Source organism: Hemicordylus capensis, chromosome 2 (assembly GCF_027244095.1).
Source record: "Hemicordylus capensis ecotype Gifberg chromosome 2, rHemCap1.1.pri, whole genome shotgun sequence".
Classification (NCBI taxonomy): Eukaryota; Metazoa; Chordata; class Lepidosauria; order Squamata; family Cordylidae; genus Hemicordylus; species Hemicordylus capensis.
The window spans coordinates 216,328,476-216,611,137 of NC_069658.1; the positions used below are offsets into that span (position 1 = coordinate 216,328,476).

At 48.4% G+C, this 282,662-nt stretch overlaps 5 protein-coding genes and 1 long non-coding RNA gene across 17 annotated transcripts; 2 read left to right on the forward strand and 4 right to left on the reverse strand.

Moving 5' to 3' along the window:
• The first annotated feature begins 22,812 nt into the window (after positions 1-22,812).
• On the forward strand, positions 22,813-43,121 carry LOC128343476 (repulsive guidance molecule A-like). Its single transcript, XM_053292606.1, has 3 exons — positions 22,813-23,012; positions 32,949-33,433; positions 40,767-43,121. The coding sequence occupies exons 1-3, from the start codon at positions 22,892-22,894 to the stop codon at positions 41,424-41,426; spliced, it is 1,266 nt and encodes a 421-aa protein (XP_053148581.1). The 5' UTR covers positions 22,813-22,891; the 3' UTR covers positions 41,427-43,121.
• A 2,708-nt stretch (positions 43,122-45,829) lies between these two features.
• CELF5 (CUGBP Elav-like family member 5) lies at positions 45,830-182,244 on the reverse strand. 4 transcript variants are annotated; one of them, XM_053293994.1, is made up of 13 exons: positions 182,171-182,244; positions 142,851-142,933; positions 95,750-95,801; positions 78,549-78,677; positions 73,504-73,583; positions 71,419-71,565; positions 64,565-64,706; positions 63,152-63,298; positions 62,948-63,010; positions 61,749-61,832; positions 60,142-60,285; positions 53,864-54,039; positions 45,830-52,788 (listed from the first exon to the last, which is right to left on the reverse strand). In XM_053293994.1, exons 1-12 carry the CDS (start codon positions 182,205-182,207, stop codon positions 53,912-53,914), a joined length of 1,236 nt encoding a protein of 411 aa, XP_053149969.1. In that variant the 5' UTR covers positions 182,208-182,244; the 3' UTR covers positions 45,830-52,788; positions 53,864-53,911. The 4 variants fall into 4 exon arrangements, with proteins under 4 accessions (XP_053149969.1, XP_053149966.1, XP_053149967.1 ...); XM_053293991.1 differs by lacking the exon at positions 182,171-182,244 and adding an exon at positions 170,769-171,086; XM_053293992.1 differs by lacking the exon at positions 182,171-182,244 and adding an exon at positions 170,769-171,085 and having other exon boundaries at positions 95,753-95,801.
• On the forward strand, positions 57,452-59,548 carry LOC128344244 (uncharacterized). 2 transcript variants are annotated; one of them, XR_008315744.1, is made up of 2 exons: positions 57,452-57,742; positions 58,222-59,548. It is a non-coding gene; the product is annotated as an uncharacterized LOC128344244 (long non-coding RNA). The 2 variants fall into 2 exon arrangements; XR_008315743.1 differs by having other exon boundaries at positions 58,784-59,548.
• A 19,150-nt stretch (positions 182,245-201,394) lies between the features above and the next one.
• LOC128345793 (activated RNA polymerase II transcriptional coactivator p15-like) lies at positions 201,395-221,450 on the reverse strand. Of its 4 annotated transcripts, none has more exons than XM_053298294.1 (5): positions 221,313-221,450; positions 213,226-213,338; positions 206,946-207,065; positions 202,591-202,699; positions 201,395-201,604 (listed from the first exon to the last, which is right to left on the reverse strand). In XM_053298294.1, the coding sequence occupies exons 2-5, from the start codon at positions 213,298-213,300 to the stop codon at positions 201,525-201,527; spliced, it is 384 nt and encodes a 127-aa protein (XP_053154269.1). In that variant the 5' UTR covers positions 213,301-213,338; positions 221,313-221,450; the 3' UTR covers positions 201,395-201,524. The 4 variants fall into 4 exon arrangements, with proteins under 4 accessions (XP_053154269.1, XP_053154266.1, XP_053154267.1 ...); XM_053298291.1 differs by lacking the exon at positions 221,313-221,450 and adding an exon at positions 216,868-216,978; XM_053298292.1 differs by lacking the exon at positions 221,313-221,450 and adding an exon at positions 216,640-216,794.
• Positions 221,451-223,306: 1,856 nt separating this feature from the next.
• Positions 223,307-256,406, reverse strand: NCLN (nicalin). Of its 5 annotated transcripts, none has more exons than XM_053298289.1 (15): positions 256,045-256,406; positions 250,198-250,388; positions 247,414-247,558; positions 245,709-245,803; positions 245,216-245,296; positions 241,992-242,095; positions 241,787-241,875; positions 241,382-241,521; positions 237,345-237,535; positions 233,523-233,610; positions 233,391-233,429; positions 233,080-233,243; positions 232,072-232,125; positions 230,453-230,531; positions 223,307-229,252 (listed from the first exon to the last, which is right to left on the reverse strand). In XM_053298289.1, the coding sequence occupies exons 2-15, from the start codon at positions 250,315-250,317 to the stop codon at positions 229,193-229,195; spliced, it is 1,449 nt and encodes a 482-aa protein (XP_053154264.1). In that variant the 5' UTR covers positions 250,318-250,388; positions 256,045-256,406; the 3' UTR covers positions 223,307-229,192. The 5 variants fall into 5 exon arrangements, with proteins under 5 accessions (XP_053154264.1, XP_053154263.1, XP_053154261.1 ...); XM_053298288.1 differs by lacking the exon at positions 256,045-256,406 and adding an exon at positions 255,695-255,990 and having other exon boundaries at positions 233,080-233,240; positions 237,357-237,535; XM_053298286.1 differs by lacking the exon at positions 256,045-256,406 and adding an exon at positions 255,695-255,990 and having other exon boundaries at positions 233,080-233,240.
• Positions 256,407-257,877: 1,471 nt separating this feature from the next.
• S1PR4 (sphingosine-1-phosphate receptor 4) lies at positions 257,878-260,658 on the reverse strand. The gene has a single exon (XM_053289991.1). The coding sequence runs from the start codon at positions 260,615-260,617 to the stop codon at positions 259,352-259,354; it is 1,266 nt and encodes a 421-aa protein (XP_053145966.1). The 5' UTR covers positions 260,618-260,658; the 3' UTR covers positions 257,878-259,351.
• Positions 260,659-282,662: the final 22,004 nt, after the last annotated feature.

Genomic DNA, 282,662 nt, shown 5'->3' on the forward strand with positions numbered 1-282,662 from the left:
TCGGGCTGCTCCCCAGAGGAATGATGTTATGAAAAATTGAACTGAACTTCTTGCACTTTGGAGTTTCCATGACAAAAAGGTGCTCCCCCATGTTGGAATATTATTCAGCCTTAGCTCCAACACCCAATAGCTTCAATGGGAAATTCACCTCAGTGGTGTCCTTCAGAGCCATTAAGGAAAAAATTCAGTTTAACAGCTACAAATTTATCCCACCTTGATGACACAGTGAGAAGCAGCATCACATAGTGGTTAGAGTGTCAGACTAAGGCTTGGAAGATGCAGCCAGAGTTACTACCGTTTTGCAGCATGCCCAGAAGAGTTGGGCCATGGGCCACCTACCTTACAGAGCTGGGCCACCTACCTTACAGAGTTGTTGCGAGGATAAAATGGCAGGAATGCATATATTGTGTCATGTATATGCAGACACCAGTTTGGCAGACTTAGAGCAGAGACCCCCCCCACTCCCCAGCCTTGGGTCCCTAGAAGCTGTTGGACTACAACTCCCGAGATTACTATGCCCTTGGGAACTGTAGTCCAACAACATCTGGGGATCCAGCTTTGGGAACCTCTGGCAGAATGACACAAACAAACAAAATCTTTCAGTTTCACATGTCATTTTGTAGGCTTTTCCACACTAACTCAAGCTCCAACATGCTGGGAAATTGCAGTTGTTAAGCTCCTTAGCAGGTGAATTATTTAGGCAAGATGGATATGGTGTGTGGTGTCCTATGCTGTGGTTGGTTCCAGCTTTACGACAACCTTGGAGCTGCACGGCTGCCAGTGGCCAAACCAAGGGATGGACCAAAGTCCCAGAATTGTCTGTTCACTGGAATAGACGCAATCCTTGGCGATGTGTTGACATTCTAGAGCAGTACGATGTAGAAATTATTCCCTGAAGGTAGAAAATTTTGCGGTGGTGGTGGGGAGAAAATAAGGCAGCCGTAGGGTTGCCAGCTCTGTATGAATCTATTCCTGGATATTTCCCCCTCAGTATTTTGCATAAGATCAAGCCACTCAAATCCCCAGGACTGCTTTCAAGGTCCACCTGCAGAGAGAGATGCTAATTGGGTTAGCAATCCTAGCCACAAGTCTAGAAAATTCTAACAGGTCACTTGGTTTCATTTACCTGGAAGGAGCCTTGCACCATGTTTGCCAGTAGGTGGCAGCCTTCAGCAGTCATGGAATCATAAAAATTTAGCATTGGAAGGTTATATAAAACCATAGAATTTTAAGACCTGGAAGGTTACCTTGGAGGTCTTCTAGCCCAACCTCTGCTCAGTGTAGGAAACTGCTACAACACCCCTGACAGAGACCTGTTCTCTGTTGGGAAACCTCCAGAAAAGGAAAGCCGGCCACTACATGAGGCGGAGTGTTCCCCTGTCCAACAGTTCTTGCAATTCAGCTCAGTATGATGATGACATTTTACTTCTAAAAGAAGAGATACTGGGGTTTGACCATGGCTGGAAGTTGTGCTCTGTCCCCTAAATCCAGATGTGGTCCAGGGGATGGGGCTGTGTTTGCACTTTGCTAAGTGCAGCCTGTGCAAGTTCAGAGGCAGCTTTGAAACAGAGGCACCTTTGATACCAGGAGAGGAGAGCTGGTCTTGTGGTAGCAAGCATAACGTTTACCCTTAGCTAAGCAGGGTCTGCCCTGGTTTATTGGTTTGTTTGTTTGTCAGATTTGTACACCACCCCAACCTTTCATCTCTGGGTAGTTAACAACATATGAATGAGAGACTAGAAGTGTAAGCATTGTAAGATATTCCCCTCAGGGGATGGAGCTGCTTTGGGAAGAGCAGAAAGTTTCAAGTTCCCTCCCTGGCTTCTCCAAGATAGGGCTGAGAGAGATTCCTGCCTGCAACCTTGGAGAAGCCGCTGCCAGTCTGTGAAAACAATACTGAGCTAGATAGACCAAGGGTCTGACTCAGTATATGGCAGCTTCCACCATTTCACTGCTGAGCAATGAGAATACGCATCCATTCTCCACACTGCAAATGTTGCTTTCTATTCAAGGTGCAACATTATCAAAATGGTTTCCATTTTCCAAAAGGGATCGCACAAAAACCCGATACAGTATTTAGAGAATCTGTCATTTGCTGTGTAAAGCCAGGCATTCACTGACTTAAGTATCCACCTCATGCCCTCACCTGTAGAAAGTCACTGTAATAATGTGCAAACCACAAGCATGTCCAGAATGTCCACAAGATATCAGGACTTAGAGCACATACAGGAACATAGGAAGCTGCTATCTACTGAGTCAGACCCTTGCTCCATCTAGTTCAGTACTGTCTGCTCTGACTGGCAGCAGCTCTTCAAAGATTCAGGCAGGAGTCTTCCCCAGCCGGACCTGGAAGATGCTGCCAGGGGCTGAACTTAAGCCTTCCAGTCTGCAAAGCAGATGCTCCACCTCCAAGTTATTTTAAAGTAGCCAAACACTGGTGATATGATATCCCCCTTCCCATGAGAGAAGCCAAAGGGCTTGAAGTATAATTCCACATTTCTTGTATTACTAGGAAAGAATTATTTTTCCAAAGTGCCAGACTCTCGGCCACGAGCAAAAGGCGGTTGTGACTCCATCTTGCAGCTGGCATTGTGTTTTCTTACAAAAGTCCACCCCCTACAGCCGCTTATAAAGCCCCCACCCCCTCCCTTTTGCCCTGGGAATGCAGGCAGTCACACCTGAAGGAGATTAAAGGAACTAATCCCCCCAGCTAATAAAATCTCCCACAATGCCATGCAGCGGCATTCTCCCCAGTGGCTACAACCCCCCCCCCCTTTATGGTTCTTGCTACGATTTCAGCAGCAGGACGGATGTCTCTGAAAGGGGGATTAATTTAATGTGTCAGGTGCTCACCAAAGGAGGGGCTGAATTCCACTCCCCTCCCCACCCATGTCCTGAAAGGATTAGGTTTCAGGGTTTTTAGGGAGCCATGCAACGGTTCTTGCGGCCCAGTGAGCTTTGGGTCTGGAAACCAAGACCATTGGGCCCGACATCTCAAGAAGGATGTTGATAATCTGGAAAGGAGGGCAACCCAGATGGCGTAGGATCTGGAAACCGAGCCCCACAGGCATCACGTGGGGAAACTGGAGGACTTGTTCCCGCTTGCTCCTCAGGACTAAGGCCAACGGGTTGCTCTGCTAATGAAGGAGATTCAGGCTAGACATGACGAGAACTTTCCTACCTGTCAGACAGTGGAACAGTCTGCCTCATGCAGTGGTGGGCTCTCCTTTGCTGGAGGTTTTCAAGCAGAGGCTGGGCGGCCCTCTGTCAGAGACGCTGCAGCAAATCCCCGCACTGAGCAAGAAGACCTTTCAGGTCCTTCCCAATGCCACAATTCTATGAATCGATGACTAGTCTGGAGAAGACAAGATTAAGGGAGATATGGCAGCCATCTTTAAATATACCAAGGGCTGTCATAGAAGAAGTGACCAACTTACTGTGGCGGCCCCAAGTTTGGAAATCACTTCTGCTAACTGGGGAAGGATGGAGGCCCCTTTTAAAATGGTGGCTCTCTTCTGTTTAGCTGTGGAGAGAGCAACCATATTAAAAAGGTGTGTGTGTGTGTGTGTGTGTGTGTGTGTGTGTGTGTGTGTGAAAGAAGCGGGGTAGAAAAATGTGCAGGGTGGAAAGGAAGGAATATTTTATATTTGTTATATAATCTGCCTTCCTTTCTAGTCTGCACATTTGTTCACCTTTCTTTCTTCTCTGCTTATGTCTATCTTTTCCTTCCACCACCCCTCTCTCTTCCTTCTCTGCATATCCCTCCCTCCCTCCTTTCTTCTCTGAATTATCTATCTATCTACCCCCGCTAACTGAGCAAAGGGGCACCTTGTTAAAGTGGTGATTCTCTTTATTTAGCAGGGGGAGAGCAACTGGCCCTATCCATCCCCAGCACAGCATCCCTCCAGTGGCTGTTGCTTGTGCCTATCTTATGTTGTTGGTTTTTTAAGGTGTGAGTCCTTTGGGGACAGGGAGCCATCTAATTATGTATTTATGCCTATGTAAACTGCTTTGGGGACTTTTGTGGAGAAGCAGTATATAAATATTTGTCTGAATTATTCTCCAGGAGTCGAAATCGACTTGACGGCACACATTACCTTCTATCTATCTATCCAGAGAGCCAGTGTGGTGTAGTGGTTAGAGTGCCGGACTAGGACCAGGGAGACCAGAGTTCAAATCCCCATGAGACTTGCTGGGTGACTCTGGGCCAGTCACTTCTCTCTCAGCCTAACCTACTTCACAGGGTTGTTGTGAAAGAGAAACTCAAGTATGTAGTACACCGCTCTGGGCTCCTTGGAGGAAGAGCGGGATATAAAATGTAAAATAATAAAATAATAATTATTATATCTGTATAAACCGCTCTGGGCTCCTTGGAGGAAGAGCGGGATAGAAAATGTAATGAAATAAATAAATGCAAAATAAAATATCTTGCTTCCCTCCATCTCTCTCCTTCTTCTCTGCATATCCGTCCCTCCCTCCCTCTCCTTCCCAAGGGCTTGGCTCACAATCAGCACCAGCCTTGCCTCTTACTTTTTAAGCAACAGTCCTTCTCTCTCTCTCTCTCTCTCTCTCTCTAATGTCCAGTATGTGAGTGTATGGGAGGGAGAGACCCAGGATCCCCCCCCTTCCATTCAAGGCAGGCCATCCCACAATCAGGCTAGCACTGCTGGTGTCTCGCTGGACAGACCCCCTTTGCGCTCTCTCCTCTGCAAACCCCCCCCCCTGCCTCCCACCCCGCTGCTCTTTATAAATCAGCCTTATGTTTTGCAAAAGGAGAAGAGAGGAAGAAGAGGAAGGCTTGGGGAGGGGGGAGGAAATGGAGAGGCACTGAGAAGCCATTGTTCAAAGGGCAGGCTGTGACCCATAAATGCCAACCCAGCAAGACCAAGGAAACTTTTGCAAAGAAAGGATTCCACCACCACCACCACCACCCTTTCTTTTTACAGAGCACAAAAGAAAGCAACACTCCAAGCTTACAAAAAAAAAAATCATCATCATAAACCCAATTAAGTTTGCAAATTGGCTTGGTGGCAGCTGCCCCCTGGGACCCCCCTCCTCCCCACACCTCCCCCTCCGGCACCTCTCCTGCAGCCCCCTGACAGCTCTGGTGTCTGGGTTAATACCAAAGGGCTTGGGGTGAGGGGGGGGCTGGTCTGACAAAGAAGACCCCCTGCCTTTTCTTCCCAGCTCCTTTTGTTTCAAGGGGGCAATTTTACAGTTCAGTGGCCTTCGAAGGACTAATGGGAAAGGACTTTTTTCCAAAGATTGTGGGGCTTTCACAATTATCTACTTCTTGGGGAGGGTGGAAAAGGAGGGTGGGCTGTTGTTGTTTTTAGGTGGTTGGGAATCGCTGTGAATGCAGCTGTTCCCCCTTAATCCCCCACCTCCATTGTAATGTGAACCCGTTAAAAAATGTTTAAAATAAATGGAAGGAAGAAAAACCAGGCTTTAGAAAAGAAGCTGAGAGGTTAGGTGGGAATTTGGGTCCCGGAATTTTGTGAAGAGCAGCTTTTGAAAATAAGAATGTTAAAAAAGAAAATGTTTGTTCTAATTGCACAAGCAAGCTTTCAGGCTAGACAGAAGATTTTGCCAGGTGTCAAAAAAAATAAAACAAAAAGGCATGGCAGATCATCACATTTCCAAGGCCTTGATTCAGAAGTGTCAAAAGCAGAAGCATTTGAAAGTAAAGGAGGAAGAGGAAGAAGAATAAGAAAGTTGAACAACCTAGAATTAAAGACAGATATCAGACTAAATTCCCTCCTACATGGCCCACAAATTTAGTTCTAGCTTTTCTTGCTATTACAGCAAACATGAAACTTTCTACATCATGTTCACATCACTATCCAACAGTAAAAAACAAATTTATGCATGCCCAGAAGATATGCCAAGTCACATTTTAACTTTATTTTACTTTGATATCTAAGTGTTCTGTTTAACCTGAAAGCTTGCTTGAGCCATTTTGAGAGAATATGTCCGTTCTTAACATGGCATGTTGCTTTGCAAAAACTTCTGCCTTTGACATTTCTCTAAAGCTAAATCCCCACCTAACATCTTCGACTCTGTTACTTATGCAGTCCCAGAAGATCTGTGGAAACTGTGTCCCTGATGTCACAGAGGGTATTTTGTGAGATTATGCTCTAAGACCTTGACATACTGAAGACTTCTTATTTGCCGGGCAACTTCTTATTGTGAATTTCTACAGCTGAGGACATGAGGTGAAAACACAATTTGGTGATTGCATGCCTTTGCTCAAGCACCATCAAATCATCCAGGTATTGAGTTTTCACACTATTCCCATTAAAAAAGTGGAACCATTTAGTAAATGTTGCACCCTGAATATAAAGGAGCAATGTAATGTTAAGAATACAAGGCAGGATGCCTCTGAGTACCAGTTGCAGGAGAGTCACAGCAGGAGGGAGGGCATGCCCTCAACTCCTGCCTGTGGCTTCCAGCGGCATCTGGTGGGCCACTGTGCGAAACAGGATGCTGGACTAGATGGGCCTCCTTGGGCCTGATCCAGCAGGGCTGTTCTTAGGTTATTATGTACTGTGCTCAATTGTGGAATGATGAATGAGATCAAAGCTGCCTCTGACCATGGGTGGAATGCTCTTAGCACTGTGCAACCACAGCCCCATCTGCTCAGCCACATCTGGGTTTAGATTTTCTGAGTCCAAGGGTATGACTTTCACTCACACTCACATCTGGGTACTTTTCCTTTTGGAAATGAGGCAGCATCAACATCTGGAACAGAATATTATATCGAATCACACAATTGAATTGAAGATTATATTGAATCACACACAAATTGAAGGGTACCTTGAAGGTTTTCGAATCCAACCCATTGCTTAGAGATGGAATCTACTATTGCAGATCCCTGACAGATGTCTGTCCTAGCTGAATTAGAAGGGGGCTCCGAGGTCTTCTAGACCAACCCCCTGCTCTGTACATTTGTGCTGTCCAGCCTCTGGTGGAGAACCTCCAGTGAACGAGAGCCCACCACTGCATGAGGCAGACTGTTCCTCTGTCCAACAGCCCTTACAGTCAGGACATTCTTCCTAATGCCTAGCCTGAATCTTCTTCCCTACAATTTCAACCCCTGGTTCTAGTCCTCAGGAGCAACTGAGAATAAATCCTCTCCTCCTTCTATGTGATAACCCAACGGAGATCTGGAGACAGCTTTCATATCTCCCCTTAGTTGAAGGGTTTGCACTGAGCCAGTGTGATTTCATATACAGAGGGATTTCCCAAGAGATCCCCCCCGCACACTGCCCCCTTTTTGTGGAATTCAAAGCGTCAACCCTCTCTTCCTTTTCAGCCCAAAGACCTCCTGATATCTCTGGACAAAGGAGATGGGCTTGAATGGGTTTCCGCTGTTCAACCAGCTGCAAGCAGCTGAATTGTCTTATTATGCACTTTCTTCTGCCCTTTGCAATATTCTTCCCACACCCCACTAAGACGAAAGGGATCTTCAGGCGGACTGTAGCACAAAAGAGGCCTACTCCAAGATGTGGATGCCTCTCCAGTGCCTCATCTTTCCTTGCCCAAAGAAGGAAAGAGGAGGCACTGCATGCCAAAGGTGCCAAGTTCCCTCCCTTGCATCTCCCAAGACAGGGCTGAGAGAGACACCAGCCTGTTGCCTCGGGGAAGCCACTGCCAGTCTGGGTAGACAATACTAAGCTAGATGGACCAATGGTCTGACTCAGTAGACTGCAGCTGCCTACGTTCCAAAGGACCATAGGAATGCATGGCATTCTGAATGGCAAATGGACATTTGGAAATCCAATGCATTCCTTTGGGAGCAGGGAGCCATCTCCAGGCCCTCTTGTCTTTGAGAATCACCCCTGCTGACTGAGCAAAGAGGCACCTTTTCAAGTGGGGGTTCCCTTCTACTTAGCAGGGGGAGCAACTTAGCAACTGTCTCTGTCTGGCCACAGGACAGCGTCCGGAGAGGAGAGCTAGTCTTGTGGTAGCAAGCATGACTGGTCCCCTTAGCTAAGCAGGGTCCGCCCTGGTTGCATATGAATGGGAGACTAGAAGTGTGAGCACTGCAAGATATTCCCCTCAGGGGATGGAGCTGCTCTGGGAAGAGCATCTAGGTTCCAAGTTCCCTCCCTGGCAGCATCTCCAAGATAGGGCTGAGACTCTTGCCTGAAACCTTGGAGAAGCTGCTGCCAGTCTGTGAAGACAATACTGAGCTAGAGAGACCAATGGTCTGACTCAGTATATGGCAGCTTTCTCTGTTCTTCCCAGTGGCTGTTACCTCTTTCTAGGATCTGAAAAGGGAATCATTTGAGATCAAGAGCAATAGCTCCTGAGTGGGGCGCTGTGTTGGACTGGATTCCTGGAGGATTTGAAAAGGGAGCCCTGTCCGAAAGGGGCTCACAATCTGAAAAGAAACACGGGGGAGACACCAGTAACAGAAACTGGGAGGAGAGCTGGTCTTGTGGTAGCAAGCATGAACAGTTCCCTTTGCTAAGCAGGGTCCACCCTGGTTGGCATTTGAATGGGACACTACATGTGTGAGCACTGTAAGATATTCCCTTTAGGGATTGGAGCTGTTCAGGGAAGAGCACCAGAATGCTTGCATGTAGAAGGTTCCCTCCCTGGCATCTCCAGATAGGGCTGAGAGAGAGACTCCTGCCTGCCTTCTAACCTTAAAGAAGCTGCTGCCAGTCTGTGTAGTCAATACTGAGCTAGAAGGCAGCTTCCTATGCTGTGCTGGGCTGAATATGGACAGTTGCTTCCCGCCTGCCCCCCTCCACTAAATGCAAGAGAGACTCCACTTGAAAAGGGGCCCCTTTGCCCAATAGCAGGACTGTGTGTCCTAAGAGGGCCTGAAGATCGTTCCCTGTCTGCAAGGTGCTTACAATCCAAAGGGAAACGCAACCGAGGCAGCAGCAACAGCCACTGGCATGGACATTATGCTAGGCTGAAGCGGAAAGACCATTCCTCTCCCTCTGATAAATTGACGAGAGCCCCCACTTTCAAAGGTGCCTCTTAGCCCGGTTAGCAGAGGTCATTAGAGGGGTTATTCCCCTATAAAGCACCTGCCCCCCCAAAAAGGGGGGGAGGCATTTTGTGGGGTGGGGGTAGGGGTAGGGGTGTGCTTTCTCCCAGTAAAATGTTTGCAGATCTTCCCAATTCCATCTTTTCTTTCTTTCCTTTCCTTTCTTCGTTTTTCCCCCCTCTCCGTTTTCTGATGGGGATTTCTCCCACCTAAACCACACAGGGGATTTGGAAAGAGAAGGTCAAAGGACAGATAGCTAAACTCCAGGAAGTGTGTCATATTCTTATGCATTAAGACATTCCCCAGCACAGCCTGAGAGCTGAGCCTCTTAAAGCAAACCCCAGCCAGGCCTGTGTCGAATTAAGCCCAGTTGTTTGCTTTGTGTTTGTAACTTGGTGAGATAACAGATGGACCGTCTAGAGAGCTGACAAATTACTCCGCAGAGAGAGTGTCTTATTCATCTTTTTCAATTAACCCGCCCCCCCTTCCCTTCCCACTTCACCCATCCCTTCCCCACCCCCTCCAATTTGATCTGGCCCGGCCATGAATAGTTTCTTTGTCATTCCCTGAATCCAAGCATCCGGCCTCCAGATTTCACAGCAACAAGAGATGTTGCAAGATCAAACATCTGGCAGCTGTGAAGCATCATCCAGCAAACCTCTCTCTGCAACTCATGTGTGGTTGCTTGGGTGTAATACTATGACTACGATGAATATTTACATTCCGCTTTTCAACAGAAGTTCTGAAAGTGTTTTATTATTTATTTATTTATTTATTTATGCATTGCATCCAGCGTGGTGTAGTGGTTAGAGTGCTGGACTAGGACCGGGGAGACCTGAGTTCAAATCCCCTTTCAGCCATGAGACTCTGGGCCAGTCGCTTCTCTCTCAGCCTAACCTACTTCACAGGCTTGTTGTGAGGAGAAACTTAAGTATGTAGTACACCGCTCTGGGCTCCTTGGAGGAAGAGCAGGATTAATAATAATAATAATAATGATGATGATGATGATGATGATGGAAGACCCAGCAAAAGGTGCAGTTCCAAGTAATTATAGACCGATAACCTGCCTGCCAACCGTGTTCAAATTATTAACTGGAATAATAGCAGATGAAGTAATGCAACACTTATTAACTAACAAACAGCTTCCAGTTGAACAGAAAGGAAATTGCCCGAACACCAGAGGCACAAAAGACCAGCTGCTGATTGACAAAATGATTTTAGAAAATTGCAAGAGAAGAAAAACAAATCTAAGTGTTGCATGGATTGACTACAAGAAAGCCTTTGACTCATTGCCTCACACATGGATACTCAAATGTTTAGAAACAACTGTTGTCAGCAAAAACATTCAGATATTTATTATAAAAAGCAATGAGCATGTGGAGTACACAGTTAACAATCAGTGGCGAGACACTTGGTCAGGTTAGCATTAGAAGAGGCATTTTCCAAGGGGACTCACTATCCCCTCTGTTGTTTGTAATCGCCATGACCCCACTTTCACAAATACTCAACAAAACAGGCCTCGGATACCAAACATCTAAAACATCAAGTAAAATCAACCATCTGCTGTACATGCAAGATCTGAAGTTGTATGGAAAGTCCCAGTCAGAAATCGAATCACTGCTAAACACTGTCCGTATATTCAGTAGCGATATAGCAATGGAGTTTGGACTAGACAAGTGCGCTGCATTAATAATGAACAGAGGAAAAATAAGAAAAACAGAAGGAATAGAACTGCCCAATGGAAGCAAGATCAAGAACCTGGAAGAGAAAGAACATTACAATTACTTGGGCATTCTCCAGACTGATAACATTGCACACACTGAAGTTAAAAGAAAAATGGGAAGTGAATACATCAGGAGAGTTAGAAAAATCCTCAAGTCCAAACTCAATGGCGGGAACACCATACAAGCCATAAACACCTGGGCTATACCTGTTATCAGATACACTGCAGGAATAATAGAGTGGACCCAGGCAGAGCTAGAGACGCTAGATCGTAAGACCAGGAAAATCATGACCATCAATCATGCTCTGCACCCCCGCAGTGATGTAGATAGGCTATATCTCCCTCGCAGCTCAGGTGGAAGAGGAATGCTGCAAGTCCATCAAACAGTAGAGGAGGAGAAAAGAGGCCTTGCGGAATATATAAAGGACAGTGAAGAAGATGCACTTCAGATGGTCAATAACGAGAAACTATTCAACACCAATGAAACAAAGCAGGCCTACAAGAAAGAACAAGTCAAGAACCGAGCAGAAAAATGGAGAAATAAGCCCCTGCATGGTCAATATTTGCACAAAATAAGTGGAAAATCAGACATCACCAAGACCTGGCAATGGCTTAAAAATGGCAACTTGAAGAAAGATACAGAGGGTTTAATACTGGCTGCACAAGAACAGGCACTAAGAACAAATGCAATAAGAGCAAGAGTTGAAAAATCAACAACAAACAGCAAGTGCCGCTGTTTGTAAAGAAGCAGATGAAACAGTGGACCACCTAATCAGCTGTTGTAAAAAGATTTCACAGACTGACTACAAACAAAGGCATGACAAGGTAGCAGGGATGGTACACTAGAACATCTGCAAAAAATACAAGCTACCTGTAGCCAAAAATTGCTGGGACCATAAAGTTGAAAAAGTCGTAGAAAATGAAGATGCAAAAATATTATGGGACTTCTGACTACAAACAGACAAACATCTGCCACACAATACACCAGATATAACTGTAGTTGAGAAGAAAGAAAAACAAGTTAAAATAATCGACATAGCAATACCAGGGGATAGCAGAATAGAAGAAAAAGAAATAGAAAATAATCACAAAATACAAAGATCTACAAATTGAAATGGAAAGGCTGTGGCAGAAAAAGAACAAAATAATCCCAGTGGTAATTGGCGCCCAGGGTACAGTTCCAAAAGACCTTGAAGAGCACCTCAACACGATAGGGGCCACAGAAATCACCATCAGCCAATTACAAAAAGCAGCTTTACTGGGAACAGCCTATATTCTGCGAGGATATCTATAGTAACAGCAACAACACTGATAATAACATCCAGCCATCCCAGGTCCTTGGGAAGGACTCGAGGTCTGGATAGAACAAACCAGTCAATAACACCTGTCTGACTGTGTAAACAAGAAATAATAATAATAATAATAATAATAATAATAATAATAATAATAATAATAATAATAATATAGAAATCCCAGGCAGTGTACATAGGTATAAATAAATAAATAAAATGCTTGCCTGTCCCAAGGGGTGGATTAAGCTTTTTGCCACCCATAAGCAAAAGGCTTTTGCTGCCCTTTTATCTTAAAAAAAAAAGAAGTTTGCATTTTTTAAAAAAGGTAAAAAGGAGGACTTTCTCCACCCCCACTACACCCTTGCTGAAGCCACTGCTGCCTACAGAGAGGGGCGACAAAATTTGAGGAGAGGCAATATTTGCTGCTCCTCAAATTTTGCCGCCATAGGCAAAAGCCGACTCTGACTCTCTGTTAATCCACCACTGCCTGTCCCCAAAGGGCTCACAACCCCTTCTTACTGGGCAAAGAGGCACCTTTTAACGTGGTGATTCTCTTTATATAGCAGGGGGAGAGTAACTGGCCCGATCCACCCCCAGCACAGTACCTCCAGTGGCTGTTGCTGGGGTCTATCTCAGGTTTCATTTTAGACTGTGAGCCCTTTGGGGGACAAGGAGCCATCTTATCTATTTATTTGATGTTTGATCTAAGATCGTAAATAAACAACTAAACTCTATTTATTTGTTGTTTCTCTGTGTAAACTGCCCTGAGCCATTTTTGGAAGGGCGGTCTAGAAATTGAAATAATAATAATAATAATAATAATAATAATAATAATAATAATAATAATAAAAAATAATCTGAAAAAGATAGACAGCAGCCACAGCCACTGGTGGGATGCTGTGCTGTTGCTCTCCCCCTGCTCAATAAAGAGAATTACCACTTTAAAAAGGCGCCTCTTTGCTCAGTTAGCAGGGGACAGGGACAGGTGTAAGTCTCATTGGAATCAGTGCAGCTTGCTTCCGGATCACCACGGATCGGACTGAGCTCCCGTGCGTCCCATTGGAAACAGTATCACTGGAGTTAGTTGCAACCAATGCAAAGACAGAACTTAGTTGTGATCCTTTAATTCGATTGTTGCAGGCAGCAATTCAGTGCCTATGGTTTTGTTATTTCTGTAATCACCTTAGCAAACCCGAGTTCTGCTATTAGCATGGAGGCGTTGGGCAAAGTGTTCTTTCTCCCGGCCTCAGTTTTCTTTATCTGTGAAATGGAAATAAAATGCACAAGGTAGTTGGGAGGATGGACTGAGAAGAGGCTGTACATCATTTTGCAAATAAAATGCGGGACATAAATGAGCGGGAGTCCTTTTTGATGAATGTTAGAGCAATCTGCCTGTGAATATGTATTTGTTTATGTATTTATTTAAAACATTTATACCCTGCCCCTCCAGTGCATTACTGCTCGGGGCGGCTCACAACATTTATAAAATGGTTACAATATAAAATCATGACTAATAAAATTAATCAAATTAAACAAGTTAAAAATCCAAGATAAAACCACAATCAAAATTAGCTTTTAAAAATCCAAATTAGAATCTTAAAGCTAAAAACTAAGAATTATAAAAATGTATCACAATGTTAAGAACATAACAACAGCCCTGCTGGATCAGGCCCAAGAAGGCCCATCTAGTCCAGCATCCTGTTTCACACAATGACCCACCAGATGCCTCTGGGAGCCTACAGGCAGGAGTTGAGGGCATGCTGTTGTTGAGAGGATGTGGGAAATTAATTTAGAGAAAACGCACAATATTAGGGCCGGAAGCAGTGTTCCCTCTAATAGGGTTTCCCAGATTTTGTTGACTATAACTCCCAGAATCCCAAGCTGCAATGGCTTTTGCTTGGGGATGATGGGAGTTGTAGTCAACACCATCTGGGAATCCCTTTTAGAGGGAACACTCTTGGGGAGCCTGTCCTGAAATCACACCCTTTGCCTTGGAATATCTTTCTCACCCAGGACCCCCCCGGGGTCTTCTGGTGATTACTGTGCGGGGAGGTAAAAGTTTTGTGTTGGTTCTCTTTAAGAGGAAACCTCAGGATGAAGCAGGCCATGTGAGCGAACCACAGGAAACCATTTCGCTTTTGCAAGAGTGGCCTGCGTGAGTGATTGAACCTCTACTAATTCCTCCAGGGCCCTTTGCATGTGGGCCCACAGTGAGAGCTAATCCTCAGATAAGTTATTTAAACTGGTTATTCCTGAAGCCTTTTCTGTTCTGGGTCTTTCCAGGGAGTGGCAGTTATTAGCAGGTCTGGTTCCTACATATACAATCCAGGCTTTTAATTAGATATTGTTTTAATTGTGTTTTAATAGTTTTAACTTTTTAAATTTTGATTGTTGTAATACACTAATCTTTTTATTGGTTGTTTTTATTGTCCTGTAAACCACCCAGAGAACTTGCGTTTTGGGCGGTATAAAAATATGCTAAATAAATAAATCAAATAAAAGGAAATCTGGACATGCTCAAAAGCACTCTCTTATGGTTATTTCACATAAGCGCCTGTACGTTTGAGAGAATGGGGTAGGGCAGGGTTTCTTAACCTTGGGCCCCCAGATGTTGTTGGACTACAACTCCCATCATCCTCAGCCACAAAGGCCATGTCTGGGGGTGGTGGGAGTTGTAGTCCAACAACATCTGGGGGCCTAAGGTTAAGAAACCCTGGGGTAGGGCATTGTGGGGGGTATGCATCACCTTGGAGGGGGAAATCTTTGGGACTGGACTCTGAATATAGAATTAGCTCATTCTATATAGAAAACCATGAACAAACAAGCCTGAACCCTGGGCATTGTGTCTTTCATCCATAGAAGTCAGGAATTCCCAACCGTGGATCCCCAGACGCTGGACTAGAATTCCCATCACCCACAGACACAATGGCCTTCTGTTGCCCTGGATGATGGGAGACGTAGTCCACCATCATCTGGAGACCTAAGGTTGGGGGCCCTGCATATAATGAATGGATGCTGTTCACTTCTGTGGAGAAGAAATTATGCACTGAACTTCAGGATACAGCCACAGAACTTAAAATCCATCTTTCAGCCTTCCCTAAGACAGATCCTGCAATGGGTTGAACACCTCCCCCTGCTCCCTTCCCTCACAAAGCACATGCCTTCCTTCCCCACCCCTACCTTGTCATGGTTTTGCAAATAATGGACCTAAAAGCCAGTTTCTTTTGGTCACGCCCTCACGTGACCAAGAAAGGATTCTGGGTGGGGCCACAGACAAAGGGGAGGAGTCAGCCAGCCAGGAGCCACCTCCGTTCTTAAGGACTCCAGTGTCGTTCCCCAGGGCAGGGCAGTAAATGGAGGGCAGGCACAAAATGTGGAGGACATGTCCTCCCCCTACCATGAAACATGGGGTCACCAAGGCAGGGTTCAATTTAGTGGTGATTCTCCCACAATGAGGCCTAGCTTTGGTAGGGAGACTCCGTCCTGCCAGCATCTCAGCTGTTGTTGCTCTCTGGAGTGAGAAATCCACCATTTGCACAGCTACAAATAGCACCAGCATTGTAAGCCATCCCCCCCCCAGCCCCCCCAGCCCTTTTATCCTGCACGCATTCCAGCCCGGAGGAATGTCTTTCCTCCTCATATTCTGCAGGCCCCTTCTTCCTGCCTCTGGTCCTCATAAATCACTCATTTTCTCCGGGACAATGCTACGGCGGAATTGGGAAGTTGCTGGCTTGGTGGGAATTCCGTTGCCGAAACCCAGGGTGGGAGTGCGGAGAGACCCTCGCTAAGCCACAGCAGCTGCGCTTTTGAAAGGAGAAATGGTGTCCTTGTCCTTGCTCGGAGGCCTAGCAAGACCTGCAGGGCTGGACGGCTCAGGAGAGATTCAGCCAGAATTTCTACGTTGGACCAACGAAGCCTGTTTTCTGCTTCCCTCAACATGGTGACTCTGCTGCACGGTGTTGCTGAATAAAATGCCCTTAGAATGGCTACTTAGCACTTACATTTATATACCGCTCTATAGCCGGAGCTCTCTAAGCAGTTTACAATGATTTTAGATGACACTTACACATTGCCCGAGGACATTCTTCATTTAAACAAACACAAAAAAGAGGACAAAAGGAGGCAGAATGTTACATAAAATTATCATGTGCTAATTTACGATTGCGAATACAACGGATATTTATATACTGCTTTTCAACAAAAGTTCCCAAAGTGGTTTAGATAGATAGATAGATAGATAGCAGAGGTGTATCTACTGTAGAGAAAATTGCGCCTAGGGCAAGCACTGAAATTGCGCCCCCTGTCCAAACATCTGACACCCATCTTTCAGATAACTTTACCATAATATCAGCCCAAAAATACAAGTCAAGCTTGTTAATCTTTTAATATTTCAAAAACTATTTAGCAGTAGACATAGCCGGACCAAAAAATGCTGGAAAACTACAAATTTCAGTATCCTGGGGCTCATGAAATACCCAAATACTATGTGGAGGTGTACTTGGAAAACTAAACAAAAGTGCCTGTCTAATTTTATACTATGCACTGTGGCATCACTATTACATAAGTTTTAAAAATAAATGGAGAATTTGACTTTTCCCAGATATTCTGAAAATAATTAAAGGATATGCAGGGTAAACTGTGTCACTGCTTGGAATATATTCTAGTATTTCAGAAAGACAGTAAAAATGAGAGAAAGAGAGCAAGAAGCTCTCAGTGGGCCTTAATATTAAGGATTTCACACTGATTCAAAGACAAACTCACCATTAATAGCCATATTATTAAGATATCACTTTTATCTCACTTATCACAAGAAGCAAAGTAAGAGCAAATGAATACAATCCTAGCTCATAAGCTTCAGCTCAGGATTCACAAGGCCTGTTTCTCTGTACATAGTGCCAAACTATATATGTGTACAGTGACTTATATCATATTAAATTAAAATTATTTTTACCTGTAGCCCCTTCGCGGGGCTTCTTAAAGGCCAGGGGGGGGTCTGCAAAAGTTCCCCCTCCCCCCACCAGCCTCTTAATTCACTGCTGCAGCCCATCCCGGGCTGAGGACCTTGCAGGGACCATCTGAGCATGTGCGGTGGCCATTTTTTAAAAAATCTTTTTAAATAAAATGTCCGCTGAAATCAAAATGGCCACCGCTCATGCTCAATTGGCTTCTGCGAGGCCTGGCATGGCCTAGGGCCTCACAGAGGCCATTTGAGCATGCATGGTGGCCATTTTGTTTTCAGTGGCCATTTTTAATTTTTTGTTTCATTTTAAAAAATGGCACCCCCCTTCAAGTGGTGCCCGGGGCACGTGCCCTGCCTGCCCTACCCTAGATACACCCCAGATAGATAGATAGATAGATAGATAGATAGATAGATAGATAGATAGATAGATAGAAGATGGATCCCTATCCCCAAAGGGCTCACAATCTACAAAAAGAAACGTAAGATAGACACCAGCAACAGCCACTGGAAGGATGCTATGCTGGGGATGGATAAGGCCAGTTGTTCTCCCCCTGTTAAATAAAGAGATTCACCACTTTTAAAAGGTGCCTCTTTGCTCAGTTAGCATTTATACTCTATGGATGCAAATTTAGAAATCATGAGTATCATATCATGATTGGGCCCTGGATATCTGATGGATCTCCTGCTCTCAAAGGTTTCTGCCCGCTTCACAAGGTCGTTGGAGGGGGCTTTACTCCATGTGCCGTCATTGACGGAGGCTTGACTGTCGTGTACTGCACGCAGGACAGGGCTTTTCTGTTGTTGCCCCGGGGCTCTGGAATGCTCTCCCACTCGGTGTCCATTCTTTGGCGTCTGTGGTTGCTTTTAAAAAACAACGGAGAGTCTCATCTTTCCAGCCACTCTGGTTTTGGTTGGGTTTTTTCTTTTTCTTTTTTATGGCTGTTGCATTTTGGTGTTTTTATGTTTTTATGGTCTTAATTGATTTTACTACTGTCATGTGATTTATGGAATGTATTGTGTTAACTTCTGAAAACCGCCTTGAGATATGTTTTATGAAAGGTGGTGTATAAATTGAATGATCAATCAACCAACCAATTAATCAAAGAAATAGAAATCGAGCCCTTCCTGGCCTGGCAGTGACTGGGCAGGGCATGGGCTGTTATCAGATGTTCTTTCTCAGGTCTCAAGAGGTTTTGGTCTTGGACCTGGACACCCATTAAAGTCTGGAGCTGCACAGAGGACAACCCTTCAAACGGAGGACCATATTTTAGAAAGCAGGACACATGGTCACCCTAATCACCCCTCTATCCAGTTGGGATTGAATTTAACTGCTTCTGTGCCACCTAATGGCTCTGTGGGGAAGTAACCTGCCTAGGGATCAAGGGGTTGCTGGTTCGAATCCCCGCTGGTATGTTTCCCAGCAATATAGGAAGATGCTGAAAGGCATCAGCTCATACTGCACAGGAGGAGGCAATGGTCAGCCCCTCCTGTATTCTACCAAAGACAACCACAGGGTTCTGTGGTTGCCAGGAGTCAACACCGACTTGACAGCACAACTTTACTTTTAATCTGTGTGACCACCATCTTTTTGCAAGATTGCAATTCAAAGTTGGAAGGGATTTTGGTTGACTCTGTGTGTGTCTGTGTGTGCGCGCCCTGCCTGTGTCTTTGTGTCCCTCTTTGTGGAAAAAAGAATAAATGATGCAAAACTGAGGAATATGCTATGCAAAATAGAAGAAATCATGCAAACTGTTTCCATTTGCTTGCAATGCTTACTCCAGCCACAGCATGCAAACTGTTATCACCTTGTATTTGTTTCTGAAAGAGCTGAAAATATTATGATCCCTATGGACCACCAGAGTGCCTGCGAGTGAGTGGGAACAATTGGTGGACATAGGGTGGCCCCCGCACATATGTCATTTATTTTTATAAAAATCTGAAAGGGGAAAAATGAAGGGGACCCAAAAAAAACCCCAAACCCCCCAAATGCCCTGTATAAGTCAATGGGATGGAATGTTTGTGGGCTCAGAGCACAGTTAGCAGATAAGTTAGCACCGTTAATTGAACTCAGTTGAACATAAACAGCAGGACCTTTCTCAGCTTGAGGAATACTCCCTCAGTGCTGTCACAACCACTTCTGCTTCTGAGGGGGGGAAGGAGAATGTTCATCCTCTCATCAGTAATTTCATGCCTTTGTGTTTGTGAGGGGGATGGGATTTGAAGAGGAGCTGGGACCGAGCACCAGTGCCGCCCCCAACCCCGTCCCTAGAAAACATCAAAAATAAAATGTGTGTATGAAGGAAGACCCGAGTTAGAGCAGGGACTCCTGTCTCTGTAGATAATTTCTGTGTTTTCACCATGCTCAGCCACAGGCTCAGGTAACACATACATAGCAGAGATATACACAGAGGTGCATCTAGGTATTTTTGGAGCCCGGACTAAAAGGCCTGTGGAGGCCTTCCTCCCCTGCAAATTAAGCATCATCATGCTCTGCCTGGCAACCACACCACCAAGGACAGACTGAAGAGGATTTGGGGGGCCCCCAGGGACTGTGGAGGCCCTGGACTTCAGCCCAGAAGTCCAGGGGTAAGAGCACCTCTGGATATGGGGCAACATTTTCTTGCAGGTCCATCTTTCTTGCAGGCAGTCTTGAGTTCTAGTCTCTCTCTTGCTTTTCCTATTGTTATCTAACGAGCCAGTGGACCAGGCTCTCACAACGCTCTCTGATGGAACACAACAGTTCCAACTGGCAACACATGGAAGGGTTGTTGTGAACTGTAACTCCGCTAGAAAGTGTGTCAAAATCCACACTCTAAATCAGGCCTGCTCAGCTTTTGCCCTCCAGCTGTTTTTGGAATACAACTCCCATAATCCCCAGGCACAGTAGCCAATAGCCATGGATTATGGGAGCTGTAGGCCAACAACTTTAGGAGGGCTGAAGTTGAGCAAACCCTGTCCTAAATAGAGGGGCAGGGACGTGTTGGTTTGGAATAGGGTTGCCATGTCCTCCTCCCCCCAGAATTCCAGGTATCACCCGGATTTTAAGCATCTCCCCCAGATTGCTTAGCCCACCTGGATTCACCCGGATTCCAGAGGAATGTTGCCTTGTTTATTATCAACAGGGGATCTCTATCACGCAGTTGAGAGTATAACTTGCTTTTGATGTGAATTACTACTTGCCTACCAGGCTGTGTATTGTAATGTTTAAGGACTTTCTTGGCTTTACATTCAATGCATGCCTACTTAGAAGTAAACAACATTGGTTTCAATCAGATCTTTTCTCAGATAAGTGTGTACAGAACTGCAGCCTTGATTAAAAAGCTGTGCTTTTTTTTTTGTTCTATTGCTGCTGTTTATATGTTAAGGAAAATGGTCAGGCAAAGATATCTTCCCAGTAACTATTGTTTGTAAATATCCAGAGCAAATACAAGTCAACTGGAAAGTGCAGCTGCTAATTTGCATATGCACATTGTTTGCAAGCCAATTTACATAACATGCAAATTAGGCACCCAGATTTGGGTAGCCAGAATATGGCAACCTTAGTTTGGAAAGATGTTCTCTGTCCATGGCTCACAGCAGGTAGGGAAAGGGGAGAAGGAAAGCAGTTTGGAGAAGGCAAGGAAAGCTGGCAACATCTGGGAAAGAGATTCCTTCAAACGAACAAACCCCTTGAGGAATGGGGTGGGGCTATTCAATCCCCCCACATCTCACACTCTGAGCGAAACCTTTTGTGGGGGTCTCATTGGCTCATGAGACTTTGAAGCTTGGAGTGGTGGAAAATGAACTCTCCAAGGAAGCTTTATTATTAGCTGGTTGAGATTCCAGGCCTTCAAGGAGTGTGTGTGTGTGTGTTTGTGTGTGTTTGTGTGTTTGTGTTTAAATGCAAGTTTGGCCTATTTCATATTGTGTCTACAGTCCCTGATTAATTAAAACATGCTGCTTTTGCTATCCCACTTTTGTAGGATGCTTGAGCTTCTCCAGGAAATGGAAAGGCAGTCTCTGCGTTCACAAACAGAAATCAATGATGAAATAACAAACGGTGCGAGTGCAACCGGTTCATGACGCATCTGCACGCACAGTCGTCATTGGCATGCCCCAAATATAAGGCCCCTTCTAGGATTCCTTGAATCAGCAGTCTAACTGGCTGTTTCCTAACCACAGAGCTGGAAGGGGTCTTGGAAGCCATCTAGACCAACCCCCTGCTCAGCACAGGAACCTTCTACCAAATACTTTACAGGTGGCATCCTTTGAAGACCTCCGGTGAGGACATAGGGGCATAGGGAGATGCTTTACACCCCCCCCCAGTGTAGCTGGGGCGGGTGCCCCTCAGAGTGAGGGAGATAATGGGGAAGGATGGAGCTGGGCCCCCCGGGTTCTTTGAACCCATCCACTCAATTATAGCGACACCCCTGCCGCTTTATACCGAGTCGGACCATCAGTGTTGTCTGCTCTGACTGGCAGCAGCTCTCCAAGATTTCAGGCAGAGGTCTTTCCCAGCCCTACCTGGAGATGCTGCCAGGGACTGAACCCCCTCCCCTGGGTACAGAATAATAGAATCTTAGAGGTGGAAGTGCCCCCAGAGGTCACCTACTCCAGCCTCCTGGGGGCTGTTCTGACAGCAGGTTTTACCACAGGTTGACCATGAGACTTTACTGTGAGTTTGGGGCATAAGAACGGATCCATACTCCGAAACAAAAAGAGGACTTTTTAACCCCAGAGATAAATCGAGCTAGGTCCCAATATGGAGGGAAAACCCAAATCATGTGTGAAGTGCTCTCTGGAATATCACACGGACTTCAGGGTAAATCTGGCCAATATTTACGCACCTTCCCAAAGTAAAGTCGTGGTAAAGTCGCCATCTGAAAAAGCAATAATGCTTTTATTATTGCTCCTGCAGTAATAAAAATATTATATATTGCTCCTGCTCCCTTCAGGAAACTACTACAGCATCCTAACAGGTGGCTTTCCAGCCTCTATGTGAAAACTTCCAGCGAAGGAGAGTCCACCATTGCATGAGGTGGGCTGTTCCATTGTCCAACAATGACAAAGAAGCAGATTCAGGCTAGACTCTAGGAAATGCCTTTTAATGTCTAGCCTGAAGCTAAAACCTACTGGTTTTAGTCCTCACCCCAGTAGAACTTGAACTGATTGTTTCTATAATAGTTTTTGGGTTTTTTTAAAAGAGGAAATAAGTATTAACCATGCAGGCATGAACCAACCCACAGGTTTGTCCTCAATACAACTTATTAGAACCCGTTATGGGATATTGCAAGGAAACAGATTTAGACTAGACATTCGGAAGAGCTTCCTAACTGTAAGAGCTATTGGACAGTGGAACAGTCTGCCTCATGCTGGTCTGGACTGTCCTCTGAAGGAGGTTTTCAGAGAGTGGCTGGAAGGCCATCGGTCAGGGAAGCTGTAGCAGATTCCTGCACTGAGCTGAGGGTTAGTCTAGAAGATCTCCAAGATCCCATTAGCATTCTATGTTTCGCAAGAGAGGGGTGTGAAGAGGCCGGTTTTCCCAAACGCAACCGGATTGGAGAAAAGTTCACGATTTAGGCCGAGGCTGCTGCCCTTCAAGCTTAGTCCTTGGCTGGCGGGGAAAGAACGTTTAAATGAGGCAGTCTGTTTATGAGACTTGGGGGTTCTCGCGCCCCTCTCCACTGGTCGGAGTCTCTCTGTTTTAGTTTCCGTTCGCAACTCTCCCATTGGCCAGCGGTTGGGTGGTATGCAGATTAACCGCTGTGCCTTGCCACCGGATTGGCTGGAGGTTGGAGAGTATGCAGATGAAGGGGGTGGGGTCTGCGCTCTGCCATTGGAGAACCAACCAGGCAAAGTTGCCCTAGTCAGTCTCTCTTGCGCTGCCTGCTTGGGCCGGCGTCTCCGAGGCCGATGGATGGGTGCTGGGCATGGGTCCAGGCAGCCTCCCCCCAGCGGCGGCGGCTCTAGGGTGGCTCTGGGGGCCGCGGGGCCTGCCTGCCTTCGCCATGCTGCTGTTCTCCTTCTGCTGCTGTTTCCCCCCGTTTGCAGGTACGCGGGTGCAGAGCGGAGCGCGCGTCCTGCTCGCAGTTGCGCTGCAGCAGCCGGGAAGGGGGCGGAAGTTTGTGTGCTCCTTTTTATTTGTTTGGGCCGTTTGCTTTTCACGGGCTGCCGGGTTTGGCTGAAGCTATCGCGGCAGCGTGGAAGGCGAGCCATAGAGTCTACCAAGACTCCCCTATACCTGGAATTCCCCCCACCCCGCCGCTTTCCGCCAATATTTCTCACTATATAAAATCGGGGGGGGGGGGAGGGATTCCAGGATGGCTTTCAAGAGTTTTCTGCAGAGAATCTTTATTCCCCCATATTTCTCCCCAGTATTTTTCACAAGCTCAATCCAGTTCAATGTCCAGGATTGTTTTTCCAGAGTCACCTGGAAAGGGACGTTGATTCCTGGAGACCCCCAGGCCCATCCTGGAGTGGGCTGGCACCCCAAAGCCACCCATCTGGAATTCGCCATGGAAATGAAATAAATCCAACTTGCAGCGGGGCCGTAGGAGGGTTGCCAATTCTGACTGCAGCTCTCCCTGGAGCTCTCCTCCTCTAATATTTCTTCCCATATCAAGCCTTTAAAATGTCCAGAATAGCTTCCGAGAATCTTCTAGACATGAATTCCACCCCCTCTCCCCCACCACATTTTGTCCCACTATATTTCAAAACGCCAAGCCATTCAGATCTCCAGAGTTGCTTTTGAGAGTGATGGGTACCGATTCCTGGAGACCCCCGGGACAATTCTGGAGGGGTTGGCTCTTTTCGTGTTGATTGCTGGATATGCAAATAGGGCTGAGATGAGGCTGGGGATTGGTGCAGCGGCTGCTTGCAGGGTGGGCAACCATAGGTGCATCACAGGCTGGCAGCTAAACCTCCTCCCTGCGCCCCCCCGCCCCCGGATATCCCAGTCAGGCCTGCTCCTACCTGCTTCAACCCTTTCTGGGTTCTGTTTCTAGGTTATGCCAGAATGGATTTTTAAAATTATATTATTATTTTATTACATTTTTCTTGCACCCTTTTCCCACGGAAGTCCCAGTAGCAAACATGGTGTGTCTCTTCCCCTGCTTTCCATTTTATCCTCACGACAACCTTGTAAGGTAGGTTAGTCTGAAAAGGAGACAACGACTGCCCGCAGTTTCTCCAGGCAGCTTCATGGCTGTGTGGAGATTTGAACCCGGGACTCCAGACTTTCAAGAGAGTCTTGGGGATTGATGCCGATTGCTGGAAACGCCAGGCAGGCCCGTCCTGGAGCGTTGGCAACCCAAGGGAAGGGAAATTGTGGCGCCACAGAGTGTGTGTGTGTCAGTGTGTGGGAAGGACTTGTGCTCCTTGCTTCTGGGGACGGGGTTCGCCCAGAGGAGAGTCAAACTAGCCCCACTTTTCTTACAATTATTATTAGGCCCCGAATTACGGAGGGGGTTTGCCGTTTAAAGATACCCTTCTCTAGCTACTGTTTTGGGAAGGCTATGGGGGAGTATGTTGAGGTTGAAAATGGGAGGTGGAGAAAATGATTTGACATAAATTCTGGGTGGGGTGAGGGAGTCAGGGAAAGAGGTTTTTGTTGTTCCTCCTGGCCCAGAATTTTGGGTCCAAGGTTGTCCCCCTCGCCTCCAGAATTTGAGTACAGTTAGGGATGATGGGACTTGTAGTCCTTGCAAGAGCTAGGACTGATGGATGTGGTTGCCCAGCAACAGCCAGAGAGCTTCAGGTTGGCCATTCTTTTGAACGAGGATTTTTCTTTAAATTATGAGGAAATCTCCGCTGTCATCATACTTGGGGAATCACCCAGTGAGGCCGATTGATAGGGGCAACGGAATGGGTGCAACAAAGCGTGTCCTAGTACATGGTGAAATCTAACCTGTGGGATTCCCTGCCACAAGGTACAGTGAGTGCCACTAGTTCAGATGGCTTAAAAAAAAACCCAACTCCAAACTAGGATTAGATAGACTTGTCCTCTATAAACCTATCAGCAGCGGTTAGCCATGATAGCTGAATGGGACTTCCATTTTCAGAAGCAGTCTACCTACAAATTCCAGTTACTGGGAACAGACAGCAGGAGAGGGCTGATTGCACGTCCTTCTTGTGAGCTTCCCAAAGATGTCAGGTTGGCCACTTGGGAAGCAGGAGGGTGCATGGACCTTTGGTTAGATCCAAGCAGGGCTCTTCTTGAGTTCTTATTAGCCATAATAGGAATGGAACCTCCATATTCAGAGGCAATGTACCTCTGAAGACCACACTCAGGATGGCAGGGGAGGTCTTTTGCCTGCCTTTGTTGGAAACTGGGTTCTGGACAGGCTTACCTTTGGCCTGATCTGGATTGGCACAGAATGGGGAGAACCGGGCTTGGCGGTGATCCATGTGAAAGGGATAATGTACGTCTCTCATTGTCTCTTTATTGAGCAGGGGGAGAGCAACTGGCCCTATCCACCCCCAGCACAACATCTCTCTACTGGCTGTTTCTGGTGTTTTTCTTATGTTTCTTTTTTAGTTTATGGGCTTTTTGGGCACAGGGAGACATTTTATTTTTATTCATTTCTCTGTGTAAACTCCTTTGGGAACTGTTGTTGAAAAGTGGTATATAAATATTCGTAGCACCAGGGGACCACGTTGAACATGAGCCATCAGTGTGGTGCAGCGACTAAAAATGCGAATGCAATCTTGGCCTGCATTAAGAGACGATTAATGTCCAGATCACAGCAAGTAATTGTCCCACCTTCAGCTCCTGTAGGGAATGGTTGAAGGAGCTGGATAGGTGTCGCCTGGAAGAGAGAAGAGTAAGGCAAGATATGAGAGGTGTGAAGGGCTATTTCGCAGAAGGAGGAGTGGGCTTGTTCTTTGTGGCTCCAGAGGGCAAATGACAAGTTGAAATGACAAGGAAGCAGATTTAGGCTGGACATCAGGAAGAGTTTCATAACTCTGAGAGCTGTTGGACAGTGGAACAGTCTGCCTCATGCGTTATTCCATTATTCTATGACTCTTCTTAAGTTCATGTAGAGGATTTGATAAATGCATGGTGGACAGGTCCAGCACTGGCTATGAGCCACAATAGGCCAGAATGGAACTTCCATGTCCAGAGGCAATGTACCATTGGACACTAAATCCTGGGGACAAGCAGTGAATGAATGCCGTTGCTCCCGTGCGCTGTTTGTGGGGTTTCCCAGCAGCTGTCCACGGTTGGAAACAGGGGGCTGGTCTTCACTGGAGCTTTGGTCTCCTCCAACAGGGCTCCTTACGTGTCCTGAAGAGGCTTGTGGCTCACTTGGAGACAGGTTGTTGGAAAGTGTGTGGTCCGGAGAGCATGCGTTTCTGAGCGGTTTGTTTGCAACCTCCGTGTTTTGACTTGGTGCCTCAAGGCATGCCGTTTCTCAAAAATCTTCAAAGGCATGCCGCTTCTCAAAATGGTCAACATTCTCTCTCCTGCAAAAACTTTTCAAAATGCTTCCATTCTCCTTGTCAAAATTCTTCCTCCTTTCCCGCAAGGTAGGCAGTTACTCAAAATCTCAACTCTGCACGTTCTCAGAGGCTCCCGGCGCGTGGCACGTTTTGAAAACAAGATCCGAGCCTCAGCTAAAGCCGGTTTTGGCGGTCAGTTGGGGTTGCGCCTGAACTAGGAAAGCCACGACATGTTATTTCCCTACCCGCTTGCCTCCCCCTCCCCAGCCCCCGGGACACACACCAGTTGGGGCCTCCTCTGTGAGTGCAAGAGGGGTGGACCGTTCTTTAGTTGGGGGACCGTTGTTTTTTCTGCCGAGACGAACGGCTGATTTTTGCCAAAGAAAACAAGGGAAAATGTGCCTGGAACACAAAGACGTCTTTCTCTCGCCTGCCAGACGGGGACCCGGCAACCTGGCCTTCCTTCCCCGCCTCTCTTTGGGCCTCAGCTCCCTCCCCGAAGAGACGCTCAGCCAGTTATGTGCCAAATGTGCAAAAAGGCCATTAAAAAGCGGGTGGGGGTGTGAAGTCAAGTTTTAAAAGTTACAATAAATGAAATTATTTAGCATTCGACTGCAAGCTGGTGGACTCCCAGAGTCTCGGAACTTCTTAATGTCCAGAGCCTTCAGCATACTTATGGGGCTTCATTTATTTAGGGGGCTAAAAAATGTACAGAAAAGCCCACCTTCTGTCCTCTTGGGACTGTAGTATTTTATTTTATTTTATTTTATTTTATTGCATTGGGGGTCATCCAGAAAGGTTTACATGACGTTGCCAAAAAAGGGGCTAGAGAGAGGTTTTCCTCCCTCTCTTGCCTTGCTAGAATTCAGGGTTCAGCCAATCAAAGTGATGAGCAGGACGGATAAAAGGAAGGATTCTAGACTTCACTTGTGGAACTCTCTGCCACAAAGTGGGGGTGGCTGGTGGTCTAGATTCAGGGATTCTCAACGTTGGGTTCCCAGATGTTATTGGACTTCAACTCCCATAATCCCCAGCCAAAGGCCACTGAGGCTGGGGATTATGGGAGTTGAAGTCCAGTAACGTCTGGGGACCCAACGTTGAGAATCCTGGTCTAGATCACTTGAGAAAGAGATTAGACTTTTCCTCCTCCCTCATCATGAGGGAAAGGGTTGTGGCTCCGTGGCAGAGCATCTGCTTTGCATTCAGAAGGTCCCAGGTTCAATCCCTGGCGAACCCAGGTTGGGCTGAGAGTGACTCCCACCCCACCTGGATTCTCGAAGAGCTGCTGCCAGCCAGTGCAAGCAGTACTGAGCTAGATGGACCAATGGCCTGACTCAGTATATGGCAGCTCCCTATGTTCCTGTGACTCAGTTCATCAGAAGCATCCATAGCTCAGTGGAAGAGCGTCTGCTTTGCAGGCACATGCTCCCAGCTTCGTTCCCTGGCATCTCCAGGTAGAGCTGAGAAAGACCGCTTGTCCAAGACTCTGGAGAGATCCCGCCAGTCACTGTGGATGATCCCCTGAGCTAGACGCATCAAGGCAGCTTCCAAGGTAACTTGTGTCTCATTGGCTGTTTCGAACCTCCATGTTCAGAGGCAGTATACCCCTGAATGCCTAGGAAACAACAGTATGTGAAGGCAATTTGCTTCCTTGTTCATTTCCCAGAGTCTCCAATGGGTCACAGAGGGAAACAGAAGATCAAATAGAGGCATTCTCCCCCTCCCCCCCCCAGTTTTGGGAAGGCAGAGCTCTTCTTATCCCAGTAGTTTGAGAAGGGCTCTTACCTCTTGGTTAGGAGGTTTGCACATCCTCTGGGCCATACTTTATAATGTGTCTGTTTGTTACAGGAATAGACCCAGCATTGGAGGGTTGGGTTTGCCCACCTCTGCAGACATATCCTGGGCTCCATTCTGGATTAAACTGGGATGGGGCCCCTTCTAATTGGAAAAGGATCTGCTTTGCACACAACTGATCCCAGGTTCAGTCCCTGGCAGCATCTCCAGGTAGGGCTGGGAAAGATTCCTGCCTGGAACTGTGGAAAGCTGCTGCCAGTCTGTGCTGACAATGCTGAGCAAGACGGACCAAAGGTAGAAGGCAGTTTCCTATGTTCCTAATCGTCAGCCATTCAGCCGCCGTCTTTATTTTGGTCTGTGACCAGCAACAATAACAAACAAATAATCTAAACAATAATCTAAACAGTTAATATCTTGGTTAAGATGGTTAATATCACAAATCTATTTCTCCATGTCAACATCATCAGAAGAAGGCATATCCTCCCTGAATGCCTGCTTGGAAGTAGTAATGGGATGGATGAGGGATAACAAACTGAGACTGAATCCAGACAAGACGGAGGTACTTATTGTGCGCAGTCGTCACTCGGGAAGCGATATTGATCTCCCTGTTCTAGATGGGGTCACACTTCCTCAGAAGGAACAGGTACGCAGTCTGGGAGTGCTTCTGGATCCACACCTCTCCCTGGTTTCCCAGGTTGAGGCAGTGGCCAGAAGCGCTTTCTATCAGCTTCGGTTGATACGCCAGCTGCCTCCGTTTCTTGAAGTTCATGATCTCAAAACAGTAGTACACTTGCTGGTAACCTCCAGACTTGATTACTGCAATGCGCTCTATGTGGGGCTGCCTTTGTACGTAGTCCGGAAACTACAATTAGTACAAAATGCGGCAGCCAGGTTGGTCTCCGGGTCATCTCGAAGAGACCATATTACTCCTATATTACAGGAGTTGCACTGGCTGCCGATAGGTTTCCGGGCAAAATACAAAGTGCTGGTTATAACCTATAAAGCCCTAAACAGCTTAGGCCCACGGTATTTAAGAGAGCGTCTTCTTCTGCATGATCCCCATCGTCCACTACGTTCATCAGGGGAGGCTCGTCTGTGGCTACCTTCATGTCGTTTGGTGGCCACCCAGGGATGGGCCTTCTCTGTTGTCGCCCCGAGACTTTGGAACGCACTTCCCGTGAGAATAAGAGTCTCCCCATCTCTAGTGGCTTTTAAAAGGGATTTAAAGACTCATCTTTTTTTACCCAAGCTTTTTAACTTTTTAGCTTTTTAGCTTTTTAACTTTTAAATTTTTAAACTTTTGATTGTTTATTATTTGTTTTAAATTGTTTTTAGTATTTGTTGTTGTGAACCGCCCTGAGACCTTGGGTTAGGGCGGTATAGAAATGTGTTAAATAAATAAAATAAATAAATAAAACCATCTACTCAAGAAAAAGGAAAACTTCTCAGCTATACAGATTACCAGAATCCATGAGGATCTATTTACCTAACATTGCCTAAAGTACAAACATAGCTCCTATATGGAGCTCAACTGGGCATGTACTCTAACTTCTCTAAGGTAGAAGCTGTGCAATCTAAGTTCCTGAGGAACATTTTTCAGGTACCCTGGTGTGTTCCCAGTGCTATCCTTCGTCTGGAAGCAGGACTGCTTAAAGTAGAGGCCAGAGCATGGATTGATTGATTGACTGATTAATTAATTAATTGAATTTATATACCGCTTAATATCAAAATCTCTAGGCGGTTTACAGAATTAAGACACAATCTACAATATAAAAATTTTAAAATACATTAAAAAGATAAAATAGATAAAAACACATTAAAATTTAAAAATTTGGTATCAGTTGAAGGCCTGGGAAAATAGGTACATCTTCAGGGTCCTCCTCAAACCAAACAAAGGGGATGCTCTTATTTCAGCAGGGAGCGAGTTCCAAAGCGCTGCTGGGGTGGCCACAGAGAAGGCCCCGAGTTGCCACCAAACGAGTTGGCGGCAGCCATAACCGGACCTCTCCAGATGATCTTAATAGGCGGCAGGGTTCAGGACAGAGAAGGCGCTCTCTTAAATACCCTGGACCTAAGCCGTTAAGGGCTTTATAGGTAAGAACCAGTATTTTGTATTTCGTTCAGAAACATAGCAGCAGCCAGTGAAGTTCTTTTAGAATTGGTGTTATATAGTCCCATCGTGTTGTCCCCGAGACCAATCTGGCTGCCACATTCTGTACCTATTGTAGTTTCCAAACTATGTACAAAGGCAGCCCCACATAGAGTGCATTACAGTAGTCAAGCCTAGAAGTTACCAGCATATATATCACCATTTTAAGGTCATTTGTCTTCAGAAATGGACATATCTGGTGTATCAGCTGAAGCTGATAAAAAGCACTCCTGGCCACAGCCTCAACCTGAGAAACCAGGGAGAGTTTGGGATCCAGGAACACTCCCAGACTACGAACCTGATCTTTTAGGGGAAGTGTAACCCCATCCAGAACAGGCAGATCTAAACCATCTTTCAGATCCCAACCCCCTACAGACAGTACCTCCATCTTGTTTGGATTCAACTTGGGCCTGTTATCCCTCATCCAGCCCAGTATCGCCTCCAGGCAGGCACAGGCGGGGGGCGGGGGCACATCGTGCCATTTCCTGATGAAGTTGGTATGGAGAAATAGATCTGGGTGTTATCAGCATATTGATAGCACCCCAGACCAAACTTCCTGCTGATCTCTTCCAGCAGTTTCATGCCCTGGAAACAATATGGAGCCTTGTGGAACACCACACTTTAGCTCTCGTTAATATCTTTGAATTCTGGCTGAACCTGTTTTTCCACCCTGCAGGCCTAGCTCCACTTGTGCTAAAGGATATCTATCACTCCAGGTGGAAAAAATTGCTGGCGGAATGGCTGCATCATTATGATTTCTCCCCTTTTGCATTGATAACCCTGGGGTATGAAAATGTGAGGGTCAAACTCTTACAAAGAATATACGATATGAAGCGTCAAATTGATCAGGCCTCTATTCCCGTTGGTGTCCATTTGGGCAACCATGTTCGGAGTTTCAACCCTGCCAGATACCTAAACTAGATAACTGTGCCAAAATATTGCAGAGTTCTGATACAGGCATGATGCAATCCCTTGCAATCAGCAGTCCTAGAAGGGAGATATCAAAAAATCCCCTACAAAGAACGCACTTGTCTCTGCAAATCAGGAGATATTGAAACAATGTCTCATGTGCTCCCTTATTGTCAACTTTACCGAGATATACAATATTAACATATAACCCCCTTTATTAGCTGCCATCCAGGTTCATTCATTTATTCAGTTTCTATACTGCCCTTCCAAAAATGGCTCCGGGCGGTTTACACAGAGAAATAATAAATAAATAAGTTGTACAGATTCTTTTTATCTTGATTATCTTTTAACTGACCAGAATGACCTGAGATCTTATAATGTGGCTAAGTTCTGTTTAATAACCAGTAAAATCCGCCAGGAGTTCATTTAGAATTGTTAATTGAGTCCAGCTACCCAAGCTAACTGGGCAAAGAGACACCTTTTTAACGTGGTGATTCTCTTTATTTAGCAGGGGGAGAGCAACTGGCCCTATCCAGCCCCAAGCACAGTACCTCCAGTGACTGTTGCTGGTGTCTATCATGTTTCTTTTTAGATTGTGAGACCTTCGGGGACAGGGATCCATCTTATTTATTTATTATTTCTCTATGTAAACCGCTTTGGAAACTTTTGTTGAAAAGTGGGGTGTGTGTGTGTGTGTGTGTATATGTTTTTGTTGTTGTTAATTGATCTTTATGCTTAACTGTGTGCTTAACTACTGTATCACGAACCTGTAGGTTTTTTTATTGGGCTTCTGTTTGACAGTGGTGCTGGTCTGTGATTGTAATAAAGGAATTGAATTATTTACCTAGCGGAATGGAGAGCTGGTCTTGTGGTAGCAAGCATGACTTGTCCCCATAGCTAAGCAGGGTCTGCCCTGGTTGCATATGAATGGGAGACTTGATGTGTGAGCACTGCAATATATTCCCCTCAGGGGATGAAGCCGCTCTGGGAAGAGCAAAAGATTCCAAGTTCCTTGCCTGGCAGCATCTCCAAGATAGGGCTGAGAGAGATTCCTGCCTGCAACCTTGGAGAAGCCGCTGCCAGTCTGTGGAGACAATACTGAGCTAGATAGACCAATGGTCTGACTCAGTATATGGCAGTTTCCTATGTTCCTATGTCTAAAATCTCCCAGTTCTAATAATTATTAGGGAAGTGCTCAGAATGCGATTCGGCACCCAAATCACAGCACAATCCCTTTAAAGCCTTTAGCACGGAGGAGAACAAGTCCTTACCTGCTCCTCCTCTGCTCACCACCACTTCCGTAATTGTGGAGCTCCCCCCAGCTATGATTGCGTGCTGGCGGGGCGTCTCCCAGCTGCCCCTGTGTGATGCTGGCATGCACACGGCCCCTGCGCATGTGTGGTGGCCATGTGTGTGCTGGCGTTGCACGTTGCAACTGGGAGATAGCACAACCGCAACTGGGGGGAGCACCACGATACAGAAGTGGCAGTGAGCAGAGCGGGAGCCGGTAGGGACCTGATCTCCTCCATGTTATAGGGGCTGTGTAAGCCCTGGTTTTAACGGGATTGTGCTGCGATTCGGATGCCGAATCCGAGTGGAGCAGCGGGAAAGGGTGGTGGGACAGGCTGGCTGGGTGGGGCCTTTCCAGAAGCCTCAGCCGCCACTGAGTATGTTCTGCCTCTCCGTTCCCACAGTGGACTGCCAGCCGTGCCAAATCCAGCGCTGCAACACCGACTACGTGACCGCCACCTCTCCCCTGCCCGAAGAGACGCTACCTCACCGGGATTTCTGCATTGTTTTGCGGGCATACGCCCTCTGCACCAGGAAGATGGCCCGCTCCTGCCGGGGGGATCTCGTCTTCCACTCCGCCGTCTTCCGGATCAAAGAACTCTTTGGGCAGCACAACTGCTCCAGTGACGGGCCGACGTCCTTTGCCCGAGGCCCCGGGGCTGTGGACCCTCTCGTTTCCGAGATCTGCAACTACCAGGCCAGGACTGGTTTCCGCACCAAGTTTGCCCACTGTGGGCTTTTCGGGGACCCCCACCTGCGGACTTTTAAGGACGAATTCCAGACGTGCAAAGTGGAAGGGGCCTGGCCTCTCATCGACAATCGGTACTTGTCAGTTCAGGTGACCAATGTCCCCGTGGTCCTTGGGTACGGTGCCACAGCTACCAGCAAGGTAAACACCCTTTCTCTTCCGCTTTGCACATCTCCCCTGCCCTGATAGCTTAGCAAGAATTTCAGCTTGCCGTAAACCATATTAAATAGCAATGGCAATAATAATAGATGCATCATCATCATCATCATCATCATTATTGTTGTTGTTATTTAGCAAGCCTGGGCTAGGGGGCAGATGTCGGAATAGTGGGCAGGTGTCAGACAATGTACAGTAGCACAATTTGACTCTGAAGACGGGGGAGCAGTCAGGTCAGAGGAGCGAGCCCCAAACCCAGTCCTAGCCCCGATACCAGATTAGAACCTGAGCCTGGAGAGCCACCTGGGAGACCCAGGAACTGGAGGCCCTGGAACTGGCACACGTGGAACCCGAGTCCCCTAATGAGCCAGCCTCTTCCACACTACACACCTCACCCCCAGCACCCACACTAGTGCCGCTGGGCCAGGAGTAACTTGATAGTTTGGAGGATATTGGCTTGGCTCCAGGCCGGAGGGCTGCCCCTTTAAATATCTCTGCTCTCCAGCCAAGGAGGTGGCACCTGAGAGGGGAGGTGGAGCCTGGAGGTATTTAAGGCCTCATTCCCTCTCTGGCCCTGGTTGCTCATGGGGAGCTCTCCAGGGTGCTGAAACTTGCCTTGCCTTAAGAATGTAAGAAGAGCCCTGCTGGATCAGGCCCAAGGCCCATCTAGTCCAGCATCCTGTTTCGCACAGTGGCCCACCAGATGCCGCTGGAAGCCCAGATGCCTCTGGATTGTCCCTGCTGTTGTGGTGGGCTGCTCCAGGTTAGGGGTGTGTACGGAACCGGCTGGTCTGGTCCGGTTTGGACCGGGCCAGTTCAGTCTGGCACCCTCGTGAACCACCACCCCCCCGTCTGCTCCGGTCTGAGGGGGGTGTCCATGAACTTTAAACACACACACACACATATATATATGATATATATATAATTTTCTCCAAGGTCGAGGGGTGTTTGTGTGTCCACAGAGGTTCTCTCTCCACCCACCAGCCTCCTTTTGATCGAAAACCGGCCCGTTCGGCCGTTCTTCAGCCCGTTCAGGCCTCTGGTCCGGCACTGGGGAGGGTGGATCTTTAAGGGCGGGGGAGGGTGTACTTACCCCTCCCGCCACTTTCCCCCCTCCAGCGCTCCCCGTTTTGTAAGCATTTGGGGTGGCAGGGTACCTTCCTGCTGCCCCTACCCCCATTCCTTGTCAAATGGCTTCAGAAGCCACACTGCGCATGCGTACATCGTGCGCATCATGTCTGTGCGTCACGCGCGCACTCCCGACATGCGCATGCACACGACGCTGGACGTGACACGTGCGGTGGGAGGGGTAAGTACACCCTCCCTCGCCCTTAAAGATCCACCCTTCCCAGTGCCAGACTGCGGAGGTGCGGTTCCGTACACACTACTACTGGTTTTCGACCGAAGGGAGGCCAGCAGGGGGAGGGGGAACCTCCGTGGACACCCCCTGCCGCCTTGAACACCCCCAGAGGGGGTAAGGTAAAAAACTTAAAACAAAATTTTTTTTTTAAAACAAACTCAAAGACCCACAAACCCCCTGAATGGGCTGTTGGGTGGTGGTGGTCTGGGGTCGGACTGAACAGGGGGTGGTTGGGTAGGACCCCAAACCATTGAACCTGTCTGCACGTCCCTTCTCTGGGTCACACTTGATTATTTGTCTATTTCTTACATGGATAGACTAAGCTTTCCAGGGTTGGTTACACCCACCATTCCAGATACTTTCTGGGCTCCACCCTGGATCAAACTGGGCCTTTGGCATACACTCGAGAGACCACTTAATGTGGATTAAGTGACCAGTTTGTTGACGTTCACATGAGTCAACATGGAATAGGTTCTCCCAACAGGCTTCCAGAAGTTTCTCTTGGGGACAGCTCCAGCAGTAGCTCTCTGCTGCCACCTTGTGGCAATCGGGAAGAGTGACTTGAATGCCATCCCTGCGAACTGGGCGAAGAGGCCCCTTTTGAAGTGGGGGCTCTCTTCTCTTTAGCGGGCCGTGAGCAGCTATCCCTCTTCAGCCCAGCTCAGCATCACTCCCAGTGGCTGTTGCTGGGGTTTCCCTTGTCTTTGTTTCAGATGGTGACCCACTTAGGGGCAGGGAATCGGCTTCAGGCTCTCTTGTGGCACACAGTTTCGGAACCGCCCCTCCATACTGGGCCAATGAGGCACATTTCCAAATCAGGGCTGTCTTCCATTTAGCCGGTGGGGAGAGCCACAGCCCCTGTTCAGCCCAGCAGAGCATCTCCTCCCTGTGACTGTGGCGGGTGTCTCCCTTGTGTTTCTTTTTAGATTGGAAGCACTTTGCGGCCGGGAACCATCTTTAGGGTTTCTTCTGTTTTGGGATCCCCCCCATAAGAACATAAGCCCTACTGGATCAAGCCCAAGGAGGCTTATCTAGTCCAGCATCCTGTTTCCCACAGTGGCCCACCGGAAGCCTCTTGGGAGCCCACAGGCAAGAGGAGGATGAGGGCGTGCCCTCTCTCCTGCTGTTGCTCCCCTGCAGCTGGGATTTAGAGGCATCTTGCCTCTGAGGCTGGAGGTGGCCCATAGCCGCCAGACTAGTAGCCATTGATAGACCTGTCCTGCATGAATTTTTCCAAGCCCCTTTTAAAGCCATCCAAGCTGGTGGCCATCACCACATCCCGTGGCAGAGAATTGCATAGATTAATTGTGCACTGTGAGAAAAAGTACTTCCTTCTTGTCAGTCCTAAATTTCCCAACCTTCAGTTTCATGGGATGGCCCCTGGTTCTAGTGTGATGTGAGAGGGAGAAGAATTGCTCTCTATCCACTTTCTCCACACCATGCATGATTTTATAGACCTCTATCATGTCTCCCCGCAGTTGTCTTTTTTCTAAACCAAAAAGCCCCAGGTGTTGTAGCCTTGCCTCATAAGGAAGGTGCTCCAGGCCCCTGATCATCTTGGTTGCCCTCTTCTGCACCTTTCCCAGTTCTACAATGTCCTTCTTAAGATACAGTGACCAGAACTGCGTACAGTACTCAAGATGTGGCCGCACCATAGATTTGTCAAGGACGTTATAATATTAGCATTCTTATTCTTAATATGATAGATTCTTATTTTCAACCCCCTTCCTAATTATTCCTAGCATGGAATTTGCCTTTTTCACAGCTGAGCCGACACTGAGTCGACACTGAGTCTAGTGGTTAGAGTGTTGGAATTGGACTGGGGTGACCTGAATTCAAATCCCCATTCAGCCATGAAATTCAGTGAGTGACTCTCAACCTACTTCACTTAACTCACAGCCTAACCTACCTCACAGGGTTGTTGTGTGGATAAAAATAACCATGTTTGCCGCCCTAGGTACCTTTTTCGGGGAAGCAATAGTGGGAGAGAAGGGATACCCTCCCCTCTTGCCTGTTGGCTTCTTGTAGGCATCTGGTGGGCCACTGTGGGAAACAGGATGCTGGACTCGATGGGCCTTGGGCCTGATCCAGCAGGGCTGTTCTTAGGTTCTCATGATCTCTTTGACCAACTAGCACATCCTTCTGTCTGCTTTTTATCTGATTCTACTCTGTCCCCTTCTGGTTTATATGGAGCATTTACACCCTCACACCTTAAGGGATAGCATCTGCCAAACTGGATACTGTCCAGCTCCTTTTGGCTGGACATCATTTAAAAAGCTGCTCTGTGACCTTTTTGATTTTACGCACCAGCAGTCTGGTTCCAATTTGGTTCAAGTGCAGCCCGTCCCTTTTGTACAGGTCTTGCTTGCCCCAAAATGTATCCCAGTGCTTAACAAATCTAAACCCCTCCTCCCGGCACCAACATCTCATCCACGCATTGAAACCCCTCAGCTCTGCCTGTCTCACTGTACCTGCACGTGGAACAGGTCGCATTTCTGAGAATGCTACCTTGGAGGTCCGGGACTTCAATACACTACCTGTCAGCCTAACTTTGACTTCCAGGACCTCCCAACTACATTTCCCCACATCGTTGGTGCCGATGTGCACCACGACAGCTGTCTCCTCCCCAGCACCGCCTAAGAGCCTGTCTAGACACTGCGTGATGTCCGCAACCTTCGCACCAGGCAGGCAAGTCACCGTGCTGTCTACATGTGGGTCACAAACCCATCTCTCTATCCCTCTAATGATTGAATCACCCACTACAAGGAGGCCCCCACCCCCCGGAGGAGTATCCCCTGTGTGAGAGGATATGGGCTGATCTTCCACGGAAGGTGTCCCTTCTAAAGGAGCATTTCCCTCTTCCTCAGACCGATGTCCTCCTTGCCCAAGACCATCATTCTCCCTGACAGCAGAGGACCTATCAGCCTTGGAGTGGGATGCCTCTACCACGTCCCTGAAGGTCTCATCCATAGGCCTCTCTGAGCTTCTCCAGATCCACCACCTTTGAGGAAATGAACTTGTTTCCTGAGAGCCAGGAGCTCCTTGCACCGAGCACACACCCAGCCTCAAAGGCAGGCTGCCTCTTGTCCCAGTTGCAGGGGAATAACAGCAGGAGAGAGGGTATGTCCTCAACTCCTGTCTGTGGCTTCCAGTGGCATCTGGTGGGCCACTGTGCGAAACAGGATGCTGGACTAGATGGGCCTTGAGCCTGATCCAGCAGGGCTGTTCTTAAGTTCTGATAAAAACAGAATACTATTACAATTTTAAAAAGAGCAAAGGACAGTTCATTGGCCAAAAATCTGGGGGGAAAGGGCAGTCTTAAATATATACTGCTCCTTTGAGGCTGGAGGTGGCCCACAGCCCTCTGACTGGTAGCCGATGATAGACCTCTCCTCCATGAAGTTATCCAAACTCCACTTAAAGCTATTCAGGATGCTGGCTCTCACCACATCTTGTGGCAGAGAATTCCACAAGTTGGTTATGCATTGTGTGAAAAAGTACTTCCATTTGTTGGTCCTAAATTTCTTGGCAACCAATTTCATGGGATGACCCCTGGTTCTAGTGTTATGGGAGAGGGAGAAGAATTTATCTCTATCCACTTTCTCCACACCATGCATGATTTTATAGACCTCTATCATGTCTCTGTGCAGTCATCTTTTTTCTAAACTAAAAAGCCCCCGGTGTTGTAGCCTTGCCTCATAAGAAAGGTGCTCTAGGCCCCTGATCATCTTGGTTGCCTCTTCTGCACCTTTTCCAGTTCTACAGTGTCCTTTTTTAGATGGGGTGACCAGAATTGTACGCAGTACTCCAGGTGTGGCCGCACCATAGTTTTGTATAAAGGCATTATAATATTAGCAGTTTTATTTTCAATCCCCTTCCTAATGATCCCTAGCATGGAATTGGCCATGTTTTGATTGAATTGTTTTTATTATTATTTTAAATATTTATACCCTGCCCTTCCCGTACACTACTGCTCAGGGCGGCTCACAACAATAAAATAGATACAATGTAAAATAAAAGCAATAAAATTAATCATATTAAGTAAACAAGTTAAAAGGCTAAAACCACAATCAGAATTAAATTTCAAATTAAAGGTTATTTTAAAAACTAAAAATTGAGAAGTATAAATACTAAAAACTAAAGAGCCTCAGTGTTTTTTGAAAACACTGAGGAAGGGAGCATGGTGAAGCTCTTCAGGGAGGACATTCCACAGCCAAGGGGCCACAACCAAAAAGGCCCTGTCTCTGGTCCCTGCCAACTGGATCTCTGTTAGTGGTGGGGCCATAAGTGGGTGGGTTAACCGCCTTGGGGTCTTAGGTTGACAGGTGGTATATAAATATAAGTAAAAACATGCCGGACATTCCAGACAGTAGCCATAATCCAGTGCATTTAAGCCCATTGAGAGAAGCATTCTTAACTCTCACTGGATTGTGGGTCCTTCAGGATTTTTGTGCAGTTACGGCTGAGTTGTTGCTCAGTTGCAAAGGGCTTTGCCCTCCGTTCTTTTGTGTAGGAATCATCTTTTTCCCAGCATGCAAAAATTGCAGTCTTTTTCTCACTGGGAAGTTGCAACGTCAGATGCTCCATATGTGCTGATTTGCGAAGGATTGTCTCGGTGTTCTTTAACCGTGCCAGTCTTGAGATTTAGAAGGACCAAAAATGAGAAACAGTGCCTGCATAAAATACATTGTTATCCACCAGTAATGTTAATCAGTGCTGTGCTTCCTAAGTCATCTGGAGTCAAAGAGAGCCTTCAGAATGGCCTCTGGTTTTCTGTTGTTTGTGAGGGCAGGAATAGAACTACTGGGTTGGAATTGCAAGGAAGCAGATTTAGGCCAGACGTTAGGAAGAGAAAGTTCCTGCCTGTAAGGGCTGTTGGACAGTGGAACAGTCTGTCTCATGCAGTGGAGGGTTCTCTTTCGCTATAGGTTTTCTTGTAGAATCTGGGTAGCCATCTGTCAGGGATGGCTACCCAGCTGATCCATGCACCAAGCAGGGGGTTGGACTAGATGACCTCCAGGGTACCCTCTACCTCTAAAATATGGTTCTATTTGTGCAGTGCTGAGTTCTACTTCAGTGGAGGTGTCTGAAGCAGAGGCTGGACGGCCACTTGCGGGATGCTGTGACTGAATCCCTCACTGATCAGGAGGTTGGACCTCCGAGGTCCCTTCCTGTTCTAACCTCCCAGAGCTTGGGGGAGGAGTTTCGGGTACAAGGGGTGTGGCCTCCCACGAAGGGGCGGGGCCAGTGTCCCCTCTAACAGGGATTCCCGGATGTTGTTGACTACAACTCCCAGCATCCCCAGCTGCAATTAGGGATGTGCACGGAACCGGCCGGCCCTGTTCAGTTTGAGTCTGGACTGGACTCGAACCAGACCGACTAAGTTCGGTCCGGCCCCCATCGAACCCCTCCCCCCGGTCTGGGTTTATGTCCCCGCAATTTATTTTTTAAAATTTCAAAGTAAAATAAAAGTACCTGTAGCCCCTTCAGCCGTGGGGGGTGGGGTGTCCACGAAGGTCCCCCTTCCCCCCATTGGCCTCTAAAATCACCGCCACGGCTGGGTAAAACAACTCTTGTTTGGGCCTCTGTAACTGCGTGCGGCAGCCATTTTGGCCGCTGAGGCGCATGCGTAAATGGCCTCTGCGAGGCCTGGCATAGCCCCAAAGGGGCTACAGGTACTTTTATTTTATTTTATTTTATTTTATTTTTTTAAAAAACCTTCAAAAAATTTGCGGACTTGTCCAGAGGGTCAGTTCCGGTCCGGACAGAACCGGGGTGGGGTTCGGTTTGATCCCGGACCTCTGGACCGGACTCCCGAACCTCCCGACCAGTCCGCCCATCCCTAGCTGCCGCCGCCTTTGATTGAGGGTGGAGTGTTCCAACCTTTCTCCCCCCACGACTTCTCCTCAAGCCAAGGAGCTTGTTGATGGACACCTCTGCCCCGCTTCCCTCTTCCAGATCACGTTGATTTTCAAGAGCTTCCCGGGCTGCACCGAGCAGAAAGTGTACCAGGCCACCACGGAGGACTTGCCCTTGGCTTTCAGCGACGGCACGAGGAACGGCGGGTTGAAGGAAGCCACCGGCAGCCTCCGGATCCTGGAGAAGCCCGACGCCAGGCAGGTGGAGATCCAAGCCCAGTACATCGGCAGCACCGTCCTCATTCGCCGGGTGGGCCGCTACCTCACCTTCGCCATCCGCGTGCCGGAAGACACGCTGGGCGCCTCGGAGGGGAGCGCCGACCTCCAGCTCTGCCTCCACGGCTGCCCCCGGAGCGAGCTGATCCAGGAGCACCGCCTGCGCCCCTTTGGGCCCCACCCACGGCAGACCTTCACGGTGGAGTCCGCCGCTGAGCAGTGCAGCCATCTCTTGAAAGTGGAGGACGTCTACTTCCGGTCCTGCGTCTTTGACTTGCTGACCACGGGCGATGCCGAGTTCTCCAGGGCGGCTTACGGGGCCTTGGAGGATATGAAAACCCTCTACCCAAACAGGCTCAAGTTACACACTGCCTCTGCAGCTGTCGGCTCGGTCGGCGGCAGCCCGCAGCCAGGGCCAGCTCTGGTGGTAGCGTCGCTCTGGTGGATTCTCGTTTCCCCCCTTCTCCGTGTTTCAAACGGATAGCCGTGGATTCTGTGTGGTTACAGGAAGTGGTGCTCCAGTGGTGGGATGTTGGGCTGGGTGTTGGTGTGTCCCCACGCAGTCTTCCCTCTAACAGGGGTTCCCAGACGTTGTGGACTACACCTCCCATAATCCCCAATCAAAGGCTAATGCAGCTGGGGATGCTGGGAGTTGTAGTCAACAACATCCGGGAATCCCTGTTAGAGGGAAAGTTGGCCCCACCCCTTTGTGGGAGGCCACACCCCTTGGACCAGAAGCTCCTTCCCCAAGCTCTGGAAGGCCACCTCCTCAACTTGAGGATATCTGAACAAAGAGATGCTCAAAGGAACAGCTGGTCAGTCCTCAGGGAGGACTGAGAAAGATTTCTGCCTGGAACCCTGGAGAGCTGCTGCCAGCCAGTGTAGGCAGTGCTGCGCTGCACGGACTAAAGGTCTGACTCAGTAGGCCAGAGCTTCCTATGTCCAACTAATTGTTCCCCCCCTCAGACACACACGCACACACCCTTTTGGTTTGGTGGGGCCGTCTTCTGCACTGAGGCTGCGGATGGGTCACAAATGGAATTTTGCAAGCAAATGACCCAAAGTTTGCTCCAAGAAAACTTGAGTCCGTAAACCTGCATAAATTATAAGATGTTCTCTATATGTCTTGGGGAGGGTCCAAGAGCTGCACAGGGCACTAGAAATCTCAGGAGGTGTGGGGCAGAATGCAATTTTTCGCAGAGTCGAAGCTTCAGTGGAGAGCTGCTGCCAGCCAGTGTAGGCAGTACTGAGCGAGATGGAGCAAGAGTCTGGCTCAGTTAGGAGGCATCTTCCCATGTTCCTAGTCTGAGTGGCCGCAGTTCTCCCAAGTCTCAGCCAGGCAGGATCCTTTCCATCTATCTGTTAGTTGGAGATGCAAGCTGTTAAACTTGGGATTCACTGCCACAGTACATGCTGATGATCAGTTGTTTAGATGGCTTTAGAAAAAGAATGAGACAGATTCATGGAAGAGGCGAGGTCTGTCATGATGGCTAGGTAGAACCTCCATGATCCGAAGCAGTATACCCCCAAAGATCCGCTTCAAAGGTAGGGCGAGGGATTTTGCCTTCATGTACTGCTTATTGGAAGCAGGAACGCTGCAGGGTCCCTTGGATGCTTTTATGACCTATAGCAGGGCGGAGCAAAACCTGACCCTCCAGCTGTTGTTGAACTACAATTCCCATCATCCCCCAACTCCCATCATGCCATCACTCTAAATTTTAGGTTGGCTGGGGATGATGGGAGTTGTAGTTCAACAGCAGCTGGTGGGCCAAGTTTCTCCAGCCTTGTCCTATAGCCACTGAACCATGGCCCCATGTAGGATTTGGCTAGTGTCTGTGTCTGTGTGTTAGCCCTTTTCTACTGCTCGGATCTTACAGAGCCGAATTGCATTTGGGGAGGAACAGGGTGTCGCAGAGTTCCCCACTCACTTCCTTCTTTCAGAAACCATCGCCCAGTTTCAAGGTCTTGTGATTTCTGGACCGAGGCCTTGCTGTGTGCATTTGTGGAAGGGGCCATAATCCGTGTGGGTAGGGGAGAGCCAATGCCAGTGTGTGCTATGATGAACCCCTTGATCATTGTCTCCATCACAACAACAAAGGTGTGTATTTCTTTTCTACTGCCTGTAAGTGTGTCTGTGCATTCCGTACCATTCACGTTTAAAGATATGTTCCCTCCTGTACCTGCTGTTCCTGGTGTTTGCCACATCGTGGCATGTTCTTTTCTTGAAAAGAAAATTATAGTAATTTGCTTGGATGGTCCCTCCCCCTCCCCCCCCCAAAGTAAGTTTCTGCACTGAGCAATGGGTTGGACTAGATGACCTCCAAGTTCCCTTCCAGCACTAACGTTCTGTGAGTCTGTGCTGGTTATTTGCAATAGGCTTACCTGTGTGATAGTATCCTGAAAGCAAACATGCTTGACGAAAGAACAGCCTCTTTAAAGTACGTGCGGATTGGAACCTGTGGTCCTGTTGGATTTATGTCTGACCCTGCCTTCTTTCCATTTGGTGTCGTGTTTGAGCGCAGCATGTTGGGAAACCAGGCAACCAGGAGATCAAGAGCCAGGAAGTAGAATCAAGGCGATCAGGCACGAGGAGCTTAGTCTGATAGGAGCTATCTCTGGACCAGTGTTCCCTATAACGGGGGTTTCCAGATGTTGTTGACTACAACTCCCATCATGCTCAGCTGCCATGGCCTTCGGCTGGGGATTATGGGAGTTGTAGTCCACAACATCTGGGAATCCCTGTTACAGGGAACACTGCTCTGGACAGACATCTGGCCACTCCAACATTCTCTGATTCTAGCTAGGCCAAAGTCAGCAAACGGGAGGTTAGGAGCTAGAATTCCTTGTAAATCATAGATTTACAAGGAAGTAGATTCAGGCTAGATATTGGGAGGCATTCCCACCTGCAGGAGCTGTTTATTTGTTTTATCTATTTATTTGGTTTATATACTGCCCTTCTTAAAGCGTCTCAGGGTTGTTTACATTGAAATAAAAAACACATAATGAAACAATTTAAAAAAACCACAACAACCCATCTAAACCAGATTAAAATTAAAACTAAGTACAGGTAAAGTTGTGCCCTCAAATCGGTGTCAACTTCTGGTGACCCCAGAGCCCTGTGGTTTTCTTTGGTGGAATGCAGGAAGGGTTTACCATTGCCATCTCCTGCGCAGTATGAGATTATGCCTTTCAGCATCTTCCTGTATCAATGCTGCCTGAAACAGGTGTTTCCCATAGTCTGGGAAACACACCAGCAGGGATTCTAACCGTCAGCCTCTGGCTTGGTAGTCAAGCCATTTCCCTGCTGCGCCATTAGGTGGCTATATAAAATTAAAATTAGATAGCATTAAAAAAGCCAGGCTAAAAAGATGGGTCTTTAAGGAAGGCCTCCAAGGAAGATAATCCTCATGTCTGTGGGGAGGGGCGTTCCACAAACTAGGGGTGACAACTGAGAGGGCCTGATCCCAGGTCACTGCCAGATAAACCGGTGGCACCCGAAGATTATTTTCCTAATGAGCAGTGGGGATCCTGTAGAGAAAGGCGCTCTTTCAGATAACCAGGCGGACCTAAGCCATTCAGGGCTTTAAAGGCAATCTCCAGCACTATCTACTTTGCCCAGAAACACATTGGCATCCAGTGCAACTGCTTAAGAACAGGCATAATGTGATCTTTCCAGGATACCCCTGAGTCCAATCTGGCTGCCGCATTTTCCGAGCTATGTTTCCGAACTACACACAAGGGCAGCCCTACATAGAGTTCATTGCAGTAGTCCAACCACCTGGAGACCTACCATAACAAAACCACAGTTAGACAGTGGAACAGCCTGCCTCATGCTGTGGTGGGCTGGAGGTTTTCCAACAAAGGCTGGGCGGCATCTGTGCTGTAACATGTTTGTGCTGGGCAGGGGGATGGACTAGAAGACCTCCAAGGTCCCTTCCCACTCTGAAATACTATGCTTCTAGCTAGCCCAAAGTCACAGCAAGCAGGGTCACATGCTGGGAAACTGAAAGAGCAGGAAACCAGAGCTGGTCGGACAAGGATGAGGGCGGATGTCAAGAGGGTTCAGAAGTTACAGGAGCCCTGGTGTCAGAGGTACAAGCCCCACAACCCCCTCCCCACTCATTCTGCAAGTCCTTGGTGTCAAGGTTTTACGGGATCAGGCTCGGGGGTCATGACACTGGAAGTCCAGCAAGCGTGCAAGGCATTGATCAGACCCAGGGTAGAAGTTATTGGACAGTGGAACAGCCTGCCTCATGCAGTGGTGGGCTCTACTTGGCGTGGATGCTGCAGCAGAGTCCTGCACTGAGCAGGGGGGTGGACTAGAAGACCTCCAAGGTCCCTTCCAACGCTAACATTCTGTAATTCATACAGTCCAAGTTGCAGTAGTTCAGCTTTGCCATGGAGTTGCATTTGGGTCGCCCTCAGTCCCTCTTCACCCATATTTTATCTTTTATTTTATTTTATTTATTACATTTTATATCCCGCTCTTCCTCCAAGGAGCCCATATCCCGCTCTTCCTCTCAGGAGCCCAGAGCGGTGTACTACATGCTTAAGTTTCTCCTCACAACAAGCCTGTGAAGTAGGTTAGGCTGAGAGAGAAGTGACTGGCCCAGAGCCACTCAGCAAGTCTCATGGCTGAAGGGGGATTTGAACTTGGGCCCCCTCGGTCCTAGTTCAGCACTCTAACCACTACACCATGCTGTCTCCCACTACCCCTAAACTTATACTCCACCTTGGATAGCTGTTATTTATGCCCACCCTGTCTCCCTCCCAATAGACCTCATCCCCAGATCACTGACATCATTCACAAAATGCTTCAGAGGGGTGGGGTGGGAGAAGAAAATCTTACACCTCCTATAATTCAGACACCACTCACTCGGGTCCCAATTTATTCAAATAAATTCAGATTTATTCAATAAACGTCATCAGGTTCTTTTAAGACCACAGCAAAGGAGTCAGACAGAGATGTCTCTTGGTATATTAGACCTGTCAACATTTGAAACAATTGCAGCAATAATTGTGATTTGAAAAGATGGAGTGGGGTGTGTGGGGGGAAGGAAAGTAAACCTCCAACCAGTGTGCTTAATTTCCATTTGATCCCACGTATAATGTGATAGTCCCAATGTCCTTTGAAGGTGAGAAGAGAGGGAGGGACAGGGTTATAGGGGTGTGTGTGTGTGTGTGTATCTATATATTTATATATTTCTTTTTCAAGTTCAAAGTTAAGGTTCAGCCATCATGAAGTTACTCCATAGCAGAAATAGAACGACATTGTACAAATCACATACAGAATTCGACAGTGGTATAAAAAAATTGTATTTACAGTTGTAAACGTGGACTTTAGAAAACTCACTCGCCACTCACACCGATTCACACATTCGCCCTCTCGTTCTCGGCCGCCTTTCCGAGAGGCGCGTACCGGACACGCTCCGAGCCCTGTAAAGCGGGGATGCTTGGAATGGAGCTGGCATGAGATCTGCAGCTTGGAATCCATCCTGAATGCCTTGAGGGAATGAGATGGGGGAAAATATTCTACTTGTTGAGATCTAGTAACTTGCGACATCAAGCTGCAACATCTAGTAACCGGCGGCATCTAGGATTTCCTAAACATTTGAAGGGAATTCCAAACAGTTTGAAGCCTCAAATTACTAGATTGGATACCCGTTCCAAGCTTTGAAGGGAGCTCCTATTGGTTTTGGCTCTGCTTCAGAAGTCCTGCTTTGCTTCAGAATGAACTCAAGCAGACTGGCCTGGTTTAGCTTCAGTCCCGCTTTGGCCCCAACCAGACAGCGCTTCGATACGGTGAAGCCGTATCGGCCCCTGAAGCTTTGTCTGATTGTATCCATCTCTATGAGGAGGATTTTCTAATTGGATTCCTTGAGGGCTGTTTGGAAGATTGCACTGACCTTAACAATTTGCATGGAGCATTTATTCAGTCCTTTTTTGAGTATTCAAAGGGTCGGGCATCTTTTATAGCCCTGTAAGTTAGGTCAAGACTGATTTCCCCACTGCAGTTATTAGAGGGGTCAAGAAATACTGGTTTCATAAGGCTCTTTAATAAGATTTTAGCAGAGATGAGATTCAAAATGGGATGTATTGGTCAGGCTGAAATCCTGAATGTACTCCGGAGGGAGCGCCATTGACTGTGGGGCTTACTTCTGAGTAAATGTGTTATCAAAGGGAGCAAAGACAGCTCCACCACTCTTGAACTGAGCAGTGTTGCGTAAGAGATCCAAAGAACCGTGCAGTTCTGGCTACCCAAGAGAGGATTGTGCTTCCGATTATTTTCCGAAGCGACGTGTCGTGCTGCACAGCAAACCACCCCTGTTTTCAAAAGCAGTTTCTGGCTGCAGTGGGTGCATTCGTCTAAAGCAAAGCAAAGTCAAGCATCCCTTTGGGTTTGCCAGGAGTACACTTCCATTTCTGGGCATTTAGCGATGGCTGTGGGATGGATGGATCCAGTGACCCACTCGCCATGTAATATTATTACTGGGGCTGCGTATCGCATCGGACCGATACTTGGGTCCAAGGTGATACAAGCACTGTCGGAGCATTTCTCTCCAGAAACTATTCTGGAGAAAAATCCCTCCCATTCCGGGAGCTGACTTGATGCAATCCTGAATAGTCTTGGTATGGTAGCGAAAGGGATCAGAAGGTGAGGGTGAAGCTTCCCTTAAATCGGGGCTGCTTAACTTCAGCCCTCCTGCAGATGTCGGCCTACAACTCCCATAATCCCTGGCTATTGGCCACTGTGGCTGGGGATTATGGGAGTTGTAGTGCAAAAACAGCTGGCGGGGGGGGGCTAGGTTGGGCAGGCCTGCTTTAAATGAAAAGCCTGTTTCTGTGAAGAAAAACAGCTGCCGTCTGGTAGCTGCAGTGATTCAAAGAGTCACTTTGCCCTCCATCTTCTCTGCCCATAATGCACCAGGCCAGGAGGCAAGATCATGACATCACATCCCTTAACTGGTACATTACTGGGGTGGGGGTGACTGAACTCTGTAACTACAGGGCATGGCCATTCCCCCCACCCCAGTAAAACACCAGGAAAATGACCCAATGTCATATTCTTTCTTCTTGCCCTGGTAGATTATAGGGATGATGCTATTAATGCGGGGGGGGGTGCATAGTGGAGGCTAAGGTGGCATTTTGAAATGAGAGCCCCTTTGCTCACAGAAGCCGGCTCATCTTTAAGGCAAGACCCCCCTCCTCCTGATGCATCGAGCCGATGATGGTTATTGGCTCGATGAGATCCTGGCCATCCTCTGCATCATTAGCATAATCCAAGAATGGCCAGGTTTGGGATCATTCCGCCCCGACACAGCCCTAATTATTCCCTCATATTACAGATAGGAAACCGAGGCCAAGAGAAAGCCTTGGGCCAATTGAGCTGCGGGCAGAGGCAAGATGTGACCTCGGAGCCTTCCCAGTTTGGAAGTTGCTATGCTTCGCCAGAAGTGATCTGAGAAGCGAATCGCTATGCTTCGCCAGAAGCGGGCCGAGCATTCTCTGATGCTGCTCCTCAAGAGGCACTCTCACGTGCGCTCTCAGTTTCAGTGCGGGGAGAGACCGTGAAATCCCTCTTGGAGTTTTCATTTCTCCTCAGAGGAACCTGACATTCTTCCTTTGGATTTTACTTGGGAGACAGGGCAGTTCCAGGCCGAGTAGCACCGCAACTGGCATAGGTTAGAAGGGCATAACCCACTGACTGCCATCGGCAGGAGCAAGTTTGTGTCGAAACACCTCCGAGTGCAGGAACCGTCCAAGTGGAGATGCTTTTTAAAATTTTGCATAGCTTATACTGCAATTCTTTTTCTGCATTGCATAATAAATTCCAACTCTGCTTGTCGTGAGCGAGGCACGGATGCAGAAGCCTCGGCACCAGTGTCCCCTGTAACAAGGATTCCCAGATGTTGTTGACTACAACTCCCATAATCCCCAGCTGCAATGGCTGTTGTCCATTGCATCTGGGGATTATGGGAGTTGTAGTCAACAACATCTGGGAATCCTTGCTACAGGGGACACTGCTTGGCACCAGCCACTCTTGAATGGCCCACCTGCTTCCAAGCATCCCTTTGCAGCCATGAGGACTGGAAACTTGATTTTAAAAAATGAACCAAGCTTCTCAGGATGCCAAATTCTTCTGCTCAGTCCCCTATTCTGCACTCTCTATGTACACAGCCATGGGCTCCAGTGGCCCTAACTCGTGGTGTGGTTGGAAAGCCATCAGAAACCTTTTTAAAGCACTTGCAGTTTTATTCAGAGGGTGCTAGAAAAGAACGGGGATTTAAATATCCCAATTTAAACACCTCTCTCCTACCAGCCATCTGTTTATTGGCACTTTAAAAAAAAAATCCAAATCCAATTAGTTAGCACATTTATGGAGGTTGGCTGGGTGTATGTACAAAAATGTATTTTCCCAGGATAGAAGGGTACCATTTAAAAAGAAATAAAATAGAATAAACTCAACCCACCACACATGTTCAAGGCAACAGAGTTATCCCAAGGGGATCAGATTTGGGGAGCGGCATGGGGACGCAAGCCTACAGCTCTGAGATTAAGAGAGTCATGCTGTTAATGACTGAGATCTCTCTCTTCTCAAAAGGGAGAGAAGAGATACTGGCAGTCACAGTAGGGCAATAAACCTTAAAATGCAGAATGCCTTAATCCCCCCCCCCACTTTCTGGCTTTACAACTGGCCAGGAGTAGGAGACCCCCAGCTGGCTGGCGTGTAACCAAACACCGCTCATTGGAAGAGCCCTGGCTTGCCATGCAGAAGGCCCCGGCCTCAATCCCTGGCAACTCCAGTTAAAAAGGTTCTGGGAAACACTTTTCTCTGCTCCAGCCCCTAGAAAGCCAGGAAGCAATCAGAGGGGACAATACAGGGCCAGGCTGACTGATGGCACGACTCGGTATAAGGAGCTTCGTAAGCCCTGAAACCGATACGATGATGTCATCGCGATGCCGTTTCTGAAGTTCCGTCGCAAGGACTCAGGAAGCTGCATTTGAGGCATCCACACAACTGCACATGTGTGCACACAGACACGCACACACACACAAAAACACTAACAGGAATGTTTTAAGTACATAATCAAATTCTGGCATATTTCAGACTCGCTGAGCAGGAGATCCCCTGTAGCTTTTTTTTAAACAAACAAAAAAAGATACATTTTTGGTCAAACGGCTACCCTTGGCATGTCGGATCTCCTGCCGCAGAAGCAAGGTGGGCGGGCGTCTTTCTGTGTGCTTTCCATTGGAGATGGGGTTTAGGGAGGAACAGGGTTGCAGGAGTACATGGGTTGTGGGGGTGGAGGTGGCTTGAGTGTTTTTCGAGAAAGGTGCTGGGAGCAGGTCAGCTGGCACTATAAAGAGTCGAAGGTTGAAGGAAAAGGGAAGGAAAGACAATGTGGGAAGCCAGGGAATCAGCGAGGGCGGCCCTTTCATGAGGCAAGCGGAGATCGTTGCCTTAGGCGGCAGGTTATTGGGGTGGCAAAATGCCCCACCGCCACCCCGATGCCGCCATCAGAGCCGACCCTTGCAAGCTTTTCGAGGAGGGTTGGTTGGAAAGCTGGCAAGAAGCGTGAGGAGAGAAGAGGAGGCTGCTGGGAACCTGCCTCCCAGGCACTTCCAAACCCTTCCAGGGTTGGTTTGGAAAGGGGGAGGGGGCGGGAGCATAGGGCAAGGCAGCATTGGGCACCTTGCCTCAGAGGCCACAATACCGCAGGCTGCTCCTGTGGACGAGGAGCCGGGAGGAGAAAAGGGTCCTGCAGGGACTAGGGAGGACTGGAGGCCAGAGTGGCTAGGAAGGAGATGGTTAAGACCGTCACCCTGATGGCCAGCCGCTGGCCTGCCCTTAGGGGAAGCTGGCTGGCCACTGAAGGGAGGTCTAGGGAGCAGTAGCAGCTGGTGTGGGTGCCACCGGGGTGGGGATGGTGTTTAAAAGGCACCTTTAAACATAAATTAGGTGCGCACCTCCGCTCTGTTCACCTCTGCAAGCAGCTCTGAGCAGCACGGGGCCTCCCAGCACTCCCTGCGGCGGGGATCGTCTCCGCCACTCACCTGACATCCACGGAGCCGAACCCCTGCCAGCAGCCAGGTGAGTGGCAGGGCTCATCCCCCTTGCAGGGAGTGCTGGGCGGCACGCTGCAGCTCGAAGCAGCTTGTGTGGATATTTAATGTGACGGCTAAACAAGGCTATGAAGTGTGATAGCTAAACAGAGCCTCCATATCCAGGGGCAGTCTACCTCTGAGCTAGGGATACACAACACCAAAGGGGCCCCATCTTCTTCACACCCTGCTTGTGAGGACCCGGAGGCAGGCCGCCCCTGGGAATCCCAGGCGGCATTTAGCTGACTACTGCTGGAAACAGGCTGCTATGCTAGGCGGATGATATGCTAGGTGATCAGGTGGTGCAGATCTTGTGGGATCGGAAGGGCTGGGGTGGGGTTTGCGTGCTGCAGTGGACCTGAGGAGACGGGGGGGCCATTTCTGAGGCCACGGGGGCCTTGGGGAATCACCGAGGCCACGGGGGCCTTGGGGAATCACCGAGGCCACGGGGGCCTTGGGGAATCACCGAGGCCACGGGGGCCTTGGGGAATCACCGAGGCCACGGGGGCCTTGGGGAATCACCGAGGCCACGGGGGCCTTGGGGAATCACCGAGGCCACGGGGGCCTTGGGGAATCACTGAGGCCATGGGGGCCTTGGGGAATTCCTGGCACGGGGTGGGGGTGGGGTGGGGAGCAAGAATGCGAAAGGCAGGAAATCTCACACAAGAAAGGCAGTGGGTAGGGCGAGAGACAGGAAGCCGTGAAGTGGGTTGAAATTTCAGATCAAAAAAGAACCAGCCAGGTCTTTGGCTGTGCAAGTCTCTGCCATGTGTTGTATAGCGACACACGCAGATCTCTGTTGCATACTGGTTGATTTGTCCATCAACGAGAACTCTTCCCCAATACACGTTTCCCTGGAGTCTTCCTGGAGTGCAGTCAGACACGTCGGGAGGCATCAATGTCCAGTCCGAAGAGTTCTTCGAGTCCGTTTCCGGAGGCAGTGTTGTCAGCCGTGTTGAGGTTGCTTCCCTCGCTCATCCTTTTCTTACATGAAAAGCTCTTAGCCCTCTGTTTGGTCAGGAAGATCCGGCCGCCAAGAAGAGAGAGATGCCGCTTCGCCACGTCCCCCCAATCAGCCAATGAGGCTGCCATGTTGCCCCCACCGCCAGAAGGCAGTTCATGTTCTTCTCCCTGTCTGTGGGTCCTTCGAAGCGAGGCCCAACGCCTTGCAGCTTCCGCCTGGAGGAGAAGGATTCCAGCCGGCCGCATCCTGCTGTCCGTGGCAGCGGATGCAACAGAGGAAACAATTTCTCTCATCGTCCAAAACACCAGGTCCGATGTCCGAGGTGCATCTTCTTGGAAAACTAGGCCTTTCCCAAAAGCTCAAGGGACAGGCACTCTCAGAGAAGTATCATCCCCCTCTTCTTACCTTCGGCTGGCCTCTGAAGAGGAAAAGTTTGGTCCTGTGAGTTTCCATGTCTAAAAAAAAATAGAGCAACTGTAATATATATCTTTCTATTTATATACATCTGCTTTCAGTTAGAAGCCAACGTTGTGTGGCCACCGAGGTGACCTTTGAGGTGCAATGAAGTCGCCTGATTGGTCCGCTCGGTTCCAGGAGAAAAAAAAAGTCCGTGATCGTCGAAGGTCCGTTCTCACGCACGGTGCATCCTGTCCGGTGGGTGGATTTCAAGGTTGGGGGTCTCCTCCTCCAGCAAAATAGGTAGAAAACAGTTCTTGAGCCTCTTCTTTGAACCAAAAGAAATAAATTAACTGGAAGAGGGTTGTGTTTTGACTGTCACCTAGATGACAAAGAGATGAGAGATTAGACGGTTCCATTCCTGATTTGGGGTTGCTGCTTCTGAAAAAACAACAGAAAATTCTTGCCTTGAAAGATAATCAAACATAATTCCTTTTAATACTGCAGTGATCTGGTGTCTATTGGTTTAGCAGTGATAGGGGACCACCCTAAAACTGGGTAGGGCTCAGAGGTACAGGCAGCCATCTGTCAGCGGTGCTGCAGCAGATTCCTGCACTGAGGAGGGGGTGGACTAGATGACCTCGAAGGCACCTTCCAGCTCTGAGGGTGAAAAGTCCAGATCTCCACTAGCTCCAAGCAAGAACCTGCAAGAGCGGAGTCTAGCATTGTAAGAGGAACGTTGCTCCAGCAGCAGCTGTAGACATGAGGAAGACTGTCTTACAGTTAGAGCTGTTGGACAGTGGAACAGCCTGCCTCATGCAGTTGTGGGCTCTCCTTCACTCGAGGTTTCCAAGCAGAGGCTGGACGGCCACCCGTCAGGGATGTTGCAGCAGTTTCCTGGACCTCCAAGGGGTCTGCAAGCGGGGTGGCATGGCAACCGATGGGCAGCCACCAAGCAGGGCAAAAAAGACATACTGCGACCTCCCACCAAAGTTCAGGTTTCCCCTGCGCATTTGTGCATTCATTTCTTTATTTATTTAGAATATTTATACCCTGTCCCTCCAGGACACTACTGCTTGGAGCGGCTCATGAAATTAATGAAATAGATACAATATGAAGTAAAAAAAGTAGTAAAAGTTAAAAAAAAAACACACACACACAAGCTCAAACCACATTCAAAATTACAAACTTTAAAAGTTTCCAATTAAAAGTTATTATTAAAAATCTAAAGACCAAGAACTAAAAAATCTACCAGATAGATAAGCATCAGATAAAACATTTAAAGGCCTCTCTAAAAAGACGTGTCCTTAATTGTTTTTTAAAAAAACCAACACTGAGGGAGGGACCATGGCTTTCCAAAGTCAAGGGGCCACCACAGAAAAGGCCCTGTCTCTAGTTCCCTAAGAACCAAAAACGTTTGGAAGAACTGACAAGGGAAGCAGATGTTTTGGCATTACCTCTGGGAGCACAGATTCCACGACAAAGGCAGCCCTTCCCCACTCCTGTCAGTAGGGGTGTCCAGCCTCCTTCGGTCGTTTCAGCTGCACCTTTAGCCTCTTCATGCCAATCTGGAAGCCGTTCATGGCCTGGATGGCCGTCTGGGCACTGGATGGATTGTCAAAACTCACAAAACCTGGAGGGGTTGAGAAAATCAATTCAACTTCTGATTTTTATTTTATTTTTGGTGGGGGTGGGGGGCTACAGTTTCTCTTCAGCAGCAATGCACCTCTCTTAGCTCTGTATTAAGGCAGGGGTCTCAACCTGTGGTGCTCCAGGCGTTGATGAACTACAATTCCCATCTTTCCCAGGTGCAATTTATTGTAACTGGGGATGATGGGAGTTGTACCACAGAGCTGGTCTTGTGGTAGCAAACATGAATTGTCCCCTTTGCTAAGCAGGGACTGCCCTGGATTACATTTGAATGGGATACTACATGTGAGCACAGTAAGATGTTCCCCTTAGGGGATGGGGCCACTGGAGAAGAACACCTGCCTGCTTGCATGCAGAGGGTTCCAAGTTCCCTCTCTAGTATCATCTCCAGATAGGGCTGAGAGAGACTCCTGCCTGCAACCTTGGAGAAGCCACTGCCAGGCTGTGTAGACAATACTGAGCAAGATGGACGAACGGTCTGACTCAGTGTAAGGCAGCTTCCTGTGTTCCTATTAGGGGCTCCATCCCAGGAAGTATAATACTGACTGAGTCGGAAGCATTTTCAGAAGGGATCTGGTGAAACATTCATCAACTACACTGAGCTCTGGGCACCTGGAAATCCACCCTAGATCCCACAGTCCACTCTGGAGTGGGACTCCTTGGTTCTACCCAGGGTCAGAACTGAAATTTCTCCCAAGTGAAATTAAAAACCAGGGGTCCTCCAAAAGAGAAAGTGACATTCAAAGAAGAATTTTGGGGTTGCTCAGAGAAGAAGAAATGAAAAATCTTTCACCATGGTTTTCCACATCCCTGCCTATCCCTCGTCCACTTAAGGACAGGACTCGTTAGTGTTTGGAAATAACTGGAATTAGTGGAAAAAATCCCTACGGATACTAGTGTTCTTCTTAAGTCCTAGATCTCATTAACATGGGGTACAGCGGACATAAACCATTTTGCACATGTTCGTCATATGCATTTAGAAAAATATTGAAGCCACCAAGGGGCAAACATTGGCAGTTGGGACAATTCCACCCTCTCCCTTTTGCTATGAGTTTTGGATCTAAAAATAGTAAAATACATTCAAATTGGTCAGGGCTCCATTTGTATTGGTGTCTATTTGGGTAGCCAAGTTTTGAGTTTTAACCCTGCTAGATATGTTAAGTCTATTACAGTGGCAAAATACTGCAGAGCTCTAACAAACAGCAGTTTCTCAAAAAAATCCTCTATAAAGAACATTTTTGCCACTGTAATTCAGAAGATATCAAAACTACGGCTGATGTGCTCCTTTACTGTCAATTTTATCAAAATCTACGGCACAAATATATAACTCCTTTTATAAGTGGCCATCCAAGTCGTACGGACTCTTTTTATCTTGGGTATCTCCTAGCTTACCAGAATGATCGAATATCTTATAATGTGGCTCAGTTTTGTTTGATAGCTAGCAAAACTCACTAGGAGCTCATTAGGAATTCAGTTTAGCTGTTTCGAGGTTTAATTTGTTAATGTTATATTACAGTTTTTATGGTTTGCTCTGTTGGGCTTATGTATGTATGTATTCCTATTGTACTGGTCTGTGACTGCAGAAAATAATTTGAAACAGTTCAATCAAATCACAACAGAAAATCAGCTAGAGACAGGTGGCAGATTGTCAGAGAGCTGAAGAATTTTTGGAAAAGGCAGTGTGCACACTCATCCCATCTCTGTTTATGCTAAACAGGTCCAGCAGGTTTTCAGCTTATTTCAAGAGCCTGCTCTACCTGTTTGTCCAGGGTGACAGTGTGGCAAACACTTGAATCTTGGGAAGTGGAGCCTCTTTCTAAGCACCTCCAACTCCCTTAATGGCTGCTGTCTCTCTGCAGTCTAATATACATGTCTACCCGGGCTGTGAATGGGCCAGATTATTGGCTTGATCCCAATAATGACCCTGGTCATTCTTGCATGGTGCACACGATGCGAGAGAATTGTGACGGATGCGTCCTTTTTCCTGGTGATCCTTTCCCTATAGTTACAGGGTGTGGCCACTATCTCCTCCAGTAATGCACCAGGTGTCACATTTTCCCCCTGGAGCATTATTGGTCTGTACCAGGAAAGAAGAGACGGCATTTTAAAATGAAATGAAGGCAGACAGTTTCTTCATTGAAGCTGGCTCTCATGAAAAGGTAAGCCCGTTCCCCCCACCCCTGATTCGATTCAATGCAATCCCAGTACGATGTGGCATTGCATCCGATAGGTCACCAATGATCAGGGACATTTTTCTCTGGAATCATTTCGAGCGATGGAGGGGGATGTTCTGATAGGGTTTGCATCACCTTGGTCCCGATTATTGGGCTGATTAGATACAAAGCCCAATTTCGACACCAATAACATCAATTAAACAGATGGCCTAACCACAGTTCAGTGGTTTACAATCAGAAACAAAGAAAACCCCAAATAATAATCTGAGTGGAACCGTAATTAAACTGAGCACATATTTCTCCACTCTTTACCCTTCCTTCTAGATCCCTCCCCTCTGGTTGACCTATGTCAGATTTTAGACTGTAAGGCTTTCAAGGCAGAGACCTTTTTTCTTCCACTTTATATGCAGCCGCCTACTACGACTACTACTACTTATATATCTTTTTTTAATATAAGAACATAAGAACAACCTTGCTGGATCAAGCCCAAGGCCCTTCATCTAGCATCCTGTTTCACACAGTGGCCCACCAGTTGCCTCTGGGAAGCCCACAGGCAAGAGGTGAGGGTGTGCCCTCTCTCCTGCTGTGGCTCCCCTGCAGCTTGCCTTGGAGGCTGGAAGTGGCCTATAGCCAACAGACTAGCAGCCACTGATAGACCTGTCCTCCATGAATTTGCCTAAACCACTCTTAAAGCCATTCAGGCTGGTGGCTGCCACCAGATCCTGTGGCAGAGAGTTCCATAGGTATAATTATGTTAATTATATAATTTTGTAACATTTTATGCCTATTGACACAATAATAAATTGTGTGTGAAAATACCATGGTGTGCTGCTAGCACAAACACTAGTCTGAAACAGAAGCTCCAGACAAAATGCAAGTAGCTGGCGCAATGGCCTTGCACTAGTGCAAAGTTCTTGTGCAAGCACAACATTTATCCGAACGACCGCCGCATTGTCGATAAAGCCTCAGTCAGCTCTAAGAAATCAATAGCGCTTTCTATGAAAAATTGACAGGTAGTTAAAACCCAAGAATGAGGGAAAGATTTTAAGTGTTCTTTCCACTGGTTCCAGCTAACTCCACCCTCTCCTTGAGAAAGCTCCGCCCCAAAGGGGTGGGGCTGCAGACCAGTGAGGTCGCCATCAGACAGCCCTCTTTCTTAGAACAATGGCTGACATCCAGATTAAAGAAGCAATGGGGCATACCTGTGCTCTAGAGCAGTGTTTCTCAACAGCCGGTCCGCGGACCGGCAGCGGTCCGCGGAGGCTTGAGTGCCGGTCCGCGACTAGGAAGGCAGGGCTCCAAACTGAATACGCTTGTTTTTCTATCCGCTTTTCTCTCCGCTGTAAAAGTTTTTCTCTCCCCGGAAATTCCGAGGCTCCTGGAACGTCAGTGGCCAATAGGGGTGGAGCAGGGGCGGGGCTTGTGCCGAGGCGGGAAGATAGCCCAGTCAGTGAGTGAGTGAGTGGAGAAATTGGGTGGTTGCTGGAAGGTGGTTTTTTGAGATCTTTGAAGGTGAGCTGCTTAAACTTACTGGGCTAAAAATAAGTGAGGTGCTGAGGCTGTGAGTGTTTGCTTTGACCAACTGCAGGGGGGGTATATTTAGGAGGGCGGGAGGGTTTACTTACCCCTCCCTGCCGCTTTCTCGCTTGTCGCCCACATGGCCAGATCAAGGCCCAGAATCGGCAGTCTGGGCCCAAATCGGCCCAGACTGCCGCCGCCACCGACCGCCCACCCAGCTGCCCCCACAGAAGCTAAAGAAGCCGCCGCCGCCCCCACACGACCGAAGACGGCGAAATAGGCCCAAACTACTGCCTGCCCCAAACAACTGCCGCGGCTGCAGCCGCCGCCCAGCCGCCCCCACAAAGGCCCAATTTCAGGCCAAAGAAGCTGCCGCCGCCGCCCCCACATGGCCGAAGACGGGCCAAATCGGCCCAAAACTACTTGAAGAAGCTGCCACTGAGATTGCGGTTTTTTTCCCTCTGTGCTGCCAGGGGGATGCTTGGCGCCTGACTGTGCCTGTGCCGCCGCCGTCGACTGCTTCTCCTGCTCTTCAACTATCGGGGACTCACGCGAGGGAGTGGAGAGCAGAGCATTGAGGATAAATAAGCCAGTAGTGTGGTGCATGGCCACAGAGTTGGGATGCTGCACAGAAACACTGACCTGCAAACGGAGGCAGTCCCCGGATCCCATCCCATCCCCCCCCCCCGGGAAAATGGCCCTGTTCCAAGTTTCTTCGCTCCGCACTCGACAAAAGTTGCTCCCAAAGTGCCACTCCTTAATCTGGCTTTCCCTGGCGCAGACTCCTCACCCTGACTCCGCTCTTTGCGGGCTTTCCTCCCTCGGCCCTGCCCAGTCCCTGCCTCTTGTTGCTCCCTCGCCTCTCTGCCCTCAAACCCCACTCCGACCTGCTAGCCTCTCCCTTTCGCCCGCCCTCGCTCGCTCTTACTCCTCCTAGCCGCTTCTTCTGTTCCAGCCCTTTCTCTGTTTTGGCGACGCCTCGCTTCCCTCTTCTTCCGCTACAACTCTGAGTCTCCTGCAACTTTTCTTTTGCAGTCCCACGTTACGTGGGCTTAAATAAGCCAGCAGTGCTGTGCATGGCCACAGAGTTGGGATGCTGCACAGAAGCACTGGCCTGCAAACAGAGGCAGTCCCCGGATCCCATCCCATCCGCCCCCCGCGAAAATGGCCCCGTTCCATCTCCGAGCCGCGCGGTCTGAGGGCTGCGCCGACCTGCTGCGCCTCATAAAGGAGCTTGCTAGATATGAAGAAATGGAGGATCAAGTAGTACTGACTGGGAAAGATCTGCTTGCTTGAGGATGGCTTTGGAGAACACCCTTTCTACCACTGTCTTGTTGCAGAAGTACCAAAAGTTTGTCATCTCTTTGCCATTCACAAATACAGCCCCAATATTGCTTTTGGGAGAAAGTAATGCAAGCATTCAAATAGTGCTTGAATGTGTTCTATTTTAATGATTCTTTTTTTATATGCATGTACTAAGAGTCTCCTTGGAATTTGGGAATGCATACTTTCCAGTAAGCAGACATGGCTCTTATTTATGGCTACATGGAAAGGAAGAATATTGTTGGTTTTCATACCAAGGTTTTATTTTGAATATCTCATTATCAGACTTCTTCCTCTGCTCCTAAAATATTTGAATATAATGTTCACATTAACATTGTGTGCATTTTGATATGTAAATAGTATGTAAATAAAATACAGTTTATTGTTTAACAAATTTTATTTTATGACATTATTTAATTTCTTAATTAATTTCTTGTGTAAATAGTATGTAAATAAAATAGTTTATTGTTTAACAAATTTTATTTTATGACATTATTTAATTTCTTAATTAATTTCTTGTGTAAATAGTATGTAAATAAAATAGTTTATTGTTTAACAAATTTTATTTTATGACATTATTTTAATTGCAAGTTAATTGCAAGTAGATGCAAGTTTTGGACCGGTATAAAGTCTTAGATATATAAAATAAAATTAAACTTGAAACCCCTCTACTAACTGCTGGTCCGGGAAACTGCACACAAAGAATGTAGCGGTCCTTGACACTCTGCACAAATGATTTAGCGGTCCTTGAGTCCAAAAAGGTTGAGAAACACTGCTCTAGAGTAGTGCCATACTTATGCAAATGCCTATGCACTTGTGCAGCAAGCATGAAAGCTGTTGTGATGTTCCACTGGGCAATCTTTCCTTCCTCCTGTTTATGTTGCAGGGAGCTTTTGCGCACAAATGAAATACAGTACCACAGCTTTGGGACTTGGGGCAGCGATGTTGTGGTTTTCATACACACACACACACGCTTTGCTAGCTTGGAGGCCAGCCACACGCTTCCACAAGACACAAAAAGACGGTGTTGCTTTTTGCTGGTGTCTTCCCTGACACACTCGCACACTCACCAAAACATTTGCTCTGGTTCGTGGCCCGGTCCATGAACACTTTGGAGGAGATAATGTTCCCAAAGGGAAGGAACATTTGCATGAGCTCGTTGTCGCCAAACTCTTGGGGGAGGTGATAGATGAAGAGGTTGCAGCCTTCGGGGCCTGGAGTCCGAAATCGAGGGTTGCAGAAATGCAAAACACCCCAAAAGATCCCCCCATCCCAAGGGAGAAAGAGAAGAAGAGAATCAACGTTGTTTCCCCTAAAAATACAAGACATGCACGCGCATATCCTAGACCCAATGGCAAGGAGACAGTCTAGGTCAAGGGTTCCCATCCTTGGTCCCCAGATGTTGGACTACAATTCCCATCATCCTCAGCCATTGTGGCTGTGGATGATGGGTGTTGCAATCCAGCAATATCTGGGCTCTTCTTACATAGCAGAAGAAATTTATTATTAATGATGATGATGATGCTATTTACACACAGTCTACCAGATGTTATTGACTGGATTTGGTACTTTAGTTATTGGGCCCTTTCCAAAGGTCTAGCATAACTAAAGAAAAATTAAAGATAGCATCGTAGTATTCGTGCTGTCCCAAGTTAGTGTGGCCTTCTGTAGCTGATGTGTTGTAATTTTATCGATGCCCAAGGTTGTTGTTGTTGTTGTTAATAATAATAATAATAATAATAATAATAATAATAATAATAATAATAAATAGTAGTAATAAACACTTTATTATGATGATTATATTATATTTATTTAATCATATTTATATACCACCTGATATGTGCATCTCTAGGCAGTATGCATAATTTAATAATGTAATAATTTAATTTAATAAGTATAAAATAGGATAAAAATGATCAAAGCAATTTTACAAAATGAAGCACACAGTTTAAAATCAATTAATTAACCAAAGGCCTGAGAAAACAGGTGCATCAAAGGTCTTTTAAAAAGCAGCCAGAGATGGAGAAGCTCTTATTTGGACTGGGAGTGCATTCCAGCACCCTGGGGCAACCACCGAGAAGGCCTGCTGGCCTCCAATTGCCTCCAGATGAGCTAAAGATCTCAAAGTGACTTCTATAGTGGGGTGGTTAGAGTGTTGGACTAGGACCGGGAAGACCTGAGTTCGAATCCCCATTCAACCATGAAACTCACTGGGTGACTCTGGGCAAGTCATGTATCTCCCAGCCTAACCTACCTCACAGGGTTATTGTGATGATAAAAATAACCATGTACCCCTGATCTCCATGGTGGAAGAGCAAGATATAAGTGTAAAAATAATTTATTTTTTTTAATGTAACCTCCAGGCTCAAAGGCAGCCTACCTCTGAGTGCCAGATGCTGGGGGACAAAGGATAGGAGGAGAGGGCTGTTGCCTTCCTGCCCTCCTTGTGGGTTTCTGTGGGAAACCACGGGAAGCAGGAAGTAGGGCCTTTGGCGTGATTCTCCCAGGGCTGTTTTTGCTTGGCCCTGGGCAAATCAACATGGGGAGGACTTTTGGAGAAAAGTTGCATCAAACCTTAAGAAAATATGGGTGTGTGTGTATGTGTGTCTCCTTTCCGCACAGGGCCCCCAACCCATGCCCTTTCTCCCCGCTCCTCTGCACCCCAGAAGAGACTGACCTTCTCGCTGCTGTTGCTGGAGGATGGGGAGAGGCTGCGGGATCGCCTGAGCTACTGGGGTGATGGTCGTGGCTGGGTACATCGCTGCAGGGGGCGAGAAGACACAGGCAGAGCTGACCCCACTCCGGGACCGCGAGACGGGATTGCCAAGGAGGCAGTCTCCAGCCCAGCCCCAGATCACCGGACTGGCCTGCCTTACAGGGTCGTTGTAAGGAACCGAGATATTAAGTGTTTAGAAGACTCAGAAAAGGTTATCCGAAATTATTGTTTTCCAAGCAAGCTTAAGGCCTGCGTTTTGGAGGGATAGATCCTTTCTGCCTTTGCTGGGAATTTTCAAACTGAAGCTGGATGAGCACCTATCAGGGAGGCTGCAGCAGTTTCCAGCACTGAATGAGGACTAGTAGCAATAGCAATAGCACTTACATTTATATACCGCTTTATAGCCGGAGCTCTCTACACAGTTTACAATGATTTAGCATATTGCCCCCAACATTCTGGGTACTCATTTTACCGACCTCGGAAGGATGGAAGGCCGAGTCAACCTTGAGCCCCTGGTCAGGATCGAACTTGTAACGTTCTGGTTACAGGGCAGCAGTTTTTACCACTGCGCCACCAGGGGCTCAGTAGACATCTAAGGTCCCTTCCGAAGCTAAAATTCCGTGTTTCTGTCCATAAAAATGTCCCCCTTTCAGACTTCCTTCAGCAATAAAGGTTGGACTGTTCTTATGTTCAATGCATGTATCAAATTTCAACTTTCTAGCTGGGGAGTGGGAATAGGGTAATTTTTTTTGGGGGGGGGTGTTATTTGAGTCCCCTGTTTCATGAGGGACAAACATACCACATTTCAGTCCCTGGAATCTCCAGATAGTACCGGGAAAGGCCCCACCCTGGAACCCCAGAGAGCTGCTGCTGCCAGTCATTGTTGGCAATCCTAAACTAGACGGACAAGGGTCTGACTCAACAGAAGGCAGCTTCCTATGTTCACCAGGAGCATCCATAGCTTAGTGGAAGAACCTCTGTTTTGCATGCAGAAGACCCCTGGTTCAATCCGTAGCATCTCCAGGTAGGGCTGGGAAAGAACCCCATCTGAAACCTTGGAGAACGGCTGCCACTCGGTGTTGACAGTCCTGAACTAGATAGACTGAGGGTCAGACTCAGTAGGTAGCAGTGTCCTAAGCTCATTAGTGCAGTGAATGTACCTGCATATTGTTGGACTCCAGCGAAGTGTGGATGCAAGTTCTCTGCTACCGAGGGGTTCTGGGCTGAAAGAAGAGAGATTAATAGGGAGGAGGGGAGAAAAGGAATGAATGAGCTGAGAAGAAAGAAATTTTGCTTTGAATGAGCGGGGAGTCTCCCAGAACAAATGTCTCTGCTTGCAAAGAGCGTTCTGATTCCTCTTTTACCTGTACAAGGCATGAGTCCGTTTGCATACACGGCCTCCAGGGTGGGATGGCTACTTGGGATGGGTAGCACTCCGGTGAAGCTGTTGGCGATGGGGGTGACCAACCCTGGGACTGCAGTGGTGCCCAAGAGGGGAGGTGAGTGTAACCCTGCAAATCAGAGACACACCGGTTCAGTCCCTGGCAGCATCTCCCGTTAGGGCTGGGAAAGACTCCTGCTCGAAACCTTAGAGAGCTGCTGCCAGTCAGAGCAGACACTGCTGAGCTAGAGGACTAAGAGTCTGATTCACTATATGGCAGCTTCCTGTGTCCCTATATTTGTTTAGCGGTTGGGGCTGTAGCTCAGTAGCATCTGCTTTGCACGCAGAAGGTCCCCGGTTCACCCCACTGGCAGCATCTCCAGGTAATACTGAGAAAAACTCCTGCCTGAAACCCTGGAGAGACGCTGCCAGTCCGTACTGAGCGAGACAGACCAAGGATCTGATTCAGATTCAGGGGATAAACGCATCGAGGATGGGGATGAGTCATCGCTCCATGACAGAGCACCTGCCTGGCATGCGGAAGGTTCCAGGTTCAGTCCTAGCATCTCCAAACAGGAACACAGGATTACACAGGAAGCTGCCATATACTGAGTCGGACCCCTGGTCCACTGTTGTCTACCCAGACTGGCAGCGGCTCCTCCAAGGTTGCAGGCAGGAGTCTCTCTCAGCCCTCTCTTGGAGATGCTGCCCGCGAGGGACCTTGGAACCTTCTGCAGGTGCTCTTCCCAGAGCAGCCCCATCCCCTGAGGGGAAGATCTTCCAGGGCTCACACAGGTAGTCTCCCTTTCCAGTGCAAACCAGGATGGACCCTGCTGAGCAAAGGGGACGTGCCCTGCCTGCTACCACAAGATTCTCTCTCCTCTCCGGTCCAGCACTCTAATACATGGGAAGGGAAGGGAAGGACTCCAGCCCTCAATTGGGAAGGGAAGAAGGACCCCAAGCTGGAACCTGGCTCCCAGTAACTGCAGACAGTATTGAGTTGGATGGGCCAAGGGTTTGTCTTAGTACAGCTGACCATCCACATATCTCTCAGGGATTTAGCTCTTGCTTTGCGTGCAAAAGGACCCTGGCTCCCTTTTTAGACACCTCTGTTGCCAGACTTGCTGGGGAAGATCCACTGCCAAACAGAGTCCACTAGAATAGGTTAGAGGGAGCTGGCGAGGCCAGTAGCTCAGTGGCGCAGTGTCTGCTTTGCAGGCAGAAGGCCCCAGGTTACCTCCCTGGCAGCATTTCTAGCTAGAGCTGGGAAAGACTCCTGCCTGAAAAGTGCTGCTGCCAGTCTGAGCAGACCATGCGGAGCCGGATGGACTGAGGGCCGCCCCCTCTGCCCCTCTCCCCATCCACACATCCCCACCCCTGTGCCTGAGACACACACCTGAGGTTTGTGCCATGGGAGTGGCTGGCAGGCCGTTTAAGCTGACGGTGCCGATTTGCTGGATGTGGCAAGGAGAAAAGGTGAGGCTTGGACTCACAAAGCTGCCGTGAGACGCCGAGAGGACTGTTTGCTGCTGCATCAGCTGGAAAAACGGAGAAGGACAGAGAATAAATGGTAAACAGCTGAGGTTTTATGGGTGCAGAACCTTCACCGGGTCTATTTCCTCTCCGTCCGCTCATGTCACTCGCACCCCATGACCCCACCCTCACACATGCACACACGCCATCCTAGCAATTCTGCCCGCGTCTTCTATTGCCCCCTTTCGGCCTAAGAACACATCTGTCCCCAGATGTACTGATAGGTGTATTTTTTTCCTTTGCAATGTGAGAACAGTTGGGATGTCTATAATCATTCCATAACACCCACCAGCGGAGTCAAAGTCAGAGCTCTTACTGACAACCACTATGGAAGTTTAAAACATTTTACTGAGGTTATCTCATTTAGGGAGCAAAAGGGCAAAACCACTGTTTTCCCCACAACCTCTGTGTTCTGTGTTTTAACTGGCTACCCAATTTCCTAAGGGCTGTATTAAGTTCTCCAAAGCTGACTTTAATGACCAAGGGTTATTGGGGGGAACACCCTAGGTCTGCCTGAGCCTAGAGAATAGCTGCATAGATGATAGGGAAATCCATCTTATAGCTAGTCAGACTTCAGTCCATCCAGCTTAATACTTTCTATACTGACTGGCAGCAGCTCTCCAGAGTTATAAATGCAGTTTTCCCAGCCCTGACTGGCAGCGACTCTCCAGGGTTTCAGATGGAACTTTTCCATCCCTGACTGGCAGCAGCTCTCCAGGAATTCAGACTGGGTCTTTCCCAGCCCTACCTGAGATGCTGCCAGGGAATGATCTGGGAACCTTTGCTTGCAAGGCAAATGTTCTCCCATCGAATAACAGCCCTTCCCCTATAGACTAGATGTCACTCTTTGGCCTTCTGTTAAACTTGGTGAGCTTAGTGTGGCAGGTGTGAGGGACAGAGCTTTTTTGGTATCAGCACTACCCCCATTATGGAACTTTCTCCCAGAAAGGTGAAGCAGGCTCCATCCCAGCCATCTTTAGGCAGATGGGGACAACCTTCCTGTTTGGAAGGCGGTGTATTCTGCTGTCGAAAACATTGTTTATCTTTGCTGCTGCTAATTTTTATCTTGGAAATTTCTTTCCAAGACATAAGAACATAAGAACTGCCCTGCTGGATCAGGCTCAAGGAGGCCCATCTAGTCCAGCATCCTGTTTCACACAGTGGCCCACCAGATGCTGCTGGAAGCCACAGGCAAGAGGCATGTGCATGTCCTCTCTCCTGCTGTTGCTCCCCTGCAACTGGTATTCAAAGGCACCGTGCCTCTTTGGTGGGAGGTGGCCCACAGCCACAAGACTAGTAGCCATGGATAGACCTGTCCTCCATGGAGTTGTCAAAGCCCCTTTTAAAGCCATCCAAGCTAGTGGCTATCACCACATCCAGAGGCAGAGAATTCTATAGATTAATTATGTGCTGTGTGAAAAAGTACTTCCTTTTGTCGGTCCTAAAACTTCTGACCTTCAGTTTCATGGGATGACCCCTGGTTCTAGTGTTGTGACTGAGGGAGGAGAAAAAATTCTCTGTCCATTCTCTGTATTCCATACATAATTTCATACACCTCTGTCATATCTCCCTGTAGTTTCCTCTTTTCCAAGCCAAAAAGCCCCATATAGCCTTGCCTCATAAGGAAGGTGCTCCAGGCCCCTGAACATCTTGGTTGCCCTCCTCTGCACCTTCTCCAGTTCTACAATGTCTGTCTTAAGATATACTGTAGTGACCAGAACTTCACACAGTACTCCAAATGTGGCAGCACCATCGATTTGTATAAGGGCATTATTATATTAGCATTTGTATGTTCAATCCCCTTCCTAATGATCCCTAGCATGGAATTGGCCTGTTTTACCACTGCCACACATTGAGCCGATACTTTCAATGAGATGTCCACTACGACCCCATGATTCCTCTCCTGGTCAGTCACTGACAGCTCAGATCCCACCAGTGTATATGTGAAGTTGGGGTTTTATTGCCCCAACGTGCATCACTTTACACTTGCCAACATTGAACCGCATTTGCCATTTTGTCGGCCACTCACCCAGTTTGGAGAGATCCTTCTGGAGCTCCTCACAATCTGTTGTGGATTTCACTGCCTTGACAAGTATGATGTCATCTGCAAAATTTGGCCACTTGGCTGCTTACCCCAACTTCTAGATCGTTTATGAACTGGTTAAAAGAGCACTGGGACCAGTTAAAGAGCACTGGTCCCAGTACAGATCCCTGGGGGACCCCACTTCCAACTTCTCGCCAATGTGAAAACTGTCCTTGTATTCCTACCCTCTGTTTCCTGTCCTTCAAGCAGTTACCGATCCACACATGAACCCATCGTCATGCCTGGAAATCGTTTCCTGTGCGGTTGCTTCTCTGAGGCAGCACTAGTGGGCAGTAGGATCTCAGCTATCTTCTCCGCAAGAGTGAAACAGGGAAGCAGTCCAACTGGAGTAGAACTGCCCACATTACAGAAAGCATTTGCAAACCGGGTATTTCAATAGCCAGTACAATATTGATTCAATCATGTTACATAACCTAGGGGTTCTCCAGCTTGGGTGCCAACCTGGATGTTGCAGGACTACAATTCCCATCATCCCCTGCCATTTTGGCAGGGGGTGATGGGATTTGTAGTCTGGCAACAACTTGGCAGCCAAGTGGGAGAATCCCTGACATAGCCAGTGTTGGGTTCTGAAATGCTGATGAACCAGAGACAGCCAGCCTTTGCCTCTAGCATATCAGATTAAGACCACAGGAAGAACCCACATCGATCAGCCCAAAGGTCCATTCATACCAGCCATGGAGAGTTGAATGCCTCTGCAAACCCCACAAACAGCATGAAAGCAACAATTATGTCCCTCGTCCCCATAATTTAGTAATCAGAGGTAGACCACTCCTATGCATGGGGGCTCCATTGAGCTATAGCTGTTGGAATAAAAGAATGTTAGGGTTGGGAAGGACCTGGATGTTACGATGTTAGAGCTGGGAAGGACCTGGAGGTCTTCTAGTTGAACACCCGGCTCAATCCTTGACAGATGGCCATCCAGCCTGTCAGAAAAGCTCCAGTGAAGGAGAGCCCATCACATCATGAGGCAGACTGTTCCACTGTCCAACAGTTTAAGAACACAAGAACATAAAAAGCCCTGCTGGATCAGGCCCAAAGCCTATCTAGTCAGCATCCTGGTTCACACAGTGGCCCACCAAATGCCTCTGGGAAGCCAACAGGCAAGTGCTGAGGGCACGCCCTCTCTCCTACTGCTACTCCCCTGCAACTAGTATTTACAGGCATCTTGCCAAATAAAGACTTAGTGCATGGAGACAGCTTTTGTCTGCCATCACGTGACCTTACAATGTAAGCTCCTTGGGTTCAGAGACTTGTGCCAGTGAAACTCTGCAAGTGGAACTTGGCTGGTGGTGGTCTATAACTCTCAGTTTCTTGCCTGGCATCTGATTTCCCCAAATACTGCTGAGAAGCCCCAAGCAGGGCCTTCCCTTATGGTTTTCCCTATTGGGGTAGACTGCCTTTGAACATGGGAGTTCCATATAACTATCCTGGTTAATAGCTGTTGATCATACTCCTCCACCAATGTGTCCAGTCTCAGAGCTAGCAGGGGAAGCTGTCATTTGGATGCAGCCTCTGGGTCAAATTGTGCCTGTGCGCGCGCGCATGCGCGCACACACACACACACCAGGCAATTCTCATTCATTCACTCCCTACCACCCTTCCTGGTGTGCAAGTGAAACCCCTCTTGGCTGCCACCCTGAGCCATTTGTGATCATCATCATAAATAATATCACAGAAAGGGGGGAATTAATTCCTCCTCGCACACGCACACCACCACGCAGAGTCCCTGTGGCAAAACCTTGGCCGGTGCTCTGGAGTGTGAGATTCAATTACACAGTTCCAATTTTCATGCAGCCACAATGGTTTTGTTGCAGGCAGAGTGAGTAAAAATAAATACTCAGCTGCGTCATCTCGGTCTCCTTCCCCCTAAAAAAAAAAAAAAAAGGCCTAACCCCCAGCCAACACGCCTCTGTCTTTTTGCACAAATGGGAATGACACAAAGGGAAACTGTGTGAAAATGTAGGGGTGGGGTGGGGAGAAGAAGGAGGAGGCGAAGGAGGAGGAAGAGGAAGAAGAAGAGGACCGACATCAAGAAAGGGACGCAGACTTCACTAGCATTCCCCCTTAAGAGAGCCTGCCTATTGCAGCTTCCTTAGAGTCACTGGGATTAGGCTTGGAACATGAACATAAGAACCTAAGAACAGCCCTGCTGGATCAGGCCCAAGGAGACCCATCTAGTCCAGCATCCTGTTTTGCACAGTGGCCCACCAGATGCCGCTGGAAGCCACAGGCAGGAGTTGAAAGGGGCATGCCCTCTCTCCTGCTGTGACTCCCCTGCAACTGGGACTCAGAGGCATCCTGTCTTTGAGGCTGGAGGTGACCTATAGCCCTCCAACTAGTAGCAGTTGATAGACCTCTCCTCTATGAAGTGATCCAAACCCCTCTTAAAGCCATCCAGGTTGTTGGCTGTCACCACATCTCGTGGCAGACAATTCCAACAAGTTGATTATGTCTTGTGTGAAAAAGTACTTCCATTTGCTGGTCCTAGATTTCCTGGCAATCACTTTCATGGGATGACCCCTGGTTCTAGTGCTATGGGAGAGGGAGAAGAATTTCTCTCTGTTCACTTTCTCCACACCATGCATGATTTTATAGACCTCTATCATGTCACCCCACAGTCGTCTTTTTTCTAAACTAAACAGCCCCTGGGGTTATAGCCTAGCCTCATAAAAAAGGTGCTCTAGGCCCTTGATCAACTTGCTTACAACATGAGGGCTCAGGCCTAAGGACATGCAAAGAAGCCACAGTGGCCAATAATCGGGGTGATGGCAGCTGTTGCCCAACATCCGCTGGAAGGCTGGAGTGAAACCCGGGTTCAAATCCCCAATCAGCCATGCCACTCAGCCTGTCCCTCCCTCTCAGTCTAACTAGCCTCACAGGGTTGTTGTGTGGATAAATTGGGGGGGGGGCAGGACTGTGTATACCCCCTTGAATTCCTCGGAAGAGGGACAGGATAAAAATGCAATGTGAATCTCTTGCCCAAGCAGTGTTCCCCTCTTACAGAGATTCCCATATGTTGTTGACTACAACTCCTATCCTCTCCAGCTGCAGTGGACTTTGGCTGGGGATTTTGGGAATGGTAGTTAAGATCTGGGAATTCCTGTTACAGGAAACACGGCGTGGAAATGCCTCTCTCTCGCTCCCTCCTCTCATCCATCCCAGTTAGAAGTTCCAGTTTCAGACAGGGACGCCCCCGGGAGGAGGTGGCAATAGAGCAGCTGCATCAGATGGGGGGTGTGGGTGTTGCTGCATGAAGTTGGGTGCACATTCTGCCCATGCTGCCCCTCCTGCTGCAAATGGGAGCTTTCCCCACAAGCCCCTGTGGTGATAGGAAAGCTGTTTCCAGAAGGGAGAGGAGAAGGTGATGATGATGATGGAGTGTGACTTTGTTGAACTACTTTGCTGGCTCTGGGGCAGGGGGAGAATCCGACCAGAGAGGAGAGGGTCGTGGAGAGGAAGAGGAGGAGAGAATGGATGGGGAGGGGAGGGGAGATAGTGGGATGGGGGAGAGGAGAGGAGAGGAGGAATTTGGTAACTGTTGGCGCCAGCCACCTCCAGCAATGGGAACACACACACACACACACACACACACACACACACACACACACACAGAGAGAGCTGGGCTTTCAAATGAAGCAGCTGGCTGGAAGCAAGAAGAATCCCAGGAGAGATCCAGACCTTGCACAGTTCCAAGAAAGAGCAACAGTCAGGCAATCGGTTCAGGACCTCGGACAGCAACAAGCAGCAGAGGTTTTGCTGGAGGATAACTCCAGAGCAGGGAAGATGTTGCTCCAGCCAAGATCTGCTGAAGGCTTATGTAAGTTGCTAGTTAGGGCTACATCCCTTCTCCGGAGATCCTTCTGAGTCTTAAAGGGACCTTGCCTGAAATTGCAGGCACTGACTTTATCCTCACAGGGAGGCCATTGCTTCATGTGCTAGAGTCTCAAAGTACTCTTATTTGGATAATAAAGGGGGGAACCAAATCCTTCGGCCGTGGATGGAGTTTTGGAACTGGGCTCTCTGGAGTTCCAGCAAAGTGAAGGCATCCAAGATCTGGGCCATGGAGCACTCCTGTTGAACTCCTCCCCTGCGTCTTCCACTTTGTGTTGAGGGAAGCTAATTCCAGGGACAAAACCCACCAAGAAACATCTGCTACCATTACAGAACCGTTACTTCTATATTTTACGATTTATTTATTTTTACATTTATATCCCGCTCTTTCTCCAAGGAGCCCAGAGCAGTCCACATGGCTATATTTGTCCCCTCAACAACCCCATGAAGTTGGTTAGGCTGAGAGAGAAGTGGCTGGCCCAGAGTCACCCAGTGAGTTTCGTGGCTGAACGGGAATCTGAAGCCGGGTCTCCCCGTTCCTAATCCAACACGCTAACCACAACCCCATGCTTGGTTATCCCCAACTCTCGAAGCTCAGAGTCCCAGCAGGGCACGCTCAGGATGCCTCCCATCCATTAGGGAATGCCCCAGGCCTAGACCCAACATGAGCAGCTTCACAATGTATCCTCACACTATTCCCTGGGCCCAATGAAGAAGCCCGTTTCCTTCTGGACTCTGGAATTTTCAGCCCCAAGCCTAGCCCTCCTTTGGACGCTACTCACGGCCTGCGCGTATGCACTGTACGGGCTAAACGGCAAAGCCAGGGAGGGTGTCAGAATCCCAAGCTGTCCCACCATCTGCTGCATGCGCCTTAAGGTCCTCTCTTTGTCCGTGTCGGCGAACTTCACCACGAGGCTGGAGGAGGCACCCTGGATGGAGAGAAAACAGGGGCAACGATGGATTCATTGACTGACACCCTAAGTGACTTCAGTAGTAGTTACTACTCAGGAGTTATTCCAAAGAATTCATGAATTTCAATAGGACTACTCAGGAGTAAATTAGCCTGGCAGATTACTGCTTCAGTCTGGTTTTCTAGCCACATATTGTATAGAAATGATGGGCATTTTAATTCGTATGCATTGGAGGTATCATGAAATTCTTTTTATGAGTGGTGATCATGCAAACAAAATTTTATCGTACAATAGTATATGAATGTCAGAGAAACTGCAGACCATCCTAGAACACAGATTGTGCACTCTCGTTCTCTCTCCCTCCATCTCTCTATCTCCTCTCCCTCTATCTTTCCCTCCCTCCCTCCTTCTCTCTCTCTCTCTCTCTCTCTCTCTCTCTCTCACACACACACACACACACTCACACACACACACTATTGATGGTAACTCCAGGTCCCAGGACTAATTCTTTGCTGTCTTTATAACACTGGTACTTTCTCCTCCCCTGCCTCACTATTATAGGGTGCTAAAAAGAAATAAACTGAAGGCTGCCGCTGCCTGGATTGCCCCTGAATGGGAGACTTAGGGCATTACTGAGTCCCCAGATATTTTTGGACTACAACTCCCAACATCCATTTTGGCCACGGTTGCTGGGTATGATGGGAGTTGTAGCCCAGCAACATCTGGGGACTAAGCTTGTGAGCCCCTGATATAGCATACATTTTGAAACTAAAGGGTCACACGCCATTTTAATTTCTCGATTAACAGCAATACAGTTGAACTCCAGGGAGACAGACATGAATAAAACAGAAGCCAGACTGGATTCAAGCCATGTCTCCAAGACGGCCTTTCACGCCATTTCATTCAGTCTATGATGTCGTTGCCAATCCAGATGGCCAAAAGGTGCTCTCCATGACAGCCCCCGTGGCCACTGCCCACCCCAGCAGCCAGAGAAGCCGAGAAGTACCGGCGCTCTGTCCCTGCATGTCCCCCCTCCACTACAGCCCTGGTCTTCGCATCAGATCTGAAGCTGGTCCAGTTTCCTTACTGATGTCTGCTAAACGAAACAGAGCAAAACAGTCAATTCAGAATTTCAGTTTGGAGTTTTTCAATACTTTAAAAAAAATCTGGGGCGGGGGGGAAACATCATCGCCCCCCTCAGGGTTTTACATTTACTGAACATTCCAAATTGAAATTCCAGATTTACTGTTTTGCTTTGTTTGGTTTGCCCCCCCCCCAAAACCCCACCAGTGGTAGGCAAACGTTCCCTCTCATGCCTCATATAGACACTGACGTACAGACTTATATCTGGAAGTCAGTGGCAGCGTTTCCTAATCAGAGCGTCAGGGCTTCCAGCCTCTCCTCACAGGGTTGTCAGCTTGGACGGAAGTGATTCCCCGAGATGTTTCTTCCCCAATAATTTCCACAATACCAAATCCTTAACTTCTCCAGGGTTGCTCCAGTGTTCACCTGGAGATCGATGAAAAGTCTCCAAGCCAGTCCTGGAAGTCCTCAGAAACCTCATTCCCACATCACGACCACCGTGAGGAAGTTATACCCTCCCTCTCCACTTAGAGCTCCTCCTCCATCTACTCACCCACGCTCTGCCATGAAGAATCCATAGCTCCGTTTCTCCCTGCCCTGCCCTTCCTTACAGACTCCAGAGGGGATGCACTGCTTCAGTTGCACTCACAGCTTGGGCTTTTGTCACCTCTGTAAAAAGCTTTGTGGTCCTTTAAGACCAAGAGTGAGAATCTGATACATTCGGAGCTGCCCCCTAGACCTGTACCATTGGCCACTCGGTGGCTCGCCTAGGCTGATTTCTACTCGCCCCAGGTGAGCAGCAACTTCAACACAGGACTCAAGCACATGAGAACGGATGTCTGAGATGGGGCAGTACCTCGGTCTCTTACTCACAGGCATAGTTTGGCTGCCGTGGAGCGCGTGGATTGCAGCTTGGGCCTCCATGTGAGAGGAGAACTTAACAAAGGCGCAGCCTGGAAAGCGTAAGAGTCGAGCAAAAAAAGAAGGAAGAGGGACAGAAAGATAGACAGCAAGTGAGAGCAATAAGGAAAAGGCTGGACCCAAAGGAGCACAGCAGGAGGACAGGATCCTAGATTCCTCTTTGTGTCTGGCTTCAGCAAGGACGTCCTATGCCCCCTACCAGTTTTTACTAGTTCTGCCCCCTCCTCCTTGCATTTTGGATGAAGTGCAATTATTTTAAGAGCAGCGAGTGGATCCATTTGACCTGTGGCTTCAATTCCAGCTCAAATTCCTCCAAATGCCCCTACCAAACAAGGTGAGGCAGGTCACAGGTGGCTACTAGGGAGAGGGCCTTTTTGGCGGTTGCACACCATTTATGGAACAGCCTCCCCAGTGAGATTTGCCTGGATTCATCACTTTGTTCTTTTAGACGTCAGGTGAGGACCTTTTTGTTCATTCAGACCTTTTACATTTTGAGCTGATTTTAACTGATTTTTGGGGGAAAAGTCTTTTAAATTGTTTTTTGTGTCCCCCCCCCGCCCTTTTTGGTCTGTTATGATTTAATGTGTTTTAATCTCATGTTTTAATGTTGTAAACTGCCCAGAGAACAATTTGTTATGGGGCAGCTAACAAATGAATTTGTTATTGTTGTTGATGATGATGATGATTATAAATTCATCATTATTTTTAAAATCTCAAGTTTAGATGCTATCTTCAAAAAGTGTTGTAGCTGGATCAGACACCTCAAGCTGGTTGAGATACGTTGCAGAATACTTTCAGAATAATCACCAATTTCCTTGCTGGCAAGATTTCTCTCTAGAATGAATACAACTCTAATGACTAAATTTGGGAGGGAAATGATTTATTGGTTCACATACTGACTAGCACTGCACACATGGAAAAATATTTTGCTCACAGAACAAACAGAAGAAGCTGCCTCATACAAAGCCAGACCACTGGACCCTCTAATTTGTTATTTCAGCGGGGAAGTAACTTGTCTAGGGAGCAAGAGGTTGCTGATTCGAATCCCCACTGGTATGTTTCCCAGACTATGGGGAACACCTGTGTTGGGCAGCAGTGATATTGGAAGATTGAAAGGCATAATCTCATACTGTGCGGGAGGTGGCAATGGTAAACCCCTCCTGTATTCTACCAAAGACAACCACAGGGCTCTGTGGGCGCCAGGAGTCGACACCAACTTGATGGCACAGCTTTACTTTTATACTGACTGGCAGTGGCTCTCCAAAGTTTCAGGAGAAGTCTCTCCTACCTAGAGATGCTGCCAGGGTTTGAACCGGGGACCTTCTGCATACCAAGCCGGGACTCTCTCACTGAGCTACTGCTCTTCCCCATCATATGAACATAGGAAACAGCCTTCTACTGAGTCTGAACCATGGTCTAGTTCAGCACTGTCTGCACTGACTGGCAGCGGCAGCTTCTCCAAGGTTTCGGGCAGGAGTCTTTCCCAGCCCTACCTGGAGATGCTGCCAGGGGCTGAACTATCCTCATGCAAAACAGATGGTCTGCCACTGTGCCACAGCCCCATCCTCAAATGGGGTGGAGGTGATTTTCACTGACCCCTCTTCCTTCTGCCATCTGGGTGCTCCTCAAAACTAAACCCTCAGGGATATATTTTCAGGGGACACTGAGACAGCAGAGGTGAGTCAAGGCTGGCCCCTGCCCATTATGCAAGGCTTGCCCCTGCCCATTATTTACCACTGCGCCCCCGGTGGCACAGTGGTAAAACTGCCGCCCTGTAACCAGAAGGTTGCAAGTTCGATCCTGACCAGGGGCTCAAGGTTGACTCAGCCTTCCATCCTTCCGAGGTCGGTAAAATGAGTACCCAGAATGTTGGGGGGCAATATGCTAAATCATTGTAAACCGCTTAGAGAGCTCCGGCTATAGAGCGGTATATAAATGTAAGTGCTAAGTGCTAAAACATACTTCTGTGAGCAAGAGATTAGCCAGTATGTGAGTCATTCTTTATAAGAACTTTCTTTGTAAGGGGTTTCGCAGACGTGACCGATATTACAGGATAAAAAACCAAGAAACATGAATGCGGCCATTGAAAAGCAGCGTGCCTTATGACCAGGAGCGGCCCACCCACTAGGCAAACGGGGCAGTTGCCTGGCGTGGCAAGCGGGAAAGGGTGCCAACGGCCTGGGACATGTGCGTCACCCACACCCCCACGCCTCGTGCCCTCTCGGAGGGTGTGCACACCGGCCGTCATTATAACGAGCAGGTGGGCGAGTGACCGAGCGGGCACTCCCCATCCTGGGCATTCCCCATCCCGGGTGCTCGCCCATCCGCTGCTCCTGCCACATCACGCGGTGACATCATCGTAGCACACCGCAGCAGATCAGAGCGGTGGACGGAGGTGGAGGAGGTGAGCAAGTGGGCACCTACTCGACGGGGGGTGCCCGCCCATTTGTTCGCCTTGCCGCCTCTGCCAGCCGCCTCGGCCACAGCACGTTACAATGCTGGCCTCCCAGCCAGGCTGGCCTGCTACGGTGTGTTATGATGCTGTTGCTGTGCAATGCGGCAGACATTATGATGTGCCGCTGCCGAAGCAGCCGGCAGCAGAAGCAGCGGGTGCAACTGGCTGGCCGCTTGCCGGCCTGCTGGGAGGTGCCCATGTGTGTGGGCAAAGGGGACGGGGAACGCACGGGCGAAGGGGGCAGGGGGTGCCCAAGTTACTACTTTCTGCCTTTGGGAGTCTGGTTTCGGGTGACGCTCAAGGAGAGAGGAGAGCTGGCCTTGTGGTTGCAAGCATGACTTGTCCCCCAAGCTAAGCAGGGTCCACCCTGGTTGCATTTGAATGGGAGACTTGATGTGTGAGCACTGGAAGAGATTCCCCTCAGGGGATGGAGCCGCTCTGGGAAGAGCAGAAGGTTCCAAGTTCAGTGTCCCTGGCAGTATCTCCAAGAGAGGGCTGAGAGAGACTCCTGCCTGCAGCCTTGGAGAAGCTGCTGCCAGTCTGTGAAGATAATAGTGAGCTAGATAGACCAATGGTCTGACTCAGTATATGGCAGCTTCCTATGTTCCTAAACAAGAGATTTTCGGTTTGGGGTCTGTCCCAGTTCCCTATAGAAGATCAGGTTTTACATATGTCAATAATGCTGTCATGGTTACATCTCAATTGTAACGAGGTTTGGAAGAGAAACCATTACAAATGCTGTTAATTTACATGTCTGCCAATTACTTGTGATTCCTGATTATCTTTTGTTTTAAAAACAAAAACAGCCCTCCCACAGACACTCACAATTATCTGGCCTTCATGGGTGGAGAAGGAATCCTGAAGGCAGCCATATCCAAAGACCTGTCTTTACTAGACATTTTAAACCAGAACCAAGACTTGCTTCAGACATCTTTGACATACTGAGGCTCCCAGTAAGGAACCAGGGAATGGCATTTCTAAAGAAGGGTCCAAAACTATTTCTGACTGGTTTAATATACTATGGCTCCCAATCAAGGAACCATGGGGAATGTAGTTATACGGAAAAGGCCTAGCCAGTGTCAGACTGTTCTAACATACTGTAGCACCCAAACAAGGAACCCTGGGAAATGTAGTTCTGTGGAAAAGACCCAATCAGTTCCAGATGTGCTTAATAGGGGTGTGCAAAGAGGTTCTAATCTGAACTGGACCGATATCGAACTGGTTCGGTTCGAATGTTTGGGGTCGAGCCGAACCACCCCTGGTTTGGCTCAACCCCGGACTGGACCCCCCCTCCAGTTTGGGGATCTTCGGACCTTTCTGGGCTTATTCAACAGCATGGCAGCCATTTTGGAGGTGTGGGTCATGACCCAGGCCATGCAGGGTCCCACTGTGCAGGTGTGGCGGCCTCCAAAATGGCCACCGCGATGGGGAATAGGCCCAGAAAGGGCTGAAGATGCCCAAACCGGGTGATTTTTTACAAAAAGGAAGGCCGTCGAGGGGAGGGGGAACCTCCATGGACCCCCACCACCACCTTGGAGAAGCCCTCCCGGAGGGGGTAATTTAAAAAAAAGAAAAGAAAAAAATTGTTTTAAGGCTCGACGAACCCCCTGAACCAAACCAAATGGAGTGGGTTTTGATGGGGGTCAAAACCAAACTGGCCTGGTCCAGTTCGGGTCCGGTTCAAACTCGAACCAAACCAGGCCAGGTGGTTTTGTGCACACCCCTAGTGCTTAACGCACAGCTAGCCAGTTTTCACAAGTGAAAAAGTTGGTCAGAGAAGCATCCTAGCCTGCTTCAGGAGCTGAGCACATACCCGATTTTCAGTTCTGTGCTTGTAAAAACCTAGGTAGGAGGAGGGGGAAGTGATTGTGTGGGGGCCAAGTGTTGGGTCAGACAGCAGCATGCTACTACCGGTAGCTCTTGTATCCAGCATATTATTGAGGGTGGAGGAAAAGCCTTCTGATCCAATTCCCGCCTTCCACATGATCACTTCCCCTTCCTTCTACCTAGGTTTTTGCAAGCACATGACTGAGATTCAGGAGCACGGCCCCCGAAGCAGGATGCTTCTCTGACCCACTTTTCGCTGATGAGAACCAGTCCAGTGACTCCCAATTAAAGAACCCTGGGAACTTTAGTTCTGAGGAAGGGGTCACACCAGTTTTGGACCTGTTTCCCATACTGTGGCTCCCAATCAAGGGACCCTGGGAACTTTAGTTCTGGGAAGGGGTCACACCAGTTTCAGACTTGTTTCACATACTGTGGCTCCCAGTCAAAGGACCCTGGGAACTGTAGTTCTGTGGAAGGAATTGAACTAGGAACCTTTTGGGTAAGGAGTGGATAGAACTACACGAATAAACCAAACAGAGGGCTTTAACAGAGAGATTTCAACATCCTTGCCCAACTACAGTTCCCAGAATTCTTGGGAGGATGCTCAGAGAATCAACCCGCTTTCAAAGAAGATTGTATTTGCAGTGTAGACAGTCCCTGTAAGAATGGACTGATTTGTTCCCAGCTCTGAACATAGAAAGGACATGACACAGACCTTTGCTGTTGCCATCAGGACCTCGGAGTACTGTACACTCATCGATGACCCCAAACGGTTCAAAGAGCCGGAGAATGTCGTCTTCAGATTGCTGCTTATTCAACATGCCTACAAAGAGCTTCCTGTCCCCTAGAGGCAAAACACAGAACCATCAACTTTCTGTGGGTCTTTCAGGACTGCAGAGAAACATTTAGGGATGGGGTGGACCCAATGTCCAGAGGAACACTGAGAACCATAGTCTGGTAGGGGTGTCTAACCGTCTCTGTTAGAAATCCTCAATCCCATAGGAACATAGGAAGCTGCCATATACTGAGTCAGACCATTGGTCCATCTAGCTCAGTATTGTCTTCACAGACTGGCAGTGGCTTCTCCAAGCTTGCAGGCAGCAATCTCTCTCAGCCCTATCTTGGAGAAGCCAGGGAGGGAACTTGGAACCTTCTGCTCTTCCAAGAGCGGCTCCATCCCGAGGGGAATATCTTACAGTGCAAACACTTCTAGTCTCCCAACCAGCAACCAGGGTGGACCCTGCTGAGCTAAGGGGACAAGCCCTTCAGAGAATAATTTCACAGATTCTCCAGGTCTGGATGCCACCAAATAATCACATGTGTTTTGAGTGCATTGAATACGCCTCTCCAAATCCAGGTCTGTGTGGTTGCCTCCCATTCTGTGGAAGCCACAAAACCTGAGTGGGGCTGGCTTGAAGGTTTCAGGAGGAGACCCTGAGCAAGGTGCACATTTGCACCTACACCTACAGGAAGCAGATTTAGGCTAGACATTAGAAACAATTGCCTAACTATAAGAGCTGGTCAACAGTGGAAAAGCTCTCTTGAGCAGTGGTGGGCTCTGCTTCGCTAGAGATTTTCAAGCAGAGGCTGGATGGCCAATTGCCAGAGGTGCTGTAGCTGATTCCTGCAGTGAGCAGGGGGGTGGACTAGAGGACCTTCAAGGTCCCTTCCAACTCTAAAATTCTGTGATTCTTTGACCTGGGAGGCAGGGACTTTTTCTCACTGGAAGTGGACTAGGAGATCTCCAAGGCCCTGCTTCAGCATCCTAAAATTCTATGACTTTATGATCTGCAGAGGGTCCCCTCCTTCCTACTACACTACATCGAATATTTATATACTGCTTTTCAACAAAAGTCCCCAAAGCAATTTACATAGATATAAAAAGAAAGAAAGAAAGAAAGAAAGAAAGAAAGATGAATGAAAGGGCTCCCTGTACCCAGAGGGCTCACAATCTAAAAAAGAAACACAAGATAGACACCAGCAACAACCACTGTAGGGATGTTGTGCTGGGGACGGAGAGGGCCAGTTGCTCTCCTCTTGCTAACTAAAGCGGATCATCACTTTAAAAAGGCGCCTCTTTCCTCAGTAAGCAAGGTTTAGCACCTAGAGGACCACATTCCCTTACCATGTAGTGGATGTGAGTTTATTTCATTCTTTGGTGCTGCAGCTGGAGGGTGCCACCTGCCAGGTCCCCCTTCCCCCGCCCAGCACCACACACGGCATTCCAAGGATGGTGGGATCATGTCAGGCCGTGCTACCGACTGGATCACTATTTGCTGCTGCTGGATCTCTAAGGACAAAAGAAACCCGCACCTGCGACCATGGTAAGGGGAGGAGAGCCAATCCAGGTGACAGGTCTTTGATAACTGCCTGACAGTGCCTTGACCCCAGCCGTGAATGTGATACTAGCTACAGAATTCAGCTTCACTTTTAAAAAAAGCTATGTTTCTAGTCCTTATGATAACCAGAAATTCAGCTTCATTTTTTGAAGAAAAAAAAGGGTGAGTTTCTAGCCCTAATGATAACGGAGGGATGCTCAAAAAGTGTTTGGTGACACTTTGTGGAATCTCAGAAACTGGAGGAGTCGCTTTAGAAGGGTACGAGCCCTTCCCATGATTAGCAGAGGGAGAACAGATTATGCTAAACAGCAAACACTGCAGAATAAATTATGCAAAGCAATAAGAGAAATTGTGCCCACGGCAGGCTCCACTCCCACAGTTTATACAGGTCAAAGAATGTGGCTTCCCTTGTCCTAAGAACTGGGCTACTTTGGTGTGGGATTTTTAAAACAGATTTAGCAAGTCATGGGGGGAAAGGTGTGGAAAACACGGTTCTTAGAGATCCCAGGCGCCTTCAGAGAATTACAGTTCCCAAGGGTTCCTGGAGGAGCTGTAACAATTACATGAGTCTGAGTTGATGCAGCCTCCCTCTCTACCTTCAGACCGCCCTCCCCACAACTTTTCTAGGACTCCTCTCCAGCTGAAAAGGTTGCAATCCTGTGCACGCTTACTGGGGAGAAAGCACCACTGGACATACGAGGCTGCCTCCTGCCGAGTCAGGCCTTTGGGCCATTTAGATCAATAATATCATCTCGCTGGCTTCAGATCTCCAGGATTTCAGGGAGGGGGCTTTCCTTGCCCTATCTTGAGACACCGCCAGGGGTCGACACTGCTGGGACGACCCATAGCCGCTCTCACCCTGAGCGATGGGTGCTCCTGATGCATATACGAAGCTGCCTCCCACTGAGTCAGAACCTTGGTCCATCTAGCTCAGAACTGTCTGCCCGGACTGGCAGCAGCACCCCAGGATTTCAGATAGGGGCACTTTAAAGCCTTACCTGGGGATGCTGCCACAGACTGAACCTGGGACCAAGTCCTCTGCCACTGAGCTATGGATGTGCTTGATGAATGTATTTATTGTTCTGTGTAAACCACTTTGAGAACTATGGTTGAAGAGCTGTATATAAATATTTGTAGTAGTAGTAGTAGTAGTAGTAGTAGTAGTAGTATGAAGCTGCCTCCTACTGAGTCAGCCCCTTGGTCCATCTAGCTCAGGACTGTTTGCACTGACTAGCAGCGGCTCCCCAGGATTTCAGATAGGAATCTTCCCCGTTCCTACTTGGAGATGCCAGGGATTGGGCCTTTGGTATTCAAAGAAGGTGCTCTGAGCTATGGATACTCCCGAGTTATATGTGGAGCTTCCATTCAGATCCTTGATCCCTCTAGCAAAGTCCAGCGCCTTGAACACCACTTCTCCTGCTACAGAAATACAACTGCCATTTAAACTCTGCAAGACCTGAGCTGCTCAATCACAGCTCATTCGCACAACCTCCTCCGTGCTCATTGGAACAACCTCCTCCAAGCAGAAGGTTTCAAGTTCCCTCCCTGGCAGCATCTCCAAGAGAGGGCTGAGAGAGACTCCTGCCTGCAACCTTGGAGAAGCTGCTGCCAGTCTGTGAAGACAATACTGAGCTAGATAGACCAAGGGTCTGACTCAGTATATGGCAGCTTCCTATGTTCCTATGTGTTCTCATAAGAAAGAGGAACAAAGCCTGTATGTTCCCTTTAAGCTGTCATTTTAAGAAAGAAAGGAAGGAAGGAAGGAAGGAAGGAGAAGGAAGAAAGGGAATATATGTGGAAAGAAGGAAGAGATATGTGGAGAAGAAAGGAAAATAAGAAAGGAGAAGAGATAGATACAAGGGGAAGGAAGGAAGGAAGGAAGATATAAAACACTCCTGGATTTCCAGTGGATTTCCAGTCACAGAGGGTAGCACAACAGCATCACGGGAGTGAGGGTGGCGTTGCATTTCTGCCCCCGCCGGCCTCTCTTAAACAGAGGGGTCATCTCAGCAAAATGATTCACTTCTGATGTGCATCGCACAAATGTCCCAGGGGGTGATGACGGGGCAGGGAGGGAAATGGGATGTGTCAAGGCACAGCTTCCAAGGAACTGCAAGAGAAGCTCCCTTATTGTAAGCGACAGAATCAGAGAGGCTGGTTTCAGAGGGAAACCGATTCGACGTGACGGGTGTCAGGAGGCATCGCAAAGGGGGCGTGATCTGTTGGAGGGTGCAATGACCTGGAAATAAGTTTTTTGTACCGAAGGGGACTGGAAGCTATGAGCACGAAGGGCAGTCGTCCCCAAACCGCCTCGCCTGTCTTATGGGCTGCGGAAAAGAAACAACGGAAGCATCCCCAGGAGCCCAGAGGATTCAGGAGTACAGGTCTCCCGCTGTGTCTCTGCGTGATCGCCTGCTCTTGGCTTCTTCTCCAAGCTCTACCAGGGGTGGGGAATGTTGCTATATATTGGATAATTATATTGGATAATTCAATCACTCTGAATGTGGCCGTATTTCAGAGGAGGCTGGCCATTGTGTCTCAGCATGAGTCACTCTGGCCATGCCTCTTTTCAGTCATGAAAGCAACACCCAAAGCAACCCAAGCAGAGAAACAAGGGATGGGTGCTTCTAAGCATGGATAATCTGTGTGGGTCTCCGTTCTGCGTTTGCCTCTTAACCAAAAAGAGGCACGCTCAGAGCAGTGACTCATGCAGAGATGCAAAGGCAGCCTTTGCTGAAAGGGACCCATTGCTCCAAGCACGACTGTGTGACCCAGTTGCCCCCAGTGCAGAAACACTAGCAGACCTCCCTAACTTAGGAGAGGCTGGCTGTTGCATCTCTGCATGAGTCACTGTGAAAGTTAACTTTTCTGGGAGTGATGCTCGCCTCCGATTTGTTTCAGGATAAATAGAGGGCTGTGGCTCTCCGACGTTTAGGCAGAGGAGCCCTAACTGCTGCAGAACAGTGACAAACTGTCCCCTCACAACACATCATTACATATATATTAATTGTGGAAGACAGATTTGTAAAAGGAGCTCTCGTTGCCAGTGGCAAGGAGACCAGAGAGGGAAGCATTTCCTAATTGCAAGAGAGTGGCTTTCATTTTATTTTCTTTTAAGACTGCAAACTGCCAACGTGATCTACGCCAAGACCTGCGTGCAGGCAGGCACGTTAAACCTTCTGCTTATTTACCTACAAGGCTATGGTGGGCTGAAAACACATGTACATTTGAAGGGCTTCATCATGACCATAAGAACATAAGAACAGCCCTGCTGGATCAGGCCCAAGGCCCCTCTAGTCCAGCGTCCTGTTTCCCACAGTGGCCCAGCAGATGCCTCTGAGAAGCCCACAGGCAAGAGGTGAGGGCATGCCCTCTCTTCTGCTGTTGCTCCCCTGCAACTGGGATTTAGAGGCATTGTGCCTCTGAGGCTGGAGGTGGCCCACAGCCACAAGACTAGTAGCTAGTGATAGAGCTCTCCTCCATGAATTTGTCTAAGCCCCTTTTAAAGCCATCCAAGCTGGTGGTCATCACCACACCCCATGGCAAAGAATTCCAGAGATTACTTATGCGTTGTGTGAAAAAGCACTTCCTTTTGTTGGTCCTAATACTCCCAACTTTCAAATTCATGGGTTAACCCCTGATTCTAGGGTTGTGAGAGAGGAAGAAAAATTTATCTCTGTCCACCCTCTCCAGTCCATGCATAATTTTTTTTATGCACCTCGATCATGTCTCTCCTTAGTCACCTCTTTTTACCAAGGTAAACCTATGATGCTTTAAACTAGCCTTATAAGGAAGGTGCCCCATGGGAAGCACCTTAAAAGACGTGGTGACAGCCAACAACCTGGATGGCTTTAAGAGGGGTTTGGATGACTTCATGGAGGAGAGGTCTATGAACGGCTACTAGTCAGAGGGCTGTGGGCCACCTCCAGCCTCCAAGGCAGGATGCCTCCGAGTACCAGTTGCAAGGGAGTAACAGCAGGAGAGAGGGCATGCCCTCAACTCCTGCCTGTGGCTTCCAGCGGCATCTGGTGGGCCACTGTGCAAAACAGGATGCTGGACTAGATGGGCCTCCTTGGGCCTGATCCAGCAGGGCTGTTCTTATGTTCTTAATGTCAGAAGGCATCAAACTGGGGTTAGAAGCATAGGAAGTTGCCTTATACCATTGGTTCATCTAGCTCAGGATTGTCTTCACAGACTGGCAGCGGCTTCTCCAAGGTTGCAGGCAGAAGTCTCTTTCAGCCCTATCTTGGAGATGCTAACAGGGAGGGAACTTGGGACCTTCTGCATGCAAGCATGTGGATGCTCTTCTGAAAGCGGCCCCATCCCCTAAGGAGAATACCTTACAGAGCTCACACATGTAGTCTCCCATTCAAATGCAAACCAGGGTGGACCCAGCTTAGCAAAAGGGGCAATTTATGCTTGCTCCCTCAAGACCAGCTCTCCTCCCATAACATAGGAGCATAGGAAGCTGCCATATACTGAGTCAGACCCTTAGTCCATCTAGCTCAGTATTGTCTACACAGACTGGCAGCGGCTTCTCCAAGGTTGTAGGCAGAAGTCTCCCTCAGCCCTATCTTGGAGATGCTGCCAGGGAGGGAACTTGGAACCTTCTGCATGCAGGTGCTCTTCCCAGAGCAGCCCCATCCCCTAGGCGGAATATCTTAGTGCTCACACATGTAGTTTCCCATTCAAATGCAAACCAGGGCAGACACTGCTTGGCAAAGGGGGCAATTCATGTTTGCTACTGTCACCTTAAGTGGCGCAGTGGGGAAATGATTGACTAACAAGCAGAAGGTTGCCGGTTCGAATCCCCGCTGGGACTATATCAGGCAGCAGCGATAGAGGAAGATGCTGAAAGGCATCATCTCATACTGCGCGGGAGGAGGCAACGAAGACACCTGACATACTCGGTGGAGGGTGGTGGTTAACAAAGGATTAATTTTGCATATCCAAAGGTTTGGGGTGGCCAGAAATACCTTTGAGGTATTTTGAGAAGAGGAGCCATTTTGTGGCTCATTTGTTTGTTTGTTTTAAAAATTAAATTCACAATTGTTGCGCAAAAAACACTGGATTTGGGCCTTTGGGGTGGCATTGCTGGACACATGGAGACCTGTAGAGCATGGTAGGGTACTCTTTTTATTTTTATTTTTTTGCAGTTTTTAGAGACCTTTTTTGCTGTTTCCCGCCATTTTCAGAGCCCCGCCAAGTCCCACTGACTCAAAGAATACTCATTATCTACAGTTGTAGTGGAGAACGGAACCCCCACGGAGAACAGGGTTCAACTGTATTTTATGTATTTATCATATTTATTAGCCTCACATTTAATTGGATTCGTGCTTGGGTATGCCGGCTCTTTTAAATGGGTTCTGTCTTTGCATTGTTGAATATTAGCTATTGCTTTTGCTCTTGTTGATAATGTTATTCTATACTGTGGATTTTATATTTTCGTTTTCCTTGGGACTTTTATTATGTACTCCGCCTTGGGACGAAATGAAAAGCAATTAATAAAGTCTAATAAATATAAAAATAAATATAACAACAACAACAATAATTGGAAAGGGCCTGATAATTAAAGCACCAAATCCAGTCAATAACATCTGGTAGACTGTGTGTAAATAGCATCATCATCATCATCATCATCATCATCATCATGATAATGATGAAAGCAGAGAACCTGCAGGGAATAGAATGCGCATTTCTACCGTTCACTTGTGATGCTGTTTGCCATTTAAAGGTCACTGAATCGCTCTCCAGTTTGTGCAAGAGAAGACACACCCTTCCTTGCTTCCTACAACTGCTTCCCGATCAAATTCAGACGCCACCCCATATTTTGGCTGCCTTGAGCTGCCTTTCCTCATCCTCACTTGACACCCCTAAAATTTTCTCCCAGGCACTCTTGTCAATTTCACTTCTTTGGTACAGTTTTGTTTGTATTAAAAGATGGCTAAAAATCCCAGGATTGCTACACACACAGCCCTTGAAAGAAGCACGTGTGTGTGTGTGTGTGTGTGTGTGTGCACACGCGCGCACGCATGCACACACACACCCTTCTTAAAAGTAAGGGTTATCACCCCCTTAAAGAAATCTCAGTCTGTTATTCAGTTCAGTCTGCATGCATTTGCACCTGGGGATGGGGGGTGGGGAAGCATTCTGAATAACACCAAAATTCCTAGCCTTTCATTATTTTTTCAGAGAAGAATCCTAAAATTCTTCTAATGCAACAGGCACCATCTTAAGAACATAAGAGCAGCCCTGCTGGATCAGGCCCAAGGAGGCCCATCTAGTCCAGCATCCTGTTTCACACAGTGGCCCACCAAATGCCGCTGGAAGCCACAGGCAGGAGTTGAGGGCATGCCCTCTCTCCTGCTGTTACTCCTCTGCAACTGGTACTCAGAGGCATCCTGCCTTTGAGGCTGGAGGTGGCCTATAGCCCTCCAGCTAGCAGCCGATGATAGACCTCTCCTCCATGAAGTGATCCAAACCCCTCTTAAAGCCATCCAGGTTGTTGGCTGTCACCACATCTCGTGGCAGAGGATTCCACAGATTCATTATGTGCTGTGTGGAAAAGCGCTTCCTTTTTTCTGTTCTAAATTTCCTGGCAATCCGTTTCATGGGATGACCCTGGTTCTAATGTGTGGAGAGAGGGAGAAAATCTTCTTTCTGTCTTCAGACAGGTATTCCTCGTGTATAGTTTTTATGTTTGTATTTTATAGATTTTAAATTAGATTTGTTTTATATTTTTAGCTTAATATTTTTATTGTCATTTTTATTGTATGTTTTTTTAACTTTTGTTTGTTTGGATTGTTTTTAATGAAAGGCGGTATATAAATTTAACAATAAATAAAAATAAATAAAATAAAAATAAATTCCCTGTTCTCATGCTCTCTCAGATGCCTCTTGGAACTTGTGGCCTGCAATTTTTTTGTAAGCTTGCATTCAAAATAAAACTGAACCAAAAGTCTGCAATACAGACTGAACCAAAAGTGTCCTCCCCTGGGTTGCTGGATGTTAAACCTATGGGGGGTGGGGAAGAAAGTACATCTTGCATATCTACTGACTACTCCAGGGGTTCTCAAACTTGGATTTGCAGATGTTGTTGTACTACAACTCCCATCATTGCCATTGCGGCTGGGGATGAAGGGAGTTGTAGTCCAACATATATGACCCAAGTTTGAGTTGTGGCTGGGGATGATGGGAGTTGTAGTCCCCCAATATCTGTGGATCCAAGTTTGAGTTGTGGCTGGGGATGATGGGAGTTGTAGTCCCACAATATCTGTGGAACTACTTTTGAAAACCCCAGGATCAGTCAATTAGACCTAGGAGGAAATTACTTCCTCACACTCTGATAACATTGCTGCTCTCACTGAAGCTATTCCTGTAGATGTTTTCCCAATATTTTCCCCAGTCTCCTCTGAAAATGTTTCACTGAATGGAAGTTCCATTGCACAAGTGTGTGAGAGCTGTTTGAAGTGCTTGTGCCGCTGCCTTTTTGCTCAGCACTGCTGGGCTGACTTCTACATGCACAGAGATGCCAGCTGATCGGTGACACCGGTAGCTACGGAGGTTCATTTTTGGACAGTCTGGACACTCCCCTGACACCCCTACACAGGGTTACCCCACAGTCCCTTATTCACAGAGATGCCCCTTATTTCAGCCCCAAATTATCCGTCCCTTACAACAAGATGCCAATTGTGCCTTATTTTCAGTTATTGGGAAGCACCCATGGCTTAGATCCAGGGGCAAAGCAAGGTTGGAGTGGGCCCAAAGGCAAGATTTTAAAATGCTCCCCCCCACCGAAGCTCAGCTCATGAAGTAAAGAGCATAGTTAGGTGTGTGTGTATACACACACACACACACACACACACACACACACACACACACTTATGTGCCACAATAGAACATCATCCTAAGTTATTTTTAAAAAGGTTTTGTAAATTGTGGACGATGCAAGCCATTGAATGGTACTAGAGAAAGACAGGCTATTCTGGTAGCTCCAGGTCTTCACATCCATTTTGGAGGATGAATACAACTGAAGGAAGCCCGGGCGGGTGCGTGGCTGGGGGAGTTAGTAATTTGACTTGCCTCTGGGGGGGCCCCAAGGCAGTGGGCCCCCAGACAACTGTCTCCCCTTGCCCTATTCTAGTTACACCCCTGAACGGAAACTAGATTATGCAAAGAAAATATGCAGATGGGCTTAATTGGCTGTATTTAGACAGGTAGCAGGATTTCGAGCCCTGCTCTCATGTTTCTCCAGACTAGGCTCTGACGGGTGGAGAGGACGTTTATATTGATCAAACCAGTTATTTTCACTAATAATGAAATCATTAACCAGCTCCAACTCCTTTGCCTTCTCCCTCCCTACCAGAGTACTCTGTGGTTCTGGTGGGCTGCAGGTTTAGAATTGCCAACAGTCCCATATTGCCGACATTAACAAAAACATAAACATTAACAGCCATCAGTGACTTAGCATCATCTAGGTATCAGGATCATGAAAATAATGCATACTAGATACTGCTTGTGTGTGAAACTCATTTTACTGGCTAACAATGCTTCAACTTCTAGAAGATATAGAGGCGGGTCTCATGATCTGTGAGACCTGTTCTCTGCCAAACTGCGGGCAGAGTGGGCTAAGCCCGCTCTCCCCGCAGATAACCGGGCAGGCAGCCCTGGGCGGCTGGATCGGCCTCCCGCATGGTTGCCGGCTCTGTGACGGAGCCAGCAAGGTCTAGGGATCTCGGGGGCCGCGCGGCCCCCAGAAGCCCCAGTATGCCCTGCGTGAGTGTGCAGCGCATACAAGGGAGACCCCCGGAGCCGGGAAGTGGCTTTTCGCTTCCCGGTCGGGGGGTCTACTCATGAGTAGCCGCACTGCGGCTACTCGCGAGCAGATAGCCCGGGTTTGCGGAGCACTCACTCCGCAAACCCAGGCTACGGGCAGGTGTTCTCGAGCGGGTTACCTGCTCTAGAACCACCGGGCTCGCAGCCGAGCCCGGTGGTTCTGGCGAACAACAAAAATCGGGCTAGGCTTTCCTAACCCGATTATTGTGATCGTCAGAATAGCCCCATAACCTATCTTCCAGTTATCTAGAAGAAGATATAACCATGGTTAGCCAGTTTGGCTAACCATGGTTATATCAAGAAGCAAATAAGAAGCCATCTAAGTTGTCAATTATACTGTAGTTTATGTTGAAAGCGGTGAAAACACATACAACACTCAGGCTCCCAATTACTCCCGCATACCCCCTGCCTCGTGCCCCTTATTTGGGCAGTGGTATGCTGGCAGGATTTGCTTCTGTTCACATGTTCTTTAGAAAACCAGGTAGCCAAACATGAAGGTTAAGCAAGAGCACCTGGACAAATGTTCCCTCATGTGGGAATGTCCCATGTCATGTGGGAATGCCCCACCATGTGCACAAATCATTAAAGTCCCCTCAACAAAATATGGTTTTATTCAGATCCTGAGTCGTGAGTGTCGATTCTTGTGGGAGGACGGCTTGTCTTATAACCATGGCTTGGTTCCCCAAAGAGGGGTACACGGCACCCACGTGTAACACTGGAGTTGCATTGCATAGCCTGTCAGCCACTGTCTCCAGTTCTGGGCACTACAGTTTTAAGAAGCACAATGATAAACCGGGAGGGGTTCAGAAGAGGACGGTAAAGAGGGTGAGGGGTCTGGAAACCAAGCCCTAGGAGGTATGGTTGAAAGAGCTGGGGACATTCAGCCTGGAAAAGAGAAGACTCAGGGGAGAAAGGAGTAAAGTAAAGTGCGCTATCGAGTCGGTTTTGACTCCTGGCGACCACAGAGCCCTGTGGTTGTCTTTGGTAGAATACAGGAGGGGTTGACCATTGCCATCTCCCGTCCAGTATGAGATGATGCCTTTCAGCATCTTCCTATATTGCTGCTGCCTGATATAGGTGTTTCCCATAGTCTGGGAAACATAGCAGCGGGGATTCGAACTGGCAACTTCTGGCTTGATAATCAAGTCATTTCCCCGCTGCGCCATTAGGTGGCTGAAGAAAGGAGAGCCCTCTCCAAATATAGGAAAGGATGTCCCAAGAAGAAGGAGCAGACTTCTTTGTTGCTCCTGAGGTCAGGACGAAAAGTGGTCCCCTCTTGGAACATAGGAAGCTGCCATACACTGAGGCGCTTTACACGATTACCCACAATTTGGGTTTTTCATCAGGCGTTAGGGTGTCGCCCAATTTTTATCTGGGGTTAAAAATCCACTTTTCGCACCTGTTTTGGGGGGCAACTGCAAACTCGCAGTAAAGCCTCGCAGAAAACCTGCAGGAAAGCCTGCTGTCTGGGAAAGCTCGAGGCGTTCCCATCACAGCACACTCACGTCACTTCCTTTGGCACAGAGTGCAGACCGCCTTGGACCCAAAAAGACCCAGGCTCAAACCCGGTTAGAAAGCAGGTTTTAAAAGAAAAATAAAGAGGGAGCGGTCACCATGCCGTGAAGACCAGGAGTAGCTCTGGGCTAGAGCCAAAGGGGCGTGTTTCCAAAGGGAAACAAGGAAGGCACCAGAAATGAAAGCCTGGCAAACTCCGCCAGAGATGTGGAATCTCGTTTTGCATTTCACCCGGGCTGCCCCGGGCGGATGGCTTGCCTGAGCCGATTAGCATCCCTGGCTTTGATGGGCATGCTCTTGCTCTTTGCAGCAAGAGGCATTGTGGCAACCCACACAGCCATCAAGCATGCTTGCGGGCAGGGAGGGGTTGCTCTGTCCTCCCAACCCTCACACCACCACCACCCCGCTCTGGCCTCTTAGTTTATTATTTTACTAACTGGGAAATGACCACCATGGAGAATCCAACAAGAGAATCCAACGGAGAATCCCTTTTTAAAAATGTCTGCTGTCATTGTTTTGCAGTTCATAAAGACATTTGTTAACTGATTGATCTGACGTATAATTTACAAGTACATTCTGCTGGGGAGTGGAAGCAGAAAGAGAGGCCCCTGCCCCCAGGAGATTACAATCTACTTTTCCCACTGTGGGTTGAAGAAGTTGTTCTCCTTCTGGAATAATATTTAATTAATCTGATGTATAAATTACAAGTATGGAGTGCGGGTAGTGTAAGCAAAAGGAGAGGCCCCTGTCCTGAGGAGATTACAATCTAATCCATTTCAGGAGATTACAATCTAATTTTTCCACTGTGGATTAGAGACGTTTTTCTTCCTCTGGCATAATACTTGGGGTGACTCAATGAAATGGATTGGCAGGAGCATTAGGACAAACAAAAGAAAGGACACATTTGCATGACACAGAATTCACGTATGAAACCCACAGCCACATGATTATGGTGATGGCCACTAGCTTGGAGGGCTTTAAAAAGGGATCCGAGAATTCATGGAAGAGGAGAGGCCTGCTAATTTCTACTAATCACAATGATGGTTTTATGGAACCTCCATGCTCAGGAGCAGGATGCCTCGGAATACTAGATGTTGAGAGGAAGCAACCGTGGGAGAAGACCCACATGCCCTGCTTGTGGGTTTCTCAGAAGCACTCGGCTGGCTGATGTGGGAAACAAGATGTTGGATTAGATGGCTCTTTGATTTATTCCAACATGGCCCTTCTTGAGTTTGATCCATCAGTGCACACCAATACTGAGGTCCAGAAATGGAACCTCCAGATTTAGGGGCAGTCTATTGCAATTGCAGATGCTGCCAGGCCAACAGGGAACTGCCACTGTCTTCATGACCTGCTTGTGGACTCCCAGGAGGCATCTAGACTGTGAGGCCTTTTGGGACAAGGAATCATTTCTTGAACTGATTATTTTCCTACATAAACAGCTATGAAAACTTTTTGTTGAAAAGCAATATATAAATATTGTTGTAGTAGCAGTCGGAATCAGAATGCTAGATCACATGGACTGATAGAAATATAGAAAGCCGCCTTCTACCAAGTCAGACCCTTGGTCCATCTAGCTCAGTATTGTCTTCAAAGACTGGCAGTGGCTTCTCCAAGGTTGCAGGCAGGAGTCTCTCTCCTATCTTGGAAATGTTGCCAGGGAGGGAACTTGGAACCTTCTGCATGCAAGCAGGCAGGTGCTCTTCCCAGAGCAACCCCATCTCCTAAGGGGAATATGTGACAGTGCTCACACAGGTTGTCTCCCATTCAAATGCAAACCAGGGTGGACCCTGCTTAGCAAAGGGGACAATTCATGTCTGCAAGCAACAGCAAGAGAGAGGCATGCCCTCACCTCTTGCTGTGGGCTCCCCAGAGGCATCTGGTGGGCCACTGTGTGAAACAGGGATGCTGGACTAGATACTAGGCCTTGGGCTTGATCCAGCAGGGCTGTTCTTATGTACCACAAGACCAGCTCTCCTCCATGATGATGATGATGATGCTGAGGAGGAGGAGGGAGGAGGAGGAGGAGGGGCAAGAGGACGAGCAGGAGGAGAATATGTGTTTTATAGAGTTTCTTTGGCAGAAGGTCTCTGAACCCAAGGACCTTACACTCTAAGGTCACGTAATGGCAGACGAAAGTTGTTTCCATTCCCTTATTTGGCAAGATGCCTCTAAATACCAGCTGCGGGGGAGCAATAGCAGGAGAGAAGGCATGCCCTCAGCTCTTGCCCGTGGCTTCCCGGAGGCATCTGGCGGGCTACTGTGGGAAACAGGATGCTGGACTAGATAGATAGACTTTGGGCCTGATCCAGCAGGGCTGTTCTTATGTACTCATAACAGCAAGTGCTAATGCAGCGTCTCCCAACCAGTGTACCACGAGCTACCTTTGCAGCAGATCTACCCCATAATACACCAGGAAGGACATGTCTTTCCCGGTGCATTATGGCAGAAGTTTAAGCTCTCCACTTTTGGAGCTGGCTGACTTCCTTAGCCAGCGATGGGTTCCCTCCTGGTGCATTCTGGGACAAATCAGCTCCAGAAGGCACACAGGGGATGGCTACAAATAAGAACAAAATTTATATCCAAATAAAGATGGGGAAGGAAGCTAAAATAAATAAATAGGCTCCCTTAGCCTGATTTAGCAATAGCAATAGCAATAGCAATAGCACTTACATTTACATACCGCTTTATAGCCGAAGCTCTCTAAGCGGTTTACAATGATTTAGCATATTGCCCTTCTGGTCGTGTGAATAGCTTCTATGTCAGCATTCTTCATACTGTGGCCCTTTAACTGTTTATTGGGTCTGTGCGAAGCTCTGCCCATTGCGGGGGGGGGGGGGGGGGCGCTCCTTTAAGGGAAAGGGAGCCCTCTTGAGCCCCTACTCCATCTTGGAAAGCATGCATGGAGTGCTGGGAAATGTAGTCTTTCCCAGGCCTTTCCTCCTCCTCGAGCTCTTAAGAGAGGGTTCCGTCTCTCCCAGCACCGAGAAAAGCTCAGAATTGTGTGGAGGTCAGCACAGTGGGGGACGGTTCTCAATTGGAAGGTTTGTTGCCAAAGTGGCCGCCGCTGGAAAAACAGTGACGATACATACTGTTTGTTATATGTGATCTGGCCAGCCTGCTGCCTATTACGATTTTCTGGAGAGGTCCGGTTTTGCTTGCCACTGGCTCGTTTGGTGGCGACCCAGGACTGGGCTTTCTCTGTGCTTTTCTCTGTGCTCCCCGTTGAAACAGGAGCACCTTCTTCTCTGTCTTTTTTCAGGAAGACCCTCCTGAACGAGCAAGAACAAGACGCACCTGTTCTTGCAGGCTTTTAACTGGAATTAGTTTTAATAATTTGCTTTAGCCACTTGTTTTATGAGATGGCTTTTAATGTGTTTTGTGGAGGTTTAATCTGTTTTTACTTTTTAAAAATCTTGTTTTGGATTTTGTACACTGCCTAGAGATGGACATATCAGGCGGCATAATAATATGATAGATAGATAGACAGATAGATGGATGGATAGATAGTGTTGGGAAGGGAGGAAAAGCTTGAGAAAGAACCCATGTCCGCTTCTCTGCACCTGCTACCAACAGCACAGAGTCGGAGAGAGAGGAGAGACTTTATGGCACATCCCGGGTGTGTGAAACCACGTGTTACAGTGTCTGTGTGGGGGGGGGGGAGGGCGTAAATGGGAGATGCCGTTTATGACATGGACATCGTGACTGCCACCATGTGCAGGATGGCCCGGAAAGCAGCCAGGGGAAAAACAGCCAGGGGAAAGGAAGCAGGAACTGAGCGGCCTGGAGAGCAGGGCGGGGGGGAGTGTGCTCACAGAATTTCACACACTTGCACGTTGTTATAGTCAGGGACAGGCTCAGGGGCTACGCTGAAAACCTTGCAGAAAAGTTGGGTATGCAGGAGCGTCCTGGCCGCCGATCATCTGCATGACCTAATTTAGTTCACAGCGAGCACTTTCCCCCGCTCCAACGGCCCAACCCACTCTGGTTCATCATCTCATCCTTCGCTACTCCCCGATAGTCCCTGCCATCGGTCCAACCTGCCCATCTGGCCGTGACTTACAACAGCCTCTGGGAAGTGATGTGCGGCCAGAGAAATGTTGCTTCAACAATCAGAGGAAGAGAGGCGTGGAGAAACGGGGATTTCATCATTTCTGGACAGTGGAGGGGGTGGACATGCAGAATCTGTTGGGGGCTCTCGGCCCCTGAATGGCTGTGAATAGAACTTCCAGGTTTAGTGGCAGTGTACCTGATTGCCATATGTGACAGAGAGGTAGCAATTAAAATGTGAGATGGGGAAGAAGCTGGGAGGGGGTTATTTGGACAAACGATGGAAAGCTAGAGAAATGAGGTGTGATTATTTATTTGAATTCTTTAACCTCCGACTCTTGTAGTTCATGGAGGAGATCAGAATGCAGGCAGAAATCAAAGGTTCAAATGCTCCCCAACTTTAAAAAAAAATGCATATAGAAAATTAGTTTATCAGGGAAAGGCAAAGGTAGAATCCTTGCTAGGCTAGTTGCTATACACAGGGAGCTTTTGATCATGTGGTCCAGGAGTTTCCAGCCTTGGGTTCCCCAGATGTTATTGGGCTACAGCTTCCATTATCCCCAGCCATGAGGGACTCTGTATTTTTCTTATACAAAGACCCCTGTCAGAAACCCTGGACAGCTGCTACCAGTCAGTGTCAAGTAGACAGGGAAGTGTAAGGTAGGACCAAAGGTCTGATTCAGTAAAAGGCAGCTTCATAGGTTCATCAGGACCAATCATATTTCAGTGGTAGAGCAGGCAGACAGCCACTCATGACATCTCTGGCATCTCCAGCTAGGACTGAGAAAGACCTGAAATCTCTGGAGAGCTGCTGCCAATCAGTGTTGACAACTCTAAGCAAAACAGAACAATGGTCTGACTCAGCAGAAGGCAGCTTTCTATGTTCATACAAATCCGGACACAAGATCTATGGCCATAAACCATGTGCCAACAGATAGCCAGCACTGGTGGATAAAACACCAGTAAACTCCAAATTCCAGAGAATCTGCAGGATTATTCTAGGCTCCGCCCCTCACCCTCCAGGTTCTGCTAAGCTCCACCCACTGATACCAGTATTTAGCCCCCCATACCCACCCAATTCTATACTGGGAGACCTGCATTTTTGCAAATCAAACATTGACAACTCAACAACGGCATGCATTGCCGGACGGCAAAAGAAACACGGAGAGATGACAACTACCTCCACGGCTCTCGCTGTCTGCGGGCTTCACCTGGATCGGCCGTGCCATCTGCAGCAAAAGAGAGGAACACCAAATGTTAGCCAGAGCTGAGCTCAGAACACCTTGCCAAGCAACATAAATGCTGTGTTCACAAAACACAATCATTAGGCAATCTAGTATTATCTTTACTCTTTGGTATATCACTCTCTTGCATTTTCTTTTAAGAGCTGCTAAAAGCAAAGATAATAAATGTATTTATTTATTCATTTACCATATTTATATACCTGCCGATATATACATCTCTAGGCCGTGTACACAACTCAATAAACAAACAATTAAAACACTTTCACAGAATAAAAACAATTAAAAACAATTCACAGGGTGAAACAATTAAAATAATTTCACAGGATAAAAACAATTACCGGTAGTTTAAAATTAATGTCAGTTAAAAGCCTGAGAAAACAGGTGTGTCTTAAGGGTCTTTTAAAAAGCAATCAGAGATGGAGAAGATCTTATTTTGACAGGGAGTGCATTCCAGAGCCCTGGGGCAGCCACCGAGAAGGCCCAAACCCGAGTTCATTCATTCATTCATTCAATTTCTATACCGCCCTTCCAAAAATGGCTCAGGGCAGTTTACACAGAGAAATAATAAATAAATAAGATGGGTCTTATTTGATGAGTCGGCGGCCACTGTAACCAGACCTCTCCAGATGATCTTAATAGGCAGCAGGGTTCATGACAAAGGAGGCACTCTCTTAAATACCCTGGACCTCAGCCATTCAGGGCTTAATAGGCAATAACCAGCACTTTGCATTTCACTCAGAAACATAGAAGCAGCCAGTGCAATTCTTTCAGAATCAGTGTTATATGCTCCCTTTGGGTTGTCCCAGAGACCAGCCTGGCTGCCAGATTCTATACAAGTTGTGGTTTCCAAACAATGTTCAAAGGCAGCCCCGTGCAGAGTGTATTACAGTAGTCAAGCCTGGAGGTCACCAGCATATGTACTACCATTTTAAGGTCATTTACCTCCAGAAATGTGTGTAGCTGATGTATCAACCTAAGCTGATAAAAAGCTCTCCTAGCAACTGCCTCAACCTGAGAAACCAGAGAGAGTTTTGGATTCAGGAGCACACCCAACCTATGTACCTGCTCTTTCAGGAGGAGTGCAACCTCATCGAACACAGGCAGATCTAAACCATCTCTCAGCTCTTGCACCCCCACAGTCAGTACTTCTGTCTTATTTGAATTCAACTTCCGTTTGTTATCCCTGATCCGCCCATTACTGTCTCCAGGCAGGCATTTAGGGAAATTATGCCATTTCCTGATGAAGTTGATATGGAGAAATAGATTTGGGCAGTGGTTTAGTCACAAATTCAGAAGTGCAGGCACTCATCATGCCAACTCACATAGCCACACCCACCCAGCAGCCTCACCCCATAGCCACACCCCTAATGCAACAAAATAAAAAATAAAGCTACACAGGAGCTGGAGGTTTACAAAGAGCCAGGAATCTCCTGGGGCAATAGAGTGGATCTAGGAGGAAAACTGGGCCATAAGATGTTGATATGCAGGAATGCAGACATGTTCTGGAAGGATCTAGGCCAGTGGTTCTCAACCTGGGTTCCTCCAGATGTTGATGAACTACAACTCCCAGCATCCCCAGCCACAATAAATTGTAGCTGGAGATGACAGTCCAGCAACATCTAGAGCAGGCATCCCCAAACTGCGGCCCTCCAGATGTTGCTGAACTACAACTCCCAGCATCCCTAGACACAATTTTTTGTGGCTAGGTATGCTGGAAGTTGTAGTTCAGCAACATCTGGAGGGCCGCAGTTTGGGGATGCCTGCTCTAGAGGAACCCACATTGGGAATCACTGATCTAGGCAATGGAAATCGGTCAGGGGGTGAGATCTGAATAGAAATAGAAACACAGGAAGCTGCCTTAAACTGTGTCAGACCATTGGTCCATCTAGCTCAATACTGATTTCCACACCAGGGCTGCACAAATTTGGCCCTCCAGCTCCTTTTGGACTACAACTCCCACAATCCCCAGACACAGTGGTCAATAATCAGGGAAAGCCGGAGGTGCGGGAGGGTGAGAAGTTGTGCAAGCCTGGTCTACACAGACAGGCAGCAGCTCTGCAAAGTTTCCTGCAAGAGTCTTTCTCAGCTCCACTTGGGGCTTTTACGCACAGCAGATTTTACCACGAGTTTGCGGGGAGGCTTTACTGCGAATTCGAAGTCGTCCCCCCAAAACAACCTAAATCGTGGATTTTTTTTTTAATCCCGGATATAAATCGGGTTAGACTCTCATGCCCAGTGAAAAACCTGAATTGTGTGTGAAGTGCTCCCCGATACCTCACAGAGACTTTGGAGTAAATCTAGCCGATATGTGAACGCACCTGCTCCATTCCGGAGGAGATGTGAGTTAAAGAGCTTCAAAAGCCCCATGTGAAAAGCTTCCTGGGGATGCTTCCAAGGATATGAGCGCCTGAGATTCGTGCAAGCACCCACAGCCGCAGAAACACGTACTCCCTCTCATCTCCATGTGAGCCTCTCCCCCAAAGCATCACAACCAGCTCAACAAAATAATCCCACCATCCAATCTTGTTATAATATTTGTAAATGCAAGAGCGGGTGGGAACCAGGTGCCTCGGCCTCACAAGAGGACGAAAAGCTGCGGGTCACCCAGGATGCAGCTCTAGGAATTTGTGGGGAGCTGGAAATGTGCAGTTGGGTTGTATAAACCCATCATATCATCACTATTGTACAATCAAATCCTTATTGTCTAAGGCAGACCTGCACAACTTAAGGCTCGGGGGCCAGATCCAGCCCGCAGAGACTTTTTTTGCTGGCCCCTAATTAGGAATATCCTGCAGCAAGAGCCAGAAAGAGTTATAGGACTGCAGCCTGAAAGCAACTGTGAGGAGAGCTGGTCTTGTGGTAGCTAGCATGACTTGTCCCCTTAGCTAAGCAGGGTCCACCCCGGTTGCATATGAATGGGAGACTAGAAGTGTGAGCACTGCAAGATATTCCCCTCAGGGGCTGGAGAAGATATTCTCCATCCAGGGGATATTCCCATATCCCATCCATATTCTCCATCCAGGGGATATTCCCCTCAGGGGATGGATGCTCTTCACCCTGGGAAGAGCATCCAGGTTCCAAGTTCCCTCCCTGGCAGCATCTCCAAGACAGGGCAGAGAGGGCTTGTTTTTCTCTCCGCTGTAAAAGTTTTTCTCTCCCCGGAAATTCCGAGGCTCCTGGAACGTCAGTGGTCAATAGGGGTGGAGCAGGGGCGGGGCTTGTGCCGAGGCGGGAAGATAGCCCAGTCAGTGAGTGAGTGAGTGGAGAAATCGGGTGGTTGCTGGTCGCTTGAAGGTGGTTTTTGAGATCTTTGATGAGGTGAGCTGCTTAAACTTACTGGGTTAAAAATAAGTGAGGTCCGAGGCTGTGAGTGTTTGCTTTGAGTCACCAACTGCAGTCCGGGACTGGGTGGGGGGGTATATTTAAACTTACTGGGTTAAAAATAAGTGAGGTGCCGAGGCTGTGAGTGTGTGTGGGGGGGTATATTTAAGAGGGCGGGAGGGTTTACTTACCCCTCCCGCCGCTTTCCTGCTTGGCGCCCACGCGGCCGCTGCCACCGACCGCCTACCCAGCTCCCCCCACAGAGGCCCGATTTCGGGCCAAAGAAGCCACTGCTGCCGCCCCGCATGGCCGAAGACGGGCCAAATTGGCCCAAAATACTGCCCGCCCCAAACTACTGCTGCGGCCGCGGCCGCCAACCACCCACCCAGCCGCCCCCACAAAGGCCCGATTTCGGACCAAAGAAGCTGCCGCCGCCACCGCTGCCCCCACATGGCCAAAGACGGCCCAAACTACTTGAAGAAGCAAACTACTTGAAGAAGCTGCCACCGAGATTATCTGCGGGGTTTTTTCTCCGTGCTGCGGCAGCACGGAGAAAAAACCCCGCAGACAATCTCAGTAGCAGCTTCTTCAAGTTGTTTGCTTCTTCAAGTAGTTCGGGCCGTCTTTGGCCATGTGGGGGCGGCGGCAGCATGGAGAAAAAACCCCGCAGACAATCTCAGTAGCAGCTTCTTCAAGTTGTTTGCTTTTTCAAGTAGTTCGGGCCGTCTTCGGCCATGTGGGGGAGGCAGCGGCACGGAGAACAAAACCCGCAAGCAATCTCGATGGCAGCTTCTTCTGCCTGACTGTGCCTGTGCCGCCGTCGTCGATGCCACGCCCGGGACACAAATGAAGAAACTGCTTCTCCTGCTCTTCAACTACCGGGGACTCACGCGAGGGAGTCCTGATTCTAAAATATTCTAAAACTTCCTAATTCTAAAATATTGCCAACAGATCCTATCATACTATGATGTACTGGCTGTGTTAGCACTGCTGTGGAGGTACACACAAAGGGTTAACTTGTTTAGCCCTTTCTGTGGCTGAGAGAAACAGTCTGAGCTCAACGTTTCACAGATTTCTGGGAAGCTAATAAGAAGTGTGGTGATGCTGCATGCCAAGAAACGGGGCAAATGGCATCAGATAATACTGTGCAACATTTAAAGTGCTATAAAAATGTGTAAAAGTTTTGCTACTAAGCATATTTTAAAAAAAAGAATGAGTGGTCCTAGAAACATAGGAGAGAATAGGAATAGAATAGGAGTGGCTCTCAATGGGTTTCCAGTCATTTCTATTTTAATGTGCTTTCATCATGCCCCATAATATTTGATCAGAATTGTTGAGCAGTGTGTTCCATTTAAAGCTGCGTGCAGCTAAGATCAACTAACTATTCTCCTTCAATCATTTCCAAGACAAGATTTTATCCTTCCATTTATGAAGAGTTTCTTCTATCTTTTGTTTATATTGATAAATTGAAGTGTTAAGCACAACTCATTTGGGGCTGCAATTCTGAACATTGAAATAAATGGAATTTCTGACCTGCTGCGCCTCATAAAGGAGCTTGCTAAATATGAAGAAATGGAGGATCAAGTAGTACTGACTGAAAAAGATCTGCTTGAGGCTGGCTTTGGAGAACACCCTTTCTACCACTGTCTTGTTGCAGAAGTACCAAAAAGAACACACAACACTTGAAGGATACAGTATTGTGGGTTTTGCCATGTATTACTTTTTGATGAAAGAGTTCAGAGGTTTTGGCATTGGTTCTGAAATTCTCAAAAAACTTAGTTAGGTGGCTGCCAAATACCATTGTAGCAGTTGGAGAGTTGGTAAAGCAGCATCCCTATTGTTGGAGCTAATCGTTACTCTGAGTTTGAAGTTCCCTCCTTCACTATTATTGGAAGGACCTAAATTCACAGCTTCCATGTCAAACGTCACAGATGATCCTGAAGTAAACGGAGGCAATTGGTTTGTCATCTCTTTGCCATTCACAAATACAGCCCCAATATGCTTTTGGGAGAAAGTAATGCAAGCATTCAAGTAGTGCTTGAATGTGTTCTATTTTAATGATTCTTTTTTATATGCATATACTAAGAGTCTCCTTGGAATCTGGGAATGCATACTTTCCAGTAAGCAGACATGGCTCTTATTTATGGCTACATGGAAAGGAAGAATATTGTAGTTTTTCATACCAAGGTTTTATTTTGAATGTCTCATTATCAGACTTCTTCCTCTGCTCCTAAAATATTTCCTCCTTATGTTTTTGGGTACTTGATTGTGCAAAAGGACATCTGTTTTACATCAGTGCACAAAAGTCTTGTTGGAGCCCTTTGGGATGGAAGAACAGGTTCAATGTAGTCTTGGGAGAAGGAATTGCTTCCTCTGGTAAATGAGGCGATGCTTAGAAAAGTGTCTGTCAGCATGCTTGTTTTTTGAACCCAAACTTTAAAAGTTCATTGGTGAAGCTAGTTAGGATGACAGCTGCTTTATTATACTAAGAGTCTGTACATTCTGCCTAGCTTGATCACATAAAGAAAATGATGGCCTGATTAAGCTAGGCTCTGTTTCATAGATTATGCTGTTTGATATTACTGAGCTTTTTGTATTAAATAACTGTAAAATACACTGTATGTTTTGTGAATATTATTGTATTATTATTATTGGACTGCTGGTCCGGGAAACTGCACACAAAGAATGTAGCGGTCCTTGACACTCTGCACAAATGATTTAGTGGTCCTTGAGTCCAAAAAGGTTGAGAAACACTGCTCTAGGACAAAGTCATGTTTTTAAAAAAGAATGAGATGAGACAGAGAAAATGACACTTGGAATCCTCGCATAACTCCTGACTGTTGTTCTAAGTCTTTTACAGAGATGGCTCATGTTTTCAGGTTTTGATCAACAACCATGTCTAGATGGTACAGTGTTCCTTTTAACAGGGATTTCCAGAAATTGTTGACTACAAGTCCCATCATTCCTGTTTGGACAGGGGCGCAATTTCAGTGCTTGCCCTAGGCAATATTTTCCCTAGATACGCCTCTGGACTAGATGTGTGAGCACTGTAAGATATTCCCCTTAGGGGATGGAGCCGCTCTGGGAAGAGCAGAAGGTTCCAAGTTCCCTCCCTGGCAGCATCTCCAAGATAGGGCTGAGAGAGACTCCTGCCTGCAGACTTGGAGAAGCCGCTGCCAGTCTGTGAAGACAATACTGAGCTAGATAGACCAATGGTCTGACTCAGTATATGGCAGCTTCCTATGAGGGAGAGGAGAAGACTTGGTCTTTGTTTGGGACTGGCATCTCCAGGTGCCTGACTGAACAGGGACAGGGCCTCTTTTCTGGCCTTGATCTTTGGTTAAAATTGTGGGTTCCTATTAGGGGAAAAAATCCATAAGTAATTAATAATGGCTTTCATGGATATTTTTAATGATTAATTTTAACGTAATAATGCACTGAAAATTGACCTTGGCCCCTGCATGCCATGTTGCGGTTGGGTTCAGCCCACTGGGGCATTTGAGTTGTGCAGCCCGGGTCTAAGGATTTGAGTGGCAACAAATCTTCAAATTACTAAAGCTCTCCTGTATAAGCCTCCAACTCTAAGCACACTTAAAGTCAATTTTACTGAAATTGAGAGGATTTGCTTATCAGTAAATATGTTTAGGACTTAGGTGTAAGATTACTAAGATCACATTTAACCCCACAACTAGAAGGGTACATCAATTCCTTGGTCCATTTAGTCCAGCAGCTTACATTCCCTCCCTGGCAGCATCTCCAAGATCGGGCTGAGAGAGACTCCTGCCTGCAGCCTTGGAGAAGCCGCTGCCTGTCTGTGCAGACAATACTGAGCTAGATGGACCAATGGTCTGACTCGGTATGTGGCAGCTTCCTATGTTCCTATATTCCACCCCAGAGCTCTACTGTATGTCCACTGTTTCAGGAGACACACCAAATTATGCTTCAAGAGGGTCTAGAATAATCTACCTACATAAAGCCTACATCTGGGCTTTGCTTAATAAGCATGTGCATTCTAGTTCACGACACATTGCTAAATCACAACACTGGAAAGGCAAACATTAATTTGCAGACTGCTGCAGGGTGCTTTCGAGACTGTGCTGGAGGAAGTGGTGTAGAATGCAGAGGTGCACCTAGGTAATTTTGGAGCCTGGAGGAGAACTGGTCTTGTGGTAGCAAGCATAACTAAGCAAGGTCTGCCCGGATTGCATATGAATGGGCGACTTGATCATGGGTGGAACTGGGGTGGGGCAGCCGGGCACTTGCCCTAGGCACCAGTGAGGGGAGTTCCTGCCACCCCCACCCCATTGCCCACCTGCCCAGCCCCAGGGCCCCTCAGCCACTTACCCTCCTGCTTGCCTTCTGCGAGGCCTAGGATCCTCCGCTAGGGCTGGGCCTGCAAACTGCAGAGCAGCTCTTCTTTCCCCACCTCTCAGCTGATTGGCAGGTAGGCGGGACTTACAGAGAGGCCTCCATGTAGGCCTCCCTGAAGCCTGAACTCCGCAGGCCCCAAGGAAGCCAGGAGGAAGAAGGCAGGCAGAGCTCTCTGCAGCAGCAGCAGCAGCAGACCCTCTGCCCAGAACATCCAGCACAGCCTGCTTGCCACAGGGCTTTGATATGGGTGGCGGGGGGAGACTGAGAAGTCTGAATATTTAATTTAAAACAGAGTGGAAACTTTGCTGGCTTTAAAAACAAAAACTACCTAAAAAGCCCTATAAGTGGCTTGTTTCATGGAAGAAAATTACAAAAACTTCGGGAATATTCATTCATTCACTCATAAATGCACTTATGTTCAAGTTGTTTTGCAACCCAGAAGGTCTGAGTGAGAACTGTGAAGCATGTGTGTGCTTTGGTTTTGTTTTGTTTTGATTTTCTTATGTGTGAGCTGCTCCCCAATAACTTGCAGGGACTTCAGGGTAAATCTGGCCAACATGTGACTGCAGCACCTCCATTCCAGAGGAGATGTGTGTTATAGGGCTTTAAAAGCCCCGTGTGAAAAACCTCCTGGAATCAAACTTTACTGAATTTGTTCAGAATTCTGAGAAAACAAACATAGGCTCACCCTGCATGGTTGAAAGTCTCCTTTGCTAATCTGCAGCGAGGGGGCCATTTTAATAATTAGTGTTTCTAGTTTCTTCTAGGCATTAAAAGTAGCACAAACATATAGTACTCAATGCATATCAGTATATATTGTGAAGTGTGCATTCAGTGAAATGTATTTCCAGGCAGCATGCTTATTTTGAAATATCAGACTTAAATCCTTGGGGGCCTGGGGTGTGTGGAGGCCCTGGACTTTGAGGGGCTGGGGGCCCATTTTAAAATCTCATCTCTGGGCCCATTCCAACCGTGCTATGCCCCTGGCAGTCACTACACATGGGTTTCTGCACAACACCTGCACAGAAGAAACTCCCATGTAGAAAATGCATCTCTTGTAAATTGACCCTGAATTTTCCATCCATGACTGGGATATCTGAGAGTCAATAATAAAAGAACAGCACACTGCTTGTGACAGGAAGGGGCAAATTACAATGATTTCTTAGTCTGGCAGGGGCTGGTTTTGGCCCTGGCAGAACTTGGCTGTCTGCTCCTGTTGCAAATGCCTCTGTCTAGTGTGGCAAACTAATGTATCCTCCTCCCTCCTGGTGTCAAAGTAAGCACTGGTGTGGTGAATGCACATATACCCCATCATGAGCCAACAGTCATCACAAGACAAAGGCTGGCAGGAATCATTCACTGGTTTATAGGCCCCCACTACCACTACCACCACCACCACCACCACCTTCTTCTTCCCCTATTTTGCTAGTGGCTATTTGGGCAGGTGATCCTCTAGGACAAAGTCATGTTTTTAAAAAAGAATGAGATGAGACAGAGAAAATGACACTTGGAATCCTCGCATAACTCCTGACTGTTGTTCTAAGTCTTTTACAGAGATGGCTCATGATTTCAGGTTTTGATCAACAACCATGTCTAGATGGTACAGTGTTCCTTTTAACAGGGATTTCCAGAAATTGTTGACTACAAGTCCCATCATTCCTGTTTGGACAGGGGCGCAATTTCAGTGCTTGCCCTAGGCAATATTTTCCCTAGATACGCCTCTGGACTAGATGTGTGAGCACTGTAAGATATTCCCCTTAGGGGATGGAGCCGCTCTGGGAAGAGCAGAAGGTTCCTAGTTCCCTCCCTGGCAGCATCTCCAAGATAGGGCTGAGAGAGACTCCTGCCTGCAGACTTGGAGAAGCCGCTGCCAGTCTGTGTAGACAATACTGAGCTAGATAGACCAATGGTTTGACTCAGTATATGGCAGCTTCCTATGAGGGAGAGGAGAAGACTTGGTCTTTGTTTGGGACTGGCATCTCCAGGTGCCTGACTGGACAGGGACAGGGCCTCTTTTCTGGCCTCGTTCTTTGGTTAAAATTGTGGGTTCCTTGATAGGGGAAAAAATCCATAAGTAATTAATAATGGCTTTCATGGATATTTTTAATGATTAATTTTAACGTAATAATGCACGAAAATTGACCTTGGCCCCTGCAAGCCATGTTGCGATTGGGTTCAGCCCACTGGGGCATTTGAGTTGTGCAGCCCAGGTCTAAGGATTTGAGTGGCAACAAATCTTCAAATTACTAAAGCTCTCCTGTATAAACCTCCAACTCTAAGCACACTTAATTGGAAGTCAATTTTACTGAAATTGAGAGGATTTGCTTATCATTAAATATGTTTAGGACTTAGGTGTAAGATTACTAAGATCACATTTAACCCCACAACTAGAAGGGTACATCAATTCCTTGGTCCATTTAGTCCAGCAGCTTACATTCCCTCCCTGGCAGCATCTCCAAGATCGGGCTGAGAGAGACTCCTGCCTGCAGCCTTGGAGAAGCCGCTGCCTGTCTGTGCAGACAATACTGAGCTAGATGGACCAATGGTCTGACTCGGTATGTGGCAGCTTCCTATGTTCCTATATTCCACCCCAGAGCTCTACTGTATGTCCACTGTTTCAGGAGACACACCAAATTATGCTTCAAGAGGGTCTAGAATAATCTACCTACATAAAGCCTACATCTGGGCTTTGCTTAATAAGCATGTGCATTCTAGTTCACGACACATTGCTAAATCACAACACTGGAAAGGCAAACATTAATTTGCAGACTGCTGCAGGGTGCTTTCGAGACTGTGCTGGAGGAAGTGGTGTAGAATGCAGAGGTGCACCTAGGTAATTTTGGAGCCTGGAGGAGAACTGGTCTTGTGGTAGCAAGCATAACTAAGCAAGGTCTGCCCGGATTGCATATGAATGGGCGACTTGATCATGGGTGGAACTGGGGTGGGGCAGCCGGGCACTTGCCCTAGGCACCAGTGAGGGGAGTTCCTGCCACCCCCACCCCATTGCCCACCTGCCCAGCCCCAGGGCCCCTCAGCCACTTACCCTCCTGCTTGCCTTCTGCGAGGCCTAGGATCCTCCGCTAGGGCTGGGCCTGCAAACTGCAGAGCAGCTCTTCTTTCCCCACCTCTCAGCTGATTGGCAGGTAGGCGGGACTTACAGAGAGGCCTCCATGTAGGCCTCCCTGAAGCCTGAACTCTGCAGGCCCCAAGGAAGCCAGGAAGAAAAGGCAGGCAGAGTTCTCTGCAGCAGCAGACCCCCTGCCCAGAACATCCAGTACAACTTTTGCCAGGGACTGTGAATTCCCTTTTGTGGTTTATTCCGCCCCCCCCCCACACACATATAGGGATCTGCTTGCCATAGGGCTTTGATATGGGTGGTGGGGGGAGACTGAGAAGTCTGAATATTTAATTTAAAACAGAGTGGAAACTTTGCTGGCTTTAAAAACAAAAACTATCTAAAAAGCCCTATAAGTGGCTTGTTTCATGGAAGAAAATTACAAAAACTTCGGGAATATTCATTCATTCACTCATAAATGCACTTATGTTCAAGTTGTTTTGCAACCCAGAAGGTCTGAGTGAGAACTGTGAAGCATGTGTGTGCTTTGGTTTTGTTTTGTTTTGTTTTTCTTATGTGTGAGCTGCTCCCCAATAACTTGCAGGGACTTCAGGGTAAATCTGGCCAACATGTGAATGCAGCACCTCCATTCCAGAGGAGATGTGTGTTATAGAGCTTTAAAAGCCCCGTGTGAAAAACTTCCTGGAATCAAACTTTACTGAATTTGTTCAGAATTCTGAGAAAACAAACATAGGCTCACCCTGCATGGTTGAAAGTCTCCTTTGCTAATCTGCAGCGAGGGGGCCATTTTAATAATTAGTGTTTCTAGTTTCTTCTAGGCATTAAAAGTAGCACAAACATATAGTACTCAATGCATATCAGTATATATTGTGAAGTGTGCATTCAGTGAAATGTATTTCCAGGCAGCATGCTTATTTTGAAATATCAGACTTAAATCCTTGGGGGCCTGGGGTGTGTGGAGGCCCTGGACTTTGAGGGGCTGGGGGCCCATTTTAAAATCTCATCTCTGGGCCCATTCCAACCGTGCTATGCCCCTGGCAGTCACTACACATGGGTTTCTGCACAACACCTGCACAGAAGAAACTCCCATGTAGAAAATGTGTCTCTTGTAAATTGACCCTGAATTTTCCATCCATGACTGGGATATCTGAGAGTCAATAATAAAAGAACAGCACACTGCTTGTGACAGGAAGGGGCAAATTACAATGATTTCTTAGTCTGGCAGGGGCTGGTTTTGGCCCTGGCAGAACTTGGCTGTCTGCTCCTGTTGCAAATGCCTCTGTCTAGTGTGGCAAACTAATGTATCCTCCTCCCTCCTGGTGTCAAAGTAAGCACTGGTGTGGTGAATGCACATATACCCCATCATGAGCCAACAGTCATCATAAGACAAAGGCTGGCAGGAATCATTCACTGGTTTATAGGCCCCCACCACCACCACCTTCTTCTTCCCCTATTTTGCTAGTGGCTATTTGGGCAGGTGATCCTCTAGGACAAAGTCATGTTTTTTAAAAAAGAATGAGATGAGACAGAGAAAATGACACTTGGAATCCTCGCATAACTCCTGACTGTTGTTCTAAGTCTTTTACAGAGATGGCTCATGTTTTCAGGTTTTGATCAACAACCATGTCTAGATGGTACAGTGTTCCTTTTAACAGGGATTTCCAGAAATTGTTGACTACAAGTCCCATCATTCCTGTTTGGACAGGGGCGCAATGTCAGTGCTTGCCCTAGGCAATATTTTCCCTAGATACGCCTCTGGACTAGATGTGTGAGCACTGTAAGATATTCCCCTTAGGGGATGGAGCCGCTCTGGGAAGAGCAGAAGGTTCCAAGTTCCCTCCCTGGCAGCATCTCCAAGATAGGGCTGAGAGAGACTCCTGCCTGCAGACTTGGAGAAGCCGCTGCCAGTCTGTGAAGACAATACTGAGCTAGATAGACCAATGGTCTGACTCAGTATATGGCAGCTTCCTATGTTCCTATGACCTAAAGGCTTTTGTAGGGCCCACGCACCCACCCACAGAGTATTTTTTTAACACATTTTAACATGACCACACCACCTGGAACAGACTAAAAAGGGTTTGGAGGCCCCCAGGGGGTATGGAGGCCTTGGACTTTGGCTGGAAGTCCAGGGGTAAGAACACCTCTGGTCGAATCCTACAGTTAACCCTCATGTTAGCCATGTTGGATTTACACCACTGAGGCTTTGAGGGGAGATAGCAGAAAGGAGGAAGAGAAGCCGCAACCCCCGCTACCCCCGCCCCCCGCCACTGGACCCACACACAGGGCACTGAGAGAGAGAGGTGGAGGGGGCTGGGGGGGTGTGTGGGCAAGGTGCTGCTATTAGAGAAAAAGCAGAAGAAAAAGGAAAGTTAAGAATAGAATTGGTGGCAGGGTTATTCCCAGCCAGAAAGCAAAGAGTTAATTTCACCTGTAGAGGTGAAGGGATAAAGGGGGATTCATATGTACATGGGTTCTCTGCATATCTGCTTTTGTGTCAGGCAGACACAGAGGCAAACTCTTCTCAAACCTCAGAAAATCAGCTACTTTTTCATGATGGAGTTACAAGCCTGTAACCAGGGGCGTAGCAAGGTTGGAGTGGGCCCAGAGACAAGATTTTAAAATGCCCCCCCCCCCCCGCAAGCTCAGCTCATGAAGTTAAGAAATCTTAAATGAGGGTGAATAGTGGTAACAAAAAGCAAAGTAAAATGCAAGCCATTGAATGGTACTAGAGAAAGACAGGCTGTTCTGGTAGCTCCAGGTCTTAACACTCACGTCAGTTTTGGAGGATGAATACAACTGAAGGATGCCCGGGCAGGTGTGCAGCTGGGGGAGTCAGTCATGTGACTTGCCTCTGGGGGTCCCCCAAGAAAGTGGGCCCCCAGACAACTGTCTCCCCTTGCCCTATTATAGTTACGCCCCTGCCTGTAACATCAAGATAAGATCTGATGCTGTGCTAACAGTAAAAACTTACTTTTTTTGCACGGCCTTCCAAGGTTTTTAAATTGTTTTAAAATTATTTTAATTGGTGTTAACTGGTTTTTAATTGTTTTTGAATTGTTTTTATATTGTTTTTAGCACTGTCTTAAATGGTGTGTGTTTCTAAATTTGTTGTACACCTTCCAGAGCTTTTGGATGGGGAGGCTTATAAATGTATGTATGTATATATGTAAGTAGATAGATAGATAGATAGATAGATAGATAGATAGATAGATAACAGCACCTTATGCAAGATGGTGTCCAAACCCAGATCATATGAATGCACTTGTAAGAAGCCATCTGGAAATCACTTAGTGGTTTGTAAGCCACAGGATTCTTTATGCCCTTTCTGAAATGTATTTGCTTGAATTTTATACTGTCCTCGACCTCCCTGATGCCTCAGAGGGAATTGGGAGATATTTTAACTATTGAATTCTAAATATTAGAATAAACTGTGAAATCCATTATAACGTATAAAGAAAAGGTCTTAAATCACCTCTCTTGGCTCTGACTGGCAAAGGTTCTCCAGGGGCTCAAGGCCCTATAATAAGATCCTTTAAATTAAGATGCCAGGGATTGAATCAAGGACCTTATGCACATAAAGCTACAGATGCTGAAAGGCATCATCTCATACTGGAGGAGGCAATCGGTGTTCCCTCTAACACTGCCAATAGGTTTCCAGGCAAAATACAAAGTGCTAGTTATAACTTATAAAGCCCTAAACGGCTTAGGCCCTGGGTATTTAAGAGAGCGTCTTCTTCACTACGAGCCCCACCACCCATTGAGGTCATCTGAGGAGGTCCGTCTCCAGTTACCGCCAGCTCGTCTGGTGGCCACACGGAGACGGGCCTTCTCGACTGCTGCCCCAAGATTGTGGAATGCAGTCCCTGCTGAGATACGATCCTCCCCATCTCTTAAGTATTTTTAAAAAACATTTGAAGACCCATCTCTTCACCCAAGCTTTTTCAGCTTTTTAAATTTGTAGGTTTTAATTTTATGCTGTTTTAAAATTGTTCAACTGTTTTAACCTTTTATATTTGTTTTAATTGTTTTTATGTCACTGTTAACTGCCCAGAGATGAAAGTTTGGGCAGTATATAAGTTAAATAAATGATGATAATAACAGCAACAACAACAACAATAACAGGGATTCCCAGATGTTGTTGACTACAACTCCCAGAATCCCCAGCTGCAATGGCTTTTGCTTGGGGATAATGGGAGTTGTAGTCAACAACATCTGGGAATCCCTGTTAGAGGGAACACTGGAGGCAATGGCAAGCCTCTCCTGTATTCTACCAAAGACAATCACAGGGCTCTGTGATCACCAGGAGTCGACACCAACTTGATGGTACACCTTTATTTTTAAGCTTATTAACATGTGAGGTTAAAGGATGTCTGTAATAAACAGCTTTCCCCATCTATAACCCCCCTCCCAACTGCTTACAGGAAATTAGAAAGTTCCCCTGAGGAGCCCTTGCTCCAGAGTTGCACCAAACCTTTATTCCTGCACTGGAATATGCTTTGCCAAGCTTTTGAGGGGATCTGCTTCCCAACATCAGCAGTTCAAATGTAACAGCTACATTTCACCATTGGCAAGTGAGCACGCTCCTCTCCCGCCGTTTAATTTTATTCACCCACATCAATGAATGAGTATGACTAACACTGCTGGATTGTGGCCAGTGAATACAACTCTAGACTTCTGCCGTTCATCTGCTTCCCCAGCACAGCATATAAGACAGCACAGTTCAAAGGACTGGAAAGAATCTGCAGATCTTTGCTCCGAGACATGATCTTCCATAGTCATACACCCACCCACCACCCACTGCCTTCCCACACATAGGTAGGTGGCAAAGAAACATTGATCTCTTCTCCCACACACCCCACAGGCTTACCTCTAGGGAGTTCACTCAAGTTATCCCCCAAGGACATGACACTGCCATTTCTCTCTCTTTCATGCTCCAAAGCCTCCCTGGATGGAAGCAGCTGTGCCATGCAAGATCTTCTGTGCCCTCTTGGGGGCTCAGCAACCCTGCTCACCCGGTCTGGTGCTCACCTCAGCCTGGGCCCTGGCAGCCGGTGTTCTCTGCCGGGTGTCCTGCCCCCAGGGCTCAGATGGGCGCTGTGCATGTGCTGAGTCCACACATGCACGGAGGCCATCTGAGTCTGCACATGCGCAGAGGCAGCATGACCCTGGCAGCGGGAGACCCTGGCAGCGGGAGACCCACCCCATACCAGCTCAACTACACCAGTGGATGTGGATGTCGTCAGCATATTGATAGCACCTTGCACCCAATCTCCTGATGATCTCTCCCAGCAGTTTCATGTAGATGTTAAAGAGCATTGGAGACAGTATGGAGCCTTGTGGAACACCATACAGTAACTCTGGTTTTGCAGAGCAACAGTCTCCAAGCGACAACCATCTGGAATTATTATTATTTATTATTATTATTTACATTTATATCCCGCTCTTCCTCCAAGGAGCCCAGAGTGGTGTACTACATACTTGAGTTTCTCCTCACAACAACTCTGTGAAGTAGGTTAGGCTGAGAGAGAAGTGACTGGCCCAGAGTCACCCAGCTGAACTCGGGTCTCCTCGGTCCTAGTCCAGCACTCTAACCACTACACCACCCGAGAGGTAGGAACAGAACCACTGTAGAACATTGCCCCCCAATCCCACCTCCCTCAGGCAACCCAGAAGGATACCATGGTTAATGGTATCGGAAACCTCCAAGAGATCCGAAAGTCACACTCCCTCTGACAAGACCTAATTGGAGATCATCCATTAAGCCATCCAAGGCAATCTCAACCCCATAGCCCGCCCTGAAGCCAATTTGAAATGGGTCTAGATAATCTGTTGGTAGAAAATAAAATAACAATAAAATAAAAGGAACAAATCACAGCCAAGAATAATGCAAGCGGTTGTGACTTCCAGGAGTCGTAGCACAGAAAATGGCAGATGAGAAGTTCGTATGACAGCTGTGTCTTGAAAAAGATGTCTAAAACCATCAATGGGATGGGGACAGAGGGATTTTGAAATCTTATTAATGTTATTATTACACGTGGAACCTGCAACGAAATTGCTGCATCTGATCTGAAATGTCATGGATTCTATTGGCAAGGGAGGAACAGAATAGGGCCCAAATGGGCAGCAGAAAGGTGAAATGTAGGATTGGGAGGATATTTATTTATTTGACATATTTATACCCAGCCCCTCCAGGACACTACTGCTTGGGGTGGCTCACATTAGCAGATACAACATAAAACAATTGTTTAAAAATAAACAAGTTAAAAGACTAAGCTAAAAACCCCATTAAAAGTTCCAAATTTTAAATGTTTTAAAAGCAACAGAGAATAGGGATGTGCAAACAGGTCCGACGTTGAACACGTTCGACATCGAACTGGTTCGGTTCGACGGTTTGGGGTCAAACTGAACTGCAACCTGTTTGGTCTGACCCTGGACCGAACCCCATAGGGGGTTCGCAAGTTTTTTGGTTGTTGGTTTTTTTAAAAAAATTACCTCCTCTGGGGAGTTTTCTGAGGCAGCAGGGGGGTTCATGGAGGTTCCCCCTCCCCCTGCTGCCCTCCCTTATTCCACTAATTGGCCAGTTTTCAGCCTTTCCCCCTCGGCATGGCAGCCATTTTGGAGGCTGCTGCACCTGCGCAATAGGCCTCTGTGTGGTCTGGCACGACTTATTCCAATTAATGGAATAAGGGAGGCCAGAGGGGGGAGGGGGAACCTCCGCAGACACACACCCCTGCCTCGGACAACTCCCCTGGAGGGGATAAGTCTTGTAAAAAATTAAATTTAAAAAACAAACTCGCGAACCCCACGGACCAGACTGGACCGGGGCGAGGGGTCAAGGGAGTCCCTGATAGAACTGGCCTGGTCCAGTTTGGGTCCTGTTTGGACTCGAACTGAACCGGACCAGCCTGTTCTGTGCACACCCCTAACAGAGTACAAGCCCGCTCCTCCTTTTATGAGACCGCCCTAGAGATACCTGAAGATGGCCATCATCTCTCCCTTTAGTCTCTTTTCCTCCATGCTAAACATGGAATGTTAAGAGTGGGAAGGGACCTTAGAGGTCTTCTAGTCCAACCCCCTGCTCAGTGCAGGAAACTGCTACAGCATTTCTGACAGTTTTCCAGTCTCTAACTGGAAACCTCCAGTGAAAGAGAGCCCGCCACTGCATGAGGCAGGCCGTTCCACTGTCCATCAGCTCTTACAGCCTCCCAATACCTAGCCTGAATCTGCTTCCTTGCCATTACAAACCCGCTCCTTTGTCTTTGTGGCAGCCTTTCAGATGTTTGAAGATGGCTAGAGTGGATTAGTGTTGCTGCTGCTCTCCTGCCCAAAGATGTGGGTGGGTGGGTGAGTGACAGTGTCAAACAGCAGCTGCCAGGGGCTCTGCTCGACAGGCCCATCTGGGGTACCAGGACCTCTGGGGCTGCCCAGGGATGCTGTCCTCCGTCTCTAGCTCTGATGGCCCATTTCCAAAGGTTCTCCTGGGCCCACTGGGTGCTGTCTTTAAACTACAATACCCTGACCAGCACTTCGGAAGATGGGTGTGTTATTAAATGGGCCAGAAGCGTTTCTTTTAACAACAGAATATTTGGAGCATTGTATCCCATTTCACATTTCGTGAAGACAGCAAGCGGGGATGGGGGGGAGAGAGAGAGAGAGAGAGAGAGAGAGAGAGAGAGAGAGAGAGAGAGAGAGAGAGAGAGAGAGAGAGAGAACATGCCCCTAAATCAGACAAGTAACTGTTCAGGGAGCTACAGTGTGCTCTTGCTATCATCAAACTCCTCAAGAGTCAACTGCAGAGCACAAAGAGATCTTCCAGTAGCCTCCTCCTTTACCTTAATGATTTGACTTCAAGGGAGCCCAGTCGGGAAACCTAAAAGACTCCATGGCCCAGCTTGCATTAAAGATAAAGTGTGCCGTCTAGTTGATTTCGACTCTTGGCACCTACACAGCCCTGTGGTTTTCTTTGGTAAAATACAGGAGGGGTTTGCCATTGCCTCCTCCCTTTCAGTATATGAGATGACGCCTTTCAGCATCTTCTTATATCACTGCGGCCCAATATAGTACCAGCGGGGATTCGAACCGGCAACCTTCTGCTTGTTAGTCAAGCATTTCCCCACTGCACCACCAGTAAAATGTGTGTGTGATGGTTAGCAAAATGCTGCCAAAAACATGAATCATTTTACACTGTGTTTATATCCCACGCTTCCTCCAAGGAGCCAAGAGCGGTGTACATAGTTATGTTCATCCTTACAACAACCCTGTGAGGAAATTTTGAAAAGCAGTCACTGACACCTCCACTGAGGAGGGGGGTTAGGAACATAGGAAGCTGCCATATACTGAGTCAGACCATTGGTCTATCTAGCTCAGTATTGTCTTCACAGACTGGCAGCGGCTTCTCCAAGGTTGCAGGCAGGAATCTCTCTCAGCCCTATCTTGGAGATGCTGCCAGGGAGGGAACTGGGAACCTTCTGCTCTTCCCAGAGTGGCGGCTCCATCCCCTGAGGGGAATCCCTTACAGCTCACACTTCTAGTCTCCCTTTCATATGCAACCAGAGACGACCCTGCTAAGTTAAGGGGACAAGTCATGCTTGCTACCACCAGACCAACTCTACTCTCCAAGAGACTTGGGGTTGGACTAAGAGAGTCCACAGGACCCTTCTTCCAGCCCCAAAATTCGACGCTTCTATCTTTCCACAAAAGCAAAAGCAAGAACTGTTCTGGGTTTTTTGTGGGTTTTTTAGACCAAGGAAAGGCACCAGAGATGAGGGAGGGATGTCCGTGCTCGCGAAGAACAGTTGGAGACGATGATGCCACCATTTCTCCACTGCCTCGTTCCCCAAACCAAACCTTGCCCCTCTGCAAGACTCCCCATCTCCCCGCCCCACCAGGGCCGCCATGCCTGGCCTTCCCAGTAGGCCTGTCACTCCACGGGTAAAAGGGAACCGTTGCCATGGCAACGGCCGTGCGCCACATGGAGCCTGACATTTGTGGTTGCTGTGGCAACTGGCTGTGGTGGGGACCGGCGAGGGGGGGGCCTTTCCCTCGGCTTTGGGAGAGGGCCAGGCAAGGCCGTGGTGGGTGGGGTGGGGGTTTAAAATGACTTCATAGGATGGTCCCGTGCAGCAGTGCATGAATCTGTGGGGCTGGGGGGGGGGATTGTAAAATGACCTGGGGAAGGGGAGCAGGAGTACCATTTTTGTTCTGTTTTTAGACATCGTGCCAAAAAAGCAATACACACACACACACACACACACACACACACACACACACACACACACTTTGAGCTGTACATCTTAGGTGAATAGACAGCTGTCCCCCACCCTGACGTGGCCAACCTGCTCTTGGCTTCACCCCCAGACCCTTTTCTTCACCCTCAGACCCTTCATCCCTAGCAGCGTATATCCCCTGCTAATTGAGCAAAGAGGAACTTTAAAAAAGTGATTCTCTTTATTTAGCAGCGGAGGTGGGTGGGGGAAGCAACTAGCCCTATCCATCCCCAGCACAACATCCCTCAAGTGGCAGTTGCTGGTGTCTATCTTACATTTCTTTTTTAAGATTATGAGCCATTTGGGGACAGGGAGGCATTTTATTTATTTATTTATTTACTTTCATTTTATTTAACGTATCTGTAGACTGCCCAAAACGCAAGTCTCTGGGCGGTTCACAACAATACAATAAAAACAACAAATAGAAAGCTTAAAACATTATAATTTATTTTATTTTTTAAAGTTAAAACTATTAAAAACCATCAAACAATTAAAACAGTATCTAATTAAAAGTCTGGGTGAACAAATGCATCCTGACTGCCTTTTAAAAAGTTGTAAGAGATGGGGAGGCTCTTATTTCAGCAGGGAGCATGTTCCAAAGGTTTGGGGCAGCAGCAGAGAAGGCCTGTCCCCAGGTAGTCACCAGACAAGCTGGTGGCAACTGCAGATGAACCTCTCCTGATGATCTCAATGGGCGGTGTGGTTCATAGTGAAGAAGACATTCTCTTAAATACCCAGGGCCCAAGCTGTTTAGGGCTTTATAACCACGACCTTGTATTTTGCCGGAAAACATATTGGCAGCCAGTCTAGATCCTTTAAGGTAGGAGTAATATAGTCTCTCTGAGATGACCCAGAAATCAACCTGGATGCCACATTCTGGACCAATTGCAGTTTCCAGACTACGTACAAAGGCAGCCCCACATAGAGCGCATTGCAGTAGTCAAGTCTAGAGGTGGCCAGTAGATGTACTACTGTTCTAATGTCATTTATCTCAAGAAACAGACGCAGCTGGCATATCAGCCAAGGCTGATAAAAGGCACCTCTGGCCACTGCCTCAACCTGGGACACCAGAGAGAGGTTTGTGTCCAGAAACACCCACAGACAGTGTACCTGCCCCTTCTGGGGAAGTGTGACTCCATCCAGAACTAGCAGATCAAAATCATCTCCTGACCCTGCACCATAAGTACCTCCATCTTATCTGGATTCAGTCTCAGTTTGTTATCTCTCATCCAGCCCATCACTGCCTCCAGGCAGGCATTTAGGGAGGCTATGCCTTCTCCTGATGATGCTAACACGGAGAAAAATATTTGGGTGTCATCAGCATACTGATAACACTCTGCACCAAGTCTCCCGATGATCTCTCCCATCAGTTTCATGTAGATGTTAAACAATATTGGAGACAATACGGAGCCCTGAGGGACACCATACTGAAGTCCAGATTTTTAAGAACAACACACCCATCTGGAATCTGCCCATGAGGTAAGAGTGGAACCACTGCAAAGCAGTGCCTCCCACCCCCAACCCCCTCAGATGCTCCAGAAAGGATACTATGGTCGATAGCATCGAAAGCCTCCAAGAGGTCCAAAAGGACCTTTATATCTATATAAACTGCTTTGGGAACTTTTTTTGAAAAGCAGTATATAAATATTTGTTGTATTTGTATTCATTGTATTGTATAGGGTCGCCATCTACCTCCAGGAGGCTCTGGAAACACTCCAGGAGATCTAAATAGCTTGATATTGTGAAAAATATTGGTAAAAACTACTGGGGGAAAACCTCTAGAGAAACTGCAGTCAGAGTTGGCAGCCATACGGCCTGCAGCATGCTGGGTTGATTTCTGTTTTGTGGCAAAGTTCAGATGGGCAGCAAGCCACTCTCCCCAGGTGGCTCTTGGAAGCAAGCCTAGAGATTTTAAGGGCTTGATTTTCTGCGAAAGGTCAGAAAACTATCCAGATAGGACTGGGAATGCAGGCTGACATCCTAAGGTTGCATTAGGAACATAGGAAGCTGCCTTATACCATATCAGACCTCTGGTGCATCTAGCTCCGTACTGTCCACACAGACTGGCAATGGCTTCTCCTGGGTTACAGACAGGAGTCTCTCCGAGGCCTACTTTACAGATGCCATGGTGGGAACTTGGAACCTTCTGCATGCAAGCATGCAGATGCTCTTCCTGGAGCAGCCTCATCGCCTACAGTGTTCTTGCATATAGTCTCCAATTCAAATGCAAACCAGGGTGCATATACCATATCAGACCTCTGGTGCATCTAGCTCCGTACTGTCCACACAGACTGGCAATGGCTTCTCCTGGGTTACAGACAGGAGTCTCTCCGAGGCCTACTTTACAGATGCCATGGTGGGAACTTGGAACCTTCTGCATGCAAGCATGCAGATGCTCTTCCTGGAGCAGCCTCATCGCCTACAGTGTTCTTGCATATAGTCTCCAATTCAAATGCAAACCAGGGTGCGCCTTGCTTAGCAAAGCGGACAATTCATGCTTGCTACCACAAGACCAGCTCTTTTGTTCATCAAGGATGTTCATCAAGGAAGTTGCACCTTCTAGATGCCCTACAACTGGAGCTTGTGTCCCACACTAGAGCTTCAGTAGCACAAACATATTTGCGCTTTCACAGCAAGACCTGCAACCCGTGGAATGCCGCATGTGCTTTGCAGGGAACTCCTGTGCAATAGCTCAATAGCAGTTGCACAATTCTGAAGGTCCTCGTGATTAAGAACATAAGAACAGCCCTGCTGGATCAGGCCCAAGGCCCATCTAGTCCAGCATCCTGTTTCACACAGTGGCCAACCAGATGCCGCTGGAAGCCACAGGCAGGAGTTGAGGGCATGCCCTCTCTCCTGCTGTTACTCCCCTGCAGCTGGGACTCAGAGGCATCCTGCCTTTGAGGCTGGAGGTGGCCCACAGCCCTCTGACTAGTAGCCATTGAAAGATCTCTCCTCCATGAAGTTATCCAAACCTTTCTTAAAGCCATCCAGGTTGTTGGCTGTCACCACATCTCCTGGCAGAGAATTCCACAAGTTAATTATGTGTTGTGTGAAAAAGTACTTCCGTTTGTTAGTCCTAGATTTCCTGGCAGTCAATTTCATGGGATGACCCCTGGTTCTAGTGTGATGTGAGAGGGAGAAGAATTTATCTCTATCCACTTTCTCCACCCCATGCATGATTTTATAGACCTCTATCATGTCTCCCCACAGTCGTCTTTTTTCTAAACTAAAAAGCACAGTTATGCAGTTTTCTTGTGCTCAGGCAACTTTGTTCACTGTATAAAAGCAGCGTTGGTTGGGAGGTCGGCTGGAGTTGGGCAACCCTGCTAGGCCTGGAGAAGCGAGAGTCTCCAGGAAACAGCACCATCTCCAGGAAGTTCTTCACACCCGGCTTTTAGTTCGCCTCTCCTCTGGAATGGAGGGTGTGCGTTCACATATCAGCCAAATATAACCCCAAGTCCCTGCGAGCTATCAGGGAGCACACTTCACACACAATTTGGGTTTTTCATTGCGTGTTAAGAGTGTAGCCCGATTTATATATGGGGTAAAAAAAAACCCACTTTTTGCATCTGGTTTGGGGGGCAACTTCGGACTCTGACTCTTTTAGGACAACTTTAAAAGCCTGGTGTCTGGGAAAACTCCAGGTGTCTCTTGTAAACAATCCTGAATATTTTAAAAGCTTGATCTGGTGAAAAATATTGGGGGGAGGGATATTGGGGGCAAACACCTACAGGAATAATTGCAGTCCAGAGTTGGCAATCTTAGCTCAGAGCACCCAAATGTTTGATTTCAAGCATCAGCAACCCTCAAAATCAGAAGATATAAGGAATTACGATTTCTCCCACCTCCTCTCGCTTTGCTAACTCTGCAGTTTCCCCTGCTAACTGAGCAAAGAGGCACCTTTTTAAAGTGGTGATTCTCTTTATCTAGCAAGGGGAGAGCAACTGGCCCCATCAGTTTGCCAAGATCAGTTTGCCTGCTGATCTTGAAGAAAGAGGAAGCAACAAGCTTGTATTTCTCTCCTAAAGAAGATATCAAGCAGAGGGAACACAGCAAGGAAACAAACAAACAAACAAACAAACAAACAGGAAAACCAACAGGAAAGAACAAGCTAAGTTTGTTAGGCTAGTAATTTTCTAGGGTTTGATTTCTGGCTGTCTGGAAGCGTTTGTGTGTTTGACAGAGGAGTTAGCCTGAGTGGGGGAGTCATTAGGGGTGTGCATGGTTTTGGTCCGGTGCCATTGGATGGACGTGACGCATGCGGCGCGCGCGCGGCAGCGGCAGAGACGAGCGTGCGCGCCGCGAGCGCTCGTCTCTTTTGCACCTTAAGGAACAACGACCGGGGCAGGGACAGCAGGGAGGAACTCTGCTGCCCCAAGAAGATTTTTCAAAGGACCAGCGCCGGAGGGGGAAGAGCGGCGGGGGGTGGTAAGTACTACCACCACCACCACTCGCTTAAAGTTACAGTCCCCCGCCCATCCGAACCTCCGGACCAGTCCGGAGGTCATTCCAATGGCGCCGGACCAAAACCAGTCCGGCATGGGGGTGACAGTATTAGGGGGACAGCGTTGGTTGGGAGGTCGGCTGGAGTTGGGCAACCCTGCTAGGCCTGGAGAAGCGAGAGTCTCCAGGAAACAGCACCATCTCCAGGAAGTTCTTCGCACCCGGCTTTTAGTTCGCCTCTCCTCCGGAATGGAGGGTGTGCGTTCACATATCAGCCATATCAGGGGGGCCATATCAGCCATATCACATATCAGGGGGGGCACGTGCCCCGGGCGCCATCTTTTCTGGTTACGTGGGGGGCGCCGCCATGACAAATTATTTTTTATTTTTTATTGTTAATTTTTTGTTAATACAAATGTTTCCTGCTCAGTGCAGCAGCGCTGCAGCAGTCAAGGGAGCGCGTCGGCGCCCCCTCCCCCATGAGCAGTCCCTTTCGCACCGCCCGCGCCCCCCCATTGCTTTGCTGTCGCCTGGCGGCCAGTCAGTGGCCTGGCTTAGCGGCGGCGGCGGCGGCGGGTGCTTGTGAGGAAAAACCTAAGTATAATGTAGTATGTTGGGGGCGCGGGGGGGGGGGGGCGCCATTTCAGTGCTTGCCCCGGGCGCCGTTTTCCCTAGTTACGCCTCTGGTGGGAACCTCTGTAGGGAACCACACAAGTGGCCCCACTTCATCACAGAGGAGAAGCCCAGTGCAAGAATAAGGTAAGCAGTACCTGACTTTTGTAATTTTCTTGGAGGACAAAGCTAAAACCCTTTAATTAGCCGACAACTGCACCCAGTATACAACTTCAAGTGAACAAGCCCTATATTCTTTAAATAGCAAATCAAACCAGGTATGAAGGTAGAATGCCAGCAAGGGTGTGTGTGCGCTTCTCAGTGTATTGCACAGAGTGTCACATGTATGGCTATCTGCCTGAGGGGCAGAAGTCCTGGGTGTGTGCTCAGTGCAAAGATCTCTTGGCTCTCAGGGAACACGTTTGTTCCCTTGAAGCCAAGGAGGGTGACCTGGAGAAGCTCAGGGAGGCACAGAGGTGTGTGGATAAGACCCTCGGGGATGTGACAGAGGCATTCCACTCCCAGGCTGACAGCGCTTCTACTGTCATGGAGAGAGAAAGTCTCATGGAAGGAGGACATTGGTCTGAGGAAGAGGGAAACACTCCCTTAGCAGAGACCCCTTCCTTGGGTGATGCACCCATATCCTCTCGCACAGAAGATACTCCTCCAGGGGGTGAGGGCCTCCTAGTAGTGAGTGATTAGATCACTGGAGCATAGAGAGAGGTGTCTGTGACCCATGCGTAGACCTCACAGTGACTTGCCTACCTGGTGCAAAGGTTGCGGACGTCACGCTGTGTCTAGGTAGGCTGTTAGGCAGTTCTGGGGAAGAGTCAGCTGTCGTGGTGCACGTTGGCCCCAACTATGTTGGGAAATGCAGTCGGGAGGTCTTGGAAGCCAAATTTAGGCTGCTAGGTAGCATACTGAAGTCCAGGCCCCACAGGGTAGTGTTCTCTGAAGGGCTCCATGCTCAGGGACAGTGAGACAGTTGGAGCCGAGGGGTCTCAATGTGTAGATGAGACGTTGGTGCCAGAAGGAGCGGTTTGGATTTGTTAGGCACTGGGATACATTTGGGGGCAAGCAAAGCCTGTACAAAAGGGACGGGCTGCACTTGAACCAAGATGGAACCAGATTGCTAGCATTTAAAACCAAGAAGGTTGCAGAGCAGCTTTTAAAAACGCCTGGGTGGTTGCTGACATGAACGGGGTGGTATCTGATTCAGCTAGCAAAATCCCCTAAGGTGTGACAGTGCACATGTTTCGGATAAATCATAAGGGGACAAAGTAGAGCCAGGAGTTGAGCAGAAGGAAACAGATGACAGCTAGCCAAAAAGGCCAAAGGCTGGTCCGGGGGATAGCACACACCAACACCAGGTGAGGGGCTTGGCGTATAGGTGTCTATATACCAATGCCAGAAGCCTCTGAGCTGAGATGGGCGAGCTGGAGTGCTTGGTTACTAATGAAATCATAGATATAGTGGGTGTCACGGAAAAGCGGTGTATAAATATTTGTCGTAGTCATATTCATATTTATCCCTGTGAAACAGAGGAAATGTTTTCATGATACATTTTCATTATTCATGCTGAGATGTTGCTTCCTTCCGATTGTGTTCAGTTGATCTGTCTGTTTTTGACTGTTTGGTTGTGCTGTGTGGTTGTTGCATTGCTGTGGATCGCCTCAGGAGGGCCAGGGGAAGGATGAGTCAGAAATGCAGTAAATGCATATTGTGGTGAAGGGTGTGCTGAGGTTTTCTAGCTCCGTGGCATGATTCAATCAGTGGAGAAAATATATAAGAAAATCCATGCCTGGATCAGCTCAAAGGCCCATTTATCTTGTTTGTTTGCTTGCTTGTTTACCAACTTTGTATACTGCCCCAAACCTACGTCTCTGAGAGGTTTGCAAGTTAAAACACAAGGTTTGGGGTTTTTTTTTAAACACATGTTTTCTATCCCGCTCTTCCTCCAAGGAACCCAGAGTGGTGTACTACATACTTAAGTATCTCCTCACAACAACCCTGTGAAGTAGGTTAGGCTGAGAGAGCAGTGACTGGCCCAGAGTCATCCAGCTAGTATGATGGCTGAATGGGGATTTGAACTCGGGTCTCCCCGGTCCTAGTCCAGCACTCTAACCACTACACTACGCTGGCTCAAAACACAAAAGTAAAAACCTTAAAACAATTTAAAACACAGTTAAATTAAAAAGCTTGGGCAAAAAGATAGGTCTTTAGGGGCTTTTAAAAAGTTGTCAGAGATTTAGGCTAATCACACAATGAGCCAAAATCAGGCTAGCGGAGGCTAGCCCAATTTCTCCCCATTGTGTGACCCACGAGGCTCGGCTGCGAGCCCGGTGGTTCCTAGGCGGGTAACCCGCCTAACCACCCCTGCCCTAAAACCACGTTTGCAGAGCGAGTGCTCCGCAAACCTGGTTTTAAAGATCGTGAGTAGCCGCAGTGCGGCTCCGCGCCGCAGTTACTCATGAGTAGGCCCCTGGAGGGGAGGCGAAAAGTCGCCTCCCGGCTCTGGGAGTCTCCCCAGTATGCCCTGCGCACTCACGCAGGACATATTGGATCTTCCGGGGGCCGTGTGTCCCCCGAGCTCCCCAGCACCCGCCGGCTCCGTCATGGAGCTGGCAATCGTGTGGGTGGCCGATCCAGCCACCTCGGGCTCCCACTTTCCCCGCTCACTCTTCTAAACCAAGTCTCACTGATCGTAAGACCCGGCTCATTGTCTGACATCCAGTTTAGCACCCTCAATTCTGTACAGACCTACAAGATGCTTCTGAGAAGCCCACAAGCAAGCAGGGCATGAAGGCAGTCACAGGAGAAGATTCACCAGCACAATTGCATATCTGCCTGCAGTGCAGAGTACACCCCACTATGCAGCAACACACACACACACACACACACACACACACACACACACACACACACGCGCGCGCACACACACACACACACACACTCTCTCTCTCTCTCTCTCTCACACACACACTCACACACACACACACACACACACACACACAGAGTCACTACAACCCTGAAGTTGGTGCTAATGATTTATGAAGCTTCCTTGGCTCCAGCCATATATTATTTAAATAAACATTAAAGATTCACTTCTCTGCATCTATCTATCTTCTATCGCATGAAGGCTCTGCAAGCAGGCAGAGAGTCAGTGTAGCGTAGCCATGAAGAGTGTCAGACGAGGACTTGGGAGAAGACCCAGGTTCAAGCTGCCATGACGTTCATGGGGTGACCCTGTGCCACTCTCTCGCTCTCAGTCGAACCTACCTCACAGGGTTGTTGTGGAGATGGAATGGGAAGGGGTTATGTGCACCATCCTGAGTTTCTTGGAAGAAGGCGCCACATTTTAAGAAGGTTGTGGGTAAACTGGATTGGGCTCAGAGGAACGCAAGAGGAGGAGCTGTTGGAGGAGCTGGGCGGGTCTAGCCTGGAGAAGAGAAGACTCAGAGGAGATAGAACAGCTGTCTTCAAATATCTGAAGGGTTGCCACTTACAAGGAGGAGGAGACTTGTACTCCGTTGCTTCCGAGGGCAGGATTAGAATGCGTGGGTTGAAATGACCAGGAAGCAGATTCAGGCCAGACATCAGGAGGAATTTCCTGCCTGTCAGAACTGTTGAGCAGTGGAACAGTCTGTCACATGCACACTCAAAGGAGTGCATGTTGGGCAATCCTATGGTGGACCCGGACAGCCATCTGTCAGGGATGCTGCATCAGTTTCCTGCACTGAACTGGGGGTTGCACTAGAAGACCTCCAAGGTCTCTTCCAACTTTATGATACAGGGGCGTAACAATAATAAGGCAAGGGGAGACAGTTGTCTGGGGGCCCACTGCCTTGGCCCCCCCCCAGAGGCAAGTCACATGCTGACTCCCCCAGCCAAAAACCCACCCAGCCTTCCTTCAGTTGTATTCATCCTCCAAAATTGAAGTGAGTGTCAAGACCTGGAAGAGTGTTCTGGAGCTACCAGAACAGCATGTCTTTCTCTAGTACCCTTAAATGACTTGCATTGTCCACAATTTACAAAACCTTTAAAAAAATAATTTAGGATGATGTTCTATTGTGGCGCATAGGTGATGTATAATGAGCTGAAGTTTCAGTGGTGGGGGGCATTTTAAAATCTTGTCTCTGGGCCCACTCCAACCTTGCTACGCCCCTGCTAAGATACTAGGATTCTTCTAAGGGCAAAATAAAAATATTATAAAGAAACCAATAGCTGCAGTCACAATTCGCCAGGTCTTTCCCCAACACTTCAGTTTCCCCACTTGCACAAATCATTATGGGATGCAGCCCATGGCAACCCAGAGACACAGTTCCTTCCTTCTTTCCTTCTTTCCTTCCTCTTTCTTTCTGCTTTTATTTCTTTTTTCTTTTTCTTCTCATCACTTTTTCTTTTCCATCACCCTCTCTTTCTTTCTCTTTCTTTCTCATCTGCCTCTTTCAGTTCCTTTAATTTCCCCCCACCATCTGTTTCTTCTTCTTTACATCCACACTTCCCAGGATCTCTCCCTTACCCTCCTCTCTCTCTCTCTCTTGCGTGCGCGCGCGTGCACACACACACACTTCATCCTTTCCCTTTCTCTCCATTTTCTCCACCCATATTCATTCTTCTGCTTCCACATTTAATGCCTTCCACTCTTCCTGTCTCACTCGAGAGGGACAATCATGCACACACCCCTTTCCCCACTAGAGAACTGAAGGTGATACAACCCAGCCAATATTTCCCATGAAGCCTGCCCTCTTGTCTTCTGCCCTGATGCCATCCCTGGTCAAAGAGGCCGTGCAAGGTTTTAGAGTGCTACAAAAACCCCTTTTGAAGGGTTTTGAAATCCCCCCCCCCCACACAAAATGCAAAATAAAAATTTAAAAAATCCCACTTCCCACAGACAACAGCAGACATGCATGCTGCACCCTGGGCAGAAATGCTTCTATCATGCCACTTTCATGCTCAAATTTAAAAAAAAAAAAAAAGAGGGCTGAAAGCATGCCCTCTCTCCTGCTGCTGTTGCTCCCCTGCAACTAGCATTTAGAGATATCTTGCCTCTGAGGCTGGAGGTGGCCTATAGCCATCAGACTAGTAGCCACTGATAGAACTCTCCTCCATGAATATCTAAACCCCTCTCTAGATCCTTAGTCGATCTAGCTCGGTACTCTCTACACTGACTGGCAGCAGCTTTCCAAGGTTTCAGGCAGGGGTTTTCCCCCCAACCCCACCTGGAGATGCTGCCAGGTATTGAACAAGCATGCATTATGTTCTTATGATGATCTTCTACTGAGCTCTGGCCCATCCCCTAAGGGGACTGTCTTACAGTGCTCAGATGTAACCACCCATCCAGATTCAACCAAGGGGGACCCTGCTTATCAAAGGGGGGAATCCATGCTCACTACCACAGGACCAGCCACAATCCACCAAAGGTCCACTTTGTCCCCCATCAAACCCCTTTAGGACAGGGGTTCCCAAGCTGTGGCAATCCAGTTGTTGCTGAACCACAACTCCCACCATCCTTGGCCACAATAAATTATAGCTAGGGATGATGGGAGTTGTAGTTCAGCAACGTCTGGAGTACCACAGGTTGGGAACCCCTGCTTTAGAAAAACTGGAGCTCCAATGCATGTTCGCAAATATTCAAACCTTGCAAGCTTTTCCAGTTTGGCCCCCTCAGATTCTGAATGTGGAATTCTGAACATACAAAATAATTTGCCATTGAACTTTACTTCAGAATTGCTGGCATCTCTCTATTGCTTTGGCAGGCCTCATGCATGAGATCTTGCATGAGCTGCAAGTTCTCAGCTAATAAGAGCTCAGGCTGTCATCCAGTGAAAGACATTTCAGTGGCTTTATCATATGTATGACAGCTAGCTGATTAATCAATCACAATTAAATCTGTTTAAATTGGCATATGTAGTAAAACAATAGTTTTAAAGAAAAATGTTTCTTTGGTTTTAGATGACATACATATGTTTCTTGGGAAGCATCAGAAGAGGCATTCCCTCCTGTATAGGAGAGAGAACTTCCAATGTGGTACTTGCTGACTGCACATGTATATCATAGCAAGTATCTTCTTAGAAAAGGCATTCCCTCTGTATGAGAGAAAGGTAATGCCTATTTTAAGATGGTGTACTGCTTACTTTTTGCATGTATGTGTCATGGCAAGCATTATCTTAGAAGAGGTATTCCCTTCTGTATACGAGAGAGAAGGAGAATACTTCTCCTAATATGGTGCTTATCATTTGCATATGTATGATGGCAAGCTTAATTTTAGAAGAGACATTTCCTTATGTATATGACAGAGAAGGGGAAATGCCTCTCTTAAAATGGTGCTTGCCACCTGCACATGCATATATAATAGCAATTACCATCTTAGAATAGGCATCCCCTTCTGTGTGTGAGATAGAGAGGGAATGTCTCTCCAAAGATGGTGCTTACCATCTGCACACACATGTAAGAGAAAGCATCATCATAGAAGAGGCATTCTCTTCCATGTGGAGGGAGAATTATTGTTATTTATTCGATTTATGTACCACCCTTCCAAAAATGGCTCAGGGTGGTTGATGGGATGGTGCTTGCCACCTGCACATGCATGTTATAACGAGCACAATCTTAGAAGAGGCATTCCCTCCTGCGTGAGATACCAACTGCAGTGATAAACCAGTGCTTTCAGATATCAAATCCCACATCTACTACTACTATGACAATGAATATTTACAGTATATATTGCTTTTCAACAAAAGTTCTCAAAGTAATTTACACAGAAAAATAATAACAACTAGAGATGGTGTGAGGTCAGCTCTCATACACAATGAAATAGGACTACACACCATCTGCCTGCCAACCATCACACGCAAAATATTTGCAAGTCACCATCTATCAAAAGACTGCAAACAAATCAGGGTGTGACAGTTACAGACCTCAAAGATTTCAGCACACATCTGGCAAAGATCCAACTCCGCAGGAAAGATCTGGTGATTATTCGGAAGAGAATTTGGGAGGGAGAAATTTCATTTCGATTTGAAATGAAAACCGAGGCTGAAAAGGGAGGAAACGCCACAGAAAACAAGAATCACGTTTCCTCCACGTGCCAGCGGTCCTCACATCCGCCAGAGATCAGCATCGAGGGACCACTAGGTTGCCTACAGGAGTCATCGCCAAGAGGAGCAAGGAGCTCTGACCATCACAAGCAGGGCTGCATCACAGGGCTTTGGCCCACACCGCAGCCCTTCGTTTCGCACTGACACGGCCAGTCATGTGCACCGACACGACGTCTCTGCTCTTTGGCCTGGCATGGCACCACAGCAGCCACATCGCCGCCAATGAAACTCATCTCTCCAAGTATCCCCAGACAAGGACAGGGCCATTACGTCGCATTAGCATCACATGGCCGCGCCAGGGCGGTGGCGGGGGAATCAGGGAGGGGGATTCAAGCCATCAGAGCAATTACGGAATCGCCACACGAAGGGTAGTCCTCAGTGGACATACACCGTGCAGGATTCTCTTTGGCTGGACGTGTCACAGGCCCTCCCGGCTTGAGTGGTCGCTCCTCATTGCCTTTATTTCTTAGCCCAAAGCTCTTTCAGTCAAGAGAGCCTCTCGCTCAAGCAGGACACTCTCTACCGCTACAGAGAATCACACTAAAGGGCAATACGCCAGTGATTCCCCTACTGCGTGCCACGAGTGAGTGGTCCATGTGCCTGAGAAAGAAAATGAAATCAAAGCATTAGAAGCCCAGAGTCCTATGTATCTGCTGTCACATCTCTGGGATATGCACGTCTCTGCTGTCACATGCAGAGACACAAGTGATGAGGCTCTCATCAGTCCTTTGGAAGAGACTGGCTGTTGCTCCTCGGAATGATTAGCTGTCCTGGCTTCCAGTTCAGTTCTGAACAGGCTGAATGCATGTGCAGAATGCTGTTGAAATGAGTGAGACAAATTAGTCACAATTCTCTTGTCCCATTAATGTCAATGGGACTACTCCTGAGTCGTTGTGTCTGGATTGTCAGCCAGTGGTTGTCAGGCAGGAGGCTGTCATGGCTCTGACCTCAAGTGACAGTCAGGAAGTACATCCAGAGAAGGAAGAGTCCGGAAAGTTCACGTCACCAACACCAGACTTTGAGGTGCAGAACCTCAGGATAAACAGGGCAATGAGGAGTCCCAGGAACCTGAACATGGAACTCTAGAGCTCCCCCCGCCCTTTGCCAGACTGAGTAAAGGGGTCAGACTTGGAGGTTTCAGGAATCTCTCACCCTTCAGTGCCCACTTGCCAGTGCAGGGAATACATCAGGCAGAGGTGGCGGAGATGGCAGAATGTTCAGCTCCAAACTTGGAAGCTGCCCCTTTAAGGCTTCACATGCTGCAACAGAGTGGAGGATCCGGAGGGAGGGAGGGAGGGCGGGCCAGGAGACATAAAGGGCTCCTCTTGGAGCTGGATCAGCTTGCTCCCTTGGAGCTCTCCAAGGTCCTGAAGACTTGTCTTGCTCTGCCTTGGAGGTTACAGTCTCCACTAGGAGCTCTCCAGGGTACTGAAGACTTGCCTTAACTTGGTAATCTTAACCTGAAGGTATTTAAGGCCTCATTCCATCTCTGGCCTTTGCTCTCTGGAAGCTTTTCAGGGTAGAGAAAACCTGCCTTTCCTTGAGGAAGACCAGGACAGGCCAGAGGTATGATTCTTCTAGGGCAGGTCATTCCTAGAGCCAAAACAAATCTGTCCAGGCATTATGATGAACTTCACAAGCCTTGCTTTCTGGTCCACCCTGCAAGTTGGTGATAACTAGGCAGGGCTTTTGGGGTGGTGGTCCCACAACAGTGAAATGCCTTCCATTGGAAATCCTGGCAGTCTTAACCTGGCAATATTTAAGGAGGCTTTGTGTGTGCTTCAAATTGCGAGCCCTTGGGAGACTGGGAGCTATCCTCTTAAGAACCTAAGAACCTAAGAACAGCCCTGCTGGATCAGGCCCAAGGCCCATCTAGTCCAGCATCCTATTTCGCACAGTGGCCCACCAGATGCTGCTGGAAGCCACAGGCAGGAGTTGAGGGCATGCACTCTCTCCTGCTGTTACTCCCCCACAACTGGTACCCAGAGGCACCCCACCCCCGAGGCTGGAGGTGGCCTACAGCCCTCTGACTAGTAGCCGTCAATAGACCTCTCCTCCATGAAATTATGCAAACCCCTCTTAAAGCCATCCAGGCTCTTGGCTGTCACCACATCTCGTGGCAGAGAATTCCACAAGTTGATTATGCGTTGTGTGAAAAAGTACTTCTGTTTGCTGGTCCTAGATTTCCTGGCAATCAGTTTCATGGGATGACCCCTGGTCCTAGTGTTATGGGAGAGGGAGAAGAATTTCTCTCTATCCACTATTTTGTGCTATGTAAAAAAAATTTGTTAAACAGAAAACTTTTTGTTGAAAAGCAGTAAATAAATATTTCATCACCAACAACACTTTTAATTGCTGCTATTATTTTGACACTATTCTTGTATGGCTCTACTGTAATATAGTTTGATGGGTATTTCATTGTGCTTTTGGCTGTGTTTTGTTGTGATATTTTATTGCCACTGGAGAGACCTTTGAGCTTAAAAGTTGAGATATCACATCCTGCAAATCAATCTCTCTCTCTCTCTCTCTCTCTCTCTCTCTCTCTCTCTCTCTCTCTCACACACACACACACACACACACACACACACTAGCAACATTGGGGTTTATGTGCTTAACTTTTATTTATTTTATTAGCTCTAGGTGGCTCACTCTAGGCCAGGAGTTCCCAAACAGGGTTCCTCCAGATGTGGCTAAACTACAACCCCCATCACCCCCAGCCACAATAAATTGTAGCTGGGAATGATGGGAGTTGTAGTTCAGCAGCATCTGGAGGAACATAAGAACAGCCCTGCTGGATCAGGCGGAAGGCCTATCTAGTCCAGCATCCTTTTCCCCACTGTGGCCCACCAAATGCCTCCAGGGAGTCCACAGGCAAGAGGTGAGGGCATGCCCTCTCTCTTGCTGTTGCTGCCCTGCAACTGGTATTTAGAGATTTATTTATTTTTATTTATTTAACATATTTTTATACCGCCCAAAACTTGCGTCTCTGGGTGGTTTACAACCAGATAAAAACAAAGGTAAAACATTAGTTAAAAACAAAAACAACAAATTTAAAACACAGCAATTTAAGAGATATCTTGCCTCTGAGGCTGGAGGTGGCCTATAGCCACCAGACTAGTAGCCATTGATAGACCTATCCTCCATGAAATTGTCTAAGCCCCTTTTAAAGCCATCCAAGCTGGTGACCATCACCCCATCCTGTGGCAGAGAGTTCCATAAGTTAATTATGTGCTGTGTGGAAAAGTACTTCCTTTTGTCAGCCCTAAATTTCCTGACCTTCAGTTTCATGGGATGACCCCTGGTTCTAGTGTTGTGAGAGAGGGAGAAAAATTTCTCTCTGTCCACTCTCTAAAGTGTGCCGTTTCTTTGGTAGAACACAGGAGGGGATTACCATTGCCATCTCCCATGCAGTATGAGATGATGCTTTTCAGCATCTTCCTATATCACTGCTGCCCGATATAGGTGTTTCCCATAGTCTGGGGAACATATCAGTGGGGATTTGAACCAGCAACCTTTGGCTTTCTATAAAGTCATTTCCCCACTGTGCCATTAGGTGGCTCCACTCTCTCTACAGCATGCATAATTGTATACACCTTGATCATGTCTCCCTGTAGTCGCCTCTTTTCCGGACTAAAGAGCCCTGGTTGGGAACCACTGCCCTAAGTGGTCAACTTTTCTTTACTAAGGTCTGGTACAAACAATTATTTGAATCTAGGTTCAGTGTGGGTTAGCAACATTAGCGTGAGCCCATGGCAAGGCAAGAATCTCAGATTCAACTTGGGCCATAAACCACCTTGGCGTGGCTTCACACAACCACGCTAATTTTGGCAACCCACATTAAACCTAAATTTGAGCAATTGTGTGAACTGGGCCTAAACAGGAGCTGCATGGACCCATTACAGATCAGGATTACGGCATACAGGTAGGGGCTTTTAACTTTTTGTGCCTGCCATGGTCCCAGTCCAGTCCATGGTCCCAGTCCAGGGCTCTCCTTCACTGGAGGTTTCCAAACAGAGGCTGTCTAGACACCTGTCATGGATGCGACAGCTGACTCCTGCACTGAGCAGGGGGAATGGATTAAAAGACCTCCGAGGTCCCTTCCAAATCTGCAGTGCTATACATCATATATGTTTTTGCATTCACAACGCACAACTTGCAGGGCACACGCATGCACAGTTATGCTATACAATGCAGCCATCCCTGCTATGATAGCACCCCATGTGCTGCATGAGTGAACACGCTTGTTCTAATGGAAGCACCCAAATGTGCACAACATGATACAAAGCAGCCACCCCTGTCTGGTACCACCAGGTCCGTCCTTATGGCAGGGCGAGCGGGCCGATCGCCCCGGGCCCCGCACTCCTCGGCAGCCTGCCCCTGCTCAGTCACTGCTCCTCCAGACGGCAGGAGCAGCAACTCTTCCGGCCGGGTGTTCCCTACCGCACCGCCTCATCTCGTCATCCCACAACAGCCCCAGCAGCAGCAGCCCGGCAAACACAGAGTAAGCAGCAGGGGCGGATGGGGTGTGTGTGTGTGTGTGTCTGCAAGGGTGCAGTTGCAGCACTCCCTATTAATTTCAACCTAGATCGGCAGGCAGCCCCTCGCTGGCAGCAGAGACCAAGAAGGGTTAACTGTTCCCTTCTTGCTGGCTGTCCTCCAGCCCTCCCCCAGCAGAGCAGCTGCAGCCGCCTGATTGGTTCTCCTGGAATCTTGTGCTCCACGGCACCCTGCAATTTCAGAGCAAGGCGGAGAAGCACCTGAATGGCAGGGGGAGGTGGTGGGAGGAAGCTGGCTGTGGGCTTGTCTCCCTCCAGGGAAGTAAAACATACAAAACCCCAACTTTTCTCTGATGGGTTTGTTTTGTTTGTGTGGATTTGTCTGCCCTGCTTAAGCCAGTGGAGCTCTTCTCACGATCCGTGAGAAGAGCTCAAGGGAGGTCTGCGGGGAAGGAGGGTTAAACACACTTTCCCCACAGACCATTGGTTGTCAGACCCTGGGCGCGCGGATCGCCCGTCCAGACAAGCGGCAGCTCCAGCTGCAGTTCCTGGGGCCAGGGTGCCAGGATGCGCTGCTGTGCGTCACCCCGCCCTAATGGAGCCCCAATAATGCACCATGCGAGTGTGCAGTGCGTTACTGGGATCCCCCCCCCCGAGCGTGTGAGCCGTGGCTGCAAGCAGTGCAAGCAGCAATGGCTGACACCCAGTTGAAAAAACAAGGTTAAATGAGTGCCCTCTCCCTTCACCTCATTTAACTGGGCAGCTTAAGAGGCAGGTTTGCTGCCGTGTAACCACCGGGATCAAGCCCAATCCCAGTGGTTCACACGAGCATGCAAAACCAGGCTGGGCTCCCTTAGCCCGTTTTTGCATGCTCGTGTGAATCGCCTCCTGCAGCCATTTCTCTGACTGTCTCCTTATCTGTGCCTGTTCCCTGCCTGCAGTCTGGCACCAGCATGTATGAAGGGTGGGCGACGATACCGGAACTTTGTGAACACCATTAGGGACACACATAATTGTTCGAATCTGAATATTAATGAAGCGGGAGCCAATAACAAGTCTTGCCTTTATTTTCAGAAGGTGGGCGGACTTATAATGCCCTAAGCCCCAATCAGAAATCATCATGCTGATTGGCTCCTCGGGCAGCCAATCAAAGTGCCCAGAGGGTGGGGAAGTCTTTTTCTTTTTGCTTCTTTGTTGTATTCTATTCAGTAATCTTTTGAAGTTTGTTTGTTTGGACATTTGTCCCAAAAGGGATCCTATCAAGAGTGTGGGGGAGGAGTCAAGAGGAAAAGGGAGGGAATAAGAAGGGAAAAAATGGAGTTGTTGCTGAATAAACCTTTAGTTAAATCTACTTGAAATTTCCTTCTGTGTGTGAGGGAAGCAGCTATAAAACATTACTCAGAGGAATCAAATCACCATTTTGGTTAGAGAGCAGGCAGCTGACTGTTTGGTAACTCTGATCTTTTGCTGGTTTCTTTGTGTTTGTTTGTTTGGAGGGCAGGAATCCAAGCTCTGCTTTCTCTCCCTTGCTCTCTAATCTGATCTGTATGCAAAGCATTATGGCCCATTCCTAAAATAGCATGCCATAAAACACTGGAAGGAACTGCAAACTGTAAGACTGGACTAATTAGATTAGAAACTGGCATAAGAAGCCAGAAAGTTATTTTAGGGCATATGAATGGATTTCTGAGTCCAAACTGCTTTTCAAATAATTGCAGAAGTGGCTTTCCATGTGGGTGTATGCAGAGAAGGAATAGATTCTGTTGAAAGGAAAATAATTTAAAACATCCATTTGCTATGCAGAGAGCTAACTAGGTTTTTCTCTGGATTGTGGTCAGTATCTATATTAATATGCCCACTGGAGGTTATGGTTCATTGGACAAGGATTAAGGAAGTGATCTCTATTAAAAAATCAAACAAACATTTCTTGCTTGTTAGGATGGACACCCAGGCTAAGTGGTGGGCACCCAAGGTGGGCAGAGAGTGGCACCCAGCTGTTCAGCAGGTATGGAACAGGAAGAGGGTGTCTCCATGCATCTTTGCTTCCCATGGCATCCTCTAAATTACAGGAGATGGTTCATAGCTGCAGCAAGCATCATTGAAAAACCTGTGATTTTTCTATTATTTATATATGCATTTTTTTAAATAGGCAGGCAGAGCTGACTTTGTAACTTCAGAATGCATTTGTTCTCTACTTTTGTAGCTAGTATCTGCTTTACTTGTGGCTTATATAGATTTATTTACTTTTACATCTATAGACTGGGTTCCTCCAACAACATATGGTTACATTTATCCTCCTAACAGCCCTATGAGGAAAGTTATGCTGAGAGATACGTGACTGTTCCAGAGTCACCCAGTATGTTTCATGGCTGGATGGGGATTTGAACTTGGATTTCCTCAGTCTAGTCTCGCACACTAACCACTGTGACACTCTGGCTCAGTTCTTTCTTGTTATTTTTGAATTAATCAGACAGTCAGAGTTGTCCTGGTGACTTCAGAATGCATTTACTCTCCACAGAAGCCACCTTTTGTAATGGTCTATGCTTTACTTGTGGCATGTATAGTTCTTTTCCTGTGTGTTTGCTTGTGTTTGATCCTGCCATGTTAGATACAGATCTACACACTGCTATAGTCCTGTTAAGCACTATAAAACAACTGATGTTTTCCATATTTCTCTGTATCTCTGCTGATGAGCAATTGAGGTGTGTGTGTGTGTGTGTGTGTGTGTGTGTGTGTGTGTGTGTGTGTTGATCCCACTCTTCAGCTACAAAGCTGCCCTTTGCCAGTTATTGCTAAAACACCAGCCTAGTCCTGGCTCCACCTCTGACCACATTTGGCTCCACCTCTCACTACCTGTGGCTTCACCCTTCACCTGCCCTGCGTAGTACACCCCCCTCCAAGAGAGGAGAGCTGGTCTGGTGGTAGCAAGCATGACTTGTCCCCTTAGCTAAGCAGGGTCTGCCCTGGTGGCACTTGAATAGGAGACTAGAATAGTAATAGAAGTGTGTGAGCACTGTAAGATATTCCCCTCAGGGGATGGAGCCGCTCTGGGAAGAGCAGAAGATTCCAAGTTCCCTCCTGGCAGCATCTGCAAGACAGGGCTGAGAGAGATTCCTGCCTACAGCCTTGGAGAAGCCGCTGCCAGTCTGTGTAGACAATCCTGAGCTAGATGGACCAATGATCTGACTCAGTATATGGCAGCTTCCTATGTTCCTAACTCCCAGGAACCACCAGCCGCCACTGGGTGGTACTAGAACCAACAGGTTGAAATTACAAGGAAGCAGATTCAGGGTGGGCATTAGGAGTTTCCTGATTGTAAGAGCTGTTCAACCATGGAACAGCCTGCCATGGAGGGCTCTCCTTCACTGGAGGTTTTGTAGCAGAGTCTGAACAGCCATCTTGTCAGGAATGCTGTAACACAGGGGTCCCCAACCTGTGGTACTCCTGATGTTGCTGGACTATAACTCCCATCATCCCCAGCTACAATGTACTGTGATTGGGGATGATGGGAGTTGTAGCTCAGCAACATCTGGAGTACCATGGATTGGGAACCCCTGCATAGCAGATTCCTGCACGGAGCAGGAAGGGGTGGAACTAGCAGATCTCCACAGTTTTCTACGATGTATTTTTCCTCCCCAGTTCCAGCAAGTGGTTACCAGGGGTTCTCAAATGCGGGTTCCCCAGATTTTGTTGGACTACAACTCCCATCATCCCCACCCACAATGGCCGAAGTCTTGGAACCCCTGGATAAAATTCTGTGTAGGCCAGTAATTTCATTGATAACTTCTAATTTCAGTATTTAAAATGTCTTGTTTTAATGGTGGTTTTAGCCTGGTCTTTTAACATTTTAAACCTTATTAATTTTATTTATTCTATATCGTATCTATTTCATTAACGTCGTAAGCCGCCCCGAGCCGCAGTTCACTGAAGGGTTTGGGTATAAATATTTTAAATAACAACACTACGATGATGAATATTCATATACCGCTTTTCAACAAAAGTTCCCAAAGCGGTTTACATAATAAATGAATAAAATAAAATTGTTGCTGTTGTTGTTGTTATATCATATCTAATTATATAATTATTATTATATATTAAACAGTGTTTTTATCCTTTTTTAAAAACTTGTTTTGCTTTGTGAATTTTAACTGTTTTATGTTTTCATATTTACTATGTTTTAACTTTGTACACTGCCTAGAGCTGTCTATATCAGGCAATATAGAAATAAAATAAAATACTAATACTAATAATTCGATTTCTATACCGCCCTTCCAAAAATGGCTCAGGGCGGTTTACATAGAGAAATAATAAATAAATAAGATGGATCCCTGTCCCCAAAGGGCTCACAATCTAAAAGAAACATAAGATACACACCAGCAACAGTCACTGGAAGGATGCTGTGCTGGGGGTGGAGAGGGCCAGTTACTCTCCCCCTGCTAAATAAAGAGAATCACCACGGTAAAAGGTGCCTCTTTGCCAAGTTAGCAGGGCAAATAAAAACAAAACAAAACAAAACAAAACAAAACAAAACAAAACAAAACATGAAGACTGCACAACACTTCTAGGCCAGAGGCTTGCTTCTGGGAAGAGGGGACCAATCGTAAGCTGGACAGACTGGCCAACATCTTCCGTGGACCAAAGAGGCCGCTGAAGATGTACACCCGGTATGGTTTTGTCAAGGGAGATTCCCCTCCCTCCAGCGCTCGAGAGGTTTGCACAGAGAGTTCCCAAAGAGGAGCTGCAGGCACGCCGGCTTGTCAGAAAGCGAACGGCACCGCTAAGCGTTGCCATGGGAACTACTGAGTTAATTAAGGCCTATATGCCGTGGCCAGGGTGGAGAGCGGGCCTCCCGTCGCAGCTGAGCGCCGGCGCGCGTCCAACCAGCAGCCTCCCATTCCTTGACAACAAAAGAACATTCAATTAGCGGAGCCCCGCTCCACCGCCAAATGACTATAATTAAGCCGTGGATGGCGCTCTTCTGCATCAGCTCCCCGGGCTTGACAGAGACCCAGGCGGTGCGTTAATGACTGGCTCCTGGAAATCTAGAGGAGTGACCCTGCGGGCCGGTTGTGACGTGCACCCAGCTTGTGAAAGTCTGCATCTTTTGTGGTGGAGGGGCAAAGAAGACACATAAGAACAGCTCTGCTGGGACAGGCCCAAGCATCCTGTTTCCCACTGTGGCCCACCAGATGTCTCCGAGGCAAGAGCTGAGGGCATGGCATGCCCTCGCTCTTGCTGGGGCTCTCTTGCCACTGGAAGACAGAGGCCGCTTGCCTCTGAGGCTGGAAGCATCTCCTTTCACTGTGCATGGCTCCTAATGGGTGACATGAAGATCTTCCACGTACAACTTCAAGTATACGTTAATGGGATCTGAGCTGTTGATGACTAACCAGGGGAGGGATCTTGAGGTCGTGGTGGACAGCTCGTTGAAAGTGTCGACTCAATGTGGGGCAGCTGTGAAAAGGGCCAATTCCATGCTACGGATCATTAGGAAGGGGATTGAAAATAAAACAGCTAATATTATAATGCCCTTATACAAAACTATGGTGTGGCCACAGTTGGAGTACTGCGTACAGTTCTGGTCACCACATCTAAAAAGGACATTGTTGAACTGGAAAAGGTGCAGAAGAGGGCAACCAAGATGATTAGGGGCCTAGAGGACCTTCCTTATGAGGCAAGGCTACAATACCTGGGGCTTTTTAGTTTAGAAAAAAAGATGACTGGGGGAAGCATGGTGTAGTGGTTAGAGTGCTGGACTAGGACCGGGGAGACCCGAGTTCAAATTCAGCCATGATACTAGCTGAGTGACTCTGGGCCAGTCACTTCTCTCTCAGCCTAACCTACTTCACAGGGTTGTTGTGAGGAGAAACTCAAGTATGTAGTGCACTGCTCTGGGCTCCTTGGAGGAAGAGCAGGAAATAAATAAATAAATAAATAAATAAATAAATAAATAAATGAGGGATCCTTGTCCCCAAAGGTCTCACAGTCGAAAAAAGAAACCTAAGAGAGACACCAGCAACAGCCACTGGAGGGATGCTGTGCTGGGGATGGAGAGGGCCAATCGCTCTCCCCCTGTTCCAGAAAGAGAATCACCTCTTTAAAAAGATGTCTCTTGGCTCAGTCAACAGGGGACCGAGGAAGACTCTTATGGCTCATGGACATGCATTTACATGTGTATGTGCAAGCGACAATATACAGCCATCCCTTGCCTACTGCAGTTTTCCCAATCGCGGTTTTTAGTATCCGCAACTGGGATATTGTGACCACCCTCACCTACCACGACCTGAGAATTTGCAGTTAGGCAATTTAAAAGATTTTGGAGGGGGTGGGGGGGTAATTTTTGAGGTCAGGGGGTCATTTCCAGAAGTCAGGAGGTGATTTGGAGGGGGTTGGGGTGATTTTTGTGGGTCCAGGCATGATTTTGGAGGGTTCGGGGTCCATTTCCGGGGGTCAGGGGGACATTTCTCGGGGTTAGGGGTCATTTTCGGGGGGCAGGGGTGATTCTTTCCCATTTTTACCTTGTTTTTGGTTACTTCGCAGCCGTGATTCCCCTAACTCTGCCATTGAAACCAATGGCTCGTCTACTGCGAATTTGCCAACCGCGAGGGTTTCCAGGAACGGGACCCTCGCGGTTGGCAAGGGACGACTGTACAGTCACCCACAGACTCACTGTTTTAAATGTTAGAAACCCAGGGAGAGGCCTGAAGCCTCCATATTTGAGATCCCTTCCCCTGCCTTTGGTTGAACTCTGTGAACGCAGGCAGTTCAGCTACTCAGGGGGAAGGTGCCAGCAACAGAATGTTGACGGACAGTGCAGTTTGTATGATGGGAGTGCAAAATCAGCTTCAGGACAATCCTTTTGGGTAGAAACAGCTTTTTTTTTTAATGGCAAAAAAAGTGGAGATGATTTAACAGGTAAAAACGAGACACTCAGAAAGGCTGGAGAGTGCCTGCCCGACTTCTCACTCCTGCCAGCACCCTTCTCTACAGCACTTATCTCTAAGTGAGTGGTAGCAATGACATCTTTCAACAGCCCCTACCTTTGATACCTGGTTGCTGAAGAGGGTTATTAACAGCCAGCCCTGATCACACACCATTAACAGCTCTTGCTGAAGTGAAATTTGAGGGTGGGTGGGGAATAGAATGCAGGGCGGATGGGGGTGGGAAGCAGGCGGATTTCAGCGCTTCGGAGTGATGCATTGTGCATCCTTCCCACTTGCTCTCACACAGTTCCAAATAACTTGAAATTGCTCTAGGAAAAGCAGAAGAACTGGGAGGGGAAAGGGCTGGTGGAGGAAAAGAAGGGGAGCAAGCAGAACACAGCGTTGATTCTAATTAAACATAAACATTACACACCAATTTTGCTGCTTCTTTTTCCTACGTAGAATTTTTTTTTTTAAGGCTTGCTGAGCGGAAGAGAAATCTTGGACGTATCAAAGCTAGAGATGCAAAGGGAAGAAGACGCTTCCATGTTTTGCCATGTTCCAGGAAGAGCATGCCCTCTAGCACACTGGTTCTCAAACTTGGGTCCCCAGATGTTGTTGGACTACAACGCCTGTCATCAAAGGCCATTGTGGCTGAGGGTGATGGGAGTTGTAGTCCAACAGCATCTGGGGACTCAAGTTTGAGAACCGCTGCTTTAGCATTTTGGAAACTGAAAAAGGGACACTCTTGTAATGGCCTTGTTTTCAGAGAATCATAGAGCTGGGAGGTACCTCAGAGGTCTTCTAGTCCACCCCCTGCACAGGGCAGTAATCTGCTACAGAGTCCCTGACAAATGCCTGTCCAGTCTCCATTTGAAATTTGAATTCACCTCCAGTGAATGAGAGCCCACCACTGCATGAGGCAGACTGTTCCACTGTCCAGCATCTTGGATAGTTAGGAAATCCTTCATAAAGTTTAGCCTAAATCAGCTCCCTTATAATTTCAACCCATAGGTTCTAGTCCGTGGGAACAACAGAGTACAAGCTCACTCCTTCTTCTGGGTGACAACCCTTCATATTTCCGCTTCATCTTCTCTTCTCCAGGGCGCTTTCCAGATTAGCTGCTCAACAGTAGCAAAATGGTTCCGTCCAGGCAAATCACATTTGAAACGTAAACAGCAGAGGGAGCAGTCTTGCGGAAACTAACAACCCGAAAAACCAGCAACCTTTTTACGCCGGATATATGACGTCCTAGCTTTATATCGCAGCGATTAAATTCAAAACAAGGCATCAGAAATGTGAACAGCATCCTGCTGTCTGCGTAGGGACTGTGGTGTCCCAACGCAGGAAGCGTGGAAGCACACTTCAGAGATCTGCCGTGACCCCATTGCAGGGTGTAATCTGGAAAGTGCCCAGGGTACACATTCCCTGCTCCTTCATATCAACGATTCCTCATAGGACTTGATTTCCAGACCCTCTCATCTTTGTACTCCTCTAAACTAGCGTTCCCTGTAACAGGGATTCCCAGAGGTGGTTGACTACAACTCCCATAATCTCCAGCTGCAATGGCCTTTGGCTGGGAATGATGGGAATTGTAGTCTGCTCTGAGCCCATTCAAGTTGATCAGCCTCCTTCCCAAAATGCATTGCTGGTTGCAGGACCCCAAATGAGATCTGACTAGAGCAGAATAGAGGAGAACTATTACTCCTCCTCATTGCTCAATTACTTAACCCCAAGAATCACTGCTGGAGAGTTCCTCACCCCACTATTTCATGTTGCCTTTGTGTGAAAAGACTCTACTACGGGAGTGAGTCCTGGGCAGTCAGCATTCTGTGTTGCACAGGGGAGCTGAGGCACAGGAACGCAGGAAGCTGCCTTATAATACCAAGTCAAGCACCTGGTCCATCTAGCTCAGTACTGACCACACTGAGCAGCAGCAGCTCTATAAGGTTTCACAGAGGAGTCTTTCCCAGCCTTAACCTGAAGGTGTCGCCAGGGACTTAGCAGAGCCCTTACCCCTGCTGACTGAGCAAAGAGACACCTTTTAAAGTGGTGATTCTCTTATATTTAGCAGGGGGGAGCAACTGGCCTTATCCATCCCCAGCACAGCATCCCTCCAGTGGCTATTGCTGGGGTCTGCCTTGTGTTTCTTTTTAAACTGTGAGCCCTTTGGGGACAGGGAGCCATTTTTATTTATTTGTTTATTTTTTCGATTTAAACCGCTTTGCAAACTGTGGCTGAAGGTAAAGGTATAGTGTGCCGTCAAGTTGATTTCGACTCCTGGCGCCCACAGAGCCCTGTGGTTTTCTTTTGGTAGAATACAGGAGGGGTTTGCCATTGCCTCCTCCCATGCAGTATGAGATGATGCCTTTCAGCATCTTCCTATATCGCTGCTGCACCCGATAGAGGTGTTTCCCATACCAGTGGGGATTCGAACCGGCAACCTTCTGCCTGTTAGTCAAGCATTTCCCCGCTGCACCATTAGGTGGCTTGGCTGAAGAGCGGTATATAGATATTTGCAGTAAATTTGCAGTAGTGGGGACTGAACCTCAGACCTTCTGCATCCAAAGCAGAGGATCTTCCACTGAGCTATGGCCCCACCCACTAAGGGGGATACAAGATACAGGGCTCACATGCAGCCATCCATCCAAATGCAAACCAGGGTGAACCCTGCTTAGCAAAGGGGACCATTCATGCTCACTACTGCAAGACTGACTCTTCTCCACCACCTTGAATACCACTGATGGGTGGGATAGAAATATCATATTATATAATAAATAAATAAATAAATAAATAAATAAATAAATAAATGCTTCGAGCCCTTTAGACACATACACACGCGCGCGCACGCACACACACACAAACACACACACACACACACACACACAAGGTTTAGACCCTAGGACAAAGAAAAATAGGCATTTTACCATACTTGGAAAGACCTTTTCTGAAGGCCTAGTGATTCTGATTTCTAATGAATAAATCCTGTTATATCTATTGCATACGGTGTCTTTGAATTGAAAACATGGGGATTACATTTTCTGTTTAATTGTTGTTTTGCGACCGTGTCCATATATTTGTAAACCCTGTGGGACTGGGACATCTAAAGGGCAATCTTCTCTGACACAGATGAAGACTAGAGAGAGCTGGGTTCAAATCCCCACCAATTTATGGGGCCAGTTACAATTTTTCAGCCTAGCCTACCGCACAGGGTTGTTGTAAAGATAATGGGGGGGTTTTACCCATGTCTGTTGCTCCTGAGTTCCTTGGAGAAAGAGTGGGAAAATAATGTAATCCTCCTGTCTAAAGAAAAGTCCACATCTTTGTACTCTCCGCACTTTTAGGCTGGGTCACGCACATGTGTGTGTACATCACTGGGTCTACCTTGGTTAATTCCATGTCTCCCAAAAGTGAAGTCTGCCTTACCCCAGGGAGCGTCTTCTGTTCATGCAGGGCTGTCTGGGCTTTGATGGCAGAATCCCGGGCGCAGTAAGTAAGGAAAGCACACCCTGCAAGGGAGACAGAACGCACTGAATCAAATCATTGGGAACGCCTGCAACGCTGTCCTCTGTTAGAAACAGTGCAGAGCCCTGGGCGGTATGAACCGCCCAGGGACTTGCGTATGGGGTGGTATAAAAAATGTGTCAAATAAAAAAACAATAAATAAAGGCAGCTTCAGTCTGATCCAGCAAGGGAGCTTCTTACATTCTGAGGTGAGTCTATCGGCTCCTGTTAGCTAAGATGGCAAAATAGAACCTCCATGTTCCAAGGCAGTACATAAGAACAGCCCTGCTGGATCAGGTCCAAGGGAGCCCATCTAGTCCAGCATCCTGTTTCACACAGTGGCCCACCAGATGCCACTGGATGGAAGCCTACAGGCAGGAGTTAAAAGGGGCATGCCCTCTCTCCTGCTGTGACTCCCCTGCGACTGATACTCAGAGGCATCCTGTCTCTGAGGCTGGAGGTGGCCCACAGCCCTCTGACTAGTAGCCATTGAAAGACCTCTCCTCCTCTAAGAAGTTATCCAACCCCTCTTAAAGCCATCCAGGTTGTTGGCTGTCACCACATCTTGTAAATGATGTGGTAAACCACCGATTCAGTAAACCACTGGATGCTGAATGGGGGGGACAAAAAACGGGGGAGGGATATCATCTTCATGCCCTGCTTGTGGGTTTCCCAGAGGCATCGGGCAGAGAAGAAGTAGCAGTTTGTAGTAATTCTGTGGTGGATTTCTGGTGTAAGAGGTTTTCCGTGAAATTATCCTCCTGGGAATCAAAGGGAATCGGAAGTCTAGGGTGTCCATTTGTTGCCCACTGACTCAAGGAAGCCAGGCAGTGGACAAGCTATCAATACAACAAGAACGTTATTCTCTCCATACTTGACAGGAGCAGTTAACAACACAGCAGTCTCCTGACCCCACAGGATTAACCAGAGCCAACAGAGTCAAACACGCAGGCTGACTCACGAATTAAACTATGGAATTCTCTGCCACAAGATGTGGTGATAGCCAACAGCCTGGTTGGCTTTAAGAGCGGTTTAGAGGGCAGGTCTATCAATGGCTTCTGGGCTACAGGCCACCTCCAGTCAGGATGCAGGAGGCCTTTAAATCCCAACTGCAGGGGAGCAACAGCAGGAGAGAGGGCATGCCCTCAACTCCTGCCTGTGGCTTCCAGAGGCATCTGGTGGGCCACTGTGCGAAACAGGATGCTAGACTAGATGGGCTTCTTGGGCTTGATCCAGCAGGGCTGTTCTTATGTACTGCCTTGGAACATGGAGGTTCTATTTTGCTATCTTATGACTGAAGTGTTGGAAGGTTAGACAGCAAAGCACAAGGAAGCACTAAAGAGACAAAAGACATGAAGACAAAAAGGGCAGAGTAACAAAAAGCGCCCCGTATACCGCCTTCACATTTTGGTAGCCCATCTTGGGTAACCTTCCCCTAATTACCCCCCTCCCCCTCGTTTATTTTCCAGTGATTGGTTGGTACCCCAAAACTCTCCTTTTCAGTTGGTCAGATCCATCACCCCGTAATACTGAAGTCACAATTACGCAAATTGTGGTTTTACTGTATCCTGTGCTACTTGTTTTCAGAACGTTTGCTGGTCTGCTCCCTCTTGATCTTGAAATGAGGCTGTGTGGTGTGCATGTTCCCCGAATTATCTTGGTACATTGAAACCACACCTGTTCTATATACACCTTCCTGTCACTTGACAATTCAGTAAGAGAGAGAGAGAGAGAGAGAGAGAGCTTCCTTACTTCCTAGTACAGGCCCCAAAGCCTAAAACCTTAGTCAAGCCAAATGGTCAAGCTAGCTATCCAATTGCTCCATCCCAGGATTGTACACTGGGAAGCATTAGTATAGCAGTGCTAGTTAATAGTTGTGGCTATCCAGTCTTGGAAACTGGATATTGGACTAGATGGATCTTTTGCCCAATCCAGCAGAGGCTTTTTGTATTCTTAATTATATATAGAACTTCCATGTACAGGAGCAGTTTATACCTGATTGCTGAATGCAGAGGACAAGAGAAGGAGGAATAAGGCAGGAATGCAAGTGTAGAATTTTATCCCTTGCTATGCTCCTTATTTATTATTGTTGTTGTTGTTGCTGCTGCTGCTGCTGCTGCTATCAATATTTATATATCACTTTTCAACAAAACGTTCTCAAAGCACCCAGGTGCCATGCATAATCTACATGCATTCAAAACAAAATATTAACACCATTCTCCTTGCATCACTCGTCAATGTACCCTTTAAGAGAAAAAGCATATGAACCAGGAAGGAGTTCATGGGGGTGGATGGTGGCGTGACCTGTTTAAAGGGCTGCTCAGAGGTTCAAGGTGATGAAGGGAAGAACATCTCATCCCAGGGACAAGAGGAGCAATCAGCAATGGCGCGGGGAGCGGACTTCGGGTCATTTTATGGCACACCGTTTGGGAATCACCTCTACCAACTGGGCAAAAAGACACCTTTGGAAGCAGCGGGTCTCTTCTATTTAGCAGGGGGAGAGCAACTGGCCTTCTTCAGCCCAGCACAGCATCCTTCCCAGTGGCTGTTGCTGGGGTCTCTCTTCTTTTTCTTTTAGATTGCTGGGAACCATCTTCAGGCCTTCTGGTGTTTAGGAACGCCCCCCCCACCCACCGCTAACTGAGCTAAGAGGCCCCTTTTCAAGTGTGGGCTCTCTTCTGTTTAGCTGGGGGAGAGAGGCTGTCCCTCTTCAGCCCAGCACAGTGTCCCTCCCAGTGGCTGTTGCTGGGGCCTCCCTTCTGTTTGTTATTTTAAACTCCTTGAGGGCAGCAAACCAGGTTTAGGCGTGTTTATGGTACACAGATGGGGAATCTTCCCTGCTAACTGGGCAAAGGAGCACCTTTTCAAGCAGGGGCTCTTATACTTAGCAGGGGGAGAGCAGCTGTCCCAAGGCAGCATCTCTCTCAGGATTGGTGCCCCCCTTTGTGAGACTGTGAGCTCTTTTCGGGACAGGGAACCCATTTCAGCCACAGATCGTGGGATTCTTGCTGACTGGGCCGATAGGCACCTTCTAAATTTGGGGCTCCCTTAATATTTAGCAGGGGGAGAGCAACTGTCCCAGTTCAGCCCAGCACAATGTCCTTCCCAGGAGTTCTTGCCGGTGCTTCCTTTGTGCTTCTTTTTAGACTGCAAACCCCTTTGGGGCAGAGAACCACCCCCTTCTTAGTTTCCTCATTCCTTTTGCTTCTTCAAACTGCCTTGTGAATTCTTTTTTGGTTGAAAAGTGCTATATAAACAATTGGAACAAGAATTTAAAAATATTTATAATGAAAAGTTCCCCATTGACTCACTTGCATTTATGTTTATGATGGGGGCATTAATGTGAAAGACGTTGTCACTTTTCTTTTAGTAATCCACCGTGTGCAGCCAAATCTACCATCACCACCCCAGAAGTGCACTTTGCCCCTTCTGTGCCCCCCCCCCATATAATTCTTGTGTTGCTGTGAAGATTTGGCTTACAAGTGAAGCAGCAGTGAAGATTTGGCTAACTGGGCAGGGGACCCATCAGGCCTTGCCCCTGCCCACATACACTGGCAAAAAAACCCTTAAGCCAACCCTGTGATACACCCCACCCCTCCATGAAAGGCAGAGACCTCAAAAGAAACAGGAAAAAACAACAGTAACACATGCCCACTGTTTTCCCCACCAGAGGAGAGCTGGTCTTGTGGTAGCAAGCATGACTTGTCCCTGTAGCTAAGCAGGGCCCACCCTGGTTGCATATGAATGGGAGACTAGATGTGTGAGCACTGGAAGATATTCCCCTCAGGGGATGAAGCCGCTCTGGGAAGGGCAGAAGGTTCCCAGTTCCCTCCCTGGCAGCATCTCCAAGATAGGGCTGAGAGAGATTCCTGCCTGCAACCTTGGAGAAGCCGCTGCCAGTCTGTGAAGACAATACTGAGCTAGATAGACCTATGGCCTGACTCAGTATATGGCAGCTTCCGATGTCCCTATCTCTTAGACAGAAGAGAAGCCCCCTGTTGTCTGTCCCCATTATATGTCTAATCAGATATTCTGCCTTTGAATAGGGAGGTTATATTCCTTTTTGTCACATCCACCCACCAAAAGACACACACACACCCCACCACACACACACAGAGCAAGCAAGCAGGAGCTATGCAAGAGCTCGCTCACAGTTGTTGGGCATGGCCATCATAACCTTTGGACCACAGAGACTCTCCAGTTTAAATTTGTTATTCTAATTAACAGGCCCCCAGAGCAATGGTACATTCAACAAAGCAGTTGATCATATTGACCACAAATACTATTTGTTTTCATTTGCAACCACATGGGGAATTGTCCGTGTGTGGAGGGGATAACCTCGCTCTCAACCAGATTCACGTTCCGCTCTCTCTCTCTCTCTCTCTCTCTCTCTCTCTCTCTCTCTCTCTCTCTCTCTCACACACACACACACACACACACACACACACACACACAGTCCACAGCAGAATCCATGCTGCGGTTGGGTAGACGACTAGAGCGCAAGTGGAGGAGAACTTGGTTCAAATCTGACAGGATTCAGCACGTGACCCATTTGAAGGCTTATGCGGTGGCAGTGCGCGCAGCGAAAAAGAGATTCTGGTCTGTGCGCATTGCAGCTGCAGGTTCACGCTCGGCGGAGCTATCCCGGGTTGTAAAGAGTTTGGTTTCTCCTCCTACTTCCAATCAGTCCCCGGGGTTGCTCTGCTGTGATGCCTTTAATGGGTTCTTTGCGAATAAGATCTCCTGTATTCGGGCTGACTTGGACTCCACTATTTCTGCAAGGTCTATGGAGGAGGTGTCCAGCAATCCTTCTTGCAGTATTAGATTGGATCAGTTTCAATCTGTGACTCCTGAGGATGTGGACAAGCTGCTTGGGGCAGTGCGGCCTACCACCTGTTCTCTGGATCCTTGCCCGACTTGGCTGCTTCTGTCTAGCAGGGAGATTGTTGGAGATGGCCTAATTAATATCGTAAATGCATCACTGAGGGAGGGTAGGGTGCCCCCCTGCCTGAAGGAGGCAATGGTTAGAGCACTCTTAAAGAAGCCTTCCCTGGACCCTTTAGCAATGGACAGCTACAGGCCAATCTCCAATCTCCCTTGGTTGGGCAAGGTGATTGAGAGGGTGGTGGCCGACCAGCTCCAGGCAGTCTTGGAGGAAACTGATTATCTAGACCCATTTCAAACTGGCTTTAGAACGGGCTATGGAGTTGAGACAGCCTTGGTCGGCCTGATGGATGACCTTTACCGGGGAATCAACAGAGGGAGTGTGACTCTGCTGGTTCTTTTGGATCTCTCGGTGGCGTTCGATACCATCGACCATGGTATCCTTCTGGATCGCCTGGGGGAGTTGGGGATAGGGGGCACTGCTTTGCAGTGGTTCCGTTCCTATCTCTCGGGCAGATTCCAGATGGTGGAGGTTGGTGACAGTTGCTCCTCAAAATGGGAGCTGTTATATGGAGTCCCTCAGGGCTCCATTCTGTCACCAGTGCTTTTTAACATCTACATGAAACCGCTGGGTGAGGTCATCAAGAGGTTTGGTGCTGGGTGTTATCAGTATGCTGATGACACCCAAATCTACTTCTCCTTTTCATCTCCAGGAAATGGCACTCATTCTCTAAATGCCTGCCTACAGGAAGTAATGGGCTGGATGAGGGAGAACAAATTGAAGCTGAATCCAAGCAAGACGGAGGTGCTCATTGTGGGGGCTCAGAATCTGAGGGGTGAGTTAGATCTTCCTGTGCTGGATGGGGTTACACTCCCCCAGAAGGAGCAGGTGCGCAGCTTGGGAGTACTCCTGGACCCAGGCCTCACCCTGTTATCTCAGGTGGAGGCCATGGCCAGGAGTGCTTTCTATCAGCTCCGGCTGATTCGACAGCTGCGCCCATTCCTCGAAGAGGATGACCTCAAAACAGTGGTGCATCAGCTGGTAACCTCCCGGCTTGACTATTGCAATGCGCTCTACGTGGGGCTGCCTTTGTATGTAGTCCAGAAACTTCAGTTAGTTCAGAATGCAGCAGCCAGATTGGTCTCTGGGGCAACCCGGAGAGACCATATGATGCCTGTTTTAAAACAGTTACACTGGCTGCCAATATGTTTCCGGGCAAAATACAAAGTGCTGGTTATTACCTTTAAAGCCCTGAACGGCTTGGGTCCAAGATATCTTAGAGAGCGCCTTCTTTTACATGATCCCCACCGCATGTTAAGGTCATCTGGGGAGGTCCGTCTCCAGTTGTCACCGGTTCGTTTGGTGACGACTCAGAGGCGGGCCTTCTCTGTAGCTGCTCCTGGACTGTGGAATGCACTCCCAACGGAAATTTGTAATCTTGATTCTTTACTGTCCTTCAAGAGAGCCCTTAAAACCTATCTGTTTGGCCTGGCCTTTCAGGGTTTTTAATTAGTTTTAATTGTTTTAATACCTGGTTTTCAGGGTTTTAATTGTTTTGATAGTTTAATTGTTTTTAAGTTGTTTTAAATTGGTATTTATATTTGTATCTCTGTTTTAATTGTTTTTAATGTTTTCTGTTTTAATTGTAAACCGCCCTGAGCCATTTCGGAAGGGCGGTATATAAATCAAATAAATAAATAAATAAATAAATAAATAAATAAATAAATAAATAAATGCCTTCAGAATCCAGCCACTCCTTCCTGGACATTCCATTTGCAGGAAAGGACAAGATTGGGACATATTCAGAGGATCCTTATGTCAGGGATTTGCAGGGTCACTTTTGGCAAAGGACCCCCCGCCACACACACACACACATTGCACCCCAGCAGCAACACCATTGTCCCTTGGACCAATTACTTAAGACTTTCAGAGGACATGAGAGAGAATTTGGGGTTGTTGTGTGTGCCATCTTTTCTCAGTGAAAAGGCCTTTGCTGACACCCAATGTTCCCGGTAAGATGGATGCCCAGATGTTGTTGACTACAACTCCCATAACCCCCAGCTGCAGTGCCCAGAGGCCATTGCAGCTGGGGATTATGGGAGTTGTAGTCAACAACATCTGGGCATCCATGTTACAAGGAACACGGTGCCTCCCCTTCCAACAGCAGATGAAAACCGGGCACCATCTGAAGTTCTGAACCCTCCTTTTCTTATAACAACGATTGTCCAAGGAGTTCTTCACACAGCAGGCTTTACTACAAGTTTTCTGCTAGGCTTTACTGCAAACGCAAAGTTGTCCCCCAAAAATGATGCAAAAAGGTGGATTTCTTAAACCCCAGATATAGTTTGGGCTACACTCGATGCAGTGAAAAGCGTGTTTTGAAAAACGTGCGGTGAAAAACCTGAATTGTGTGTGGAGTGCTCCCCTATAGCTCGCAGGGACTTCGGGGTAAATCTGCCTGATATGTGAACTCACCCCCTCCATTCCAGAGGAGATGCGAGCTAAAGGGCTTTAAAAGCCCTGTGTGAAAAACTCCCAAGAGCATGCAAATATTAGTACACTTTGCTGAGATCTGATGTGTCGATTCACTTTGCAATGGTCTCTTCTTTGATTTAAAAGCAGAGCAGATTCTATTTTGTGGTTCTTCAAGGGGTTATTCCTGCAAACTCAAGAGACACCTTTGAAAGTAACGGCTCTCTTATATCTATGTATCTAACTATCTACCTTTCATGTTTATATACCACTACACACACACACACACACACACACGGTGTACATACACCAAAGTACAATATAAAACAAAATAAGAATCAAAACACTTCCACGGAATAAAACAATAAAAACAATTTCTCAAAGAAAACCATTTAAAACCATTTCACAAGATTAAAACAATTAAACAGTTTAAAATTAATTTCAGTTAAAAGCCTCAGAAAACAGGTGTGTCCTAAGGGTCTTTTAAAAAGAAATCAGAGATGGAGAAGTTCTTATTTTGACAGGGAGTGCATTCTAAAGCCCTGGGGCAGCCACAGAGGAGGACCGGGCAACGAGCCAGTGGCAACTGTAACCAGACCTCCCCAGATAATAGGCAGGCACATTCATGCCAAAGAAAGAACTCTCTTAAATAGCCTGGACCCAAGCTGTTAAGGGCTTTATAGGTAAAAACCCGCACTTTGTATTTTGTTCAGAAACATATCGGCAGCCAGTGTAATTCTTTTAAAATTGGTATTATATGGTCCCTTTGGGTTGTCCCAGAGAAGAGACCAGTCTGGCTGCCGCATTCTCTACCAATTGCAGTTTCCGGACTATGTACAAAGGCAGCCCCACGTAGAGTGCATTACAGTAGTCAAGCCTGGAGGTCACCATCTTGCTCTGAGGGGAGGAGAGAAGAGACAGGCACAGGCTGAAAAGCGGCCACCATCCAGCTCCCATGTTCCAGCTGAGGTGGCTTCTCCCTTCCCAACTGCCACCACTGAGCTACCCTGGAGGTCATCTTGCTCTGAGCGGAGGAGACGAAGAAGAAGAAAAGTGACAATGCCTAAGGGCTCAGCCTGTGAAGATCTAAAGATATGGCTTGATGTGGGTTTTTTTAATTGAAGCTAATGTAAACTGCTTTGGGAGCTCTGCCTGAAAAGCAGTATATAAATGCTATAAATAAATATGTGCCGCTGTTTTAAGGTCATTTACCTCCACAAATGGGCATATGTCAGCTATCAGTCGAAGCTGATAAAAAGTGCTTCTAGCCGTTGCCTCCACTTGAGAAACCAGAGAGAGTTTTGGATCCAGGAGCACTCCCAAGCTACATACCTGATCTTTCAGGGGGAGTGTAACCCCATCCAGAACAGGCAGATCTAAACCATCTCTCAGGTCCCGGCTCCTCACAGTCAGTACCTCCGTCTTATTTGGATTCAGCCTCCGTTTGTTATCCCTCACCCAGCCTATTGCTTGGCAAACCTCTGCTAACTTGACAAAGAGGCACCTTTTAACGTGGTGATTCTCTTTTATTTAGCAGGGGGAGAGTAACTGGCCCTATCCACCCCCAGCACAGTACCTCCAGTGACTGTTGCTGGTGTCTACCTTATGTTTCTTTTTAGATTGTGAGCCCTTTGGGGACAGGGATCCATCTTATTTATTTATGTTTTCTCTCTGTAAACTGCCCTGGGACATTTTTGGAAGGGCAGTATAGAAATCGAATGAATAAAATAAAATAATAAATAATTACGGCCTCTAGGCAGGCATTTAGGGAAGTTATGCCTTTTTCTGATAAGGTTGATATGGAGAAATAGATTTGTGTGTCATCAACATATTGATAACACCCTGTTCCAAATCTCCTGAGGATCTTTCCCAGTGGTTTCATGTAGCCGTTGAAGAGCATTGGAGGCAGCATGGAGCCTTGTGGAACTCCATACAATAACTCTCACTTTGCAGAGCAACTGTCTCCAAGTGACACCTTCTGAAATCTACCTGAGAAACAGGAACGGAACCACCGTAAAACAGTGCCACCCAATCCCATCTCCCTCAGACGACCCAGAACGATAGCATGGTTGATGGTATCAAAAGCCGCCAAGAGATCCAAAAGGATCGGCAGAGTCACATTCCCTCTGTCAAGACCTAATTAGAAATCATGCTTCAGGGCAGCCAAGGCATTCTCAACCCTACTCAAGCCTACTCGAAAGCCAGTTTGAAATGGTCTAGAAGATCAGGGTTTCTTAACATGTGGGTCCCCAGATGTTACTGGACTTCAACTCCCATAATCCCCAGCCCCAGTGGCCTTTGGTTAGGAATTATGGGAGTTGAAGTCCAATTACATCTGGGGACCCAACGTTGAGAATCCTTGGTCTAGATAATCAGTTTCCTCCAAGACTGCCTGGAGCTGAGAGGCCACCACCCTCTCCGTCACCTTGCCCAACCATGGGAGACGGGTCTATAATTGTCTGAGGGGTCTAGTGTAGGTTTTTTCAAGTATGGTCTAATGACAGCCTCCTTAAGACAAGGAGGTATCCTATCGTCCCTCAGGGAACGATACCAGACCCTCTCTGATAATCTGATTGTTAGATAAAATAAGTCAAGTTGGGCAAGGGTCTAGAGAGCGGGAGGTAGGACACAGTCTGAAGCAGCTTGTTCACATCCTCAGGAGCCACAAACTGAAAGTGATCCAGTCTAACCACATACAAATAGTTGCTGGATACCTCCAAAACAAACACTGTCCTAACTGTAGAATCCAGTTTAGCCTGAATATGAAAGATTTTGTCTGCAAAAAAAAAACACCTCACTTGATTCCCCTTTATAAGCATAGCCCCTCACACCAGTTCAAACAGATTCAATTGAACAGACCCAACCACCAGCCGGTTCAACCAAACCGGTTCGTGGACCAGCAATTCGGTTCAAACTTGAACCGAACCACCAAAAACAGTTCCGTGCACACCCCTACCATTGGGCAGAATTCTGCAGAATCCTGCCCGCATGTTATTCCTTGTACAAACAAATGGACTAGAGATTTTCATTTTAAATGAAAACTGGACATTGAGGGAAGGATCCCCGATAGGGTCAGGACCACACAGCCCCTCCCCCCTTCTGTAGATTTTGCCCATAGGAAAATGGGAAGTTGCCTTATACTGAGTCAGACTCTTGGTTAATCTAGCTCAGTATTTTCTACACCAGGGATTCCCAACCTGTGATACTCCGGATGTTGCTGAACCAGAACTCCCATCATCCCCAGCCACAATTTTAAAAAAGCTGGGGATGATGGGAGTTGTAGTTCAGCAACTTCTGGGGTACCGCAGGGTGGGATTCCCTAGTCTACAGTGACTGGCAGTGGCTTGCCATGGTTTCGGGCTCGGGGGCCTTTCCCGGTCCCACCTGGAGATGCTGCTAAGGATCATACACAGAATGCCGGGAGGTCTTATAAGCCTACTGGAAAGTAGACTAATAAAAACAATATAAAACAAGCCATTATTATAATTATTAAAATTAATCTATATATTTATTTCTCCTGGGTGTGCCATCGGAATGCGTCCCAGCAGCCCAGCTGATTGGCTGGGCTGCGGAGGCGCCTGATTGGCTGGCACACCCAGGAGGAGAAAGGAGAATTGGCCGGCGGTTGGCCAGGGTAGCTGGTGGGCCCGGCCTGGCCACGGCGAAGTGGTGGTGGGCCCGGCCGAGGGCCCAGGTGGTGAGGCGGCGGCGAGGGCCGAGGCGGTGAGGAGGAGGCGGCGGGCCCCAATACTGGGGCAGAAGGTGGGGGTGGGGGGAGAGGTGGCTGGCCTTCTTGAGTGGCCGCAAAGACTGGCAAGCAGCGGCAGCGGGCCCGGCAGGCCGCAAAGGCGGCATTTAGCGTGGCGGGCCCGGCCGCAAAGGCAGCACTCGGCCCGGCGACAGGCCAGGCCACGGAGGCGCTGGGCCCGGCTGCAGAGGCGGCTCTCGGCCAGGTGGCACCAGGCCCCGCCGCCGAGGCCAGGAGCCCGTGGGAGGCCGGGGTGGGAGGGAACCGGGTGGCAGGACTTTCCTGTTCGCCGCCCAGGAGGGGGAGGAGTGGCGGTGGCGGCCTGGTAAGTAGAGCTTTAAAAAATGCAGGGGGAGGAGAGAGTGGGGGAGGGCAAGAGGGAGTGGGGCGGGGGGGAGAGCGAGGGCAGGGGGAGGGGGCACAGGGGAGGGCAAGAGGGGAGGGGGAGGGCAAGAGGGAGTGGGGCAGAGTGGAAGGCGAGGGCAGGGGGAGGGGGAGGCCTAGGGGAGGGGGGAGGGGAAGGCAAGAGTGTGGGGGAGAGGGGGCAGGAAAGAGGATCGAGGGGAGGGGTGGGAGGGCAGGAGAGACTGGGGCAGGAGGGTGAGAGGGAGGGGAGGATGAGAGAGAGGGGTGGGAGGGGGAGGGAGGGCAAGAGAGTGGGGCGGGACAGAGGGGAAGAGGGGCAAGAGTGTGGGGCAGGGGAGGGAGAAGGGAACAGCCAGCCCCAAAGAGCGCACAGATGCTCTGTGCGGGTTGGCTAGTTCTAATTAAAAGCTTGCGGGAACAGGAGAGTCTTCAGGTTCTTCCTGAAAACAAACGGAGAAGGAGAAGCTCTTATTTCACAGCAGGGAGCATACTCCAAAGCCCTGGGGCAGCCACAGCGAAGGCCCGGTCCTGAGTTGCCACCAGACGAGCTGGTGGCAACTGTAACCGGACCCCTCCAGAAGATCGTAACAGGCAGCGGGGGTTATGACAAAGGAGGCGCTCTCTCAAATAGCCTGGGCCCAAGCCGTTAAGGGCTTTATAGGTAATAACCAGCACTTTCTATTTCACCCAGAAACATATCGGCAGCCAGTGCAGTTCTTTCAAAACCGGTGTTATGTGGTCCCTTCATGTTGTCCCAGAGACCAATCTGGCTGGCTCATTCTGTACTAATGGTAGTTTCCAAATTATGTACAAAGGCAGCCCCACGTAGAGAGCATTACAGTAGTCAAGTCTGGAGGTCACAGGCATATGTACCACTGTTTTCAGGTCATTCACTCTAGAAATGGACATTAACTAACGTATCGGCCGAAGCTGATAAAAAGCACTCCTGGCCACTACCTCAACCTGAGAAACCAGGGAGAGCTTGGGGTCCAGGAGCACGCCCAAGCTCCGTAGGCTTCTTGCCTTTGCCATGGAAGGATGATATGGAGCCCGTTCTCACAATTCTGTGACAAGGGCTTGAGCGCGGTCGGTGGGAAGGCAACAGTAGTTTAATGTAAAAGGTAAAGTGTGCCGTCAAGTCAATTTCGATTCCTGGCGCTCACAGAGCCCTGTGCTTTTCTTCTGGAAGAATACAGGAAGGGTTTCCCATTGTGGTCCCTTCCTGTTGTCCCAAGGGCCCATCTGGCTGCCGCATTCTGTACCCATTGGAGTTCCCTATGAATGCTTGATGAACTGAGACAGACCCCTGGTCCATCTAGTCCAGTCTATTCTGAGTGGCAGCATCTCCTAGACTTCAGGTGGCAGGAGTCTTTCCCAGCCCTACCTGGAGATGTTACCAGGGGCCAATTCTGGGAACTTCTTCTTGCCAGGGCCCCATCCGCCCCATGTGCTTTCTTGAAAAAGTGTGTGTGTGGGGGGGTGGAATCCGATGTTTGTTTTCTACTTCACAGCAGAGTGCTTGCATCCCCTGAGGAGGAGAGCTGGTCTTGTGGCTGCAGTGGTGGGTGACTACATGGGTAAGCACTGTAAGATATTCCCCTCCGGGGATGGGGCCGCTCTGCTGGCCTGCAGAAGGTTCCAAGTCCCAACCTCTCAGCAGCATCTCCAAGATAGGGCTGAGAGAGAGACTCCTGCCTGCAAGTTTGGAGAAGCCGCTGCCAGTCTGTGAAGACAATACTGAGCTAGATAGACGAGTGGTCTGACTCAGTATAAGGCAGCTTCCTAGGGAATCCTCTGTAAAACGGAGGGAGCTCAGTCAGTTCCCCTGCTCCTTTGCACACACTTCAAGCGTGAGGAGCGAGCAGGGAAGATAATCTGTGAGCATTACTCTCCATTGCCCAGAAACCACTGTGCTAGCTCCCACAGAAATAATTGCATGTACATTTCCCCTTCCTGCCCGGGGGCGGATTAAGCTTTTTGCCGCCCATAGGCAAAAAGGCTTTTGCCACCCTTTTTACCTTAAAAACAAACAAACCCATTTGCCTTTTCTTTTTTTTTTTTGGTAATAAGGTAAAAGGTGGGGGGACCTTCTCCTCGCCCGCTCCACCCTTGCTGCAGCCCCCGCTGCCCACAGAGAAGGGTGGGGAAAACTGAGGAGGGGCACAGCTGGCTGCCCCTCAAATTTTGCCGCCGTAGGCAAATGCCTGCTCTGCCTCTCCATTAATCCATCATTGTTCCTGCTGCTATGCCACGCAGCCAAGCCACGGTCTGGCTTGCTGGCCACTTCAGGGAGCTGCCACACCCGGCCCATAACAAATTCTTCTCCTACTTCAGCACTGTCTGCACTGACTGGCAGCATGTCTCCAGGGTGGGGTCTTTACCTACCCAACCTGGAGATGCTGCCCGGGACTGGACCTTCTGCATGTAAAGCAGTCCCTCTACCACTGAGCCACAGCTGTATCGTCACATAAAGCTGCCTTCTGCTGAGTCAGACCCTTGGTCCATCCAGCTCAGTATCGTCTACACAGACTGGCAGCGGCTTGTCCAAGGTTGCAGGCAGGAGTCTCTCTTGGCCTTATCTTGGGGATGCTGCCAGGGAGGGAACTTGGAACCTTCTTCGTGCAAGCAGGCAGATGCTCTTCCCAGAGTAGCCCCATCTCCTAAGGAGTATACCTTACAGTGCTCACACATGTAGTATCCCATTCAAATGCAAACCAGGGTGGGCCCAGCTTAGCAAAGGGGACAATTCATGCTCACTCACTCAAGACCAGCTCTCCTCCCATAACACAGGAGCATAGGAAGCTGCCTTCTAATGAATCAGACCATTAGGCCATCTAGCGCAGTATTGTCTACACCAGGGATTCTCCGCGTTGGGTCCCCAGATGATATTGGACTTCAACTCCCTTAATTCCCAGCCCCAGTGGCCTTTGGTTGGGGATTATGGGAGTTGAAGTCCAATAACATCTGGGGACCCAACGTTGAGAATCCCTTGTCTACACAGACTGGCAGCGGCTTTTCAAAGGTTGCAGGCAAGAGTCTCTCTCAGCCCTATCTTGGAGATGCTTCCAGGGAGGGAACTTGGAACCTTTTGCATGCAAGCAGGCAGGTGTTCTTCCCAGAGCAACCCCATCTCCATAGGGGGGAATCTTACAATGCTCACACATCTAGTCTCCCATTCAAATACAAACCAGGGTGGACCCTGCTTAGCACAAGGGGCAGTTCATGCTAGCCACCACAAGACCAGCTCTCTTCCCATTGGTTCACCTTGTTCTGTAATCTGAGTTCATTACTGGCCTTCAGGAGAGCCCTTAAGACCGATTTGTTTGGCCTGGCCTTCCAGGGTTTTTTAACTGTTTTTAAATCGTAAAGGTTTGGCCTAAAACATTACAACTGTTTTAATTGTTTTAATAAAGGTTTTATGTTGGGTTTTTTTTTACAGTTTTCAATTTTAACAGTTAGTTGATTTTAGTATTGTTTTTAGTGTAAACCGCCCTGAGCCATTTTTGGAAGGGTGGTATAGAAAACAAACAAATAAAAATGGAGAGCTGGTCTCGTGGTAGCAAGCATGACTTGTCCCCATAGCTAAGCAGGGTCTGCCCTGGTTGCATCTGAATGGGAGACTTGATGTGTGAGCACAAAAAGATATTCCCCTCAGGGGATGGAGCTGCTCTGGGAAGAGCAGAAGGTTTCAAGTTCCCTCCCTGGCTTCTCCAAGATAGGGCTGAGAGAGATTCCTGCCTGCAACCTTGGAGAAGCTGCTGCCAGTCTGAAGACAATACTGAGCTAGATAGACCAGTGGTCTGACTCAGTATATGGCAGCTTCCTATGTTCTTCCTATGTAATAGTTCAGCATTGTCTACCCAGACTGGCAGTGGCTCCTCTAAGGTTGCAGGCAGGAATCTCTCCCAGCCCTATCTTAGAGATTCCAGGGAGGGAACTTGGAACCATACTGCATGCAACAAACGCTATTGGTTTGTATTGTCTACACAGTATTAGCTCAGTATTGTCTACACAGACTGGCAGCAGCTCTCCAAGGTTTCAGGTAGGGGTTTTTCCCAGCCCCACCAGGAGATCTGCCAGGGACTGAACCTGGATCCTCCTGCATCCAAAGCAGGTGCTCTACTACTGAGCTGTAGAAATTCCTGATGAATACCTTATGCTGCCTCCTACTGAGTCTGGCCTTTGGTCCATCTAGCTCCATATTCTCTGCACAGGTTGGCAGCAGCTCTCCAGGACCACAGGGACAAGTCACAGGGACAGCTTTACTTGGAGATGCTGCCAGGGATTGAACTTGGGCCCTTCCGTGTGCAAAGCTGGGGTGGTTGGGGGTGGGGGTGGTGTCTGCCATTCACAAACAAAAGACATGCACACCTCCAGCCTCAGAGGCAAGATGACTCTGAATCGATACAGCTACAGCGGTATCGTCACATAAAGCTGCCTTCTGCTGAGTCAGACCCTTGGTCCATCTAGCTCAGTATCGTCTACACAGACTGGCAGCGGCTTCTCCAAGGTTGCAGGCAGGGATCTCTCTTGGCCTTATCTTGGAGATGCTGCCAGGGAGGGAACTTGGAACCTTCTGTGTGCAAGCAGGCAGGTGCTCTTCTGAGAGCGGCCCCATCTCCTAAGGAGAATACCTTGCAGTGCTCACACATGTAGTCTCCCATTCAAATGCAAACCAGGGCAGACCCTGCTTAGCAAAAGGGGCAATTCATGCTCGCTCCCTCAAGACAAGCTCTCCTCCCATAACAAGGGAGCAACTTGCTGTTGCAGGGGAGAAACAGCAAGAGAGAGGGCATGCCCTCCCCTCTTGCCTGTGGGCTTCTCAGAGGCATCTGGTGGGCCACAGTGGGGAAACAGGATACTGGACTGGATAGGCCATGGGCCTGATCCAGGAGGGCTATTCTTATGTTCTTATGGAAGTGGAGAGGAATCTGCAATTGTGCTTTTTGACCCAACATATCCCAGGCCTGTGGAATTCATTGCCACAGGATAGCAGGAGTTCTCAGAGGGTTCACTGCTGCCCAAGAGACCTCCCCACTGGGTCTCAGCTTCCTGAGTGACCATGGGCAGCAACAGATGCTGACTGACCATGGCAGCAACCGATCTTCTATGGCCTAGGCTGTTGACATCTGCCCATTACCCTCTTAGCATCACTCAGGACACCTCACATTTCGCCCCAAGCCGTTGAGATTTGCAGCCGTGTGAATCAGCTGGGCGCCCATTTTGCATTGAGACGCTGCTCGAAAAGCCTGTTTCGCTCATCATTGGGAAAGAGAACCTCTTTCAAGAGGGTTTCCCGGTTTCTGCCGGAATGCAAAGTGTTTCCACGTCAGGCGCTGGATTTTTCCAGCACCCCCCCCCAGCCTCCCCATCTCTAATCCTTCCCCACCAGTCCTCCCTCCCTCCCACCGCAAACTTCCTGCACAGGGACAGTTTGCAGACACGAGAAACGGAACATTTTTTCCCTCAGTTCCACGCGATCGGCACCATCTGTGGTACCTACAGCCCACTCACCAGCTGTAGCAATGGATGGATGGAGAGGCTTTAGCAGGCAGAGGAGGAGATGGTGGGGGGCGGGGGGCAGGGAAGAGGTTGTAAAAAGAAGAAGTGATGACCAGTGGGGGGTGGGTGGGAGAATCTAGAATATTCTAGAATAATCTAGAATATTCTACCAATCCTGTCCCGGCGAAGAAGTCAAAACTACTGAGCATAAGCTAGATAGGATCAGTGCAGTCATGCCTGTCAATCTCTTTCTCCCATTCTTGTTACAGGAACATAGGAAGCTGCCTTGTACTGAGTCACACCGTTGGTCCACCTAGCTCAGGATTGTCTACACAGACTGGCAGCGGTTTCTCCAAGGTTACAGGCAGGAGTCTCTCTCAGCAATATCTTGGAGATGCTGCCAGGGAGGGAACTTGGAGCCTTCTGCATGCAAGCCTGCAGATGCTCTTCCACCCCCAAAGGACAATACCTTACAATGCTCACATGTGGTCTCCCATTCAAATGCAAACCAGGGTGGACCCTGTTTAGCACAGGGGAGAATTCATGCTTGCTCTCTCAAGACCAGCTCTCCTCCCTTAGACCAGCTCTCTTCCCATAACATGGAGCATAGGAAGCTGCCATATATGGAGTCAGACCATTGGTCTGTCTAGCTCAGTATTGTCTTCACAGACTGGCAGCGGCTTCTCCAAAGTTGCAGGCAGGAGTCTCTCTTAGCCCTATCTGGCGATGCTGCCAGGGAGGGAACTTGGAGCCTTCTATTCTGCAGGCGCTCTTCCCAGCATGGCCCCACCCTCTCAGAGGAATATCTTACAGTGCTCACACAAGTCTCCCATTCAAGTGCAAACCAGGGTGGACCCTACTTAGCAAAGAGGACACTTCATACTTGCTCCCACAAGACCAGCTCTCCTCCCATGTCCCTTTCCTTCATACAGCAAGGGTTGTATGTAATGTGGGGGGGGAGTTCTATATATTTTTTTACAACAAAAGACATATTGAAATGACTGGAGCTCACACACCCCCACACTCCAAATTGTAGTTTTTGACCCAACATATCACGCATTTGTGGAACTCATTGCCACAGGATATCAGAATGGCCACCAGCATATTTTTAAAGGGCAAGCGGGTGTGGCCAAGGGGATTGCATGTTGGACAGAGAGGAGAGAGCCGTGCTTCATTCCTCACTCAGCCACAAAGGGTGTGGCCTTGGAATAGCCACCTCCTTTCCGCCTACCCTACCTGCTAGGGTCGTTGTGAAGATAAAATGGGAGGGGTTTACGTACGTTGCCCAGCGGCAGGAATAGATCAGGGTCGCATGAAGTCCTCACGTCTGGTTCCTTCGCAGCCCAACTCATTCTTTGTTAGATCAACGCCTGACTCGCAGGGGTGGATTAAGCCCTTTGCTGCCCCTAGGTGGCCAAAGATTGGCCACCCCAGCGGCAAGGGAGGAGTTTAAATCAATTTTTAAAATGTTTAAAACTGCCGCCGCGCATGAGCGTGGACTCAAACGCATCTGCATGCATGCTGAGTCCTTCACGCATGGTGTTCAGCTGTCTGCTTCCTCTCTGTGCCCTGCCTTCGAGGGGGGCTGTAGCCAGGCGGCTAACGTCTCAAGCGAATGCACATCCCGTCATTTCCACAACAGGCCCCCGTGGCCGGACACCTGTACACCCATTCAGCGTCATCTCTGAATAGGGACTGGGGGGAAAGGGAAAGGTGGTGGTTCAGCATCCCTCACCTGTGTGAGCACCTTGTGTTTCAAAAGTTATTATTTTTATTTATTTTATTATTATTTTTACATTTATCTCCCGCTCTTCCTCCAAGGAGCCCAGAGCGGTGTACTACATACTTGAGTTTCTCTTTCACAACAACCCTGTGAAGTAGGTTAGGCTGAGAGAGAAGTGACTGGCCCAGAGTCACCCAGCTAGTTTCATGGCTGAATGGGGATTTGAACTCGGGTCTCCCCGGTCCTAGTCCAGCACTCTAACCACTACACCACGCTGGCTCCACTACACCATGCTGGCTCCGCCCCACACTCCACATCCCACACACTCTGGTAGTCCACTTTGCATTTTCACATGTCTCCCCTGTTCACGTAGAATACAATGGATACGACGAGTAATTACATACTGCTTTTCCACCAAAGTTCCCAAAGCAGTTTACAGAGATATAAATAAATAAAATGGGTCCCCGTCCCCAAAGGCTTCACAATCTAAAAAGGAAACAACACACACACACACCTGCAACAGCCACTGGAGGGATGCTGTGCTGGGGATGGATAGGGCCAGTTGCTCTCCCCCCTGCTCCATAGATAGATAGATAAAATCTATTCTTTATAAACCAGTGTTCTAGCCCCCATGATGTCCAAATAGCTTGAGCCATCCCTAGCCCTTCACTCTAGCTCCAGGGTAGGCAAATGTGCCCCTCCAACTGTTGTTGAACTACAACTCCCATCAACACCGGCTCCCATCATCAGTGGCTGAGGAGAACTGGACTTGTGGTCACCAGCATGAATTGTCCCCTTTGCAAAGCAGGGTCTGCCCTGGTTTGCATTTGGATGGGAGATTATGTGTGTGAGCACTGTAAGAGATTCCCCTTCGGGGATGGGGCCGCTCTTGGAAGAGCATCTGCAAGCTTGCATACAGAAGGTTTCGAGTTCCCTCCCTGGCAGTAGCTCCAGATAGGGCTGAGAGAGATTCCTGCCTGCAGTCCTGGAGAAGCCGCTGCCAGTCTGTGTAGACAGTACTGAGCAAGATGGACCAAGGGTTTGACTCTGTAGAAGGCAGTTTCCCAGGTCCCGAGTTCAACATCAGCTGGAGGGCCAAGTTTGCCCACCCCTGCTTTAGCTGCTTTCTGAGCAGGGGTGGTTCTTTCATGCGACAAGGTGAGGCAGGCTGCCTGAGGGGGCAGATTCCTAGGGCGCCAGCAGGGGAGCAAGAGACGCTCCCCCACCGGCTGCCATTGAGGCAGCTCTTTGGAACTGATCTGACTCTCTCCTCACATTCCCTGCAAAGCTTGCAAGAAGAGAGGAGAGCTGGTCTAGTGGTAGCAAGCATGACTTGTCCCCTTTGCTAAGCAGGGTCCATCCTGGTTGCATATGAAAGGGAGACTAGAAGTGTGAGCACTGCAAGATATTCCCCTCAGGGGATGGAGCTGCTCTGGGAAGAGCATCTAGGTTCCAGGTTCCCTCCCTCCAAGATAGGGCTGAGAGAGATTCCTGCCTGCAACCTTGGAGAAGCTGCTGCCAGTCTGTATAGACCAGGGATTGTCAACATTGGGTCCCCAGACATTATTGGACTTCAACTCCTATAATCCCCAGCCCCAGTGGCCTTTGGTTAGGGATTATGGGAGTTGAAGTCCAATCCCATCTGGGGTCTCAACATTGAGAATCCCTGGACAATACTGAGCTAGATGGTCCAATGGTCTGACTCAGTATATGGCAGCTTCCTATGTTCCTATGATATGAGATGGCATAACATTCGCCTTGTAGAATCAAAAGCCAGGGTGGTGGAATGTTGGAATAGGACTGGGGAAACCCGAGTTCAAATCCCCATTCAGCGACGAAACTCACTGGTTGGCTCTGGGCCAATCCCTTATCTCTCAGCCTAGCCTACCTCACAGGGTTGTTGGGATAAACATAAGCATGCATAGCGCTGTGGGCTCCTTGGCAGAAGAACGGCATATATGTGTAGAAATTAAAAGGTATTTCCATACAGATGTAATGTGTAAATAATGTGTAAATAATAAGTGTTGTTCACCTCCACATATTTGCCTATAGAGCAAATGTATTAAAGTTTTATTGATGGTAATTTCAATATGTTTTTACAGGATTTTTAGGTTTGAAGTGTTGTTTGGTTTGAATTGTAAACCACTCTGAGATTTTATATATAAAATAAGTATAAAAATATGAAAAAATAAATAAATAGCTACTAAAAGCCACACGTCTCTAACACTCCCTCATCCAAAAGGAAACAAAAAGCCTGGTCGTGCTATTCGGGCTTCACTGCCTGGGGAAGCTCACACCAGTGGGTTGGATCCATAGGAACATAGGAAGCTGCTGTATCCTGAGTCAGACCAGTGGTCTATCAAGCTCAGTATTGTCTTCACAGACTGGCAGCGGCTTCTCCAAGGTTACAGGCCGGAGTCTCTCTCAGCCCTATCTTGGAGATGCTGCCAGGGAGGGAACCTGGAACCTTCTGCTCTTCCCAGAGTGGCTCCATCCCCTGAGGGGAATATCTTACAGTGCTCACACATCAAGTCTCCCATTCATCTGCAACCAGGGTGGCCCCTGCTTAGCTAAGGGGACAAGTCATGCTTGCTACCACAAGACCAGCTCTCCGACAAAGAGCTGTAAGCCAAAGGCGCTAATGCATGTCTGAGAGCGCATGTGCAAGAGCGTGCTCAAGAATCTGTGTGCTGCTGCATTTGTTCTCGTGCTCAGGTTTGTGCAAGCAGAAGAGACCCTTTGGATTTCGTTTCTCTTCCCACGTGCCACACTGTCGCACGAGTTGCAGAGCAGGCTTTTGGTGAGCGGAAGGTGCCCTTGACGTGCAAGAGAGCACCTCTGGATCCAGGCTAGTGTCTTTTTAAAAAGAGGGGGAGGCCAGTGGGAGGGAGAGGATTACACGTCAGATAGACTGGAGAAGCCAAGTTCAAATTCTGCTTCTGCTGTGACACTCGGTGGGGAGTGGGGGGTGGGTGGGGCCTTGAACCAGCCTAACAGCTGGTGTGGAGATAAAATTGAGAGAGGCTGTATACACAGCACATAGCTGGTCTTGTGCTAACAAGCATGAGCTGTCCCCTTTGCTAAGCAGGGTCCAACCTGGTTTGCATTTGGATGGGAGACTACATGTGTGAGCGCTGTCAGATATTCCCCTTAAGGGATGGAGCTGCTCTGAGAAGAGCATCTAGGTTCCAGGTTCCCTCCCTGGCAGCATCTCCAAGATAGGGCTGAGAGAGATTCCTGACTGCAACCTTGGAGAAGCTGCTGCCAGTCTGTGAAGACAGTACTGAGCTAGATAGACCAATGGTCTGACTCAGTATATGACAGCTCCCTATGTTCCCAAGGAGAGATGAGGAGGCTGCTGGCAACCTGCCCCACTCCCTACACCACTTTCAAAGTTTTCAAGGGCTGTAAGATAATCCGCTCTGGGAAGAGCAGCTGCCTGCTTGCCTGCAGAAGGTCCCAAGTCCCCTCCCCGGCAGCATCTCCAAGATAGGGCTGAGAGAGACTCCTGCCTGTGACCTTGGAGAAGCTGCTACCAGTCTGTGTAGACAATACTGAGCTAGATGGACCAAGGGCCTGACTCTGTAGACGGCAGCATCCTGTGTTCCTATGTAAGCATTTTCTCCCCTCATCCATCACACCCTGTACCATTTGCCTGCCTTGGCTTCCCTACCATGGCCGTGTTCCATCAGGAACCAGAGGTGTGGCCATGGTCTCAGTACACTTGCTACTCTTAGGGATATCATCCCGACCCCACTGGAGAAAGAACAAAAAAGCAGATAAAATTGAGAAAAAATAGATCCATTAGTGGCTATTCACTAGGAATGGAGCCACCCCGTTGAGAGGCCATGTAGCTGCACATATTAGATGCCAGGGATGGGATGCATTGCTGGAATCAGTGTTAGAGGGGCTCTTAGAGGTCATCTAGTTCAACCCTCTGCTCAGTGCAGAAATCCAGAACTAGAGAATCCCACACAGATGGCTGTCCTGTCTATAGATGGGCTTCCACTTTGTTCTATAAGGGCCCAAAGACGTCAAGCCAAGCCCACCAAGTTCTGTCCACCATATCTCGAAAAAGACAGGGGGTCTAGTGCAGGAGGGAAAAGCTGCAGCGATGTAAACATGCATGTGCGTAATCCAATTGAAATTAATTAGACTTACTCTCATGTAGACGTGCATAGGATTGGGATGTCTCTCACACCATTTGTGTGCTACAGCTGAGGGCCTCACATGGGCGGGAGGGGTGGATTTTTTTTTTAAATGACTACATTTCAAGTTTTGCATAATACATTCTCATTTAAAGTCATTGCTAATGCAAAATAGGCCTTGTGCAAGATAAACGGCTTTTGCTCAATTATTCATTTTTCATGGCGTCTTTGCAAAGTAAAAAAATTTAGCGTTATTATTTTGATTTTCATTCTCTCTTTGGGGTGTGTGTGTGTGTGTGTGTGTGTGTGTGTGTGTGTGTGTGAGAGAGAGAGAGAGAGAGAGAGAGAGAGAGAGAGAGAGAGAGAGAGAGAGATGCTATGGGGTCTTCCAAGCCTGGCATAGCTTTGGGCTTCAGCAGGTCATAATCCAGCCCTGTGTGCACGTGTGACTGGACTGGGAGGGGGAGAAATACCTGGGCAAGCAGGTGCAGAGGACAGTCATAGCAGCCGAGAAACTTGCCAAACGGCCATTCTTGCCAGGAGATGGTGGGTGTTGAGACCACCTGCACTTGATGCACCTGGAGTGTTCAGGACCCCGGGGAATCCTGGCAGGATCCTGGTGTTAGGCTCCCAAAGGCAGCAAAGCACCCTGCTTCCGGAACCCAGACTCTTCTCTCAAGAAACCCAAGGAAGGAGGGTGGGTTGCCTTTGAGGACTCTGAGCCGTGGGTACCCAAAGCCAGCTCGTCTCACTGCCTCCGCACGGTTTCTTCTACACTCACTCTGGATTCTGCCTTCGGCCTGCCCTCCGCCTACAGAGGCAGCCTAATTTTAAGCATGCCTCTTACAATGATGCCCGCGTTTTGATTAGCAGTGGATATGTACGGATTTCTCTGTCCTGGCTGCCTTGGAGACCACTGGTCTGTTTGCAGGAAGACACAGAGGTTAGATCACCAGCAGGGAGGATGCCTGTGTCAAGCAAATGCACTGAAGTGCTGCTCAACTCTCTCCAGCGCACTCCACACAATGTCACTGACCATGCATCAGGTGCTCGGGGCTGAAAGACTAATCTCGATTCTGCCCAGAGTGTGGGAAAGGGGTTGCGGCTCAGCGGGAGAGTTCTACTTTGCAGGCAGAAGGCCCTGGATTCAATCCCCCCCAGAGGTCGCACTGGGGAAGGCCCTCATCTGAAACCCTGAAGAGCTGCTGCCAGTCAGTGTAGACAATACTGAGCTAGATGGAGCAGAGGTCTGATGCTGTAGGAAGCAATTTCACAATACGTTCATCAGAAGCAGCCATAGTTCAGTGGTTAGAGTCATTGTTTTGCCTGCAGAAAGTCCCCAGTTCAATCCCTAGCAACCAATCCAAGCAGGGCTGGAAAAGACCCCCGTCTTGATCCCTGGAATGCTGCTGCCAATCAGAGTAGACAATACTGAGCAAAACAAATACTGAGATATAGGAACCAAAATTCAGAGGACAGGTCTACTAATGGCATAGGAACATAGGAAGTTGCCATATACTAAGTCAGACCCTTGGTCCGTCTAGCTCAGTATTGTCTTCACAGACTGGCAGCAGCTTCTCCAAGATTGCAGGTGGGAACCTCTCTCAGCCCTATCTTGGAGATGCTGCCAGGGAGGAAACCTGGAACCTAGATGCTCTTCCCAGAGCGGCTCCATTCCCTCAGGGGAATATCTTACAGTGCTCACACTTCTAGTCTCCCATTCATATGCAACCAGGGCAGACCCTACTTAGCTAAGGGGACAAGTCATGCTTGCTACCACAAGACCAACTCTCCTCTCCTCGGGTCTAGAACCAAGGGTCTACCTCTGTATATAAGGCAGTTGTATATGTTCCTTGGAGAAGCCACTGCCCGTCTGTATAGACAATACTAAGCTAGATGGACCAATGATCTGACCTTCCACCTTCCAAACCTCTCTCTCCCCCATTCCCCGCTCTCTTTCCCTTGCAGCATAGTCTTAATGATACTGACCCACCTTACAAGACTGTTGTAGGAATAAGTAGTACTAACTGATGCAGCTGGCAGGCCGCTCTGGGGCTTGCCCTCTTCTCCCTATACACTTGTCCACACTAGATGTACAAGTTCAGGCTTGAAGGGTTAAGACAGGCTACCATGAACACATAGGTAGCACACCTGAATTCTGAAGCAGGATGGAAGGAGATTCCATGATTGAAGGTGGGGTGGGATGGAGAATGCACACTCCCCTGCATTCTACTGATAGGAATACAGGTGTCACAAGTACATGTTGTTGTCCTGATTCTCATGCGAAGCATCCCTCTCTGAAGGAGCCATTACAAATCTGTTAAATATGGACTAGAAAATCCATGTTGCCCTCCAAATTGTCTTCATAATTGTTACCAAAAAACAAAACAACAACAAAAATTATCCCTAGCAGATGCAGTTGTAAGCAGATAGCACTTGATTGCATCTGTTAACAGTTCAGCCAAGATACATCTCCTGCCCCAGCAACCCAGCCCCCTCAGTGTTCAAACTGGAAGCACCCTGGGGCAGGGTACTATTGAGTTTGTTTCTTTCCCCTCTAAAGCATCGCCAGAGACCACCTTTTCTCTGAAGCACAATCCCTGCTAACTGGACAAAAATAGTCACTTTTTCAAGTGGGGGTCCTCTTTATATTTAGCAGGGGGGTGGAGCAACTGTCCCTATTCAGCCCAGCCCAGGGTTTTTAAGATTGTAAGCTCTTTGGGGCAGGGAACCATTTTCCAAGGGGAGAAAATTATTAATTAGTTTACATAAAAAGAAGAAATACACAGACACAGAAGAACACACACACACACACCGTACACACACAGCCTTCAAAGTTTTGCTTAAAGAGAAATCAGAAGAAAAAGGGGGCAGAGGAGACGCCCCTTCAGACTGAAGGGAGCCAAAAGATCTGCCAGGGGAATCAGCTCTGCTTCTCCACTACTACAATATTTATACGCCATTTTTCAACAAAAGTTATCAAAGTGGTTTAACACAGAATAAATCAATAAGATGGTTTCTTTCCCCAAAAGGGCTCACATCTAAAAACAAACCCCGAAAAAGCCATTCTCTGTGATAGTGTTCTATTGCCACATATCCCGATTCCCGAGATCCACATCACTGTAATCAGTTCTGAGATGCACATTAATTTAATTCAGGGCTTCAGAATGTCAGCCCTCCAGCTGTTGCTGGACTACAACTCCCATCATCCCCAAGCCCCAGTGGCCAATGGTCAGGGTGATGGGAGCTGTTGTCCAACCACAGCTGAATGCCCAAAGTTGTGCACCCCCAATCTAACCTCAAATAAGGCTCAATTCACACGTGATCTAACAGACTTCAGGCCCATTCGCACATTATGTTCAACACTCGTACAAGAGTGTACAGTGTACACAGGCAGAGATCTGTACACAGGTACAATCTTTCACACATTATGTTGAACGCAAATAGAGAAGTACACTGCCTATCTGTCTCATGCATTTGAAGGGTCTGCACCCAGGTTCACTTTTAAAATGAACACAGGTAGAGTCATTCACACCTATGAGGGTACAGACATCTGTACACTCACCATACATCATAATGTCTGAATCTGGCTCTGGGTTTGCTACTACAGGGAAAACCTATCCCCCACTCATGTGATAAACATGTATTTTCCAGCGTTGGCCTATCCATGTTTCCAGTGCATGCATACATACAGACACACAGTCATGCAAGCAATGTGTTGAAGAGATCCTAACTCCAGACTCCCTGGGGAATTGACAAGGCAGGGCTTCCTGAGTGGCAAATGCCATTCCCAAGTGGTCCTAAGCCCCACCACCTCTCTGTTCAGGAATCTAAAACCTAGGGAGCAATTGCACTCCACTCTTAGGAGGCCTGAGCCCCCACAGCCACAGGGAGATGACTCAAAAGCCAGCATTTTTGCAGATTTTTATAAACACGTAACTGCATTCAAGGATTTAAAGTTGCCACGGCCAATTCTGCAAGATGCTTAAAGGAATGAGAGTGGTGGGGTGGGTGGGTGGCTGGAGTGCTGTTTATGGCCCCGAAAAATAGATTGATAAAGCGGGGGTGCAGGGCGGATGGGGGGGGGGCAGAGAGAAGAAAAGAAGGAATGTTAAGGAGGGAGGGAAAGATCAGAGGAAGATTGAAAGGGAAATCGCAAAACAATGGAAAGAGGCAAAGAGAAAAGCAGGGAGAGATCGGGCTGGAGGGAACCAAAGGAGATATGAAAATAGATGGGGAGGGGGGAAAGAGGGTGCCTGGGAGGGAGAGGGAGGGAAGCAGCATCGGATTGAGGGTTTTCATGGCCCTAAAGGTGCAAGAGGCCAAGCACACAAATGGAGGATTCTCCTCTATGCTGCCCCATGCAAAGTGGGTTGGGATTTGGGGCCTTTTGCCAGCCTGGCAGGGGTAGGGGGCAGCCTGCCCTCCCCAGACTTTGGAGCTGGCAAGGGGGCAAAGGAGGGAAGAGCATTGCAGGTTGCAGTGAAAGGGGGGGTTAATAGGGAGGGGGAAACGGAAAGAGGGTGCATTTGCTGATAAGGAAAACTGCGGCGGGGGGGGAGAAGGGGGAAGGGTGGACAAAAGGGAAAGAAGTGAAGGCTTAAAAAGAGGGCGGGTTGGCAAAAATATTGCTAAGGACTGGGGTGGAGGGGAGGGAAAATGAGGAATGCACAGGGAAGGAAATGGGGCTGGGGTGGGGTGGAGAGAAATAACTGGGAAGGGGGGTGCATAAGAAAAAGAGGGTGGGTGGGAAAGAGGGGTGCTTAGAAAAATAAAATAAAAGGAGTCACTGGGAATTAGACAATAAATAAATAATAATTAGGAAATGGGATGAGCAAAGCAAGAGGGGTGGGTGTGCGAGAGAGAAAGGGAGAACCGTGAAGGGGGGGAATAAAGGGATTGGTGGAAGGAGGGATGGAGAGGGAAAACAGATATGGGAGGGAGGGAGGGAAAGAGGCTAGGGAGGAGATGGGGAGCCTGACACCCCAAACCTCACCCTTGTGCATGCCGGTGTAGCGGTCCTTCAGCACCGTGAGCTCATAGATCTGGCCGAACTGCTCGAAGAGGGGCTTCAGGTCCTTCTCCTCCAGGTTCCGGGGGATCTGGCCCACAAAGAGCTTGATTGCATCCAGGTCCTTCATGCCCTCGGGCTCAGAGCCGCCGCCGCCACCACCACTCATGGGGGAGGCGTGGGGCGGCTGCTGGGACTGCTGCGCCTGCTGCCTGGGCTCGCTCGCCGGGAGTCTGGCCATCCCCCGAGCCCCAGCGCCGGCTGCGCAGCCGAGGATGCTGCGAGGGAAGGAGATGCAGGAGGCTGAGGCCCCAGCATCAGGACCACAAGGCGGCTGCTAGGCAGCGACACCTGCTGGCCGAGGCTGGGAACTGCAGGCTGGTTAGGAACGTAGGAAGCTGCCTCCTACCGAGTCCGACCATTGGTTCATCTAGCTCAGTACTGGCTACACTGACCGGCAGCAGCTCTCAAGAGCTCTAGATGGGCGTTTCCCAGCCCATCTTGGAGACTCTTCCAGGGACCCTGGGCATGCAAAGCAGAAGCTCTATCACTGAGCTATGCCAGAGCAGAGAGGGAGATAAGCCATATTTCCCAATGGCAGAGGAATATGGGAGTAAAAAGGGATGACCGCCTAGGATCTTGGGGTCATGGTGGACAGCTCGTTGAAAGTGTCGACTCACTGTGCAGAAGCTGTGGAAAAGGCCAATTCCATGCTAGGGATCATTAGGAAGGGGGTTGAAAATAAAATGGCTAACATTATAATGCCCTTATACAAAACTATGGTGCGACCACACTTGGAGTACTGCGTACAATTCTGGTCACCACAGCTAAGAAAAGGACATTGTTTAAACTGGAAAAGGTGCAGAAGAGGGCAACCAAGATGATCAGGGGCCTCGAGCACCTTTCTTATGAGGCAAGGCTACAACACCTGGGCTTTTTAGTTTAGAAAAAAGGTGACTGAAGGGAGACATGATAGGGGTCTATAAAATCATGCATGGTTTGGAGAAATTGGAGAGAGGGAAATTCTTCTCCCTTCTCCCATCACAATAGAACCAGGGGTCATCCCATGAAATTGATTGCCGGGAAATCTAGGACCAACAAACGGAAGTACTTTTTCACACAACGCATAATCCACTTGTGGAATTCTCTGCCACAGGATGTGGTGACAGCCACCAAGCTGGATGGCTTTAAGAAGGGTTTGGATAACTTCATGGAGGAGAGGTCTATCAACGGCTACTAGTTGGAGGGCTGTGGGCCACCTCCAGCCTCAAAGGCAGGATGCCTCTGAGTACCAGTTGCCGGGGAGTAACAGCAGGAGAGAGGGCATGCCCTCAACTCCTGCCTGTGGTTTCCAGTGGCATCTGGTGGGCCACTGTGCAAAACAGGATGCTGGACTAGATGGGCTTCTTTGGGCCTGATCCAGCAGAGCTGTTCTTATGTTCTTATGAGCAGGGCTGCACAACTTCAGCCCTCCAGCTGTCGGACTTCAGCGTCCATCATCCCTGCATACTGGCCACTGTGACTGGGAGTTGTGGTCCAACAGCTGGATGATGGGAGTTGTGGATGATGGGAGTTGGGGATGATGGGAGTTGTGGTCCAACAGCTGGAGGACCAAAATTGTGTGTCCCTGACCTTGGAGGAGGTTGGGGAGGACCAAGGATTTCCGTGCTGCAGCAGAGCAAAACCGGATCACCATTGGGGACAGGCTGTAGCTCAGCAGTGGAGTGCCTGCTTTGCACGCAGAAGGTCCTAGGTCCAATTCCCAGAAGCTTCGTCAGGAAGAGCTGGGGAAGGCCCATCTGAAATCTGGGAGAGCTGCTGCCAGTCAGTGTTGGCTGTACTGAGCTAGATGAAGCAAGGGTCTGACAGAGTCTGAAGCTCTGCCTGTTTCAGCAGCCTCTTTTAGACATCCGCATGCCTTTTCTGTGAAGTCCCCAAGCAGGGCATGAGGGCAATCAACAGTCCCCAGGCGCGTAACTATGATAGGGCAAGGGGAGACAGTTGTCTGGGGGCCCCACTGCCTGGAGGGGCACCCCAGGGGCACCTCATGTGACTCCCCATTGCCCCCTGCCCAGCCCCATAGCCTCTCAGCCACTTGCCCTCTTCGCCGTCTCTCCTGCTTGTTCTGCTGGCCCGCAGTGGAAGCAGCAGGCAAGCTGCAAAGAGCTCCTTTTCTCCCGCCTCTCAGCTGATCGGCGGGTGGGCGGGGCTTCCACGGAGGCCTCCGTGTAGGCCGCAGTGAAGCCTGAACTCGAGTAGGGCCCAAGCCAGCCAGGAAGGAGGAGGCAGCCAGAGTGTTCTCTGCAGCAGAAGACCCCTTGCTGCCCTGCTTAACCCAGACCAGCATTTGCCAGGTAGAGTGTGGTTACCTTTCCCGCCCCCCCCCCCATATATAGGGATCTGCTTGCCATAGGGCTTGGATATGGGGGGGGGAGGGACCGAGAAGTCTCTGAATATTTATTTTGAAACAGCTTGGAAAATTTGCTGACTTAAAAAAACTATCTAAAAAGTCCTATAAGTGGCTTGTTTCATGGCAGAAAATTGCAAAAACTTCTGGAACAGTATTTTATTAATTTTATTTATTCATTCATTCATTTATAAATGCACTTATGTTCAAGTTGTTTTGCAACCCAGAAGGTCTGAGTGAGAACTGTGAAGCATGTGTGGTGCTTTTATTTTATTTTATTTTTCTTGTGTGTGAACTGCTCCCCAATAACTTGCAGGGACTTCAGGGTAAATCTGGCCAACATGTGGATGCAGCACCTCCATTCCAGAGGAGATGTGTCTTAAAGGGCTTTAAAAGCCTCCTGTGAAAAACCTCCTGCAATCAAACTTGACTGAATTTGTTCAGAATTCTGAGAAAACAAACATAGGTTCACCCTGCATGGTTGAAAGTCTCCTTGGCTAATCTGCAGCGAGGGGCCCATTTTAATAATTCATCTTTCTAGTGTGTTCTAGGCATTAAAAGTAATACAAATGTATAGTACTCAATGTATATCACTATATATTGTGACGTGTGTGTGTGTATTCAGTGAAATGTATTTGCAGGCAGCATACTTATTTTGGAATATCAGACTTAAATCCTTGGGGGCCTGGGGTGTGCGGAGGCCCTGGACTTTGAGGCGCTGGGGGCCCATTTTAAAATCTTGTCTCTGGGCCCACTCCAACCTTGCTACGCCCCTGACAGTCCCTTTCTATCCCCATCCTCTACTATACAGTGACATACTTCGTCTGTACATGGAGGCTCATTTAGCATATGATCTTCTTTTTTGTTTAGCCCCCAAAGAACAGAGGAAGCTGCCTTCTACCATTGGTCCATCTAGCTCTGTAGCAATAGCAATAGCAATAGCAATAGCACTTACATTTATATCCCGCTCTATAGCTGGAAGCTCTCTAAGCGGTTTACAATGATTTAGCATATTGCCCCCCAACATTCTGGGTACTCATTTTACCGACCTTGGAAGGATGGAAGGCTGAGTCAGCCTTGAGCCCCTGGTCAGGATCGAACTTGTAACCTTCTGGTTACAGGGCGGCAGTTTTACCACTGCGCCACCAGGGGCTCCTTGTACTATCTACACGGACTGGCAGTGGCTACTCCAAGGTTGCAGGCAGGACTCTTTCTCAGCCCTAACTTGGAGATGCTGCCAGGGAGGGAACATGGAACCTTCTGCAGGCAAACATGCAGATGCTTTTCCCAGAGTGGCCTCATCCCCTGAGAACAGAATAGAATAGAATAGAATAGACTTTATTACAATCATAGATCAGACAATACAACAAAAACATTACATAAGACTAGAGCGTGTAATACAAACAATGTAGCAAAACCTAGCCACATTGAAAGTGATCTCTTTGCAAAAGTTAGATAACAAAATCTCTAAATAAAATTCATCAGAGTGACCTGGAAACTTCCCCAAACCCATCCCCTGAGTGTGGAATATCTTCCAGTGCTCACACATGTAGTCTCCAATTCAAATGCAAACCAGGGTGGACCCTGCTTGGACCCAAGGGGCCAATTCGTGCTTGCTGCCACAAGGCCTGCTCCCCTCCCTAGTCAATGGTGTGTGGCGTCTTAGAATGCAAGGTTTCCCCTTCCCCACCTCAACAAGGCCTGAGACGATAGTTGATGACTTGCCTAGCCTGAGCCTTTAAGGAGGCCAGGGCCCTTTACTCCAAACAGTGGGTAGGAGGGAGAGAAAAACTGATCCAAGCGGGAAATCAAAGACCTGACAAAGAGGGATATGAATTTGAAAACCACCCCGTTCCCTGCAGTTCTCTCCATCTGCCAAAATACTCCAAGCAGGGACACTCTTACTCCTGGACAGGGTGGATTTGATTTAAATCAAATCGATTTAAATCACAATTTAAATCACTAGTCAGTAAGACTAGATTTAAATCATGTTTTTTTACATAAAGACTCATTCTTGCTGGTATAATCTTAATATTTACAACCAGATGAAGGTTTCATTTTTGGTCCTCTTCTAGATAGAAAAATTGCCCAAAATAATCTTACAGAAACCTCTGGAAGAGCATGACATTGTGAATGGATTAATGGAATTTATTTACCAAAAAAGTTAAACATTGCATATATACTGCCTCATGCTACATAATTAAAAACTAATCTTTATTTCATGATGAATAACCTTTGGACTATAATGTATCTTAAATAGAAAACTATCTTTAGATAGATTTTTTCCTCAAAAAGCATTTTATTTTTAAAAAAACTGTTTTAAATTTAAACAGGGAGAGGAGAGCTGGTATTGTGGTAGCAAGCACGACTTGTCCCCTTAGCTAAGCAGGGTCCACCTTGGTTGCATATGAAAGGGAGACTACATGTGTGAGCACTGTAAGAGATTCCCCTTCGGAGATGGAGCCCCTCTGGGAAGAGCATCTAGGTTCCAAGTTCCCTCCCTGGCAGCATCTCCAAGATAGGGCTGAGAGAGATTCCTGCCTGCAACCTTGGAGAAGCTGCTGCCAGTCTGAAGCCAATACTGAGCTAGATGGACCAATGGTCTGACTCAGTATATGGCAGCTTCCTATGTTCCTATGTAAATTTAAAAAAATCTGATTTAAATTAAAAAAAATCTAATTTCAATAAAAAATCTGATATAAATAAAAAAAATCTCATTTAAATTTTAAAAATCCAATTTTTTTAAAAAAATTAAACCATTGATTTTTATCCACCCTGCCTCTGGACCTTGGGGCCGAAGTCCAGGGCCTTCACACCTCCTGGGGGCCCCCAAATCCTCTTTAGTCTGTCCTCCTGGGTGGTGTGGTCACCGCTGGCCTGCACTGCACCAGGCAGCCAAGTGTGATTGTGAGTGACCTGTGCCGGGTGATTTAGAGACAGGGGAGTGGGGAAAGAAATAGGCGGGATGGAAACACATTAAGTTGTGTGTTGAAATGTTTCTGCTAGTGTATATTTGCACAACTATACCAGCTTTATATTCTTACATTCTTCAGTTGCTGTTTGTGTCCTCAAGAATCCACGAGTTAAAAATATTGTGAGTGTAACAGTGTGTGTGTGGGGGGGGGGCAGAGGCGTAACTATAGGGGGGGCAGGGGGGGCACATGCCCCGGGCGCCATCTTTTCTGGTCACGTGGGGGGGGGCCGCCATGAACAATTAAAAAAAATTTTTTTTTAATTTTTTGTTAATACAAATGTTTCCTGCTCAGTGCAGCAGTGCTGCAGCAGTCAAGGGACCGCGTCGGTACCCCCTTCTCCACGAGCGGTCCCTTCCGCGCCGCCTGCGGCCCCCCATTGCTTTGCTGGCGCCTGGCGGCCAGTCAGTGGCCTGGCTTGGCGGCGGCGGCGGGCGCTTGTGAGGAAAAACCTAAGTATAATGTAGTATGTTGGGGGGGGCGGGGGGGCCATTTCAGTGCTTGCCCCGGGCGCCGTTTTCCCTAGTTACGCCTCTGCGGGGGTGTGTGTTTGATGCTTAACTTGCAGAGCGGGGGCCCCTCCAAAGGTCTTTAGGTCCAGGGTCCCAAATTACCTAGGTGCATCTCTATTTCCTTCTCTTCCCCGCTTCACAAATATGCCATTTTTTAATGGCCGTGATTTCAGCCTTGGGTCCCTATATGTTGCTGGACTACAACTTCCATCATCCCATTGTGGCTGGGGATGATGGGAGCTGCTGCCCAACTGATGGACCATGGGATTTGTAGTTCAGCCATATCGGGGGTGGGGGGGAAGTGTGTCAGAGCGGGCTGTGGAGAATGCATGGATTTCGTTACAAGCACGGTCTGCACTGACTGGCAGCAGCACGCTGGCATTCCAAACGGGGGTCTTTCCCAGCCCTACCTGGGGATGCTGCCAGGGACCAAGCCTGGGACCTCCTGAATGCATAGTGGGGCTCTACCACCAAGCTATGGATGCTCCTTGTGAAAATAAGCTACCGGCTTCTACCAAGTGTGACTGGTCCATCTAACTTGGCCAGGTGTTCAGGTGAGTCTTCTCAGCCCTACCTAGAGATGCTGCCAGGGATCAAACCTGGGATGTTCTACAATCAAAGCAGTTGTAGCCTCTTTAGAAACTTTAACTAAGACGTATACCCCACTGCCTTGCCTTAATAGTGGTTTAGGTGTAGATTGGTCTACAGCAGGGGTTCCCAAACTAGGGTCCTTCAGATCTTGAACTATTTATTTATTTTATTAATTTATTTAACACATTTTAATACTGCCCAAAAATGCAAGTTCTCTGGGCGGTTTACAAGGCAATAAAAACAACCAATAAAAAAGATTAACACATTTCAACAACTAAAATTTAAACCTGTAATAAAAACAATAAAACTGTACTAAAAACAATAAAAACAACCAATAAAAAGATTAACACATTTCAACAATTAAAATTTAAAACTAATAGTTTTAAAACTATTTAAACACAATTAAAATAATGTCTAATTAAAAGCCTGGGTGAACAAATGCATCCTATCTTGGAGATGCTGCCATGGAGGGAACTTGGAACCTTCTGTTCTTCCCAGAGCGGATCCATCCCCTAAGGGGAATATCTTACAGTGATCACATTTCTAGTCTCCCATTCACATGCAACCAGGGCAGACCCTGCTTAGCTAAGGGGACAAGTCATGCTTGCTACCACAAGACCAGCTCTCCTCAACTTCATTGTAAGTAGCGGTGACTAAGAATTTCTTGATGGCTGGAATAATTGCCTTCAAGCTTTGCCACTGATCCATAGCAAGGGAGATCCCTATGTGCAGGAGCGGGGGAAGTCACTCATATAGTTCATATGGTGTGGAGAAAGTGGATAGAGAGAACTTCTTCTCCCTCTCCCATCACACTAGAACCAGGGGTCATCCCATGAAATTGACTGGCAGGAAATTTAGGACCGACAAACGGAGGTACTTTTTCACACAATGCATAATCCACTTGTGGAATTCTCTGCCACCAGATGTGGTGATAGCCAACAGCCTGGATGGCTTTAAGAGGGGTTTAGAGGGCAGGTCTATCAATGGCTTCTGGGCTACAGGCCACCTCCAGTCAGGAGGCAGGAGGCCTTTAAATCCCAACTGCAGGGGAGTAACAGCAGGAGAGAGGGCATGCCCTCAACTCCTGCCTGTGGCTTCCAGCGGCATCTGGTGGGCCACTGTGCGAAACAGGATGCTGGACTAGATGGACTTCCTTGGGCCTGATCCAGCTGGACTGTTCTTATGTTCTTATGTCTGACTAGGTTAAAATTACAAGGAAGCGGATTAGGCTACAATGTCTTAATTGTAATTGTAGGCGTTGTTGGACAGTGGAACCACCTGCCTTATGCTGTGGTTGCCTCTCTTTCACTAGAGGTTTTCAGACAGGCTGCATGGCCACATCATGAGGATACTGCAGCAGATTCTTGCTCTAATTGGACTAGAAGACCTCCAACTCTAAAATGCGATGATTCTATTAATCCCAAGGAAGCAGATTCAGGCTAGACACTAGGAAGAATTTCCTGACTGTAAAAGGTGTTGGACCGTGGAACACTCTGCCTCATGCTGTGACAAGCTTTCCTTAGAGGTTTTCAGACAGAGGCTGGGTGGCCAACAGTCAGGGATGCAGCAGCAGTTTCCTGCACAGAGCAGGGGGTTGGACTAGAAGACCTCCAGAGTCCCCTCCAAGTCTAACATTCCATGATTTGAGTAAGGGAAAAATATTGCGGCTGGGTTCAGGTTCTGGGCAGTGAGCAAAGAATCGTTACAGAGGTTGGTCCTCTGTGGTCGCAAAAAGGCTTGCACAACACCACATAGGGCAGGTTGGCTAAGAATAAGGATGGTGGGCTAATAAGGTTGATGGGCTAGCAGCTTCAGAGGCTTGGATTGCAAGCCTCAATTACAGGAGGGGGGGGAGGCAGAATGGAGGACGGTGCCCTATCGCCACCTAGTGGCCTCTCTTCCCAGATTTCTTACCTTTCCTCCCAGGTTGCATATCTCCAGCTTTATTCATGGAGAATTCCAGGACTTTCCCCTTAAACAGGGAGACGCAGAAATAATGCAGCAGCTTTCCTATCTAGGGGGCTGGGGAGTGGAAACACAGAGCTAGTTTTCATCCATGAGGCATTTAACAGAGGGTTAAACACACAATCATGCCCAAACGTTGGGGTCCTCCAGACCAAAGGGCCACTCTGACACATTGTGTAGACCAGGGCTGCTCAACTTCGGCCCTTCCACAGACGTTGGCCTACAATTCCCATAATCCCTGGCTACTGGCTACTGTGGCTGGGGATTATGAGAGTTGTGGTTCAAAAACAGCAGGGGGGCCAAAGCCAAGCAGGCCCGTAGAGCTTCAGATTGGAACTTGGGTGACCCAGGTTCAAATCCGCACAGCCCTGACACTCACTGAGTGATCTCACTCACTCAGCCTAACCAGTGTTCCCTCTAATTTTTTTTTCCATCTGTGTGGAATGAGTTTTATTCTGGGCAGCAATATCAAGGCAGTGGGTGTCCATGTACATTCAGAGGGGGCCTTCTTGGTTCTGTTACAAGGGGGCACTACTGACCCCCTTTGGGATCTTGTAGGTGTGGTGATAAACCAGGTAGTTTCCCAGGAAAGTCACACCCACACAGGTGTGAGAATCCAGTTAAAATATATATTTTTAATATTGACTCCCGAGTGGGGCTTGAATCAAATAGGCATGCAGGGCATTCTCACATGACGCAGAACATGCACAATAGAAAACCGTGTCTGGGCTGTATCATTTCACCTCTGCTTTGTTACATGGGTGATTTAAAGGGGTATTTAAAGGGGCATGCAGTACTACGTGTCCCATGCTACAAAGTGGGGGAAAGGGAAGCAGGGAAGGGATGGCAGGGGAGAAAAGGGACAGGCACCATCTCAGAGATCCATAGAGACCCTGGGGACAGCTAGACACGAGATCCGAATAAGTCTGGGTCCGGAACACACATTGGGGTCAGTAGGGAGAGCAGGAGGACAGAGACAGACTAAGCTGGGTAGAATCCAAGCAGAATCGGGGAGAGGGGGAAGGTAGAGTCAGTGAAGAGCTCCAGAGAAGAAGCAGAGAGAAGGACAGGACAGACCCGAATGATTTTGAGTAGAGATGGAGGGAAGGGACGGTCCAAAGGAACCAGCATAAGGGCGGGAGAGAGCAAGAGACAAGCCTGACTAAGTTTGGGGAAAGAAGGGAGCGCAGGTTGGTTAAAACCTAGACCCTTTTCAGACTGACTTTCGGGTGGTCTATGGGGTGGAGACTGCCTTGGTCGGCCTGATGGATGATCTCCAATTGTGAATTGACAGAGGGAATGTGACTCTGTTGGTCCTTCTGGACCTCTCGGCGGCTTTCAGTACTATCAACCATAGTATCCTTTTGGAGCGTCTGAGAGGGTTGGGAGTGGGGGGCACTGCTTTGCAGTGGTTCCGCTCCTACCTTTCAGGCAGGTTACAGATGGTGTCCCTTGGAGACTGCTGTTCTTCAAAATCTGAACTTCTGCATGGTGTCCCTCAGGGCTCCATATTGTCTCCGATGTTGTTTAACGTCTACCTGAAACCGCTGGGAGAAATCAGCAGGCCCACCACCACCATCCTCTGCCTTTTTTTTTTTTTTTTTGCCCCGAACTCTCTCCCAATGCCAGGAACTCTCGCGAGAGTTCCGCCACCAAATCCTGGGCACGCATGCCGGCTAAGAGAATTAAATATATAGATTATATTATAAGTTGAGGCATCGGCGATACCATGCACATATTCACACTTCAGTTCTCTTCACAAAGATCCTTTATTGCACCAAGGTTTTATAAAAGTCAGTACGAATCAATTAAAAACATGTCAGCATACATGCCATCATCCATTCACAATCAAGCACAAAAAAAGACCTCTTCTGCTCCCCAGCTGTTAAATTCCTTAACCAAGTAACACTCTGTTCTGTGACTGGCGGAGAGATAATGAGGGGAAAGGGAGGGGGCCAGGGGTGGGAGTCACCTGGTTTTTCTCAGCAGCTAATGAATCTTATAGCACCAACTAATTGCTTCTCGAGCCTGACATCTGGTTTTAACTTTTCTGTAAATAATGCTTCCTTTATTTTCCCTTTTTGTCAATTCCTTGCAATCCCCCAGACAGATACTTTAGTAGGCACTACGTTGCATTCATGCTTTTTTCTCATACACACTGACCAGGGCTTTGTTCTCTGTGCATTACACCTCATATCCGCTAGATGTACTCTATATCTATCTTTCAGTGGTCTACTAGATTCTCCTATATAAAATGAAGTAACACTTAAACATCGCACCTTTCTTTCTACAATTTCCTTCCCCCTGTTCACAAATTTCACAATCTAGTGCATCACATCTCCTATCATACAATCTGGAGTTCACTATTTTTATTTTATTTTTAATGTTATTGGTGCTGTGCAAACCACATTCTCTTTAATTCCTTATCTTTCCAAGATTCCTTGGAAATTCCTTGTCATTCCTTGTCTTTCCAAGACTCTTCTTTTCACCCAAGCTTTCTCAGCTTCCTAAATTGTGGGGTTTTTAATTTCTAGGTTATTTTAAAATTCAAAACCCAATTTTGGGGGTTTTAATCATTGTAATTGTTTGTTGTTTTAAAATGTCTTTAAATTGTTGTTATGTTGTTTTTTTAATTTGTTTTACCTCTTTAGTGTTTTAGTGGTGTGTTTTAATTGTAAACCGCCCTGAGCTATTTTGGAGGGGTGGTATACAAATCAAATAAATAAAGAATAAAATAAATAAAAATATTCTGGATTATCTTAAGCCCTGGTCAAGCCAGGCTAGGCACCTCTGTGAGGGGTGCCAAGGGCAATGTACAAACAGACCAAAAACGAACCTCCATTACAATTCAACCTGAGCTGGATCTAAAATTAATTGAGCTGACATCAAAAAACATGTGTGTATACGTACACCTTAGGGGGGAAAATGAGCCTGACTTACCTTGCAGGGTTGTTGTGAAGATAAAATGAGGTGGCATGAATACCACTTTGATTTTGTTTTTAAATTCTAGGGCTCTCCATGGTTTCCTTTGGCCATGACAAACTCTAAAGGACACAAAAGGGGGGTGAGAGTTGATTTGATCCACTTTTTCATAGCAACTATGTACTATTTAGTCTTTAAATCCTGACTGATGTAGTAGTCAGAATCAGTCGGCGGTTGCAGGCAGCTGGGGGAGTCAGTCATGTGACTTGCCTCTGGGGGGCCCCCCCAAGGCAGTGGATCCCCAGACAACTGTCTCCCCTTATCCTATCATAGTTACGCCCCTGCACAGGCAATATGGAAGCAATCGTAGAATTTAGTGGTGATGGATGCTCTCAACACTGCTCCTCAGCATAATCTGGGGATCTGCTCCAATAAATAGCACCTTCAAGTACTGGAAAATGGGGCAGTCTGCAGTTGGTGAGGAAATCTATGACAGCACTGCATACAGCTAATTAGACAAGTTTAAAAACTAAACTGATACATTAGAAAGTGTTGGGATATTTAAATGCTGCCTGAAATGGCCAGGTAAAAGATAACCCCCCCAACTGTTGGTGATTGGTGTCCAGAGGGGAGATAATTCAGTGCATCAGTCAACTTGCATATTTTGCAGGACATGCAAATTAGTTGCAACTCAATAATATGCAACTTAGACTACCTGGATTTGAGAAGCTTGCTTATGGCAACCCACTTTCTAAGGTGCCCCTTTTCCCCGTGAGCAGGGATGGGTTTGTGTGCTTGTTGTGCCAGATGAGAGCAAACAAGGCCACTGATTTGTTCTGCTCTCTCCAGAGATGCACCCAGCTTCTGTCCCCCAAGACAGTAGGGACTAGGACCAGGAGACCCTAGTTCAAATCCCCCTTCAGCCACGAAACTCACTGGGTGAACCTGGGCCAGTCACTTCTCTCTCAGTCTAACCTCCCTCACAGGGTTGTTGTGTGAGGACAAACACAACCATGCTCACTGCTCTGGGCTCCTTAGAGGAAGAGAATAACCTAACCTTACCTATCAGCAGGCAGCAATGATATAGGAAGATGCTAAAAGGCATCATCTCATACTGCGCGGGAGATGGCAATGGTAAAGCCCTCCTGTATTCTACCAAAGACAACCACAGGGCTCTGTGGTCACCAGGAGTCAATACCAACTTGACAGCACACTTAACCTTTACCTTACCTTTAAAAACCCTAACCTAAGAAAGGCATACATCTTCCTTGCCACACAGGATCTTCACTGGGGTCTCCTCATAATGTTCTCCATCACAGGCTTCTGCCAGAAGGCAAATTCTGCTTCAACTAGTCTGGCCGAGCTTTTCCACCCAAACCCTTCACCCCTTAATAAGAGAGAGAGCACCGCCCACATACACACACCCACATGCATTTGGCAAGAGGAACCCCTTCAACCAAGAAACTCCCTTCCCAGCAAGGAGGAGAAAGACGCAAGCAAGCAACACATCCTCCCCCAGTTCTAGGGACCACCAGGGCTGCCTGGAAACCTGCCCCCTCACTTTGAAAACTCCCCAAGAAAACACTGTGCATGTTCTTCACACACAGACACAGGCCCGTCTGAACCTGGGACCTGGGATACAAGTTCAGGGGGGAAGGGCAGGGGTCTTCCCAGGGGCGTAACTAGAACAGGGCAAGGGGAGACAGTTGTCTGGGGGTCCACTGCTTTGGCCCCCCCCCAGAGGCAGGTCACATGACTGAATCCCCCAGCTGTGCACCCGCCCGGGCTTCCTTCAGTTGTGTTCACCCTCCGAAACTGATGTGAGTGTTAAGACCTGGAGCTACCAGAACAGCCTGTCTTTCGCTAGTACCATTCAATGGCTTGCATCGTCCACAACTGACAAAACCTTTAAAAAAATAATTTAGGATGATGTTCTATTGTGGCACATAGGAGATTAGATAGATAGATAGATAGATAGATAGATAGATAGATAGATAGATAGATAGATAGATAGAACAATGCTTTTTGTTACCACAATTCAGCCTCATTTAAGATTTCTTTACTTCATAAGCTGAGCTTCGGGGGGGGGGCATTTTAAAATCTTGTCTCTGGGCCCACTCCAACCTTGCGACGCCCCTGGATCTTCCCGCTGCCGCCACCCACCCGAGGAACTCAGCAGACCAGCTTCTCTTGCAGCTGGTTTTGCTGTACCAGAGGTGCTCTTACCCCTGGACTTTGGGACCCTCCAGACCCCCAGGGGGCCCCCAAATCCTCTTAAGTCTGTCCTGTGTGGTGTGGTCTGGGCCCTCCCCCCCCCCCGAAAAAAATGTGCTTAACTTGCGGCCCACAAGTTGAAAGAGCCCAACCAATCAGGAGAGGATTTCTCCATCCTGCCTGGAGAGGCAGAGCAGAGGACGTGGAATGGGGGCTTGTCTAGGCACAGGCAGGCACCAGGGGCGTAACTACCATTAGGCAAGGGGAGGCGGCTGCCTGGGGGCCCCCACACCTCGGGGGGCCCCCAGAGGCAAGTCACATGACTCCCAACACCCGCAAAGCTTCGTTGCCGTGGAAAAGCCAACCCCAAGTTCGGAGCAAAGGCGGCATGCATGCCGCAAAGTCCTTGTCTGCAGAAGCAACTCTGAGCCGGGAGTGCTCTTCCCCATGGGAGGGTGGAGGGACGGGGTGAAAGCGAGGGAGTGGAGTTTTCTAGAGAAGCTGGCATAATGGGGATGTGAGTGTGAGTGCACTATATATTGTGAAGTGCGTGTATGTGTGTGTGTGTGTGTGTGTGTGTGTGTGTGTGTATCAGCGAGGGGCCCACTTTAAAATTTTGTCTCTGGGCCCACTCCAGCCTTGTTACCCCCCTGGCAGGCACAGAGCTGTAGGAGAACCTGCAGAAGTGAAACCGCAAGGAGACGCGCCCAGGAGCTAGGTGCTTCTTTGGTCCTGTCGTGTAAGAATATTTTCTTTTAAGCCGTCCATCCCGAATCCCGGGGCAGGTGCTGCGCTGGGCTCCAAACGGGGCATGACTGCACCAGAGGTGAACCTTCGTGATTTGGGGCTCTTTGTGGTGGGCTTGGGGTGATGGCGGGATCGGGCAGGAGGACAGCAGCCCTGGTCAGAAATCAAGGCCCTCCTGCAGGCTGCTGAATCCCTGGGGGGGGGGGTGGCACCGAAGGCAGACCGTGGGGCAGGCCCACCTCCGTGTCCCGCCGCCCCATCCCACTGAGCAGGGGAGCTCTTAAACTCGGGGTCGGATCAGCCACCCTGCCCCCAGCAGGTTCCAGAGAACTTAAAGGGGCAACGCCGACGGACCCTTCACTCACTAGACAGGGGCCTTACATGGCCTGTACGAGTTTTGGCGAGGGGTCAGGGAGAGGGGGGCTAGGGGTCTCCCGCTTGGGAGGGGGCAGTGCGCGGCGCTCTCCTCCTTGGTCGCAGATCCTGGCCCCCGCCCTCCAACAGTGCTGAGGAGTTCGATGGGACAAGAGGAGAGCTGGTTTGGTGGTAGCAAGCATGACTTGTCCCTGTAGCTAAGCAGGGTCTGCCCTGGTTGCATCTGAATGGGAGACTAGAAGTGTGATCACTGGAAGATATTCCCCTCGGGGGATGAAGCCGCTCTGGGAAGAGCAGAAGGTTCCAAGTTCCCTCCCTGGCAGCATCTCCAAGACAGAGCTGAGAGAGACTCCTGCCTGCAGACTTGGAGAAGCCGCTGCCAGTCTGTGAAGACAATACTGGGCTAGATAGACCAATGGTCTGACTCAGTATATGGCAGTTTCCTATGTTCCTAATTGTCCCCTTTGCTAAGCAGGGTTATGCCCTGGTTTGCATTTGAATGGGACCTGCTACATGTGTGAACACTGTAATGTATTCCCCCTTAGGGGATGGGGCCGTTCTGGGAAGAACACCTGCAGACTTGCATGCAGAAGGCTCCAAGTCCCCTCCCTGGCAGCATCTCCAAGACAGGGCTGAGAGAGATTCCTGCCTGCAACCTTGGAGAAGCTGCTGCCAGTCTGTGAAGACAATACTGGGCTAGATAGACCAATGGTCTGACTCAGTATATGGCAGCTTCCTATGTTCCTATCTCCCTTTTACACTGGGCGTCAGCGGCAGCATTTAGCCCTTCCGGGCTCCTCCGGGGCTGGAGCCCCGAGGAAGGAGGGGAGGGGTCCCCCTGCGTGAACTTCTTTATCATCCAAGTGGGCGATGGAGCCCGAGGTGCACTTACCCCTGAACTCTCTGAGCCCGAGGTCCAGGGCCTGCACAGTCCTTGGAGGCCCCCTAATCCTCCTTAGTCTGTCCCCTGGGTGGTGTGGTCGCCCGGCTGAGCATGATGATGCTTAATTTGCAGGGGAGGGAGGGGGCCCTCCAAAGGACTTTCGGACCAGGCTCCAAAATTACTTAGGTGCACCTCTGGCTGGAGCTGGTGGCCCAGCACAGGAGTTGGAGGTAGTGAGAGTTTGCGAAGGAAGGGAAGGAACGGCGAGGTTTTCTGTCCTCTAGAAACACCCACCAACTTAGGGATACAAGGGGGGGTGGTATGCAAAGAACTGCGTCTTGCACAGAGCTGCCACAGACAGACGCAGGTCCAAACCGGCCTAGGAATCCAGCAGGCATCCCTCTCCGGCGGCCTGACTACTCTCTGGGTGGCAGAGACCACACCGGCTTGCAGGGCGGGATACCCCTGGACTTCGGCCCGAGATCTAGGGCCTCCACAGCCCCTGCTCCCCCACCCCATTCCTATTTAGTCTGTCCCGGGTCGTGTGGTCACCCGGCAGAGCATGATTTGCAGGGGAGGGGGGCCTCCAAAGGCCTTTTGGTCCAGGATCCAAAATCACCGAGGTGCACCTCTACCTGAGAGAGGGTGGGGTGGGGGGCGATCACTCAGCTCAGCCCACCTAAAGGACAGCCCTGGGAAGATGGAAGTCAACACCCACCTTCTGCATGCAGGTATGCAGATGCTCTTCCCAGAGCTGCCCCATCCCCTAAGGCAGGGATTCTCAACGTGTGGGTCCCCAGATGTAATTGGACTTCAACTCCCATAATTCCCAACCAAAGGCCACTGAGGTTGGGAATTATGGGAGTTGAAGTCCAGTAACATCTGGGGACCCACACGTTGAGAAACCCTGCCCTAAGGGATGGGGGGATACCGGCAAATATCTTACAGGGCTCACACGTTGTCTCCCATTCAAATGCAAACCAGGGTGGACCCTGCTTAGCAAAAGGGACAATTCATGCTCGCAACCACAAGACCAGCTGGGCTGTGGACAGGACTGTGCAAGATGTAGACCCACTCAGGCATAGGCCGCTCCAGTCTTGAAATACCCCAGACTCCAGACTCCCACTGCTAGGCTCTGCCTCCTGCTGAGAAAGTGACCTGCTTCAAGGAGCAGCCTCCTGGCTTGAAGCCTGACACTGCTCCCCCTCCCCAGTAGATCCTGCAGTGGGTGTGTGTGTGATGGGGAGGCAGTTCCCCTGGGAGCCTGGCTCTAAAGACATCATCGCAAGGGAACAGGGATCCAGGCTCCTCACAAGGGGGCCCATCTCTGCTTCCATCCCCGTCACCCTTCTTGGTCGTGGCTGCAGCATTGCTGCTGCCTGTTGGCCAAGCTGCAGCCCCCTAGCCCCAGAGACCTGCCCACCCTCACCCGAGCCCCGCTCCTGCTCCTCCCCACAGGAGCAGCAACAGCAGTGGTTGACTGGGCCATTCCTCTGTACTGCCACCACCATGGCCGCTCGTTCTCCTCAGGCCGCTGACAGGCCCAGGCCCGTCCCTTGCCTGCCTGCCTCCCTCTGACAATGGCCTCGGTAGCCCCAAACAGCAGCAGTGGTTGACTGGGCCCTTCCTTGCGGCAAGTGCCGCCATGGCCGCTCATTCCCCTCAGGCTGCTGACAGGCCCAGGCCCGTCCCTTGCTCTTCCTTCTGTCTCTCTTCCCCAGAGGCGTATCTAGGGAAAATAGCCCCTAGGGCAAACACTGAAATTGCGCCACCTGCCCTAGCTCAATCCTAGCTCATAAGCTTCCGCTCAGTATTCACAAGCCCTGATTCTCTGTACATAGTGCCCAACTAAATATGTGTACATTGACTTATATTATATTAATTTTTGTTAAAAAAATTTTACCTGTAGCCCCTTCAGGGGGCTTCCTAAAGGCTGTTGGGGGGAGGCCTGCAAAGGTTCCCCCTCCCCGCACTGGCCTCTAGGGTCTTGCAGGGACCATTTGAGTATGTGCAGTGGCCATTTTTAAAAATAATTTTTTAAAAAATAAATAAAATGGCCACTAAAAACAAAATGGTTGCCGTGCATGCTCAAATGGCCTCTGCAAGGCCTGGCATGGCCTAGGGCCTCACTGAGGCCATTTGAACATGCACAGTGGCCATTTTGTTTTTGGCAGCCATTTTTTAATTTTAAAAAATGGCGCCCCCCTTAGAGTGGCGCCCGGGGCACGTGCCCTGCCTGCCGCACCCTAGATATGCCCCTGCTCTTCCCCCTCCCTTCTTTCTCTCTCTTTCTCTCTCCTCCACTCCCTTCTTTTTTTTCTTTCTTTCTCTCTCTCTGTCCCTTCCTGAGTTAACAGATCTTGTTCATCTTGTTTGCTCATCTAATTCACACTTCTAATTCCTTCTCCTGAAGGGGCTCTTTCCTCCCTCACGACGCCTCTCTTCGCAGACCCCTGCCCACTATCCTTTTATATATAGAGATTCCTCTCCTCTACAATCAAGAACATCTTCCGACCAGTAACAGTTGCATTCCAACTGACCTTAACCATCACCGGCTCCTTCTCCCTATCTGCATAGGGAATCCCCACTGCCCAATCAGGTGCTTCTGCTTGCAAACTCTGTCAGCCAATCGCCTCCTTTCTACCACGTCCCCATGCATGGCCCGTCTTTGAGAATTAATAATATAGATTGTTGTAAATTAAGCATGTTATTGTAATCCCCCTTCAGTGTTGAGAGAGAGACTGTAGTGGTTAGAGTGCTGGACTAGGACCAGGGAGACCTGAGTTCAAATCCCCATTCAGCCATGATACTTGCTGGGTGACTCTGAGCCAGTCACTTCTCTCTCAGCCTAACCTACCTCACAGGGTTGTTGTGAGGAAAAACTTAAGTATGTAGTACACCGCTCTGGGCTCCTTGGAGGAAGAGCGGGATATAAAATAAAATAATATATTTTAAAAATTACTCCTCATTGTGCAGCATTTCTTCTCCTTTGCCAGGATCTCTCTTTGCTCTCTTGAATTCTGGAACTTCCTCTATGAATTGGATGCTAAGATTTTTGCGGTACCAGAAGTGGATGTTGCCAATGCATTGGCTGGTCTTGTTATATTGGATGGTTTTCAGACTGTGTTGCGTGAGAAGGCTGATTGGAGGGCTGAGGCCTACCACATGCATGCTTGTTCCTTGCCCTTCATGGTTGGTGAAGGCTTCTAGGGAGGGACCGGGTCCATGGGTGGCGGGGGTGGTGAATGCCTCTCTAAAGCAGGGGTGGTGCCCCCTCAGCTGAAGGAGGCAGTCATTAGGTAAAGGTAAAGTGTGCCGTCAAGATGATTTCAACTTCTGGCACCCACAGAGCCCTGTGGTTTTCTTTGGTAGAATACAGGAGGGGTTTACCATTGCCTCCTCCCTCGAAGTATGAGATGATGCCTTTCAGCATCTTCCTGTATTTAAGTCCCTCCTTAAAAGGCCCTCATTGGACCTAGATGACTTGAATACAAGGTAACTTTCAACGAGTTTCTAACCTCACCTTCTTGGGCAAGGTGTTGGAGAGCGTGGTGCCATCTCAGCTCCAGGCAGCCCTGGATTAATCTGATTACTTAGATCCGTTCCAGCCTAGCTTCCAACCTGGATATGGGATGGAAAATGCCTTGGTCACCCTGGTGGATGACCTGCGCTGGGAGATAGACAGAGGGCATGTGACTGTTGATTCTTCTGGACCTCTCAGCACCTTTCGATACTATCAACCATGGTATCCTTCTGGGACGACTCTCTGGGTTAGGACTTGGGGGCACGGTTATACGGTGGCTCTGCTCCTACCTAGAGGATCATACTCAGAATGTGGTGTTGGGGGATGCCTGCTCCACCCTTTGGCCTGTGGTCTATGGGGTGCCACCGGGATCTATTCTGTCCCCCATGCAGTTTAACATTTACATGAATCCCCTGGGAGAGGTCATCCACAGTTGTGGGCTGTGGTGCCATCGATATGCTGATGACACCCAGCTCTATCTATCTTTAAAGTCAGCAGACATCAGGGAGGTGGTAGAGGCTCTAAACCGGGGCCTGGAGGCTGTTTTTGGCTGGATGGGGGCAAAGCCCTGCTAACTGGGCAAAGAGGCACCTTTTACCGTGGTGATTCTCTCTATTTCGCAGGGGGAGAGTAACTGGCCCTCTCCACCCCCAGCACAGCATCCCTCCAGTGACTGTTGCTGGTATCTATCTTACGTTTTGTTTTAGAATATGAACCTTTTGGGGACAGGTAGCCATCTTATTTATTTATTATTTCTCTGTGTAAACCACCCTGAGCTATTTTTGGAAGGGCGGTATAGAAATCGAAATAACAACAACAACAAGAAGCTGAAATTTGAACCAGATGAGATGGAAGTGCTCTGGGTTGGTAAAACTGATCATCCGAGTCGTGAAGTAAATCTGGTCTTGGATGGGGTCACACTCCCTCTGAACGACAAAGTCCGCTGCTTGGGGGTGCTTCTGGACCCGACGCTGTCCTTGGAGGCGCAGGTGGTGGCAGTGTGCAGAAGCGCCTTTTCCGAGCTGCAGCTAGTACGCCAGCTGTGACCCTACTTGGAGAAGTCGGACCTGATCTCAGTCACTCGTGATTTGGTAACATCCAGATTGGACTACTAGAATGCACTCTACGTGGGGCTGCCCTTGAAGATGGTTTGGAAGCTACACCTGGTGCAGAATGCTGCCACAAGGATGCTTGTGGGTGCACGTCACTTCCCGAGTATCACACCCATCCTGCAGCAGCTTCATTGGTTACTGTTCTGCTTCCGAGCTAGATTCAAGGTGCTGGTCTTGACCTTTAAAGGTCTACACGGCTTGGGGCTGGGGTATCTGTCGGACCGCATGGCAGGGACTAGAGACAGGGTCTTTTCAGTTGTGGCCCCTCAGCTCTGGAATGCCCTCCCTGTAGAACGCCCTCCCTGTTCCATCCCTCCCTTGGGTGTTTTTAAAAACAACTAAAAACACATCACTTTAAAGAGGCTTTTTCATGTTTCACCTGTTGCTTATATCTGGTAGGTTCTTTAGTTTTTTACAGTTCTTAGTTTTTTAAAATAACTTTCACATTTTAAAATCTGTAATTCTGATTGTGGTTTTAGCTTGGATTTTTAACTTGTTTAGATTAATTTGGTTAATTTTTTTTAGTCTGATTTTACATTGTAACTATGTTATAAATGTTGTGAGCTGCCCCAAGCAGCAGTGTACTGGAGGGATGGGGTAGAAATATTCCAAATAAATAAACAAAATTAAAATTAAAATGCCTCTGACTTTCTTCTTTCGCTGGAAGAGAAAAAGTGTGGAAGGTCACCTGTTCTGTCTCTAGGTAGGGCTAGGAAAGAAGCCCTAGAGAGCTGCTGCCAGTCAGTGTTGGCAGTACTGTGTTAGGTGAACTAAGGATCTGGCAGCAGCTTCATATGACTGAAGCTCTGTGTTTCAGCCCCCTATTTTGGACAGCTGCATGCCTTTTCTGTGAAATCCCCAGGCAGGGCATGAGGGCAAGCAACAGTCCCTTTCTATTGCCATCCTCTGTTATACAGCGATATACTTCCTCTGTACATGGAGGCTCCTTTAGTATATGCAAAGCAGGCCCAAAATGAACAAACTCAAGCAATGGTGTGTGGAGTCCTGGAGAGGAGACCTGGTCTTGTGGTAGCAAGCATGACTTGTCCCCTTAGCTAAGCAGGGTCCGCCCTGGTTGCATATGAAAGGGAGACTAGATGTGTGAGCACTGCAAGATATTCCCCTCAGGGGGATGGAGCCGCTCTGGGAAGAATATCTTGGTTCCAAGTTCCCTCCCTGGCAGCATCTCCAAGATTGGGCTGAGAGAGATTCCTGCCTGCAACCTTGGAGAAGCTGCTGCCAGTCTGTGAAGACAGTACTGAGCTAGATAGACCAAGGGTCTGACTCAGTATATGGCAGCTTCCTATGTTCCTAATACAAGAAGGACTCTTCTCCTGCCCCAATTCAAAAAGGTCTGAGACTATAGTTGATGACTTCCCTAGACTGAAGATTTAGGGAGGCCAGGAAGGATCCTTTACCCCAAGCAGTGGGTAGAAGGGAGAGAAATATGAGGGAAATGTTGATTCAAGAGGGAAATCAGAGAACTCACAGACAGTTCTGTAATCTGCAAACCATTTGGTTCTCTTCAGTCCTCTAACCCGTGCAAAAATACTTGACGTCAATAGCTAGCATATTTCCATCTCTTCGCCTCCCCTGCCTTCACAAATATACACTTTTTAAAGCCATGGTTCCCAGCCTCAGGTCTCCAGATTTTGATAATTCCCACCATCCCATTGTGGCTGGGGACAATGGGAGTTGTAGTGCAACTGAGGGACAACTCATGGCGGAGATCTGAGTAGCTGAATGAACCCGTGCCTGGCATAGAAGATACTGGCAATTGGCTCGTGCCTCTCTCAACTGACACCACACTTCCTGAGCCTCAACGGGTTTGAAAATAAATTGAGAATGGGCAGAGAAGGGGATTGGTTGTTGTACCAGACAGGCTATATTATCCCATGACAAAACATATTAAAATGCCGCCTACTGAGTCAGATTGTTGGTCCATCTAGCTCAGGATTGTCAACTCTGACTGGCAGCAGCTCTCCAAGGTTTCAGGCCACAGCCCTACCTGCCAGGGCCCAAGGTAGCCTATAGCCACCAGACTAGTAGCCATGGTAGAACTGTCCTCCATTCAGCATCATAGAACTAACTTAATTTAATTTATTTATTTATTGTCTCTGGTGGATATATTCTTTATTCCCCATTTGTACCAACCTTCTTTCTCAAGGCCTTCAGGCAAAGTAAGGTTCTTGAGTACTGAGGAGAATGTGGAGAACTTTTGCCACAACAAAGAGCTTTGATTTTCCTACTCTCAGTTCCTAGCTCTTGGAAGTTGATAAAAACTGTTGTATTTAAAGTGTATTTGTATTTAATATTGTATTTAATGTGTACTTGCAGGAGTCTGAAAGCAGAGACCAAGTATGCCCGAGGAAAAGGTCTGAGGAGAAGGGTAGCAGAAACCAAGACAGCACCAAATGACAGGAAAAGCGTTTTTTAAAAGAGATTCTAACAAGAGTGAACTTTTCCACTTGTCAAGATAGCAGCACTCTGTATGGAAGGAACCATTATTATTGTAAATAAAGGAGAAAATGTCATAAGCAATGTCATGAGAGGGGAGCTGGTCTTGTGGTAGCAAGCATGACTTTTCCCCTTAGCTAAGCAGGGTCTGCCCTGGCTGCATATGAATGGGAGACTTGATGTGTGAGCATCATAAGATATTCCCCTCAGGGGATGGAGCCGCTCTGGGAAGAGCAGAAGGTTTCAAGTTCCCTCCCTGGCAGCATCTCCAAGATAGGGCTGAGGGAGATTCCTGCCTGCAACCTTGGAGAAGCCGCTGCCAGTCTGTGTAGACAATACTGAGCTAGATGGACCAATGGTCTGACTCAATATATGGCAGCTTCCTATGTACCAAGTTATATGCATAGATAATTTGGCTCCACAAGAAGCCAACATGCACATATTAGTGCATACCAAAGATGCATCATCATCAGGTTGCAAGGGGCCTAGAGCACCTTTCTTATGAGGCAAGGCTACAACACCTGGGGCTTTTTAGTTTAGAAAAAAAGATGACTGTGGGGAGACATGATAGAGGTCTGTAAAATTATGTATGTTGTGGAGAAAGTGGATATAGATAAATTCTTCTCCTTCTCACATCACACTAGAACCAGGGGTCATCCCATGAAATTGATTGCCAGGAAATTTAGGACTGACAAACAGAAGTACTTTTTCACACAACACATAATCGACTTGTGGAATTCTCTGCCACAGGACGTGGTGACAGCCAACAACCTGGATTGCTTTAAGAGGGGTTTGGATAACTTCTTGGAGGAGAGGTCTATCATTGGCTACTAGTCGGAGGACTATAGGCCACCTCCATTCTCAAATGCAGGTTGCCTCTGAGTCCCAGTTGCAGGGGAGTAACAGCAGGAGAGATGGCATGCCCTCAACTCCTGCCTGTGGCTTCTGGCGGCATCTGATGGGCCACTGTGTGAAACAGGATGCTGGACTAGATGGGCTTCCTTGGGCCTGATCCAGCAGGGCTCTTCGTATAATGACCCCGACATCCTAGTCCTCACCATATCGATCTTTCCATCACTTAAAGACCTTGGCCTCCAGACCAAGTGGGTTTCTTTTGGGAAGGACATAGAGTGCTGATGGATTCCTGTCCATGAAGTCACTGACTCATTAGGGCCTGAACACATTAGGAGACTATCCTTCTTCAACACACTCACTGGTGTGTGTGTGTGGGGGGGGTGATATCACGAGGCTGTTCTAGAGAGGCTTGGCTGCCCATGAGAACTGCTGGGAGCTGAGTGGTTCCTGGCGGCTCCTCGTAAATGCAGTTAAGGGACCGAGCTTAATAGCCATCTTTACTTGATTGTGTACAGCACAGCCAGTGCCGACACACTGACAGGCAGCAACCTGACCCTGTGGGGGGGGGATCCTCATAATGCACCCTGCACTCATGTGGAGCACTGTGGGATTTCCAGGGGCCAGGACAATGCGTAACTGTCCCCTCACCTCCACGCTGCATGGAGCAGCAGTGGTTCATCTAGGCACGCAATCCAAATGTCCAGCAAGTCTATCCAGCTCATTTGCGGGGAAGGTAAACTACTGCGCCGCCTAACGGCACAGCAGGGAAATGCTTGACTAACAAGCAGAAGGTTGCTGGTTTGAATCCCCGCAAGTACTATATCGGGCAGCAGCAATACAGGAAGGTGCTGAAAGGCATAATCTCATACTGTGCGGGAGGAGGCAATGGTAAACCCCTCCTGTATTCTACCAAAAGAAAACCGCAGGGCTCTGTGGGTGCCAGGAGTCAAAATCGACTTGATGGCATACATTACCTTTTACCTTAAACTGCTGTTGCCTTCCCACCGACCGCGCTCAAGCCTTTGTCATGGAATTGTGAGAACAGGCTCCATATCATCCTTTCATGGCAAAGGCAAGAAGCCTATGGAGCTTGGGCGTGCTCCTGGACCCCAAGCTCTCCCTGGTTTCTCAGGTTGAGGCAGTGGCCAGGAGTGCTTTTTATCAGCTTTGGCCGATACATTTCAGAGGAGGCTCTTCACTTAGGGCAAAGTGGGCGGCGCCCTCCCAAAATATCAGTGCCACCACCATTTTTGATAACTCACTGCCTCCATGTGTGTGGCTGCCTTCTGCACTTCCCTGCCTGCAGCTTGCCTGCCCAGCAATGTTTACATAGAGTGGGCGCTGGTAGCAGGTTCCTATTGAAAAGGCTGAACAGTGTTTCCCCCTTCATTTAAATATTAATGAGGCAGCAGCCATTGAAAAGGCCTACCTTTGTTTTCATAAAGTCGGCGGAGCTCAAAATGACCCTGAAATAACCTGATAGGAGGCATCATGTTGACTGACTACCCTATCAGCCAATCAGAGTGGCCAGAGGGGAGGGCAGCCTGTTTTGAGAGAGGCAAGACAAAAAGAGCAGGAACTGCCATTTGGTTTAGCACTGCGGTGCTTCTAGGAGCTGCTCCTCCTGCATTGTGAGGAATGGACTTGAAAATAAGATGTTCAGTTCAGCAAAGAAACAAACTCCATTGTTAATATAGGACTGGACAACATTTACAATTTATTAATTCATTCGATTTCTATACCACCCTTCCAAAAATGGCTCAGGGTGGTTTACACAGAGAAATAATCCTCTCTAATAAAAGCCTTGGTGTCTGTCCGTGGACGGACACCAAGGCGTGTCTTCGTGCCTCCCTCAGATGTTCTGAGCATGCGCAGAGCGCATGCTCAGAACAGTCCGAGGAAGGCACGACCGCCAGCACCCGGTGGCCATGTTGGGCGGCCACAAGCAGCTGCCCCGAAGAAGCCGGAGAAGCAGTGGCGGGGGAAACTGGCTCTGCCGCCGCCTCGGCCGAAAGAGACGGAGCCCAAGCCCTCACCCGCCCTCCCAGCTTCCCAAAATCTCCTTCCCCGCTCCCCCCCCCCAATGATTAAGGGCCAAAATGGCCCATGAGAAGGCCGCCCCCGCCTATCGCCTACCCAGCTGCCCGAGCCCACCTTACCCGCTCCAGCCCGCAACAGTCGGGCGAAGAAAAAACATAATTCGCAAGGAGGAAGTGAGGAGCTCACAAACAGAGCTCCTCTCTGTGCTAATCTGCTGCCCATACTGTTGCAATGGATGCTAGACATCCTTAGCATCCATTGCAACAGTATGGGCAGCAGATTAGCACAGAGAGGAGCTCTGTTCGTGAGCTCCTCACTTCCTCTTTGCGAATTATGTTTTTTCTTCGCCCGACTGTTGCGGGCTGGAGCGGGTAAGGTGGGCTCGGGCAGCTGGGTGTGCGATAGGCGGGGGCGGCGGCGGCCTTCTCATGGGCCATTTTGGCCCTTAATCATTGGGGAGGGGAGCGGGGAAGGAGATTATGGGAAGCTGGGTGGGCGAGAGGCGGGAAGGAAACAACATCTCAAGCAGTAATCCAACTCACATCAGGAACAGAAAAGAAGGTGGGGGGTGAGTAGAGAAGCTGTTTTGCTCTTAGCTTACAAGGCAGCAAGTAGGGATGTGGCTTTTTCTTATATGTGCCTTGAACAGCAACAGATGACCGACAGAGAAACTCAGCCGATAAAGCTTTTCCCATCACTCTTCCCCATACAAAGAGAAGCTTCACATGTTTCATCTGTATCATTTTTTGCATACATATTTTTTTTAAAGGAGGGCAAGAGAAAAGGAGAAGGAATAAAGAACAAAATTTAAAAAAAAAGGTCCTAGCGCCCGTTATTTAAATGGGCTTAAAACTACTAGTTAATAAATAAGATGGATTCCTGTCTCCAAAGGGCTCACAATCTAAAAAGAAACTTAAGATAGATACCAACAGCAGTCACTGGAGCTACTGTGCTGGGGGTGGAGAGGGCCAGTTACTCTACCCTGCTTAGTAAAGAGAATCACCACATTAAAAGGTGCCTCTTTGCCAAGTTAGCAGGGGTATTCTATCCCTGCTAGCCAACCCACACAGAGCATCTGTGCACTCTTTGGGGCTGGCTGTTTCCCTCTCCCTCCTGCCCCACTCTCACTCCCCCTCCCTCCCTTCTGCCCCACACTCGTGCCCTTCTTCCCCTCCCTCCTACCCCACTCTCTTTACCCCTCCCCTCCCTCCCGCCCCACTTTCTCACCCTCCTGCCCTCCCCCTCCCCCCTGCTTCTCTCTACTGCCCCACTCTCTCTTGCCCCCCACTCTTACCCTCCCCCACTCTCTCTTGCCCTCCTCCTCCCTCTTGCCCCCCTGCCCCACTCCCTCCCTCTTGCCCCCCTGCCCCACTCACACTTGCCCTGCCCCTCTCTCTCACCCTAACCCCTTCCCTCCTCCCCCTGCATTTTATTTTACTCTACTTGCCGGGTGTTGGGTGGCCAAAAAGGGCCCCGCCGCCACTCCTCCTCCTGTGCAGCGAACAGGGAAGTCCCACCGCCCGGTTCCCTCCCACGGGCACCTGGCCTTGGCGGCCTGTCCCGCCAGCGCCTGAACGAGAGCTGCCTCCGCGGCCTGACTCACCGCTGGGCTGAATGCTGCCTTTGCGGCCATGCCCGCCATGCCAAGTGCCACCTCCGCAGCCTGCCGGGCCCACTGCTGCCGCTTGCCAACCTCTGTGGCCAGCCTCTTTGGGGTTGGCTACCTCTTCCCCCAGCCCCATCTTCTGCCCAGTCTCCAGGTGGACACAGGCCCAGGCTGCCGGGCCAAGTGCCGCCGCTGCGGCTGGGCCCGGTGCCTCACCTCCGCAGCTGGGCTGGGCCTGCAGCCACCGTCGCCAGGCCATTCTCCTGGGTGCCCCAGCCAATAAGGCGCCTACGCTGCCCAGTCAATCAGCTGGGCCGCCCGGACGCACATTCAAAGGCACACCCAGGATATAGATAGATAGATAGAGATAGAGATAGAGATAGAGATAGAGAGAGAGATATAGATATAGATATAGATATATACCCTCTCTAATAAAACACTTGGTGTCCGTCCGTGGACGGACACCAAGCGTATGTCCGTGCCTCCCTGCCCTGTTCTGCGCCTGCGCAAAGCGCAGGCCCAAAACAGGGCAAGGGAAACAAGCTCGCCGGCACCCGGCAGCCATCTTGGGCGGCCAGAAGCAGCCGCCCTGAAGAAGCCGGAGAGGAGGCGGCGGGAAAGTGACCGAGGCGGTGGCGGAGCCGCCACCTCGGCCAAAATAGATGGAGGCCGGGGGCGGAGCGGAGGCCATGTAACCTTAAAAAAAAATTTACTCCCGCAGCCGACGCCGCCGACCGCCCACCCTCCCTCCCAGCTGCCGAGTCCCCCTTACCCTGGCCGACTGCTGTCGGCCGTACACAGCCCTTAATCTAAGAGGCAGAGAGGAGCTCGCAAGCAGAGCTCCTCTCTGTGCAAAGCCTCTTGCCGAACTGCCGCTTTGGGCGCTTGCGTCCCTTGCGCCCAAAGCGGCAGTTCGGCAAGAGGCTTTGCACAGAGAGGAGCTCTGCTTGCGAGCTCCTCTCTGCCTCTTAAATTGAGGGCTGTCTACGGCCGACAGCAGTCGGCCAGGGTAAGGGGGACTCGGCAGCTGGGAGGGAGGGTGGGCGGTCGGCGGCATCGGCTGCGGGAGTAAATTTTTTTTTAAAAGTTACATGGCCTCCGCTCCGCCCCCGGTCTCCGTCTCCCCGGCCTGGCGGGGGCAAGTGCCTGGGCTGATTTGGCCCTTAAAGGTGGGGGGGGGGAACAGCGGAGGGAGGGGGAATGGCGGCGGGGGGCCAGGAGCGCCGTTACTAGCGCCCGTTATTCAACGGGCCAAAATTCACACACACACACACACACACACACACACACACACACACACACACATATATATATATATATATATGAATAAATATGCCAGCTTCCCCCCCCCCCGAAAAAAATGAATCATTTCCATCTACTTAAAATGGTGGGTGGCTAACTTTGCTTTGTCGTTTTTATAACTGCAGATACAGTATTTAACATTTAGCAACTGTTGGGTCTTGAGGATCCTACTTTTCCTAATTAATTTGTGTAGTAAATCTTTCACCCTGTTAGCCCAAATTTGATAGTTCCCTTCTGAAGACTAGAGGAATGTTTTTCCCCTTTGAGTTGCATATCATTCTCTCCTGCCTCCTTAACAGTTCTGTTTATTCAGACATCATTAAGGTCTTCTGCATTTGCATCAAAAAGGGACAACTCACCTATTTTGTCTACTTTCCACAGTAGAACTCAAATTGATGGAGGCTTGTTAAAGAGAGAGGGAGAGTAATTTGGCTAGTGAATGAGAAGGGTTATGTGATGGATTGTGCTATGGTGATCATATTCCAAAAGCAAGTGGACCACACATTTAAACTAGTCTGAAACAGCTTTCATCATGCTGGGCTTCCCCACCCTCCAAAAACACACAATGGGAACTGCAATTTGCCTTTATTAGAATCCTTTCATCGAAGAATTGCAGCTCCCAGTGCCTGAGTGGTGAGGGACCATGATGATTAAGCAGGTTTGAATCTGGCTTAAAATGTGTAGTGTAAACATGCCCTTAAGTTAGGCAGCAGTGATATAGGAAGATGCTGAAAGGCATCAGCTCATACTCTGCGGGAGGTTGCAATGGTAATCCCCTCCTGTATTCTATCAAAGAAAGCCACATGGCTCTGTGGTCGCCAGGAATCACGACACAGCTTTGCCTTTACTTTCTAGATGCCTACAGTGGTTAGTGATTTTTGGTTTTTGCTCCACCCGTGCGCCACCCACCTTGGCTCTGCCCACCTGCCTGGTGCCCACCCAGGCCCAGGCGTCACCAGCCACCACTGATCCATGTCTAGAGGTGAATGACACTGATAGAATACAGGAGGGGAACCGTATGATGACATAAGCACTGGTAATGATCATTAAGCTATATTAGCTCCGTTTCTTCAGAAGCTTGTTCCGCTGCAAATTCTGATGCTCCTTTCCAGCAAATAAAATGTATTCCATACAATCTGGATGTTTGAATGATTCTAAAGATTTTCAACATTTAATAATGCAGCACCATATTCTTAGCGGCAAGGTTTAGTCACTATATTGGATTTGTAGCCACCACATTGGGTTTTTGGATGCCTGAAGTTCCTTTTTAAAACCATAAACGTCTGACAACATGTCTGCCAAATCTCAGGTCTGTATCACTATGAATCTGATTTTTAACATTTAATATTGCAAGACCATTTTTATGTTTAGCCACTGTCTTGGATTTTTAGCCACCACATTGGATTTTTGCCAGACATTACTTTCTAAAACCACAACTATCTGAGAACATGTCTGCCAAATCTCAGGCCTTTACCTATAATTGGATTGATTCGGGTGAGCTTAAATATTCAATATCGTGACACCATATTGGATTTTTACCCGCCATATTGCATTCACAGATCTGACAACATTTCTGCCAATGCACGTGCTTTGTAGACCAAAGTGCATAATACCACCCACTAGGAGTTAGAGCTTTACACTCAGAAAATGCAAGGATTTCATTACAAGCATTGTCTGCACATAGACTGGCAGCAGCTCTCTGGAGTCTCAAATGCGGATTTTTCCCAGCCCCACCAGCTGGAGATGCTGCCAGGGATCAAACCTGGGACCTTCTGCAGGCAAAGTAGTTGTAGAATGGAATCCCCATAGGCTCCTCCTCCTTATCTGCATATGGAATCCCCACTGCCCAGTCACCATGGTGCTTCTATTCTCACAGACTCCTCCTCCCTATCTGCATATGGAATCCCCACTGCCCAATCAGGTGCTTCTGCTCGTGAACTCTCACAAGAGCTGCTGCGCACAGGATTAGCCACGGGTATGCCTTAGTGAATTAGACAGACAGAGGACCAAATTGGTCTACAGAGATGCACTCTTCCAGATCATGACTCTGCAAACTGGTCTATTTACATATCTTAATGCCTTGCACGCCATTTTCTGGAGTCCGTTTCAAGAACCATCACCAAAAAGAGCCGGAATTATTTAGTTTTATTAGCTAATCGGGGGCAGGCAGGGGGAGAGCAGAAGATCTTGCTTTCCTCCTGGGGGAAAAAGCCAACCCCCTAAACGCAAACAAATGCCTCCTTGTAAGTAGCTGTGCCTTAGAATTTCTTGATGGCAGCATCGATGTCTGGAATAATCGCCTTCAAGCTTTGCCACTGATCCACAGCGAGGGAGATCCCTAGGTACAGAACAAAGGTTGGGAGACGTCAGTTATAGTTTGCAAACAAGATCTCGCCTGGATAAATCAAGATTTTAGAATGGAGAAGATAAGACTATGGTGAAATGAGAGAGCTATCTTCAACTATCCAACAGGCTATCATTTAAGCAGGAGTTACTCCCAAGGGCAAGTCCAGAATCAAATGGATGACATCAAGACTAGTTTAACGAACAGCCTATAGGTCTATTTAATTTCAATAGGACTACTCAGGAATGTCTGGAGGCCAGCCAGTGGGTTGAAATTACAAGGAAGCGAATTAGGCTAGACATTAAGAACCATTCCCTAACTGTAAGAGCTGTTGGACAGTGGAACCACCTGCCTCATGCTTTGATGGGCTCTCTTTCACTAGAGGTTTTCAGACAGGCTGCATGGCCACATCATGAGGATACTGCAGCAAATTCTTGCTCTAATTGGACTAGAAGACCCTCAACTCTAAAATGCGATGATTGTATTAATCCCAAGGAAGCAGATTCAGGCTAATTTCCTGACTGTAAAAGGGTTGGACAGTGGAATACTCTGCCTCATGCTGTGGCAAGCTTTCCTTAGAGGTTTTCAGACAGAGGCTGGCCAGCCATCAGTCAGGGATGCTGCAGCAGTTTCCTGCACAGAGCAGGAGGTTGGACTAGAAGACCTTGAGAGTCCCCTCCAAGTCTAACATTCCATGGTTTGAGTAAGGGGAAAATATTGCAGCTGGATTCTGGTTCTGGGCAGTGAGCAAAGAATCATTACAGAAGTTGGTCCCCTGTGGTCACAAACGGCTTGCATAACACCATACAGGGCAGGTTGGCTAAGAGATGATGGGCTAATAAGGTCGATGGGCTAGCAGCTTCAGAGGCCTGGTTTACAAGCCTCAATTACAGGTGGGGCTAGGGGACAGCTGTGGCCAGGCAGAGCCGAGGATGGTGCCCTAGTGCCACCCAATGGTCTCTCTGCCCAGATTTTTTTACCTTTCCTCCCAGGTTTCATATCACCAGCTTTATCCATGTAGAATTCCCGGAGATCCACCAGGACTTTGCCTTTAAACAGGGAGACGCAGACATAACGCAGCTTTCCTATCTAAGGGGAAAAGGAGAAATACAGAACTAGTTCTCATCCATGAGAAATTTAACCGAGGGTTCAGCTCACAATCAAACCCAAGCATTGGGGTCCTCCAGACCAAAGGGCCACCCTGGCACAGTGCTTAAGAGCATCAGATTAGAATTTAGGCAATCCAGGTTCAAAATGCCCACAGCCCTGAAAGTTGCTGGATGAACTCATTCAGTCTAACCTACTTTGCAGGGTTGTTGTGCTGATAAAATGAGGTGGCATGTATAACCCCCGTTAACTGTTGGGGTATCAGACCATATTGAATGTGTGTACTTAAGTTTGGGGACCAGGGATAGATTGGGACTTCTGTTGGTGTACCGATCGCCCTGCTGCCCAACAGAATCCCTTACTGAACTCATGGACTTGGTCGCGGAACTTGCATTGGAGTCTCCCAGGCTCTTGGTGCTGGGGGACTTCAATGTTCTTTTTGGGACCAATCTGTCCGGGGCACCTCAGGAGTTCATAGCGGCCATGACAACTATGGGCCTATCCCAAGTGGTCTCTGGACTGATGCATATTGCAGGTCACACGCTTGATTTGGTATTTTACTCTGATCAGGGTGGTGTTCCATGGGTGGGGACTCCTGAGATTTCCCCATTGTCATGGATGGACCACCATCTGGTTAAGATGGGACTTGTGACCACTTCCCACCTCCGCAGGGGCGAGGGGCCCATTAGAATGGTCTGCCCAAAGAGGTTATTGGTTCCATTAAGATTCCAAGAAGACTTGGAGGGATTTAATGTTGGCTTTGCTGGTGATCCTGTTGATGCCCTGGTTGAGAATTGGAACTTGCTCACCAGGGCAGTAGACATGAACGCTCCCAAGCGTCCCCTCCGACCCGCTTCAGAATTGGCCCCTTGGTATAGAGAAGATCTACGGGGGCTGAAGTGGCAAGGTAGGCGACTGGAGCGCAAGTGGAGGAAGACTCAACTCAAATCTGACAGAATGCGATATAGAGCACATCTAAAGATCTATGCTCAGGCAATACGTGCGGCAAAGAGGCGGTTCTTTTCTGCCCGTATTGCCTCTGCAAATTCATGTCCAGTGGAGTTGTTCAGGGTTGTGAGGGGATTAGTATCTGCCCCACCTCCCTTGAACCAGAATTTGGAGTCATCAGTTACCCGCTGTGACGTTTTTAAAGAGTTTTTCGCAGATAAAATCTCTCAGATTCGGGCTGACCTAGATGGAGTCTCCACAATTAATTTGATGTCTGAACTGGAGGTGTCCAGCAACTCCTCTTATGTGATTCGACTGAATTGGTTTCAATTTGTGACTCCTGAGGATGTGGACAAGCTGCTTGGAGTGGTGAGGCCTACCACTTGTTCTCTTGACCCTTGTCCAACATGATCTAGCAGGGAGGCTGTTGTAGACAGCCTGGTGGAAATCATAAATGCTTCTCTGAGGGAGGGCAGGATGCCTCCTTGTCTTAAGGAGGCAATCATTAGACCTCTTCTACAGAAGCCTGCATTAGATCCCTCAGAGCTGAGCAACTATAGGCCTGTTTCCAACCTCCCATAGCTGGGCAAGGTAATTGAGAGGGTGGTGGCCTCTCAGCTCCAGCAGGTCCTGGAGGAAACTGATTATCTAGACTCATTTCAAACTGGTTTTCGGGTGGGCTATGGGGTGGAGGCTGCCTTGGTCGGCCTGATGGATGATCTCCAATTGGCAATTGACAGAGGAAGTGTGACTCTGTTGGTCCTTTTAGATCTCTTGGCGGCTTTCGATACTATCGACCATAGTATCCTTCTGGAACATCTGAGGGTGTTGGGGGTGGGGGGCCCGGTTTTACAGTGGCTCCGCTCCTACCTCTCGGACAGATTCCAGATGGTGTCGATTGGAGACTGTTGCTCTTCAAGATCGGAGCTTAAGTATGGTGTCCCTCAAGGCTCCGCACTTTCTCCAATGCTTTTTAACATCTACATGAAACTGCTGGGAGAGATCATCAGAGGATTTGGAGCTGGGTGTTACCAGTAGCTGATGACACCCAGATCTACTTCTCCATGCCAATTTCTTCAGGAGCTGGCATATCCTCTCTAAATGCCTGTCTGGAAGCAGTAATGGGCTGGATGAGGGAGAATAAACTGAGGCTGAATCCAGATAAGACGGAGGTACTTATTGTGTGGGGGTCAGAACTCCAGAGACGATCTTGATCTACCTGTTCTAGATGGGGTCACACTTCCCCAAAAGGAACAGGTTCGCAGTCTGGGAGTACTTCCGGATTCACACCTCTCCCTGGTTTCTCAGGTTGAGGCGGTGGCCAGGGGTGCTTTCTATCAGCTCCGGCTGATACGCCAGCTGCGCCCGTTTCTCGAGATCAATGACCTCAAAATCTGTTGGTAACCTCCAGACTTGACTTTTGTAGTGCGCTCTAGGTGGGGCTGCCTTTGTACATAGTCTGGAAACTTCAGTTGGTTCAGGATGCGGCAGCCAGGTTGGTCTCTGGGTCATCTCAGAGAGACCATGTTACTCCTTTACTGATGGAGTTACACTGGCTGCCAATAGGTTTCCGGGCAAAATACAAAGTGCTACTTATAACTTACAAAGCCCTAAACAGCTTAGGCCCTGGGTATTTAAGAGAGCATCTTCTTCACTATGAGCCCCACCGGCCATTGAGGTCACTTGAGGAGGTCCGTCTCCAGTTGCCACCAACTCGTTTGGTGGCTACACAGAGACGGGCCTTCTCGGTCGCTGCCCTGAGACTGTGGAATGCACTCCCTGCTGAGATACGATCCTCCCCATCTCTGGCAATTTTTAAAAAACACCTGAAAACCCTTCTTTTCACCCAAGCTTTCCCAGCTTTTTAAAATTGTCTGTTTTTAAACTGTTGCATTGTTTTAACTTTTATATGTGTTTTAATTGTTTTATGTTAACCGCCCAGAGATGAAAGTTTGGTCAGTATAAAAGTTAAATAAATAAATAGATAAATAAATCTGAGCAAAGAGGCACTTTTAAAAGTGGAGATTCCCTTATATTTTTAACAGATTTGTATACTGCCCAGAATTCAGATCGCTGGGCAGTTTACAGTAAAGCACCACAAATTTAAAAATTGAAACAATTTAAAATTGGTACAAAGTTAAAATCTATGAGTCTAATTATAACTTAACAGGAGGAGAGCAGCTGGCCCTATCCATCCCCAGTACATCAGTGTCTACCTTATGTTTCTTTTTTAGATTATGAGACCTTTGGGGACAGGGAGGGAGCCATCTTTAGTTATTTTTCTCTGTAAACCTCTGAGAACTTTTGTTGAAAAGCAGTATATAAATATTCATTGGAGTACCAGAAGTAGGTCAAAATCCCTCGTGTTTTGGGGGGTAGAATAAACATGTTTTGTGTTTCCCATGCTTCTGATAATTGAAGCAAAAGTCTTTCTCTAGATGAACACCATACTTCCATACTATCAAAGTAAGCCTCCTCAGGTGTAAGAGGAAGGGCAAAGGCATGAAGAGACATGCTAATAAGCAGAAGAAGCACCTCTTAACTATGCAAAAAAGTAGCTACTATCACCACCACGAGTATTTATATACCGCTCTTCAACCAAAGTTCTCAAAGCAGTTCACATAGAAAAATATATATACACAAATAAGATGTTCCCCTATCCCCAAAGGGCTCACAGTCTAAAAAGAAACATAAGATAGACACAAGCAACAGCCACTGGAGGGATGCTGTGCTGGGGTTGGATAGGGCCAGTTGCTCTCCTCCTGCTAAATAAAGAGAACCACCACTTTTAAAAGGTGTCTCTTTGTTCAGTTAGCAGGGGCATGAAACTGGACCGGGGGAATGATCCTGGGACCTCTCAAGGGTGCAGAGGTTCATCCTCTCTCCTTACTCATTTGCCAGCTCCAGCCTTATTCACACATTCTGTTCAACACTCATACAATGAGTGTACACCAGTACAGATCTGTATGCAGGTACAGTTATTGTATACCCACATTGTGTTGCACGCAGGTACAGCAGTACGTTTCCAATCTGCATCCTGCATTTGAAGGGGCCTGTAGCCAAGTACACTTTCAAAATAGAGTGTACTTGGCAATCGGTGCAGTAATTCACACCAGTGGTGTTGCAAGGTGGGCGGGAGGCACGTGGCAAAATCCAAAGCACGGCCGTTTGCTTCCCACCGACTTCATATTCTTGTCTCCCAGCAACTTTGAACACCCAGATCCTGATGCAATAGAGGAAAAATAGAAACTACACCTCAAGGCGTTTCCATCAGAAGTACCTGGAACATGTCTTCTTGGGTGTCGTCCTGTTTGGAGCTTTTAGCTGGTGGTCTGGGGGCTGACATGCTTTCAGTTCTCGCTCGCTTCTGTGGCTTGGAAGGCATGGCTTTTTTCTTCTTCTGTAAAGGAGAGGAAGCCGCAAGTCAAAGCTGGTTCACTTCCTCCAGGAGATCATAGCCACAGAATCTCTATTTTAAGAAAAAGTTTCATGTGCCCACTAGGCCTCCCCGACGCGGCCCCCCCCCATATATGGAGCAAACCTTGGACAAGACAGACTTCAAACACCCACATCTACTTAAGGAGATTACATCCCCCAGGTGCAATTCAATTGATGAGCGAATGATGTCTACCTACAGACCTGCCATTCCCATCCTGTTACATGTCCGGTCAGATCATCTCAGATGGCCCTTTTGTCGGTCCCTGATTTCCAAGATCCCTTCCCCTCCAGATTCGTTTAGCCCCTTCCTTACTGATCTTCAAATCTCTATTGAAGACTTTTCTTTTTCGCCAGGCTTTTGCCCTGTAGTTGACCTATTTGGTTTTTTGCTTCTTTGTTAGTTACTTTAGTTTTTAATTTAGAATGTCATTTTAATGTTGTCTTGCTTTGCATGTTTTTGTACACTGCCCAGAGTCTTCAGAGTGGGCGGTATATGAAATGTTTCAAATAAATAAGCCCCTCCAAAAATAAAGGGGTAAAGAAGCTGCTAGAGCAGAAGAACCTCAAGGTCCTCACTTGAAATAGGTGAATGAATGAATAGCTTTATTATGATTGTTGTTCAGACACACACACCCCAATAATTCAGATAATAGTTCTATCATACAGTACACACCAACACTAGCCAGTTTATAGAAGCATCTAAGAAACTGAACCGGAAGTTTAGTGCTGGCAGACAGAAGTTCACCTAGATAATTTTGGAGCCTGGACCTAAAGGCCAGTTTGGAACTCCCCGCCCCCCTGCAAGTTAAGTATCCTCCCCCTACTCTCTCTCTCTCTCTCTCTCTCTCTCTCTCTCTCTCACACACACACACACACACACACACACACCCTGTGACACATGTAGTACTTTTAACCTGTGAGTTTTTGAGGGCAAACAGCTCTGAACTCACAACATATTCTCACATATTTCTTTCACCACTCCCCCAACCCTGAAGCAGAGGTCACGCTTGGGCACCCACCACAGGTCACAGTCACACTCGGCCACTGGCGGTGTGGCATGGCGTAGCAACCGCACCACCCAAGACAGACCAAAGAGGACTTGGGGGCCCCCAGGGGGTGTGGGGGCCCTGGACGTCTGCCTGGAAGTCCAGCTGTAAAGCGCCTCTGTCAGTGGATCATGACAGCAGCCGCACAAAATCTGGCAATATTATAAGTGATAGATTACACCATCAGTATAAAAGGAACAAAATGGCAGCACAGAGTGGACAGATTCAACCTTGCCTGAACCACAGGGGCCAATCCGGCTAGCCAAAGGAATTTTCAAGAAATTCTCAAAAAAAGCCACTGATGCTCAAGCATCATATCTTGCTCTAATACACTGTGATGGCTAGGTAGAGAACATGACAAGAGATAACTGGTGGGTTCCCGGCTAAAAATCGCCAAGGGGCCCTCTTATAGACTCCGAAACACAATTCAAGTCATTTTGATGCTCAGCGTCCAAGATGCTCTGTTTGAGGATCTCCTTGGCTTTGACTGTATCCTAATAATGACATATTCCATAGAAAAGCAAGTGATAGAGGTTTGCCTCTATCTGTGCGCTCTTTGGGGCCAGCGGTTCCCCCTTCCCCCACCTTCTGCCCCATTCTCTCCTGTCCTCCCTGCAACCTTCTGCCCAGGTCTGCCTGCTGCTAGCACACTTTCCTTCCCCGCCAGTCGGGCGCGGTGCGGCTCCAGCACCCGCCCGGGCTCCTCTCTGGCGCGGCTCTGCTGCCCGCCTCCTCTGACCCCCGTCAGGCCTCTGCCGCCCTCCGCCTCTTCCTGGAAGCCCAGCCACCGCCTCACCATGGCCGGCCTGGACCCACTGCCGCCACTGCCGCTACTTCCTCACCACGGCTGGCCAGGCTCCTCTCGGGCGTGGCTCCACTGTCCACCTCCTCTCGCCTCCGCCACACTCCTCCTCTTCCTGGCGGCCCAGCCACCGCCTCACCATGGCCAGTCCAGACCTGCTCCCGCCGCTACTTCCTCACTGCGGCCGGGCCGGGCCGGGCCCAGCCACCTATCCTCACCACCACTGCAGCCACTGCCTCCCCGCCACCCGCTTCTCCCCCCCTCACTTTCTCCCCCCACCCCGGCAACTGACCGGGCCTGGGCCTGCCTCCACCACCACATTTCCACCCGCCAAACATCCCTACGCGTCCCCACATCCCCACGCATTTCCGGTCGGCTTAGTGAAATAATTATATAGATAGATACTTGTGTCCAGGAGGACTGAAACCCGTCAGTGACAACCAGCACTAGGGGAATCAGTCCCAAAGGGGGGAAATTGATTTAAATCCATGCTTTTGTTTCCACCCTCTGCAGGCCTGTTTCTAGCTTTTATACATTTGCAATGAGTGGTCTCCAATGGCCTATAGTTAGAGTAGGGGCCCAGTTGTGCATCATAGAGAAGTTGGTTTAGCAGTGAACACCTGAAGCACTGCAGGGATAACCTCTTCACCTTTGGAGCAAAAAACAAAAGTCTTAATATTGCTGATGCACTTGTATTGATGTATTGTGCCTGTTGTACAACATAATCCACATAGGCCTTCCATGAGATAAGTATTATTAGGAACTTAAGTGAAAGGCAAATTGATTAGAAGACTATTCAGTAGCGGTGTGTTGGTTCATGCAGAAAACTCCAAAGGTGATTTTGGGAGGGATCAAGCCAGCCAAAGTTAATTGTAAGATTAGAGTTAGGACATTTGCCACTTTAAGAATATCCCTATACTTAATGTAGCCGCCATGCAGGCACAATCCAGATCAGGACTGCCTTGAGGGGGGTGGGGGGTGGAAGGGAATCCCCTCCTTCCACAATCCCAGTCAAAGTCTCACATGACTGTTTATATTGTAATTTTATGAATTGTAAATTGCTCAGGGCAGGGAACTTTATTAAAAAAAAAAAAAGATTGGTTGCTCAGAAATATCATGCACAGTGCCTTTGTTCAAACATGGTCTGTTTTTATTCATTATTGGAATAAGAAGCACTTGGGATCACGCACCACCATTCATGTTATTAGGGGTAATTCAAGACAAGGGATGTGGTAATGCCAACGCATCGTCTTAGTTTAAAATCATGTGGGATCCACCCCACCCCACCCCACCCCCACTTCTAGAGTAAAAATAAAGTTAAGTAATTCAAGCTGGTTCCCCCCTCTATTTTACATTTAGTTTTTGCCTCTTCCTCTCCTTGATTATGCTTTTAAAAAAATATTTTGCTTTATTTGTATAATTGAAACATTTGTCAGTAGGTATTGTATTGAGATTTGTATTATCTGTGGCTCTGTATTTAAATAAAAGGGATTTTTTTAAAAAAAATAAAGAGGCATTTTGCACAGTGTCTTTTGATCAGCAGATCAAACTGAAATAATTCTGCAGGTTACTTAAGCTGTGATGCTTATGCTTTTTTCCAGGCAGCAAGATAGCCTGTGTGTGAAAAGTCAAAGTTACTACACTCTGTAAATGGGGATCACTTTAAGATTTCACTGCTAACCAGAATCAGAGGAGCCTCCAAAAAATTGACAAGCGTATCCACACCAACCAAAGTCTGCCTATCCAATCAAACAAATGAAAGCTTAGCCAATTCATCCACAATTAAATAGTGCAATTAATAACCTCTTTTTAATTTTTAGAGAGCACCATTCCCAAGAAATGCAAGGGGCCATTTAATGACCAACTTTGTAATGAATTAACTCAAAGATTAAATTGTGGCATATGAAGTTTGACCTCATTTTTGTTTGGAAGGAGAAAGAATTCCAGCTGTGTGTGTGAGAATGCCACAGAGATTAGAATTTTCCATTAGCTGGACAACCTGGATGGCTTTAAGAGAGGTTTGGATAAATTCATGGAGGACAGGTGTATCACTGGCTACTAGTCTGAGGGCTATAGGCCACCTCCAGCCTCAGAAGCAAGTTGCCTCTGAATACAAGTTGCAGGGGAGCAAAAGCCGGAGAGAGGGTATGCTCTCAACTCCTGCCTGTTGGCTTCCAGCGGCATCTAGTGGGCAACTGTGTGAAACAGGATGCTGGACTAGATGGGCTTCCTTGGGGCTGATCCAGAAGGGCTGTTCTTATGCCCTTAGTTATTCCCCACAGGGGATGGGGTCATAGCTCAGTGGAAGAGCATCTTCATGCTTGTATGCCGAAGGTCCCAGGTTCACTCCCTGGCAGCATCTCCAGGTAGGGCTGAGAAAGTTTCCAGCCTGCAACCTCGGAGAAGCCGCTGCCAGTCAGTGTAGGCAATGCTGAGTTGGATGGACCAGCGTTCTGATGCAGTTTAAGGCAGTTTCCTAGTTCCCAAAGTTGTTGATTGTGTCTAGTGCACAGTCCAAACACAAGCCAATTGCTTCCAAAGAAGAAGTGCGAGTTTACAGATTGTGCTATTTGTGAAAGGGGAGAGATGTGCAATATAAAGGGGGTGATTTACAAGAGAGAGACTGAAATGTTCCCTTTTCTATATAGGAGAAACAGGGAGACCATTACGAGATGGTCAACATTTTTCAGATATGCGATACAATAGGAGCCATACTAAGTTCCTCATCAAAGACTCCTGAGGAAACCTAGCTGTCATGGGATAAAGGGACAAGTACATGTGTGGATTGCTAACTGGTTGAAAGACAGGAAACAGAGGGTAGGTATAAATGGAGAGTTTTCGCAAAGGAGGGAAGTAAGAAGTGGGGTCCCCCAGGGATCTGTCCTGGGACCAGTGCTTTTTAATTTATTCATAAATGATCTAGAAGCAGGGGTAAGCAGCGAAGTGGTCAAATTTGCAGACACCAAACTCTTTTGGGTAGTGAAATCCAAAATGGATTGTGAGGAGCTCCAAAGGGATGTCTCCAAACTGGGGGATTGAGCGACAAAGTGGCAAATGTGGTTGTGTTGAAAAGTGTAAAGTGATGCACATTGGGACGAAAAACCCCAACTTCAAGTATACGTTGATGGGATCTGAGCTGTCGGTGACGGACCAGGAGAGGGATCTTGGTGTTGTGGTGGACAGCTCGTTGAAAGTGTCGATTCAATGTGCGGCAGCTGTGAAAAAGGCAAATTCCATGCTGGGGATCATTAGGAAGGGGATTGAAAATAAAACGGCTAACATTATAATGCCCTTATATAAAACTATGGTGTGACCACACTTGGAGTACTGCGTACAGTTCTGGTCACCACATCTTAAAAAGGACATTGTAGAACTGGAAAAGGTGCAGAAGAGGGCAACCAAGATGATCAGGGGCCTGGAGCACCTTTCTTATGAGGCAAGGATACAACACCTGGGGCTTTTTAGTTTAGAAAAAAAGACGACTGCGGGGAGACATGATAGAGGTCTATAAAATCATGCACGGTGTGGAGAAAGTGGATAGGGAGAAATTCTACTCCCTCTCACATCTCACATCACAAGGAGAGGACAGCTGGTCTGGTGGTAGCAAGCATGACTTGTCCCCTTAGCTAAGCAGGGTCTGCCCTGGTTGCATATGAATGGGAGACAAGAAGTGTGAGCACTGCAAGATATTCCCTCAGGGGATGAAGCTGCTCAGGGAAGAGCAGAAGGTTCCAAGTTCCTTCTCTGGCACCTCCAAGATAGGTCTGAGAGAGATTCCTGCCTGCAACCTTAGAGAAGCTTCTTGCCAGTCTGTGAAGACAATACTGAGCTAGAGGGACCAAGGATCTGACTCAGTATATGGCAGCTTCCTATGTTTTGCAGCTGGTATGTGGTTCCCTTTCTTCCCTGCCTACTGCTTATCTTGAAAGGGGGGAATTTAAGCACTGCTGAGATACTTGGTTTGGTAAACAACCGATGGTGTTTCTGCATTGAAACTGGTTTTGTTTTAACCTGTAACATCTGGTATTTTATGTTTATGTAATAAAGAGGTCTTGATGGAAGAATTGCTTAGAGCCAATATAAGCATAGCAGCACCAACTTATCAACTTCCAGAGAAGCAATGGCCACCTCTTTGCAGAATGTATAGACCCTATACTGTGCTTTAGAGTATTCAAAGCCCTTTGCATACATTAGGATAGCTACCTATACAACAACTTTGCAGGGCAAGCCAACCCCCTGTCATTCCTATGCTAAAAACAGATGCCCTTTAATACCTGGTTATTCTCAATCTCCGCATCAGAGCTGCTGTCTGAAGAGATTGTTTCCACCAGGTCCTTCGACTTTGGCATTCCGGAACACAGACAAGTTTCTCAGATCACCGATTTGTCTAAATGGGATAGAGAAGGATACAAAAGTGGTCATTGTGTTCTCTTGATCCCCTTTGTTCCTCACACCCATGAAGTTAACGTATTTGGTCTGGCTCTTCCTACTGTTTTTGGCTACTCTGTGACATCACAGCACCATAGCCAATGGCAGCAGAGGTACCCTACAGGCCCAACAGACACTTGCCTCAAATAAATAATAAATAAATCAGAGCACCCTTGCCTTTTCCCACTAGGGCCCCTGCATCTTCAACAGCTGTGTGACAGACAGAAATTTAACTGGAGAAGCTCATCTCCTCACCGCAAAGATGAGGAAAGTCTATGAAGAAGGCTGATCTTCTGGCCTGGAAGATGTGCCCCCAATCCTAGATTTGTATGGGTTTAGAGTTGCTAATTGTGGGGGCAACTATACTCTGTACATGCTCAGAGGCACCATCTTAAATCCCAAACATTCCGGAGTTGAACATAGCCAAGACTAGAGGAAAGAGTCAACTGAAGAAACATCTTAATAGTGTGTTAATTGAGGAGAGGGGGAAATTTAGACAGGCATGGAGCTAAGGGGTGTAGTTTAGTGACAGAGCACCTCTTTTGCATGCAGAAGGTGCCAGGTTCAATCTCTGGCAGCATCTCTAGGTAGCGCTGGGAAAGGCCCCTGTAGTCAAGCCTGGAGAGCTGCTACCAGTCAGTGTAGACAATCATGAGCTGGGCAGAGCATGGGCTTGACTCAGCAGGAAGCACCTTCCTGTTTTCAGGGGTGTATCTAGGGAAAATAGCGCCTAGGGCAAGCACTGAAATTGCACCCCTGTCCAAGCAGGGATGATGGGACTTGTAGTCAACAATATCTGGAAATCCCTGTTAAAAGGAACACTGTACCATCTAGACATGGTTGTTGATCAAAACCTGAAAACATGAGCCATCTCTGTAAAAGACTTAGAACAACAGTCAGGAGTTATGCGAGGATTCCAAGTGTCATTTTCTCTGTCTCATCTCATTCTTTTTAAAAAACATGACTTTGTCCTAGAGGATCACCTGCCCAAATAGCCACTAGCAAAATAGGGGAAGAAGAAGGTGGTGGTGGTGGTGGTGGGCCTATAAACCAGTGAATGATTCCTGCCAGCCTTTGTCTTGTGATGACTGTTGGCTCATGATGGGGTATGTGTGCATTCACCACACTAGTGCTTACTTTGACACCAGGAGGGAGGAGGATACATTAGTTTGCCACACTAGACAGAGGCATTTGCAACAGGAGCAGACAGCCAAGTTCTGCCAGGGCCAAAACCAGCCCCTGCCAGACTAAGAAATCATTGTAATTTGCCCCTTCCTGTCACAAGCAGCGTGCTGTTCTTTTATTATTGACTCTAACTCTCAAATATCCCAGTCATGGATGGAAAATTCAGGGTCAATTTACAAGAGACACATTTTCTACATGGAAATTTCTTTTGTGCAGGTGTTGTGCAGAAACCCATGTGTAGTGATCGATACATATGTATCTATTCCGCCAGGGGCATAGCAAGGTTGGAATGGGCCAAGACGAGATTTTAAAATGGGCCCCCAGCTCCCTCAGAGTCCAGGGCATCCACACACCCCAGGCCCCCAAGGATTTAAGTCTGATATTTCAAAATAAGTATGCTGCCCGGAAATACATTTCACTTAATACACACACGCACACTTCACCATAGATAGCGATATACATTGAGTACTATATATTTGTGCTACTTTTAATGCCTAGAACACACTAGAAACACTAAATATTAAAATGGCCTCCTCACTGGAGATTAGCAAAGGAGACTTTCAACCATGCAGGGTGAGCCTATGTTTGTTTTCTCAGAATTCTGAACAAATTCAGTAAAGTTTGATTCCAGGAGGTTTTTCACACGGGGCTTTTAAAGCCCTATAACACATATCTCCTCTGGAATGGAGGTGCTGCATTCACATGTTGGCCAGATTTACCCTGAAGTCCCAGCAAGTTATTGGAGAGCAGTTCACACACAAGAAAAATAAAATAAGATAAAATAAAATAAAACAACAAAACATGCTTCACAGTTCTCACTCAGGCCTTCTGGGTTGCAAAACAACTTGAACATAAGTGCATTTATGAATAAATGAATACATGAATATTTGTTCCAGAAGTTTTTGTAATTTTCTGCCATGAAACAAGCCACTTATAGGCCTTTTTAGATAGTTTTTGTTTTTAAAGCCAGCACATTTTTCAATGTTTTAAATTAAACATTCAGAGACTTCTCAGTCTCTCCCCATCCCCATATCAAAGCCCTATGGCATGCAGATCCCTATATATGGGGTGGGTGGGTTTAACCACAAAAAAGAATTCTACCTGGCAAAAGCTGGGCTGGATGTTCTGGGCAGAGGGTCTTCTGCAGAGAACTCTGCCAGCCTCCTTCCTGGCTTGCTTGGGGCCTACCAAGTTCAGGCTTCAGGGAGGCCTCTCTGGAAACCGGGCCCACCCACCGATTAGCTGAGAGGCGGGGACAGAAGAGCTCTGCAATTTGTTTGCAGGCCACTAGGATCCTAGGCCGGAGGGCAGGGCAAGCAGGAGGGCAAGTGGCTGAGGGGCCTTGGGGCTGGGCAGGTGGGCAATGGGGTGGGGGTGGCAAGCACTGGCGTGGCACCCCCTCTCAGTGGCACCTAGGGCACGTACCCTGGCTGCCCCCACCCAGTTACGCCCATGCCTGTTTTTAGGGGGATGGATTTGTACCTCAGCAGTAGAGCAGCTGCTTTGCATGCAGAAGGTCCCAAGTTCAATCCCTGGCCTCTGGTTCCCTGGGAACCTTTCCCAGCAATATCTGGAAAGGTCTCTTCTAAAACCCTAGAAAGCCACAACCAGTCAAGAGTAGATAAACTAGATCAACTAAGCTTGTAAATTAATAGAGGTTGCCTGTGTTCATTATGAGCAACCGTAGCTTTGTTGCAGAGCACCTCTTCTGCACACAGAAGATCCCAGATTAAGTCCCTTGCAGCATTGCCAGGCAGGGCTGGGAAAAACCCTTGACTGAAACCTTGGAGAGCTGCTACCAGTCGGTGCAGACAATACTGAGTGAGATAGACCAAGGTACTGACTCAGTAGGCAGCTTCCTATATTAGAAACTCTCATAGCCAAGTGGTACAGTCCCCAAGTTGCCTATAGAAGTCCCCAGGTTCAACACCAGCTATGTCCAGGTATTGCCGGCGAAGTCCCCCATCCAAAGCCCTGTCTGGAGAGTTGCTGCCAGTCAGGGAAGACAACCCTGTCCTAAAGGGACCAGTAGTCTGACTCAGGAGACCATAGCTCTGTAGAACCAAATCACATACCGTTATTGCCTTCGTTCTTGTTACAATAAGAAATGGTTTAACAAAGTCCATTAAAATAACCACTTTTTTTTTTTTTGCAACATAATCTTGGATACCAAAGGAGGCAGACCTTTAAACCATGCCACCCCCTTGATGCTTAGAACAGACCCCCTCCCATACAGCAATGCAAGCAAAAGAAAAGAAACCCCTTCCAATCTCCTCCCCACTCCGAACCATGTCTCACCATACCTGAAAATACAGCCCAACTACAGACACCTGCCACACCTTCTCCTCACTTTTATGCCATCAGCTGCTCACCCTCCCTGAAATTTAAACCTCCATTCCTCCTGCAGGTGGATTTCCCAGATCTCTTTGCAAACTCAGCTCAGATCTTTTAAAGGGGATTAGTTGCTTCTTTCCACCACCTAATGGTGCAGCGGAGAAGCAACCTACCTAAAGAGCAGGAGACTGTTGGTTTGAATCCCCACTGGTGTGTTTCCCAGAAGATGGGAAACTCCTGTATCGGGCAGCAGCAATATATGAAGATGCTGAAAGGCATCATCTCATACTGCATGGGAGATGGCAATGGTAAACCCCTCCTGTATTCTACCAAAGAAAACCACAGCGCTCTGTGGGCGCCAGGAGTCGACACTAACTTGACATGTTGACATTGTAGAACTGGAAAAGGTGCAGAAGAGGGCAACCAAGATGATCAGGGGCCTAGGGCACCTTTCTTATGAGGCAAGGCTACAACACCTGGGGCTTTTTGGTTTAGAAAAAAGACAACTGCGGGGAGACATGATAGAGGTCTATAAAATCATGCATGGTGTGGAGAAAGTGGATAGAGAGCAATTCTTCTCCCTCTCACATCACACTAGAACCAGGGGTCATCCCATGAAATTGACTGCCAGGAAATCTAGGACCAACAAACGGAGGTACTTTTTCACACAACGCACAATCCACTTGTGGAATTCTCTTCCACAAGATGTGGTGACTGGCAGCAACCTGGATGGCTTGAAGAGGGGTTTGGATAACTTCATGGAGGAGAGGTCAATCATCGGCTACTAGTCGGAGGGCTACAGGCCACCTGCAGCCTCTAAGGCAGGATGCTTCTGAGTACCAGTTACAGGGGAGTAGCAGCAGGAGAGCAGGTGTGCCTTCCCCTCTTGCCTGTGAACTTCCCAGGGGCATCTGGTGGGCCACTGTGTAAAACAGGATGCTGGACTAGATGGGCCTTGGGCCTGATCCAGCAGGGCTATTCTTATGATGGCACAATCTTTCCTTTCAGTTGCTTTTTAGCCTAAATCCAGCTGCTCTTCAGTTCTTGCCATCCAATGAGAGCTGAAAGGTGCATTGAGTGTCTGTTCTTTCATTCAATGATTTGCTAGGGTGGCTCCAGAGTGTGGGAAAGGACTGTCAACTAGCTCTTCAGTTTCCCCCCATCTGCCCTCCCCTCATTTCTCTTCCAGCAATCTAACATGTGGGATATGGTTCACCCGCCCACCCACCCATAAACGCCCTTTCCCCCTTCTTCTGTGTCCCCCCCTCAATTTATTTTCTGGTACTGCCACTGTTGGGTCCCCAGATGTTGCTGGACTACAACTCCCATCACACCCTGCCACAAAGGCTGGGCATGATGGGAGTTGTAGTCCAGCAACATCTGAGGACCCAGGGTTGGGAACCCCTGCTTGAAAACAAGAACCCATCGTAGAAAAACTCGCCGCATTTTCAGTCACCAAGCATGTATTTGGGGTGGAAGTTGTGCTCGTCTGCTAAGTTTGGAGACCACCTCTCACACAGCTTCTACAGTGCAATGGAGATTCACTGGAGTTGGTGGGCCTACTCACGAGGAAACGTGCATCATTGCATTGTGATGGGGGAAAGGAACACAGGAAGCTGCCTTATTATCAAATAAAATAAAATAAAATAAAATAAAATAAAATAAAATAAATGTTATTACATTTATATCCCACTCTTCCTCAAATGAGCCCAGAGCGGTATGCATGATTATGTTTATCCTCACAAGAACCCTGCGAGGTAGGTTAAACGAAGTCAGACCACAGTTCTCTCTAGCTCAGTGTTGCCTGCTCTGACTGGCAGCAGCAGCACCTCTCCAAGGTCTTTCCCAGCTCTACCTGGAGATGCTGCCAGGGACTGAACCTGGGATGGTCTGCAAAGCAGATGCTCCAACCCTGAGCTGTAGCCCCTTGATCCCTGTATTAAAAGTTACAGAAGGAAGCTGCCTTATACCGAGTCGGGCCACTGGGCTATCTAGCTCTGGCTTGTCGACTCTGACTGGCAGTAGCTGTCAGGGGCTTCAGACGGGTCTTTCCCAGGCCTGCCGGCAGATGCTGCCAGGCACCAAACCTGGGACCTCATGTTGAGCACGCAGAGCAGATAAGAACACAAGGACAGCCCTGCTGGATCAGGCCCAAGAAGGCCCATCTAGTCCAGCATCCTCCTGTTTCCCACAATGGCCCAACAGATGCCGTTAGGAAGCCCACAGGCAAGAGCAATGTGCATGCCCTCCCTCCTGCTACTGCTGCTCCCTTGCAGCTGGCTGGAGGTGGCCTACAGCCGTCAGACTAGTAGCCATTGATTGACCTGTCCCTCACTGAGCTGCAGTCAGTCGGTCAGTCGGTCCTTCCCTCCCAACTCACATCGAGCCGAATCAAATCAAATCGACCCGAATCCACTCCACTCCTCACTGGGCCAGCTGCTTGGGGCACACCACCCATGGGGTACCCCCTGCTGCTTGCACGCCATGAGGCAGCAGCTACCGTGTTTCCCCGAAAATAAGACAGTGTCTTATATTAATTTTAGCCCCCAAAAATGCACTAGGGCAATTAGCGGTACATCAGAAATTACTGCTAGGTCTTACTTTCGGGGTAGGTATTACTTTCGGGGAAACAGGGTAGCATGTATCCAAATACCAGGAGCTTCATACCTTGGCCTCCCTTCTTTGTCATTGCACTAATGCCAGCTGCTGCTGCTGCTGCTCTCGCTCTCGCTCTCTCTCCTCCAGCACCAAAGATTTCCAGAAACAAAAACAGGCAATTCTGGTGATTGAAGGAGAGCAACAGCGGGAGAGGGAGGTTGCAAACTGAGCAAAGGCACCTTTTTTAAAGGGGTGGTTCTCTTAGATTTCGCAGGGGGAAAGTGACTGGCCCTCTCCAGCCCCAGCACAGCATCCCTCCAGTGTGGCTTGTCACTGGGGTCTAGCTTATGTTTCTCTTTTAGATTGTGTGAGCCCTTTGCGGACAGGGGGCCATCTCTATTGATTTTTCTTTCTCTACGTAAGCCACTTTGGGGACTTCTGTCGAAAAGCGGTATATCGATATTTGTCATTGGGAAGCTCATTCTAGCACAATGCAAAGGGAGCAACCTGTGGAGCTGCCAGGGCTGGGATGCTTGCTAACTCACAGAGTGCAAGCAGCAAACGTTGGCATTGTGCCCCGTTCGGTGGCAAGAGGGCAGAGGGCAGCGGATAAGCCGACATAGGAAACTGCCATATACTGAGTCAGACCATTGGTCTATCTAGCTCAGTATTGTCTTCACAGACTGGCAGCAGCTTCTCCAAGGTTGCAGGCAGGAATCTCTCTCAGCCCTATCTTGGAGATGCTGCCAGGGAGGGAACTTGGAACCTTCTGCTCTTCTCAGAGCGGCTTCATCCCCTGAGGGGAATATCTTGCAGTGCTCAAACATCAAGAAGACAAGAAGGGGAGATGCACAGAGGTGGGGGGGCACAGAGGCAGCAGCAGGCAGGTGGGTGGGTTGACCCCTGTGGCAGTGGGCAGGGCAATGTGCCTGCACTGGCTGCTCTGTTGTGCACTTGCCACCCGAGGCCACTAGAGAGCTGGTCTTGTGGTAGCAAACATGACTTGTCCCCTTAGCTAAGCAGGGTCTGCCCTGGTTGAATATGCATGGGAGACCACGTGTGAGCTCTGTGAGATATTCCCATCCCGGGATGGAGCCACTCTGGGAAGAGCAGAAGGTTCCAAGTTCCCTCCCTGGCAGCTTCTCCAAGATCGGGCTGAGAGAGATTCCAGCCTGCAACCTTGGCGAAGCTGCTGCCAGTCTGTGATGACAATACTGAGCTAGATAGGACAATGGTCTGACTCATTATATGGCAAATTCCTATGTTCCTATGAGAAATTCCTGTCTGCAGCCTTGGAGAAGCTGCTGCCAGTCTGTGTAGACAATACTGAGCTAGATAGACCAATGGCCTGACTCAGTATATGGCAGCTTCCTATGTTCCTATGAGAGATTCCTGCCTGCAACCTTGGTGAAGCTGCTGCCAGTCTGTGATGACAATACTGAGCTAGATAGGACAATGGCCTGACTCAGTATATGGCAGCTTCCAAGTTCTGATGTTCCCATGGCCTCATAATAGAGCCACCCCCTCACAGCTATTTTGTTTTTGCCGGCATTGTGGACATCTTCAGATTCAGCACAGTGTCTTTGGCTAGAGGTTCCTCTGTCAGGGATGCCGAGCCAGATCCCTACAGTGAGCAGGGGCTGGACTAGAAGACCTCCCAAGTCCCTTCCAACTCAAGCACTCAGTGAGATTCAGTTTCATCTTCACAGAGATTTGGGATGAATATGTGAGGCCACTCTTTCTGACAGATTCTGACTATGTGGATTCCTCCAGAAGGCAAAAAACCAAAGGTGGAGAATGAATCGTTGACACTTACCTGAAGGGTCATTCATTCTCCTCAGAAGTATGGGTTGTATCAACCTCCTGCTCCGGACAGGGCCAATCAGAGAGCTTTCCCCTCAATAAGAGGGAGGGACAACCCCCCAGCCTCTCAGTTTATAGCCAGCTCTCTAGTGCTCCGAAGATAGTACAGAAAAGACCACAGGACAGGAGTAACTATAATAGGGGAAGAGGAGACAATTGTCTGGGAGCCCACTGCCTTGGGGGGGGCCCCAGAGGCAGGTCACATGACTGACTCTCCCAGCTGTGCACCCGCCCGGGCTTCCTTCAGTTGTGTTCACCCTCCGAAACTGACGCGAGTGTTAAGACCTGGAGCTACCAGAACAGCCTGTCTTTCTCTAGTACCATTCAATGGCTTGCATCGTCCACAATTTACAAAACCTTTAAAAAAATAATTTAGGATGATGTTCTATTGTGGCACATAGGAGATAGATAGATAGATAGATAGATAGATAGATAGATAGATAGATAGATAGATAGATAGATAGATAGATAGATAATTTTTACTATGCTTTTTGTTACCACTATTCAGCCTCATTTAAGATTTCTTTACTTCATGAGCTGAGCTTGCGGGGGGGAGGGGTGCATTTTAAAATCTTGTCTCTGGGCCCACTCCAACCTTGCGACGCCCCTGCCACAGGAAATATAAACCAACTAGCCAACCCCCACACAGAGGATTTGGCGCTCTTTGGGGCTGGCTACCTCTCCCCCCACACCTGCCCCAGTCTCCGGCCAGGCCCAGGTTGCCGGATAAGAGTGCTGCCGTGACGGCTGAGGTGCCGGGCCCGCCACCACCTCCCCTCAGCAGCCAGGCCCCCCCACCGCCGCGCCTCCACGGCCCGCCGCTGCCTCGCCTCGCCTCTGCGGTCGCCCAGCCAGCCGGCCAATCCTCCTGGGTGCGCCTCAGCCAATCAGGCGCCTCTGCCGCCCAGCCAATCAGCTGGGGGCCGGACGCACATTCCAAGGCACACCCAGGAGAATTAATAGAACAGACAATGGGCAGAATAGCAAAATAATAGTCGCGAGGGGAGGAACAACCCTTCAGGAATACAACCTTAGTTCTAACACAACACCTTCCATGGAGACAGTCCACCCCTTAGAACGGAAACCGCCCAACAGGAAGAATAATAAAGATCGCCAAGGTGGATCAACAGAGGGTGGGTCGGATACAACCCACACTTCTTGAGGAGAATGACCCTTCAGGTAAGTGTCAATGATAGGGGTGTGCACGGAACTGTCTGGCCCAGTTTGGTTTGGTCCGGCCCCCCATCAAACCCCTCTACCTCGGTCTGGTCCAGTCCCGGACCGGTCCGCGAACTTAAAAAAACACAAACTTTTTTAATGCCATGAAAGTACCTGTAGCTCCTTCCGGGGGCTTGCTGAAGCCGCGGGGGGCGGTGTGTGTCCACGCGGATTCCCTCTTCCCCTTGCAGAGGGCATTTGTGCTTGTGCAGCAGCCACCAAAATGGTGGCCAGTCGCACTTACAGAGGCCCGAAAGGGCCGAAAATGCTCACTTACCCGGCCGCAGCAGTGATGAGGAAGGCCGGTGGGGGGAGAGGGAACACACACACCCCCCCGTGGCTTCAGCAAGCCCCCCGAAGGGGCTACAGGTACTTCCTTGACATTTAAATTAAAAAAAAAATTCGTGGACTTGCCGGACTGGACCCGGTGGTCCGCTTCTGGTCCGATGGAACCAGGGGGGTGGTTCGGTTCGACTACGAACCCACAAACCCACAAACCACAAACCACCGGACCGGACCGCCGGACCAGTCCACACATCCCTAGTCAACAATTCATTCTCCCTCAGAAGAGGGTTGTATCTGAGGATCATGGGACATACCAGAACCCCTAACTAAGTCCCCAAGGGCGGGAACTGTTGAAACTGACCCACAGGTAGGGACCACCTGCTGTAGGACTCGGCAGCCAAAGGCAGCATCAGCCGAGGTCCAATCGTGATTCTTATCAATCAATCAATCAATCAATCATGTTTATTTACGGTCATAGACCAAAATTTAAAACATACATAATAATACACGTGATATAGTAATAATATATACATGATATAAACAGAAACATAGACTCATCCTAATCAGCAGTTTCCCGTTTGCATAATCTGGTTTACCATCTGCTGTCTAACATTCTTAGTTGCTTCACAGAACTTAGCAGCTTTAAATGTTACTTCCTCCTTCTGATCTGAGAGCAGATAGTTGACGTAAAATACATCTGTATGTCCTGGGAAATCAGTCAGTAATGAGAAAATATAACAAGTTCGAAAGTCCCTATAGAAGAGACAGCGGAGTAAAATATGAAAGATAGACTCCTGTTCTCCAGAGCCACAAGGGCATAGTCTCTGCTCTTTTGATATCCCTCTAAATTCACCTTCAAGTTCAGCTGAAGGTAGCACATTAAATCTGGCCAGTGTGAACATCCTGCGATACTTAGTCATGGTAATCTTATCCAGGCAATTTGCAGGTTTAGTATTATACATTTGTAGACCTAGGAAAACTTCTTATCGTGATTCTTATAGTGCCGTATGAAGGTGGATAAGGAAGCCCACGTGAGTTGAAAAGGCCGCAGAAGCAGTGGCACTTCTAGCCGAATGGGCTGTAATGCCTGCAGGAGTAGCCACCCCAGCAGAGACACAGGCCAAGTGAATACACTGACTTTCTTCCCCAAGGAACAGTCCCTGAAAGAAATGAACATGGACTCTGAGACCCGAAAGGCACTGGTGCGCCTGAGATAAATCTTAAGTGCCTCGCGAACATCCAAACAATGCCACTCCTTCTCCTTAGGGGAAGAAGGATTGGGGCAGAAGGAAGCATTGTGGTAGCAGCAAGCATGACTTGTCCCCTTAGCTAAGCAGGGCCCGCCCTGGTTCCATTAGAATGAGAGACTTGATGTGTGAGCACCTGATGTGTGAGAAAATATTCCCCTTAGGGGATGGAGACTTGATGTGTGAGAAGATATTCCCCTTAGGGGATGGAGCTGCTCTGGGAAGAGCAGAAGGTTTCAAGTTCCCTCCCTGGTTTCTCCAAGATAGGGCTGAGAGAGACTCCTGCCTGCAACCTTGGAGAAGCTGCTGCCAGTCTGTGAAGGCAATACTGAGTTAGACAGACCAATGGTCTGACTTGGAATATGGCAGCTTCCAATGTTCCATGTTTTAGGAACACAGGGAGTTGCCTTGTATGGAGTCAGACCATTGATCCATCTAGTTTAGGACTGGAAGCTGCTCACTAAATTTCAGACAGAGTTCTTTCCCAGTCTTACCTGGAGATGCTGCCAGGGATTGAACCTGGGACCTTTTGCTTGCAAACCAAGTGCTCTGCTGTATCAACTTATGGCTTCTCAGCAGAGGCTGCCTTCTGCTGAGTCAGACCCTTGTTGCATCTAGCTCAGGATCGCCTTCACTGACTGGCAGTGGCCCTCCACGGTTTCAGGCATCCCTGAGTTACGGCCCCATCATATATTTTATCTAGGTTGTGTTTCTGAACCTTTGCCAGCCAAACTATGGTTTATTTCGAGAACCTTCAATTCCTATCCAAGGTTTGACCTTGGTTTGTCACACTCCACCCATCTCACATGATGCACGGACCCTTCTCAGGCAGACTGCTCCACTCCTCCTGCTCACCGTCTTGAAAACACGGTCCAAAAATGTCTTGCAGTATTTAAGTTTACAAAATTGTGTACACACAAACCATATTGCTAGTTCTGGGGGCTGCCCTTCTCAATGGGGAGGAGAGCTGCTCTTGTGGTAGCAAGAATGACTCGTCCCCACAGCTAAGCAGGGTCTGCCCTGGTTGCATCTGAATGGAAGACTTGATGTGTGAGCACTGCAAGATATTCCCCTCAGGAGATGAAGCCGCTCTGGGAAGAACAGAAGGTTCCAAGTTCCCTCCCTGGCAGCACCTCCAAAATAGAGCTGAGAGAGATTCCTGCCGGCAACCTTGGAGAAGCTGCTGCCAGTCTGTGAAGACGATACTGAGCTAGATAGACCAATGGTCTGACTCAGTATATGGCAGCTTCCTATGTTCAACATTTTGCATTCCCCCTTTAGCTCCCTGCTGACAGTTTTGTTCTGTGTCTTTCACAAAATCCTCTTTTGCCACATACAGAAGCCCAACCCTTGAGAGGCAGTGGCATGTAGTAGCTAGTGCTGGACATTAACCACCTGTGTTCAGCTCTTTGCTCAGCTACATAACTCAGCAGCTGACCCTTTGAGCAGTGGCTCTTTCCTATGCTATTGCACAGGGACAGCAGGAAGAGGAAAACTGACCCCTTTATGCTGCCCTGGCTTTCTTGGAGGAAGGGATAAAAATGGGACCATAAATAAAACAAATTAGGAGCTGCGCAAGAAGCCATTTCCAATTCCCTTTCTACCCTACTTTCTACTGTAAGTGCTAAATGTAATGTAAATGTAAGTGTAAGTGCTACCCAAAACCAACTGGTATTTTAGAGGCACCTCTTAAAAGCGGAGATTCTCTTTTATCGAGCAGGGGGGAGAGCAACTAGCCCTATCCATCCCCAGCACAGCATCTCTGCAGTGGCTGTTGCTGGTGTCTTACCTTGTGTTTCTTTTTTTAAAGATTGTGAGTCCTATGGAGACAGGGGGCCATTTTATTTCTATTTATGTAAACCACTTTGGAAACTTTTGTTGAAAGCAGTATATAAATTTTTGTCATATTTGTATACTTAGAACAGATCTCTCTTTAGTTTTGATTCGAGTTTGCTAATGGGTATAAGGATGTAAAATGATCTGACGAATATATATACACACACACACTTTTCAACAAAATGTTCCCAAAGCAGTTTGCAGAGCAAGATTTTATTTACACACACACACAGGCTCAGAGTCTAAAAAACAAACACAAGATAGGCACCAGCAACAGCCACTGGAGGGATGCTGTACTGGGGATGGACTGGGCCAGTTGCTCTCCCCCTTTGGAAAGCAACATGGGTTATAAAAACTCTTTACTATCATAGACTATCTGTGATTTCCCTTCTTTATTGCAGCTTTTTGATCTGAAATATTAACAAAGAAGTCAGTTCACTTTTTAAAAACAGTGTTCCCATGCACTTTTCCTGGCAGTGACTATTGCATGCATTTGGTCTAGGGGTAGGGATGTGTGTGCTGAATGTATTTACACATTTGGATACACTGCTCAGCATCACGATGCAACGCCCAAGAGGCTCCACCAACAGCAGGGGTCCTCAGCCTTCAGTCCCCAGCTGTTGTTGGACTTCATCGCCCATCATATTTGGAACCTTTGTATACGAGAAAGATCCTGTTTTTAGTGGCAAGGCCTTCTATAGGTTCTAGCCATGAAAAAACACATCAGCTGAACCCATGGAGCCCTGACTTCCCCCCCAAAATCAGTAACAGGGGCCTGGGACACAGTGTGTGTTGTGGGCTGTGAGTCAGTAGGCAGCTGGCAGGGCTGAGCCGTCAACTTTTTCTTTTTTCCTAGAAGGCCAGGATGCACCAGAGTGGCTCACTTTGCTAATGTACAGTCGCCCCTTGCCAACTGCAAAGGTTCCATTCCAGCAAAACCCTGTTTTTCCACGAAGTAATCTATGGGAACCAGCGGGTGGGGGAACTGCAGCCACGAATGCACCTCAGAAATATGTGTGTGTGGGGGGGATTTGAAGTCACTCACTGAACTGTAAACGGAGACCAGAGGAGGGGTTAGAGGCCCAGGAAGGGAGCTGCCCCACAGACTCTACAGTAAGTCCCAGTTCGACCAAAAGCGCCTGCTGGAGGGGAGCCCCCGTGGAGGGAGGCTGTGGGGGGGGGGTGCCAGCACTGACCCGAGAATGGTGTGCAGACAGTGGGGGGGCAAGCAAAATGGTGTGGAGGGGATGGCAAATCTCTGCCAAGGTATGAGGGAGAACTGGGCACATGGGTGCCTGGGAGGGAGGGAAGCCTGTGACGGAGGGAAGCCCGGGAGAGGTTTGGGATGAAGGAGGCAACTGATGGGGAGAAGGGGGCCCTGGATGTAGTGAAGAACCTCATGCTGGCTGGAGGCAGAGGAGGGGAAATTGCACACACTTAAGTCATGTTGAGACCGCCTAAAAAAATCCAGCTGCATAGATGTAAAACTGTGTTGGACAAATCCGTGGTTAGCAAGGGACGATTGTAATCGGCGGCTACATCAACAGAAGCATCCATGTCCAGTAAGCAAGGAGTAAGATCTCTCTTCTATGCTGCTCAGACCTCACTCGGAACTGTGTGGCCAGATCTGGACACTGATGAACTGGAACGTGCTCTGAGGACGACGGCAAGGATGGTTGCGGTCTGCAAACCGACTCCAATGAGGAACTGACAAAAGAGTTGGGAGCGTTTCGCTTGGAGACGAGGCGGCTATGTGGGACGTGCAGTCTTCAGGTGTCTGAAGGGCTGTCGCGTAGGAGCTCCTGAGGGCAGAACTAGAACCCAGGGGCTGAAACTGCATGCGGAACTCATTGAGGCTAGACCTCAGGAGCAACTTCTTAACTGCAAGGGTTGCTGGGCAGTGAAACAGCCAGCCAGGGAAGGGCTCGCCTCCACTGGAGAGCTGGACGGCCATCTTGTGAGGGATGCTATAGCACAGTGCGTTTCCCACCCTGGGATCCTCCAGATGCTGCTGGACTTCAACTCCCGCCAGACACAATAAATGGGAGCAGGGGATGATGGGAGTTGTAGTTCAGCAACATCTGGAGGACCCCAGGTTGGGGAACAGACTCCTGTGCTGAGCAGTGGATCAGACCAGCAGGCTTCCAAGGTCCCTTCCACTCTAAAAGGGTTAGATTCTAGATGCCAAGCGTCCCTTTTACGCACTCCTGCTCCAAGCCGATTTAAGTACAAGTACCCGCAGAGCTAATGGCACAGCAGAGAAACAGACTGACTACCAAGCCAGAGGTTGCTGGTTCGAATCCCCACTGGTATGTTTCCCAGACGACGGTAAACACCTCTATTGGGCAGCAGCAGCAATACAGGAAGATGCTGAAAGGCATCAACTCATACTGGGCAGGAAAGAGCAATGGTCAACCCTTCCTGCATTCTACCAAAGACAACCACAGGGCTCTGTGGTCGCCAGGAGTTGACACCAACTAGACGGCACACTTGACCTTCACCCGCAGAGGAATAGCCAGCTGTCCACCACTGGATTATTCCATCTCAGCACCACTTTGCCCTTCCTCCACACCTTCTCCACAGGACAGAAGACATTGAAAAAAAAAAATCCTAGATGCCACTTGGAGAACAATATTGCAAAAACCAGGACCCAGTACGCTAAAGGAAGAAACCTCTTAGTTCTTTTTAATTTACATGTGCACATTAAAAAAAAACAAAAAACCATAACCAAACCCCCCCCCCGAACACCCCTCCAAATTCTAGGTTCGACAGGCAGGCCTCCATGCCCCTGGCCCCCAAGGTTCCTGCCCCCTAAAATCTGGAGGTATGGCACGTGTCGCTCGCTTGCAGTTCAGCAGTTTCGCACTTACGAAATGTCTTTTGTTCAGGAGGAGGAAGATTTCCAAGGAGGAGGAGGAGAAGAACAAGAGAGAGGGAGGGGAGGCGGCAGGGTGGGGGAGAAGAGAGAGGGGAGAGAGAAGAGACACGCCCCCCCCCTCCACAGCATCTTTGAAGGAGTGGTGCAGCTCTGCAGTTCCATCCCAGGGAAGGGGAAGAAAGTAGTAGTAGTAGTAGTGCAGGTTTGCGAAGGGAGGTGGAGAGTGTGTGACGTCTCCGCTTTCCCTCCCTGCTCCAGAGCAGCGGAGGGGACAGGGCCAAGAGCAGCAGTGGCAGCGTCCAAGGCAGGGCGCCACGGGTTGGAAGAGGCTCCTTTCGATGGCTCAGTTCTGACAGGCAGTCCGTCCGTTCACTGCTGCTTGGATTTCAGGGAGAGCTTCTGCACCAGCTTGTAAAGGAGACCAAAGTGCTAGAAAGGGACACGGAGACAGCGAGACGTGAGCGTTGGTGCTCAGAATAGAGCCGACAAATGGGGAAAAACCGTGTAGAATGAAGAAAAATGCAGTGGAAAACAAACAAAACATACTCAAAAAAAGATTTATAAATTCTAAGTCCCAATTCATATATACAATTTAGAATATCAATGCAATCAATATAAATATAAGAACCATAATATACAAGATAGATAACGATAAAAATATATGAGAATATAAGTAATCATAATGCAAAAACTATACTAAAGCTGTACATAAGTACTGATGAATATTCCAGAGTCCAAAGAGTAGAAGTCCATAATTAGGTAGAAAAATCCATCCAATATTGGAGGAAAGTTGAAAACATTGAAGCCCATCACAAAAATGCCATAAATCGATAGAGATAAACTCTTGGAAATGCAATAATGTAAAAGGAGAAGCTAAACTTTTGCATGGACCCGATGGAATACATTTCTACAGTAATTCACTCCAACCAGGATAAAGGTCTTGTGAAAAGCTTCATGGGTCTCCCATATGTAGAAAATAGTCAGTTTAACTCCATATTCCAAGGTTTTAACAAGTAAACTTGTTATGTTTCATTCGTTTTCCACTGCATTTTTCTTCATTCTACACGGTTTTTCTCATTTGCGGAATAGAGCTGAGGCAGACGTGGGGGGACGAGGGAGCAGAATCTCATGGATGCTTAGATGGATTTGCCAGCAAGCTGATATTCTTTACTACAGAAAACCTGGAGGATGTCATGCAGGGGTCTCTAGCTGCAGCCCTCCTGCAGGTATCAGCTTGATATTGATCATCTCATTAAATTGACTGCCAGGAAATTTAGGACTGACAAAAGGAAGCACTTTCCCCACACACCACATAATCTATGGAATTCCCTGCCACGGGACGTGGTGATGGCCGCTAACTTGGGTGGCTTTAAAAAAGGAGCTTAGACAGATTAAGAGGGAACAAGTCTAGCAATGGCTACTAGTCTGGTGGCTACAGGCTACCTCCAGACTCAGAGACAGGATGCCTCTGAATCCCAGTTGCAGGGGAGCATCAGCAGGAGAGAGGGCATGCCCTCAGCTCTTGTCTGTGGGAAGAGGCTCCAGCTGCTTGAAAGCCCCTAGAGATATTCTGCACTTTACTGCCTGTGTTTCTCAAGGGCAGGGGGATTTGGAGGGAGCTGTACTCACTTGAACGGCTACGTAGGCGACCCCAAGATAGGCTGCTATACAGAGAGCCAGGAGTAGGTCAAAGATGGCTGGCTTGACCCTGAAAAAGATAAGCCACATCCACACATTCAGGGTTACCTTCAACTTTCACATGTGATCTGGAATGCAAACCACCCTTTGGAGAAAAAGCAAGTATCCTTCCTCTGGAGCCAATGGGTCAATGTGAGTGCTGCTTCCAGATCTCCCTATCCAGCATACAGGGGACCGTTTCTCTTCCAGAATGGAGCACATCTCATTTTCACCATCTCCCCAAATCTAGCCTTACAGTCTTAACTTGTGCAGGATCGCACATTCGCTGCTTTACACTTCACGGGGCTGGGCACGTTTAAGTCTGGAGAAGACAGAAATAGGAGAACCATCTTCAAATATTATAGAGCTGTCTAAGAAGAGGGAGGAGTGGCTTGTTTCCCGTTGCTCCTGGGGACTCGGTGGGAATCACAAGGAAGGAGAATTAGGCTCGACATTCAGAGGAATTCCCTGATGGTAAGAGCTGTCAGACAGTGAGATGGCCGAAGCAGTGGGCTCTCCTTCACGGGAAGCTTCCAGACAGAAGCTGGACGGCCACCTGAAAAAGATGCTGAGTCCTGCCCCGAGAGGGATGGGTGCGGGCTCAACTAGAAGACCGCTGGGTTTCTCCAACTCTGGTAGTCGATGCTTTAAGAGATTACTCTGAATCCCTAGAAAGGCTTGCTCATCTCTCTGCTAGGTGGACAGTCTGGGGGTGTGAGGAGGAGGAGACCAAGGCAGAAGGAAGTTCCCAGTGGTTCCTCTGACCATCACCAGCCAGGACAAAGCAGGAGTGTGGTGTGGAGAAAGTAGATAGAGAGAAAGTCTACTCCCTCTCACATCACACTAGAACCAGGGGTCATCCCATGAAATTGATTGCCGGGAAATCTAGGACCAACAAACAGAAGTACTTTTTCACACAAAACATCATCAACTTGTGGAATTCTCTGCCACAAGATGTGGGGACAGCCAACAACCTGGATGGCTTTAAGAGGGGTTTGGATAACTTCTATCATCGGCTATAGTCAGAGGGCTATAGGCCACCTCCAGCTTCAAAGGCAGGATGCCTCCGAGTATCAGCTGCAGGGGAGCCACAGCAGGAGAGAGGGCATGCCCTCAACTCCTGCCTGTGGCTTCCAGCAGCATCTGGTGGGCCACTGCGTGAAACAGGATGCTGGACTGTCCCCATTGGCCTGATCCAGCAGGGCTGTTCTTATGTAGGACTCCAACGCTGGCAGGTGGTGAAAAACAGACAGCACTAGCCTCCTCTTTTGAGCGACTGTGCACCACCAACCTGGATCAGAGGCCAAGGGGACAGAATCATAGAATGTGAGAGTGGGAAGGGACCTTGGAGGTCTTCTAGTCCAACCCCCTGCTCAGTGCAGGGAACCACAACGGCATGGCGTGCCTTTGCACAGGGTGTTTCTCAACTCTTTCCTTGGCCAGCAAGATAAGCGCCATTACTTTGCCCCCACAATCCTGGAGTGCAGGCCCAGAGAACAACCGTGCCCACCCCCCAACCCCAGTCCCACTGGCCAGGCAGGGAGAAAGCCACGAGGGTCCCCCACACTTACCTATATGCATTCATTACTTGCTTCAGTTGGTCATAGAACACAAACTCGGGATCCCTGTTTTGTTTTTAAGAAGGAGGGAGGGGGAAGCACACACTGTTTAGGACATGGTACATGCTCCTTTTAAAACGCTGCAATTGTCAGAGGCACAACATGAAATGCCATCACTGGAAGTGGGCTTCCACCGAGTCAGGCCTTGGGTCTGCATTGCTCAGTCTTGTCTACTGTGACCACCAGCAGCTGCTCTTCAGGGAGGGGTCGCCTTCAGCCCTGGCTGGAGACACTGCCAGGGACCAAACCTGGGACCTTCTACATGCAAAGCGGGTGCTCAGCCACGGAACCACGATGAGTCATGAACCAACATAGAAAACGGCTTCCTACTGAGTCAGACCCTTGGGCCATTTAGCTCAGTATGGCCTGCACTGCAGATGGGGGATCTTGCCCAGTTCTGGAAAGCTGCCCCCCACCCCCGCAAAACCCCACTTCTGTGCCCTGAACACTCCTCCTGTGTCTCTATGCACCCAGTACCCTGTCTCTGGCCAGGGAAATTCCTTGATGCTGCATTAAAAAAAAAAAAAAGCACGTGCACATAGGAAGCTGCCATCTACTGAGTCAGACCTTTGGTCCATCTAGCTCAGTACTGTCTACCCAGACTGACAGCGGCTTCTCCAAAGTGGCAGGCAGGAGTCTCTCTCAGCCCTCTCTTGGAGCTGATGCCAGGGAGGGAACTGGGAACCTTCTGCATGCAAGCAGGCAGGGGCTCTTCCCGGAGTAGCCCCATCCCCTAAGTGGAACATCTTCCAGTGCTCACACGTCGTCTCCCATTCAAATGCAACCAGGGTGAAGCCTGCTTAGCAATAGCGAAGAATTCCTGCTTGCTGCCACAAGACCAGCTCTCCCCCTGGCCCATGCTGGGGAGGGAAACACGGGCGTGGCTAATGCCGGGAAGCATCGTGATGAGGCCACAAGGAGGAGTTCAGGAGCGATTCCTCCCACCCCCAGCCCTCTTACCGCTTGTCTGCCTTCACGTGGTGCTGCTTGACGTCTTTCAAGTAGCGGCTCAGGTAGTACTCCAGCGTGCTGATCAAGGTGCTGTCCTTGTCCACCAGCTGGGCAGCCCTTGGCTGGCTGGTGAGCCACTCCATCACCGACTCCATCTGCTCCTGCTGGATCTGCTGCAGAAGCAGGGGAGGGAGGGAGGGAGGGAGGGGAGAGGCAGTTGGGTCTGCTCTGCAGAGTGAAGCCCGGGCCCCTCGGGCTCCCTGTCTGCCCCAGGGCAACCACCACCACCACGGCGGCCCTCTGGCCCCACAGGCGCTTACCATCTGCTCGGTGAAGACTGGGAGGTCGGCGGGCACCCCCTGGAGAGAAACAGAGAGGGGAGGGACACTGGTGAAAGCCAACCCGGCCAGCAGGGACTGGCTGGAGAAGGCAGATCAGAGGGGGAGCCTCACCTTTTCCGTTAGGTTGTAGATGACCCGGGTTAATGCCTCAACAACGATCCGGGTGTTGCGGGTGAGGACTCTTGAGTCGACCCGGGACCTGCAAGAGGAAAGGCAACCCTAGTGTGAGGACTGGCTTCGCTTTGCAGGCAAAGATTTGAGAGCCAGCGTGGTGTAGTGGTTAGAGCGCTGGACTTGGACCGGGAAGACCCGGGTTCGAATCCCCATGCAGCCATGAGACTTGCTGGGTGACTCTGGGCCAGTCACTTCTCTCTCAGCCTAACCTACTTCACAGGGTTGTTGTGAGGAGAAACCTAAGTATGTAGTACACCGCTCTGGGCTCTTTGAAGGAAAAGCGGGGTATAAATGTAAAAATAAATAAAATAAATAAAACAAAAGATTCGATGCACAGTGACTTAGAATCGAGCTGGCTGGCCGGGCCAAAAGGAACCTTGGAAAGTGGCGGTTCTCTCCTGTTTAGCAGGGGGAGAGCAACTGTCCCTCTTCAGCCCGGCATAGGGTCCCTTTAAGGGGCTGTGGTTGGCATCTCCTTTGACTATTTCTTTTTAGAGAGTAAGCCCTGTGGGGCAGGAAAAGGCCCTCTTGTGCTTGGGAATCGCCCCCTCCGAACTGGGCAAAGAGGCACCTTTTCAAGTAGGGGCTGGCTTTTAGACAGAAAAGGAGAGAGCAACTGCTGTTGCTGGGTCTCCCTGGCGCTCATTTTTAGACTAAGTCCTTAGAGGATAAGGAACTGCTTTCTTCCAAGTCTGCTCTGTAATCACAGGTCCATATGATAACCCAGTTCCATTCCTAACCAGACTATCGAATCTAGTGTAGAGAAAATCTTGCCTTCAAAGAGATGAAAGAAAAAGTAGCGGGGTCCCAAAAAACCTGTTGTTTTCTGCTAGGGCCAGCAGGGTTGGAACTTCAAAGGGCTGCAAAAAAAGGTCAAATGACTACAAGGACAGGCATTATTCTGACTTTGGAGCAATAGCAGGAGTAATCCCTCTCAGGATGAGAGGAAATTAGGTCTTGTGGTGGCAAGTATGAATTGCTCCCTTTGCTAAGCAGGACCCACCTTGGTCTGCATTTGGATGGGAGACAACGTGTGTGTGCATTTTCAGATATGCTCCAAAAGTGATGAGGCCGCTCTAAGCCCCTTTTAAAGCCATCCAGACTGGTGGCTGTCACCGCATCCCGTGGCAGAGAATGCCATAGATTATGCGCTGTGTGAAGAAGTGCTTCCTTTTGTTGGCCATCAGTTTCATGGGATGACCCCTGGTTCTAGTGTTGAGAGGGAGTAAATTTTCTCTGTCCACTCTCTCTAAAGGTAAAGTGTGCTGTCAAGTCGATTTCGACTCCTGGCGCCCACAGAGCCCTGTGGTTTTCTTTGGCAGAATACAGGAGGGGTTCACCATTGCTTCCTTCCACCCAGTATGAGATGATGCCTTTCAGCATCTTCCTATATACTACCAGCGGGGATTCGAACTGGCAACCTTCTGCTTGTTAGTCAAGCATTTCCCCGCTGCGCCACTGAAGGTTACCCCACTCTCTCTACTCCATGCATCATTTTATATACCTCTCTCATGTCTCCCGTCACTCGCTTTTCCAAACTACAAAGCCCCAGATGCTTTTCTCAGAAGGAAGTTGATCCAGGCCCTTGAACATCCTGATTGCCGTCTTCTGAACCTTTTCCAGTTATACAATGTCCTTCTTATGATACGGTGACCAGAACTGCATGTAGCACTCCAAATGAAGCCGCACCATAGATGCAAAACTGCCTTAGTATTAGAAGTTCTTGTGCTCAATAAGGGTACATTTGCTCCCAATTTTAATCATGCTGCTATCATTCATTCAAGATTAGAATCGCTCAGACCATGGTTTTTCCTGTGACACACTATGGATGAGAAAGCTGGACTTTGAATAAGCAAGACAGAAAAGGCACGGACGCTTTTGAACTCTGGTGCTGGAGAAGACTTTTGAGGAGACCATAGACAGCCAGGAAAATAAACAAAGGGATTATAGAACAAATCAAACCAGAATGTTCACTCAAGGCACAAATGACCAGACTCAAACTATCATACTTCGGACACATTCTGCGAAAACCCAGCTCCCTTGAGAACTGCATAATGCTGGGGAAAGTGGAAGGAAAGAGAAGAAGAGGACGACCAGCATCAGCAAGGTGAATGGACTTGATGACGACAGCAATGAATGCACCACTGAGAGACCTTAAAAGCCAAGTTGAAGACAGATTGTCCTGGAGATAATCTATCGATGTGGTCGCTAAGAGTCCACTGTCTTGACGACACTTAATCAATCAATCAATCAATCAATCTACAGCTTATTGCATGTGTGGTGTGTTTTGTGCTTCAGTCAACTGCTACAAGGAAGCTAAACCGGTGTATTCACGCTTCCCAGGTCTGTGCACATTCCTTTCTAGGCAAGCATCTAGCCAGAGGTTTACACCCACTGGGGCACTCAGAGGACTTGATTTTCAAGCTTCTTCCAAGAAATCAGCAAGGTGCAGATAAGACGAGTGTGAGAGTCTCTAGATCTCTGGGTGACTTGCCCGTTTCTGACTCCCAGTGGTTGAGTAGCAGCAACCAAAAGGCCGCGCTCTTTTTATAAGCCCGCGTGGTATAGTGGTTAGAGTGCTGGACTAGGACAGGGGAGACCCGAGTTCAAATCCCCATTCAATCATGGTACTAGCTGGGTGACTCTGGGCCAGCCACTTCTCTCTCAGCCTAACCTACTTCACAGGGTTGTTGTGAAAGAGAAACTCAAGTATGTAGTACACCGCTCTGGGCTCCTTGGAGGAAGAGCGGGATATAAAAGTAAAAATAATAATAAAATAATAATAATAAGAATAAGAATAAGAATAAGGCTGCTAAAACTAAGAAGTAGTATCAGGACAGGCTTTCTGCAAACTTGCAACCTACAAAGTCCATCAGGCCCCTATTCGAATGGCTAAGGGAGTTGTAGTTCAGCATGTGGAAGCTGCTGCATTAGGGGAAAACCCAGGAGTGGATTTTCTCACGGTGTGTGAATATAAGGGCGGGGGGGAAGGGAGAGAAGAGATTTGCTACTTAAAATGAGGTGGTGGATTTCTGGCTGGTAGAACTTCAAAAATAGGACCCATCTACCCCCCAGAACTACCATCTGCAGAATGAATACTGCTCTATATGACTTGGAATCAAATCAGAATTTACTCCGACAGTGGTCAAGTTCTCACACAGTGGGAGGAGAGCTGGTCTTGGGTAGCAAGCACTGACTGTCCCATGAGCTAAGCAGAGTCCACCATGGTTTCATGCCTCACCACAGTATCTGGGGGCAGGGGGGATATCTTAGAGCACTCACGTGCTGTCTCCTCGCCATACACAAAGCAAGGCAGACCCTGCCCTCTCTCTTGCTGTCTCCTCCCCTGCAACTGATATTTAGAGGCATCTTGCTTCTGAGGTGGAAGGTGGCCTATAGTAGGGATTCTCAGCATTGGGTTCCCAGATGTTATTGGACAACTCCCATAATCCCCAACCAAAGGCCACTGGTGCTGGGGATTATGGGAGTTGAAGTCCAATAACATTTGGGGACCCAATGTTGAGAATCCCTGGCCTATAGCCACCAGACCAGTAGCCACTGAAGACTTCGAAGGCCGCCAACCTAGCCCAAGTTCTCAGGCTCTGTTTTCCAACAGAGAAGTCAAGAACGGCTCTGTATTCATTCCCGAGAAGTCAACCACGTCCCTCAGCTACAGCACAAGGAAGCAGAACAGAGGCATGAGGACCACCCCGCCCCCCGACACTGCTCCGCCACAGCCCCGATTTGCAGCCTCCTCACCCAGCAGCTGACCTCACGTCCATGATGCTATTCCGAAGGCCGTCCCGATGGCTCTCGAGGTGAGACACCGTGAAGGCCGGGAGACGCCGGATGGCAAAGCGCTCATGCTCCCACGCCAACATGTCTTCGGCTAGGTTGATTTTCTTGTGCACCATGGAGAACTGCACTTCTGGGAACTGGCTGGCAACCACCTGCGGCAAAGCAAGAGTTAAGCCCTTCAGCGGCTCGACACCCGCTTCTTCCAGGCCACCAGTTCAGTTCACAACTGCAGCAGGCTGGTTGGTCGAGAAGCAAGCATCTCGCATAGGGTGCCAGAGGTTTGGGGTTCGCGTTCTGTGCCCAGTCTCCTGCATGGCCACTGGGTCATTTTGGGAAAGGGCGGTAGAGCATTGACCTGCAGAAGGTTCCAGCTTCAGTCTCTGGGAGCATCTCTGGGAAGGGCTGGGGAAGAGCCCTGTCTGGAACCCTGCAGAGCTGCTGCCGGTCAGTGCAGACCAGGGATTCTCAATGTTGGGTCGCCAGATGTTATTGTACTTCAACTCCCATAATCCCCAGCCCCAGCGGCCTTCAGTTGGGGATTATGGGAGTTGAAGTCCAATAACATTTGGGGACCCAACGTTGAGAAACCGTGGTGTAGACAATACTGAGCTAGATGGACCCAGGGGCTGACTCTGCAGAAGGCAGTTTCAGATGGTCATTTTTCTGAGATGGCACAATTTATGGTCAGGCCAGACCAGCGGCAGAGGATGGGGCTGTAGCTCAGTGGAAGAGCAGCTTATTTGCACCCAGAAGCTCCCAGCCATCCCCAAGGTGCCTTCCAGCTCTAACATTCTAGGATTCGGAACTGATGTTTAAATTTACACAGGTACAAGCGATCAAGGGTTTTTAGCCTCCTCTCCCTGCCATCTAGCTTAATAGGTACCCATCCCATCTGGGGCGGATGGGCTGCTGTGCACAGGGTGTGTCAAGAGGAAGCTGCAACAGCTAAGCTTTGCAACAGTGTTCCTACCCCCAGTAAGACACAGGGTAGTTAAGAGAGAAACCACAACTGAGCCCTGGAACGGATTTCCTCTCCGTCAGTAAAACAGCGTCATACTAATAAGTGCTCATGGTGAAATGCTCATGGTGGTTCAAGAAAAAAGGAATAACCAGGGCTTCCCTTCCTCGACTGCCTTCTTCTGCACTGCTACAATTCAGATCAGTCATTTTATTTTTTTTGAATTTTATTGTACAAATAGAAGTATTTGTACAAATATTTACAGGCCATCTCTCCATCATGGAACTCTGGACAGCATACGTGGGGTTCCCTGGCAATCTCCCATTCACCCACTGAACAGACTGGAACCTGCTTAGTTTCAGCACAGTAGCTGCATTTCAACACCTCCAAATCACTACTCATGTACACCATACCAGCCACTTCTTTTCCATTCATTCATTCATTCATTCATTCCTTTCATTTGTTTACAGTCCAATCCAAACAGCTCAAGGTAGTTCACAAAAGTTTTTTATTTTGGTAGTTCACAAAATAAAAATAAATAAATAAAAGTTCATATTGTGTCAATGTATTGTAACTTTGCTTGGATGGGTTAATAAACTAAACGTTTATTTTTCAATTCGGGGGGGGGGAATTCTTTATTTTTCAATTCTTTAAAATGTAGTTGGAATTTTAATGTGTTAAATTTGTTAGAAAAAATAAAGATATGAACTTTTAAAAAAAACTTTAACATAAAACACTTTCAAAACCACCTAAACACTACATCGGTACGGCTCTCTTAAATGATGCTAAAGATGATAAACCTCATATTTCCATGGGGAGCACATTCATGTAGTCATGACTGGCTACTACTGAATGCCCTCAACTCTGAGGTGTCAGCAAGTGAACTGGTAGTACCTGGAGACAGACCTCTCCAGACAATCTTGATGAACTGTACAGATCTTGCAGGAAAAGGCGCTCTCTCAGGTAACCAGACCAAAGCCACTCAAGACTTTAAAGGCAATAACCATGACTTTCCATTTTGCCTGGAATATTGACAGCCAGTGCAGCTGTTTAGGAACAGGCCTGATAAGGTCTCTCCGGGTTGCCCCAGAGACCAATCTGGCTGCCGCATTTTGAAGTCACTCAAGTCTCCAGACTACGCCCTGAGCAAAGGCAGTTTAAACTGGCACTTGGAAAGAACTGGCGGAATGGGCACCCTTTGTGGGGTCCATGTGTTAGGGGGCTGCAGGGTCTCTCAGCTTTTTTGTTTCTGGTTTTTTCCCCATGGTTGCTTTTTGATGTTTTATGGTTTTTACTGTTTTGCTGATTTTTAAGGTTTTAAATGCAACTTTCATGGAATTTTATGGTATTTAAACTTTTAAACCGCTTTGAGATGCATTATGAAAGGCAGCATAAAAACGGAAAATAAATAAATGTGTTAGTGGAGCAGTTCTAAGTGCTCTGAAGATAATGGTGTGGTTATTTCATTCACAGCCCAGCAGGTGGCGCCATCCTCCTATCCACGTCTACTTTCAGGGCTGCACTGGTAACATAGCCGGCTGTCCCCAGGAAGAGGAGAGGAGAGACAATCCCTAGAGCTGGGGTGGCAGGCTATGCCAGGCAGGTGCCGCTGCCAGGAGCCCCCAAATTTGGCAGTCAAATGGCTCTGTGGCCTCCGTGAATGGCCACCTTCAGCAGCAGCCAAAAGGAGCCGGGCCCACTGGGGATGTGCTGCTCTGTTTGGGAACAGCGCTTAGCAGCTGAACCAAGGCAAAAGAATGTCTTCACCTGATTACAGACCGGCAAGAAAGGCAGAGCTATAAGGTGTTAGGGAGAGACTGGTTGCATTAGAAACAACCCCTGGAGGTTTCCAACTGTGGGCCCCCAGATGTAGATGGACTACAACTCCCATCACCCCCGTGACATCACTGCTGAAGAGGTTGATGGGAGTTGTGGTCGAACCACATCTGGGGGCCCACAGGAATGGGAGGGAGAGGTGAGAGAAGCAATTTTATTTATTTAACACGTTTTTATACCGCAATGCAAGTTCTCTGGGCGGATTACATATTTCAACAATTAAAGTTTAAAACTATTAAAACACAATTAACACAATATCTAATTACCAATGCTAACTCTGCAAAGAGGCGCCTTTTAAAGTGGCGACGCTCTTATACTTCACAGGGGGAGAGCAACAGTGTTCCCTGTAACAGGGAATTGCAGATGCCAACTACCGCTCCCAGAATCCCCAGCTGCAATGGCCTTTGGCCAAGGATTCTGGGAACTGTAGTTAACATCTGGGACTCCCTGTTACAGGGAGCACTGGAGAGCAACTGGCCCCCTCCTACCCCAGCAGAGCAGGCTTCCAGGGGTTCTTGCTGGGCCCCGCCCCCCCATGGGTTTCTTTTTAGACTGTGAACCCTTTTGGGACAGGAAGCCATTTTTACTTACTTATTTTATCTATGCAAACTGCTTTGGGGGGAACCTTTACTCAAAAAGCAAGATATAAATATTAGCAGCAATAGTAAAAATCGAGTTTTGAAAATGGGAGAGACGCCGATGAGGAACGGTCGGTCAAAAAGCAAGATACCCACCACACACTCCCAGGGGCTTAGGCAGTGGTCTTCTCCCGAGTCAGACCTTAGATCCATCTAGCTCAGGATAGTCTGCTGCAGCGGTTCCCAACCCAGGTTCCTCCAGTTGTTGCTGAACTACAACTCCCATCATTCCCAGCTACAATTTATTGTGGCTGGGGGAGTGATGGGAGCTGTAGTTCTGCACCATCTAGAAGAAGCCTGGTTGGGAACTGCTGGTCCGCTCTGACCGGCAGCCGCTTCTCCGGGGTTGCCGGCGGGAGTCTTTCCCAGCCCAGCCTGGAGAGGCTGCCAGGGACTGGACCTAGGACCTTCTCCTGCATGCCAACCAGATGCTCTGCCACTGAGCGATGGCTCCATCCCTGGCACGGCCCCCTCCTCCCTCCGCGGTACGGGCTCGCCTGGGCTCGTGGGCTGTTGTGAGTTCAGCAGCCGCCAGGCCCTTCTCCTACCAGGACCCCCTTATTTACCAGTTCCAGCTCCTTCAGAAAAGCATGCTGGAGCGTGCCTTCTTTGGGGGGCTTCGAGACGTGTAAGTGAAGGCTGTTTCCTCTCCCCAGGGTGTCCAGACAGAGGACGAAAGCCACGTTGTCCTGCAGCAAACTGGAATCTGAAAGAGACGGAGCCCGGGCTAGGAGACCTCTACAGTCTGGGGCGGGGCTCCCTCCGGAGGACCGCGGGGAGAGGGACCTCTCTCTGGAGGGGCACAGCAGTACTCTCTGGCTGAGCCACCCGGCCTTGGTGGACTCGAACACTGAGGACTAGTTACATGATTGAGGGCTGCCCCATCTCCACCAGTAAGGAAGTGGTCTTGTCAGAAGCCTGGGGCTTCTCTGTAAGGTTTTATTGCTGGGTGTACAATGAGCCCATCACACCTGTGTGGTCCAGGTTGTCTTCCAGCCACCTCTTGGTCCCTTGGTAGTTAAACTTGCCACCTCCAGATGCAAAGAACAGCAGGTTATACCTGGAGGTGCGAGAGTGGGGGAGACAGGCAAGAGTGGCGACTCTCAGGTTAGAGAACACACATCCATGGGGGTGGGGGGGAGGGCCTACTCAAAGAGGAAACGACCCACTCCTTACCCAGCGTGGGTCCTTTTGTAGGTATAGAGGCGAGAGAAGAGCCTGGCCAGTTCCAAGAGCACGGCGACCCCGCTGCCATTAGAGTCGGCACCGTGGGAGAGCCACTGGGGGTAGAAAAAGACAATCAATTGCAGCTGGGAGTGACGGGACTTTTATTTATTTATTACATTTATAAACTGCCCCAGCCAAAGGCTTTGGGCAGTGTATAACTTTAAAGAGACATAAAAGCACACACCATTCAAAACAGTGCTAAAAACAATATAAAAACAATTAAAACCATTTAAAACCAATTAAAATACTTAAAAAAAAACAATTTACAAACCTTGGAAGGCCAGGCCAAACAAGTATGTTTTTAGGACTCTCTTAAAGGCTGACAGCGATCCTAAACTGTGGATATCTGCCGGGAGTGCATTCCATAGGCCAGGAGCAGCTACAGAGAAGGCCCGGTTCTGAGTCACCACCAGACGTACTGGAGGTAACTGGAGACAGACCTCTCCAGATGACCTCGACGAGCAATGGGGATCATAGCAAAGGCGGCGCTCTCTAAGGTAGCCCGGACCCAAGCCGGTCAGCGCTTTAAAGGAGTTGGACTTGTCGTCCAACAAAACCTAGAGAGCCTCAAGTGGGACCTGGCCCAAGCCACTGGTCTTCAACTGGAAGGTCAGGATCGACAATCAGGATGGAATCTAAGCAGTACCAGGACACATTAATATTTTGGACTTAGGAGGCTGCCACTTGATGAGTCAGGCCTGAGTCAGAACGACTGGATACATCTCTTCAGAACAGATATTGCTTTCATATGGATTTTGCCCCATTATAAATTTTCCAATTGAAGCTTTAGACATGTCTATGGAACTTGAGTAAAGTCCATGTGTGGATTCTGACTGCATGGATCAGGGCACACCCAAAAATATAACCTTTGGACTTTAAGACTTTGTTTATGCATGTTTTTTAATGCATGCTTTTAACGGGTGAATATTTGATAGGACTTGCAGTATTTGGAATCAACATTCTGATATTAATGAAGAGGACGACCAGCAGCAAGGTGGATGGACTCGATGACGACAGCAATGAATGCACCACGGAGAGACCTTAAAGGCCAAGTTGAAGCCAGATCATCCTGGAGAGAATCTTCTATGTGGTCGCTAAGAGTCGACACTGACTTGACAGCACTTAATCAATCAATCAATCATCCAAAACGTATATCTGATTAAGTTATACAATTATTTATGGTGTAAACCACCCAGAGACTTGTGTTTTGGGCGGCACACAAGTGTGTTAAATAAATAAATAAATAATAATTGTGGTATCTTGTGAGCTAAGCTATTTGTAACACTTGAACGGAGAGTCTTCACATGGGGTTCTTTTTTGCATTCTCCTTTGGGCCATCTAACTCAGTACTGTCTTCTCTGACTGGCAGCAGCTCCCCGGGGCTTCAGGCAGGGATTTCCCCCAGCCCTACCTGGAGATGCTGCCAGGGATTGAACCCGGGACCTCCTGCAGGAAAGGCAGATGCTCTGCCACTGAGCAACAGAGGACAGGATAAAGGAGAGCACACAGACGCAAGCGAAGGCAGGCTGTGGAGGGCTGTGGGCAGGGGCGTAACAAGGCTGGAGTGGGCCCAGAGACAAAATTTTAAAATGGGCCCCTCGCTCACACACACACACACACACACACACACACACACACACACACACACTTACTTCACATGTGACTTGCCTCTGGGGGGCCCCTCAAGGCGTGGGGGCCCCCCAGGCAGCCGCCTCCCCTTGCCTAATAGTAGTTACGCCCCTGGCTGTGGGCGTCAGCCAGTGGTCCCCTTCCCAAGACCTCCGGCAACTGCAAGGACACTCAACCAAAAAGAACTCTTTGATGCAATTGTGTCATGCCTTACTTGCATTTTGAGTAAGAGGTACCAGCCACACCTCAGGGGCTGAAACTCTCCATATCGGTGTGGAAATAGAGGTCTGATTAGTAACAGTGATAGTAAAACAAGCTCGAGGAAGGGAGGGCACAAAGAGCGTTGCATCACCGTGAAAGCAGTTGATGCTCTACCTCAAGAGTGAAGCAACAGAGGCCTGGAACAGGGAGAGGCTGGCCTAGAAGGAACTTCAAGGCACCCCAAGGTTGTACCCCAGGGCAGGGGACACAGGCCTTGGACCTGATCCAGCAGGGCTGTTCTTAAGTTCTGTTCACAACCGGGGAATCACCGTTGCAGGCAATGCCTCTTGCCCCCAAGGGTGGGAGTCTCTCTCATACTTTCTCTGTTATACAAGCTACATGAACCACCCTGGAAACTAATGGGGCCAAGAAGCAGCCCCACATATATCGGGGGGGGCACCTGCTCAAAGCCAAGGAACAGTTTAGCCAAACAATTCAGATGTCTCAAGTAAGCAAGTCAAGTGGGACCAGGGCTTGACAAATCCCAGGCACCAGGAAGCCATGGTGCCTAGAAATTTAACTGTGGTGCCTAGACTGGGATTTTCAAAGGAAGAGATATAGAGATATTTAATGAAACCTTTATCTGCCCCAGGAAGCCCTAATTCTGTTCCGTTACTTGTAAAGAGAAGCCCATTTACCCTTCCCCCTGCACAATGTCCATAAGAACAGCCCTGCAGGATCAGGCCCAAGGCCCATCTAGTCCAGCATCCTGTTTCACACAGTGGCCCACCAGATGTGTCTGGGAAGCCCACAGGCAAGACGTGAGGGCACGCCCTCTCTGCTGCTGTTGCTCCCCTGAAACTGGTATTCAGACGCATCTTGCCTCTGAGGCTGGCCTATAGCCATCAAAACAGCCCCGAGCCATTTTTGGAAGGGCAGTATATAAATCGAATAAATAAAATTGGTAGCCAGAGAGAACTGTCCTCCTAGAATTTGTGTAAGCCCCTCTTAAAGCCATCCAGGCTGGTGGCTCTCACCACATTCCGTGGCAGAGAACTCCATAGATTAATTATGTCTTGTGTGAAAAAGTGCTTCCTTTTGTCAGTCCTAAATTCCCTGCCATTCAGTTTCATGGGATGACCCCTGGTTCTAGTTTCATATGAGAGAGAGGGAGAGAGAGAGAGAGAGAGAGAGAGAGAGAGAGAGAGAGAGAGAGAGAGAGAGAGAGAAATCGCTAGTCCATCGCTAAGTCTGGTAATTTTATCCAGTGTCCACTGCCTGGCTACAAATCCAGAGAAAACCTATCAAGGCCCATGTGGGACACTTATCACCAAATAACTTACTGGAGCAACCCCAAACGAATCGTAGTGAGCTACGACTACTATGGTAGGCAGGTCCTCTCCTCCCAGACCTGTCAGCCGACCCTGGAAGGGAGGAAAAAGGAATTAACAGGACAACTACCGCTGCCGTCTCGCCGAAAACGAAGACAGCACAAAGCATAGAATGTCCCTTTCTTTTTTATTTATTAACAAAGCACAGCCATTTTGGTTTTTTAAAAATATAGCTATGTAAACCGCTTTGGAAACTTTTGTTGAAAAGGGGTATATAAATATTCGCCGTATCGTATCCGTATCCTTCTATCAGAATACGAGTCCAGCTTGCCAGAGAAGATCAAGAACAGACGCTGGAGAGTCTGCAAGCTCTACACAGCAGCCCAAACCAAGCACCCCACAGCCCTGGCTCTCTGTGGGGCCACGCAGCTACATCAGGCAGGCTGCAATGGACAGTTCCTTCTGCCAGGTTCCTGCCCAACCAGGGCAGTGCTACCAAACCCACCTCTATGCTGGTGATGAGCCAGTCACTAATGGCTTTGCTCTGCGCCCCGCTGGTCACCATTTGGAAGCCATTGGCTGTCGCCGTGTGCAACAGAACTAGAAAGGAAGCAGGATGATAAGAAACAGGCATTTGCTATGTTTGGCCCTATAGTTTGCACAGCCATGCTCCCGAGTGGGTCGCACGTTAAACAGATCCCTCGAAAGAAAGGACAGACAAGAGAGTTGGCTGCTCCTAGTTCTCACGTGCCTGTTGACTCAGATAACAGTAAATGCATACATATTAAGAATATAAACTTTTCAAGTCCTCAAAGTGGTTTATACAGCAAAAAGAGATGAGGTTCTTTGTCCCCAAAGGGCTCACCATCTAAAGGGAGACGCAGAGGAGTCACTAGCAACAGCCTCTGGGGGGATGTTGTGCTGGGGCTGAATAGGAACGCTTGTTTTCTCTGGCTAAATACAAATGAGCCCTCATTAGAAGAGGTTCCTCTTTGCCAGTTACCAGGGCCGATTCTCAAACTGCCTGCCTCGAGGGGGCTTGAAGACGGATCCTGGCCCCCAAAGGGGCTCAGAGTCTAAAGAGGAACTCGAGGGAGACACCAGGAGCAGCCACTGGGACCAACACCGTGCTGGGGTTGGAGAGACCGTTACTTTCCCCTGCTCAATATGAGAAAGCCACCACTTAAACGTGTCGCTCAGCCCGGAGTTGGAGGATTAAGATCATGGACAGGGAATCCCAGGGCCTTCCTGCCTTTTCCCCTCCTCAAACAACATCCTTTCCCACTTTGCTTGAAACTCGCTGTGAAATTGACATCACAGTCACCGATGGTATTTTTTAGGGTTGACAGGACTGTTCTGATCTTGAGCACTTAAAAAAAAAATACACACACACACACACACAAATCCATCACTGACTTTTGGGCACTGGGCTTTTGAGGGTTTGTTTGTTGTTATTCTGTCTCTCACAGCTACAATAAACCTACCATTCCAATTATAGCCTGGTCATTTCTGTGTCAGAGGGCAAATGGACAAAATCAGCAGGGGATCAAATACTTATTTCCTTCTGTGTGTGTGTGTGTGTGTGTATCTAAGAAGAAATCCAGGCTCGTCAAGAATCATTTACTTGTTTGCACATGGCAAGTAAAAGTTTGCTCCCAGGTGACCAGGTAAGGGGGAAAAGTTGGAAAAAGGAAATACTGCTAAGTAACAGGCAGGAGACGCTAGATTCACTTGTGGAGTGCCGCCACAGTCTTGAGCTGCACCTACTCTGTTTACTTACTGGATTTTTAGACCGCCTCACCCAGATGGCTCTAGGCAGTTCACAAGTATATGTGAATATAGAGCTAGCAGCCCTTTGCCTTCATCCCGTACAGCAAAGGTTGGCCAGCTCTTGGCACTCCAGCTGCTGCTAGACAACAACTCCCGCATCCCCAGCTGCCATAAATTGCAGCTGGGGATGATGGGAGTTGTAGTTCAGCTGGAGTGCCAAGCTGGCCTACCCCTGCTGTAGAGGAATGCAGAGAGAATACAGTCCAGAGGCACTGCAAGGAGACAGACAGAGAAGGCTCCAAGCTATTTCCTAGCCCTGGAGACGCTTGTTCTTTTTACGTTCGAAAAGCTAAATGAAAGGGAAAAGGCATTCGGCATATGGGGCCTCCCAAATGAGGATTCAATGAAGGAGGAAAGCTTTGGGTTTAGCAGAGGCCCACCTTCAGCAGCAGAGGCTGAACCTTGCGACGCAGAGGCGGTCTGCGTTTGGTCGTAGATGGAGAGGAGTTCGTCGTCCTCTTTGGCGAAGTAGACCGGCACGATGGTTTCCATGGCCAGCATCTCTGGCTCGTTCTCCATGAATTGCTGAGGAGGAGAGAGGCACATTTCAGAGGAAGTCAAGTCTGGAAATGGGCACACACCACGCTGGTCAGACCTCACTTGGAATCCTGTGTCCAGCTCTGGGCACTGCATTGTAAAGACTTTGACAAACTGCACTGGGCAGGGGGCTGGACTAGAGGAGCTCCAAGGACCCTTCCAACTCTTCAGTTCTAGGATTCTACAACTGGGATGGGTTCACAGGAGGCCTACAAAGGCGGTGAGGTGACTGAAATAGAAGCCCTATGAGAAATGATGTAAGGAACTGGGTATGTTTAACAGGGAGAAGAAAAGAGTAAGGGGAGAGATTACAGCCCTCTTCAAAGGTCTGCAGGACAGATATTACTAGAAGCAGTGAACCTGTTCTCTGTTTCTCCTGAGGGAAAGACGACTAGAATCAATGAGATGAAATGACAAGAAAGGTTCAGGAAGAATCTCCCAAGTGCAAGAGCTGTTTAACCGTGGAACTGTCTGCCTCATGCAGTGATGGGCTCTCAATCATTTAAGGTTTTTAAACAGAGCCTTTCAGAAATGTTGCAGCAGGTTCCTGTAATATGCAGGGGGTTGGACTGCAAAAGTCCCTTCCAATTGATTCTACATGCATACAGGAACATAGGAATGTAGGAAAATGGCTTCTACCGAGTCAGACTCTTGGTCCATCTAGCTCAGTATCATCTACACAGACTGGCAGCGGCATCTCCAAGGTTGCAGGCAGGAGTCTCTCCCAGCCCTGTCTTGGCGATGCTAGGGAGAGAACTTGGAACCTCCTGCATGCAAACATGCAGGTGCTCTTCCCAGAGTGGCCCCATCCCCTCAGGGGAATATCTCACAGTGCTCACACATGTAGTCTCCCATCTAAATGCAAACCAGGGCAGGTCCTGCTTAGCAAAGGAGACAATTCAAGCTTGCTGCCCCAAGACCAGCTCTCCTCTCCTCATGTTTACAAAACCACCATCCACTTACTCCGACTTTAATTTCAACCATGAAAGAAAACTGTCGCAATGTTCACACATCCGAGCCAGGAGGAATTAAATCTCTGCTCCTCCTCTGTGTGGCACATATCTTGCTTCGTCTTGCACTGAGGAATGAGGAGGGCACTCTTAGTGTGATCCAGTAACTTTCTGTGTATGCTATAATCCAAGAGATCTTCAGCCTCACCTGAGAAATCCAGCAGGCAAGCAACTATTCCCCTGGCCTTAGCCCAACTAACTTAACCTGCAATACGAGAGCCATAATCCTGACTGCCCACACAGGTTCGTTAGGGAGGAGGGCTGGCCTTGTGGTAGCAAGCATGAGTTGCCTCCTTTGCTAAGCAGGGTCCGCCCTGGTTGCATATGAAAGGGAGACTACATGTGGGAGCACTGGAAGAGATTCCCCTTAGGGCAGGAGTAGGCAATGTTGGCCTTCCAGCTGCTGAACTACAACTCCCATCATCCCCAACCACAATATTGTGGGGAAGATGGGAGCTGTAGTTCAACAGCTAGAGGGCCAACTTTCCCCACCGTGCCTTAGGGGATGGGGCTGCTCTGGGAAGAGCACTTGTATGCTTTCATGCAGAAGATTTCAAGTTCCCTCCCTGACATCTCCAAGAGAAGGCTGAGAGAGACTCCTGCCTGCAGCATTGGCGAAGCCACTGATGAACCAATGGTCTGACTCAGTATATGGCAGCTTCCGATGTTCCTACGTGGTTGTGAAAATTACTGAAATAACTGCAATAAAGCAATCTGAACATTCTCTTGCATAACACTTTCTGTCCAGAAACAGAGAAGCAATTCCGCACAATCTCTTCCAAGAATCCCACAGAGAACTGCAACAAACCAACACTCGTTTATCTTGCAGCTACTATGGTCACGTGCAAAGCCGACAGCAGTTGGGCCATGCCCAGCTACTAAAAACATTTCCATGCAAACTTGTGGTTTTCAAGCATCATGTTATCGGCAAACGCTGCCCACAGTATTCGTCAGCCAAGAAACCACCGAACCATTGCAGAGAGCTGAGGCTTGCTCCAGGATCTGGCATCCATCCGCTCTGCTCAGGGTCCCCTGTCCCTATCAGCTCGCATGAACCAAAAAGTACACCCCAGAATACAGTCAATATCCTGCTGAAGTTGTGCACCACAGTACTGAACGTGTTGCGGAAAACCAAAATCCCCCGCAACATCACTGGAAAGACTACAGGAATCTGCACCCAGCAAACTTGCAGAATTTGGTTTCTGGAGCTGCAGAATTCTGGACATTTCAGCCTACAGAACATCAAAAATACGAACAGCCCTGTTGGATCAGGCCCAAGGCCTATCTAGTCCAGGATCTTATTTCACCCAGTGGCTCACCAGATGCCTATGGGAAGCCCACAGGCAAGAGGTGAGGGCATGCCCTTTCTCCTGCTGTTGCTCCCCTGCAACTGGTTTTGAGAGGCATCTTCCTCTGAAGCTGGAGGTGGCCCACAGCCACCAGACGGGTAGCCATTGATAGACCACAGTTCTGCCTAAACCCTTGCTGGATCAAACACACCACTACTGTCCTGGATCAGATGCACCTTCCTAGAAGCCTGCTGGATCAAATGCACCTACCCAGGCCCCTGTGGGACCAAGCACCACAACTGCACCCTTTCACCAAAGAGGCGCTTACCCGGATGACATCCTGGGGCACCGACGACATGCTTTGCGGCAGGATGATCACCACGGCACCGGCCGACTGGCGGAGGGCCTTCTGGTACTGTTCGTAGGAGAAATCCATCAGCCGCATCATCACGCAGCGGCGGCTCAAGACATCTGCCTCCACGGTGCGCGCCTCTGTGTTTAAGACCGCATTCCGGGTGCCTGCCAAGAGCAAAGGGTCCCAATGATACTTTGAAGACAAAGATTGGGGGGGGGTGTCCCACAATGGGGGTGGCCAGAAAGTAGATCTCTTGACAGATTGTTGGGAAGGATTCCCAACTCCCAGACGGTTAACAATAGGCCTTCACAGGCTAAGCAGATGCCAGCGACTACTACGATGATGAATATTTACACACCACTCTTCAAGCAAAGTTCTCAAAGTGGTTTACACAGAAAAATACATAAATAAGATGGCCCCGTTCCCAAAGGGCTCACAATCAAATAAGAAACACAAGGTTGACACCAGAAACAGCCACTGGAGGGATGCTGTGCTGGGGTCGGATAGGGCCAGTTGTTCTCCCCCTGCTAAATATAAGAGAATCACCACTTTGAAAGGTGCCTCTTTGCTCCGTTAGCAGGGCCAACACTTGCAGAACTCTACTTTCTTGGCTGGGAGGTTCTCAGTGGGAACTGCTGCCTAGTAGCCAGTACTAACATCAGGAAAAGGAAGACACTAAAGCATGTTGGCACCATGCAGGCCCTACAGGCAAGATCTAGACTACATTAGCAATAACTATGTCCCACCGAAGTTAACAGGGCTTCAGTTAGTCACAACTAGCTTGTCTTGTTGCTTTCAACTGTGCTTAGTCACCACTTTAGTCTCGCTCCTGCCCTATATTATTTCTGTCCCCAACTTCATGAGATTTTATCGAGATAATCTTTATAAGCATGTCTGAGGGCCCCTTTGAGGCTCAGAAATGAGGTAACAGGTGCCAGAAATCCATGGAGCCCAGAAATTTAACTCAGAGGTAGCACTTTCTCATAAGAACTTTATTTGTCCCAGGCAGGCCTGCTTCTGTTCTAAGTATGGAACCTGTAAAGAGAATAAAGAGAAGCCCCTTTATTCCCCTGCCCCGCCACACATAATGTCTGTCACTATTCCAGTAATTTTGCCAAGGGCTCTGTTGTCTGGCTCCTAAATTTGGGGGCTAGCCCCTAGATCCAAAGCAAATGCATCAAGGCCTGTGATCAAAGTATTTTAAATAGACCCACGCCACAAGAAAAGGCTCCCTTCCTCAAATCAGGCTGCTGAAATGAAGAACACCTGGGAGAAATCTAGAAGTAGGCTTTGGGGTGGAGGGAGAGCAAGTTCAGTTCTCTCCGCGTGCAGCCCATGGGGAGGCAGGCGGTAACTGCTCTGCTGCTGAGCCACTATTTTAAATCCATTGGCAACCCTATATCTAAGGAAAAGAGGCCAATCTTGCAAGCCCAAAGGTTGCCCACCCCGTTCTACAGGAGACATTGAACAGCTGGTAAGCCTCCTTACCCACTTAATTGGTAATCTTCCTTGATCCTTTAGGATCCTAAATCTCAGCCAGAGCTACCAGTCATCCCTTTCTAGGCATTTAGGCTGCTTCTCCCTCCCTTCCCAATATTGCAAAGTGTATTGGCCAGCTGAGCGGGGGCATAGCCACGCCAATTTTAATCTCTTCCCCCCCCCCCCCCCCCGCCCGTGACTGGTGCTGCTTTTACTGTCTCTCTCATTCACTCCCTCCAGCGTTTTCTCCCACAAAGCAGTTGCTCTCGCTCTCCTCCTGTCCTGCAGCAACATTCTCCTGGAGTTCAGGGATTTGGATGTTAAAAGCCCGTATTCTTTTGGTGTGCATTTCTGTGCAAGCGACCATTCCGTGACTGGTTCCACTTCCCAAAGCTACTATTTTGAACTGTTAGCTCTCAAGAGGCACAAGCAAAGGAAGGAGGAAAAGTAGCAGCTCCTGGAAGCCTTACGTTCACCCACCCCTGCTCTAGGCTGAATAAATCTCGGCTAGCAAGGCCTGACGCAAACAGCGCTGTGCAATATCAATCTTCAGTTTTGATTCCTTTTTTAGAGTTTCCTGCCTCAGCTCCAAAAGGGGCACAACCAGCATTATGGGGAGGATCTGTGATAGATCACCTGCTCTGAATGCAGACGGTCCCGGGATGAATCCCGGGCCACACCTCCAGGGAGTGCTGCGAAAGGCTCCTGTCTGAGAGCTACTGACAATCAGCACCGACAAAACTGAGCTGGATGGACCCAGGGTGCGACTCAGCAGAAGGCAGCGGCTTACGCTCAACATGGGCCAAAAGAGCTGGAAGCGAGAAAGCTCTGCCCACACAGAAACTCCACCCTGGAACACGGCAACCCTCAACTCAGTGGGCCTTGTGCCAGGACCTGCCGGTAATCCCCACCTCTGTGAACATGCAAGTTGGTCAGGAAAAGCTGTGAGGTGCAACTGCATCACATGCTAGCATGCAGACACAATCTCTATCGCTGCCTCTGGTGAGTGCAGAGGTTTTGAATATCAGAAAATTGAAAGCTTGGGCCTTTTCTTCTTTAGACCACACACGGCTGCAGGTAGCAGAGTCACAAACCAGCACAGGAGGGAAATTCCACCCACATTTCCCCCAGATGCCCCCTCAACGATCCCTCCTGAGGAATGGTCGCTGCTTGCAACCAGACTGCAACAAAGGCCCTGCCTGCCACTGTCTCCAAAGTTCGCTCCCAGCCTCTGTGAAATGCCACTGAGTCTCCTTGCAAACCATCCACGACAGGTGCAGCTTTGGGGCACAGGAGGTCACCTCAAAGGCTGGTTTTCTTGGCTAAATAAAGCCAGCAGAGTCCCCTCTCCACTTACAATGGGCCCGTTCGACATGCTGTGTGCGTTTCTGGGCAGCAGGCAAGAAAGCATCTGCTTAGCTTGAGGAGGCCTCTCTGTGGCTGGATTGTGCGAGCAGATGCAAGATGCCAGTTGCTGTGTCTTGGAAGCCAAGCGTGCCTCTTTGACTCCAGGGGAGCACAAAGGAAGGTTCTAGATGCCCTCGGCTAGGTTGGGGAGAAGCCGAATGATTAATCCAAGCAAGCAGAGTGGAAAGATATCCTGTTGCACCCAAAGATATTTGCATGGACATATGGAAGTGTTGAAACTGGAGTGTTTCCCACCCACGCTTTCTCAGTCCAGGGATGGCTGAGAACAGGTGGTCTCCCACCAACCCACATATACATGTACGATGTTTCCTGCCTCTATTGACTCCTCATTCCAGAAAGAGGATGCAGGAAACAGAAGCTTCTGGAGGCATCCGTGGAAAACCACACATTCCCATCCATCCAACATGCCCTTTAGCGAAACAGGAGAGCCAACATAGAGACACCTGCTGTCTACACAACCACTTTTCAGGAACATAAACGCTGCCTTATGCCGAGACAGACCATTGGTCCCTCTAGCTCAGTATGGTCTACACAGACTGGCAGCGGCTTCTCCAAGCTTGTAGGCAGGAGTCTCTCTCAGCAATATCTTGGAGATGCTGCCAGGGAGGGAACTTGGGACCTTCTGCAGGCAAACAGGCAGGGGCTCTTCCCAGAGTAGAGAGATGATTGACACAGCACTTGACAAATCCCAGGGAGCTAAGGCGCCTAGAAATGGCACCTAGACCATGGTATTCAGAGGCCAAGTTCTTTAATAAGCTCTTTATGTGTACCAAGCAACCCCATCTCTACTCTAATAAAGTTACTTGTAATGGGGATCAAAAGAAGCCCATTTACTCCCCCCCCCAACTGTGTCCACCACCAAGTCAGGTAATTTTGTCAAGCGCCCATTCTTATCTGACTCCTGAATTTTTGGGCTGGCTCTCCTGTGTGCATTACAGTAAGTGAGGGAGCTATTTTAAAGCACACAAGATCACTGTGTGATCAAAGTGCTTCAGCGAAACACTCCACCGCAACTGAAGAGATCCCATAGCATTAATATTCACGAAGCTAGCCATAGCAATGAGATCAGCTATGGCTAGTCCACCGTCATAATTATAGCCACAAAGAACCCAGTGCTAGAATAAATGACGGCCCTCACTTCTAAACTGGCAGATAGGAACTCAACGTGAGTCGGGCAGAAGAGGAGAGCACTAGTCTACTATTATTGTTCATATTCTTAATGCTATTATTATTATTTACTTACACAGTCAGACAGGTGTTATTGACTGGTTTGTTTTATCCAGACATCTAGTCCTTCCCAAGGACCTAGGATGGCTGAATTTTATTGTCAGTGTTGTTTTATTATTATTTCTTGTTTACACAGTCAGACAGGTGTTATTGACTGGTTTGTTTTATCCAGACATCGAGTCCTTCCCAAGGACCTAGGATGGCTGAATATCATCATCATCATCATCATCATCAGGCAGGATCCAGTCAGTGATGACTAAGCACGACTCAAATTGATAGGACTTAAGTTAGTCCAGTAGCGATTTCAGTGGCACTTATAATGACTAACTTAGCCTGGAGCGTGCCCAATAAGAACATTAATAATACTGCAGATAGACAACACTGATATTACTAATGTTTATTTAAAATGTTATGTGTGCTCTTAATATTATTCTGAGGACTTAATGGAGGGATAGGCACCAGCTTTGCATGCAGAAGGTCCCAGGTTCAATCCCTGGCAGCATCTCCAGGTAGGGCTGGGAAAGGACCTTCTCTGCCTGAACTCCTGGAGCACTGCTGCCAGTCAGTGTAGGCAACACTGGGTCAGGTGGGCCCAGGGTCTGACTCAGTATGAGGCAGCTTCCTATACCCCTATTACAGCCACCAAAACTAGTAGCTATTGATCTACTCGACTTCCATGGACTTCTCTAACCCGCTCTTAGCCACCTAAGCTGGGGGCTGCCACCACATCTCGTGGGAGTGAATCCCATCAGTTAACCAGAATACCAGAAGGGACCCTCCTAGAACAGGCCAGGGCCAATCTAACCCAACACCCCCTTCCCTCACGATAGCCAGCCCAACCCCACTCTGGGAAGCCGAGAAGCAAGGCATGGTGGCAAGCCACCCTCTCCCGTCGTTGCTTCACACTGTTCAGAGGAGCAGACTGCCCCTGAACCTGGAGGCTCCACTGAGCTGCCAGGTCTGGCATATTCGTAGTAGGAGTATCTATCTTCTATCTATTATTTATAATTTATTTAACATATAAATATACCGCCCAAATGCAAGTAGTTGTAGTAACCACCACTAAACGTGCCCTCCACGAGCCTGCTCCACACAGCCATCCCGGCTAAGAGCGAACGACAGACCTTTCCTCCTCCTCCTCCAGTGCCTGCAACGCCCTCTTAAAGCCCCCCGAGCTCGTGGCCACCCTCAGAGCCTATGGAACTCGCTACCACAAGATAACTCGGCGCTATGTGAATTAAAAAACAAGCAGGCCAGAAAAAAAAAACCAAACACAAACCCAGCTGAGGATTTAGACCCCGCCCCCGCCCAGGGCCGCCCCCTCGGAGGGACTGACCGTAGGGCTGCCCTCCGAGCTCGTACTGCTGCATGCGGTAGACGGTGAACTCGTGGGCTGCCGAGGCGGGCGGCGGGCCCAGCAGCAGGAGCAGCACAGCCGGCAGCACCAGCAGGAAGCTCAGCGGCAGGCATGACGAGGCCTTCAGCAGCACCGAGCCCAGCACCTCTTCGCCCGCCTCCTCCAGCATCGCGGCCCCCGACGACAGCCCGGCCACCCGCCCGTCGCCTCCTCAGCAAGGCTGCCCTCGCGAGGCACGCCGGGAAGGGACGCCCTCTCGCGCCCCGTAGTCGCGCCTCTCCCCCCCCCACTTCCCCCGAGGCACGCTGGGAAATGCAGTCCGCGCCTACCCCGCAGACTCCGGCCGCGAGGCACGCTGGGAAACGCAGTCCTCGCACTCCGCGCTGCAGAGTGCCGAGCGCGCAAGGCATGCCGTGTGACAGGAAAACGCGGGCTTTGAGCCGAGGGCCGCAAGGCAGGCTGGGAGGTATAGTCCTGGCCCGCAAGGCAGGCTGGGGAGCCGGCTCCCTTGACTCTCAGGCGCTGACGCACTAGGAGGGCAGCCCCCTCTCACTCTATCTCCCGTTGTAGCAGTACTTTACTCTGCCCCTCAACGAGCAGGGTTTTATGACACGCTATGCTCGCCTGCTTATGAGCATGCTCAGATGCACCGGGCAGGACTCGTTGAGGGGCAGGGGAAAGTACTGCTACACCTGCTCCGCGTCTCCATAGGACGTTGCCGCAAGGCACGGCGGGAAATATAGTCTCTTGCCCTTCCATCGCCTTCGCGCAAGGCATCTTGGGAGTGCGGGGAGGGCTCTACCTCGAAACCATGAAAGCGGGGGGCGAGCGGTTGCCAATGCCGCTCTGTCCTTTGACGTTTCTATGGTGGAAACCCCTCTCTGCTTTGCATTGGGAGGCGCGAGGGGAGAAGGCAATTCCATTTTGGACTGGAAGGGCTATTCTTTTATTACCATGGTGTGCTGTGGCTGTAAGCCCTTTTCATTTTCTATGATTTAAGCTAGAACTCTTTCTTGGAACCTGTTTGTCAGGGTTTCTTTCTCCTCTGAGTGTGTGTTAACTGTGGGCTTGAGTACCTCTGAGCATATGCAGAGTGTCTTTGCTGTCCCCTAGCATTGCCAATTCTCCAGGACTGGCTTGCCGGGTCCAGGAATCTGCATCAAAGCCCCAGGTGGTTTTTGAAAGAAATCCTAGTGATTTTTTGTGGCTTAATGTTCTTTTTAAACAAAAAAAAAAAGGGTTAAAAAAAAAAACCAACTCTGAAGGAATTAGCTTCAATCAGAGTTGGCAATCTTGTGTGCCACAGAGTAAGTCACAGTTAAAATGAAAACTCTTCCAAAGGACTGAGCAAGTCTCTTCCAAATGAGGCTGAGCAAGATTGTGGCAACCAGATAATTTTAATTCCTGTGAAAGAGACAGACAATTGTAGGAGGCAATTGTATTATTGATGACAACAAAACCAAAGATGGAAAAACCTCATTCTGACTGAAGCTTTCCAGAGGTATCTGGTGGGCCACTGTTTAAGCAGGTTGCTTTACTAGTTGGGCCTTGGGCCTGATCCAGCAGGACCTTTCTTATGTTCTTATGAAGCTATCCCTGGAGGTCCCCCCCACCAATATTTTTCCAAATATGTTCACAAGATCAAGTCATTAAAATCTCCAGGCTTGCTTTCAGGAGTCATTTGGAGATGGATGCAGATTCCTGCATACTCCAGTCTTTCAGTGGGCAACCTAGCTGTAAACTAACATTTGCAAACTGGGTGTTGCAAAAACTATTAGGAACAAGAGCCTTCCTGAGATGTGTGTTCATTTTTACCACTGAGCTGGAGAGGGAAAGGGAAGTGAGACCTCATTGCCAATAACAGGCCCTGTTTCTGGAAACCTATAAATCAGATTCCTGACACTGGCCAACTGTTGTTGGACTACAAACTCCATCATCTCCAGCCACAATTGTGGCTGGGGATGATGGGAGTTGTAGTCTGGCAACATTTGTGGACCCAGGCTGAGACCTCTTGCTATAAATCACTGCATGTCTTCCAATTCATAACTTTGGGGGGGATTTTTGGAGAGGCCTTTTAATCATTTTTGCTTCCATCTGGGAGGAAGAGATGTACAATTAACACAACAAAGAAGGTTACAAGACAAACACCCAGCATGGTTTTTTTCCACCCTTTATTTACAACAAAATGCCCCCCAAAAAGCCTTCATGCTAAAATAATGAAATGTCTGCATTATATACCATCTGTATAATGAAATCCTAGCAATGATCTGGTTGCTGGCCAGCTGCAAACTCTGGTCTGTCAACTCAGATACCAAATTGAATCATCATTGGGTTTCCTTGGTCACAGTCTGGCACAATGTCTGGAACGAGCCTATATGGCAAAGTAGAATATTTTTTTCTTGCCTAGGTGTGTGTGTATATATTTAATGAGGAAGCAGTCTCATATGAAAAAGGGAATACACAAGCAAACCGAGGGCTAAACCCAGGGGCAGCCTAGGGTACTGCAGTGCCTGAGGTGAGATGTTGTAAGTTGCCTTGCCCCACACCCCTGGTGGTGGGGTCAACCCCATTCAGAACCAACCCTTGCAAGCTTTGGAAGTACATGAGGAGCAGGGAGGAGGCCAGCATCCTCTTCTTCTTTCCTTGTGAGGCGTTCCTTGCAAACATCAGAACAGCCCTGCTGGATCAGGCCCAAGGCCTCTCTAGTCCAGCATCCTGTATCCTACAGCGGCCCACCAGATGCCTCTGAGAAGCCCACAGGCAAGAGGAGAGGGCATGCCCTCTGTCCTGCTGTTGCTCCCCTGCAACTGGCATTTAGAGGCATCTTGCCTATGAGGCTGGAGGTGGCCTCTAGCCACCAGACTAGTAGCTTGCAAGGGCCAGATCATCCCAAACAGCTGCTGCAATGGCAACAGGAAAAGGTATCTTGCCACCCTGCTGCGGTCCCAATGATCGGCCGCCTGAGGTGACCACCTCCCGTTGTCTTATGAATGGGCCGCCCCTGACTTAACTTGAAATAAAATAAGATACCTATTTGGGGGCAAAGTAATGGCACTGTTCTGCCTCAGCAGCAGTCACCTGGTGTGGAGCCTCCTCCTGCCCCTCATGTAGAGAGGAAAGCTGGTCTTGTGGTAGCAAGCATGACTTGTCCCAGTAGCTAAGCAGGGTCCACCCTGCTTGCATTTGAATGGGAGACATATGAGCACTGTAAGATATTACCCCTCAGGGGATGGAGCCACTCTGGGAAGAGCATCAAGGTTCCAAGTTCCCTCCCTGGCAGCATCTCCAAGATAGGGCTGAGAGAGACTCCTGCCTGCAGACTTGGAGAAGCCGCTGCCAGTCTGTGAAGACAATACTGAGCTAGATAGACCAATGGCGATATTTTCCCTAGATACGCCTCTGGACTAGATGTGTGAGCACTGTAAGATATTCCCCTTAGGGGATGGAGCCGCTCTGGGAAGAGCAGAAGGTTCCAAGTTCCCTCCCTGGCAGCATCTCCAAGATAGGGCTGAGAGAGACTCCTGCCTGCAGACTTGGAGAAGCCGCTGCCAGTCTGTGAAGACAATACTGAGCTAGATAGACCAATGGTCTGACTCTGTATATGGCAGCTTCCTGTGCTCCAGAAGAATCAGGTTTCTAGCCCTGAGGACGGTGCAGTACTGAAATGTCGGTGCTCAGCATGCTGGAATTGCTGGAGAGAGGCTCTCTGACCCTCCTGTTCTGCATCATGGAGTTACGGAAACTCTCGCGTATCCGTAAGGAGCTCTCTGTGGAGGAGAGTGAGGGGACGTCAGAGAAGACGAAACAGTCTCTGGGGCCGTGCAGCCCAGCCTTGATGCAGCAGCAGCAAATGAGTTCTAGCACAGCTCTCTTCATCTCCTGGCTTCCAAAGGAGTAGATAATGGGGTTAATGAATGAGTTAAGCACCGCCAAAGTCAATGCCCAGCTAAAGGCTTTATAGAATGCTGGGGTCCTCGTCGTCCAAGAGATGTCCAACAGCAGGAGGATGAACAGCGGGATCCAGCAAAAGAGGAAAGTACCGAGAATCATCATCACTACCTTCAGGAGACGAAGCGACCTCTTGTGGCCGTACCTCGAGATGGAGTGCTTGGTACTTTTCCGGATGCAGTGATAGATGGAAGCGTAGAGGCTCACGACGCACACTAAAATGATGCTGAACATGATCACGGAGAAGAGGAGGTAATTCTTGTCATAGAGGGGCAACAAAGTGGAACATTTGCGTTTATTGCAAAGACAGTTCCAGCCCAACAAGGGGAGCAAGCCAATGAGGATCGCCAGGCCCCAAGAGAAGACAATAAGGCATTTCAGACGTGTGGACTTGCTGGCCCCGTTCTCAGCGATGGACCTCACCATGGCGCTGTGCCGCTCAATGGCCGTCACCAGCAGGCTGAAGATGGAGGCGGCCAAGGCGATGAAGAGGACACCCTCCCGGAGGAACCACATGGTGGGCGACAGACGGAATGTCCTGCTTCCTGACAAACAGAGGTTGAGCAGGTAGGCGACTCCAGCCAGCAGGTCGCTGAGGGTGATGCTGGCGATGCAGAAAAACACCCACCGGCGGGAACGCAGCTTCCACATGATGGCCAGCAACACCAGCAGGTTCTCCAAGATGATGAGACAGCAGACACCAGCAGTGATCAACTTGAGAATGTCCATCTTGTCTTCCTGGGAGTGCCGGTTGTTCAACTTCCCAGTGAAGTTGTAATGGTCCAAGATGATGTTGACGTAGGTGCCGGTCTGAAGGCAGCCATCTGGGCGGTGGACTGGGGCGACATGGGCATCCGGGAGCAAAGTGGAGAGTGTTGGAGGAGGAGCGGGGGAGGAGAAGGAAGAGGCGGCACTGGTGTTGGTAGCTGTTAAGGCTGTGGCTAGCTCAGGCATTTTCCCTGAAAATTGCGGGTGGGAAGGGTGCAGGAATGAAATTTCAGTTTTTATTGTGTGGGGGATGGACCAAAACCAAATGTTGGGGAAGCAGAAGCTCTCTCTGCCTCCAACGGGCAGGAAGTGGTGTCCACAGTTTGTGAAGACAGATGTGGAACCAGCAGAGTGAAACCTGAAGTCTCTGATGGATTGTGAGACAATGGAACCCAGCCTCTGGTTTGGTGAGATGATGAGAAGAACCAGGCGGTTCACCCAAGCGTGCCTGGAGGGTTGCAGGGGAAAGACGACGACAGCGGTAGATTTCTTGGCCACAGTGGTTAAAATGCCACCGTAAGCTCCCTTGGGCCAAGCGGGTCACAGCCAGCGGAAAGGGAGGTCCAAGCTTCCATCACAGCAACCCAAGAGTCTGCCAAAGAGAGGGAAGGAAGAAGGGTAAACAAGGGAGGTTGCTGAAACACCCTGAGGGCATCAGAGGGCACTGCTTCCTGTTGTTCAGGGACGTTTCCTGTTATCAGTAGAAGTTGCCTAGCTTGGAGTGGCACAACCTCACTGCAAAAGACAGCTGGTTTACGGCTCGTGCTTCTTTTTTGGGATGCTGAACAAATGGTAATTTGACTTGAGAAACATCAAGTGTTTTTTTAGGAGGTCGTGGCGAGGCAGAGGAAGATCTCATGATCCCTTTTTTCTTTTTTCTTTTCAAGCAGTGCCTCTCTCTAGAGCAAGCCTGCTCAACTTTGGGGCCCCCAGCTGTTTTTGGACTACATCTCCCATAATCGCCAGCCACAGTGGCCAATTGCCAGGGATTATGGGAGTTGTAGGCCAAAATCTGCAGGAGGGCTGAAGTTGAGCAGCCCTGCTCTAGAGAGACGTTATATTTCTCTTACATTGAGCTGGTGGAGCTCAAATGCATTGGGAAGCAAACACTTTTATCATTACAGTGGTTTGCAAACTGATAATCAGTAAAAACTAAAATCAGCAAACAGCTTTAATATTCATAAAATGTGAACTTAACTGCAATTAAAAATGGCTATGGGTCTCCTGAGGACCACCATAGTCAAGGACAGTCTACCTCTTAATGGCAGACACTGGAGGCAAACGGGAGGTTTCTCTCTTCCATGCACTGCTTGTTGGCTTCTCTGAGGCACTTGACTGTCTGCTGTTGGAAACAGGGATGCTGGCCTGGATGGACATTTGGCCTAATCCAGCAGGGTTCTCAGCTCACATGTGGGATCGTGTCACCTTTGGAGAAAGGGGTTGGTCTAGATGGCCTTTGAGGGCAAACGGTGGTCTGGAGGGCAGGCCACCTGTGATTTTATGAAATGCTCTACAATCATTTTGCACGAAACATTCCCAAACTCAAACAAGACGTTCCTGGGTATGCATGCTGCTTTATTTATTAACAAAAGGTAGAAGCAGCAGCAGCAACAACAACGAGCTGAAAGATTTTTAGTACAAAATAGCGCATTTTATATATTCATACCTGATGGACCTTCCAAAGGCCATCTAGACCAGCTCCTTGCTGCAAAGGTGGCGCTGTCCCATGTGGGAGCTGAGATATAGTCAAAGGGCTCTCGAGCCCCATTTGCCTGCCCCACTGTGAGTGGCAACGGGTGCTTTAGTGGAACCCACCTCTTAGGTGCTGGAGCCCTTCACTCTGAGGTCCCCACACTCCTTTTAATGCACACTCATGCACAGAAAACATGTACACGTGTACAATTACATGTAAGTACAGTGGCAAGTCAACCGAATCGCTCTGGCTTCTCATTTATCTTCCACTGATTGGTCAGGACTAACATTTCTCACTCACTCACTCGCTCGTATGCCTTTTGGGAGGATTTGGAGACTAATACAAAGAAAAGCAAGAGGAACAGAAACCCAAGCAGAGGGGCAGCCAGCTACGAAGCAGCAAAGGCTGCCTGCATTGTGATCAGTTCTGTAAACAGAGGATTTGGGGAAGTGCAGCTTCTTGCTAGCACCCCCATGACGAGCTGCATCTGGTAGTATCCCTTCTGCAATGCAGCTTTAAAAGGAACGGGATTCCCCTGTGCGTCTCCTCAGCCTAGACGAGATGCCCCCTGCACGCATGATTTGAGCAATGGACACGCAGGAGGCCGTGTGGTCCCTCGGCAATGAATGCTGCCTCCAGCTACATCGTTTTGTCAGAACAGAGCCCCTCCTCATCTGGCGGTACGCGTGGAGAGTTCTCCGTTGCTCCTGAGGACTAGAACCACTGGGTTGAAATGGGAAGGGAGCAGATTCAGGCTTGACATTAGGAGGGATTTTCTGACTGTCATGGCAGGTTCAACAGTGGAGCGGTCTGCCTGGTGCCGTGGCAGGCTCTCCTTTGCTGAATGTTTTTAAACAGAGGCGGCTGGACAGCCACCTGTCCAGCCGCCTCTGAGACGAAAGTTTGGGGGGTATAAAAATCTGATAAATAAATAAATAATGGGTTGGACTAGAGGACCTTCAGGGTCCTGTTCCAGTTCTAACATGCTATGATTCTATACCTGGGGATGCTGGGGAAAGAAGCTGTGATTTTCTTCATGTAATGCGGATGCCCTGCCACTGAGCTACAGATGTCCCCGGTGGATATGCAAAGCTGCCTTGTGCTGAGTCAGACCCTTGGTCCACCTAGCTCAGTATTGTCTGCACTGACTGGAAGCAGCTCTCCAAAGTTTCAGGCAGGACTTCCTCCCCGGCTGGAGATGCCGGGGATTGAACCTGGGACCTTCTGCATGCAAAGAGCTACAGCCCTTCTTTATATAGTTATATAAAGGTTAGTTATAGCTTATGGGTTAGTTATAACCTATGAAGCCCTAAACAGCTTGGGCCCGGGGTATTTAAGAGAACGTCATCGTTAAGAGAACGTCATGTTATGAACCTCACTGCCCATTGAGATCATCAGGAGAGGTCCGTCTGCATTTGCCACCGGCTCGTCTGGTGGCTACTCAGGGACGGGCCTTCTCTGTTGCTGCCCCAAGGCTTTGGAATGCGCTCCGTAGTGAAATTAGAGCCTCCCCATCTCTGACAATTTTTAAAAAGTCTTTAAAGACTCGTCTGTTTACCCAGGCTGTTAACTGATACTGTTCTGGTTGTTTTTAATGTTTTAGAATATTTTTTTAAAAAAATTTAAATTGTGTTTTAGATTTCTTGGTTTTTGTTTTTAACTACTGTTTTAATGTTGTTTTTAACTTGTTGTAAACCGCCCAGGGACATAAGTTTTGGGTGGTATAAAAATATGTTATATAAATAAATAAATAAAACACATAACAGACATGTGTACAGAGCTTAAATTTACACTCGGAGGTTCCTCCAAAGCTTCTCAAGGTGCTCTCCCTAAGAAGACCAAGAATGCTTCCTTGAAAGCTGGCTGCTTCTTCTTCTGTAACGCACCACCATGCGTGGGTGTTGGGTGAAATCTAGGACACCAGGTTTCAATGCACTCAGAAAGCGAGAAGTGGGTCCCAACGACCTTTGTATACACTAAGAATGAGATTCTGCAGCAGAGACGCAGCAGAGGGGAACCTTCTGGGGACAGTGTGATGGTAGTGGCCACAGGAGGGCCAGGGAGAGCCATGGGTTGGTCGCTCTCTCTCACTACCTCGCAGGACTGTTGTGAGGATCAAGTAGCGAGAGGAAGGATAGACTGCACGGCCCCCTGAGCCCCTTGTAGGAAAACTGGGATCATATAACCATAATATTTATATGGAGTAATTAATATAATGTGGGTGTAACAAGGATTTCCTGAAGTTAGGGAGTCAGAAAAACGATTGCAAAAGAGAAAGAGATGCAAAGTTCTGGAAAATGAAGATGCATGTTGGAGATTATTTGAGAGAGAGAGTAGGGGAAATGGTTATAGAATCGTAGGATGTTACAGCTGGCAGAGACCCTGGAGGTCTTCTAGTCCAACCCCCTGCTCAGTACAGGAATCTTCTGCAGCAGCAGGGGCAGCTTCATAGTTTGCCCCCCAACTCCCCCCCCCACCGAACTCAAGAGGATTTAGGAACATAGGAAGCTGCCATATGCAGAGTCAGACCCTTGGTCCATTTAGCTCAGTATTGTCTACACAGGATGGCAGCGGCTTCTCCAAGGCTGCAGGCAGGAATCTCTCTCAGCCCTGTCTTGGAGATGCCAGAGAGGGAACTTGGAACCTTCTGCTCTTCCCAGAGCAGCCCCATCCCTAAGGATGGGATTACAATTACAATTACCTTACAATGTGCTCACATGTCATCTCCCATTCAAATGCAAACCAGGGTGGACTCTGCTTAGCAAATGGGACAATACATGCCTGCCACCACAAGTCCAGTTCCCTTATTTCAGTTAAAATATGTTTGGGTTGAGAGTGTTAGTGTGAAATATACTATTATTTCGGTTTCAAAAAGTTAGTGTGTGGGACACAGCTTGCCCTCCCAGAAATGCACGTTGCCTCTTCTGTGCATCCCCCCGCTTTTCCCCCCAGGTGCTGCCACTGTCTGGCAGAGGGTCACCCTGCCTCTGACAACCTTAAGGGAAGAAGGCTTCCGGAGCCCTCACCATCTTTCTTGCCCTCCCCTGCACCCCTTCCCGTTTATCAATGTCCTTCTTAAAATGCAGAACCCAGAACCAGACAGAGTGGCATTACGACTAGTGCTCCGCTGGTATAACACCAGTGCACTCGCGTGAGAATGTACTACAATGAAATTGAGCAAAGAAGGGACCATCCGTTGCAGACGTTCTCCTTGCATTCGTGGAAGAAGTGGATGGACAGACAATGCATGGATAGGAACAATGGAAGCTGCCTTATACTGAGTCAGACCCTTGGCCCATCTAGCTCAGAATTGTCTGCACTGACTGGCAGCAGCTCTCCAAGTCTTCAGGCAGGAGTCTCCTTCCCAGCCCTACCTGGAGATGCTGCCGGGGATTGAACCTGGGACCTTCTGCATGCCAAGCAGATGCTCTGCCACGGAGCTCCAGACCCATCCCCTCCCAGGAATATCTCCCATGTCGTGACCCATCCACATGAAAACCAGGGCAGATCCTGCTTAGCAAAGGGGACAGTTTGGGCTTGCCACTGCCAGCTGGAGAAGAGCATAGCTGGAGAAATCTCTGGATCTTGTAGAGCATGTGAGAGGAGGAACAAGAGAGAGTGTGGAAGATTGGAGGGGGAAAGAGGTAATTTATGGAGACAGAAGGATGCCAAGTTAGATATGGGAATGGAAAGACCAGAGCGAAAGGCCTATAAATCCGTTGCCTATTCCTGCTCATCCCGTCCCGACTCACCTGCTCAGACTGATGTCCCCGTCTTAGTCTCTGCTGCCTCACGTGCCTCTCACGAGGGCATGCTGTTCTGAGCTGGGGATGGGTTGCCCTCACGACTTTTGTCGTACCTAGCAAATAAGAGGAAGGAGGCATTACTACACACCCAAAACTGAAAAACCACATGTGGTGCAGGATGGGACCCCACCCATAGTAATAAACAGGAGGTGGTGGTGGCCTCAGGAAACCTGCTAGCAGAATCAAGTTCAATCCCTCCTTTACCAAGAACATGCAAAGGTTTGGGGTATTTCTTCAGAAAGCATGGGGTGGGGGCGAAATGGACGTGAAAAGGGCCCCTTCCCAGAATGTCTGCAAAAAAACAACAACCCACAAAAACATTTCAGAAGGCTGAGACTTAGAGCGCGCGCACACACACACATACACACACAGCAATTTGCATGGGATAATTAATGTTCAGACACCAGCAAAGGAAAACGACCAGTCCTGTTCGCACATTGTGTTCATTATGTGCATACGATCTGTGTACAGTGTACACACATGCAGATCTGTGCACATGGACAAGTCATTCACAAACGTTTGACACGAAAAATCTCTGTACTTTGCACACACATGTACAGATCTGTGTGCACACCTACAGGAGTTCACACACCGTGTTCAGAGCATGGACATTCTCTGTGTCCAGCATATGCATGTACGGATCTGTGCACACATGTAGTTATTCATGTTACTTTCAACGCATGTCGTGCCGTTAAGCCTTTCATATCTGAACGCTGCGTTTGAGGGGGCCTGTACCCAGGTTGACTTTGAAAAGGAATGCATGTACAGTCATTCACACAAAACATGTACATGAGCATGGACACCAGTACACATACACAAGGCAATGTCTGAATAGACTAGAGTTGAAGGGACCTTTGAGGTCTTCTAGACCAACCCCTACTCAGTGCTGGAACAGGTTTCAGCAGGGGATCATGAATCCAGATGATGTTGGACTATGACTCCCATCATCCCCAGCTAGATCTTTTCTGTCTTCTAATTTGGCTTTCTTCACTTTTTTTTCCTTGTGGTCTGCAATATTTCTTCACCCAGCTTCTTCTTCATCTTCAGAACAAGAAAACTATTCATCACAGGCTCTCCACTTATCACACACACACACACACACACACACACACACACACACACACACACAACTTTTTTTTTTTTTAAGGAAGTTTAGAACAGAGGTCCCTTTGTCATTTCCATCTGTGTGCAAGATTCTGCTTTCAGAGCCCCATACTATTTGCCATTGGGATGCTGCCCAAAATGGAATCCCGTAATGTAGGGGTTCTCCAGCTTGGGCCCCCAAGTGTTGTTGGAATACAACTCCAGACATTAGTTGGTGGAGAGTAGAGACAGGGCCTTTTCGGTTGTGGCCCCTCAGCTTTGGAACACCCTCCCCGAAGCACTTTGTCATGCTCAGTACTTAAAAAAACCCACACACAATTAAAAACACATCTTTTAAAAGAGGCTTTTAAATATTTTATCTGCAGCTTATATCTGGTAGGGTTTTGTGTGTTTTTAAAGTTTTTTTTGTGTTTTTAAGTGTTTTTTAAGTTCTCAGCTTTTAGCTTGTTATTAATAACGTTTCATTTTGAAACCTTTAACATTTTTAATTTTAAATATGGTTTTATTATTATTATTATTTACATTTTATATCCCACTCTTCCTCCAAGGAGCCCAGAGCGGTGTACTACATACTTAAGTTTCTCCTCACAACAACCCTGTGAAGTAGGTTAGGCTGAGAATGGGGATTTGAACTCAGGTCTCCCTGGTCCTAGTCCAGCACTCTAACCACTACACCACGCTGGCTCTCTTTACTTTGCATTGTATCTGTTTTGCTGATGTTGTGAGCTGTCCCAAGCAGTAGTGTACTGGAAGGGTGGGGCATAAATATTCTAAATAAGTAAATAGAATCATCCCCTGCTATGTTGCCATTGTGGCAGGGGATGATGGGAGTTGTAGTCCAGCAAAATCTGGGGGCTGAAGGTTGGGAACAGCTGGTCTACAAGAAGACGGTCAAGAGGTGGGTGACAGTTGTGGGTAAAGTTTTCCCAGTATATCAACACCTTGCTAATAATTGGGTTATTATTAATGGGTTTTATTCCTGTTGTCATTGTTGGGGAATGTGTATAGAAGCGCCCAAAGAGAAACTACCTAAGATCATCCTTCTGATTTGAACCCGTGATGATATGGTGAAATATTAAAAACACATTGAGTGTTTTTGTTGTGCTGTGTATTTATTATGGTTCCTATCATCCAGTGTTGGAAAGTATTCTTAATAAGACCAGATCTGTGTCCCTAGATGGTGAGAGTTTGGGACACCAAGTCCTATGAGGAACCATTAGAGGAGTCAGGATCTTCAGCCCGGAGAAGAAAATAGGGAGAGATGAGAGCCGACTTCAGTTATCTGGCTGCCACCCAGAAGAAGCAAAGGACTTGTTCTCTGTTGCTCCTGAGGGCAGGATTAGAATATGTTGAAATTGCAAGGAAGCAGATTCAGGAGAGAATTTAGGAGGAATTTCCTAACTGTGAGAGCAGTTGGACAGTGGAACAGTCTGCCTCATGCAGTGATGGGTTCTCATAAGAACAGCCCTGCTGGATCAGGCCCAAGGCCAGACCATCATCCTGTTTCTCACAGTGGCCCACCAGAGGCCTCTGGGAAGCCAACAGGCAAGAGGTGAGGGCATGCTCCTGTTTTGGAGGAACATAGGAAGCTGCCATATACTGAGTCAGACCCTTGGCCCATCTAGCTCAGTACTGTCTACACAGACTGGCAGCAGCTTCTCCAAGGTTGCAGGCAGGAGTCTCTCTCAGCCCTGTCTTGGAGATGCTACCAGGGAGGGAACTTGGAACCTTCTGCATGCAAGCAGGCAGGTGCTCTTCATAGAGTGGCCCCATCCCCTGAAGGGAATATCTTACAGTGCTTGCACATGTAGTCTCCCATTCAAATGCAAACCAGGGCAGACCCTGCTTAGCAAAGGGGACTATCCACGCTTGCGACTGCATGACCAGCTCTCTTCCTCTCCTCTCTTATTGTCCCCTCACATTTCGTTTGCCAGAGTTTGTTTTGATCAGGAGGGCGATAGCACATTCCTGGTAGCACATTTCCTTTCAGGCTCAGAGAGTTTCCATTCCGCTAATTTACTAAGGTACATGCTAGACTAACCTTATCTCTTTTTTTGAATGTGTCACTTGCTTAATGGATTGGGGGAGTATAGTGGACACAAATTATCTTGATTTCAGCCAAGCATTTGACAAGGGAGAGGAGAGCTAGTCTTGTGGTAGCAAGCATGACTTGTCCCTTTAGCTAAGCAAGGTCTGCCCTGGTTGCATCTGAATGGGAGACTTGAAGTGTGAGCACTGGAAGATATTCCCCTCAGGGGATGGAGCTGCTCTGGGAAGAGCAGAAGGTTCCAAGTTCCCTCTCTGGCAGCATCTCCAAGATAGGGCTGAGAGAGATTCCTGCCTGCAACCTTGGGGAAGCTGTTGCCAGTCTGTGAAGACAATACTGAGCTAGATAGACCAGTGGTCTGACTCAGTATATGGCAGCTTCCTATGTTCCTAAAAGTTCCCCATTTTGGTTAGCAAATGGCGAAGGAGATGATGAAATGGACAGATGGGTTCATCACTGGTGAAAAAATAGGGCTCTTCAATGGCTCCTCATCAAACTGGAGAGAGCCCCCGACAGGGCTCCATCCTGGGCCTGGTACTCTCCAACATGTTTATAAATGATTTAGACGGAGAGGTGAAGGGAACCCCCCTCGGATCTGCAGATGACCCAGAACTGTAAGGGGCAGCTAACACCCCAGAACTCAGGAATGCATTTCAAAATGACCGTGACTGAGTGCAAAACTGGACGGAATCAAAATTAAATGCACTAGAGGCAAACGTCTAGTTCTGCTATTTGGCAAAAAGGAAAAGGAAAATCAAATGAAAAAGGAAAGGGCGGGCTTGGCAGTAGCTCATGTGGACAGGATCTCTGGATTGTGGTCAGTCACAAACTGAACCAGAGTCAGTGGCATGACGCAGCTGCGGGAGAGGTTTGGAGCCGAGTCATGCTGCGAACGCCGTTTTAGGCCACATTAACAGAACTGTCATTTGCAAGTCACAAGAGATCATAGTTCCTCTTCATACGGAGGAGATGAAGAGGAGGTCCCCCTAGCCAGACCTCCTCTGGAGGAATGTATCCGTGTATCCCATGGATATAGACACATGGCCGTGGCTTTCAGTCAGAGAAGGACAACAGAGATGGTCCAGAGTCTGGAACACTGGAAGCGGCCTTAGACAGAGCCAGGCCATTGATCCATCTCTGGCTCATTATTGTCTACCCTGACGGGCAGCGGCTCTCGGCAGGAGTTTCAGGCAGGAGTCCTTCCCAGCCCTTCCAGGAGATGCTGCCCGGGAGTGAACCTGGGGCCTTCTGCATGCAAGTATGCAGATGCTCTTCCACTGAGCTATGGCCTCATTCCCTCTTGCAGCACTCACAGGTAGTCCCCCATTCAAATGTAAACCAAGGCAGACTCTGCTTAGCAAAGGAGACCATTCATGCTTGCTGCCATAAGACCAGCTCTCTTCCCAAGCCCTGATGAGAAAACCAAGTCTGACCTTCTCCAGGCCAAACTTTTTTTCGTTTTTCATTGAAGAGACTGGGGTATGTTCAGCCTGGAGGAGGGAAAATGAGAGGGGCATAACTCAATGGTAGAGAGCCTACTACCACTGCTACTAAAGTAAGTGTGCTGTCGAATTGGTGTCAACTCCTGGTGACCACAGAGCCTGTGGTTTTCTTTGGTAGAATACAGGAGGGGTTCCCCATTGCCTCCTCCCATGCAGTATGAGATGGTGCCTTTCAGCATCTTCCTATACTGCTGCTGCCCAGTATAGGAACATAAGAACAGCCCTGCTGGATCAGGCCCAAGGCCCATCTAGTCCAGCATCCTGTTTCAGACGGTGGCCAACCAGATGCCGCTGGAAGCCAAAGGCAGGAGTTGAGGGCATGCCCTCCCTCCTGCTGTGACTCCCCTGCAACTGGCACTCAGAGGCATCCTGCCTTTGAGGCTGGAAGTGGCCTATACTATAGCCCTCCGACTAGTACCTGTTGATAGACCTCTCCTCCATGAAGTGATCTAAACCCCTCTTAAAGCCATCCAGGTTGTTGGCTGTCACCACATCTCATGGCAGAGAATTCCACAAGTGGATTATGTGTTGTGTGAAAAAGTACTTCCGTTTGCTGGTCCTAAATTTCCTGGCAATCAAGTTATGCGGTTCACAAGTTAGCTCACTTGTGCCTCAAAGGTTTAGGCATCTGCCATCTTGAATAGGTGAGGATGACATCATCACAAGCTATGCCGTTGAGGTGTCCCTGTGTGTCTCTAAAGCTGTAGCAAGTTTGGTTCAAATCAGTTAAGTGGTTCACAAGTCAGCCCACTTGCGCCTCATAAAAGGTTATGTGTCTGCCATCTTGGATCGGGGTGGATGACATCATCACAAACTACGCTGTTGAGGTGTCCCTATGTGTCACTCAGTGCAACTGTACCTAATTTGGTTTAAATTGGTTAGACAGCCCACAAATTAGCCCGATTGAACTTCAGATGTTCACGTGGCCGCCATCTTGAATGGGAGTGGATGACTTCATCACACACCACACCCTTTGGGCATCCCTATGTGTCCCTACAGCTGTTGCAAGTTTTGTTCAAATCAGTTAGGCAGTTCACCAATTAGCCCCCCTGCACCTCCAAAGTTCACGTGTCCACCATCTTGGATCAGCATGGATGACATCATCACAAACTAAGCCATTGAGGTGTCCCTATGCGTCCCTACAACTGTACCCGATTTGGTTCATATTGGTCCAGGCATTGCGAAGTTGATGGGATGGGGGACACATGGACACACACGCAGAATGCTGGGTGATCTCATAAGCCTACTGGAAACTTAGTAGGCTAAAAAAGTGCCTCTTTGCCCAGTTAGCAGGGACTCTGATTTGCATGCAGAAAGTCTAAGGTTCAGCCTCTGGCAGCATCTCCCAGTAGGGCTGGGAGTGGGAAAGATCCCTGCTTGAATCCTTGGAGAGCTGCTGCCTGTCAGAGTAGAGAATGCTAGGATAGATGGACCAAGGGTCTGACTTGGTATAAATGGCAGCTTCCTATCTTCCTATGAAAGACTGTCACAGAGAAGAGGACAAATGTTTGTTTGTTATATTTGTGCACTGACCCAGTTTACAACAACATAAAACAAATTAAGACAAAAACATTAAAACATTATATCTATCTATCTATCTATCTATCTATCTATCTATTTGATTTATATACCACCCTTCCAAAATGGCTCAGGGCTCAATTGGCTCAAATGGCTCAATTAAAAACCACAATTCTAGTTTAAAAGCATGGCTAAATAAATGCCTCTTTAAAGCCTTTTTTAAAGCTGCCCAAGGATGCTCTTATTTCAGCAGGAAGCACATTCCAGAGTCCCAGGGCAGCAACAGAGAACGGCCCGTCTCTGAGTAGCCACCAGACAAGCCAGTGGCAACTGCAGATGGACCTCTCCGGATGATTTCAGTGGGCAATGAGGTTCATAGCAAAGAAGACGTTCTCTTAGATACCCTGGACCTCAGCTGTTTAGGGCTTTAGAATTTATAGCCAGCACTTTGTATTTTGCCCAGAAACATACTGGTACCCTGTATCTTTTAGGATAGGAGTGATATGGTCTCTTCAAAATGACCCAGAGACCAACCTGGCTGCCACATTCTGTACCAATTGCATTTTCTGGACTACGTACAAGGGCAGCCCCACATAGAGTGCATTGCAGCAGTCAAGCCTGGAGGTTACATGTACTACTGTTCTGAGTTCGTTTATCTCAAGAAATGGATGCAGCTGGTGTATCACCGAAGTTGATAAAAAAGCACCTCAGGCCATCACCTCAACCTGAGACATCAGGGAGAGGGTTGAATCCAGAAGCACTCCCAGACTGCATACCTGTTCCTTCTCATTCTCTGCTGCCACAGAGGACAGGATTAGAGCTCATGGGCTGAATTTGCAGAAGGGCAGATTTTGGTGAAACATTAGGAAAAAATAATTAATGGGAAGTAGTCAATGGAACCAATTATCCCAGGATGACTGTGCTCTTCTGTACGGGAGGTTTTCAAGCAGAGGCTGGCCAGGACAGCCACTTGTTTGAATGTGGCTGTCATTTCTCCCCAGGAGGAACATTCATAGAACATTAACATTGGAAGCAACCTCTGAGGTCTTCTAGTCCAACCCCCTGCTCAGTGCAGGGATCTGCTGCAGCATCCCTGACAGGTGGGCATCCAGCCTCTGTTGGAAAACCTCCAGCAAAGTCCACCATGAGGCAGACTGTTCCACTGTCAAACAACTCTTACAGTCAGGAAATCCCTCCTAATGTCTAGCCTAAATATGATTGATTGATTGATTAAGTGCCGTCAAGTCGGTGTCGACTCTTAGTGACCACATAGATAGATTCTCTCCAGGATGATCTGTCTCTAACTTGGCCTTTAAGGTCTCTCAGTAGTGTATTCATTGCTGTCATCATCAAGTCCATCCACCTTGCTGCCGGTCATCCTCTTCTTCTCTTTCCTTCAACTAACTTTCCCCAGCATTATGGACTTCTCAAGGGAGCTGGTCTTCGCAGAATGTGTCCAAAGTATGATAGTTTGAGCCTGGTCATTTGTGCCTCGAGTGAAAATTCTGGATTGATTTGTTCTAAGATCCATTTGTTTGTTTTCCTAGCTGTCCATGGTATCCTCAAAAGTTTTCTTCAGCACCAACAAAAGTGTCAATGCTTTTTCTATCTTGCTTCTTCAAAGTCTAGCGTTTGCATCCATAGAGTGTCATGGGGAAATCCATTGTCTGAACGATTCTAATCTTTGTAGGTGTAGACACATCACGGCATCTAAATATCCTTTCCAAGGCCTTCATTGCAACCCTACCAAGTGCTAGTCTGTGGCATATTTCTTGACTGCTGGATCCTTGACTGTTGATGGTCGATCCTAAAAGGCAGAAGCTATCCACCATGTCAATGTCTTCATTGTCAATTTTGAGGCTGGTTGCTGTACCCGTTGTCATTAGTTTAGTCTTCTTGACATTTAGTCGTGGTCCCATTGTTTCACTGTGCTCCTTGACTTTCATTACTTAGCAGGAGTAAATCAGTTAATAGTATTCTTTCAAATATAAACCAGCTAAGATTGTCAAAGTAGGTCAAGCCTGTTTTGTTCTTTATTATATTACACACACACACACACACACACACACACACACACACACACACTGCTGTTATATTGGTGGCAAGCTATCAACATTTTAAATCAACATTTTAAATCAATCATTCTGGGAAATGGTATAGTTCCCGAAAGATGGCATCAGATGCCCCCATGTGATTTTTCTGCAGGCAATTGGCCCCAAGTCAAAGTAACCTTTGCATGTTTAATATCTAAAGGAGGAAAATAATTAATGCTGCCTCTGTACTATGTCAGCAATTGGCAATGGCCAGGACAATATTTTTAACTGCAAGTTTAATGTTAGTGCTAAAAAGAAAAAAATTGATGGAGTCCCAAAATGTGAGAAAATCTTCCTGGAGAGGACCCAATAATTGCCAGATAAATAAGAGACACGTCAATGTTTTCTAAAGGCTTTAACAAGATTTCAAATTAATTCATTTATGGAAATCCATTTTGTCTTACACTTTTAAAATGTTCAATCTTAATTATGATAATAATAATAGGGGAAGAAGGGGGAAAGGACAGAGATGAGAGATAAGCAAGAAAGAAAACTTTACCACATGACCAAGGAGATCTCCATATTTGAATTCACAGACAGGAGCCTATGATCGATATACTTCAAGGACATCTTTGTCATTCATTTCTGGAATGGGAGAGCCAGATGGGCAGAAAGTGTAATGAGCTTGACAGTAAGGATCTGTTTTAGGACGGTAATCAAAACACCGGCATTAAAATAAATTTAATTTATTTCATTTTCCAAAGAATAGCTTGCATGTACACAGTAGGCTGAAAACTGGAACTTGTTCCTTGCTTGAGCAGCTACGAGCTCCCCTTCTCATGGAGCCATTTCACACATGCATGTTCATAATTTGATCTCCCATTAATTGATTACTTAACACTTGATGAAGCATGGGGCGGATTAATTATTTTTTAAAATGGCGCCCCCTTCAAGAGGCGCCCAGGGCACGTGCCCTGCCTGCCCTACCCTAGATATGCCCCTGCTCCTGCCTCCCAAATGACTGCACGGACCGGTCTGCAACCCATTTTGGGCCTTTCTCTGCATGCATGCGGGTGCAGAGAGGCCCAAAACGGCTTGCAGAATGGCCTGTGCAGTCATTTGGGAGGCAGGAGGGAGCTGGAAGAAGCTCTTGCTGCCCTCGCTGCCCCCATCCTGCCATACAGCAACTTTTTTAAAAAGGTAAAGGGGGGGATTCCCTTTGCCCCCTCTTCCCACAGCCACTGCGGCCGCCCTCGCTCCCAGAGAAGGGCGGCAAATCCTTGGCTGCCTGTGGGTGGCAAAAAGCTTAATCCACTCCTGACGAACCTACCCAGAAGATTAAAGACACTCACACACAAGCACGCCCTACTCCCCTTCACATCGTGCCTTCTCCTAATCAAGGGAAGAGGTGGATGAACTTCCCTCCTGGCCTTTCCAAAGCAACAGAAAGTGGCCCTTTTTGTTCAGTCTTTTGGGCCATAAGATTTCTGATGATGTTTCTCCCCCTGATGCTGCTATATAGTTTATTTTCGCCAGTGCCTGTCTAACGTTGTTATTGTGTAACTGTTGTATTGTTTTAACTTTGATGTTTTATAAATTGGCATAATTTATCTCCCTCACATGCAATCCAAATACCACATTAAAGCAGAGGATAAAATCTACTAAAGTCGGCAGCATTTCTACACACACACACGTAGGATCTGGCTGCTTTGCACTGACCGGCTTCTCGTGACCCTGGAGGTTTTTCACACATGGCTCTATGCCTCGGGGTATCTGAAGAGTGAATCTGCTTTGCAGCAGATTCGAGGCATTTTAATTTGAGGGATTAGATGGACCGTTCGCATAGCCATCAGCACGTCCATCAACACCTTCGGAGAAAGCAGAAGCCCCAGAGTTTTTTTCAAAAGCTGCTGGAAACAGAGGATTTTTTTTTACCCCGGACATAACTCGGGCTAAGCCAGAATTCGCAGCCTCCCTTTGGAGAAAAACAAAGCCCTGTCTGTCCTGGTCCCTGATGGCCTGCAGGGAGGTCGGGTTAAATCCAGCCAATATGTGGACTGGCACACTCCAATCAGGAGTGGATTCGGGGGGGAAGCCTTGATGTATAGTGGGGTAGCCTTGACCCCAATAGGGGAGGTTCGTTCCTGGGCAGATGGAGTCCAATAATCAGCCCATACGAGAGGAGTTACAATCAAAGTTTTATTTACTCTTAAGCAGTAAAGGTGCTGCTCGACTAATGTCAGAGAGCAGGACAAAAGACCCATTACAGAGAGCATACATTTATACTCTAAAAATGTTCTTCAGAAAAACATGTTGTTCAGCTTTACAGCAAACTCATCATCATGACTAACCAAGATCTCTGCCTTATCTGCCTCTGCGTTATCTTTCTCCTTCAACACTTGTAGGTTGCTCTGACTCTAAGGGAAGGGAAAGTTTCCAAACAGCATTTGTAATTGCTGACAGGGCTTCCTACAAAGCTAATCCTTGAAACTAGTTAGCAGGCTGGCATTTTGTCAAGCTACGCACTTCTGTATCGAATTTGCCATACATCAGTCCCCCCTTTCTGTTGTTCATATCTGAAACTTCAGATCTGTTGAAAGCAACCTATACCTCCTTCTCCTCTAAGGTGAACCAATATCCCACATATATCAGACTTCGAGATCATACAAAACAGCATCATACGAAACATCCTCTGGGTAGCTGCTCCCAAGCTTATATATCAAATCATGAATACCATTCTACCCAGAGTACCATCCTAACCCTGAAAGACTACAGTTTGTCTATCCATATACATCATGGCTAGCATCTCTTCATCCACCATTCATTCTTATTCTGTGTCCAGTCCTCATGGGGCAAGTGGGTAGGGACTGCAAACCCTCCTTAGTATATTCAGGGGTCAAAGGTAAAAGATGTGGATGGATTACCAAGGGAGCCTGGAAAGCAGGGACCGCCCTCAACTGAGCTGCATGCTTGGCAATTGAATCAGCAAAGGCGTTCCCTCGCACTATAGGGTCTTGCCCACCCTAATGTCCCTTGCAATGCATAACTGCCACGGCTGGGGGCTGAACTGCCTGTAGCAACTGAGCAATCAGGGTTCCATATTTAACAGGCTGACCAGATCCCCGTTCAGCCCACAAGGCAGCACCCTATAGCGCGAGGGAACGCCTTTGCTGATTCAATTGCCAAGCATGCAGCTCGGTTGAGGGAGGTCCCTGCTTCCCAAGCTCCCTTGGTAATCCATCCAATTGCTTTAATTGTCATGTACTCTTCTTTCTAAGTTATGAAAACTTGGCACTACCTGAATCTCTGGCTTCTCACAAATTGATTCTTCAACTGAATATATATTCAGTTATCAAAAAACCTTCATTTGAAGATGAGATTTAAGGTTGCCAACATTTCATTGCCAGAATGAGGGACACAAGTTTGGGGGGGGCTGGGTGGTGTATGCAGTGGTAATCAAGAGCCTGAGTATCATTGATGTATATGTAATTGAATTATATGCCATTGAATAAATAAGGGGCAAATGCTATCCCTGTAGGGACCAACATTTCATCCCTGAAATGAGGGACATCCTGCATAATGAGGGACATTTGGCAACCCTAATGAGAGTTCAGGTGCTTTAAATTGTACTATGTACTATGATGCATAACAATCAGTAATTGGACACCACGGCTGCAGGAAAAACCACCAGTACCAGAAACACATGGACCACTCACAGGTCCCAGAAGGGAATTTAGGACAGAAAATTGTGATGCACAATTTCTGTGGGAGAATGCTGGGCAGTCCAAACCACACCCTATTTGGGGGGAAGGACTTGATTAATCAATGATCAATCAATCAATCAATCAATCATAATTAATTAAATTTTTAATTAAATATTTTAAATTACAAATACAATAAGTAAGTGCTTTCAACATGGCAGAAATACTCTCCAGCCAAATGTGTTTGTTTCCATTTTCAATTCAGTGGCTCTTTCTTCTTTTTAAAGAAGTTTTAAATTCTCTCATTTTAAAAGGTTTTCTAAAATCTTTATGCTTTTTCACCAATACAAAGAAAATCAAAGAACTGAAATTATAAAGTATGACAAAAGAGGCAGGCATATCAGAGCTACATAGGAAGAGACAGCAGTCCACAGACATCCGAGGTACTGTCACACTGAAGAAGGAGCATACTTCATACACAACAACCCTGTGAAGTAGGCTACAGATGTGGACCTGCAAAATTTAAAAGCATTTGTTTTATTTCATTTTGGCAAAAAATAACGTTGGACGCTTGCTTGGAAGAGAAAGCATATCAGGATCTCTGCCTCCTTTCCAGCGACCGCCTTCTCTTTGCTGTGTGTGTTTGTGTTGCAACCTCACCTGTTCCATCCTTAGGCCTGGCCTGACTAGCATCCTTGGAAGTCCACGTCCCATATGAATCCCACCCCACATGAGAGAGGTGGAGCTGGTCTTATGGTAGCAAGCATGACTTGTCCCCTTAGCTAAGCAGGGTCTGCCCTGGTTGCATATGAATGGGAGACTAGAAGTGTGAGCACTGGAAGATATTCCCCTTAGGGGATGGAGCCGCTCTGGGAAGAGCCGAAGGTTCCAAGTTCCCTTCCTGGCTTCTCCAAGACAGGGCTGAGAGAGACTCCTGCCTGCAACTTTGGAGAAGCCACTGCCAGTCTGTAAAGACAATACTGAGCTAGATAGACCAATGGTCTGACTCAGTATATGGCAGCTTCCTATGTTCCTATGTTCACATACTGATTGGTAACAGTGCTCTGTGCTCATGTGGGGTTTCTGCTGCCTGTGAAATCCTTGAGGGGGGCCCAAACTAGGGCCAGCATGGGGCACCTTCGGATGTTGCATGTTGAAGCCTGCAGCTGTAGATGTGGGTGGGTCTGCCCCCCCAGGGACTCTTCTAAGGTGTAGTGGTGATTATACCCAGAGGCTGCCTTTATCCTAGGAGCAGAACTTAGCTCTTGTGTGTGCAGCAGGTACTTGTACCCGGGCGCAGAATGCGGGTGTCGTAATGGCCCAGCCAGAGGCTCCAATCAGGACTTTCCCCACCTTCAAGATAGGGACAATCATACTTCTCTTAAAGGGTGGCCCAAAGGCAGGGGCGGCCAAAAGGTCAAGCCATGCAAGTCTCTTTGGCCGAGGGTGTGGGCAGTCCAAATAGATTCAAATCCAATCTAATGTTGACAAGGTCCAATCTGCAAGTGTGACCTCCTGGGGAGGAACAAGGACAGCAAGAGCAAGAGGAGGCCAACGCTTGCAGAGGGACAACGGCTGTGTGGTGCCTGCCTGGAGGCTTTACACACAGGGCTTTTACTTCGAATCCTCTCCGGAATGGAGTGTGCCAGTCCACATATTAGCTGCATTCACCCCAAAGTAGCTGCGGCGATCAGGGACCATTACAGACAGGACTCGGTTTCCCCCGAATGGAGGCTGCACATTCTGGCTTAGCCCGAAGTATGTCCGTCTTAAAAAAATCCTCTAGTTTCAACGGCTTTTGAAAGAAAAAAACCCCGAGGCTTTTTGTTTGCCCCTCCGCTTCTCCTTTTATGTGTGCAGTGGCTATGCCAGTAATTCGCCAGTTTTCAAAACTCAGTGAAGGGGAGTTTACATAGGTTTTAGATATGCAGAATGGATGTAACCTGAGCCCTTTTGTTTTTGTCTGAGCTGATTCCATTAGCCTGCAATTTTCTTCATGACACAGAGAAAGCTCTGATTTCTGCTTCAAATTTCCCTGCTTCATTATTATTATTATTATTATTATTAATTAATTAATTAATTAATTTTTTACATTTATATCTCGCTCTTCCTCCAAGGAGCCCAGAGCAGTATACTACATACTTGAGTTTCTCCTCACAACAACCCTGTGAGGTAGGTCAGGCTGAGAGAGAAGTGACTGGCCCAGAGTCACTCAGCAAGTAGCATGGCTGAATGGGGATTTGAACTCGGGTCTCCCCAGTCCTAGTCTATCACTCTAGCCACTACACCACGCTGGCTCTTAAGTCGTCTGGTGTGTGTGTGTGTGTGTGGTGGGGGCGGGGGGCATGAGGTGATGAAGGCAGTCACTCACAAATGGCAAGGGTTAAGCGTTCTGCTGTTTGATCCACTTTCGGCAACTTGTCGTGCCATTCTTCCATTCCTCCGCTCTCTCACCGCCTCCTCTCTGTGATGTGATTTATGCTTGCTTGGAGAAAAAACCTGGAGCAAGCTGGTGGGACCATACAGGAAAAAGGTCTGCAGATGGGATTGCGGAGAGGAGCTGACCCTATGCCAACTGTCCATGAAGGCATGTGTGAATAACTCCCCAGGGAGCCTTTTGCCTGAGGCCATCCAGGGTTGCACTGACCAGCTGCTCCAGAATTTGAACCAGATCCAGTCTCCCTTTAGAAATTCCTCTGCTGGAACACTGCAACTCTCCAAGGGGGCTGCTTTTTGGCACCAAAACAAGACACACACACACACACACACACACACACCCTGCCGGAATTGTGAGGCTTTGGAATATCTGATGGTGCTTTGTGCCTTTCTTGCTGTATTTGCATCTGTGCCTTAATGCATACTGTTATGGGTTCTTTTAAAGGATTTTAGGAGATCCTTTTGTCTGAAGGGTTCCTCCGTTCTTTAGCTGCCCTGACAATTGCTGCTGAAGATTAAAAGATTAATCTTCAGATTAAAAGCCAGCAAATCTATCAATAAAATAAAAGGTGTATGTCAACCTGCCACAGCAGGAGGTGGTGACGTTACCTTCAACCACATGCCTCACACTTTGCCGAAGGATCACAGAGATATATTTTAGATAAGAAAAGAGCTGATGGACTACAGGGGAGGAAGTGATAAGAGTTCTTAAAAACAACAAAACCCAAGGGTAGGGCAGGGGAAATGGCCTCTCAGCAGAGCTTTGTGCAAAAACATTGTGGAGCTCTCTGCGTTTCAGTTGCTACTAAGCAACATTTTGGGGAAAGGCAGAACTTGGGAGTCCTGCAAGAAAGCTAGGCTAGCGGTGGTTACGAAACAGTGTAGAATCTGCATGGACTCCCGTGTATGCATGCCTAGGATTGCAGCCTGAAAGCAAAGACCCGTTTAGGGAGAGGAGAGGACATGGCATTTATCTGGGGCTGACATAAACTCCAGGGGCCCCACTGATTGCACAAGGACAGGACCTATTCTCTGGCCACTGTCCTTGGTTGAAACTATGGGTCCACTGACAGGGGGAATAGATCCACAAGAAACTAATAATATTTTTAATTTTAATGTAATGTGCTAAAAATTGACCTCGGCCCCTGCACGCCAAGTTGTGGATGGTTCTGGCCCACTAGGGCATTTGAATTGTGCAGTCCTGTACTAGACCCTGCTGAACTAGACGTACTAAGGGTCTGACTAGTCAAAGCAGATATAATACTGGATTGGATTGACCAAGCCTGCGTTCATCAGGAGCATCCATAACTCTGTGGTTGAGCATGCTCTGCATGCATCTCTGAAATTTGGGAGAGCTGCAGTCACTCTGTGTAGAGAAAATAATACATACATACATACATACATAAGATGGTCCCCTGTCCCCAAAGAGCTCACAATTTAGGAAGAAACATAAGGCAGATAATTTTATTTATTTATTTTACATCTATATCCCGCTCTTCCTCCAGGGAGCCCAGAGCGGTGTACTACATACTTCAGTTTCTCCTCACAACAACCCTGTGAAGTAGGTTAGACTGAGAGAGAAGTGACTGGCCCAGAGTCACCCAGCAAGTACCATGGCTGAATGGGGATTTGAACTCAGGTCTTCCTGGTCCTAGTCCAGCACTCTAACCACTACACCACGCTGGCTCATCCTGATTTAGATGGACCAGGGGTCTGACTCGATAGAAGGCAGCCTCCTCTTTAGAGGAAAGAGGCTTAGCGCTTTGGTGGAGCTAACAGAAGGTCCTAGGTTCAATCTCTGGCATCTTCAGGTAGGGCTGGGAGCGTAGGGGTGTGCAGAACCGGTTCGAATCAAACTGGGTTCGATTCAAAACAACCCGGTTCGACCGATTTGAACTTGAACTGGACTGGCCTAAAAAAAAAGGTAACTGATCCAAGTTCAGATTGGACCAACTTGATTTGAGGGCAATGCTTGTAAAGGGGGATCTGGTGAGGATTCAAGCAAAGGGGTGGGAGAATCCTTTAAAACTGTTCTAAGGTCGCCCTGGGGGTGGGGGGTGGGTGGAGAGAGGGCACCTTACTGGCTTCATTGTTGTCAGCGGCAGCAGCAGCGTGGCAGCTCCTCTGGAACCTGAAAAGGAGCTGCCAGTCAGAGCAGAGACAATACTGAGCTAGATGAGTAGGCTCAATAGAAGGCAGCTTCATATCTTCACCGGGAGCATCCATAGCTCCATTAAAATATCAGCTTTGCATGGAGAAGGTCCCAGGTTTAATCTCTCCTGGCATCTTCAGGTAGAGCTGGAAAAGACCCCTGTCTGGGACCCCGAAGAGCTGCTGCCAGTCAGTGCAGACAATACTGAGTAGATGGGCCAAGAGTCTGACTCAGTATAT

Bases quoted from the DNA above. Each gene is read 5' to 3' on its own strand.
- LOC128343476 (XM_053292606.1), top strand. From the start codon at position 22,892: ATGGGTCCAGGCAGCCTCCCCCCAGCGGCGGCGGCTCTAGGGTGGCTC. The intron at 23,013-32,948 runs GTACGCGGGTGC...CCGTTCCCACAG, and splicing joins CTGTTTCCCCCCGTTTGCAG to TGGACTGCCAGCCGTGCCAA. The intron at 33,434-40,766 runs GTAAACACCCTT...TCCCTCTTCCAG, and splicing joins GTGCCACAGCTACCAGCAAG to ATCACGTTGATTTTCAAGAG.
- CELF5 (XM_053293991.1), bottom strand. From the start codon at position 171,024: ATGGCCAGACTCCCGGCGAGCGAGCCCAGGCAGCAGGCGCAGCAGTCC. The intron at 95,802-142,850 runs GTAAGGCAGACT...CTTTTGCTGCAG, and splicing joins AACAGAAGACGCTCCCTGGG to ATGGCACGGCCGATCCAGGT. The intron at 63,011-63,151 runs GTAAAAGAGGAA...CTCTTCTTTCAG, and splicing joins CGGACTCATGCCTTGTACAG to CCCAGAACCCCTCGGTAGCA.
- LOC128345793 (XM_053298294.1), bottom strand. From the start codon at position 213,300: ATGCCAAAGTCGAAGGACCTGGTGGAAACAATCTCTTCAGACAGCAGC. The intron at 202,700-206,945 runs GTACTTCTGATG...TTTTCCCCTTAG, and splicing joins CCCAAGAAGACATGTTCCAG to ATAGGAAAGCTGCGTTATGT. The intron at 201,605-202,590 runs GTAAAAAAATCT...TTCTGTACCTAG, and splicing joins TATGAAACCTGGGAGGAAAG to GGATCTCCCTCGCTGTGGAT.
- NCLN (XM_053298285.1), bottom strand. From the start codon at position 255,884: ATGCTGGAGGAGGCGGGCGAAGAGGTGCTGGGCTCGGTGCTGCTGAAG. The intron at 245,297-245,708 runs GTGGGTTTGGTA...CCTCCCTTCCAG, and splicing joins GGCTCATCACCAGCATAGAG to GGTCGGCTGACAGGTCTGGG. The intron at 229,253-230,452 runs GTGAGTACAGCT...GTCCCTTTCTAG, and splicing joins TCGCCTACGTAGCCGTTCAA to CACTTTGGTCTCCTTTACAA.
- S1PR4 (XM_053289991.1), bottom strand. From the start codon at position 260,617: ATGCCTGAGCTAGCCACAGCCTTAACAGCTACCAACACCAGTGCCGCC.